We start from the raw sequence: 288,358 nt of genomic DNA, 5'->3' as shown, positions 1-288,358 counted from the left end.
AGGACTGGGAGAGGCTAGGAAAGCAGCGAAATGGCTTCAGTCCGGGCAGACATACAGAAGGAGGTGACCTGCCCCATCTGCCTGGAGCTCCTCACGGAACCCCTGAGCCTAGGCTGTGGGCATAGCTTTTGTCAAGCCTGCATCACTACGAAGAATGAGGAGTCACTGACCATCAGGCCAGGAGGGGAAAAAAGCTGTCCTGTGTGCCATGCCAGCTACCAGCCTGGGAATCTATGGCCTAATCATCATCTGGCCAACATAGTGAAGAGATTCAGGGAGGCCAAGTTGAGCCCACAGGAGGGGCAAACAAGTGGTCTCTGTGTGTACCATGGAGAAAAACTTCTGTTGTTCTGTAAAAATGATGAGAAGGCCATCTGCTGGCTTTGCGTGAGGTCTCAGGAGCACTGTGGTCACCAAACGCTCCTTGTGGAGGAGATGGCCAAGAAATGTCAGGTAAGGCTCAGGGTAGAGAAAGACAGGGAAGAAGGTAGCACTCAGAAATCTCCACTTTCTTCTTTCCTCACTTTTTCACCATAGAATTAAGTCCTGTGATAGCTTCCCATACTCTAATCAAGGCCTGGAGGACATTTCTGTGCATGTCTTCTATTTACATAAAAGATTAGCCTAGACTGCAGACACTTAGCCAAGAGAAGAGAAACTTGTTTTGCTTTGTTTTGTTTTCCTTTTGTTGAATGAGTAGAGAATTGCTTCCCAAAATAAATTCTTCTTGCCTTTCTGAGCAGAAGAACTACTAGAGGACATGGTTGGTCAGATGTGGGGAAGAAAGTCAATGAGAAGAAAGGATTTCCCTTGCTGCAGGATTAATTCTTCCTCTAGGACAAAAGAGAATCAGATTACTCTTTTTTTTTTTTAAATAACTGAAAATATACACAACAAAACATGCCATCTCAGCAATTTCTTCATGTATAATTCAATGACAGCGATTACATTCTTTAAGTTGTGCCACCGGTCTTGCTATCCTTTTCCAAGTCATCCCACCACCATTAACATAAACTCAGTGGAGAATCAGGGCTACTCTCGATGAGGAGATAGTGACTTCCACTACTCAGGAATAAAGAACACATTCACCTCCTCAGATTTTTGTCTGAGTCATAGATTCTAATGGCCAGTCTCACAGTTTCTGTAAACTCTGGTCTCTTCTGAGATCAGCCTGATTTCTGCACCAATGTATCCTCTGTTCAGGTGCTGAGAAAGCAGTGGTGTGATTCTGTTCTCACAGGAGAAGCTCCAGGAGACTCTCATAAGGCTGAGGAAGGAGCAGCTGGAAGCCAAGAATTTGGAAGCTCAGATTACAGAAGAGAGAGCTTCTTGGAAGGTAAGAGGAAACGCTTCCTGAGGGAGTTCTGAGACATGAATCTGGGCAGCAACTTGGGTTCTAGTCACAAGAGGCTCCTTCCTTTTTGCTCGTTTAGAATTAATGAGTACAGAAGCTATTTGATTAGTCCTTCATTCCTCCCCTGTTGGAGGTAGGGGGCTGGAGAGTGGACATATCACAAGTGAAATAAAATATTTGGAGATGAAGACTATGAGGGAAACAATTGTGAAAATGGCTTATGAATCTTCTGTCCCATTCCTTCATCAGGTTTGAGGCTCTGATATGTGCAGGAAAGATGTTGGGCAAAGGTCCAGGTTCCCAGCTTTGGGATTAAACATGGGGGTTGGGGAAGAGTGTTTTAATGCATAGATAGGCATGAGTGTCCAGGACAGGTATCTGCAATTCAAGCCTCATCAAAGTATTACATTTTGGCTCTCAGTGTACCTTAATAAAGCAGGCTTGAGGATATTGTTTTGGAACGAGGTCAAGAAAAAATTGTAGAAACAAACAGCTTCCCCTGGAATTGCTCTGTGGCTTTCACCTCCCCTCCTTGTGAGAACTCCCTGAAGAAAATAGTTCTTATCCTGGCTCCCAGCACCTTGCAAAGTAGATCCTCAACCAAACTGACAACTGACTGCCTCTTTCTCTTCCCTGTTTCCAAAGCATCAGACACAGGCTGAGAGACAAAGGATTCTGGCAGGTTTTAATGACTTGCATGCCATCCTGGACAATGAGAAGAAGAGGGAACTGCACAAGCTGGAGGAAGAAGACGTGAAAGTTCTGGATAGCCTGGCAGCAGCTAAATACCAGCTGATCCAGCAGGACCAGGAACTGAGCGAGCTCATCTCAGATGTGGAGCGTCGGATGCAGGGGTCATCAGTAGAGATGCTGCAAGTAAGACTTGGAATGGAGCTCCTACATGTGAGATTCGGGAAAAACAGAGACCAAGTTTCCTTCCTTACTGGGTCCCTGGGCTTTCTTCCTGGTAGTGGCATTAAGAAATTCCTTTGGCCCTGTGGTGTCCCTTCATTGCCATTCATTTCAGGTGTGATGGGGGTAATTCAGTGTATGAATGGCAAGGGAAAGTATCCATTATTGTTAATTTATGAAGGGCAGTGTAAAAATTTGATCCTGGAGTTTCACTGTATCCATACCTCATATAGATTTATTCTATATGTTGCTGTTATCTGTGACCTAGTGTTGAGTGTCTGTCAGACATCTCTTTACTAGGCTTAAAAAAAAAACTAAAAAGTTTTTTTTTTTTTTTTTTTTTTTTTTTTTTAGTCACAGGCAAATACGTACACATTAATTTTGGGAAAATTTAAAAAATAAAAACATAACTTCTTTGATAATTGTGGGACAAAGAACTCAGTTTGACGTTTTGTATATAGTTTCTGAAAATAGCTTGAGCACTTAAGGTGCTCTTTGTCCTTCTAAAATAGCCAGTCTACACTTGTTGCTATGGGTTGTAAAGTCAGTTCGGACTCATAGTGACCCTATGCGACAGAGTAGAATTGCCCCACGGGTTTTTCTAGGCTGAAATCTTTATGGGTTCAAAGCATGTGAGACAAAGTCTTGCCATCCTCACGCCTAAGGACCATTTTGGCTGTACTTCTTCCAAGACAAATTGGTTTGTTCCTCTGGCAGTCTGTGGTATGTATTCAGTACTCTTCACCAACACCACTATTCAAAGGCATCAGTTCTTTGGTCTTCCTTATTTACTGTCCAGCTTTCACACGCATATGAGGTGATTAAAAATACCATGGCTGGGGTCAGGAGCACCTTCATCCTCAAAGTGACATCTCTGCTTTTTTAACACTTTAAAGAGATCTTTTGCAGCAGATCTGACCAATGCAGTATATCGTTTGATTTCTCAATTGATGCTTACATGGGTGTTGATCATGGATCCAAGTAAAATGAAATCCTCTACACTTGGTAAAGTAGAGGATCAGTAAAAAAGAGAAAGAGCTTCAATGAGATGGCTACAACAATGGGCTCAAACATAGCAATGGTTGTGAGGATGGCACAGGACCTGGCGATATTTCATTCTTTTGTACATAGTGTTGCTATGAGTTAGAACCAATTCAATGGCACTTAACAACAACAACAGCAATCTTTCTGGGAGCAGATAGCTGGGTGGGTTCAAACCTCCAACCTTTGGGTTAGTAGCAAGCTCTTAACTGGTCCACCGGGCTACACTTAAATGTGTATAAGTAAGTAGGGGGCTACACAAGCCCACTCAGGAAGGGAGGGGCATGATGTAGTCAGTCATGCATATTCATTAATTGGATTGATATGCATGATGTCCCAATAACTAAAGCACCTTGGACCTTGGAGTTTCTTCTTTTTGAGGTGTCCGGGATTGGCGAGAACAGCGTGCAAGGGAGAGTGTCTGGCACATCCCTGGGACAATGGAAGCCTTGTGTTATGACTTCTTCCTGACCTTCCCTGAGCACTTCCTTATGTCCTTTCCAGTTACAATAAATAGGCAACTGTAGGTATAGGTAATTGTTGTGTACCGTTGAATCAATCTGACCCATAGCACCCTGCAGGACAAACTAGGACTACCACATAAGGTTTCCAAGGTTGCAATCTTTACTGAAGCATACTGCCACATCTTTCTCCAGTGGTGCAGCTGGTGGGTTTGAACCCCTGACCTTTCAGTTAGCAGCTGAGCACTTAACCATTGCACCATCAGGGCTCCCTTAAGTATAGGTAATAGTTTCTGTGAATTTTGTGAGCCATTCTAGAGAATTAATGAGGCCACAGGAGGCAATGAGCCAGCAAGGGCTGGCAGGACAGCTGATTTGTGTAGATGCAGCTCGGGGTGACTGGTGGCCAGGGAAAGTCTGCATGGGCAGTCGATGAAGAAGGATAGCTGCCTTCTAGCTTGTGTCCTAATGCCAGGCTACTGGCAGGGGGTTAGGGTCAGAGAGAGGAAGCGCCATGAAAGTGGCTGGTGACAAGGAATGGAAATGTGGGGACATGAAACCTGGATCCCTTTCCAGTTAGGATCCTTGCTCTGCAGTTGGAGAAAAAGGTAGGTCTTGCCCACCTTGCCTCATTTTTAGTACAGTTGTCACAATGGTATGATTTTATATATATTCATATTACAATAAAACCTGTTATATATATGCGTATGTATGCATACACATAATTTTTAATATGTTTAATTTTTTCCCTCTGAGGAGTGGCAAATGTAAGGCTAGGCTGTATAATACCCGAGCAAACAATTTGTATATATGCATATGTGCATGTGTGTGTGTGTTCATGTGTTTGTGTTGGCTGGGGAAGAACGTATGAGTTGGAATCGACTCGACGCCACTGGGTTTTTTCTGGGGGGAGAAAAATGTATGGACAAACTTATAAAACTTAATGGAGGAACTAGACAGTGTGAAAGTTAAATTTTTTTTTTTTGTGGCATTAATATTATGACTATGATTTACAGCCAGGAAATGTGTTTAGAAATTCAGGAAACTTCAGATTTTCTTTGCTTGTCTTTTGCCACTCTCTGTTCCTTCTATTGCTAATTGAACAATAATTTCATTTCCATCTAATGGATCTTTTCCTTAGCTTTTTTTTTAAAACAGATTTTTTGAGGTATAATTTACATACCATAAAATTCACTTATTGTGAGTGTACAATTTAAGGATTCTTAGTAAATGTATTACTAAACTATGAACAAATTCTTCTTTAGAATATTTCCATCACTTCAGAAGCATTCCTCATGCCTGTTTGCAGTTAATACTTGTTCCTACCCCTACCCCCTGGTATCCACCCAGCTGCTTTCTGTCTATATAGATTTACCATTTCCACATGTTTTAGTATAAACATGTGTTCCTTTGCATCTGGATTTCACTTAGCATAATATTTTGAGGTTTATTCATATTGTAGCATGTATCGGCAGTTTTTTCCTTTTATTGCTGAGTATCTTTCCATTATCTGGATATATCACATTATGACACATTTTCCCTTTGAATGCCTATAGAATAAATGAAAGTACAATGAATTAATGAGGTTAAGCTTCTGGGGAACCATATGCATTTTCAAAAAACAAATAGGAGGCCTATCTCATCTCCAGATACTTGAAGCATCTTCCTATTCTTCTGAGGGTTAAAGCTGTTTTTGTATGTTTATTTATTTATATATATATTTTAGGGGACCTAACACACTCACATGAGTTCTCTGGGAAGTTCTGCCTGGGTTTTATTCTTACATTTTTCCCAGTACGCTGTGACTATCTATCTATTCTCACCATATCAAGGGCTGGTGGGTGTTTGATGTAGAAGGTGGGTAAAACATTGTAAGATGGAGTGCCTATCACTCCATCTAGGGTTGCCAGATAAAGGGTGCATAGTTAAATTTGAATTTCAGATTCAACAGCACATACTTTTTTAGCATATAAGCGTATCTTAAATATTGCAGGGGTCCTGTTGTTGTTGTTGTTAGTTGTCATTGAATTATCTCTGGGGGGGAAAAAAACCCATTGTTGGGTCAATTCCCACTCATAGTGACCCTATAGGACATAGTAGAACTGCCCCATAGTTTCCAAGCAGCACCTGGTGGATTTGAACTGCTGATCTTTTGGTTAGCAGCCAAACTCTTAACCACTACACCACTAGGGGTCATACTCGCACTGATAAAAGAAAAAGCTGTTTTTATCCAAAATTCAAATTTAACTAGCCATTCGGTATTTTTATTTGCTAAATATTGCAACCCTATCCTTGATTCATGTTTTCCTTCTTCTCCCCAGGATGTGATTGACTTCGTGAAAAGGTATGTGTGGGAGACCAGGGATGATCCTTTTTTGTGTGGAGGGTGGATAGTAGCCATGAGAGCTACCTTGAGGTCAATCAGAATTAAAAAAAAAAAAAAAAAAAAAATCACAGAGCTGGAAAATTTGAGTATTGCATTGTCTCAAATTGTTGACCACAGATGGGGATTTCCAATGGTAGGAAATTTGGGTGGTGGAGGTCATAGAGTTAGGGCCAAGAGGGACGTTAAGGATAAGAGGTGGCAGCATCAGAGCCCCACAGCTGCACTAATTTCATTCATACCTCTGTCTCTCCTTAGCTCTGATTTCTGTATTTCATAGGCGCTTGTCTTATCTCAAGAAGGGTTCTGTCTTCTCTGCCAGGTCCCCAAATTGTCCAAAGGGACTATTATATCCCTGAGGATAGAAGAAGCAAGGTCTTTATAGGTGTTTTCTTAAGGTTTCAAAAAACTAAAGTCTTGGAGAATAGTGGGTTTGGCGTTGGTGCCAATAATTAATTTCTTCTTATTCAAACACTTTAGCATCCGATATGAAAAATGGTGTTCTTGTGTCTAAAGTTGCCCACCTACCTGGCAGGATCAAAGTCTTCCCAAATATGTGAAATTCAGAGATGAGCCATTGATGACTTAGTGGTAGAATCCTTGCCCCCCATGTGTGATCCCGGCCAATGATCCTCACGGGCAGCCACCACCTGTCTGACATTGGAGGCGTGCATGTTACTATGATGCTGGGGAGGTTTCAGAGGAGCTTTCAGACTAAGACAGACTAGGAGGAGAGGCCTGGCGGTCTACTGCCAAAACCCAGTCAGTGAAAACCCTTCTGATCCGCAAACAATCACGGGGTGGTACAGGACCAGGCAGGGTTTTTTTTTTTTTTTACATTGTGCATGAGGTCACTACGAATTGGAGCCAACTCAATGGCAACTAACAACAGCAATGAATTTAGTGGTCATAATTTCTCCTTTTCCAAATGTTTGTAATGGTTCATCAGAGAATTTGAGACCTCAGATGTTTTTCCCTGGGCCTCCATATTGGAGTAACAGGCTTTGGAGACCCTTGAGCCTTTCAATATAGGAACCTCAAACTTGATATTTCTCAACCTCCCCGTAACCAGATTCTTCAGCCTCCCTACTGATCATCTGCCTGGAAATCCACATCTCTGGACTCTCCCTGGTGGGCCCACTGAAATGGCCACCTCTTTTGCACATATCCTATACTTTCTTTAGAGGCATCAAATACCTTTTCTTTTTTTAAAAAAAAAAATAGGCACCATTATTTCACCTAATTTTATACTGTTTTTAAGAGGTAGAGAGTGGAGGGTTAGTTGTTCCATTTTAGAGGAAGGAATGAGGGCCTCTTTGAAGTGAAGACCTTCCCATAGTCGCACAGAGGGTAAGTGGGAAAGTAGACATGAGCACAAGTCTTTTGGCTCTAGTGTTAGTAGTCTCCCCTCTCCCACTCTCTGGCTCCTCAGGAAGGGGGTTAAAATGCATCAGTGGGGTGAAAGGTGAGGGATGCAGTGGTGCTGTAGAGACAGAAGGTCAGAGGAGTTGGGGGTCAATTTTTATCATCCTTAGAAGTGAGATCTGGACCTTGAAGAAGCCGAACATCGCTTCCAAGAAACTGAAGAATGTGTTCCGAGCGCCAGATCTGAAGGGCATCCTGCAAACATTTAGAGGTGAGCAGAACTTGGGTAAGGGTGTAGTGTGGGACTTTTGTGATGTCAGGGGCTACCTAAGGGAAAGGGTACAGTTTCTAGGAGAGGATGGGCTGGGGGGAAGAAGGCCAGAGAAGGAGGCATATCTTGTGCTAAAGAAAATGTGGTCGTATCTAAGGGTGAATGGCGAGGTGACTGGTTCATCCTCTCATTCACCAGTTTACAGCCTCACATTACTCCCCTTCCCTGCCACGCTCTAGAGAGGAGATAGGTATCAGCACTGACTCCTATACTTCTAATCAACATCCTTGAAACTTTTGTCATTTCAGAGCTGACAGATGTCCAGTGCTATTGGGGTAAGAAGAATTTACAGGGTCTTCAAATCACCATGTTCTTATCCCTTTTGAGAAGCTGTGGTTACAATTAAGTCCCATGATCTGAGCCCCATGTGTTTTTCCCCACACACGCATCCCCAAACATATGTTTTTAAGTGTTCTGCCTGTCTCTGAGCCATCAACACAAGCTCCTCCCAGTTAATTCCCAGTATTCCTTACGATATTTCAAAGACTCATCTACCCCATGTCCTTCACCTGACCCTGTAATTTTTCCTACAGTGGATGTGACACTGAATCCAGTCCGTGCTTCTTCGAATGTTGTCATTTCTGCGGATCAGAGACAAGTGCGAGTTGTGCACATTTTGAACTTTAACAATTCCTATCAGTGTGATTTTTCTGCTTTTGGTGTCTTGGGCTGCCAATATTTCTTCTCAGGTAAACATTACTGGGAGGTGGATGTGTCCAGGAAGACAGCCTGGATACTGGGGGTATGCTGTGGAACAAGTGACCCCAGGGAAAATTGGGGTTCTTGGTTTCGTTTAGGCTCAAATGCAAATCTTCAAGATGTGTACTCCAGATACAGACCTCAACATGGCTACTGGGTTATAGGGTTACGGAATCAATTTGAATATAATGCCTTTGAGGACTCTTCCTCCTTGGATCCCCAGGTTCGGACTCTCTTCATGGCTGCGCCTCCTCATCGGGTTGGGGTTTTCCTAGACTATGAGGCAGGCACTGTGTCATTTTTCAATGTCACAAACCATGGGTCACTCATCTACAAGTTTTCTCAGTGTTGCTTTTCTCAGCATGTTTCTCCATATTTCAATCCTTGTAACTGCCCAGCCCCCATGACCCTCTGCCCCCCGAGCTCCTGAACCTTCTTATTCCCTCACACACTTCTGCATAGTTCCTTGTTCAGGGGCTCAGCTCCTGCACCTGAGCTCATCTCCAGCATTCTGAGTGTCTCTTCCGTTCTTTTCTATAGGATATCTTTTAGTCTTCATAGCGTGTAATGATGCCTTGTATCATATTCTTCCTAATATCATTTGCAGAGAATGCTCATTTGTTGCATTTCTGAGAGAAAGACATCTAATCCCTCCTAGAGAAAGAGCAGTATTCCTGTAATTTCTCTACCATCTCTTTTCTGCCTCATTCCCCCTGCCACTTAACAGAATTGACAAAGAAAACCTGTCAACTCTTGTTCATATTATCTAGGACAGTACATCTGTCCTAAATAATGAACCTTTCGGAGTCTGTAGGTTTACCAGTGACACACCATATTCATCAGGGAGCTAAGCAGGAAGCACATAAATAATGTATTTACCAAGAGTGGATTCTTGACACCCAGAGCTTCTGGGTCCAAGTCTTGTCTCTTCACTTACAAGCTGTGTAACTTTGAATGAGTTACTTAACATCTCTTGGTCTCATTTTCCTAAAATAAAATTTGGTATTAAAAGTTTTACCTAATTCTTAGGATCATTTTAAGAAAGCTAAATTTTATTAAATGTAAAGCATTTATCTGAAAGTCTTGTTTATAAGAATAAATATTTGCTCTCATTTTTCTGAAAAAATGTAAGCTGTTCCAATGTCCTGGAGAACAAGTATTTTCACTTCAAGAGAGCAAGAGCTGGCTCTATGAAGTCTAATTTTCCAGGTCCAAAAATGAAAAACCCTGATGCAGATAGTATGAGTTTCCATACTCTGTGCAATAGCCAGGGCCCTGATGAGGCTCAGCAGTCCTTCTGAGGGATAGCTTTTTGCTGTTCAGGCCTTTTCCTTGAGGTGAAACATGTGAGTATATCACTCCATTTGCCATCCCATGCACTTCTATTCTTTTTTATCATTTCAAACTCAGGATGAGGAATAGACCTACTTAGGATAGCAAAGACAAACTGTTTTTAGAGAAGTATGCATTATAAAGTAGCACAGGCACTATGACTACACAGAGCCCACATCAAGATTCGCAGAGCTGCAGAGAAAGGGGTAGTCTCTTGGCCACACTGGATGAAAATGAAAGTGCCTGGCTTGGGACTGATTTACAGTAAAACCTGTGGAAGATGGAATCTGTGTAAAGCAAAAACCTGTCAGAGAAGGAAAACTCAAGTATTTTCCACTGAAATGAGCAATAGGAAAGTAGGAAGACTGCACCTGTCAAAGCAGAAAACTTGCGAGACCTGGAAAAATGAGACAATCCCGTCGAGTTCCAGCTCTCAGGTTTCACTGTATACATACACACACTCACATATATGCATATATGCACACAGCTAAAAAAGTATATATAATATATAATCATGGGTATAAACCTAGCACACTCCCATGGATTGAATTGTGTCCCCCCAAAATATGTGTCGACTTGGTTAGGCCATGATTCCCAGTATTGTGTGGTTGTCCTTCATTTTGTAATTGTAATTTTATGTTAAAGAGGATTAGGATGGGATTGTAACACCCTCACTAAGGTCACATCCCTGACCCAATGTCAAGGGGCTTTTCCTGGGGTGTGGCCTGCACCACCTTTTATCTTTCAAAAGATAAAAAGGAAAGGGAAGTCAGCGGAGAGGGGGGACCTCATACCACCAAGAAAGCAGTGCCAGAAGCAGAGTGCATCCTTTGTACCTGGGTTCCCTGCACCAAGAAGCTCCTAGTCCAGGGGAAGATTGATGGGAGGGTCAACAGAGAGAGAAAGCCTTCCCCTGGAGCTGGTGCCCTGAATTTGGACTTTTAGCCTGCTTTACTGTGAGGAAATAAACTTGTTTGTTAGAGCCATCCACTTGTGGTATTTCTGTTATAGCAGCACTAGATGACTAAGACACACATACATAAACATTATTCCAGGTAACATTTACAAGTATAAAAAAGAGAATTTATATCAGGAGGCTAAACCAAACCCAAACCAAACCCACTGCCATTGAGTCGATTGCGACTCTTAGCGACCTCATAGGGTTTCCAAGGCTATAAATCTTTATGAAAGCAGACTGCCACATCTTTCTTCCATGGAGCCGCGGATGGTTTTGAACCACTGACCTTTTGCTTTAACCACTGCGCCGCCAGGGCTCCATCAGGAGGCTAAAAGAGTTTATAAACTGAGTTTTTCCCCGTGGTCCCAAAGCTTATAATGAATGGCCGGGCCAGGATTAGTGCCAGTCTGTATTATCTGCACCACGTCCCCAGGGAGAAGGCAGCAGCCTGACTCTCAAGGATGTGGGGTGGAAGTGAGAGCCCAGGAGATGCTGAGCTGCAGGAGGAACCTGGAGCATCTTAGAGAAAACCTTAGCTGCCACAAAATGTAGACTGATATGCCGAATTCATGAAGCCATAAAGGATGCAAGAGTAGATAACCAAATCATAATGATTTATTAAGTCACTCCATTAAAAACAAACAAACAAAAACCCCATTACAGTGGTGTCAATTCTGGCTTGTGGCAATCCCATGTGATACAGAGTATAACTACTCCATAGGGTTTTCTTAGCTATAGCCTTTACAGAAGCAGATCGCCAGGCCTTTCCTCCATGGAGCTGCTGGGTGAATTTGAACCACCAACCTTTTAAATTAGCAGTCAGGTGCAAACTGCTTGTGCTATCCAGGGGCCAAGCCACTTTGTTACCAGGATGCTATTGCAGTTGACATGAATAAAATGTCCCCTTACTTTAGAGGGTAAACATTGTAATTGGACGGTTAAAATCCCGGCCTCTGAAACCAGATCAAATTTTGTATAGTTATGATATAGCACTTGATGGTTAAAGCCCTTGACTACTAGCCAGCAGCTCTGTGGGGCGAAAACTTGGCAATCTATTTCTGCAGAGATTTACCGCCTTGGAAACCCTTGGGTCGCTCTCAGTCAGAACTGACTGGACAGCACTAGGTTTGGTTATTTTTTTTTGATATGGCTATGTCATAGTGGCCCTTATCAAATTAAGCACTTGCTTTCTTTGGGACTGAGTTTCTCATTTGTAAAATAGATAAAAATAATAAAACTTACCTGATGGAGATATTGTGGAAATTAAATAATAGAATGTTTGTAATAACATCTACCATTTCCTACACAAAAGGACTGATCCAGAGTGGTGTCTGTTTTTTTCATTGGCTTCTTCTCTCTTACTTGAGACAAATGATTTTAAGAATATGTAATAATTTACTTGAAAAATGGTTAACTTTGTTTCAAGAAATAGAATAATTTGATTATGTACTTATGGATTAAGAAAAAGTCTAAGTATAAAATAAATGTTACATCATTGTAAAAATATTTGTTCTCATCTTCTTCATAACCGACTAGTCATATTTTACAAATAAGCCTGACTTTGCAGACCCTGGGGGCAAAGTAAGACTTAATGCGGTTAGAGTGTGGGGGTGTAGATGGATCAAACACCAGGCATTAAGGAAACTATCTGTGTAAATTTTAGGAAGAAAAAGAAGATTTGAAAACTTGTTGGTTAAAATTTGTCAAAGGGGTTTATATAAATGTTAGCAATACCAGATCAAAAGCAGAATTTTCTTATGTATTATAGAGATTATGTTCCACAACAACAATAGAATGTAGAAGCATGAGTATCTCAGTAGGCTCAAGTCAATATTCAATAATACAAATACCTGCATATCTATCTAACTGCCACTCCCAATATACAACAGCTTGTAATAGATCTGAGATAATAAGGAACAAGGTTGACAAGTCCCCTGCTTGCCTTTAGGAAATTTACTGTTGGGAGCTTCAATGCTCAATGATAATATTATGAGATTAAAATTTAAAAACAAAAAAACTGTTGCCTTAAGCCAATTCTGACTCAAAGCGACCCCATGTGGGTCAGAATAGAACTGTGCTCCATAGGATTTTCTTATTTATTTTTTTAAGTAATTGTATTTTAGGCGAAAATTTACAGCACAAATTAGTTTTTCATTTGAAAATTTGTACACAATTTTTTTTTTACTTTTTGATTTAGCAAAAATTTTTTAAATTGTGCTTTAGATGAGAGTTTACAGAGCAAATTAGTTTCTCATTAAACAATTAATATACATGCTGTTTTGTGACTTCAGTTGCCAATCATGCGATGTGTCAACACTCACCCCCTCTCGGCCCATTTGCATTCGTCCAGCTTTCCTGTCCCTTCCTGCCTCCTTATCTTTGCTCTTGAGCTGGTGTGCCTACTTAGTCTCGTATACATGACTGAACTACGTGTGTTATTGTTTGTTTTACAGGCCTGTTTAATCTTTGGCTAAATGGTGAAATTCAGGGGTGACTTCAGTACTGAGTTAAAAGGGTGTCTGGGGGCCATACTATCGGGATTTCTCCAGCCTCTGTCAGACCAGTAAGTCTGGTCTTTTTTTGTGAGTTTGAATTTTGTTCTACATTTTTCTCCTGCTCTGTCCAGGATCTTCTATTGTGATCTCTGTCAGAGAAGTCAGTGGTGGTAGTTGGGCACCATCGAGTTGTGCTGGATTCAGTCTGGTAGAGTTTGTGGTAGTTGTGGTCTATTAGTCCTTTGGATTAGTGTTTCCCTTGTGTCTTGGGTTTTCTTCGTTCTCCCTTGCTCCAGGTGAGGTGGGACCAGTAGACACAGATAGCCCCTCACAAGATTTTAAGACCCCAGACACTACTTACCAAAGTAAGATGTAGAATATTTTCATTATAAACTTTGTTGTGGCAATTCACCTAGATGTTCTCCAAGACCGTGGTCCCCAACTCTTAGCCCCAGTAACTCAGTCACTCAAGGTGTTTGGATGCATCTAGGAAGCTCCTATGACTTTGCCTTTGTCAAGCTGTACTGACTTCCCCTATATTGTGTGTCATCTTTCCCTTCACCAAAGTTACCACTTATCTATTGTCTGCTTAGTGTATTCACCTCCTCACCACTCCCCTCCTTCATAGCCATCAAAGATTTTTTTTTTTTTCTGTGAGTAAACCTTTTCTTGAGTTCTTATAGTAGTGGTCTCATACAATATTTGTCCTCTTGTGATTGACTTATTTCACTAAGCATAATGACCTCTAGATTCATCCATGTTGTGAGATGTTTCATGGATTCAACATTGTTCTTTATTGTTGTGTAGTATTCCATTGCATGTGTACCATAATTTGTTTATCCATTCACCTGTTGCTGGGCACTTAGGTTGTTTTCATCTTTTTGCTATCGTGAATAATGCTGCAAAGAATATGGGTATGCAAATGTTTATTCATGTGATGGCTCTTAATTCTCTAGGATATATTCCTAGGAGTGGGATTGTTGGATCATGTGGTATTTCTGTTTCTAGCTTTTTAAGGAAGTACTGTATCATTTTCCATAGTGGTTGTACCATTTACATTCCTACTAGCAGTACATAAGAGTTCCAGTCTCTTTGCAAGCTCTCCAACATTTGTTATTTTCTGTATTGTTGATTAGTGCCAGTAATGTTGGGGTGAGATGATATCTCATTGTAGTTTTGATTTGCATTTCTCTATTGGCTAATGATTGCAATCATTTCCTCATGTGTCTGTTAGCTGCCTGTCCTCTTTAGTGAAGTGTCTGTTCATATTCTTTGCCCATTTTTGATTGGATTATTTGTCTTTTTGTTATTGAGGTGTTGTTTTACTCTATAGATTTTAGAGATTAGACCCTTGTAGGATATGTCACAGCCCAAAATTTTTTCCCAGTGTGTAGGTTCTGTTTTTACTCTTTTGGTGGAGCCTTTTGATGGGCATAAGTGTTTAATTTTTAGGAGCTCCCAGTTATCTAGTTTGTCATCTGGTGTTTGTTCACTGTTTGTTAAGGTTTATATTCCCTTTATGTGTGGTTTTTATGTGATGTAGTAGGACCTCTAGTGTTGTCTCCATTTTTTCTTTCAGGATCTTTATTGTTTTAGGTTTTATATTTAGGTCTTTGATCGATTTTACAGTAGTTTTTGTGTACGGTGTGAGGTATGGGTCCTATTTAATTTTTTTTACAGATGGACATCCAGTACCAGGCTGTTCTGGCTACTGTGGTTCTACAGTAGGTGCTGAGGTCAGGTAGTGTGAGACCTCCTACTTTGTTCTTTTTCTTCAATAATGCTTTGCTTCTCCAGAGTTCATAGTGTTTTCAATGGCTGATTTTGGGGAAATAGATTGCCAGGCCTTTCTTCCAATGTGCCTCTGGGTGGACTCAAATCTCCTTCCAACCATTGGGTTAGCAGCCAAGCATGTTAACCATCTGTACCAGCCAGGGACTCCATTAACCAATAATGATGTAATGGAGAAACTGACATCTCAATGAATAAAATTTGTACAAAATTGATATGAATATTATTAAACTTGTAAAACATAAGTTTTTTATTTGATAGAACAAACTTATACGTGAGAAACTGAAACTGTCAATATGCCTCATTGTCAGATCTTGTCTCATAGATATGTGAGTCAATGTCAAAAAGCCACACCAGTTGCTTTTGAGTCAATTCTGACTTATGGCAACCTCTTGTGTTGCAGAGTAGAACAGTGCTCCATAGATTTTTCAAGGCTATGACCTTTTGGAAGCAGATTGCCAGGCCTTTTTTCCAAGGCACCTCTGGGTGGGTTCAAACCACTAATCTTTCCATTAGTAGTCTCGCATTTAACTGTTTGCACTACCCAGGGATTGCATGTGAGTCAATAAAAATTTATAACCAAGGAGTAGCTTATTATTCTGTGAGTAACAAATAATAATAAAATACATCTGCTTTAACTGCACAAAAGTTGACATACCAGTCATCTTACATGTCTCAGATTGGTTCATGGGTGAAGCTCACTGGGCCCCACTGTGTCAGCCAAGGAACCATGCTATGGAGGATCTTATAGCTGCATTATCGGAACATGCAGTCAAAACAGTTGGAGAACAGCGCATGAAAGCATGTGCAGGAAATATAAAATGATGCAGTTTTACTTTTTGAGTGATGATGTAAAATCACCACATTTTCCCTAAGGATGAAGGGGAAACGGGGGGGGGGGGGGCGGGGAGAGCTGTGACAACTTGGGTGTGACTCAGTGAAATGTTACATTGTATATTACCATCTGTTAGCCTCTATGTTCTCATCTGCCTCATAAGTTGCTGGGTGATGCCAACAGCTAAAACATCTCAGAAAATAGACCTGGCGATCTGCTTTTGAAACGTCACAGTCTTGAAAACTCTAAGGAGCAGTTCTACTCTGCACACATGCGGTTGCCAAGAGTCAGAATCGACTTGATGGCAGCTAACAACAAGTGTAGAAAATAAGGGAAGAGTCTCTCTTCCCCATTTTTTTTTTTTTTTTAATTAACTTTAGATAACTTGGAATTGTAAATTCTTCCTTGGTCTCTTTGAAAAGTGTGTAAATCAAAGATGCTTCCTCAAGGATCTGAGAACCACCTCTTTTCAAATGTAAGGACTAGAGGAAGATCACACCCTTACCTCCCAGTTTTCTGCAAGGAGATAAACAACTTCAGGTATCCTGCCATAGTAAAGATACCAGAAAATCAGCAATTTTATCTAGAAAATGTGAAGGTATAGGTTGTATCCACTTAGCTATATAAAGGGTAAGATTTCTTTCTGTCTTTGCAATTTCTTTAGCAGATTGCCAGTGATGCATCACATTTTTTTTTCAGAAGTTTATTTTTTTATTGAAGTATATGTAACAAGTAAGTGAACAAATAATAAACATATAGCTTGAGTTTTCACGAAGTGAGAACATTTCTTTAATCAGTACCTGGATCAAGAAATAGATTACCAGTGCCCAGAAGTCCCCCTCATGTCCCTTCCCAGTCACTAACTCCCCACAAAGGAAAGTGCTCTCCTGACTTCTAATGCCATAGATTAGTTTTGCCTGTTTTTGAAATTTATATAGGTGTAATTGTGCTGCATGTACTCCCATTCTTTTTTTCTCTTTGAATTTTTTAAAATTTTTATTTGTTTATTTTTTTGATTTAATGCATATCCAATAATAAAACTTTTCTTTCTTTTCTACAATTAGGGAGAGGTTTTTTTGGGTTGGCAGTAGATTTTTAGCAACTTTCAGCCAACACTACTCATCTGAATCAGGCACTAGAACATACTGAAACATTACCCTCCTCCCAGAGGCATTACATGGCAGCTCCATTGGTCACAAAGTTTCTCTCCTTCTTTCTTGCCTGCCCCCTGTTAAAAGAAACTTTCAATAAAACATTACTTTTTGCTTGAGCTAACTGACTTTACTTATCAGTTCATGAACTGGGGAGTGTTCATTGCACAAGTAGAAGGGAAAGGAAAATCAAAGACACAAGGAAAATATTAGCCCAGAGGGTTAAAGGACCACATGAACCACTGCCTCTACCAGCCTGAGCCCAGAAGTAGTAGATGGTGTCTGGCTACCACCACCGACAGCTTTTAGAGGGATCACAATAGACAGTCCCGGAAAGAGTGGGAGAAAAATGTAGAACAAAATTCAAATTCATGAAAGAAAACCAGATTTACTGGTCTGACAGACACTGAAGGAACCCCTAAGACTATGGGCCCTGAACACTCTGCTAATTCAGAACTGAAACCACTCCCGAAGTCTACCTTTCAACCAAAGATTAGACATGCCTATAAAACAAACAATAACACACATGAGGAATGCACTTCCTAGTTCAATCAAGCATTTGAGACCAAATGGGAAACTCTTGCCCAAAAGCAAGATGAGAAGGCACAGGAAAACTGGATAAATGGACAAAGGGAACTTGGGGTGGAAAAAGGGAGAGTGCTGACACACTTCAGGGATTGCAACCCATGTCACAGAACAATTTGTGTGTACATTTTTTAATAAGAAACTAATTTACACTGTAAGCTTTCACCTAAAGCACAATAAAATTGAAAAAAAAAAAAGGAAAAACAGAATCACCAACTAGCCATGGGTAAAATATATATTTACTGAAAACTTCTATTAAAAAAAAAAAATTGAAACTGTTTGGAGATGATACAAAATAAAAAGAGCTGTTAAAAAAAAGGTAGATGGGAGCTCTGGAGAGCAGTACAAAGAGGTAAGTTTTTTTTTTTTGAATACATAATTTATTTTATTTTTCCTTATTGTTGAGAATATACACTGCAGAAACACATCAATTAAACAATTTCTACATATACAATTCAGTGACAATAATTATATTCTTCAACTTGTAGAACCATTCTCACTCTTCTTTTCTGCAAACAGAAGGGTTTTATAGGCAACAGATACACAGGAACTGGGAATTTTTAGACTGGTTGACAGACATTTTCTTTCCAATTTGGGATTGAGGGGAAATTTAGAACTAAATTTAGGTCAGTAGGTAAGTCCTAATTGGTTAGCTTAGGTTTCCATTTCTGGAAGAGTTAAACTCTTTCAACTAAAAGAATCTTGGTCAAATTTTGGATTGCCAACCTAGAGCTTAGCATAACTTCTGAGGCCTGGTGTAGTTGGGATAACAACTCCCCACTTTTGACCATACTCCAAGTTTATTGAGAGGTGTGATCAAAACTTAAGGTAAGGTGCTACTCTTAGTTACACATAGTCATTCAGGAGAGGGTGTATGCATAGTATCCACAGGTCACAATGTCAGGTTTGTATTCTTAAGAGTCAACTTGTGCTTCATTTTTCTTTTGTTGCTCCAGTCTCAGTGAGATCATCTGTTGATTTGTTAGCAGTTATGAATACACATTTAAGGCACTGAGGAGGTTAGAGCACACCAAGGAGACTAATTATAATTATAAAGAGAACAATGCCCAATGTTTGGGATGCACTTTGAAGCTAAGGCCCCCGTGAAACAAACCAGTTGAAATCAAATAGTTCAAAAATGAACTGAGGAAGATTTCTCTTCCTTGAGCCAGTTGGTTTGCTTTGCTATTTCATGTAATTGTGTCTCGACATCCCTAGAAGCGTTAATCCAAGAACAACAAGTGGTATTAGTCACCACATAGACTTCTCCCTGCTTGGCAATGAGGCATGTCTTGTTACCTAGGACAACTTTAGCTAAGAAGTCTAAAGACTTTTCTTGGGGTGCTATTGCCTCAGCAGTAGACTTTGCAATATTTTCTAACATCACTGACAAATTTCTAATCATATGTTCATTTGTGCTGACCCTTAGCCATAGTAAAAGGGATCCTCCAACAGAAGCAATGCCAGAATCATGAACACTTCCCAGTTATTCCCATTTAGTTCTAAGGTGAAGATTAAGAGGGACAGTCCAATGGGTCATTTCTGATTGATAATGAATGGGCAAAGGAGTTGTCAATATTGCAAGAGTGCATTGTCTCCTAAAAAGCCAGCCATTAAGGCATATTAATACACATATATACAACTTGTCAGGGTTTTGAGCAGAAAAATGGGTTAACAGATTCATTTCCTGGAATACTTTAATTTATGCTTTCAAGCCATGATTCTATAAGGCTATTACCGCATACAGAAAGGGAACCAAGTAAGATTGTCTTTTTGCTGAATACGCAGCATAGTTGTGAAACTAGGTGTGTTTTTTTTTATAGTATATGTTTGACGGCGGCAAATTTTGTCCCAGTAAGTATAAGACCACAGGACATCATGAGTAGTGGTATTTATAAAAATGTCTTTTGGGTTGCCCAATTGTTTTGATGCTAACTGTGCCATTTGGACAACAGTGGTCAAAAGATTGAAGCAAGTCACATGCTAATTAGGGTATAAGGGTTGAACCCCAGTGATCACTGAAGTAGCAGTCCTATTGCTATCTATAGTGGTCTTAGGAACTCTGGAAAAATCAGTTATGGGAAAGGCCAGTGAGCCTCAGGAGTCATGAATAGAATGAGGTTTAGGATGGCATATCTTGCAGTCAGTGATTTTCCCCTCTTTTGCAATGACCTGGGAGATGCAAATCATAGAATTGTCCTTCCAGACCAGTACAAAGAATAAAAATAAGAGAAAAATAAGGGTCTTAAAAGTAAATAATGTAAGAGTAAACGAAGACAGCATAGAAGAGTAAGAGTAGAATAAGGAAAGGAAAGCCTATAGGTTCTTGAATGGTAATCTTGGGAGGAAGCTGTCTACCTCATGATATCATCAGCTTCTCTTCCTGTTGTTGTTGTTAGGTGCTGGCCTTCGATCGCTAGTGTCCAACGTGTCCAATCTATTCTTGAGATGGTCTCTAAATTCAGGTGGGATATACTCAAGGTCATATTTTGGCTCTCATGGACTTGCTCTGATTTTCTTCAGTTTTAGCTTGAACTTGCGTATGAGCAATTGATGGTCTGTTCCAGAGTCAGCCCCTGGCCTCGTTCTGACTGATGATATTGAGCTTTTCCATTGTCTCTTTCCACAGATGTAGTCAATTTGATTCCTGTGTGTTTCATCTGGTGAGGTCCATGTGTATAGTTGCCGTTTATGTTGGTGAAAGAATGTATTTGCAATGAAGAAGTCGTTGGTCTTGCAAAATTCTATCATTCTATCTCTGGCAATTTTTCTATCACCAAGGCATATTTTCCAACTACTGATCCTTCTTCTTTGTTTCCAACTTTGGCATTCCAATCACCAGTAATTATCAATGCATCCTGATTACATGTTTGATCAATTTCAGACTGCAGCAGCTGATAAAAATCTTCACTTTCTTCATCTTTGGCCTCAGCGGTTGGTGCATAAATTTGAATAGCTTTTGGCATAATGCATGAAGGACCTACAATATTGAGCTATTTCAGCACGAGATAATTACGGACCAGCTGTAGGGTTGTCCAAAGAGACATAGGTCAGTGTACCTGTGATTACCTCATAAGGAGTTAGTTTATCATTCCCAAAGGAGGTAATGTGGGTATACATTAGGGCTAATGGCAAAGCCTTGAGCCAAGGAAGTGCAGTAACTTCAACTAATGTATTTGAGGATCTCATTGGTCCTTCCAACTTTGCCTTAAGATTGAGGATGATAATGACAATGATAGGGCCAATTTACTATTGTAAAATTTTGTCTCAGTAAGTAAGCCTTGCTGACTTGTCCAGTAAAGTGAATACCATATTTTTAGCAAATAACATTCCCACGTAATTAATGTGCACATGCATTAAATGTGCAGAAATGATGAAATTAAGTGAAACAGTTCTGGCATAGTGGGCCCATACATGTACAATACATAGGTCATTTCCAGAAGTGAATTTTGGCCTCATTCACCATTCTCTTATATTACAGATAAATCATATCCTTCTATTCATTTTCTTTGGTTTGGCTCATTTTCTTTAATAGTCTGCTTATTTGTATAAAAATAGTCCCAAAATGTTACTTTTGATTATAGTTGTATAATAAAGGTATAAGCCATGGTCAAAAAGTCATCACGGATCAAGTTTTGGTAGTATCCAGATATTGGAAAACAATCAAAACTGCAAGCTTCTATGAATTTCAGTTGGTAATTACGGCACATTAGCTCAACAGCTTTCCATATGTGATAACAGCCTCATAGAATCATGGCTTGAAAGCATAAATTATCTAGGAAATGAATCTGTTAACCCATTTTTCTGCTCGAAACTCTGACAAGTTGTATGCATGTGTGTTAATATGCTTTAAAGGCTGGCTTTTTAGGAGACAATGTACTCTTGCAATATCGACAACTCCTTTGTCCATAATCAATCAGAAATGGTCCATTGGACTGTCTTTCTTAATCATCACCTTAGAACTAAACGAGAATTACTGGGAAGCATTCCTGATCCTGGCACTGCTTCTTTTGGAGGATCCCTTTTACTATGGCTAGGAGTCAGCACTAATGAACACATGATTAAGAATTTGTCAGTTTCTAATTTACCGGTAAATCCTTTTGGCTTAAATTTCAAGTAATATAAAATCAATACCTACCTTAAGTGAAGTTTCCATGTGATCAGAAATTGAAATCGAAGTAAGCAACATGTAAAAAAAAATTGGCAAAGTGCACTTACGAAAATGACATGTGGGAGTTGCATGGTTGGAGAAACCTATAATGCACACATTATTTACATAAAAAATACATACCGTGGTCACTGAATACCATACCTGGAACACTTCAAGTAGTGCAAAAGTTTTTTTTTTCTAACCTTGTGGCAACTGTCAGGGCATCGACCTTCCAACAAGGGAAAGCTTCTGTCCATCCAGAGAATATAGGTAAAATCCCAAGAATGTAATTAAAGTCCATCAAAACCAGAAATGCTGCCATCCAGTCCAACTCATAGTGACCCTATAGGACAGAGTAGAACTGCCCCGTAGAGTTTCCAAGGAGCACCTGTTGGGTTCAAAATGCCAACTTTCCTCAACCACTACTCCACCAGGTTTTCCAATTACAGCCCATGCTAGGTTGCCTAGTGGTTAAGTGCTACGGCTGCTAATCAAGAGGTTGGCAGTTTGAGTCCACCAGGCGCTCCTTAGAAACTCTATGGCGCAGTTCTGCTCTGTCCTATAGGGGCCCTATGAGTCAGAATCCGCTTGAATGCAGCGTATTTGGTTGGGGTTTGAGGTGGTAATTGCAAGAAATCCAACTGTAAATGTCCAGAAGATCCAGAAGAGGGAGCCAGATTCCCTCTGGAAACAGGAATAGTTTTGAAACAGTTTAGCAACTTTATGGAAATTATCCCACCAATATTTATTTATAATTTGGATCATTTTATCAACCACGGTGAATGAATGAATATAAAAATGTAAATAGACAAGTCTTCAGGGAGTTGGGGAGAACCAAGTGGCCATCCGGACTCTCTCAGAGTCCTGATTATCTGTTAAGTCTGCAATCATTTTTGGTCCAATATACTTTTCTGATTTGATAACTTTTCTGATTTGATAACACTTCTCATACAACTATAGCATATTAAATAAACCTAATTATTTTATGTGGCCATCTCGGTCAAAGTCTAACCACAGTGTCTCTCATATTTCTAATTTTTCTTTGGGTAATTGACTGAGAATAGACATATTGGGAAAAGTATGAGCTATGTAACAAGAACTAGCTCAATTTATAGGTAGTAAACAAAATCATTAGTTCTGTGTATCTTGCAAAGAGGCGTAAAATGCCCCAAAGATAATAAACAGGACCAGAATCTGATAGGCCACAAAGGCTTACCATAATTTTCTATTGAAAAATAAAATTTCTCTATATTCACCCTCCTTCTGACCAAAGACAATCCCAAACAAAGCAAAGTTATTTTTAATCTTAAAATAAGGCTTGGCATCATTATTTACACAGGTGCAGCAAGAATGATAATTTATCATATACCAAAAACCAAACCAATTGCCGTCTAGTTGATTCCAATTCACAGCGACCCTATAGGACAGAGTAGAACAGCCCCATAGGGTTTCCAAGGAGCTGCTGCTGGATTTGAACTGCCGACCTTTTGGTCAGCAGCCGAATGCTTAACTACAGTGCCACAGGGCTCCAATTTATCATATAGACCTTTTAAATTAGCTTCGTTGGACATTGTCTTAAGGAATCTTTCATTGAACATGAACTGGGAAGCATCCATTCTAACAGTAGAAGGGAGTTCTGAAGAGCTGTACAAAGTTGAAGGACGGCGGAGACACAGAAACACAGAAACTATATTTTCTTTCCTTATTTGGGATCGAGGGGAAATTTTGAACTAGGTTAAGCTGAGCAGACAAGTCCTAATGGGCTGGGTTAGGTTTCCTTTTCTGGGAGAGTTGACACTTAAATAGAAAGTTAAGTTTTGGTTTGCTGACATAGAGCTTAGCATGAGTGTTTCCTGCTTGGGCCTAGTACAGTCAGGTTAACACCACAGAATTTAAATTTTATTTCTCACCTCCTCTAGGGAAACATCCTTGAGAAGATCAGGCCCCTGGTTTGGTGAGTGAATTCTGACCACACCTTCCCCTCGTCTGTCTTCACACTTCTCTCCTGAATCACCACTTCTCTGCTTGGGCCTGAAGGTATGAGAACCAGTTTGTGGGAGCATAGGTCGGACACTTGAGGAGGTAAATGCTGCAAGTGATTGGGTGAATTTAGTATGAGGTCTGGAAGCTGCTCTGAAGGGGAAGAAAGTCAGCTTGCCAGCTTCCTGCTGTGGCCGTTCTTGAACCTGGTGGGAGGGGCAACCTTGAAAGAAGGGAAGTTTGAAAAAGCCAAAGATCTTGTTTGTTTCCTGGAGAGGTAATTATTTTTCCAGGCCAAGTACATCTCCATCCTAGTCTTATTCTACAGTTTTGTTTTTGCACCTTGCCCAGGGGAGCAAGAATCTCCTTTTTCAGGAGTTAGCAGGAAGCCCCTCCCTCCTCGCTTCCCCAGAGAAGCCTGTGAGGCGGAGCCCCTGTTTCCTTCCGAATGTAAGCTCAGGCTCCTGCTGGCAGCCAACAGAGGCAAGGGCCCCATCTGGCCCCATGTGGTAGGGAAGGGAGTCTTAGCGTCACTGCCAAAAATAAGATCCTCTTGAATCTGATCCTTTTACTTCCGTCCTCACCCCATACTAAGCTCTACCTCTGGGCAGTCGTCTACAGCCTTCTTAATAATTTCCCAGCCCCCTGGCCTGTCTGAGGGCAGCAGGCTGGATGAACTGATCACTTCTCTGCAGTCTTTCTTGTGGTCACTTGACCTTTAGGAGGTCCAGGCACAGGAAACTTGCTCCTCCCTGGGTACCCTCCTGACTGTTACTTCAGCAGTGTTCTCTCCTGCTTTAGAGCTTGTTCTTCGTTATTCTTAGATCACCTTTGCGTTGCTTATTACCTTAATTCCTTACTCATTTTCTCTTGATCATAGTTAAGGAGAAGAGTTGATATCTTTCAGAAAGAGCCCAGTCTGAATCTCACCTGTAAATATATTGCGCATCTTGACCCCTTTGTTACCTGTATTCTCCTGTGTACTTTCTTCTCCACTTTTGTGAGGTCAAGGTGACTGTCTTCCCGTTGAGTCTGTGCCTTACACTTGGATAACACTCATGTTTGCTGGATATTAATTGTCTCCTTGGGGGCTAACACAGAACACAAACAAAGGAGGGAATTGTTTTTTTTTTCCCTTCAAATTTTATTGTGCTTTAGGTGAAAGTTTACAGCACATATTAGTTTCTCATTCAAAATTTTGAAAACATAGTTTTGTGACATTGGTTGCAAACCCTGCCATGTGTCAGTACTCTCTCCCTTTTCCTTTACATCCTGGGTTCCCCATGTCCATTTGACCAGTTTTCTTGTACTTTCCTTCCTTCTCTTTGCTTTTTGGCAGGTGTTGCCCATTTGGTCTTTTATACAAGAAGTATATTCCTCACATGTGTTATTGTTTTATAGCCCTGTCTAATCTTTGGCTGAAAGGTAGACTTTGGGAGGGGCTTCAGTTCTGAGTTACCAGAATGTCCAAGGGCCATAGTCTTGGGGGTTCCTCATTTACTATCAGATCAGTAAGTCTGGTCTTTTTTCGTGAATTTGAATTTTGTTCTACATTTTTCTCCCACTCTGTCTGGGTCCCTCTATTGTGATCCCTGTCAGAGCAGTTGGTGGTGGTAGCCTGGCACTATCTCGTTCTTCTGGGCTCAGGCTGGTGGAGGCTGTGGTTCATGTGGTCAGTTAGTCCTTTGGGCTAATAAATTCTTTGTGTCTTTGATTTTCTTCATTCTCCTCTACTCCAAACGTGATGGGACCAATAGATGTATCTTAGAATGGCTACTTGGGAGCTTTTGATACTGGAGACGTTACTCACCAAAGTAGGATGTAGAACATTTTCTTTGTTATGCCAATTGACTTAGATATCCTCCGAGACTATGGTCTCCAGCCGTCAGCCCTAGTAACTTGGTCTCTCCAGGTGTTTGGATGTGTCTAGGATGCTTCCATGGCCTAGCCTTGGTCAAATTGTATTAACTTCCCCTATATTTGTGTGTTGTCTTTACTTTCACCAAAGTTAACACTTGTCTACTATCTGGTTAGTGATTTCACCTTTCCACCCTTCTCTTCCTTTCTAACCATCAAAGATTTTTTTTTTGGTCAGTGTGTAAACCTTTTCTTAGTTTTTTATAGTAGTAGTCTCATACAATATTTGTCCTTTTGTGACTGATTTATTTCACTCGGTATAATGCCCTCCAGATTCATCCATGTTGTGAGATGTTTCATGGATTCCTCATTGTTCTTTATCATTGTGTAGTATTCCACTGTGTGTTTGTATCGTAATTTGTTTATACATTTATCTGTAAATGGGCACTTAGGTTGTTTCCATCTTTTTCTATTGTGAATAATGCTGCAATGAACATGGGTGTGTATATGACTATTCATGTGACAGCTCTTACTTCTCTAGGATATCTTCCTAGGAGTGAGATTACTGGATTGTATGGTATTTCTATTTCTAGCTTTTTAGAGAGGTGCCATATAGTTTTCCATAGTGGTTATACCTTTTACATTCCCGCTGGCAGTACACAAGGGTTCCAATCTCTCTGTAGTCTCTTCTACATTTGGTATTTTCTGTTTTATTTATTTATGTTTGATTAGTACCAGTAATGTCAAAGTGAGATGGTATGTCATTGTAGTTTTGATTTGTATTGCTTTAATGGCTAATGGGAGCCCTGGTGGTGCAGTGATTAAGAGCTACAGCTGCAAACCAAAAGGTCAGCATTTCAAGTCCACCAGCCACTCCTTGGAAACCCTATGGGGCAGTCCTACTCTGTCCTATAGGGTCATTATGAATTGGAATCAACTTGAAGTCAATGGGTATATGGGTGGAATGGCTAATGAGAGCAAGCATTTCCTCATAAGTCTTTTAGCTGCCTGAATGTCTTCTTTGGTGGTGTCTGTTCATATACTTTACCTGTTTTTCAATTAGATTATTTTCCTTTTTGTGATTGAAGTGTTGAAGTATTCTATAGGCTTTAGAGATTGGATCCTTGTTGGATATGTTGTAGCCAGAAATGTTTTCCCAGTGTATAGGTTCTCTTTTTACTCTTTTGGCGAAGTCCCCTGGTGAGCATAAATGTTTAATTTTAGGAGCCCCTCATTACCTAGTTTATTTTCTAGTGTTTGTACATCTTAATTATAGTTTGTATTATATTTATACCATATATTAAGGTCCCTAGTGTTGTCTCTATTTTTTTCTTCCATAATCTTTATCCTTTCAGGTTTTATATTTAGGTCTTGGATCCATTTTGAGTTAGTTTTTGTGTATGGTGTGAGGTATGGGTCCTGGGTTCATTTTTTTACAGATGGACATCCAGTTTTGCCAACACCATCGACTTAGTTATTTTTGAAGTATTTTTGTTTTAATTTACAATACCGATATTATGCTGCTTGGGTGAAAAAGTGTAATTAACATCCATTCAATATACAGTAAATATTTAGTACCTACCAGAGATTATATTCTGTGGTGAGATAGAGAAAATGAACAAAGAACAAATAATTAACACAATTTCCAAAAATGTGGTAATTTCCAGAAATCTGGTAATTAAAACAACCAGTATCAAAGAAAGCCAAAAGGGCTGATTCAGGGTAAGGAACCTGTAGTGTTATGGTAAAGTGCTTTGTAATTTTAAAGTTTCATATTAGGTATTGTTGTGCAAAGATGAATTTGAGAAGACTCTTTAAGAGAAGAGGTATTCAAAGGCTTTAAGATGGGTTTTTGACTGGAGTGATCAAGGAATGTACAGGAGACCAGTCTGGGTTGGAGAGGAGTTGAGGGAGAGGAGTAGGAGGTGGGCTCAGAGGGATGAGGCAGTGGGAGTGATGTGTAAAGCAGGCCAATCTAGGACAGTATAAAGATGAGCTTCATTCTGGATTGCATAGATTTGAGCAGAGGAGTGATAAGATCTTTTGTCTTCTTTAAAAAATGTCATTCTGACTGATGTGTGAATAGCGATGAGAACTGACCATAGGAGGCCAATGATAGCTTCAGAAAGACTGGACGGGGAACCTATGGAGACTTCAACATCCATAGGCCAGGATTCTTGGTCAGTTTTGCACCAGGTACAACAGAGAAGAGAGTCATGCCTGGCCCTTCTCTGTTCTTAGGGAAGAGTACTTTTACATTATTTAGGAAGTGTCACATATTCTGACCCCAAGACTCTGTGTTCTCCACAAATAGGGCATTCTTGTATGCAAATCCTTCTACCTAAAACATTCCTCCTCTTGCTCACTCATATTTCCCCATACTATTCAGTTTTCAGTTCAGCTCTAATGTTTTAAAGTTAGAATTCTTGGTAACTTCTTGCTTACCCCATTATTTCATTTTCCAACAATATGTACACCACTCTAGTAGTCTTATCACTTCTGGTCTTTTGTACACGTGTGGCTGATTCTTTAATTTACTATGACTGTCCAGATGACTGTCAACTTTGTAATAATTTAAACACTCTGTTAAAACTCATCTTAGTATTTATAGATTTTAGTCCAGCCAGTTGCTAGTATATCCATCTTCAATGATAATTTGTTGAATGATCTGGCTTAATATTTTTAAACTTCTCTCCCAAGATCATGTCCCATCTCATCTATGTTTCTATTTCTCTGATCTCTTTCATTTGTGATTCTGTGAGTTTATGGGAACCACCTCCTCACCCTCCACATATCTACACACCTTTAGGCTCCTTCTGTTGTCCTAGGCATATTCCCAAGGCAAGCTGAAATTGTACCATCTGTAAACACAAGCTCCTCCACTTCCCCCCAGAACTTCCCAGCTGGTCTGGACCTCTCCATTTCCTCATCCCCGTAGCTTAGTGTATTAATCAGTTTATCTCTGCTTGTCTGTGTTTAACTCTGTGGGGTAGCAGACAGGCCTCTAAAGGAGGACCCTGGATATGTTAAATTCATCTAACCTTTATGTATTGAACATAAATAATCCTTTTAAATCATTTACTGTCTCTATGTCCCCATTAATGAAAACAAATTTATTCTTACTATGTACACAGAAACACTGTAATATTTTGTGTAGTGATACTAAGGGAAATCACTGCAAATTTATAGAGTATCTTGCACACTTGGATGGAATTGACTATGCTGTAGATAAAGTAGAGTAGGCCTTTTTGATAAAGGATCATGTAAGGAGAGAGTTGGCTCATGTATAATAGTGAGTCACACTGATATCAGGAGGAACATTTCATGCTGAGAGAAGAACAAGTGAAAAAGCCCTGAGGCATCAGTGGGTGTACTGCTTCAGATACTGAGGATGCACTTTTGGCTTTGGAAAGAAAAGATGCTAGAGATGGTGGGTCATACAAGGATCTTGGTAAAAAGGGCCTCATGTTGTCTTTCTATCCCATAGGAATAAAGGAAAGTAGCAGTTACTGCACAGATAAGGTTGGACTTTGTCATGTGACATCAACTGAGAGTGAAGTATTTAGAATTATCAGAAACTTCCTTTACTTGGTCAATAACTCTTTACCTTGTTTTTCTTCTTCCTCTTTTTTGTCTTTCAGTATTTTAGGCATGACTTGTCCTTGATTTCTGCTTAGTCAGTATTCTTTTTATTCCTGCCTTTCTTACTCTGCTCCTTTTTAACCATCCCAGTCATGTAGGAATCTGTGAGCAAGAGGAGCAGCTGCTATGGCTTTAGCAATCTAGGCAAGCCTACGGGAGGAAGTGACCTGCCCCATCAGCCTGGAGCTTCTGATGAACACCTGACATAGACTGTGGCCACAGCTTCTGCCATATCTGCGTCACTGTGAAGCACAAGGAGTCCACGAGTAAACAAAAAGGGAAGAACAAATACCCTGTGTGCCAGATAAGATACCGGCTTAGGAACCTCCAGCATAACTGGTATCTGGCTAACATAGTAGAGTGACTCAGGGATGTAAAACTGAGCTGAGATGAGAAGAAAAAGAGTAATTTCTGTGAACTTCATGGAGACAAACTCCTGCTCTTCTGTGAGAATGATGGAAAGATTATTTGCCGGTTTTGTGAGCAGCCTCAGGAGCATCATGATCACCCCATGTCCCTCATGAAGGAGGTTGCCCAGGGGTACCAGTTGAGAGACCATGGCGGAGGGAGACAGGACAGAAAATATTACCTGATGAGAGATAACTTTCATCCTACTTTACTTTGTCACCATAAACCTGAAGACTGTTATTTCTTCCTCAACATATGCTCACCTTCTAAGGTATAAAAGACATTTCTGTTCATTCTACCCAGTTAAGTAAAGAATAAGCCTAGAGTACAAGCTCTTGGACAGGAATAGATAATTTTGTACCTTGTGCTAGATGAATGGAGAGCAGGTGACAAACTCTGATTGCTCCTCTGAGCAAGAGGACAGCTGGGAATCTTAGAGGGTCAAGACTAAAAATTTTCCTTGCTGCAGGTTTAGATCCTTACTGTAGGAGAAGAGCGAATCAGGCTACTTTTGGTGAGAGAAGGATTATACCTATCATCTCATATGTTTATCTGGAAATGCCCTAATTTCTCAATTGTATTTGAGAGACAGTTTTGCTGGATATATAATTTTTGGCTGGTAATTTTTTTTTTTTTTTCCTTCAAGGCTTTATATATGTCATTCCATTGCCTTCCTTCCTGCAGAGTTTCTGCTGATTAGTCAGAGTTTAGTCTTATTGACTCTCCTTTGTAGATGACTTTTGGTGTATTCCTAGCTTCTCTTAAAATTTTCTCTTTCTCTTTAGTTTTGGCAAGTTTGATTATAATATGTCTTGGTGACTTTCTTTTGGGATTTACCGTGTGTGGGTTTTGATGAGGATGAGCTTCTTGGATAGATATGTTCTCATCTTTCATGATATCAGGGAAGTTTTCTGCCAATAAGCCTTCAACAATTCTCCCTGTGTTTTCTATTATCCCCCCTGTTCTGGCACTCCAATCGTTCATAAGTTATTCTTCTTGATAGAGTTCCACATAATTCTTAGGCCTTCATTTTTTGAAATTCCTTTATCCGATTTTCCTCAAATAATTTGGTGTCAAGTGCTTTATCTTAAGTCTCACTAATTCTGACTTCCATTGCCTCAATTCTGCTCCTATGACTTTCTACTGAGTTGTCTAATTCTGAAATTTTATTGCTAATCTTTTGGATTTCTGTTTGCTGTCTCTCTATGGATTTTTACAGCTTGTTAAATGTGTCAGTATGTACCTGTAGAACCTTCTTTAGTTTCTCTGTTGCTTTGCCTGAGTGTTCCTTGGCTTGCTCTGTGTTTTGCCTAATCTCCTTCCTGATCTCTTGAAGAGCTGTGTATATTAATCTTTTGAATTCTACCTCCAGTAATCCCAAGACCTTCTCCTCCTCTGGGAGGTTTCTTAGTTTTTTGTTTTGGTCACTTGCTGAAGCATAGATTCTAATAGCCAGCTTCACAGTTTCTGTAAACTCTGGTCTGCTCTGAAACCAGCATTATTTCAGTCCATATTTATCCTTTGTTCAGGTGCTCGGAAAGCTCATCGCTTGACTCTGATATGATTCTTTCTCACAGGAGATGCTCCAGGAATCTCTTGAGAGGCTGAGGAAGGAATAGCAGGAAGCTGAGAAGTGGAAAACTAACATTAGAGTATAGAGGGCTTCCTGGAAGTTAGGAGGAGTCTCTTTCTAAGGGAGTGCTGGGACCAGAATCTGCCTAGGGCCTTTATTCCTAGTCACAAGGAAGCCTCTTTTCTCTTTTTTTTCTCACAGTTAATGAACCTAGAAGTCATTTCTTCCTTCCCTGATGGGGGATGGATGCTGAAGAGTTAATTTGTCACAATGAACACAGACACTAGGAGGTGAACACACAGAGGGATTATCTAGTGAGGCAGACTGGAATCCTGTGTTCCATTCTTGTCATGATATTTGAGGCTTTGATTCTTCTAGGGGAAGACATTTGGCATGATCAGAGTTCTGGCATGGGTAGGGGATATGAGGGTGTGGAGGTGAGGAGTATACTGGGTAGTGTGGAAAACTAAGCCTCACCCAGGAATCCCATTTTGGCTCATGGTGGACCTTGATGAGGCACACTTGAGGCCATTTTTTTGGGATGTGATCAAGAGAAAATAATAAGAAAAAACAATTTCCCCATGAATTGCTCCCCTGCTTCTATCTTCCTTCCCTGTGATAACTTCCCAAAGAAAATAGTTCTCTTCTTGGCTCCCAGCCCCTTGTAGAATAAGCCCTCTGCCTGATATAATGACAGTCTCTCTTTTTCATCCTTGAAGAATCAGATTCAGAATGAGAAACAAAGTGTCAAGGGAAAGTTTGATCAGCAAACTGATAGGTATCCTGAAGAATGAGGAGAAGAAGTAGCTGCAAAATCTGAAGAGGAGAAGAGTGTTATGAATAATTTGGCAGCGACTGAGAATAAGCTAGTGTAGGAGAGCCAGCTGATGAGAGAAAGCATCTCAGATCTGGAGCATTAGTTGCAGGGATCAACAATGGAGATGGTGCAGGTAAGAGGAAGGATTTCCTGACTTTGAGATTCAGGGAGAATGAAATTCCTGTTTCCATCAAAAACACAGTGATTCTTTTAAGATGAACATGCAGGACTCAGAATTGTATCGTTACAACTGGGAAGAGAAGTTCTCTTTTCTGCTGGGATTTATATCAGGAGGTATAAGTTGTCTTCATGTAGAACAAGAGAATAAAATCAATATAAAGGAATAAATAGAATTTGGAGAAGAACTTAGACCAGATCCTGATGATAAGTTTTGAACTTCAAAATTCAGCTGTGACTGAAGTTATTACTTCCCACAAAATTATCATTTCTGTTAATCCAGTTTTGTTTGGTTTATGTCATATACAACAACAACAAAAGACCTAAGGCTGAGAACAAAACCATTTTTGTGTGTGTAGGTCCAGTTTTTGGCCTAGTCTTTGGTGAAGTGGAAGAGTAAGGCTAGAATAATTTAGACCAAATATATTGTTATGTATCTGTTCAAACAAATAAAACAATACCTGATGATGAAGAACAGATGGCTAAAAGGAGTTAAGGATATGGAATAACCTGGCTTGGTAGAGATTAGAGTTCAGGGTAAGATATTCCAGCTTTTAGAACAGTGTCTGTGTGGTATAAGAGAAGAAACAACTTGGTTGGTGAACTGTAAGTGATGTGTTATACATCCTGATTTGCTGGTCTCTGGCTTCCTCATTACTGAATATATTAACCTGAATTTAAGAGAAAATCTGAGTAAGATAATCTGAGAGTTGGAAGTCAAAACCACATACGTGTTTGTTGTTATTAAAGAAGTGGATAAGGGCACTTCAAGCTAGCATATAGAATAATAAGAGACAGACTTGAGAAACACTTATGTTAATGTACTTGTTTGCTTGTACCTTCAGCCAAAGCCATGTAAACTTCTTGAGGACTGTTACTATGAACTCCAAATCCTGGGATAATGTTTAACAAATAGTAGTATATTTGGTGGTGTAGTGGTTAAGAGCTTGGCTGCTAACCCAAATGTTGGTCATTCAAATCTACCAGCTGCTCCTGGGAAACCCTATGGGGCAATTCTGCTCTGTCCTATAGGGTCTCTATGAGTCGGAACCGACTAGATAGCATCTAAGAACAACAAATATATCACTTTACATACCTGTTGAATAAATGAAATAATCTCATAGGAAGCCATATACATCTGTGGAATACAATTATGGGCTTTTTATTTTCCTAATGAAATACACCTTATCTCCAGATACTGGACATCTCTTGCCATACTTCTACAAGGGTCAAAGCTGTTTCTACTTTTTAGGGAACCCAACAAACTCACATGGGTCCTTAGGGATGGTCAGTATGGTTCTTATCTTTACTTACTAGCTCTCACACTGGGATAGTCTCTCTATTCTCACCGTATCAGAGGATGGTAGAGATGTGATAAGCTTTGTTTAAGTAGGGAGAGTTTATCACTCCTTGACTCATGTTTTTCCTCTTTTCCACAGGATGTTAATGGCATCATGGAAAGGTATGTGTGGGTGACCAAGGATGGTCCTTTTGTGTTGAGAAAGGAGGCTTGTAGACATGAAAGATTTCTGTTGGTCAAATATAATGAAAAGGACTATTTAGATGTGGTTTTATTTTAACTTTCTCATTACAAAAGCAGAGTTTGAGTTTCCTATAACTATTGAGAAGGACCAGATTCTATGGTAGGGTGGGAGTGGTGGGAGGCCACAGAGTGAGGACCAGAAGGAGTATTAGTGATGAGTATCAGAACCTTGTGCCATCATAAATTTTATTCACCCTTTCTCCCTGCATCGAGCTCAGGCACCAATGTTTCATAGCCTTATTGTGGCGATTTCTGTCATCATTATTTTCCAAGCCACTAAAATCGGACATGTGGAGAACTCCTTTATATTTCTTCCCAGGAATAAACTAAAGTGGCAAAGTCTTTGTGATTCTATTTAGATTAAAAAAAAAAAAAATCATGTCTTGTGGGATAATATTTTGGCATTGACACAAACCATTGATTCATCTCATTTACATACTTTAAAAGTCAGTTTAGAAAGATGGTATAGTTCGTCTAATACCACACACTTATCTGGCAAGATCCAGCTCTTTGAAATCCCATGAAAATTAGACTACTAGTAGTTTGGTGCTCATAGTTTTCGTAACTTTTTCTTTGGCATGTGTTTGGAACTTTTTCCCAGAGAACCTGAAACAGATGTTACTCAGTAGGGCCTCCTTACAGGGGAAACAAACTTTAAAGACTCTTGGGCCTCTGCAGACAGGATTCCCACACTTGATATATCTCAAGCCCCCAGAAGCTACGTTCTGCAACCTCAATTTCTGACCCTCTCCCTGGGAACCCTCATCCATGGCAGTGACTTTTCTACACATTAAGTATTTTTTTTTTTTTAATTAACTTTTATTGAGCTTCAAGTGAACGTTTACAAATCAAGTCAAACTGTCACACACAAGTTCATATACACCTTACTCCGTACTCCCACTTGCTCTCCACCTAATGAGTCAGCCCTTCCAGTCTCTCGTGACAATTTTGCCAGCTTCCAACTCTCTCTATCCTCCCATCCCCCCTCCAGACAGGAGATGCCAACACAGTCTCAAGTGTCCACCTGATACAAATAGCTCACTCTTCATCAGCATCTCTCCTACCCACTATCCAGTCCCTTTCATGTCTGATGAGTTGTCTTCGGGAATGGTTCCTGTCCTGGGCCAACAGAAGGTTTGGGGACCATGACCGCCAGGATTCATCTAGTCTCAGTCAGACCATTAAGTATGGTCTTTTTGTGAGAATTTGGGGTCTGCATCTCACTGATCTCCTGCTCCCTCAGGGGTTCTCTGTCGTGCTCCCCGTCAGGGCAGTCATTGGTTGTGGCCGGGTACCAACTAGTTCTTCTGGTCTCATGATGATGTATGTCTCTGGTTCATGTGGCCCTTTCTGTCTCTTGGGCTCTTAGTTATCGTGTGACCTTGGTGTTCTTCATTCTCCTTGGATCCAGGTAGGTTGAGACCAATTGATGCATCTTAGATGGCTGCTTGTTAGCATTTAAGACCCCAGATGCTACATTTCAAAGTGGGATGCAGAATGTTTTCATAATAGAATTATTTTGCCAATTGACTAGAAGTCCCCTTAAACCATGGTCCCCAAACCCCCGCCCTTGCTCTGCTGACCTTTGAAGCATTCAGTTTATACCGGAAACTTCTTTGCTTTTGGTCCAGTCCAGTAGAGCTGACCTTCCACGTATTGAGTATTGTCCTTCCCTTCACCTAAAGCAGTTCTTATCTACTAACTAATCAGTAAAAAACCCTCTCCCACCCTCCCTCCCTCCCCTCCTCGTAACCACAAAAGTATGTGTTCTTCTCAGTTTATTCTATTTTCTCAAGATCTTATAATAGTGGTCTTATACAATATTTGTCCTTTTGCCTCTGACTAATTTCGCTCAGCATAATGCCTCCCAGGTTCCTCCATGTTATGAAATGTTTCACAGATTCGTCACTGTTCTTTATCGATGCGTGGTATTCCATTGTGTGAATATACCACAATTTATTTACCCATTCATCCATTGATGGACACCTTGGTTGCTTCCAGCTTTTTGCTATTGTAAACAGAGCTGCAATAAACATGGGTGTGCATATATCCGTTTGTGTGAAGGCTCTTACTTCTCTAGGGTATATTCCGAGGAGTGGGATTTCTGGGTTGTATGGTAGTTCTATTTCTAACTGTTTAAGATAACTCCAGATAGATTTCCAAAGTGATTGTACCATTTTACATTCCCACCAGCAGTGTATAAGAGTTCCAATCTCTCCGCAGCCTCTCCAACATTTATTATTTTGTGTTTTTTGTATTAATGCCAGCCTTGTTGGAATGGGATGGAATCTCATCGTAGTTTTAATTTGCATTTTTCTAATGGCTAATGATCGAGAGCATTTTCTCATGTATCTGTTAGCTGCCTGATTATCTTCTTTAGTGAAGTGTGTGTTCATATCCTTTGCCCACTTCTTGATTGGGTTTTTGTCCTTCTGTGGTTGAATTTTGACAGAATCGTGTAGATTTTAGAGATCAGGCGCTGGTCAGAGATGTCACAGCTGAAAATTCTTTCCCAGTCTGTAGGTGGTCTTTTTACTCTTTTGATGAAGTCTTTAGATGAGCATAGGTGTTTGATTTTTAGGAGCTCCCAGTTATCGGGTTTCTCTTCATCATTTTTGGTAATGTTTTGTATTCTGTTTATGCCTTGTATTAGGGCTCCTAAGGTTGTTCCTATTTTTTCTTCCATGATCTTTATCGTTTTAGTCTTTATGTTTAGGTCTTTGATCCACTTGAAGTTAGTTTTTGTGCATGGGGTGAGGTATGGGTCCTGTTTCATTTTTTTGCAAATGGATATCCAGTGATGCCAGCACCATTTGTTAAAAAGACTATCTTTTCCCCAATTAACTGACACTGGGCCTTTGTCAAATATCAGCTGCTCATATGTGGATGGATTTATATCTGGGTTCTCAATTCTGTTCCATTGGTCTATGTGTCTGTTGTTGTACCAGTACCAGGCTGTTTTGACTACTGTGGCTGTATAATAGGTTCTGAAATCAGGTAGAGTGAGGCCTCCCACTTTCTTCTTCTTTTTCAGTAATGCTTTACTTATCTGAGGCTTCTTTCCCTTGCATATGAAGTTGGTGATTTGTTTCTCCATCACATTAAAAAATGTCATTGGAATTTGGATCGGAAGTGCATTGTATGTATAGATGGCTTTTGATAGAATAGACATTTTTACTGTGTTGTCTTCCTATCCATGAGCAAGGTATGTTTTTCCATTTAAGTAGGTCCTTTTTAGTTTCTTGTAGTAGTACTTTGTAGTTTTCTTTGTATAGGTCTTTTACATCTTTGGTAAGATTTATTCCTAAGTATTTTATCTTCTTGGGGGTTACTGTGAATGATATTGATTTGGTTATTTCCTCTTCGATGCTTTTTTTGTTGATGTAGAGGAATCCAAGTGATTTTTGTATGTTTATCTTATAACCTGAGACTCTGCCAAACTCTTCTATTAGTTTCAATAGTTTTCTGGAGGATTCCTTAGGGTTTTCTGTGTATAAGATCATGTCATCTGCCAATAGAGATAATTTTACTTCCTCCTTGCCAATCCGGATGCCATTTATTTCTTTGTCTAGCCTAATTGCTCTGGCTAGGACCTCTAGAACAATGTTGAATAAGAGCGGTGATAAAGGGCATCCTTGTCTGGTTCCCGTTCTCAAGGGAAATGCTTTCAGGCTCTCTCCATTTAGAGTGATGTTGGCTGTTGGTTGGCTTTGTATAGGTGCCCTTTATTACGTTGAGGAATTTTCCTTCAATTCCTATTTTGGTAAGAGTTTTTATCAGAAATGGGTGTTGGACTTTGTCAAATGCCTTTTCTGCATCAATTGATAAGATCATGTGGTTTTTATCTTTTGTTTTATTTATATGGTGGATTACATTAATGGTTTTTCTAATATTAAAGCAGCTGTGCATACCTGGTATAAATCCCACTTGCTCATGATAGATTAATTTTTTGATGTGTTGTTGAATTCTATTGGCTAGAATTTTGTTGAGGATTTGTGCATCTATGTTCATGAAGGATCTAGGTCTGTAATTTTCTTTTTTTTGTGATGTCTTTACCTGGTTTTGGTATCAGAGAGATGGTGGCTTCATAGAATGAGTTAGGTAGTATTCCGTCATTTTCTATGCTTTGAAATACCTTTATTAGTAGTGGTGTTAACTCTTCTCTGAAAGTTTGGTAGAACTCTGCAGTAAAGCCATGCGGGCCAGGGCTTTTTTTTGTTGGGAGTTTTTTGATTACCGTTTCAATCTCTTTTTTTGTTATGGGTCTATTTAGTTGTTCTACTTCTGAATGTGTTAGTTTAGGTAGGTAGTGTTTTTCCAGGAATTCATCCATTTCTTCTAGGTTTGCAAATTTGTTAGAGTACATTTTTTCGTAATAATCTGATATGATTCTTTTAATTTCAGTTGGGTCTGTTGTGATATGGCCCATCTCGTTTCTTATTCAGGTTATTTGTTTCCTTTCCTGTATTTCTTTAGTCAGTCTAGCCAATGGTTTATCAATTTTGTTAATTTTTTCAAAGAACCAGCTTTTGGCTTTGTTAATTCTTTCAATTGTTTTTCTGTTCTCTAATTAATTTAGTTCAGCTCTAATTTTTATTATTTGTTTTCTTCTGGTGCCTGATGGATTCTTTTGTTGCTCAGTTTCTATTTGTTCAAGTTGTAGGGACAGTTCTCTGGTTTTGGCTCTTTCTTCTTTTTGTATGTCTACACATTAAGTATTTTTTAAGAGGTACCAATATTTAAAAAAAAAAACTATTTTATATAACTTCATACAAATTCTAAGAGGTAGGGAGGAAGGAGTTAATTATTTCATTTTGGAAGGAAGAAATGGTGCTTTTGAGGATGAAGTCCTTCCCAAGGTCACACAGAGTGTAAGTGGGAGATGGATATGAGCGTATGTCTTCTGTGTCCAGTGTATATCGAATCAAGGAAACATTGCTGGGAAGTGAATGTGTTTCAGAAAACTGCCTGGATTCTGGGGGTATACTGTGACTATAGCTGGGATCCAGAAAAAACTTCAGTGCAAATCATAAAAATGATTACTTTTGATGTAAAAAGACCAGATTTAATGGCCTGACTGAGACTAGAAGGACCCTGGAGGTCATGGTAACCAAACCTTCTGTTAGCCCAGGATTGGAACCATTCCCAAAGCCAATTCTTCAAACAGGGTTTGGACTGCACTATAAGATAGAAAATGATACTTGTGAGGAGTGAGTTTCTTGGCTCAGGTAGACACATGAAACTATGTGGGCAGCTCCTGTCTGAAGGGAAGATGAGAAGGCAGAGGGGGACAGAAACTGGGTGAATGAACACAGGGAATACAGGGTGGAGAGAAGGAGTGTGCTGTCTCATTAGGGGGAGAGCAACTACAAATACATAGCAAGGTATATATAAATTTTTGTATGAGAGACTGACTTGATTTGTAAACTTTCACTTAAAGCACAATTAAAAAAAAATTATGATTACTCTTGATTCAAACCTCAGTGTGGCTACTGGGGTAAAGGGTTGCAGGATCAGTCTTGATATAATGTTTGAAGGCTCTTCTACCACTTATCCTTTGATCTTGACTCATTCCATTACTGTGCCTCTCCATCATTTTGGGACTTACATAGACTCTGAGATTGCAAAAGAAAACAAAAATCCTCCTACTGGATGGAAAAACAACATCATGATAAGCAGAGAAAAGATTGGAAGTTGTCAAGAATTTCCTTTTACTTGGATGCACAATCAACACCCATGGAGCAGCAGTTAAGAAATCAAAGGATGCATTGCATTGGGCAAATATGTTGCAAAAGACCTTTTTGAAGCGTTAAAAACCAAATGCGTCACTTTGTTATTCATAAAATTTTCATTGGATAGTTTTTTTGGAAGTAGAGCTCTAGATCCTTATTCCTAGCCTGTCTTTGTCTGAAAGTTCAGCTGAAACCTGTCCACCATGGGGGACCCTGCTGGTATTTGAATACCGGTGCCATAGCTTCTAGGATCACAGGAACATACAAGCCCCCACAGTATGACAAATTGACAGATGTGTGGTTTTAATTTGAATTCTCCTGATGATCAGTTACGTTGAGCATCTTTTCATGTGTTTACTGGATTCTGTTAAAGTTTTCTGAATATAATTAATAGGATTTTTCTTTCAGGCAGTTCACTTGGCTGTTCTCAAATTCCATATTTTGTCTTCCCTGCAGTGGGCAGAAGCTAAAATATCTGTTCAGTTCTAGTAGCTTTAGTTGGGTTGTTCAGAGTCGATCTTAAATATATATACTTCAGAAAGATGGGTGGCATTTATATTTTCATTCAATCTTGTTCATATATCAGTGGTTTGTTCCTTTTTTTACAGATTGGTTTTGTATTTTATAAATATACCACAGTGTATTTATCTGTTTCCCTGTAAGTGCAGGAATATTTGAAGGCCTCTGAGAATTTCAACACTTGGATATTATGAATTCTGTTATGAACATTCTTGTGCAAATCTTTATGTAGACTTACACTAACATTCTGCTAAAGTAAATACCTAAGTGTTGAAATGTAAATCAGTAAGGAATGCTGATTTGTTTGGTCTAAAGTGGGACTCAGTTATTAGTAATTTAAAAATGTTCCTAGGCAATTCAAATGGGCACCCAGGGTAGAGAACAACTGTCCTAGGCCTACGATCTTCTGTCTGCTCTCTGGTTTCTCTATGTCTATCTCTGTCTAGCATATCAATTCTCCATTATGATATGTCTTCCATGACTTGATCTCTTATTTACCCCTCCCACTAAATTTTCCACCACTTGCAATCACAGATTATATTCCTTTCCACCATGTTATGCTTTTTAAAGTCAGTAAGCAGTAAGATGAGATTTTCCTGTGATTTTATTTCTCTCTAACTCTAGCATATTTTTCAAAATTCAAGTAAGACTTATGCTTAGGGTCAACTTGAAATCCTCAGCTGGGCAAAGGAACCCTTCTCAATGATCATGTTGAGTCCTTGCACTTCTCTCTCTTTCTAGCGTTTATCACCTTACTTTGAAAATAATTTATTTAAGTGTTCATAGCCCTTTTAGACATTGGATTTCTTTGTGGCAGGGGTGAGTTCTTATTTTTCTTTGTACATTAGTTCTTATTAGCACAGTGCCATGCGTATAAGAAAATCAATCCCTAGGAGTCACACTTGACAAGTGTTAACTTCTCTTTCCCATAGCCAGTCTAACTCCCAGGTACTTTTCATTTTATCTTTAAATTAGCTCTCATTACTATATGTTTTCTCCATTTTATCCCATCATCCCTTTATTCCAAGCTTCCATAATTTCTCCTCAGGCAACTGTACTTGCATCCTAATTGATTTTCCCACATCTGTTCTTACACTTCTCTTGTTCATGCTGCATCTAGAGTTATCTTTCTAAAAGTGCAAATCAGATACTGTTCTTCCCCTGCTGAAAAATTTTCTTATTGCTATTAGGGTAACCATGCAAACTTTCCCATAATTTCAGAGTGTTGCATGTTTTGACCACTGTTTATTATATCAGAATTTTTCGGCACTAAATGCCTTGTAACTCTCTGAATATTAGCCCCACTGGCATTTTAAAAAACTCACATAACTCACCATGCATCCTTTTGAACAGAGCATTTTCATATGTTATTTTAGGCTTTTCTGCTGTTATCAGCTACTAAAATATTCCAGCAATGCTCTGAACTCATCTTGGCTCAATAAATTCAATTCTTCTTTTCGTCTCTTGTTTCTAGGAGGTTCTGTGTCTATATAACATGAACTGTATTTTTTTTTTTATACCCCCAAACATACACACACAGGTTCCCTTAGACTCCTACAAAATTATTGTGATGCTTCTAGGCCAGGCTGAAGGTCTGCAAATCTATAAATTTTCTGGGTTCCAAATGTAGAAAAAAGAAGTGATGATCTAGAAAGTTTAGCTCCTGCAAGAGGGAACAAAACTGAGGTCACTGCTTGAAGCCAAGAATGAGTGATAGAGTTCCTGATCAAGAACGTAAACACATGTGAGTACATGCGCACACTTACACATGCACAAAACCAAAAACTTGCTATCAAACCATTTTCCAGAGTTGGAATTTATAGAAAGCTGCTGCTTAGAGATGCAAAACGTTATAAGCACTTTCTACCCTCAGAAACTCTGACTCAGAGACTATATCTATGATAGCCACAATATCCATGAAGTCACTGCAGAACCAGGATTCCAAACCACCACATTAAAATTTGGTTGAAGACAATGTGCCTAGGAGAATAGACTGCGGTAACTGGAAGAATGAGCACAAGAAGAAAATAAACACGAAAGAGAAGTTAAAGGGTATCTTCCGCTCAGACTGATGCAGTAAGCCATCAGGATATATGTAAACAGATAATGTGTATGCACAGCATAATACAGCCTCAAAATACATAAAGAAAAAATGCTCACTAAGAATCAAGAGAAATTAACGGAACAGCAAAATGAACCACTTGTTATTACTATTATATTTAGCAGACTAAAATTAATCAAGACTAGTGAATTTGACAGTCATAATTACAAACTATGAAGCCCTGTGTGGTAGGCAAAATGATGGCTCCCCAAAGATGTGCATGTCCTAATTCCCAGAAACTGTGATCGTTAGGTTAAATGGCCAAATCAAACCATGTATGTTGCTGTCAAGTAGATTCCAACTCATGGCAAGCCCAAGTGTTCCAGAATAGAACTGCTCCATAGAGGTTTTTTGGCTGTAATCTTTATGGGAACAGATCACCAGGCCTTTCTTCTGGCACTTCTGGGTAGGCTTGAACCAGCAACCTTTAGGTTAGTAGTCCAGCAAAAGTCTGTTGTGCTCCTCAGGGACCACTGATTAGATGGCAAAACCATGGATTCTGACTCATAGCAACCCTATATAGCCCCTCTGAGTATGAGTCTCTTAGATGGCAAAACCAAAACCAAACCTGTTGCCATTGAGTCTGATCCAACTCATAGCGACCCTATAGGACAGAGTAGAACTGTCCCATAGGGTTTCTGTTGAGTGGCTGGTGGATTTGAACCACCAGCATTTCATTAGCAACCGAGCTCTTAACCACTGTGCCACCAGGTTAGATGGCAAAGAGGAATTAAATTTCAGATGGAATTAAATTTACTAATTAGTTGACTTTAAAGTAGGGAGATTATCCTAGATTACTTAGGTGGGTCCAATGTAATCACAAAGGTTCTTAGAAGTGGAAGAGAAAAGCAGAAGAGGAGAGTCAGAGGGAAATGTGATTATGGACAAAAAGCACAGAAAGAAATAACATTGCTGGCTTTAAAGATGGAGGAAGGGAAGGCGGGGGGAGTCTTGAGAAGCTGGAAAGAAGCAAGGAAACAGATTCTTTCCAGATCCTTCAGAAGGGAAAACAGCCCTCTTAACACCTTGATTTTATCTCAGTGAGACTCATGCCAGATTTCTAAACTGTAGAACTGTATGATAATACATTTGTTTTATTTTCAGCCATGAAACATGTGGTAATTTGTTACAGCAGCTACAGAAAACTAATACATTCTGCATACAACAAGAAAGGATATTTGTAATTTTTAAGTACACATGGAATAGATAGATATCTCAACCTATCGTTGAGAAAAATAAAAGATTATATTAATGGAGACATACAGCTTACCTATGATGTGTATAATATATACAATAATTAAATGTACCACATATTTCCATAGTGATATATAGATTTAATACAATCACAATGAAAACCCCAACAATTTGTATGTGCATGTGTAAATTGAGCTGTTTCTAAAACTTCCACTGCAAAGTGGCTAAGATATATATATATATATATATATATATATATATATATATATATATATATATATATATAGTACAGAAATGTTCAAGCAGTTTTATTTATAATAGTCCCAGACTGGAAATAATCCAGGTTCCTTCCACAGATAATTAATAAGAAAAATGTGTTATTGTCATGCAATGGAATACTTCAGAAAAAAAAAAAAAAAGAATGAACTACTTATACATACAACCCACTGCCGTTGAGTCAACAACATAGGATAAAAAAGGTAGACACAAAAGAGTATACATTGTGTGATTCCATTTATAGAAATTCCAGAAAATGCAGACCAGTCTTTAGTACAGAAAGATCAGTGCTTGCTTGGAATCTGGGGTAGAAGGAGGACTAGACTTCAAAGGGACATAAAAACATTGGGTGGGGGGAGGGTAATGGAAATATGCTGTTTCTTGTTTATGCGGGTATCTTTATATATCAGTGGCTCATGTTGGCTTCTGCAGTTCCAGGCATCATGTCAGCATTCCAGGCAGGAAGAAGCACAAAAGGCAAACAGGGTTTGTGTCAAAGGAGTCTCGTCCCACTTTTTATCAACTTCATTGAAATATAATTTGCGTATAATAAACTGCACCTGTTGAAAGCAAATGTGTCACTGTGTGCATGCCCCTCCCAAGCATATGCAAGGCTGTGGAGGGTGGTTTGGATTTAAGCAAGAGGGCCTTCCCCCATAGCCCGAGGACTTGGCTAAGCCATCTGGAATCTCTGCATCCACTTTCCTGCTCTCACAGGACATGAGTGGTGGCCTCTTAGACGTGGCACCTTTGTGCAGGGCTACCTTGAGCACCCACAAGGGGCAGGCCTGAGCGCCTGGCATTCCCTAGGAGACTGCTATAGCCCAATTCAGACTTTCTTCCCAACCTGATCTCTCCTTATGCAGCTGGGGCCAGATGAGCTGGGGCTTGGCCCATGGCAGTGGGTGGTTCTGCTTCCCCGTTTTTGCAACCAAAGAACTATTCTAAGACAATTATGTTTTATATAATTGAGTCAGTTCCTACTTGTGGTGACCCTAGGTACAACAGAACAAAACACTGCTGAGTCCTGTGACTTCCTCTCAATTGTTGTTACAACTGAGCCCACTGTTGCAGCCACCGTGTCAATCTATCTCATTGACAGTCGTCCTCTTTTTGCTGACCCTCTACTTTATCAAGCATGATGCCCTTTTCCAGGGACTGATCCCTCCGGATAACATACCCAAAGTACACGAAACAAAGTCTTGCCATCCTTGCTTCCAAGGAGTACTCTGGGTATACTTCTTCTAAGCCAGACTTGTTTGCCCTTCTGGCAGTCCATGGTATAGTCAATATCCTTTGAGAATACCATAATTCAAAGGCATCAATTCTTCTTTGGTATTCCTTATTCATTGTTCAACTTGAACATGCATGTAAGGTGATTGAAAATACCATGGCATAGGTCCGGTGCATCTTAGCTCTCAAAGTGACATCTTTGTTTTTCAACACTTTATAGTTCTTTTGGTGCAGATTTGCCCAAGAAATTCATAGTTTGAATTTTTAATTTAAAAAAAATTTTTATTGTGCTGTAAGTGAAAGTTTATAAATCAAGTCAGTCTCTTATATAAAAGTTTATATACACCTTGCAATGTACTCCTAGTTGCTCTCCCTCTAATGAGACAGCATACTCCTTCTCTCCACCCGCTGTTCCCCATGTCCATTTGGCCAGATTCTGTTCCCCTCTGCCTTCTCATCTCCCCTCCAGCTACGAGCTGCCCACATAGTCTCATGTGTCTACTTGAGCCAAGAAGCTCACTCCTCACCAGTATCGTTTTCCACTCCAATCCCTGTCTGAAGAGTTGGCTTTGGCAACAGTTCCAGTCCCGGGCTAACAGAAGGTCTGGGGACCATGACCTCCAGAGTCCTTCCAGTCTCAGTCAGACCATGAAGTCTGGTCTTTTTACGAGAATTTGAGGTCTGAATCCCACTGGCCTCCTGCTCCATCAGGGATTCTCTGTTGTGTTCCCTGTCAGGGAAGTCATCGGTTGTAGCCAGGCACCATCTAGTTTTTCTGGTCTCAGGCTGATGTAGTCTCTGATTTATGTGGCCTTTTCCGTCTCTTGGGCTCATATTTACCTTGTGTCTTTGGTGTTCTTCTCCTTTGCTCCAGGTGTGTTGAGACCAATTGATGCATCTTAGATGGCTGCTTGCTAGCGTTTAAGACCCCAGACGCCACTCACCAAAGTGGGATACAGAATGTCTCCTTAACAGATTTTGTTATGCCAATTGACCTAGATGACCCCCATCCTTGCTACTCTGGCCTTTGAAGCATTTGGTTTATTCAGGAAACTTCTTTGCTTTTGGTTTAGTCCAGGAGAGCCTGTATTGTGTGTTGTCTTTCCCTTCACCTAACATAGTTCCTGTCTACTAATTAGTGAATACCCCTTTCCCTTCCTCCCTCCCCACCCTTGGTACAAATCAAAGAACATTTTCTTCTGTGTTTATATTTCTTGAGTTCTTATGATAGTGGCCTCATACAATATTGTCCTTTTGCAACTGACTAATTTCACTTAGCATAATGCCTTCCAGATTCCTCCACGTTATGAAATGTTTCGTGGATTCATCATTGTTATTTTTCGATGTATAGTATTCCATTGTGTGAACATACCATAATTTATTTATCCATTCATCTGATGATGGGCACCTTGGTTGCTTCCATCTTTTTGCTATTGTAAACTGTGCTGCAATGAACATGGGTGTGCATATATCTGTTCTTATAAGGGATCTTATTTCTCTAGGATATATTCCAAGGAGTGGAATTGCTGGATCAGCTGGTAGTTCTATTTCTAGCTTTTTTTTTTATTAACTTTTACTGAGCTTCAAGTGAACATTTACAAATCAAGTCAGATGGTCACATATAAGTTTATATACATCTTACTCCGTACACCCACTTGCTCTGCCCCTAATGAGTCAGCCCTTCCAGTCTCTCCTTTCATGACATTTTTGCCAGCTTCCAACTCTCTCTATCCTCCCATCCCCCCTCCAGACAGGAGATGCCAACACAGTCTCAAGTGTCCGCCTGATATAATTAGCTTGGTCTTCATCAGCATCTCTCTCCTACCCACTGTCCAGTCCCTTTCATGTCTGATGAGTTGTCTTCGGGGATGGTTCCTGTCCTGTGCCAACAGAAGGTTTGGGGACCATGACCGCCGGGATTCCTCTAGTCTCAGTCAGACCATTAAGTATGGTCTTTTTATGAGAATTTGGGGTCTGCATCCCACTGATCTCCTCCTCCCTCAGGAGTTCTCTGTTGTGCTCCCTGTCAGGGCAGTTATCTATTGTGGCCGGGCACCAACTAGTTTTTCTGATCTCAGGATGATGTAGGTCTCTGGTTCATTATTTCTAGCTTTTTAAGGAAGCACCAAATTGATTTCCAAAGTGGTTGTACCATTTTACATTTCCATCAGTGTTCTATTCTCTCCACAACCACTCCTACATTTAATATTTTGTGTTTTTTGGGTTAATGTCAGCCTTGATGGAGTGAGATAGTATCTCCTTACGGTTTTGATTTGCATTTCTCTAGTGGCTAATGATTGTGAGCATTTCCTCAAGTATCTCTTAGCTGCCTGAAAGTCTTTGGTGAAGTGCCTGTTCATATTCTTTGTCCATTTTTTAATTGGGTTAATTATCTTTTTGCTGTTGAGTTTTTGGAGTGTCATACAGATTTCAGAGATCAGATGCTGATCAGAAACATCACAGCTAAAAACTTTTTCTGTCTGTAGGTAATATTTTTACTCTTTTAGTGAAGCCCTTGGATGAGCATAGGTGTTTGATTTTTAGGTGTTCTCAGTTATCTAGTTTCTCTTCTGGTATTTGTGCATTGTTACTAATGTTTTGTATACTGTTTATGTCATGTATTAGAGCTCCTAGTATTGTCCCTATTTTTTCTTCCATGATCTTTATTGTTTTAGATTTTATATTTAAGCCTTTGACCCCTTTTGGTTAGTTTTTATTCATGGTGTGAGGTATGGGTCTTGTTTCATTTTTTTGCAGATGGGTATCCAGTTATGCCAGCACCATGTGTTAAACAGACTGTCTTTTCCCCATTTAACTGACTTTGGGCCTTTGTCAAATATCAGCTGCTCATAAGTGGGTGGATTTATGTCTGGATTCTCAATTCCATTCCATTGATCTATGTATCTGTTGCTGTACCCGTACCAGGCTATTTTGACTACTGTGGAAGTATAATATGTTCTAAAATCAGTTAGTGTGGGGCCTCCCATTTTGTTCTTCTTTTTCAGTAATGCTTTCTTTATCATCCGGGGCCTCTTTCCCTTCCATACCAAGTTGGTGATTTGTTTCTCCAACTCATTAAAAAATGTCTTTGGAATTTGGATCAGAATTGCATTTTATCTGTAGATTGCTTTCAGTAGAATAGACATTTTTACAATGTTGAGTCTTCCTAACCATGAGCAAAGTATATTTTTCCACTTATGTAGGTCTCTTTTGGTTTCTTGCAGGAGTGCCTTGTAGTTTTCTTTGTATAGGTCTTTTACATCTCCGGTCAGATTTGTTCTGTAGTATCTTATCTTCTCGGAGGCTATTGTAAATGGTATTGATTTGGTGATTTCCTCTTCGATGTTATTTTTGTTGGTATAGAGGAATTCAACTGATTTTTGTATGTTTATCTCGTATCCTGATACTCTGCTGAGCTCTTCTTTAGTCCTAGTAGTTTATTTGAGTATTCTTTAGGGTCTTCTGTGTATAAGATCATGTCATCTGCAAATAGAGATACTTTTACTTCTTCCTTGCCAATCTGGATGCCTTTTATTTCTTTATCTAGCCTAATTGCTCTGGCTAGGACCTCCAGCACAATGTTGAATAAGGATGGTGATAAAGGGCATCCTTGTCTGGTTTCCGTTCTCAAGGGAAATGCTTTCAGACTCTCTCCATTTAGAATGATGTTGGCTGTTGGCTTTGTATAAATGCCCTTTATTATGTTGAGAAATTTTCCTCCTATTCCTATTTTGCTGAGAATTTTTATCATGCATGGGTGTTGGGCTTTGTTAAATGCCTTTTCTGCATCAATTGATAAGATCACGTGGTACGTGGTTCTTGTCTTTTGTTTTATTTATATGATGGATTAGATTGATTGTTTTGCTAGTGTTGAACCATCCCTGCACAACTGGTATGAATTTCACTTGGTCATGGTGAATTACTTTCTTGATATGTTGTTGAATTCTATTGGCTAGAATTTTGCTGAGGATTTTTGCATCTACGTTTATGAGGGACATAGGTCTGTAATTTTCTTTTTTTTGTAATGTCTTTACCTGGTTTTGCCATCAGGAATATGTTGGCTTCATAGAATGAGTTTGGGAGTGTTCCATCCTTTTCTGTGCTTGGAAATACCTTTAGTAGTGGTGGTGCTAACTCTTCTCTGAAGGTTTGGTAAAACTCTCAGGTGAAACTATCAGGGCCCAGGCTTTATTTTTTTGGGGGGGGAGCTTTTTATTTTTTATTTATTTTTAATTACCTTTTCAATCTCCTCTTTTGTTAAGGGTTTATTTAGTTGTTCTACCTCTGTTTGTGTTAGTGTAGGTAGGTAGTGTGTTTCTATGAATTCATCCATTTCTTCTAGGTTTTCAAATTTGTTAGAGTACAATTTTTCATAGTAATCTGATATGATTCTTTTAATTTCAGTTGGGTCTGTTGTAATATCAGCCACCTCGTTTCTTATTTGGGTTATTTGTTTCTTCTCCTGTTTTTCTTTTGTCAGTTTGGCCAATGGTTTATCAATTTTGCTATTTTTTTCAAAGAACCAGGTTTTGCTCTTGTTAACTCTTTCAATTGTTTTTCTGTTCTCTATTTCAGTTAATTCCGCTCTAATTTTTATTATTTGCTTTCTTCTGGTGCCTGCAGGTTTCTTTTGTTGCCCTCTTTCTCTTTGTTCAAGTTGTAGGGACAATTCTTTGATTTTGGCCCTTTCTTCTTTTTGTATGTGTGAATTTATTGATAGAAATTGACCTCCGAGCACTGCTTTAGCTGTGTCACAAAGGTACTGATAAGAAGTGTTTTCATTCTCGCTGGATTCTATGAATTTCTTTCTTCTGTCCTTGATTTCTTCTATAACCCCGTCTTTTTTGAGCAGGGTGTTTTTCAGCTTCCAAGTGTTTGATTTTTTTTCCCTCTTTTTTCTGGTATTGAATTCTACTTTTATGGCTTTATGGTCAAAGCGTTTTGTAATATTTCGATGTTTTGGATCCCGTTAAGGCTTGGTTTATGACCTGATATGTGGTCTATTCTAGAGAATGTTCCATTTGCAATTTAAAAGAAAGTATATTTGCCTGCTGTTGGGCAGAGTGTTCTGTAGGTGTCTATGAGGTCAAGTTTGTTGACAGTGGCATTTAGATTTTTGTGTCTTTACTGAGCTTCTTTTTGGATGTTCTGTCCTTCATCAAAAGCATGTGCTGAAGTCTCCTACTATTTTTGTGGAGCTGTCTATCTCATTTTTCAGTGCTATTAGAATTTGTTTTATGTGTTTCAAAGCCCTGTCATTGTGTGCGTAATGTGGCTATATTCTCCGGGTATATCGTCCTTTTAGTCATTATATAGTGCACTTCCTTATCCTTTGTGGATTTAACTTTATAGTCTATTTTGTCAGAAATTGATATTGCCACTCCTGCCTTTTTTTGATTGTTATTTGCTTGATATATTTTTGCCTTCCTTCGAGTTTTTGTTTGTGTCTTTAAATCTAAGATGTGTTTCTTGTAGGCAGCATATAGACAGATTGTTTTTTATCCATTCTGTCACTCTTTGTCTCTTTATTGGTGCATTTAGTCCATTTACATTGCGCATAATTATGGATTGGTATGAGCTTAGCGCTGTCATTTTGATGTCTTTTTTTGTGTGGTGTTGACAGTTTCTTTTTCCTGCTTAATTTTTTGGGCTGAGTAGTTTATCTTTGTATATTGTCTTTTCCCCTTATTTGTTGTTGTCGATTTTGTTTTTGCTGAGTCTTTATGTTTTCCTTGTATTTTATTTTGATGTGTAGGATTGGTAGTCTCCTTTTTGGTTATTTTAATATTTACCCCAATTTTTCTAAGTTTAAAACAAACTTTCATTTCTTTATATCACCTTGACTTCCTCTCCGTATGAAAGATCTATGACTACATTTTTTTTAGCCCCTCTTTATTGTTTTAATGTTGCCGTCTTTTATATAATAATGTCATTGTTTCCCTGTTTTTTTTTTTTTTAAATCTTGATTTATTTTTGTTATTTCCCTATCTAGGTTGATATCTGACTTCCCTCTCCTGTATTCTAGTCATGGATTGATATCTGATATTATTGATTTTCTAACCAGAGAACTCCCTTTAGTATTTCTCATAGTTTTGGTTTTGTTTTAACATATTCCCTAAGCTTCTGTTTTTCTGGAAAAGTCCTAACTTCACCTTCATATTTGAGAGACAGTTTTGCTGGATATATGATTCTTGGCTGGAAATTTTTTCCTTCAATGCTTTATATAAGTCATCCCATGGCCTTCTTGCCTGCATGGTTTCTGCCTAATAGTCTGACCTTATTCTTATTGACTCTCCTTTGTAAGTTACTTTTTGTTTATCCCTAGCTGCTCTTAAAGTTCTCTCTTTGTCTTTGATTTTGGCACATTTGATAATAACATGTCTTGGTGACTTTCATTTGAGACCTACCTTACGTGGAGTTTGATGAACATCTTGGATAGATATCTTCTCATCTTTCACAATATCAGGGATGTTTTCTGCCAAAAAATCTTCAACAATTCTCATTGTATTTTTTATTATCCTTCCCTGTTCTGGTACTCCAATCACTTACAGGTTATTTCTCTTGAGAGAGTCCCATATGATTCTTAGGTTTCTTCATGTTTAAAAAATTCTTTTATCCATTTTTTTCTTGGAATATATTGATTCCAAGTGTTTTATCTTCAATCTCACTAATTCTGCCTTCTATTGCCTCAAAAGTGCTCCTCTGACTTTCTATCGAGTTGTCTAATTCTTTAATTTTATTGTTAATATTCTGAATCTGATTGCTGTCTCTCTATGGATTCTTACAGCCTATTCAATTATTCATTATGTTCTTGAATAACCTTTTCAATTTCTTCAGCTGGTTTATCTGTGTGATCCTTGGCTTGTTTTGCATTTTGCATGATCTCCTTCCTGATCTCTTTCTTGAAGAGTTCTGTATGTTAATCTTTTGTATTCTACACCTGGTAATTCCAAGGATACATCTTCATCTGGAAGGTTCTTTGATTCTTTGTTTTGAGAGCTTGTTGAAGTGATCATAGTCTGCTTCTTTATGTGGTTTGATATTGACTATTGTCTCTGAGCCATCTATAAGTTATTGTATTAATTTATTTTCTGTTTGCTTACTGTACCTTAGCTTCTTGCTTTGTTTTGTTTTGATATGCTGAAATAAGCTGCTTGAGTGAGCTAGCTTGATTATTTGCACCTTTGAAGCTCTAATGTCTGTCACCAGATGGCTAGAGCTGTTACTAGGTATATGAGCCTAGGAGTCCGTTTCCTTTTCTTGTATGGATTCAGCTCAGGTGTCCAGGTAGTTGGTCATCAGATGCGTGGTACAGACTCTGCCCTACAGTCTTAGAGGGGCATGGGTGATTAGTGTAGGCAGAGGTATCTTTTTGCAGCAGGGGGTCACACTCTGAATAAGGCAGGGGGCTGACAACTGTCCCTTGAGTGTCTGTGAGGAAAGCACACCCCTGTTCCCTAGAGTATACAGGTGAGTGGGTTCTGCAGCTGGAGCATGGACACCCAGTGCTTTTGGTTGTAAGGACTGGGAAGCACCACTTATCCTTGGACCCCTGTCATGGATGGCTAGGTGATGTGGTGGAGCCACCATTACTCAGGCCCCTGATGTGGGTAGGTGAGGACCTGTTTAATAGGCAAAGCAGTGTCAAACATCAAAAATCCACCTCTCCACTGCAAAGCTGAAAGAGTTGAGATCAGATCTCAAGCACATACATGGTTGCAGTCTACCAACAAGGGCCTACTCTCATGAAATGAGTCCACACAGGTCCATGCAGGGGTGAAAGGTATGCAAAGTTCATGGACTGTTTGTGCCTGGACACGAGCCACGTCTGTCCTGAGCTACCAAGCTTAGTAGAGCTGGCAGAGTATATTTTCTGCCTATTGTGAATTTATTCCTTCTCCAAAGCAAGAAGAATGGCTCAGGGTGTGCAGCAGGCCTTATCTCAGGCCCAGGGAAACTGACAGCCACTGAAGCCAGTTTGTGGCCTGGGGTCACGGTAAAATAAACACAAGTACTTTGCTTTTGTGAGAGTGCTCGCTGTGTCTGGTTCTGGAGGTGTGAGTAGGCTGTGCAGCACACTGTTTCTTCCTGGGGAAACCATGTCCCAAATGCTACCACTAGCCCTGCCACAGTCATTCCAGAGGACCCTGCCTGAGGGGCACCAGTTCCCACAGAGTCAGGCCCAGCAACTCCTCGTCACTTCTGACCTTTTTTCTCCCCATCTGCCATTCAGTCGGATTTCCTAACTTTGTCTTTGATGTTTAGTGCTCCTAGCTTGTCATACATATAATTGTTTGACTTGTTTTTTCAGGTCTTTGTTGTAAGGGGGATCACCAGTAAGTTTGGCCATCTTGGCCCCGCCTCTACTAAAATATTTTTGAAGAAGAACTTGTAGTACTTAGACTCCAAATATCAAGACTTATTAAAAACTATAAAAAAAAATTAAGCATTTAGTATTTGTGCAGGGTTATACAAACAGACTAAGTAAGGAATACATCAAGTAAAGGAACATTTTAAAACTGCTTAGATTTCTGCCTCAGCTCTGTGTCTGACTTCTCTAGGTCTGAATCTCCTAGGGATCCAATTCCAAAACCTTCTAAAACCCCAAAGCTACAACCCATCTCAAAGGAAAAGGAGTTAATTTGGTTGATTTCATCCCTTTTCTGGGACTGAGAAATGTAGGTGCATGGATAACCTGGTTTTTATCTCATGGGAACATGGGGAAATGCATAAATATTTTCATTTTACCTCTTATTGAAATTATTCACAGTGTAAAATTTTATGTGCTTCCTTCTAAATAGGTACTTCCCAGTAATCCTCTAAAGCAAGAGACAGAAAACAGAGTCTGGTGAGTCGAAAACTGTAGTCACTGAGGCAGGAGGAAAACTACACTGGCTCTGGGATTTTATCAAAGAATGAAGCATTGCAGTGCTCAGTGTCCAAATAAGGGCTGTGCCCTGGAGGCCACGACCCTAGGTGGAAGGGATCCTTCTGGCACCAATGATTCCATAACAAGAAGCCAGATCCTGGTGAGAAATTATTGATTTTAAGTGCACACCAGCTAATGTGACCAATGATACAGCAGAGAATTTAGAAGGAAAGGACTTTTTGGTTAGAAGAAGGGAGGTCAGAATAGCAGATTAGGTTTTGAGTGAAGCAGCAGAACCTAGGTTGGATTTTTTAAAAACCTTCTTTTGCAGTGTTAATAATTGGTAGTTTATTTTCCTCTCCTGTATTTCCTATGACACTGAGGAGATAGGCTTCCTGTGAGGGGGCAGTGAACCTGTGTGCTCCATAGCCTGAGCTGCAATCTAGCCTAAATCGTAGAGGCATGTTGGGGCTTTCTCATCTACCTGCTTTTCAGACCACAGGTGATTATGTGGCCATTGTTTTAGGGAAGATTTCATGAAGATTGTTAGGGAAGATTTCATGAAGATTGTTATTATGCATTATTACTCTAAGCTTGATTGCCAGTACTTGTAGGAGTTCATTCTGCATCATATTTGGATATGTAAATTAGAATATGCATCATATGGAAGGCTGCATTTGGACAGAGGGAACTAGTTATGGTTCTTCTAGGTAGATGTGACTTGTCCACCTTGGCTAAATAAGGACTCTATCAATGATAAAACTGTCCGCTAAGTGAGGCAAGCTTTATGTAAAGCTTTGATGAAAGGTCTCTTAGAGAAGCCAGAATAACCTAGGTGGTTCCAGCCTACTATTCTCTTCTCTGAAAAACTACAGATCTCTGCCAAACACAGTAATACAGAACTGGTATGGCTTGCTTGCCAAATCTACACCTTTTCCTTAAAAGCTTTTTGAATAAATTTTTTAAAATTTCTTGAGAGGGAAAGAACCAAGTTCTCCAAAACTGTTCTAAGAATGGCCAGTGTTCTACTGTGCATCTCCAATGCTGTGTTACCTGCCATCAGAATTACTAATTCCCTTCACTTCCTTTACCAAAAGTACTTTATCAAATAGACCACACAAACTTAGAACTCATAGACCATTTTCAGAGCAAAAGACACCTCCAAAGGTGGGCTTTCTTTAGTGCAAAGCTGGAGGTTTCCACAGATGGGGTCCAAGCACTGGCAGAACTGAAATAAAAACACTGAGGCAAGAAACTTCTTAATGATTCTTTATTTCATCTCCAGGATGTGACAATTTTTTCTGCTTGTCTTTTCCTGGGCCATATCACACTGGTTAATATCTGTTATGGAGACACTGCCGACTCACTGCTGGGTAGAGCTGTCTCTCCCTTACTAACCTTAGGGAACAGAGATCCTCCAAAGTGTAGGGCATTGCCCCTGAAGTCGCACTTCATCCCCTGAGTCCTTTGCTCTCTCCCTGAGTTGGGGGAATGTTGCTTCCTTGTCCCTGTGTGTTTCCTGGTAGATTCATTCTCTTATATCCAAACACCAGTAAGCATACATCCTAATCTGAAGCACATTTCAGTTCTTATTATGAGTCGGAATCGACTCAACGGCACCAGGTTTGGTTTATGTAACAAAACCTCATGCACTAGGCAATGACTGGAATCTGCCCTTTCTTTTTCCTTCCACTTTCATCTCTTTTTTTCCTCCGGTTTTAAATATATATATTTATTTCGGTGTTGTTGTTAAGAATATGCACAGCAAAACATACACTGATTCAACAGTTTCTACATGTACAATTCAGTTACATCGATTACATTCTTTGAGTTGTGCAATCATTCTCACCCTCCTTTTCTGAGTTGTTCCATTTCTCCCCATTAACATAAACTCACTGACCCTTAAGGTTTCTGTCTCATCTTTTGAGTTGCTGTTGTCAATTTGATCCTATATAGTTTTTAAAAGGGCATAATATTCAAGGCAGATATTTGTTATTTTTTCCTCCAGTTTTACCCAAAGTCTTCAGTTTGTTGTATCAAACCCATTGTCTGAAACATATTTTATCCCATTTGATATTCTAAATGTTTATTATTCTCAACCTCTCTCTCTTCTTCTTCCTGTCCCTCTCTCCTTCTCTCTTTCTGTTTCTCTTTATACCTCATGTTTTTTCTTGAGAAAGGAATAGAGTTATTTATTTAGGTTTAGTCATATGAAATTGTTGATCTTCGGCTATTTCAACCTACCAAAATAACCACGCCATATTGTTTAGATTAGTAAACATGTAAAGAAATGAAGTGAGGTCCATGGAAAAGAGAAGGAGCAATAGCTAGCCAGTTCTATAGGTACCAGCTCATCAAGGGGACAGGAACAAAAAAAACCCAGTGCCGTCGAGTCGATTCCGACTCATAGCGACTCTACAGAACAGAGTAGAACTGCCCCATAGAATTTCCAAGGAGCACCTGGTGGATTTGAACTGCTGACCGTTTGGTTAGCAGCCGTAGCACTTAACCACTACTTCACCAGGGTTTCAGGAACTCTGAACATGACAGTTTCAATTTCTAACCACCTTCAGCACCAGAGTGGAATTGTTAGCTTTCGCAGTGCATATTGACAGTTGGTTTCTCCTCAGGGCTCAAGACCCAGAAGATCCCAGACTGAAGAGGCCATGCATAACTTGAGCTGTTACAACCCAGGTTCCTTTATCTTTGTTGGCATACCTGGCCTGGAGAAGATCCACATCTGGATTGGAATTCCATTTTGTATCATCTACCTTGTGGCTATTGTGGGCAATTGCAGTCTTCTCTACCTCATTGCAGTTGAGCACAGCCTTCATGAGCCCATGTTTTTCTTTCTCTCTATGCTGGCCACCACAGACCTCATCTTATCCACTGCCACAGTGCCCAAACTGCTCAGTAACCTCTGGCTTGGCTCCCAGGAAATAACCTTCTCTGGTTGTCTTACTCAGATGTTCTTCCTCCACCTCAGCTTTGTAGTGGACTCTGCCATCTTGTTGGCTATGGCATTTGATCGCTATGTGGCCATCTGCTTCCCCTTGAGATATAACACCATCTTGACTCAACAGGTGATCATTAAGCTTGTGATGAGCATTGTTGTGAGGAGCTTCTCTGTCATCCTTCCAGTTGTTTTTCTGCTGAAACGGTTGCCCTTCTGTAGGACAAGGATCATCCCACACACATACTGTGAGCATATAGGGGTTGCTCGGCTTTCCTCTGCTGACATCTCCATCAACATTTGGTATGGATTTGCTGTACCACTAATGACTGTCGTCTCAGATGTGATCTTTATTGCTGTTTCGTACACCTTCATTCTCCGTGCTGTCTTCCATCTCTCATCCCAGGGTGCCCGCCAAAAGGCCCTTAGCACCTGTGGGTCCCATGTGTGTGTCATTCTCATGTTTTACACGCCTGCCTTTTTCTCCATCCTTGCTCATCGCTTTGGGCACAGTGTCCCTAGGCATGTGCTCATCCTATTTGCCAACCTCTATGTCACCATCCCGCCTGCTCTAAATCCTATAGTTTATGGAGTGAAAACCAAGCAGATCCAGGAGAAATTTATTCTCTTCTTCTGTTTGAAGAAGATGCAATAAGTGGGAAGGACTACCAAACGAGAACTTTAGGTAAAATTGATTTGGTGAAACATATATAATGTAGAAAGACATAAAACAAATCGTAACTATTATTAATTTGAAATGTCTTGCTCATGTGAAAAGAAAAAGAAGGAGGGATAGGAAGAATGAGAATCTTATATATTTAATGCCATCATTAAAATTGTTACATTATGCTTATGTATTTATCTATCCACGCCTACATTGTAGCTCCTAAGCAGAAACTTAGTCCTAGACATCTTCTTATAAACTGCCCTATGAAAATACCCAGCACACTATGTGTTCCCAGTAAATGTTTCATGCATGTTCCAACTTCATCAGAAACCCCTCCCTCTATGCCATTATTCCCAACTTTTCCTTTCTTCCCCCTCTATCCAGCTTAAATTTCATAATTTATTGTCTTAGTTATCTAGTGCTGCTATAACAAAAATACCATAAGTGAATGCCTTTAACAAACAGAAATTTATTTTCTCACAGTTTAAGAGGCTAGAAGTCTGAATGTAGGGCTCTCAAGGAAGGCCCTTGTCTCTTTTGAACTTCTGTTCCTTAGAATTCGCCATGTGATTTGGCATCTATCTTCCCCCATCTCTGCTTGCTTGCTTTGTTGACAACTCAATCTGTTATTTTTATATCTCAGAAGAGATTGATTTAAGATACGCCCTACACTAAGATTCTATGAATCAGAATTGACTCAATGGCAGTGAGCTTGGTTTTACTTTGTACACTGACACTGCCTCATTAACATAACAAAAACCCATTCCCAAACGGGATTATAATCATAGGTACAGGGGTTAGGATTTATAACACATATTTTTGGGGGGCATAATTCAATCCATAACATCTATTATTTCAGTCTTTTTTTGCATATATCCTAAACTCACCTGTTGCTCCACTTCACTCACCTGGAAAAATATCCCAGGAATCTTGGTGAAGTTAACTGTGTATTTCAGAGAAGTTGGAGTAAACGAACCCACAGGGAAGACATTAATGGGTTAATAATCCTGCCATACTCTCCTACTTTCATCTTCTCAAATGCACCAAGCTTCTCTTTGTCCCTCCTTCCTGTAGTGATCTTTGTTCCTCTTTGCTTGGCCAACTCCTACTTAGGCTTCAATTAAAAATTTTTCCTCAAATATTCCATCTTTGTTTCTGCATACTAGATTAGCGTTTCTTCTATACATTCTTATTGTACAATGTACTTTTTTTTTAGGCACTTATCACAACTTTAATAAAGTGATTTCTTTATAATTAGTTGTTTCATATTTATGCCCACCATCCGGTCATTGAGAATCAGGTCAGTGTCTGCCTAATTTATTATTGTATTCCCACAACATGCAAAATTCCCAGCACATAATAGGCACTCGATATATATCTATGGAATAAATGAATTGAAGCAAATGAGTTTTAATTAGTGAATGAAATTGCTATTATACATAGTAGGATTTATAATACAACCTTATGGGAAAGATAATTCCAGAGAGTCATGGAATCCATAGTAAGTTTATAGTTGTTATCCTCACTTATTTCTCAGAGGTCTTCTTTAAAATAAAAATTTCCAGGTTATCACTCCCATTTCACAAATGTGGAAACTGATTTCCAGAGGTGTTAAATATTTTGTTAGAGCACAAAGAAAGCAGGGAGAGCAAGGAATAGATTCATCACTGAAGGAACATGGAGAAAACTGCCAATCAAGGCTGGACATTGAAGAAAGTATCTGACAAGAGAGAATTCTTCATATTTGGGGAGAAGGCAGTCACAGTGAGTGCTGCCACTAGGGTTTTATTATCTCAGACCAGGTGGAGATTTACTTCAATCCAACAGTCATTTATTGAGCATCCATTGTGAAATAATCCATTGTGAAATAAGCTTTGCCAGGGATTCAGCAGAAGATGAAACAGTCCCTGCACAAGGAGTTTGAGGCATTCTCGACTAGGCTGGGGACACGGTAAATCTAATTCTTGCCAGGGCTTCTTTATCAAGTTGCAGATCAAGCTACATCAAGACCCTGGTGAGACTTAGGTATCCTATGTTCCTGGATCCCAAAATTTCTTAGTCAACACTAGTATGAGAGAAAATGTAGGCTCCTAGGCTGGGAAGGGGTTAATGTGTTTGAATTCTTGCTCATATCATACAATGAGAGTTGGGACCTTGGGATCTGGGGCCCAGAGTTCCCCCTGGCTCAGAGGCCCTCTCTTCTAACTTGTCTCTAATTCCCAGAGAAGACTAGGGATGAACATTTACACGTAACTCTTCCAGGCTCCATTTTTGTTCCTTCTTATTGTGAGCATGATTCTATGTCTGTCTCTTTTTTCTCTGTGTCTATCCTTCCTGACCTTGGGACTGGTTCTCTTGTCCTCTGGTCCATCTTTTGCCTGCTGTGTTTCTCCACTCTCTGGTCATTACACTGCCTTTGCAAAACAGTTCCAGGACCAGAATCTCCAAGGTATAAACTGGTGGGATTCACTGTAGAACTGGTGTGGAGTAAAGCTGATGAGGAGTAGAACTGGTAAGGAGAAAAGAGAGAGATGAGAAGATGCTGGGCTCCAGGAAAAACGAAAAACCAAGATCAGAACTTTGGGCATAGGTTCTAGAAGTAACATGTGGTGAGGAAATAGATTGAAAAGAGGGTGTCTCTTAGGAAATGAACTCTGAGCCCCTCTTGCTGCTCCCCTCAAAACATTTCTTTTCCCCCCTCCCCTTTTTTTTTTTTTTTTTGAGATAAAGGTTTCTAAGCCTACACACATAAAAAAAATTAAAGAGAATATGTTGGTTATAATAGATTAAGGAATACCAGACTGGGAACAACCGTCTGGAGACTGAAGTTTGATAGGCTACCTTGGACTATTTTAGGTACTTTAATGTGTGCAAGCACAGTTTGTATACGTGAGTGCATTTGTAACTGAGTATCCTGTTGTTCTTTTGGGATCATGAAGGCAAGGACTAATCTATGCACTACCCCAACACCCTGGAGGCACATATATACTGAATGGATTAGAACAGTTGCTTTCTGGAATGGGCCTGTGATCCATGGACCAATGAAGGACACTTCTGTCCTTCAAAAGGGCAAAGGGGAAATCTTCACATGGACACACTCAACACAAAATGAAAAATAAAATCAAGGCATGGATTACTAGCGTACATAATGAAGATATTACTGAAATCCCTGTCCTGTGTTTAGCACCGGGGTAGACTGTGCATGGATGTGTTTTTACATTAGCCATAGCCTTAATGGAGAAGAGAAAAATGCTCAGCAACCAGGCAGAGACCAGTAAATAAGGTGAGAGGAGAATGTCTGCAAAGGCAAAATACTGTTCAGATAAAAAGGAACTGTGATCGAAGACAGAGAGACAGTATTAGTAGATTAAAGAGAATGCAGTTAGTCACAGATGGAAAGATTCAATAAAGAGTAGAAATGTAAAGCCAAAGACATTTTTTTTACTGTGTCTAAAATTTTTTTTAAACATTTGAAGGGGAAGTGAGAGAGGTGCTACTATGTCCTTCCTTCTAGACCATCTCTCAATGTCTTTCAGTGGGTGTGACTGTGGATTTCCTGGGTTGATTGCTGAATGTCTATATCTAGTTCAGGCATATTTTAAAATGGGGAGCAAATTTTCCCAGTATTTCAGATCTTCTATGTCCCAGAGTCTATGTGTAGGAGCCCACCATGTACTTTTATAGTAGTCTGTGAGGTTACAGTGTTGAGGGAGAGGTAGGTGAATCAGAGGGTAAGGAACATAAGTAAAATGTAGTCACAACACTATTGAATGTTGAAGTCTATTGGTGATACACTTCCCTTCATTTGTTTATTTAATAAATATTTATTGAACAATCTGCGCCAGGCACTGTTCTAGGGAAAAAAGCAATAAAATAGGCAGACATGGATTTCTGCCCTCTTAAAGTTTACACTTCATTAAGTGATAAAGATAAGTAAAATTAAATTAAACTAGTGTGATATTTCCTTTAATTGAATAATGCAGACTGACCTGAGAATACCTAGAAATGTTATTATTTTATTTTTTTTCCTGAACTTTCAAATTATTCAAACAACATACATATGTTTGAGTTAGGAGATTTTCTGTAGAGGCCTTGGTAAGAGATGATGATGGTAGATAGAATAGTCAAAGCCACGCCCCCCCCCAAAAAAAACATTGCTATCCAGTCAATTCCGACTCGTAGTGACCCTATAGGAGAGAGAAGAACTGCCCCATAGAGTTTCCAAGGAGTACCTGGTGAATTCCAACTGCCAACCTTTTGGTTAACAGCCATAGCACTTAACCACTACACCACCAGGGTTTCCAAAACCAAACCCATTGCCGTCAAGGCATTGTCTTAGTCCTCGAAGGCAATGGCCTATTTCCTTGAGGAAAGCCTAGGGTAGGCTAAGAGGCACTAAGAAAGTCAGAGTATAACTGCCGCACAGGGTTTCCAAGGAGTGCCTAGTGGATTCGAACTGCCGACCTTTTGGTTAGCAGCCAAACTCTTGACCACTACACCACAAGGGCTCCTTAGTGTAAGCAGTAGCAACAGGTGGATGTGATACAGAGAAATTCAGAGCCTGAATAACCGCGATGTGGTGCTTGTTTAGAAGATGAGAAGGATGGTTATGTGTGAGGGAGTTGCAATCAGGATAGCTTCAAGGTTTCTGGAGAAGCTGCCTGTGTTGTACTATCATTTGCTAAGTTATGAAACACTGGAAAAAACAGGTTTAGAATCGAGGAAAGAGAAAAGGCTTTGTCTGGAACATGCTGAGCTGGATGCACCTGTGAGATTTCCGTGTGAAGATGACAGGCATAAAGATAACTAGTTCCAGAGCTGAGGAGCGAGACGTGTCCTAAGGTTTATAAACTTCCGAAGCTTCAGCATAGGGGTGACACTTGAAGCTTTGGCATTTGTGGAGATAACCAGATGGAATTGTTGACTGAGAAAGCAGTGGGCATGGACAGAGCACTGCAGAATTCCAACTATCGAGGGACACGTAGAAACAATGAGTGATTACTTTGGTTGGAGAAAAAGAGTTGTGTATCATGTCACAAAAAAAAAAAGAAGAGTTTTGGAAGACTGGCTGAAATATTTTATTGAAATGTCCCAAGAATGTGTATTACGTGGGCTAGGCAGGGGCAAGAAAACTATTTTGGAAAGTTTCCAGGAGATGGGGCTCCCTGTTTTGGGATTTGTCATCTATGAGGTTTGGGCAGAGGGTTCTATCTTCTTTCTATGGGACAAATCTGATACAGGAATTTATAAAGGCTTTTTTTTTTGAAAACTTTTCCAAGCTGAGAATGTCTGAAGGAGTAGGTTAACCACCTCAATCTTAGGTTTTAGTGAAAAATATTGTACATCTTTTCTTTATCTTCGTGAACTTTTCTATAACAGTGATGAGAAGCAGAACATATGTTTTAGTATGGGAAGTGGAATAAAGAAGAAAAGAGACAGCATGATCTGCTTAGATTTCTGACGTTCAGCCTACCTTTGTTAGGCCCTTTGTGAGCTTATGCACTTGTATTCCAGTTCACCAAGGTCGAGATTTCACACTGAACTTTCTTCCAAAGCCCCGACTACTGATAGAATGTTCCTCTGGCTAATGCTGTTTTGCTCACACAGTTTCTCAGGGGGCCTCCTGGGTTGGTGGTAACTGTAGTCCAAAGTTATATGACTTTTATTTCTAGTAAAATATTATTTCAATACTACTTCTGTTATGATTTTAAATTGTTTCTGAACATTTGACAGATATGTATTAATAAAAAGGAGAGATGAGGGATACTTTATCATTTTCTAGAGCTGAAAGCGAGGGGATAAAATTGGAGAAGATTCAGAGGTGAATGTCTGCAGGTCGTTGTAACAATCAGCCTTGAAATTTTTATTTTCAGTTTACCAGTCACATCCATTCCGAGATCATGATGGCTGTATTCAACGTGAGCAGCTTCAATCCAGGCCCATTCATCCTATTGGGAATCCCAGGGCTGGAGCACTTCCACATCTGGATCGGGATTCCCTTCTTCATTATCTACCTCGTGGCCCTTGCAGGCAACAGTGTCCTTCTCTATCTTATTTCCACGGAGCGCAGCCTCCATGAGCCCATGTTCTTTTTCCTTTCTATGCTGGCTGCTACAGATCTCATTCTGTCTAATACATGTGTACCCAAAATACTCAGTATCTTCTGGCTAGGTCCTCAGGAAATCACCTTTCCTGGATGCCTTACTCAGATGTTTTTTCTCCACTACAGCTTTGCCATGGATTCTGCAATTCTGCTGGCAATGGCATTTGATCGCTATGTTGCCATTTGCTTCCCCCTAAGATACGCCACTACTCTCACTCGTCAGATTATTACTAAGATTGTGATGGGTATTATCAGCAGGAGCTTTTGTATCATCTTTCCATGTGTGTTCCTCTTAAAACGACTTCCCTTCTGCCGAACGCTCATTATACCTCACATACTGTGAGCACATAGGCGTTGCCCGGCTCGCCTGCGGAGACATCTCCATCAACATCTGGTATGGCCTTGCTGTGCCGGTAATGACTGTCACCTCAGACCTGATCCTCATTGGCATTTCCTACACTCTCATTTTCCGTGCTATCTTTTACCTCCCATCCCGGGATGCCCCCCAGAAGGCCCTTAGCACTTGTGGTTCCCATGTTTGTGTGATTCTTATGTTCTACACGGCAGCCATGTTCTCTGTCCTCACCCACCGTTTTGGTCACAATATTCCTCACTCCTTCCACATAATGTTTGCCAACCTCTATGTAGCCATCCCATCTGTACTCAATCCAATTATCTATGGGATGAAGACCAAACAGATTCGGGATAAGATCATCCTTCTGTTCTTCCCCAAAGGGACCCAGTGATATTCGGTTAAGAGCTTGAGAAACAAAACAGGTAACCATATTGATTTTAGAGTATTTCCCTTAAAAAAAATCTGGAATCTATTTAATATTGGCTTAAATTTTCATGAAACCCCAGAAATCTATTATAGTTTGTTGAAATCAGTGAGACAAGATGAGCAGTTAGATATCAAGAGAGGCAGGCAAAAAAATAAATAAACAGGGGAGGGGAGAGTTGAAGACAACATGTCTGCATTAAAAGACTGACACAAAGAAGATTTTTATCTCATTTTGACATGAGATTTCCAAGATTTATGGGATAAGATTTTGATCATATGTAATAAGAATAGATTAATATTCTTATAAACAGATTAAAGGGGAAGAGTAGAGGCCATTTTTTTTGTAGGGCACTTTCCAGATGAGAGTCAGTAAAGCTAACAGAAAATGATTACCCTCTTTTGAGAACCCCCCAGGAAAATAAACCATCTAAAACTGTGGCAGTCGGACTTTGGTGGGTATCAGAATTATCTGGGGATCTTGGTAAAATTACAAGTCCCTAAAAAAAAAAAAAAAATTTTTTTTTTTTTTTACTACCCTAAATACAAAGTAGTACAGTAGGCTCTATTCTACTTCAATGCACATATGTGTTCTTTACTCTTTAGGTGATTCTGATACTGAAGAAATTGTGGCTCCTTTCAGATGGGAAAAGTCTTGGCCCTGTAAAAAACCCAAAGTCTTGATCTTGTAGTTATTATCTGGGTCTGGTAATAAACCCAGTAAGGTACTGGGTCTGGGTTATCCTGTGTGCTCCATGTCCTGGAGTAATGTTATTACTCTACCCTAAAACTGTCCAACTTTAAATCAAGTATCATCAAAATACATTATCAGTTATCTCTACTTGTTGCAATTCCCTTCAGCCTGGTCATTCTTCCTTCTTTAAAGATTTTTAGCTTCTCTTTCAATATGATTTTCTCCACAATTACTTTTATCACTATTCTTTGTGATTTTAATGTCCACATAGGTCATTCTTCAACAACTCGAGTGGAAGATTGTATTTTCCAAAGACACCACAGCAATATCTTCCATTTCCCATGATTTTTCTGCAGTGTGAACTTGCCATTCCCACACTAACAGTTGAAATCTAATTCCCCTTCTCTTGAATCTAGGTTGACCTTAAGGATTGCTTGACAAATAGAATGCAGTGGATGTGACATTTGGAAGCTTCCAAGGCTCCTGTCGCATTGCCATTGAGTTGATTCTGACTCATAGCAAACATATAAGACAGAGTAGAACTGCTGTATATGATAAAGGCTGTGATCTTTACTGAAACAGGCTGCCACATCTTTCTTCCACAAAACCAGCTGGTAGGCACAAACCGCCAGTCTTTGGTTAGTAGCCACGTGCTTAACCACTGCACCACCAGATTTCTTCCTGGTATCTTGAAATGCTTGATTTTGGTACATGCCTTCTTGGGATCCAGCCACTATGCTGGGGTTTCAACAATGGGCTGAAGCGTAACAACGATTGAGAGAATGGTGCAGGACTGGGCGGTGTTGTATTCTGTCGTACACAGGCTCCCTATGCGTCAGAACCGACCTGACGGCACAACAAAAACATGCTATGAGGATCCCAAGTGACACGGAGAGGCCATGAAATTGTTCAGTGTCTAAGCAGAATTTAGAGGCAATGCAAAGGGTCAAGGTTGGCTCGGTTCAAATATAAAATTGAGTTTTATTCCTAATCTCTCCAGAAGACAAAAGACTTTCAAAGTAAGCTGTAAGATTCTTTGTTAAGAATCGAGACACATTTAAAGATGTCCTGTATAAACATTTTTAATTAGACAAAGAAGCTCCAAGAATCTTAAAGGTATTTACTCTAGCACCGTAACTCTGAGTCAAAATCAATGAGACCAGTTTTGAAGATACTTGTGAGTGTGATTTTTGTCTAATGACACCCAACAACACCCATTGCCATTGAGTCTATTCCAAATCCTAGTGACCCTATAGGACAGAGTAGGACAGGCCCATAGAGTTTCCAAGGAGAGCCTGGTGGATTCGAACTGTTGACCTTTTGGTTAGCAGCCATAGCTCTTAACTACTCTGCCACCAGGGTTTCCTTGTCTAATGAAGTGAACCTAAAATATTCATAGAAAACTCACAAAGTTTTAGAAAGAAATGTACAAGCACCATCAGCTTGGACTAAAAAGGACATTTGTTAGTTGCCATTGAGTTGACTCTGACTCATGGTGACCCATATGTGCAGAGTAGAACTGCTCCATAGAGTTTTCAATGCTATGACCTTTCAGAAACAGATCATCAGATCTTGCTTCTAAAGTGCCTTTGGATGGGTTTCAACCACCAGGCTTTCAGGTAGTAGCCTAGCACTTAACCATTAGTACCACCCAGGACTCCCAGGGTAAAAATAAAAGAGGTCTTTGGGTCTCCAACTTCCTTTAGGTGGGAAGCAGGGTGGGAAAGCCCCTCAACTATAAACACAGGTCATTTCTCATTGAAAACCAAGGATGACATAGATTATGAACCCAGTTGCCCAGAGCCTGAGGCCAAGAGCCATGGAGAACCATTCCCAGGGAGCAGGATCTGGTCCTTGTTAAGAATCTGGTGATATATCCCTGGCTGGATTTTAGAACTATAATGGACCATTGATTGCTATATGCCTCTCCCACTGCCACTATTTTGAATATGAGGAACTGTTGCAGTTATCTTGTCTCTGTATAACCATTGCATATTGGATGTACACCCACATACACACTACTGTCGAATCTATTCTGGTTCATAACAACCCTATATGACAGGGTAGAACTGCCCCGTAGGGTTTCCAGGGCTGTAAATCTTTACAGAAGCAGACTGCCACATCTTTTTCTTGTGTCACAGCTGGTGGGTTCAAACTGCTAACCTTTGGTTAGCAGCTTAACTAGTGTACAATTAGGGATCCTCATTGGATGCGTAGGGGGCAGATAATCATCTCTTTAGTTCACAGGTCCTCAAACTGAGGGGAATTGCACTCAATGAGCTATATACAAGGAACTATACTCAAGGAACCTCATTCATACTTTGCCCTGATTTAGAGGAATAAAATCCTGTACTTTGAACTGATCCCATAATGGGAATGAAACTTGGGGGGTCTGAGGGAATGGAATGAATGCATTTAGCATGTAGGAATGGACATGCATTAATGTAGTAAGAGGATAGGTTGTTAGAAATTTCAGTTTCCAAAGATGGACAAAACAGTATCTTTCATCCCTTTTTGCAATATGGCTTTGCCACTACCCCAAGTTGTACAATCTAATCTCCCACCCCTTGGATCTGTGTTGGCCTTAGGGACTAGCTTGAAAAATAGAATGCAGTAGATATGACATTTTGGGGTGTTTGAATTTAGGTTATAAGAAACCTTACAACTTCTCCATCCATATCTTGGAATATTTGCCTTTTCGACACTCTCTCCAGAACATAGCCACCATGCTGTGAGAATCTCAAGCCACATGAAAAGGTTATGTGGTGGACAGCCCTGGCTGAACTCCTAGATAACAGCCAGAATCAAATGCACCAACTCTAGTTAGAGATGACTACAGTTCCACCAAAATGTAATTAGAGCAACTTGACAGAGAGAGAGATAGAGACACCTCAAGTGAGAACAGCCCAGCAGATTTCAATAAATCTGCAGAACAATGGGAAATAATTACAAATTTTTTCTTGAAAAGACTAATTTTCCAGTAGTGTGTTACACAGCAATCGATAACTGGAATCACTGGATTCTCAGTAGTCTCACTTTTCTTCCAACCTACCTCATCTACTTCATTCCTTGGAAACATCTTAGAACATGTATCCATACAAGTATTTGCAAGTTCTTTACAAACTCAGTTTTAGACATTCCAGTCCCTTCCACCCTCTCCTGTTTTTCTACTTCACTTCTCAATTCAGTAGTCCTTGAATTCCAAGGCATTGATAATTAACTGATACAAATAAGTTTTCTCATTTTTTTCCTTAGCTTTAATTTCATGGTCCATTTTTAGAACCACTCTTTAATACACCCTCACATTTCTCTCTTTTCTCTCCCTGTCTAACACACACACACAAACAGATGATTGTGCTTTTTCAGCAACCCTGAGGCCGTTTTTAAATGTAACTCTCCACTCACCTTGTTTGAGCCTGAAGCCATGGTTTAAAAAGTTGTAAATGTGCTGACTCAACTAGTTTTAAGATTGCTAAATTTAAAAAAAATATTTAGGAGATTCATATAATTTGAGGATGAAAGGCAGGAACTACTGGTAATTACACATAACCAAATCCATTGCCTTCAAGTCGATTTCAACTTGTAGTGACCCTATAAATATATATATATATATTTATTTATTTAGTAAAACTGCCCCCATAGGGTTTCCAAGGAGAGGCTGGAATTTGAACTACGAACCTTTTGGTTAGCAGCCAAGGTCTAAATCACTGCGCCACCAGGGCTCCAATTACACATAGCCAACAGACATAAATTGGAACTGTCCTGAGCAAATTGGGAGATCTGGTCACCTAACATTTTGTACTTCATGGCAATTATATTACGTTTTCCTTTCCATTTACTTGCCCACTCTTTAGAAGATAACATTATACCTTTTCTTCTCTCCTCAAACTTCAAATATTTTCTTTCCTATCATAACCCTTAGAGATAGATGGCATTGCTTTTACTTCCCTGAAAACACAGAGGGAAGAATAGAATGTCCACATGTATGTACAACCACATCCGCCCACCTGCCTACATTTGCACTTTTATTTCTGCTTTCCCTCTAGTTACTATGGATGCTGCTATCCAAAACCAAATCCTCCGCTGTGCACTAAACTCCATACTCTAATGTCTACCTAAGGATTTGCCTTAGCAATTCTCTCTTCTTTGAGTTCACCATTGCAGCATAGGCCTCCTTTGTCACTGAAGCAGGAGAAAAGAGGGCATAGAGTATTCCCATTTGTTCTTAAATATTTCAGCCCTGTCTCGACATATGCCACTTCTATTATTACCTCATTGTCCATGACTAGCCACGTGGCCCCATCTAAATGCATGGGGCCCTCTCTTGTATATAGAAAGGAGAGAAGAAGCGAATAGATACAAGAATGAGAAATCTCTGTTACAGAAAACAATACAAACTTGATCCTTTTTACCTCTCTAATCTCATTCACTACTACTTTTCCCCTTGCTCACTCTGCTTTTGCCATATTTGCCTTCTAGAAGCTTCTCAAGTACATCCAATACACTCTCACCTCAGTGCCTAGATAAGCCATCAGCTTTTAAATGCCCAGATTTCATGTTATATCAATTAAATCAGCACATCTCGGGGGCGGGATTGAGTCATTAACATTTTTTAAAAAGCCCAGGTGGTTCCACTGTATGGCAAAGTTTCAGAGCCACCAATTTAAGGTGTGTTAATAGCTGTATTTTGCAGAAGAGGAAATGAAGGTCTGAAAAAGGTAATAATTTATTCAAAATTTCTCAGCTAGTAAATGTCAGAGCTGGGAAGGATTCAAATCTGTATCTGTCTTATTTCTGTTTGTTCTATTTCCTATATAAAATAGATTCCTCTGTGTGGTAGCAGTAGATTAAAGAAAACCACCTTTTCAGTTTCTTTATACTTACTGTCCAGTTACTTTCTAAAAACTTGAATTAACTTGCACATCAATCTGTGTGAGGGTCAGAGACAAATTGTAAATATTATTGAGGATTGAATACATGTTTATAGCTCAATATCGATGAGCTAAGTTCTAAGGTCTGGAATGAGGTAGAAAGGAGAGTGGTGAGAGGCTAGCTAAGGTGTTTACAATTATGTGGGATCTATTTGGTGAGGGCACTTTAAAAGAGTCTGACTAGACCTTGTCTATCCTTCTTTGGAAAATTCTTTTCTAATGGTTCAGATATGCCCTGGATAGTTCCTGCTTCTAGAAGGAAATGCTATTGTCCACTTTCACATCTTTCTCTAGTATGTACTCTCTATGTCACCTTAATTTATAGGAGCCTTTCCTGACCCAATCAGTCCAGCACATAAAGTCTGATCTCCATTCCGATATTCCCAGCTTCTTGGTCTGAAAGTTTGATGGAGAACAAGATGTCATTTTCTCAGCGGACTATGGGAAAAGTATGTGTCTTCTCACTGGCCCATAATTAACAGTAAGTTTCATTAAGTAGCTTATCATCTGGTGTAATTAGATGGAGAAAAGGCAAGGAATTACACCTAATGATGGCATCAAAATGTTAAAGAGAAATAAAGAGTCAGGTTCAAGGTCATTCTGGAGGAATTCAGATTAAACAGAATGATTCCTTTCTGAACACAGGCAGTATGAGCCACTTAGGTAATAAAAGGAAGTGTGAAAATGCCAACTTAAGGTATTTTTCACAAATGGGATTAAGTACTTTTAATCTCAACTTTGTCTCCTCATTCTTTCATCATCTTATGTCTCCTCTCTTCTCCCTGCATTGCCCTTCCCATCAGTCTGGCACAATTTGGCTACATTTTTTGCCTAAAGTCTTGTAATTGGATTAGTGGGTACCTGGGGACATGATATAGCAGAAAATGCTTCCAGATCAATGTGAGTATGTGTAGAAGGATTGGGCAGGTATTAATCTTAAAAAATGGCCATCCCGTAAAAGAAGATGCTGACGGAACTAGTGTGCCTCCCCAGAGATAATATTTGCAAATTCACCTCTGTTTGTGGCAACTGGGACCACTGGGCCTCTGAGCCACACCACAGCCTCTCTGGACCAAAAAACCCTTTCAAGTGTGAGGATAAATGAAGTGAGATCTCAGATCCAGGGACTATGCTACTTGTGCTGAATCAAGTCTTTCCCAGTGCTGCTCGCCCCAGAAGCTGGGGTGACTTTTGAATGGATGAGGGGAAAAGAGAATAGAGTTGAAGACTGTTCTGTAAAACCAGGAGCAGAAGTAGGGGAAGACAGAAAGGTAGGAAAATCCATAGGAAGATACTGAAGTTCTTGGCTACTCCAGAGGTCATCTGAGACAGTCTCCTGACTCATTAGCGAAGGTACAGCTCCTTGAATTCCTCAGGTATTTGGTTAGCTTTATTGCATACCCAAATTTATTATCAGCAAGTCCTTCTTTGCTTTCCACCCAAATCCTTCATGTTTTAATTAGAGTTTCCAGCCTCTTGCTATTTTCATTATTGGCTGAAGAAAGCAATCAGAGGGATCTCTTGGAGCAGACTTTCTTAAAGCTATAATGAGGTTAGAAGTTCCTGGCAATAACTGCATCTTGCCCTCACTTTTGTTGGTCAGGCAAGCCAGGTAAGAGTGAAGTCATATCTACTCGTTAGTGAGTGATCTTGTTCCTAAGGAGCCCTGGTGGTGCAGTGGTTAAGCACTCGACTGATAACCAAAAGGTTGGCAGTTTGAATCTAAGAGCTATTCCGCAGGAGAAAGTTGTGGCAGTCTACATCCCTAAAAATTACAGCCTCGGAAACCCTATGGGACAGTTCAACTCTGCCCTATAAGGACACTAAGAGTTGGAATTGCCTTGACTCCAGTGTGTTTAATCTCGTTCTTGAGTACATGAAACCCCCACGGCACCTCCAAGAAAATCTGAGGGATGAGCAAACATACCTGATTGCCCTCTCATTCTTCTGAGTATCTAAGTCTAGTTAGTACCATCCAAATATAATTTCCTCAGTCTAGAGAGTTCTAGGATTTCATGTGCAGAAACATTAGAAGCCCACGAAGAACCTGTTGAGTATCCTGAGGTTCTGGTTGTCTTTTCCTGGGAAAAATTAGGTGAGTGCCTCATTCATCCTTACTCTGCTCTTGGGGGCAGCATAGAACACATCTGTTTCTTTCTTGTTGAAGGTTCACAAATGTCAAAATGGTTCCTTATGTGAAGGGAGAGGGACGGTGGAATCTCATTGACATTGACGTATGGATAGGATTCGGATCTTTGGGTAGCCATTTCGTCGCATATCTTGTGAAGGTCCAGCTAATCCAGCTAAATGAGAATCAGCCTTGGATATCTCTGAAGAGAGTCCTTGATTTTAAAAAGAAAGTGAAACTACAGTGCCCTTGCTCTGGGATTACAGACTCAAGAAAGGCCAGTGTATCTTACTATTTGAGGAACTAAGCAGAGTTTCCTTTTTTGAGAAATAAGTGCAAAGTCAAAGGGATGGACTCAGAGATTTGCAAAATCATGAGAAGGAACAGTGAGTATTATAGTTAATGTTTATTAAATAATAGAAACTGTGTAATTTGCTTTGTTTAACTCATCACATTTATTCTTCTGCAGAGCCCCATGAAATATGTATTATCTGAAGTTTACATTAGGGAACTGAGAACAGAAGGATTAAGAAAATCATTCAAGGTATTACAGTTAACATTTAGCTGCAATAAAGTCAGATTTGAACCAAGCAATCTGAATGTAGGGCCTGATTTCTTATCTTCCAGACTTGAGCATCAAAGAAGAGCTTTAGGAAGGTGATGACACTGGGAATAGTGTTGTACAAACAATGCTTGAAACATTTAAGGAAGATTCAGATTTGGAGATTAAATTTCATTTCCTCAGGGAAGCTCTCCCTGTGTAGGACCTGGCTCATGTAACTTCCCTTCTTAGCAAGTATCAAGGTAGTATTCTTATATGTATATTGAAGACAGTTTGAATAATGAAGTCTCCTCATTAGACTATAAGCATAATATATCAGGAAACATGCATGTTCTTACTCTTCAATGTATATCAAACACCTGGAAGAATTCCTGGCACATAAAAAATAATAACATTTTTGACAAAAGAATGAAATTCAAGAGCAGCCTTAGAAAGATTACATGTGTTCATAAAACTGGAAACCTAAGATATGCTAAAATATGAAGAGGAATCGTGCTGGTTGTGCTTATACACATGGTCTTAGTGAAAGACAAAATATTCTCAAACACAGAAGGCCTAAAGTTGTGAACAGCAGCCTCAAGAAATCATATTTCTTATGACTAGATGTGTGCAAAAAACGGTCAGGTGACCACATTTCAGAAAGTCACATTTGAGAGACAAGAATCACAATGATTGAATTACAAATGCTTCATGATTTATATTCCAGCTGGATGACAAGACTATTTGCCACTGATTTATCTATTGTTTAAAACTCTCAGCTAGAAGGATAGAAGCCAAAAACATTTACATTTTTCCTAGATGGGCATTGAAATGTTTATAATCACTTTTTTTGTTTGTTTTTTGGCAGTTATAACCAAATTTTTGAATGTTTAAGGACATATAAAATTATAGTAGACTTGGCAGTGAACTCTATTTTTAGGTCATTAATTCCATCAGTAATTACAAGTTGTAATAAAAATAACACTATTATGTATACAATTTATAACTACACTGACTGTTAGCAGTAGTATATGAGAAACAGATACTACAATTATTAAAACAAAATTCTTAATGCATTATGAATTGGCCTTTTAATAATGCAGTTGCAGGTGAACAGGGAATTAAAGGTAGGGTTTTTTTTTTTATTTATTCTTTATAATTGGTAGAAAATGTTTGATCCCATATTAAATGCTTCCACATCCTAAAATTCCTTTTAGATGAGAACCACTGAATGGATTTAACATTAATGTCCCTTTGAAAAATGAGGATCTTTGAGTTCCGAAGACCAGACTTCTAGAAGGTAAGAATGATGATTCTGATTTCACCTGTAGGGGTCTCTCAAGGCAAGATGGCTCCATAATTCCTTCTTTCCTTTCTCCTATATCCTATTAGGATAACCACAAATGAAGGCCCAAGCACTCCAGAAAACCTTCCCTGACTTAACTCATCTATTAACTCAGGTGAGTCAACCTGCCTTTCTTCTTCCCTTCTCATGGCATACTTCTTCTCCTTGGAGATTTTCCAGAATACCACCTATGTTGGCCCATGGCCTGACTGATCCTATGGGAGCTCGTATTCTAAAGTGTACAAAGCAGACTAAGGCAGATGTGATTTATAATCAAATTGAAGCATGTGGCCAATCAACAAAAATGACAGCAATTTATTATGCTGATTAAAAAAAAAATTAGATTAGATAAATACTAAGAAAAGATGATAGGAACACCTCTTAGAGTATGTAGAGTGAAAAGAGCATAGTGGAGTCATAGACCTAGCTAGGAAAGACCTTGTCTGATCCATGAGGAAAGCTCCCAGGAGGAGACATTATTTTTCAGCACTAGTCGCTCATCCAAGTCTGTTAAAAACTCAGATACTGTGTTCAGTCTTTTATTCATTTACTTGATGATTTGTGTGTCTAATGTATATAAGGCATAGACACAGGATATCAAAGAAAAATAAGACTAAAATTTTACAGTGTAATGGGGAGGAGAGATACACATAGTTACAAAACAATTTGTGTCTTTCCTAAGGTAGGCTATTGAAGGTATAGAAACATCATAGGAGAAGGGGTTATAGAAGGGATTCATAGAAGAGCACATATTTAGCTGATTTTTGAATGACCTTTGGGAATTTGCCAGGTGATCAAATGAGGACAGCTTTCCTGGACAGATAAAGAGTCATCTGAAAAATCATGCAAATTTGAGAAAACATGCTTTGAGCATTCTGCAGCACTTAAATAAGGATGGAACTTTCAGTATTTGGTGGAGTGTGGTAGTAAATAACGCTAGATAGGTATCCAAGAACAAGATCAAGAAGAGCTTTGTATATCCTTGCAGCAGAATCTCAGCAGGAAACAGGTGACACACTCAAACTGAGCAATTTGAGGGGAGCATAGCAAGGAAACCATTTACAAAGATGTGGATAAGCGTAGGGAAATCAGAAGGGCCTGTGCAGTTTCCTGAACTAGTAACAGCAGGTGCTGCTACAACTCTTAGGCCTGCAGGCATGATGGGAGGATATGGTTACCAAAGGAAACCAGAACTAGAGGGGTCTAGCCAGCTTGCTGCTAACCAGCCGGGAGGAAGCTGAAAGAATGAATCCCTGACCTTGGTCTTCTTCCTCCATCCAGTTTCCCATTGTTGTTTACCACTGCAAAACCCAACTGTAAGTGAGAGGGAAAGGGAGTCTGTTAAAGTAGTTCACAGAGGTCAGTGTCCTAGGGCCCAGACATGCTGAAACATGGTAGATGGTAGATCAGATGGGGTTAATGCAAGAGATTCTACACAGCATCCACTAAACCTGAAAAACCCATTGCCGTCAAGTAGGTTCTGACCCGTAGCGACCCTGTAGGACAGGGTAGAACTTCCCCATAGGGTTTCTAAGGAGAGGCTGGTGGATTTGAACTGCCACCTTTTGTTTAGCAGCCACATGCTTAGCCATTGTGCCACAAGGACTCCACAGCATCCACTAAGAAAGGTTCATTTGCATGATAGACTATTTAGACAGCTGTGTAGAAGCTTCACTGGAAGACAAAAATGGTGCAAGTGGGCATATTAGTTACACAGCTACTTTAAAAACTTAGGCAAGAAATGAGGAAGACATAAATTTGAGCATGCTTTTTTAGTAAAGGCTTGTCTTCCACTTGAGTATTTTTAAACTCATTATTATTGACGAGAAGGAACCAAAGCAAGTAGTTTACCTTCCTACACAATACAACCATCATCTCTAGAGTCAGTTTTTCATTATATATTATTCATCAGAAACTCTCTATCTTCTAAAGTATTTGTTCCACTTTTGAACATCAGTGTCTATATCTCTTCATTCTTCTAAGGCCTGAGACTCACACTAAACACAGAGTCTTATCTCTTACATGTCCCAGCCTAGCTGACTTAGTTTGTAAAATAGTGTTTTGAAGAATGAGGGTCATGTAAATAAACCACAAACCTTTTGCAAGAAATTTAGAAACATTGTTCATTTATGCATTCATATACTTAGGCATTTATTCAAAGTCATTCACTGAGGGTACTGGGTACACTGAATTTCCCGGGAAAATAAATGACAGTGCCAGACTTTAGGAAACTTACAATCTCGGGAGACAGGGAGTCAGGTAATTACAATAGAACAGGCATTTGCAGTGACAAGGTGCAAAAGATCTTATGGAAATAAAGAGGAGACTATGCACACAATAAAATAAGCAAATAGTTGTTTAGGCAGTGAAATAGTCATTATTTTATGGTCCATCTTCACTCTAAGCCCTTTTCTCTATTGGGCCAAGGCAAAAGGATGCAACTTGTCCATAATTTGAGAATATGTTCTTGATTCTGTCTTGATTTTCATGTTGAACAACTAAGTCATACCTATAGAAAAATGCTATCAAAAAGTTAATTGTTATAAAATGCTTCCTTTATATTGGAATCTTCTTCATATATTTATATATTGGGATCTCTTTCAGATAGTCTATGTCCCAGAGTCTAAGTGTAGGAGCCCACTATGTACTGTTATAGCAGTCTGTGAGGGTACAGTATTGAGGCAGAGGTAGGTGAATCAGAAGGTAAGGAACATAAGTAAACTGTAGTCCCAACACTATTGAATGTTCAGGTCTGTTGGTGATACACTTCCCTTCATTTGTTTATTTAATAAGTATTTATTAAACAGTCTGCGCCAGGTACTGTTCTAGGGAAAAAACAATAAAATAGGCAGACTTGGAATTCTGTCGTCTTAAAGTTTACACTTCATTAAGTGATAAAGATAAGTAAAATTAAATTAAACTAGTGTGATATTTCCTTTAATTGAATAATGCAGACTGACCTGAGAATACCTAAAAATGTTATTATTTTTTTCCCTGAACTTTCAAATTGTTCAAACAAAATCGATACTTTTGAGTCAGGAGATTTTCTCTAGAGGCCTTGGTAGGGGATGATGATGGTATGTAGGATAGAAGAGTCAATACCACGCCCCCCCCCAAAAAAACATTGCTATCCAGTCAATTCCGACTCGTAGTGACCCTATAAGGCAGAGAAGAAGTGCCCCATAGAGTTTCCAAGGAGCGCCTGGTGAATTCAAACTGCCAACCTTTTGGTTAACAGCCATAGCACTTCTTAACCACTACACCACCAGGGTTTCCAAAACCAAAGCCATTGGCATCAAGGCATTCTTAGTCCTCCAAGGCAATGACCGACTTCCTTGAGGAGAGCCTAGGGTAGGCTAAGAGGCACTAAGGAAGAGTATAACTGCCCCACAGGGTTTCCAAGGAGTGCCTAGTGGATTCGAACTGCCGACCTTTTGGTTAGCAGCTGAACTCTTGACCGCTACACCACAAGGGCTCCTTAGTGTAAGCAGTAGCAAAAAGTGGGTGTAATATAGAGAAATTTAGAGACTGAATAACCGCAATGTGGTGCTTGTTTAGAAGATGAGAAGGATGGTTATGTGTGAGGGAGTTGCAATTAGGATAGCTTCAAGGTTTCTTGAGAAACTGCCTGTGTTGTACTATCATTTGCTAAGTTATGAAACACTGGAAAAAACAGGTTTAGAACCGAGGAAAGAGAAAAGGCTTTGTCTGGAACATGCTGAGCTGGATGCACCTGTGAGATTTCCGTGTGAAGATGACAGGCATAAAGACAACTAGTCCCAGAGTTGAGGAGCGAGACGTGTCCTAAGGTTTATAAACTTCCGAAGCTTCAGCATAGGGGTGACAGTTGAAGCTTTGGCATTTGTGGAGATAACCAGATGGAATTGTTGACTGAGAAAGCAGTGGGCATGGACAGAGCACTGCAGAATTCCAACTATCGAGGGACACGTAGAAACAATGAGTGATTACTTTGGTTGGAGAAAAAGAGTTGTGTATCATGTCACAAAAAAAAAGAAGAGTTTTGGAAGACTGGCTGAAATATTTTGTTGAAGTGTCCCAAGAATGTGTATTACGTGGGCTAGGCAGGGGCAAGAATACTATTTTGGAAAGTTTCCAGGAGATGGGGCTCCCTGTTTTGGGATTTGTCATCTATGAGGTTTGGGCAGAGGGTTCTATCTTCTCTCTATGGGACAAATCTGATATAGGAATTTATAAAGGCTTTTTTTTTTGAAAACTTTTCCAAGCTAAGAATGTCTGAAGGAGTAGGTTAACCACCTCAATCTTAGGTTTTAGTGAAAAATATTGTACATCTTTTCTTTATCTTCGTGAACTTTTCTATAACAGTGATGAGAAGCAGAACGTATGTTTTAGTATGGGAAGTGGAATAAAGAAGAAAAGAGACAGCATGGTCTGCTTAGATTTCTGACGTTCAGCCTACCTTTGTTAGGCCCTTTGTGAGCTTGTGCACTTGTATTCCAGTTCATCAAGGTGGAGATTTCACACTGAACTTTCTTTCAAAGCCCCGACTACTGATAGAATGTTCCTCTGGCTAATGCTGTTTTGCTCACACAGTTTCTCAGGGGGCCTCCTGGGTTGGTGGTAACTGTAGTCCAAAGTTATATGACTTTTATTTCTAGTAAAATATTATTTCAATACTACTTCTGTTATGATTTTAAATTGTTTCTGAACATTTGACAGATATGTATTAATAAAAAGGAGAGATGAGGGATACTTTATCATTTTCTAGAGCTGAAAGTGAGGGGATAAAATTGGTGAAGGCTCAGAGGTGAAAATCTGCAGATCGTTGTAACAATCAGCCTTGAAATTTTTATTTTCAGTTTACCAGACACATCCATTCCGAGATCACGATGGCTGTATTCAACGTGAGCAGCTTCAATCCAGGCCCATTCATCCTATTGGGAATCCCAGGGCTGGAGCACTTCCACATCTGGATCGGGATTCCCTTCTTCATTATCTACCTCGTGGCCCTTGCAGGCAACAGTGTCCTTCTCCATCTTATTTCCACGGAGCGCAGCCTCCATGAGCCCATGTTCTTTTTCCTTTCTATGCTGGCTGCTACAGATCTCATTCTGTCTAATACATGTGTACCCAAAATACTCAGTATCTTCTGGCTAGGTCCTCAGGAAATCACCTTTCCTGGATGCCTTACTCAGATGTTTTTTCTCCACTACAGCTTTACCATGGATTCTGCAATTCTGCTGGCAATGGCATTTGATCGCTTTGTTGCCATTTGCTTCCCCCTAAGATACGCCACTATTCTCACTCGTCAGATTATTACTAAGATTGTGATGGGTATTATCAGCAGGAGCTTTTGTATCATCTTTCCATGTGTGTTCCTCTTAAAACGACTTCCCTTCTGCCGAACGTTCATTATACCTCACACATACTGTGAGCACATAGGCGTTGCCCGGCTCGCCTGTGCGGACATCTCCATCAACATCTGGTATGGCCTTGCTGTGCCGGTAATGACTGTCACCTCAGACCTGATCCTCATTGGCATTTCCTACACTCTCATTCTCCGTGCTATCTTTTACCTCCCATCCCGGGATGCCCGCCAGAAAGCCCTTAGCACGTGTGGTTCCCATGTTTGTGTGATTCTTATATTCTACACGCCAGCCATGTTCTCTGTCCTCACCCACCGTTTTGGTCACAATATTCCTCACTCCTTCCACATAATGTTTGCCAACCTCTATGTAGCCATCCCACCTGCACTCAATCCAATTATCTATGGGATGAAGACCAAACAGATTCGGGATAAGATCATCCTCCTGTTCTTCCCCAAAGGGACCCAGTGATATTCGGTTAAAAGCTTGAGAAACAAAACAGGTAACCATATTGATTTTAGAGTATTTCCCTTAAAAAAAAATCTGGAATCTCTTTAATATTGGCTTAGATTTTCATAAAACCCCAGAAACCTATTATAGTTTGTTGAAATCAGTGAGACAAGATGAACAGTTAGATATCAAGAGAGGCAGGCAAAAAAATAAAATAGAAAGGGAGGGGGAAGTTGAAGACAACATGTCTGCATTAAAAGACAGACCAAAAGGAGATTTTTATCTCATTTAGACATGAGATTTCCAAGATTTATGGGATAAGATGTTGATCATACATAATAAGAATAGATTATTATTTTTATAAACGGGTTAAAGAGGAAGAGTAAAGGCCTAGCAATTTGGAGTACCTTTGTAGGGCACTTTCCAGATGAGAGTCAGGAAATCTAACAGAAAATGATTACCCTCTTTTGAGAACCCCCCAGGAAAATAAACCATCTAAAACAGTGGCAATCAGACTTTGGTGGGTATCAGAATTATTGGGGGATCTTGGCAAAATTACAAGTCCCTTTACTATCCTAAACACAAAGTAGTATAGTAGGCCCTAGTCTACTTCAACGGACGTCTGTGTTCTTTATTCTTTAGGTGATTCTGATACTGAAGAAATTGTGGCTCCTTTCAGATGGGAAAAGTCCTGGCCCTGTGAAAAACCCCAAGTCTTGATCTTGTAGTTATTTTCCAGTTCTGGAAATAAACATAACTATCCTGCATGCTGCACATCACTGTTTCTGGAGTAATGTTATTTCTCTATCCTAAAACTCCCCAGCTTTAAATCACGTATCATCAAAATACATTATCAGTTATCTCTACTTGTTGCAATTCCCTTCAGTCTAGGCATTCTTCCTGCTTTAAAGATTTTTAGCTTCTCTTTCAATGTAATTCTCTCCACAATTACTTTTATCACTATTATTTGTGATCTTAATGTCCACATAGGTCATTCTTTAATAATTCTAGTGGAAGATTGTATTTTCCAAAGACACCACAGCAATACCTTCCATTTCCCGTGATTTTTTTTTTGCAGTGTGAACTTGCCATTCCCACACTAACAGTTGAAATCTAATTCCCCTTCTCTTGAATCTAGGTTGACCTTAAGGGTTGCTTGACAAATAGAATGCAGTGGATGTGACATTTGGAAGCTTCCAAGGCTCCCATCCCATTGCCATTGAGTTGATTCTGACTCATAGCAAACATATAAGACTGAGTAGAACTACTGTATAGAGTAAAGGCTGTGATCTTTACTGAAACAGACTGCCATATCTTTCTTCCACAAATCAACTGGTAGGCACAAACTGCCAATCTTTGATTAGCAGCCACGTGCTTAACCACTGTGCCACCAGATTTCTTCCTAGGTCTCTTGAAATGCTTGATTTTGGTACACTCCCTCTTGGGATCCAGCCACTCTGCTGGATTCAACAATGGGCTCAAGCGTAATAACGATTGAGAGAATGGTGCAGGACTGGGCGGTGTTGTATTCTGTCGTTCACAGGCTCCCTGTGTGTCAGAACCGACCTGACGGCACAACAAAAACATGCTATGAGGATCCCAAGTGACATGGAGAGGCCATGAAATTGTTCAGTGTCTAAGCAGAGTTTAGAGGAAATACAAAGAGTCAAGGTTGGCTGGGTTCAAATATAAAATTGAGTTATATTCCCAGTCTCTCCAGAAGACAAAAGACTTTCAAAGTAAGCTGTAAGATTCTTTGTTAAGAATTGAGACATATTTAAAGATGTCCTGTATAAACATTTTTAATTAGACAAAGAAGCTCCAAGAATCTTAAAGGCATTTACTGTAGCACCCTAACTCTGAGTCAAAATCAATGAGACCAGTTTTGAAGATACTTGTGAGTGTGATTTTTGTCTAATGACACCCAACAACACTCATTGCCATTGAGTCTATTCCAAATCCTAGTGACCCTCTAGGACAGAGTAGGACAGGCCCATAGAGTTTCCAAGGAGAGCCTGGTGGATTCGAACTGTTGACCTTTTGGTTAGCAGCCATAGCTCTTAACTACTCTGCCACCAGGGTTTCCTTGTCTAATGAAGTGAACCTAAAATATTCATAGAAAACTCACAAAGTTTTAGAAAGAAATGTACAAGCACCATCAGCTTGGACTAAAAAGGACATTTGTTAGTTGCCATTGAGTTGACTCTGACTCATGGTGACCCATATGTGCAGAGTAGAACTGCTCCATAGAGTTTTCAATGCTATGACCTTTCAGAAACAGATCATCAGATCTTGCTTCTAAAGTGCCTTTGGATGGGTTTCAACCACCAGGCTTTCAGGTAGTAGCCTAGCACTTAACCATTAGTACCACCCAGGACTCCCAGGGTAAAAATAAAAGAGGTCTTTGGGTCTCCAACTTCCTTTAGGTGGGAAGCAGGGTGGGAAAGCCCCTCAACTATAAACACAGGTCATTTCTCATTGAAAACCAAGGATGACATAGATTATGAACCCAGTTGCCCAGAGCCTGAGGCCAAGAGCCATGGAGAACCATTCCCAGGGAGCAGGATCTGGTCCTTATTAAGAATCTGGTGATATATCCCTGGCGGGATTTTAGAACTATAATGGACCATTGATTGCTATATGCCTCTCCCACGGCCACAATTTTGAATATGAGGAACTGTTGCAGTTATCTTGTCTCTGTATAACCGTTGCGTATTGGATGCATACCCATATACACACTACTATTGAGTCGATTCTGACTCATAACAACCCTATAAGACAGGGTAAAACTGCCCCGTAGGGTTTCCAGGGCTGTAAATCTTTACAGAAGCAGACTGCCGCATCTTTCTCTTGTTTCTCAGCTGGTGGGTTCAAACTGCTAACCTTTGGTCAACAGCTTAACCAGTGCCCAATTAGGGCTCCTCATTGGATGCGTAGGGGGCAGATAATCATCTCTTTAGTTCACAGGTCCTCAAACTGAGGGGAATTGCGCTCAATGAGCTATATACAAGGAACTATACTCAAGGAACCTCATTCATACTTTGCCCTGATTTAGAGGAATAAAATCCTGTACTTTGAACTGATCGCATAATGGGAATGAAACTTGGGGGGTCTGAGGGAATGGAATGAATGCATTTGGCATGTAGGAAGGGACATGCATTAATGTAGTAAGAGGATAGGTTGTTAGATGTTTCAGTTTCCAAAGATGGACAAAACGCTATCTTTCACCCCTTTTTGCATTATGGCTTTGCCACTACCCCAAGTTGTACAATCTAATCTCCCACCGCTTGGATCTGTGTTGGCCTTAGGGACAGAGCTTGAAAAATAGAATGCAGTAGATATGACATTTTGGGGTGTTTGACGTTAGGTTATAAGAAACCTTACAACTTCTCCATCCATATCTTGGAATATTTGCCTTTTGGACACTGTCTCCAGAACATAGCCACCATGCTGTGAGAATCTCCAGCCACAGGAAAAGGTTATGTGGTGGACAGCCCTGGCTGAACTCCTAGATAACAGCCAGAATAAAATGCACCTACTCTAGTTAGAGATGACTACAGCTCCATCAAAATGTAATTAGAGCAACTTGACAGAGAGATAGAGACACCTCAAGTGAGAACAGCTCAGTAGATTTCAATAAATCTGCAGAACAATGAGAAATAATAATAAAATTTTACTTCAAATGACTAATATTTGAGTAGTTTGTTACACAGCAATTGATAGCTGGAATCACTGGATTCTCAGTAGTCTCACTTTTCTTCCAACCTACCTCATCTACTTCATTCCTTGGAAATATCTTAGAATATGTATCCATACAAATATTTGCAAGTTCTTTATAATCTCAGTTTTAGACATTCCAGTCCCTTCCACCCTCTCCTGTTTTTCTACTTCACTTCTCAATTCAATAGTCCTTGAATTCCAAGGTGTTGATAATTAACTGATACAACCAAGTTTTTTCATTTCTTTCCTTAGCTTTAATTTCATGGTCCATTTTTAGAACCACTCTTTAATACACCCTCACATTTCTCTCTTTTCTCTCCCTGTCTAACACACACACACACAGAAACACATGATTGTGCTTTCTCAGCAATGCTGAGGCCGTTTTTAAATGTAACTCTCCACCCACCTTGTGCCTGAAGCCATGGGGTAAAAAGTTGTAAATGTGCTGACTCACCTAGTTTTAAAAGTAAGATTGCTAACTTAAGAAAAATTATTTAGGAGACTCGTATAATTTGAGGATGAAAGGCAGGAACTACTGGTAATTACATATAACCAAATCCATTGCCTTCAAGTCGATTTCAACTTGTAGTGACCCTATAGGACAGAGTAAAACTGCCCCCATAGGGTTTCCAAGGAGGGGCTGGTGGATTTGAACTACCAAACTTTTGGTTAGCAGCCAAGGTCTAAATCACTGCGCCACCAGGGCTCCAATTACACATAGACAACAGACATAAATTGGAACTGTCCTGAGCAAATTGGGAGATCTGGTCACCTAACATTTTGTACTTCATGGCAATTATATTACATTTTCCTTTTCGTTTACTTGCCCACTCTTTAGAAGATAACATCATACGTTTTCTTCTCTCCTCAACCTTCAAATACTTTCTTTCCTATCATAACCCTTAGAGATAGATGGCATTGCTTTTACTTCCCTGAAAACACAGAGGGAAGAATAGAATGTCCACATGTATGTACAACCACATCCGCCCACCTGCCTACATTTGCACTTTTATTTCTACTTTCCCTCTAGTTACTATGGATGCTGCTATCCAAAACCAAATCCTCTGCTTGTGCACTAAACTCCATACTCTAATGTCTACCTAAGGATTTGCCTTAGCAATTCTCTCTTCTTTGAGTTCACCATTGCAGCATAGGCCTCCTTTGTCACTGAAGCAGGAGAAAAGAGGGCATAGAGTATTCCCATTTGTTCTTAAATATTTCAGCCCTGTCTTGACATATGCCACTTCTATTATTACCACATGGCCCCATCTAAATGCATGGGGCCCTCTCTTATATATAGAAAGGAGAGAAGAAGCCAATAGATATAAGAATGAGAAATCTCTGTTACAGACAACAATACAAACTTGATCCTTTTTACCTCTCTAATCTCATTCACTACTACTTTTCCCCTTGCTCACTCTGCTTTTGCCATATTTGCCTTCTAGAAGCTTCTCAAGTACATCCAGTACACTCTCACCTCAGTGCCTAGATAATCCACCAGCTTTTAAATGCCCAGATTTCATGTTATATCAATTAAATCAGCACGTCTCGGGGGCGGGATTGAGGCTTCAACATTTTTTAAAAAGCCCAGGTGGCTCCACTGTGTGGCAAAGTTTCAGAGCCACCAACTTAAGGTGTGTTAATAGCTGTATTTTGCAGAAGAGGAAATGAAGGTCTGAAAAATGTAACAATTTATTCAAAATTTCTCAGCTAGTAAATGTCAGAGCTGGGATGGATTCAAATCTGTATCTGTCTTATTTCTGTTTGTTCTATTTCCTATATAAAATAGATTCCTCTGTGTGGTAGCAGTAGATTAAAGAAAACCACCTTTTCAGTTTGTTTATACTTACTGTCCAGTTACTTTCTAAACAACTTGAATTAACTTGCACATCAATTTGTGTGAGGGTCAGAGACAAATTGTAAATATTATTGAGGATTGAATACGTGTTTATAGCTCAATATCGATGAGCTAAGTGCTAAGGTCTGGAATGAGGTAGAAAGGAGAGTGGTGAGAGGCTAGCTAAGGTGTTTACAATTATGTGGGATCTATTTGGTGAGGGCACTTTAAAAGAGTCTGACTAGACCTTGTCTATCCTTCTTCCTTTGGAAAATTCTTTTCTAATGGTTCAGATATGCCCTGGATAATTCCTGCTTCTAGAAGGAAATGCCATTGTCCACTTTCACATCTTTCTCTAGTATGTACTCTCTATGTCACCTTAATTTATAGGAGCCTTTCCTGACCCAATCAGTCCAGCACATGAAGTCTGATCTCCATTCCGATATTCCCAGCTTCTTGGCCTGAAAGTTTGATGGAGAAGAAGATGTCATTTTCTCAGTGGACTATGGGAAAAGTATGTGTCTTCTCACTGGCCCATAATTAACAGTAAGTTTCATTAAGTAGCTTATCATCTGGTGTAATTAGATGGAGAAAAGGCAAGGAATTACACCTAATGATGGCATCAAAATGTTAAAGAGAAATAAAGAGTCAGGTTCAAGGTCATTCTGGAGGAATTCAGATTAAACAGAATGATTCCTTTCTGAACACAGGCAGTATGAGCCACTTAGGTAATAAAAGGAAGTGTGAAAATGCCAACTTAAGGTATTTTTCACAAATGGGGTTAAATACTTTTAATCTCAACTTTGTCTCCTCATTCTTTCATCATCTTATGTCTCCTCTCTTCTCCCTGCATTGCCCTTCCCATCAGTCTGGCACAATTTGGCTACATTTTTTGCCTAAAGTCTTGTAATTGGATTAGTGGGTACCTGGGGACATGATATAGCAGAAAATGCTTCTAGATCAACGTGAGTATGTGTAGAAGGATTGGGCAGGTATTAATCTTAAAAAATGGCCATCCTGTAAAATAAGATGCTGACGTAACTAGTATGCCTCCCCAGAGATAATATTTGCAAATTCACCTCTGTTTGTGGCAACTGGGACCACTGGGCCTCTGAGCCACATCACAGCCTCTCTGGACCAAAAAACCTTTTCAAGTGTGAGAATAAATGAAGTGAGACCTCAGATCCAGGGACTATGCTACTTGTGCTGAATCAAGTCTTTCCCAGTGCTGCTCGCCCCAGAAGCTGGGGTGACTTTTGAATGGATGAGGGGAAAAGAGAATAGAGTTGAAGACTGTTCTGTAAATCCAGGAGCAGAAGTAGGGGAAGACAGAAAGGTAGGAAAATCCATATGAAGATACTGAAGTTCTTGGCTACTCCAGAGGTCATCTGAGACAGTCTCCTGACTCATTAGCGAAGGTACAGCTCCTTGAATTCCTCAGGTATTTGGTTAGCTTTATTGCATACCCAAATTTATTATCAGCAAGTCCTTCTTTGCTTTCCACCCGAATCCTTCATGTTGTAATTAGAGTTTCCAGCCTCTTGCTATTTTCATTATTGGCTGAAGAAAGCAATCAGAGGGATCTCTTGGAGCAGACTTTCTTAAAGCTATAATGAGGTTAGAAGTTCCTGGCAATAACTGCATCTTGCCCTCACTTTTGTTGGTCAGGCAAGCCAGGTAAGAGTGAAGTCATATCTACTGGTTAGTGAGTGATCTTGTTCCTAAGGAGCCCTGGTGGTGCAGTGGTTAAGCACTCGACTGATAACCAAAAGGTTGGCAGTTTGAATCTAAGAGCTATTCTGCAGGAGAAAGTTGTGGCAGTCTACATCCCTAAAAATTACAGCCTCGGAAACCCTATGGGACAGTTCTACTCTGTCCTATAAGGACACTAAGAGTTGGAATTGCCTTGAATTCAGTGTGTTTAATCTCGTTCTTGAGTACATGAAACCCCCACGGCACCTCCAAGAAAATCTGAGGGATGAGCAAACATACCTGATTGCCCTCTCATTCTTCTGAGTATCTAAGTCTAGTTAGTACCATCCAAATATAATTTCCTCAGTCTAGAGAGTTCTAGGATTTCATGTGCAGAAACATTAGAAGCCCACGAAGAACCTGTTGAGTATCCTGAGGTTCTGGTTGTCTTTTCCTGGGAAAAATTAGGTGACTGCCTCATTCATCTTTACTCTCCTCTTGGGGGCAGCATAGAACACATCTGTTTCTTTCTTGTTGAAGGTTCACAAATGTCAAAATGGTTCCTTATGTGAAGGGAGAGGGACGGTGGAATCTCATTGACATTGACGTATGGATAGGATTCGGATCTTTGGGTAGCCATTTCGTCGCATATCTTGTGAAGGTCCAGCTAATCCAGCTAAATGAGAATCAGCCTTGGATATCTCTGAAGAGAGTCCTTGATTTTAAATAGAAAGAGAAACTACAGTGCCCTTGCTCTGGGATTACAGACTCAAGAAAGGCCAGTGTATCTTACTATTTGAGGAACTAAGCAGAGTTTCCTTTTTTGAGAAATAAGTGCAAAGTCAAAGGGATGGACTCAGAGATTTGCAAAATCATGAGAAGGAACAGTGAGTATTATAGTTAATGTTTATTAAATAATAGAAACTGTGTAATTTGCTTTGTATAACTCATCACATTTATTCTTCTGCAGAGCCCCAGGAAATATGTATTATCTAAAGTTTACATTAAGGAACTGAGAACAGAAGGATTAAGAAAATCGTTCAAGGTATTACAGTTAACATTTAGCTGCAATAAAGTCAGATTTGAACCAAGCAATCTGAATGTAGGGCCTGATTTCTTATCTTCCAGACTTGAGCATCAAAGAAGAGCTTTAGGAAGGTGATGACACTGGGAATAGTGTTGTACAAACAATGCTTGAAACATTTAAGGAAGATTCAGATTTGGAGATTAAATTTCATTTCCTCAGGGAAGCTCTCCCTGTGTAGGACCTGGCTCATGTAACTTCCCTTCTTAGCAAGTATCAAGGTAGTATTCTTATATGTATATTGGAGACAGTTTGAATAATGAAGTCTCCTCATTAGACTATAAGCATAATATATCAGGAAACATGCATGTTCTTACTCTTCAATGTATATCAAACACCTGGAAGAATTCCTGGCACATAAAAAATAATAACATTTTTGACAAAAGAATGAAATTCAAGAGCAGCCTTAGAAAGATTACATGTGTTCATAAAACTGGAAACCTAAGATATGCTAAAATATGAAGAGGAATCGTGCTGGTTGTGCTTATACACACGGTCTTAGTGAAAGACAAAATATTCTCAAACACAGAAGGCTTAAAGTTGTGAACAGCAGCCTCAAGAAATCATATTTCTTATGACTAGATGTGTGCAAAAAACGGTCAGGTGACCACATTTCAGAAAGTCACATTTGAGAGACAAGAATCACAATGATTGAATTACAAATGCTTCATGATTTATATTCCAGCTGGATGACAAGATTATTGGCCACTGATTTATCTATTGTTTAAAACTCTCAGCTAGAAGGATAGAAGCCAAAAACATTTACATTTTTCCTAGATGGGCATTGAAATGTTTATAATCACTTTTTTTGTTTGTTTGTTTTTTGGCAGTTATAACCAAACTTTTGAATGTTTAAGGACATACAAAATTATAGCAGACTTGGCAGTGAACTCTATTTTTAGGTCATTAATTCCATCAGTAATTACAAGTTGTAATAAAAATAACACTATTATGTATACAATTTATAACTACAGTGACTGTTAGCAGTAGTATATGAGAAACAGACACTACAATTACTAAAACAAAATTCCTAATGCGTTATGAATTGACCTTTTAATAACGCAGTAGCAGGTGAACAGGGAATTAAAGGTAGGGTTTTTTTTTTTTTTTATTTATTCTTTATAATTGTTAGGAAATGTTTGATCCCATATTAAATGCTTCCATATCCTAAAATTCCTTTTAGATGAGAACCACTGAATGAATTTAATGTTAATGTCCCTTTGAAAAATGAGGATCTTTGAGTTCCAAAGACCAGACTTCTAGAAGGTAAGAATGATGATTCTGATTTCACCTGTAGGGGTCTCTCAAGGCAAGATGGCTCCATAATTCCTTCTTTCCCTTCTCCTATATCCTATTAGGATAACCACAAATGAAGGCCCAAGCACTCCAGAAAACCTTCCCTGACTTAACTCATCTATTAACTCAGGCGAGTCAACCTGCCTTTCTTCTTCCCTTCTCATGGCATACTTCTTCTCCTTGGAGATTTTCCAGAATACCACCTATGTTGGCCCATGGCCTGACTGATCCTATGGGAGCTCGTATTTTAAAGTGTACAAAGCAGACTAAGGCAGATATGATTTATAATCAAACTGAAGCATGTGGCCAATCAAGAAAAATGACAGCAATTTATTATGCTGATGCTGATGGATTAGATAAATACTAAGAAAAGATGATAAGGAACACCTCTTAGAGTATGTAGAGTGAAAAGAGCATAGAGAAGTCATAGACCTAGCTAGGAAGATCTTGTCTGATCCATGAGGAAAGCTCCCAAGAGGAGACATTATTTTTCAACAGTTGTCACTCACCCAACTCTGTTAAAAATTCAGTCTTTTAACAGAGTTCAGTCTTTTATTCATTTACTTGGTGATTTGCGTGTCTAATGTATAATGCATAGACACTGGATATCAAAGAAAAATAAGACTAAATTTTACAATGTAATGGGAAGGAGGGATACACATAGTTACAAAACAATTTGTGTATTTCCTAAGGTAGGCTATTGAAGGTATAGAAACAGTATAGTAGAAGGGGTTATAGAAGGGATTCATAGAAGAGCACATATTTAGCTGATTTTTGAATGACCATTGGGAACTTGCCAGGTGATCGAATGAGGACTGCTTTCCTGGACAGATAAAGAGCCATCTGAAAAATCATGCAAGTGTGAGAAAGTATGCTTTGAGCATTTTGCAACACTTAAATAAAGCTGGAACTTTCAGTATTTGGTGGAGTGTGGTAGTAAATAATGCTAGATAGGTATCCAAGAACAAGATCAAGAAGAGCTTTGTATATCCTTGCAGCAGAATCTCAGCAGGAAACAGGTGACACACTCAAACTGAGCAATTTGAGGGGAGCATAGCAAGGAAACCATTTACAAAGATGTGGATAAGCGTAGGGAAATCAGAAGGGCCTGTGCAGTTTCCTGAACTAGTAACAGCAGGTGCTGCCCCAACCCTTAGGCCTGCAGGCATGATGGGAGGATATGGTTACCAAAGGAAACCAGAACCAGAGGGGTCCAGCCAGCTTGCTGCTAACCAGCCGGGAGGAAGCTGAAAGAATGAATCCCTGACCTTGGTCTTCTTCCTCCATCCAGTTTCCTATTGTTGTTTACCACTGCAAAACCCAACTGTAAGTGAGAGGGAAAGGGAGTCTGTTGAAGTAGTTCATAGAGGTCAGTGTCCTAGGGCCCAGACATGCTGAAAAATGGTAAATGGTAGATCAGGTGGGGTTAATGCAAGAGATTCTACACAGCATCCAGCAGACCTGAAAAACCCATTGCCGTCAAGTAGGTTCTGACCCGTAGCGACCCTGTAGGACAGGGTGGAACTTCCCCATAGGGTTTCTAAGGAGAGGCTGGTGGATTTGAACTGCCACCTTTTGTTTAGCAGCCACATGCTTAGCCATTGTGCCACAAGGACTCCACAGCATCCCCTAAGAAAGGTTCATTTGCATTACTGTTGACTGTATTTGCATGATAGACTATTTACACAGCTGTGTAGAGGCTTCACTGGAAGACAAAAATGGTGCAAGTGGGCATATTAGTTACACAGCTACTTTAAAAACTTAGGCAAGAAATGAGGAAGGCATAAATTTGAGCATCTTTGGTGGGAATTAAAGAAAGCCAAGGGATTCAAAGTATACTTAGGAGGAATAAATGGCATCTAGGATGACTCAATTTCATTTTCTAACCACTTTTTAGGAAGATAAATCCCCTCTTTTTTGCATCGTTATGGTCTCTGCATCTGTCTGCAATGGCACTGCCTTCCACCCTTCCACATTTATTCTACTGGGAATCCCTGGGATGCAAGACCAGCATGCTTGGGTTGCCATCCCCTTCTGCTCCATGTATATCCTTGCTTTGGTCGGCAATGGCACCATCCTCTACGTCATCATGACGGACAGAGCTCTGCATGAGCCAATGTACCTCTTTCTGTGCCTGCTTGCCACCACTGACTTGGTACTCTGTTCAACCACACTGCCCAAAATGCTAACAATCTTCTGGTTTAGGTCCCATGTAACTTCTTACCGTAACTGCCTCACCCAAATGTTTTTTGTTCACACTGTCTTTGCCATCGAGTCAGCTGTCCTGCCTGCCATGGCTTTTGATCGCTATCTTGCTATCTGCCATCCACTTCGCTATACATCCATCCTCAATGTCACTGTGATTGGGAAGATTGGTCTGGCATGTGCAGCCCGTGGTCTCCCCTTTGTTTTCCCCTTCGTCATCCTCATTGAACGCTTGCCCTTCTGTGGACATCACATCATCCCCCACACGATACTGTGAGCACATGGGTATTGCCAAGCTGGCCTGTGCCAGCATTAAGCCCAACACTATCTATGGTCTCTCCGTGGCACTTTCTGTCACTGGCATGGATGTGGTCCTCATTGCTACTTCCTGTGGCCTAATCCTGCAGGCCGTGTTGCGCCTGCCCTCTAAGGATGCCCAATTCCGAGCATTTAGCACTTGTGGAGCCCACATCTGTGTGATTCTTGTCTTCTACATCCCTGCTTTTTTTTCTTTTTTCACCCACCGGTTTGGACACCATATACCTCCCCAGGTCCACATTGTGCTTGCAAATCTCTATATTCCCTTGCGACCTGTTCTAAACCCCCTGGTCTATGGCATTAATACCAAACAGATTCGGATGAGAGTGTTTGGTTTTTGTCTGGAGAGGAGGTAGCTATACTATCTATATGCTCCCACGCATCATCAGGAAATGTCATATTTAATTTCCCATCTTCTTCAGCAATCCTTATCCTTGGACTAGCGGTTGCTGCTTATGCTCGTTCCAGCAGGTCAGTAGCATGTGTTATCTGTGAGTTTTTTGAAGTATTCAGAACAATTCATTTAGTCTTGTGAAATATACAAACTACCGTTTTCCTGTGAAGCTATTATGTGGCCTGTTAATGAGCCTATAGGTCTTAAATCTTCCTAGGGATAAGTCAGGAGGCCATTCAGAACTCTGAAAGTAAAAGATATGGAAAGCTACTTTCTGGTGGATGTAGAAGAAAAGTGGTCATAAAAGAACTATTAATACATCAAATAATCGAGAATACACACACACACACAAATTTATTTATAAATATACGGCCAGCACTTTATTTTAATTACAGTGTTTGCAGTAACATCTGCACCAGTATTCCAGGGCTGGCTATGAAAGTCTGGTATCTTCTGGATCTGGGATTACATTTGAAATAGATGAGAATGAATGCTGAGTGCCTTATTGTGAGAAGTCTGGAAGGCATATATCCACAGGAAAGCCACAGAACAAGAGTCTCAAGGAATGAATTCAAAAGACGATGCTTTGTAACTGACATACCCACCTATGATTGATGATCTTTATATTTTTTCTGATATTCTAAGAGTGAAGAGTTTTACATGGAAAGTTTTCTTTGAGCTGCCATGGATTCTTTCTTATCTTATTCTTACCTTACTTGAGCCAGCTAGTTAACAGCCCTTTGGGTACATAAGGATTTCCAGGACAATGAAACATAACATGTAGCTAGAGTTTTCTGCTAGTGCTATGTGGGCTGATGAAGTCCGGGTTGACAAATGTTTTTCTCCAAAGAGTCAACCTTCACAAGTACAGGCTTGTCTTCCACATGAGTATTTTTAAACTCATTATTATTGACGAGAAGAAACCAAAGCAAGTAGATAGTTTACCTTCCTACATAATACAGCCATCTTCTCTAGAGTCAATTTTTCATTATATGTTATTCATCAGAAACTCACTATCTTCTAAAGCATTTGTTCCACTTTTGAACGTCAGTGTCTGTATCTCTTCATTCTTCTAAGGCCTGAGACTCACACTAAACACAGTCTTATCTGTTACAGGTCCCAGCCTAGCTGACTTAGTTTGTAAAATAGCGTTTTGAAGAATGAGGGTCATGTAAATAAACCAGAAATGTTTTGCAAGAAATTTAGAAACATTGTTCATTTATGCATTCATATACCTAGGCATTTATTCAAAATTATTTATTGAGGGTAATAGGTACACTGAATTTCCCAGGGGAATAAATGACAGTGCCAGACTTTAGGAAACATTCGATCTCGGGAGACAGGGAGTCAGGTAATTACAATAGAACAGGCATTTGCAGGGACAAGGTGCAAACGAAATAAAGAGGAGACTATGCACACAATAAAATAAGCAAATTGTTGTTTAGACAGTGAAATAGTCATTATTTTATGGTCCGTCTTCACTCTAAGCCCTTTTCTCTATTGGGCCAGGGCAGAAGGATGCAACTTGTCCATAATTTGAGAATATGTTCTTGATTCTGTCTTGATTTTCATGTTGAACAACTAAGTCATACCTATAGAAAAATGCTATCAAAAAGTTAATTGTTATAAAATGCTTCCTATATATTGGGAGGAAGGAAGGAAGGAAGACTCTTCTGTTAGAAACAGTTAAAAATCCATCAGCATAAGAACACCAGGAACATACCTATAGTCAATAAACTTAAGTCTATTGATTTTGCTACAGCAAGAGAGAAGCATCCTGGAGGATCCATTTGGAAACTAATAATAGAGTTGGGAGGAGATTCTTATGAAATGTGGATTGTGCTGTACAATTTTTAGGAAGAATCATAGAAGTTGAAGGAGTAACTCTGGATTGGGAGTGGTCTAGAAATGGGGTTAGTCTGATGATTGGTCATCCTAATACATTTCGTCTAGTTTGGGTTAGAATTGACATTGGTAAATAAGAAGAAGTTAAGTCACTATGGAAAATGGTGTGGCAGTTCCTCAAAAAACTAAAAATAAAACTACCATATGACCGAGCAGTTTCACTCCTAGGTATATATACCCAAAAGACTTGAAAGCAGAGACTCAAAAAAAGACTTGTATACCAGTGTTCATTGCAAGCAGTATTCACAATAGCCAAAAGGTGGAAACAACCTAAATATCCATCAACAGATGAATGGATAAACAAAATGTGCTCCATATATTCAGTGGAATTCTGCTCAGTCACTAGGAGATGTGAAGTCTTGATACAGGTTACAATATGGATGGAGTTTGAAGACATTATGTTGAGTGAAATATGTCAATCACAAAAGGAAAAATAATGTATGGCCTAACATATATTTAAAAAAAAACAAACAAGAAAAAGCAAAAGTATAGAGAGCAAAGTTTATTAGTGGTTACCAGGGAAGGGAGGGATGGGGAAAGGAGGTTAATGGTGATGTAAAAATTGCATCGCCTCAGGATATGGTTTCACAGCCAATGACTGCAACTTCTGTCAAGAAGTTGTACACCTGTAAAAAGTTGAATTGGCAAAAAATGTGTGATAGGTATACTTACAACAATGGCAAAAAAAAGAAAAAAAAAAGTGTAGCTGCTAAGGCTGCTATGGACAACCTCATTGGATTTGGTTCCTTGGCTTGGAGGTTGAGGGTCATGGTTTCATGGCACATCTCAATTAACTTGCCTAACAGTGCTTTAGTGCTTCTGTTCTACCCCCACAGCTTTTTGCATAGTGCCTGGGGTCTTAAAACCTTGCAAGTGGCCATCCAAGGCACAACAACTGGTCTCTATTCACCTGGAGCAACAGAGGGAGAGACTGGAATAGGAGGAGGATATGGAATGTGTGGCTTATTGCCTCCATGAACAACTATTTCCTTTGCCATGAGATCACAGGAACTGGATGGTGCCTGGCTACCATTACTGAATTTTGATCAAAGATTCTATATAGAAGAATCTTTGATCAAAAAGGGAAATATGTAGAACAGAATATAAAATTCTCATGTGTTAAAGACCTCCTGGAGCCATAGAAGCTGGATGAACCCTTGAAATTATTGTCCTGAGATAATCTTTAAACCTTAAACCAAAAATAGCCCATGAATTCTTCTTAAAACCAAACATTATTTTAGCTTAACTAGTAAAAAATGTCTGCCTTGAGCATTATATTCTTTTAAGAACTATCTCTATGGGACCAAACTGACAATAGCAACTCAAGAGATTAGATAGGAAACTCAGGGGGCAGTGAGTTTATGTTAATGGGGGGAAAGGCTCAGAAAAGGAGGGTGAGAATGGTTATACAACTCAGAATGAGATCAATGTCACTGAATTGTACATGTAAAAACTGTTGAATTGGTGTATGTTTTGCTGTGTATATTCTTCTCAACAGCAAAAAAAAAAAAAAAAAGAAGTAGTTACTTGTGTTTGCCAGAAGAGTTAATTCTGGATTGTTCTCTCCTCTCTCTTGTTCCACACATTAGAGAAAGGCAGTGTCTGAATATTGTTTATATTCTGTAACTTTTGTTTCTGTTTACTTTGGAACAGCACAGCCTAACAACTGGCAGGGATATTTTCTTTTTTAAATTTTTATTTCTCACCCTCCTATTTTGGAAAAGGCAGATGAAATCAGCCTGTAAAACATTAATTTGGGTAATCCAGATCCACACCATTATCAGAATTTTATTGATCAGAAGGTTGTCAGGAAAACACAGCCTGTAGTTAGCTCTACATGTTTATTCTGTTGAATTATCTGATGTTCCAATGCCTGTGCAATAGCATTTAAGACTCCAGGCAATTGTCACAGCCAATTGCCAGAAGTTAAATGATTATTAGTCCATACAATAGGCTGTGGAAACAGGGGCCTTAAATTACCAAACTCAGGCCACAAAAAACTTGAACAAAATCCAACTGAGTATATTACAGAGATCCAGGAGGCTTTTTCCTTTAGCCTGATGACAGTTTACCCAGGCACAGCATGAGGTCTTATATATGACAAAAACATGAGTAGCTAAGAGGAAAATGGTTAGTTGTTTTTACCTATTGGAAGGGAAGGCTTTGATAGTGCATGGGAAGAGGGGGTTACTTACCTCCCCTGGGAGCTTCCTGAATAAGCCATACCTTATTTTTTTTTTACTTATTTTGAAAGTCTCCAGGTGTCCTTCTGAGGTAAATGAGGTCCACTGAAATGTTATAGGCTTTAAATATCTGAAAGTCTCCAGGAATTATTCCTTATACATAAGATAAATTAGTATGTGACAGACAGGCAAAAGCCCCTCAGTGGGACACAAACTGCATTGGGATTGTATCATTTATTACAATAGGAGTGAGCCAAATTTTGGCTCTTGGAGAGGAGCATATTTTCTCTGAAATTAAATATTGTTCTTGTTAGTTACTGTTGAGTTGATTCCAACTCCTGGTGACCCCATGTGCCACAGAGTAGAACTGTTCCATAGGGTTTTCTTGGCCATAATCTTTATGGAAGCAGATCACCAGGCCTATTCTTCCCCGGCTCTGCTGGGTGAGATTGAACTGCCAACCCTTAGGTGAGGAGTCGAGTGCAAGCCGTTTGTGTCACTTAGGGGCCTGTGGGTTTACAGAATCGGCTCGATGGCAGTGGGTTTTTTTTTTTTTTTTTTTTGGTATAAAGCTGACTGGATACTATACGGAGATATTCTGGGGAGAAGGCAAAGACGAGCAGTAAGCGTAGGACTTCCTGCTTTGAATTGACATATAAGATCCCTGAAGCTGCCATGTTGTAGATATAAAGTAGAGGTGGAGAGAGATGACTGAGGATCCCTAGCTGTTAAAGCCCCAGCTGTTTGGATCCTCCCAGCCCAGCACCAGACTCTTAAGTGTACCAGTCTCCGGATGATTCTGGCCCCGGCCTTTAAGCCATTCTATCTGATGCCGAACGGAGTCAACCCTCAAGCAGCCCCAGCCAGCATCCAATGCTACAGAAACAAACCGTCCCTGCTGAGCCCTGCCTAAAGTTCAGTTTCGTGAGCAAAATAAAGATGGCTGTTTTAAGCTACTAAATTTTGGAGCAGTTTATTTACACAGCAATTAATAGCCAGAATAATGCCTAATATAAATAATTTGCCTTATGATTAATAATGGTCTAACAAAACTGAGAAAATGCTTCTCTAACCAACATTTACGGTACTTCTAGAAATATTTTTATTTTGGGAGTTTTGTTGGATTGTCTACATTTCCCCCCACTTATTTTGGTATGAAAAGTGAAAAGCAGATATTTTAAAATACAGAAGAAGCTACGTATGGTTAAAATTGCCATGATTTTTCAGCTATGACAAAAAGTTTAAATTGATATAACAGAAAAACAAAAATCTTTAAGAGTCACAAACGAGGAGCTAAAACATTATTATTAACAAAAGGATAATAGTCGGGGGTGACTGACAGAGTTTTGGGGGCCATTCTGTAGGAAAAGATTATGAAGCTGTATTTAGAGAGCAGATAGGACCATGGATATAAAAATGAGGGCTAGGAGGAAAGGGTCCCTGGGTTGTACAAATGGTTAATGACATGCTTGAGTGTTAACTGAAAGGTTGAAGGATTCAGTCCACTCAGAGATGTCTTGCAAGAAAGGCCTGGTTAACTGCTTTTGAAAATCAGCCATCGAAAACCCTAAGGAGCTCAGTTCTACTCTGACGTACATGGGGTCACCCTGAGCTGGAGTCTACTCAATGGCAAGTAGTTACCAACCAGTTAGAAGGAAAGGATTCTACCTGTCATTATCATCCAGCAGGACCACTTAGGGACAGAGAGGAAAGAGACGACAGAGACCAGGATTTCTGCATGTATTAGAGCCCTGGCACTCTCCAGGGCAAAGCTCTAGGAAAGTCTATAGCCGGATGCACCCATGCTGGCCTATTTATTGACCTTTGCATTTTTGTGTTGATTGTCTCAGGCCATTGACTTTGCCATTCACTTTTCTCTGTCAGTGCTTCCTTCTTATTGACACCTGACTCTGAACAAAGCCCCCCAAGGGGTCTGTCTGTAGGCAGAACATTTGCTCCAACAGGATTTTGAATCTGGGTCTGTGAATCCTGCTTCTGTCACATCTTCACATGATTTTGAGACTATTTTGTTTTGGGTATTTTGCTGACTAACTATAATAAATTATTTGCTATGAGTTTATAAGAAGAGGAATCTGGCCACATTTTTTGGATCCAGAAATTGGGAGTACCTTGAGACCAAAGTGGGGATGTTGGGGTAAATGGTACATTGTAGAAATGCCCTGGGAAATGCCTGGGGCAAAGCCACGAGACTTGTTAAAAGAGAGTGAAAACAAAAAGAAGCTGGAAATAGCCAGCGATTTGAAGCTGCAAACATTATACATCAGCAGGAGTTGCTTTCTGATTGTGGAACGCCCATATTGCTGGGCCTTAGTCTATTCCCAGACTCAGCTTTAGCTGTGCTCCTCTTCTCCTCAGGCTCCTTCAGGACCAGCAAAGACTGAAACATGCCTAGAGTCCCTAAGGTCAACCAGTTCCATCCCCTGGGAGCTCAAGGCAACCTCCAGGGTCACTTTTATACATAATACTAGTGAGGCTTTGAGGATTGGGGTGGGAATTCAAAGAGCTAATTCTGGGCACCTTAGGGGTCTTTCCTTAGGTTACTTAAAGAGCCGTACTATGGATTCCGTATGCCCAAAGTTGAGGAGTGAAGAGATTCAGGGCAGTCAGTGTACTCTGCAGGAGCCATATGGATGTTTGCTGAGATATAACTACATACATGGGCACACACTCACGCATACATGTTTGCAGAAGGTGTTTGAGTGCAGCTTCCCGCTCTCTCACTGCCTCATATTCAGGTAAGCCATTCTGGGTGACAGTGGGTTTTATGTTTTCATCCTGGTACCCTACTCTCTGAACTTCAGGTGACCAGCATTCTATTGCCTTCTTTTTTTCTTAGCCAGGTTGGGCAGTTCTCATCAACAAGGTCTCCACTCCCTTAAGTCTTGACTCTTGGTGTTGTCCCTTGGAGAAACTGAGGAAGCTGTTTCTGGGGACTTATCCATGCCTGGGACCAGCTTCTCCTCCCAAAGTATGTATAGTTAAGGGAAAAGAAAGCATTGGGGTTTGGAGGACAAAGAAAGAACTCAAAATAAAAAGCAAAACCAAAAAACAAGCACTGATGATGGAATCATTGTGTTTAGCTAAGAGAAGAGTGAAAGTACTCCCCAAAAGTTATCACAGCAGGTACTTCTACTCTAAGAATACAGCTAACCCATTCCTCAGGACTCCTGTCCCTCAGATAAAACCATGGGGCACAAAAGAGCACAGAATCTTGCTCTGGAGAGCTCTCTCTCCACGTCAGTCTTCAGTGACATCCCACTCCAGAGGAAACTGCCCAATGGTGTTCACTGCATTCCTTTCCTAGGAATTCTCTTGCTTTTCTCTCCTATTTTGCTCTCATTTGGACAGTACTTTCAAACAGAAGGTGGCATGAAATACCTGTGATACATAGACTTAGGTTGCCATCACACATGAGCCCCATCGCATCTGGGAGGTGGCCATGATATTTTGAAGGAGGGATCTTAGATACAGGGGTTGAAGGTAACAAGGAATAAAATTACTGTGGGAAAAAATATTGTTCAGCAGCTCTGGACTATTTTAAGGATAATAGGATAGGACTTGGGAAGAACACAAATATTTGGATGTAGTATTCAATAATATCTTATGTTGAAAATGCTTAAAGGAAATATCAATTGGTTGGGAGAGTACCAAGTCCCAGACAGACTTTCCAGTATACCTAATTAGAAAGGCATCAAAACATGCAGGCAGAGCCCATTACCTTTTCATTTCCTTTACATTCTGCCCATTGATGTACCTATTTTGTTTGCAAGACAAGGTGCTTTGTTTCTCTTTTAAATAATGTCTTAGGTAGCATAGGCATCATTCCCAAGCCCACCAGTGGCTATTGCCTTTAAAGGAGTCCATTCACATATTTGTTATTGTTAGATGTTCTCCAGTCAATTCTGACTCATACTGACTCTATGTACAACAGAACAAAACAATGAGCAGTCTAGTGCCATCCTCTCAATCATTATGCTTGATCCCATTGTTGCAGCAACTGTATCAATCCATCTCATTGAGGGTCTTTTTTTTTTTTTTTTGCTGACCCTCTACGTTACCAAGCATGATGTCCTTTTTCAAGGAATGATCCTTCCTGATAACATGTCCAAAGTAAGCGAGACAAAGCCTCAGCATCCTTGCTTCTAAGGAACATTCTGGTTGTACTTCTTCCAAGACAGATTTGTTCATTCTTCTGGCAGTCCATGGTATATTCAATATTTTTTGCCAACACAGTAATTCAAAGGCATCAATTCTTCTTCTATCTTCCTTCTTCATTGGTCAGCTTTCACATGCCTATGAGGCAATCGAAAACACCATGGCTTGGGTCAGGCGCATCTTAGTCCTCAAGGTGACTTCTTTGCTTTTCAACACTTTAAAGAGATCTTTTGCAGCAGATCTGCCCAATGCAATGTGTCATTTGATTTCCCGACTACTGTTCCCGTAGGCATTGACTGTGGATCTAGGTAAAATGAAATCCTTGAGAGCTTCAATATTTTCTCTGTTTATCATTATGTTGCTTACTGGTCCACTTGTGAGGATTTTCGTTTTCTCTATGTTGAGATGTAATGAATACTGAAGGCTGTAGCCATTGATCTTCATCAGTAAGTGCTTCAAGTCCTCTTCACTTTCAGCAAGCAAGTTGTGTCATCTGCATATGTTGGTTGTTAATGAGTCCTCCTCTAATCCTGCTGCTGCTTTCTTCTTCATATATTCTGGTTTCTCTGATTCCTTGCTCAGCATACAGATTGAATAAGTATGGTGAAAGAATACCACCCTGATGCACACTTTTTCTGATTTTCAACCACACAATAACCCCTTATTCTGTTTGAACAACTGCCTCTTGGTCTATGTACAAGTTCTGCATGAGTACGATTAAGTGTTCTGGAATTCCCATTGTTCACAATGTTATCCATAATTTGTTATGATCCACATAGTCGAATGTCTTTGCATGGTCAATAAAACCCAGGTAAACATCTTTCTGGTATTCTCTGCTTTCAGCTAAGATCCATCTAACATCAGCAATGGTATCCCTCGTTCCACATCTTATTCTGAATCCAGCTTAAAATTCTGGCAGCATCCTGTCAATGTACTGCTGTAATGTTTTCCCCAGTGGCTTTTTGACTATCTTCCAATTTGAGGGGCTCATGTTCTGGCATTAAATCAGACAATATTCTGCTGTTGTCCATAAGGTTTTCACTGACCAATTTTTTTCAGAATCAAAATGCCAGTTTCTTCGTCCTAATCTGTGTTAGTTTGGAAGCTCTGCTGAAATCCATCTACCCTCTGGCAATTAAAATACCTGTGGCAGGGTTTCCACCATCACAGCAACACACAAGCCACCACAGTACAAAAAACTGACAGACAAGTTGTGGAATTCATATATTTATATTGTCTGAAGATAGAAGGTGAGATGATTTTGGGTACTATGCTAATATCAGATTTCATAGGAAGAAATATTCTTCTTTTTCAATCTGTGTTCCATCAGTTTTCTTGTATCAAAGGAAACATTTCAGTTCTATCAGTCTTCACCTTTTTTTCTTTGTCTTTACTTTTTTATAGTCGTAAAAATGTAACGAACACAACATTTGCCAACTCAACACTTTTCACATGTACAGTTCAATAAAACTGATCACATCAATCATATTGTGCAGCCATCACCAACATCCGTTGTTTCTCTTTCTTTTTTTGCCCTGTTTTTATTATGGTCAGATAAGGTGAACTCTATGATATTTATTATGTGCAATGTGTTGGATGTTTTTGTAGACTAATATAATTTTAATTTTTTTGAAGTTCTGTAACAGCTACAAATGTATTCTTTAACTTTTGAATGCAGGATTCTATTATAAATATTTACTCCTATTTAAGTGGAAACAAATTAGTATTTTGTATATTCTTATATATATATTTTTATATATTTAATGACATATTTTATTAATGAATAATGAAACAATTTGTCCTTAATAAAACATTCATTATAAATACACTCTCTTGATGTTAATGTTGCTATCTTAACTTCTTTTTGGCTTGATAGTTTACACTATATATATTTTTTCCCAATCTGTTTAGTCTCAACCTTTCTTAGTTATTAGGTTAAATGTCTCTGGTAATAGCACATAGCTACATTTTATTTTATAATTTTTTTTGTGAATAAACGTGGCCTGGAATAGATCTGAATTCCTGTTGCCAAGGAGTATTATTTTTCCAGGTGTTAACCATGATTTCAGAATGATTTTTGTTATCTGAACACTGTAACTTTAGTTTTCCAATTGGTTTGTCTTGATTTTTTTTTTTTAAGTTGAAGCTCATGTAGTTTCTTTATATTGTTCCTCTCAATAAAACCAGGTGTTACCATGACTGCTTGCAATGTCAGCCAGGGCCACCCTCCTTTCATCATTCTCCAAGGCATTCCTGGGATGGAAGACAAACATAAATGGATATCAGTTCCCTTCTCCTCCTTGTACTTCATCACCATCCTTGGGAACCGCACTATCCTCTTCATCATCTCCACAGAACGTTCTCTGCACAAGCCCATGTTCCTGCTTCTCTGCATGTTGGCCCTCACAGACCTGGGCATGTCCACAACCACCATTCCCAAGGTTCTGTCCATCTTCTGGTTTGGTCAGAGTGAGATCAGCTATGAGGGCTGCCTGGTCCAGCTATTCTTCATCCATTCCATCTCTGCCATGCAGTCTGTTGTCCGGATGACCATGGCCTTTGACCGCTATGTGGCAATCTGTGAGCCCCTGCGCTATGCCACCATCCTTTCCAATAGTCGCATTGGGCTTATTGGCTTGATGAGTTTGGTGAGAGCCGTCCTCTTCATTCTCCCCATGCCCATCCTCCTGCAGCAGATGCCATTTCATGCCAATCATGTCATCCCCACCACCTACTGTGAGCACATGGCTGTGGTGAAGATGGTATGTGTGGATACCACAGTTAGCCAAATGTATGGGCTGGACATCTCAGCTATTAGCTCATCTTACATGTTAATCGTCTAGGCTATAATGCAGCTCTCTTCTAAGGAAGCCCACCAAAAAGTGGTCAACACCTGCACCACACACATATGTGTGATGCTTATCTCTTACACACCCACACTTTTTTCTTACCCACTGCTTCGGCTGAGGCATTCCATTCCACATCCACATCATCCTTGGCAACCTCTACTTCCTTGTGGCACCAATGCTCAATCCTATTATTTACGCAGTGAAAACCAAGGAGTTTCAGGAAGAAGTAACCAAATATGGGTGTCGAAGTAAGGACCTCATTACCACTGGCCCTCGTCAGAACCTGTCTTATAATCTAGTAGTGGGTACGATGAAGAAATATTAAATGGATACAGTTGTTGACTAATGTTAGAAATGTGTCATATTGCCAGATTATCTGCCAAAGAAGTTTATCTTTGGGCCGAAGGCTAATACTGGAGACCTTCTCTGTCTCACTAGTTTAAAATCAGGGCCATTATATTCTACAAAATGGCGATAATGATATCTGCTCTCCATACTTGATAGAGTGGTTGGGCAAATTATATGTGATAATGTTCATAAAAACACTTCGTACAATACACCCCGAACACATGTAAGGTGGGGTGGGGTGTTTCCATATGGAGAGCCCACAAGAACAAATGAAACTTGTCCACATCAAGTCAGTGAGTATACAATACTTCTTACTTTGCCAAGGCTTGGCCAAGAGATACACGTGCATTCGTTTTTGTGTTTAAGGGGAGGATGTGAGGTAGGGATTATTTGGTGAGGCGGAGCAGTGAGGGAGGACAGAGAAATTTAAAATTAAATTTAGAGTCACTATTTTATCATTGCCTCTGTAGAAACCTTACATTTGGGCAACAAGATTTGTTGTTTCCTTGTAGGTTTGAGGGAATTTGGAAAGGAAACATTATCTACAATTTTCAGAGAAACATCAAAAGAAAAGAGAGATAGAAAGCTCCTGAACTTAGAAGATAGATACACCTTTAGACTAATTTCATACTTATAAAAACTTATGGAGTCAACTCTCCTGCTGGTCTCAACTAATCTCAGTGTCTGAAAAGATTCTGTTGCAAAGAAACAATTCTGAAAATATTCTTTCTGTGGTCATAATTATAAAAGTCCATTTTATACTGGAGATCTCTGGTTACAGACCTCTGCAAGGTCATTTCCCTGGAGACTTAAAAAGGAGCCCTGGACACATACTTAGGGCAATGTGTGCGACTCAGGTCCTATGCCCAGACATGGGAGTGCATTAACTTCAGGGGATATGGCTTATATTTTCTAAACGTTGATTTGGGATATAGAGGCAAATATTTTAAGATGCAGGAAGTTTGAAACTAGAAAAATTCTAGGGTTTTTCATCCTATTGTAAAGATAAAATGTGAAGGCATAATTCAGTGAAAAATATGCCTACCTCAAGGCCATATGCACTATTTAAAGGAGAATCTTAGACTATTTAAACTACAGGGAAAGAGAAGAATCTTTTCCAGAGTGTGGTACCAGCTATAACTGTATAAATATATAAACAGAGGTGTCAAATAAACTGAAAGTATCAATAATTTGGTCTGAAAAAAGTAAGATATTTCAGAGCTTGAAACAAAGGGCTCAACATACAGTAGAAATACACAGTCTTTGAGGTTGGAATAGGAGGTGCTTTTTCTGTCAATAAAGGAGCACAGACCAAGGAAGATGTGGGAGCAATAATGGTAGAGAACAGAGTACTGCCTACCTGAAATTAATACCAGGAATAGATACTTTACCCATCATAACATATATAGCAAAATGTTGTTGAGATTACTACTTTGACAAATAAGTAGCAGATTCAGAAAGGATTTAAGGCATTCAATCTGAAGAGCTGTGGTAGCACAAAGCTAAATTTTTGTTGAGATCTGAGAGTAATTTTTTTCATCTAATTCAAATGCGACTGAACTACAGAATCATGGAGCTCACATGCTGTAAAATATTATCTACCTGCCTCCTATATTTAGCTTATTTTCCCACTGTTTATTGGTGAGATTTTTGTAAAAATTAAAATCTATTTTTTAATAAAATTAAGGGGTTAAAGATTTATTTATACCTAAGCATAATAATTGTCCTTGAACAGTTTGCAGGAGCAGTTTATTCTGGAAAAACTGAGGGAACTGGAGAAAATCAGAGAAAACACAAGAAGGAAAGCCTTTCTGTGTCTGTCTTTTCTTGTTTGGGTATGTTTTTTCCTCAAAAGTTTTATTAATCTATGGCTGATTATGTTTTACTCTAGAATGGGTATGAGTCTTCTCCTGTTGGCTTGTTGGAAATATAACAGAAAACTCCATTATTATCTTTTTTTCTTTTCATGACTATGGAATTGTGGCCAGCCATGCAAAGGCTGAATAATTTTTATATGTTTGATCTCTTGGTCAAACTTGATTCACTTTTTGTTAGGTATTTGGAAGCCGAAATAATCCAGTGTCAGCTTCTCTATTACTATCTTTATTCTATTCAGAGAACTTGGGTCTTAAATGTTTCCAAGCCATCAAATAAATAAAATATAAGTAATTATATAAGTCATTATATTTTATTGCATAATAACGTCATATAAATAAATGAGATCTAATAAATAGAGTATCAGTAAAGCAGCACCTCAGACTAGAGACTGAAGAATAGGATCCAAAGATTTTTAGCATGACAGAGGCTAAGCCTAGGGTTCCCCCAAAAGCAGGGCCTAAGACAAAAGCTTGCCTTTTAGAAGTTTGTTTGGAAATGTGATCCCAGGGAGCATGAGTGCAGGACAGGTGGAGTAAAACAGAGAATGAGGAAAATCCAATACAAGGAATTCTTAGCCTGTTGCACACTGCTACCAGAGACTGGTACCCAACTCTACTGGGACCATCTGAAGAGCCTTATAAAATGCGTCTCAGAACTGTCTTCTAAAGGGGATGAACAGATTTCCACCAATGGCTTCTGGGCTGCCCCACAGGTGCTAACTCCCCTGCATTTCCTGGTGGTGTATGCATGAATGCAGAGCTGTTGCTGGGGAGTCTCATGTTATGGGGTTAGGCATGAAGCTACCTCAATCTGAAGTGAGGCACGGCTTGGCTGCACCTGCAAGGGACTGGTCAAAGCATCAGTGTGTACAGAAGAGGTGAGGTCAAGGGGATTATGACGTGGTGCAAAAGCAGTGCCTAATGCAAAGATGGATGGGGCTGAAGGCTTGTGGACTGTCTCAGAGATTAATATGGAGCTCACACCTTGAGCCCACTCTACAGAGTTTTTCTTTTTTAAATATTCCAACTTATAGTATCAAAACCATCTAACTTTATTAAAACCAGTTGTCCTTGAGTGGATTCCAAGTTATGGCAACCACACGTGTGACTCCAGAATAGAACTGTGCTCTATAGGGTTTTCAATGGCTGATATTTTAGAAGCAGATGGCCAGGTCTTTTTCTGAGGCAGCTCTAGGTAGACTTGAACCTACAAGCTTTCAGTCAACAGATGAATGTGTTAACTATTTGTACCACTCAGGCACTAGTTTTCTAAGGAAACTAAATTTCCACAAACACTAACTACAGCTAACCCGTCATACAGATACGGAGGTGTTCTTCGAAATTATTAAAAGAGCCCCTAGAAAGGAAAGAGCTTTCAGAGATGTGCATACTTTTCCTCACTTCTTTCAGAACGTTATTTTTTTTTTAATATAGACCTAAATAAAATGTTATCTTTTTGCTAGTCTTTTTTTTTTTTTTTAAGTAATGCATGTACTTCTTAAAGTATATCTTGTTTTTTTTTTTTTCCTTTGGAACATCTGCCCCATTTTGAACTTGTGTTCCATTCTGATAGAAATAAAAGCACCACTCCTCACCCCTCTGCCAGCAGTCTACCGTGTATGTCCGGGGGGCTCTTTCATTCCTCAGGGCCTCAGGGGATTCTCTTCTTCATATGCGGTTGTGTCAAATAAAGCTATCCGAGTTTACTTTCTTTAGTTTGTACTTTTACAATATAGTTTACATTTCTGCTTGTGTGATATAATAAAAATTTGTATTAGAAGATCGAATGTGTTTTTTACAACCATCAGCCATGCTTCTCATCAGTTTAAAGATAATTTTTAGGTAGAGTTTTTCTGTCTCAGCTTAAAATATTACTGCTTTGAAGTCCTCGTCTCCTACCTTTAGTCACTGTGGCAGTTTCAATACACCAATGTACCTGAGGCTTTGCTCTACATTTACAAATTCTCTACTTTGCTTTAGCTAAAATTACAAAACGACAACAAAAAAAAATTTATCTGGCCAAATATCTTTTTGCATTTTGTCTAAATTATTTTTAAAAGGTTCTCTTCTTAGTTATCTTGGATCTAGAAATCTGAGTCTTACATGCCAGCGACTATACCAAAACATTTCAATACTCAATTCTGCGGCAAAACAAATCTCAAACATATATGTGGAATATGTGCAACTCAGAGGAATCGTTGTTTGGGTGGTCAGTATTTTACTTTTGACAGGCATAGCTTTATGTTTTATGATTATTATTATTTTAAGCTCATAAAGTTGAATACAAAAAACGATGCTCTGTCATCATTCTGGGAATTTTTAGGACTTTTTCTGAGTTTAAATATATTTTATAGCTCTATGGAAGAAACTACAAATTTGATTCTTCGTGAGATATGAGTGGAACACAGGACAGAAATTGAGTATTTCAATATTAATCTGAATACTTGATACCAGAAAAAGGGAAGGCAGAGTCAAGCAGAACGTGTAAAACACAACTGACTGTGAGGAAGGAAACTCTATCAGAGAAGACTTTTCTTCAGTTTAGGGGGTTTTCTTATCAACTTTGGGCTGTGGATATCAGTCATAATGCAGAAAAGCTATCTCAGAAGGGGTCTGCTTTCAGGAAAGTTCCACCTGAGATTACTGACATAAACCTAGAATTTATTCAGAAAAAAAAAAAATATATATATGTATATATAAGCAAGTTTGACAAGTGGATAAATGAAAAAGTTTTCAATTTGTATCAAGTCCCTTCCCCTGGCACCTCATCTTATTTCCAATTAACTTTGCTTTTAGATGCTTTTAAAAGGTTATTTTTACTTTAATAGCACAAAACATCATGACCCTCCTGCCCAGTCTACTATGGCCAGACCTGATTGTTCAGATAACCTGAAATCAAGAAAACTGGGCCTATGATGTCTGCATCTGGGTGGATGTCATGGCTTAGAGACCGCTATAAAAACCTGTGGTAAAATATTCTTATTTTTAACAAATTACCAAATTTGAACTTAAGAAAAAATGCATCCTTAACATAATATAGATGTCTTTACCTGTCTTTCATGAAATAAATATAGTGAAAATTAAAAGAATAATAACTTTTGTGGGCAAAATTGTTCTATAGTTTGTAATTTACACAAATGGCCATGAATTATTTAAATTTTTTGTGTGTGTTCACTTGATAATTTCACAATATGTCTTAGTGATTGGCCCATATCAGCACAAATGTTAGTCTTCTCCATGGCTGTATTATATTCCTTTTTATGTTTGTCTACATTTGTTTATAAGGCCCAGGGGTGATTTAAGTTGTCAGGTGTTGATGAACACAAGTCTGTTTCTAAGATTTTTGTTATTAAAAAAAATGGAACATAAGCACTTTGCTACATTGGCTTTTTTTTTTTTGCAAACATAGCAAGTGTTATTGAAGGATAAATATGTAGAAATAGAATTATTAGGGGAAAGCAAGTATTTTTTGCTTTCTTATTGGATCACCAAAAAGCATTACATGAAATGTAAACAATAAATGTATAGTATAGAAAGCAAATATCCTCCCAAATAATTGGCAAGCATCTCTTTAGATCTTTTTTTAATGCAAAAAAATTCTCTAAGTATTATTACTAAAAAGCGGAATCATAGTATGCATATTGTTTTTCAATTTATTTATTTTTATAATTTATTTTATTTTTCTTATTATTAAGGATATACACAGCAGAACATACACAAATTTGACAATTTCTGCATGTATAATTCAGTAGCATTGATTACATCCTTTAAGTTATACAGCTATTCTCACCCTGCTTTTCTGTGTTGTTCCTCTCCCATTAACATAAACTCACTGCCCTCTAAGATTCCTATCTAATCTTTCAAGTTGCTGTGCCCAATTTGATCCCATATAGATAGATCTTAAAAGAGCACAATGTTCAAGGCAGACATTCTTTATTAGTTAAGCTCAACTATTGTTTGGTTTTAAGAAGACTTCAGGGGATATTTTTTGTTTAAGGTTTAAAGATTATTTCAGGGCAATAGTTTCAAGGGCAATGATACAGACATTTAAAAAACATGAGCGAAGCAAGACAGTGGAGTTTACTGGTTACTCGTAATTTGCTTTAATGCTCTGTTGTATGATAATGAGAGACTGGGAGCTATTACCAAGTATTTAACAGCTAAGTGTGAGAAGCAGAGAGCCTCTGTGGTGGTAGAATGTAAAGAAGCCCTCATGACCTGTAGTGGAAGGTCAGGCACAATCAAATGATAGGCTGAAGACCTGGCAGTGAGAGTTGAAGGGCTCCTGTGATGTTCTAATATTTAGCTAAGGTAGTTAATTTTTTTTTTTTTTTTTTTTTTAGTAGGTCAGGGTCTTAGAAGGGAGAATCTGAAATTCTAAAACCTGGGACAGAGACAGTAAGATCTGGACGGATGCCCCAGAGAATGTTGACTTCACAATACCCTTTGGAGCATTACTGTTGTGCTACACAATGCTACAGGAGCTTCTGCCCCAAAAGAAGATAGGCACCTCTCTCAGGACATACCCCTTCCTCCTCTCCTGGCTGCTAGGTTAATAAACCCTGTTGCCATCGAGCTGATACTGAGTCAGGGTGAGTATTACAAAGTAGAGTTGCACTCTATAAGGTTTCTTGGCTGTAATATTTACAGAAGCAGATCACGGGGCCTTTCTTCCACCCTGTGCTGGGTGAGTTTGAACTGCCAAAATTTCAGTTAGTAATTGAACACAAACTGCACCAACCAGGGACCAAACTAGGGCTAAATCACTGCATAACACAGTTAAGTGCATTCTAGACCTCATAGGGAAAGGAAGAGCCTATGCATTTAAAGAATTACAAGAACTGTAGTTGTTGTTAGGTGCTGTCAAGTCAGTTCTGATTCTTCGTGACTGTACATACAACAGAAGGGAACACTGCCCAGTTCTGTGTCATCCTCACAATCGTTATTATGCTTAAGCCAATTTTTGTAGCCACTGTGTCAATCCATCTCATTGAGGGTCTTCTTCTTTTTCACTGACCCTCTACTTTACCAAGCATGATGTCCTTCATCAGGGCCACATTCTTCCTGATAACAGGTCCAAAATATATGAGGTGTAGCCTCGCCATCCTTGCTTCTAAGGAGCATTCTTGTCACACTTCTTCCAAGACAGATTTGTTCTTTCTTTTGGCAGTCAATGGTATATTCAATATTCTTCTCCAAAACCACAACTCAAGGGCATCAATTCGTCTTCAGTCTTCCTTATTCATCCTCCAGATTTTGCATGTATATGAGGCGATTGAAAACACCATGGCTTGGGTCAGGTGCATCTTAATCTTCAAGGTGACATCTTTGCTTTTTAACACTTTAAAGAGGTCTTTTGCAGCAGATTTGCCCAATGCAATATGTCCTTTGATTTCCTGACTGCTGCTTCCAAGGAAGTTGATGGCAGATGCAAGTAAAATGAAATCCTTGACAACCTCAACATTTTCTCTGTTTTTTATGATGTTGCTCATTGATCCAGTTGTCAGGGTTTTTGTTTTCTTTATGTTGAGGTGTAATCCATACTGAAATTTGTGGTCTTTGATCTCCATCAGTAAGTGCTTCAAGTCCTCTTCACTTTCAACAATCAAGGTTGTGTCATCTGCATAAAGCAGGGTGTTGATGAGACTTCCTCCAATCCTGATGGGTGTTCTTTTTCATATAGTCCACCTTCTCAGATTATTTGCTCAGCATACAGATTGAATAGGTATGGTGAAAGAATACATACCTGAAGCACACCTTTCCTGACTTTAAAACAATCAGTATCCCCTTTTTCTGTCTGAACAACTGCCTTTTGATCTATGTAAAGGTCCCGCATGAGCACAATTAAGTGTTCTGGAATTCCCATTCTCCACAATGTCATCCATAATTTGTTATGATCCACACAGTCGAATGCATTTGGATACTCAATAAATACAGGCACACATCTTTCTGGTACTCTCTGCTTTCAGCTAAGATCCATCTGACATCAGCAATGATATCCTTGGTTCCATGTGTTCTTCTGAATACCACTCGAATTTCTGGCAGCTTCCTGTCCATGTACTACTGCAACCACTTTGGAATGACCTTCAACAAAAATTTACTTGCCTTTGATATTAACAATTTTGTTTGATAATTTCCACATTTGGTTGGATACTTTTCTTTGGAATAAACATAAATGAGGATCTCTTCCAGTCGATCGGCCAGTAGGTGACTTCCAAATTTCTTGGCATAGACTAGTGAATACTTCCAGGGCTACATTGTTTGTTTAAGAATTTCGATTGATATTCCATCAAATCCTGGAACCTTTTTTTTTTTTTTTTCTCCAATGCCTTCAGTGTAGCTTGGACCCCTTCCTTCAGTACCACTGGTTACTGATCATATGTTACCTCCTGAAATGGTTGAACGTCGACCAATTCTTTTTGGTATAATGACTCTGTGCATTCCTTCTATCTTCTTTTGATGCTCCCACTGTCATTTAATATTTCCCCATAGAATCCTTCACTATTGCAACTCTAGGCTTGAATTTTTTTCTTCAGTTCTTTCAGTTTGAAAAATGCCAAGTGTATTCTTCCCTTTTGGTTTTCTAGGTCCAGGTCTTTGCACATGTCATTATAATACTTCATTTGTGTTCTTGAGCTGCCCTTTGAAATGTTCTGTTCAGCTCTTTGACTTTATCATTTTTTCTTTTGCTTTAGCTACTCATCGTTCAAGAGTAAGTTTCAGAGTCTCTTCTGACATCCATTTTGGTCTTTTCTTTCTTTCCTGCCTTTTTAATGACCTCTTGCTTTCTTCATGTATGATGTCTTTGATGTCATTCCAGAACTCATCTGTTCGTTGGTCATTAATGGTCAATGAGTCAAATCTGTTCTTGAGATGGCCTCTAAATTCACATGGGGTATGCTCAAGGTAATACTTTGGCTGTAGTGGACTTGTTCTAATTTTCTTCAGCTTCAACTTGAACTTGCACATGAACAATTGATAGTCTTGTCTGCAGTTGGCCCCTGGCCTTGTTCTGACTAATGATGTTGTTCTTTTCCATCCTCTCTTTCCACACAGATGTAGTCGATTTGATTCCTGTGCATCTCATCTGGTGATGTTCACATGTACAGTCACCATTTATTTTGTTGAAAACAAGTATTTACAATGAAGAAGTTGTTGGTCTTACAAAATTCTATCATGCCATCTTCAGCACTGTTTCTGTCACCAAGGCCATATTTTCTAACTACAGATCCTTCTTTGTTCCCAACTTTGGCATTTCAATCACCAGTAATTATCAATGCATCCTGACTGCATGTTGGATCAATTTCAGACTGCCGAAGTTGGTAAAAATCTTCCGTTTCTTCATCTTCTAACTTAGTGGTTTGTGTGTATACTTGAATAATAGTCATATTAACTGGTCTTCCTTGTAGGACTCTAGATATTATCCTATTACAGACAGTGTTGTACTTCAGGATAGGTCTTGAATTGTTCTTTTTGACAATGAAAGGCAACACTATTCCTCTTCAAGTTGTCATTCCTGGCATAATAGACCATATGATTGTCTGATTCAAAGTGGCCAATGCTAGTCCATTTCAGCTCACTAATCCCTGGGAACTAGCTGGAGTGTACCGGCAGGCATCAGAGGCAACTCCTGGGACTGAATTTTGAGGGCACTTGGTCAAAGGTGCTGGAGTATAGCAACATTTTTTTGACTTTCTCAGGATATGGTCTTAACATTTGTTTCAGTTTTCTATCCCTGCCTAACCAATCACCACAAACTTAGCGGTAAACGCTAGCTGGAATTCTTGATTAATTTTAAGTCTTAGAACTAATACTTCATGATAATTGGCTGCACCCTCTCAGGATTTGGTTATGCCATTTGGGCTCTTGGCTTTGCCTTCTTAGGGACACCCTTCCTTGTTTTTTTTTTTTTTTTTTTTTTTTTTTATGAAACATAGCATTTGTGTGTAGCTGAGTAGTTTTATCAGCCCACTTCTTGCCAGTAGAATTTTGCAGGTTTGATAACTTTCTTTCATTGTGTGCTCTCTCTGTCCCTTTTAGTCCAAGCTGGTATCACTGTTTTTGTTAATTTAAATTTTGTCAAGAACCTTGTGGGCCTTGGATGGATTTCATGGACATTCTCCCTGTTAAACAAAATCACATCCACAGATCTTTTTTGAGATAATTCCTTTTCTTACCTTGGCTCACTGATGAGGGAGTTGACGGACAGTGCCCTTAAGCTTCCTGGAGGCCTTGGTTTGATTGAGAAGATCTGTGAGGCACATCTTCACACTCTAGTGAATGAATACTCTGCCTTTTTTTTGAGGTTTCGACAAAATGCCATATAGTAACACTCTCAGTCTTTTCTCTAGAGCAGCTTTCCTGAAAGTAAATCTCTTAATCTTAGCCATATACTACCCTTATTCTCAGTGTCATTTTCCTCTTAAGAATCTCAAGCACCACGATCGAGACTTACAGGGAACTTAGAAATTTAGGATCCTTTGTCCTGATTTAAAGTCAATAATCATATATGTCTAACTTTAAATTGTGCTAAAACTGTAATTATCCTATCTCTTTATAGTCCTTACACTTTGTAATTTCATTTTGTTTAAACTTTATTAGCAATAGAATAATTTCTGTCATACCATTGAGTCTTGATTTTCTCATTACATGGTACAAGTGATCGATAACTATGCACTTAAATGATAAGATAGAAATTTCATTTACTTTAATGTTTTAAACAATTTGACAAAGCAATTGTTTCATCACAACAATACAGGTTAGTATTTGTGCATGGGATATCATTTCAAAAATAGGAGTCTTCCTGCTCACATATGCTTTTTTAAAAAGATGGAATTCCTGGTCACAGAAGTATTTTGAAATATCTGGATACATGCTTACCCTTGCAACAAAATCTTTCATAATATGTTTCTCAACAGTCCCTGGTTCCTGAATGTTTTTCATATGTAGGTTCCTAGAAAATATGACCTTGGTGATAGAAATGATGCTGGCGATCACATGATAGAATTTTGTAAGACCAATGACTTCTTCATAGAAAATATTTTTTTTCACCAACATAAACAGCAACTATACAATTGGACCTTGCCAGGTGAGATGGGAAAGCTCAATGTCATCAGTCAGAACAAGGCCAGAGGCTGACTGCAGAAGAGACCATCAATTGCTCATATGCAAGTTCAAATTGAAACTGAAGAGAATTAGAACAAGTCCACTAGAGCCAAAGTATGATGTTGAGTATATCCCACCTGATAAATTCAATGTCTCAAGAAGGCCGTCTCAGGAAGCAATTTGACTTGTTGAACACCAATGATAAAAGACCAGACGAGTTGTGGAATGACATCAATGACATGAAGAAAGCAAGAGCTCATTAAAAAGACAGGAAAGAAAGAAAAAAACAAAATGGATATCAGAAGAGACTTTCAAACTTGCTTTTGAACAATATGTAGTTAAATTAAGAGGAAGAAATAATGAAGTCAAGGAACCGAACAGATTTCAAAGGCAGGCTCGAGAAGACGAAGTATTAAAATGATATGTGCAAAGACCTGGAGATAGTAAACCAAAAGAGAACACCACACGTGGCATTTCTCAAACTGAAAGAACTGAAGAAAAAAGTTCAAGCCTAGAGTTGCAATAGCAAAGGATTACATGGGGAAAATATTAAATAACACAGGGAGAATCAAAAGAAGATGGAAGGAATACACAGAGTCACTCTACCAGAAAGAATTGGTCGATGTTTAACCATTTCAGGAGAAACCCTGTAAGCAGGAACCAATGGTACTGAAGGAAGAGATGCAAGCTACATGGAAGGCACTGGAAAAAACAAGGCTCCAGGAATTTATGCAATATCAACTGAGATGTTTCAACAAACGGATGCAGCACTGGAAGTGCTCGCACTTCTATGCCAAGAAATTTGGATGACAGCTACCTGGTCAACCGACTGGAAGAGATCCGTATTTGTACCCATTCCTAAGAAAGGTGATCCAACTGAATGTGGGCACTATTGAACAATATCATTAATATAACACGCAAGTAAAATTTTGCTGAAGATCATTCAAAAGCGGCTGCACCGGTATATTGACAGGGAACTGCCAGAAATTCAAGCTGGATTCAGAAGAGGACATGGAATCAGGGATATCATTGCTGATGCCATTTGGGCCTAGGCTGACAGCAGAGAATACCAGAAAAATGTTTGCTTGTGTTTTACTGACTATGCAAATGCATTCGACTGTGTGGATCATAACAAATTATGTATAACTTTGTGAAGAATCGGAATTCCAGAACACTTAATTGTGCTCATGAGGAACCTGTACATAAGACCAAGAGGCAGTCCTTCAAACAGTGTTCTGTTTGGAGAGACTGCATAGTTTCAAGTCAGGAAAAGTGTGTGTTAGGGCTGTTTGCTTTTCCCATATCTACTCAATCTGTATGGTGAACAAATAATCCGAGAAACAAGACTATATGAAGAAGAATATGACATTAGGTTTGGAGGAAGACTCATCAACACCCTGCTTTATGCAGATGACACTACCTTGCTTGCTTAAAGTGAAGAGGACTTGAAGCACTTACTGATGAAGATCAAAGACTACAGCCTTCAGTATGGATTACACCTCAATATAAAGAAAACAAAAATCTTTACAACTGGACCAGTAAGCAACAACAGGATAAATGGAGTAAAGTTTGAAATTGTCAAGGATTTCATTTCACTTGGATCCACAATCAACACTCATGGATGCAGCAGTCAAGAAATCAAAGGACACATTGCATTGGGCAAATTTACTGCAAAAGAACTCTTTAAAGTGTTAAATAGCAAAGATGTCACCTGGAGGACTAAGTTGTGCCTCACCCAAGCCATGGTGTTTTCAATTGCCTCATATGCACACAAAAGCTGGACAATGAGTAAGGAAGATCGAAGAAGGATTGATGCCTTTGAATTGTGGTATTGCAGAAGAATATTGTATATACTATGGACTGCCTAAAGAATGAACAAATCTGTCTTGGGAGAAGCGCGACCAGAATGCTCCTTAGAAGCAAGGATGGTGAGACTATGTCCCACATACTTTGGACATGTTATCAGAAGGGATCAGTCCCTGGACAAGGACATCATGCCTGGTAAAGCAGAGGGTCCGTGAGAAAGAGGAAGACCCTAACAAGATGGATTGAAGCTGTAGTTGCAGCAATGGACTTAAGCATAACAATACCGAGCGTGGTGCAGGACAGGGCAGTGTTTCCTTCTGTTGTAAATAAGGTTGCTATGAGTTGAAATGGACTCCACAGCACTTAACAACAACAACAGCAACAACTTAGGTTCCTGAGTTTCTGTCTTAAATAGCCACATCATCACAGTCATCCTATTATAGTAAACATACCACAATATCATTGCATTGAAAATCATGATGAAAAGACCGTAGAGTTATTTATATTAAGGTGGTATTCAGAGTAACCTTTGTCCCAATCCTCTTTCAGCAAGTAGATACTATATGGGGCAGACACAGGGAATTGGAGAATAAGAAAATACAGAGAGAACTGCAGCCAATGTAAATTCTCCACCAAAACAAAGAGAGATGATCTTGCATCATTTACAGAGCAATTTTGTGTCTAGCTGGTGATGATCACAGGCATGAGAGTCACCAGGAGCCTCGTGCCATCAGCGTGCTTTTGTTAGACAGAAAGAGATGCCTAGGCTCTCCATTTTTGAATTCTAGCTTGATGAAAGTACAAACATATTGGTCCTTCATGTAAGCTAAAAAAATAAAGATCACTGATTCATCGTCTGTTTTTTCCACAGCTTGTCTGGAGACACAACTGGGTCCTTTGATGGTTGGACAATGGCTTTGAGTCAGTGGTACTCATTGTTCATTCATGCACAGGTTTATTGCTGGGACCCACCGTCTATGCAGTTTCTGTGCCCAGGTATTTGGCCACCTTTTCCCTTATTTCCTTCGTCTTTATACCGTAGATGATAGGGTTGAGCACAGAGGGTAAAAGAAGGTAGAGATTGGCTAGGAGAATATGGGCTTGAGGTGGGATACTGAGGCCAATTCGGTGAGTGAGAGAAGAAAGGAGTGCAGGCACATATGAAAAAAGGATGACAAATAGGTGAGCTGAGCAGGTGTTGAGGGTTTTCCAGATGGCACCTCTAGAGTTGAGGTGCACCACAGCCTGTAGGATGAGGGCATAAGAGAATCCAATGAGCAGTAGGTCAAGACCTATGACGAGAATGATCACGATGAGCCCATAGATATGACTGGATCTGGTGTGGCCACATGCCATTTTTACCACAGCCATGTGGTCACAGTAGGTGTGAGGAATGACCATGTGGCAGAAGGTCAACCTTTGAAGTAGAAGAGGCATGGGTAGGATAAGAATCACACCCTTGGCCAGAGCCATCAGTCCCAGGCGTCCAACTAGGGAATGGTTCAGGATTGTGTTGTAGCACAATGGCTTACACGCAGCCACGTATCGGTCAAAAGCCATTGCCACAAGTAAGGCTGATCGCACCACAGACGTACCGTGGATAAAAAACATCTGGGTGAAACACACATTAGCAGTAATGTCCTGATCATTGGACCAGAAGAGGAAGAGGAGTTTGGGCACCAGAGCCAGAGTGGATACAAGGTCAGCCACCATCAGCAGGGCCAGGAGCAGATACATTGGTACGTGAAGTGTGGGCTCTGTGGCCACCAGGAAGAGAATAGCACCATTGCCAATGAGGATAGCCAAAAATATGAAGGAGAAAGGAAGAGAGAGCCACAGGTGTTGTGACTCTAAGCCAGGTATGCCAATGAGAGTGAATGTCATGAGGCTGGAATGGTTGAAGCTTAGAATGGTAGAAACTGGTGGTGGTTGTTGAAAAAGTTTAGACACCTGCCAATGAGACGTAGGTGGTGAGTTGTTTTCACCAATTTTGTTTCTAATGACTTGCTAAGATGGGACTCAGGAAAGAGGGTTGAATACCTCTTTGGGATCACAGAATCTGCAGTCTGGTTTCAGCACTATCCTAAGCACCAATATTGTCTTCAAATGACTTTTTATGTCCTTGGTATTCTTTTTGTTATAAGGGATGCTGTAGTGGGCCTTTACCCTCCCCCCTCCCAGTTCAACAATTCTACGCTTTAAAGAATCTTTCTGGCATTTGAGTAAGAAGAGGAGAAAATATTCTTATCTTTGATTAAAGGGTGGAAGAATTTGATAGAAGAACCATGATCTTCTTATTGAAAAGTCTCCTGTATGGTGGGGGGCAGGAATACACTTCTGCACCCCATGGTCCAGGAATGCGGAGCTGTTGGGGAAAATCTCCATTGAGTTCCTTGATTTTGTGTGTTTTCCCTGTTTCAGAGATCTATTTTCTGATGGTGAGAGTATTTTTCCCTTACCTTAATTCATTGCCATTGAGTCAATTCTGACTCATAGCGACCCTATAGAACACAGTAAAACTGCTCCATAGGGTTTCCAGGCTGTAAACCTTTACAGAAGCAGACTGCCTCATCTTTCTCCTCCAAAGTGACTTGTGGGTTCTAACCATGGACCATTCAGTTAGCAGCCAAGTGCTTAACCACAGCACCACCAGGGCTCCACTTTTATCCCCCTAGGGCCCTCTATTTTTTGGACAAAATGTGAAAGATATACCAGTAATGTACAGATATGTAATGTCTGGCTACTGCTATCTCCCAAGACTATATCATTGTATATTTTTTGGTCAGACTCTTGAGATTTCTGGCTTTTCTGACTCATGCATCTCTCTTCCAGGGCAACTGGCCCTCATGTGTGGAATGGATTACTTTTAATCAAGAGATGTTTACTTTAAATTAGTCCACTGGGATATGTAAGAGCACTCATTTATACCTCAATTTCTACCATGCATTAAGTAAAATTTCTCTCTTCTTCTACCCCCAGGACAGTGTCTATAGAAGAGCCAAGTAACTGTTACATCAAGAGCACTTTCTACTGATAATCTCCTCTGTGGTACCTACTATTTTCCATCTTCTACCAGCTGGTCATTCTGTCTATTTTTTAAGTCATAAACATTAAATTTAGGCTGGTAGCCTTTGTTCTTGGTTCCATATGTTAGTGAATATAGCATTTTAAGAGAATACCTTGAGCTGTTTTGCAGTCATGGAGATGATTAATGGTTCTTCAGGAAGTGGCTGTGCATATGTCTGAATAATGAGGGAAACCTATATTAAACTTAAACTTAAACTTATAACAGGAAGCTAATCTTTTTTAATGGGGTACAGGCAACAAAGAATACAACACAGAGAGAATCATTACTTCAATAAATAATATAGCCCTGCCTCTGGCATTCTGTATAAAATACTGGAGGGTTCAATGCTCCTTGGAAAACAGTGACACAGGGTACATTTACAAGGAACTGAACTCCTGCCTAAGCAGGCACTGAGAGCAATTAGTTCTGATACAAGTAGGTGTATCCCAAATGGGATTTGCTGAAGAGGATCTGTAGATCCCATAAATACCAACAGAAGAGCTTAAGATGAAAACAGAGACATTTATTAAATCATATGGATAAGCAGCCCTTAGCTATGTTAGAATTCCCCTGTAGAGAATATACATGACATTTTTAGGGAACACATCCTGAGAACTTTTGAATCACTAACTTTATAAACGATATCACAGGATATTATTTTCTCCGTAAAATGAAGGGTAAATACTTGAAGACTGAATTTACTCCTTTAGAACATAATGATTCCAGGAATACTTATTTCAAAGACTATAGGGTAGTTCTACTCGGTCCTATAGGGTTGCCATGAGTCAGAATTGTCTCTGTGGCAAAGGGTTTGTTTGTTTGTTTGTTTTGATACAGCTATCAGCAGATCTGGTGGCACAGTGGTTACGAGTTCAGCTGCTAACTAAAATGTTGGCAGATTGAATCCACCAGGTGCTTTTTGGAAACCCTATAAGGCAGTTCTACTCTGCCCTATAGGGTCACTATGAGTGGGAATTGATTTGACAGCAATGAGTTTGATTTTTGGTTTTTGTAGGGCTATTAAGGCAAATTCTTCATTTTAACAGACAAATAAATAAACTGCACCACATCCCAGAATCCTTGAGAGTTGTCTGAGTGTAGTAGGAACTTTAGGGTTAAATCTACTTATAGTAAGTATTTTTTGTCTTTTAAAAGTATACAGCCGACATACAAGATGGCGGACTAGGCAGATGCTACCTAGGATCCCTCTTACAACAAAGACACGGAAAAACAAGTGAATCGATCACATACATAACAATCTATGAACCCTGAAGAACAATCACAGATTTAGAGACGGAGAATGAACTAATACGGGGAAGCAGCGATTGTTTCCAGAGCCTGGAGCCAGTGTACCAGTCAGGTACGGCACAAGCACAGTGAGCTGCTGCACCCCCCTGAACTAACCCTGGGAGGGGGACCAGCCGGTTCACGGGTGGCGTGGGATGCAGCCGGTAGGAGAAGTCCCCGGGAGGCAGTGACTGGTCTTGGAATGGGAAGAGCAGCGTCCCAGCCGGGGAACCGTCCCGCCGGGATTTGGACTAGACGCAGATTTTCTGGAAAAACTAGTTTCCCAGTGATGGCTCGGAGACAAAAATCCATATCAAACCACTTAAAGAAGCAGACCATGACAGCTTCTCCAACCCTCCAAACAAAAGAATCAAAATCTTTCCCAAATGAAGATACTATCCTGGAATTATCAGATACAGAATATAAAAAAACTAATTTACAGAATGCTTAAAGACATCACAAATGAAATTAGGCTAACTGCAGAAAAAGACAAGGAACACACCGATAAAACTGTTGAAGAACTCAAAAAGATTATTCAAGAACATAGTGGAAAAATTAATAAGTTGCAAGAATCCATAGAGAGACAGCATGTAGAAATCCAAAAGATTAACAATAAAATTTCAGAATTAGACAATGCAATAGGAAGTCAGAGGAGCAGACTTGAGCAATTAGAATGCAGACTGGGACATCTGGAGGACCAGGGAATCAACACCAACATAGCTGAAAAAAAATCAGATAAAAGAATTTAAAAAAATGAAGAAACCCTAAGAATCATGTCGGACTCTATCAAGAAGGATAACCTGAGGGTGATTGGAGTCCCAGAACAGGGAGGGGGGACAGAAAACACAGAGAAAATAGTTGAAGAACTCCTGACACAAAACTTCCCTGACATCATGAAAGACAAAAGGATATCTATCCAAGATGCTCATCGAACCCCATTTAAGATTGATCCAAAAAGAAAAACACCAAGACATATTATCATCAAACTCGCCAAAACCAAAGATAAAGAGAAAATTTTAAAAGCAGCCAGGGAGAAAAGAAAGGTTTCCTTCAAGGGAGAATCAATAAGAATAAGTTCAGACTACTCAGCAGAAACCATACAGGAAAGAAGGGAATGGGATGACATATACAGAACACTGAAGGAGAAAAACTGCCAGCCAAGGATCATATATCCAGCAAAACTCTCTCTGAAATATGAAGGCGAAATTAAGATATTTACAGATAAACACAAGTTTAGAGAATTTGCAAAAACCAAACCAAAGCTACAAGAAATACTAAAGGATATTGTTTGGTCAGAGAACCAATAATATCAGATATCAGCACAATACAAGGTCACAAAACAGAACGTCCTGATATCAACTCAAATAGGGAAATCACAAAAACAAACAAATTAAGATTAATTAAAAAAAAAATACACATAACAGGGAATTATGGAAGTCAATAGGTAAAAGATCACAATAATCAAAAAGAGAGACTAAATACAAGAGGCATTGAACTGCCATATGGAGAGTGATACAAGGCAATATAGAACAATACAAGTTAGGTTTTTACTTAGAAAAATAGGGGTAAATAATAAGGTAACCACAAAAAGGTATAACAACTTTATAACTCAAGATAAAAGCCAAGAAAAACGTAACAACTCAACTAACATAAAGTCAAACACTATGAAAAAGAGGATCTCACAATTTACTAAGAAAAACGCCTCAGCACAAAAAAGTATGTGGAAAAATGAAATTGTCAACAACACACATAAAAAGGCATCAAAATGACAGCACTAAAAACTTATTTATCTATAATTACGCTGAATGTAAATGGACTAAATGCACCAATAAAGAGACAGAGAGTCACAGACTGGATAAAGAAACACGATCCATCTATATGCTGCTTACAAGAGACACACCTTAGACTTAGAGACACAAACAAACTAAAACCAAAGGATGGAAAAAAATATATTAAGCAAACAATAAGCAAAAAAGAAGAGGAGTAGCAATATTAATTTCTGACAAAACAGACTTTAGACTTAAATCCACCACAAAGGACAAAGAAGGACACTATATAATGGTAAAAGGGACAATTGATCAGGAAGACATAACCATATTAAATATTTATGCACCCAATGACAGGGCTGCAAGATACATAAATCAAATTTTCACAGAATTGAAAAGTGAGATAGATACCTCCACAATTACAGTAGGAGACTTCAACACACCACTTTTGGAGAAGGACAGGACATCCAGTAAGAAGCTCAATAGAGACACGAAAGACCTAATTACAACAATCAACCAACTTGACCTCATTGACTTATACAGAACTCTCCACCCAACTGCTGCAAAATATACTTTTTTTTCTAACGCACATGGAACATTCTCTAGAATAGACCACGTATTAGGTCATAAAACAAACCTTTGCAGAGTCCAAAACATCAAAATATTACAAAGCATCTTCTCAGACCACAAGGCAATAAAACTAGAAATCAATAACACAAAAACTAGGGAAAAGAAATCAAATACTTGGAAAATGAACAATACCCTCCTGAAAAAAGACTGGGTTATAGAAGACATCAAGGAGGGAATAAGGAAATTCATAGAAAGCAACGAGAATGAAAATACTTCCTATCAAAACCTCTGGGACACAGCAAAAGCAGTGCTCAGAGGCCAATTTATATCGATAAATGCACACATACAAAAAGAAGAAAGAGCCAAAAGCAGAGAACTGTCCCTACAACTTGAACAAATAGAAAGTGAGCAACAAAAGAATCCATCAGGCACCAGAAGAAAACAAATAATAAAAATGAGAGCTGAACTAAATGAATTAGAGAACAGAAAAACAATTGAAAGAATTAACAAAGCCAAAAGCTGGTTCTTTGAAAAAATTAACAAAATTGATAAACCATTGGCTAGACTGACTAAAGAAATACAGGAAAGGAAACAGATAACCCGAATAAGAAACGAGAAGGACCACATCACAACAGAACCAAATGAAATTAAAAGAATCATTTCAGATTATTATGAAAAATTGTACTCTAACAAATTTGAAAACCTAGAAGAAATGGATGAATTCTTGGAAAAACACTACCTACCTAAACTAACACATTCAGAAGCAGAACAACTAAATAGACCCATAACAAAAAAAGAGATTGAAACGGTAATCAAAAAACTCCCAACAAAAAAAAGCCCTGGCCCGGACGGCTTCACTGCAGAGTTCTACCAAACTTTCAGAGAAGAATTAACACCACTACTTCTGAAGGTATTCCAAAGCATAGAAAATGACGGAATACTACCCAACTCATTCTATGAAGCCACCATCTCCCTGATACCAAAACCAGGTAAAGACATTACAAAAAAAGAAAATTATAGACCTATATCCCTCAGGAAGATTGACGCAAAAATCCTCAACAAAATTCTAGCCAATAGAATCCAACAACACATCAAAAAAATAATCCACCCTGATCAAGTGGGATTTATACCAGGTATGCAAGGCTGGTTTAATATCAGAAAAACCACTAATGTAATCCATCACATAAATAAAACAAAAGATAAAAACCACATGATCTTATCAATTGATGCAGAAAAGGCATTTGACAAAGTCCAACACCCATTTCTGATAAAAACTCTTACCAAAATAGGAATTGAAGGAAAATTCCTCAACATAATAAAGGGCATCTATGCAAAGCCAACAGCCAATATCACTCTAAATGGAGAGAACCTGAAAGCATTTCCCTTGAGAACGGGAACCAGACAAGGATGCCCTTTATCACCGCTCTTATTCAACATCGTGCTGGAAGTCCTAGCCAGGGCAATTAGGCTAGACAAAGAAATAAAAGGTATCCGGATTGGCAAGGAAGAAGTAAAGTTATCACTATTTGCAGATGACATGATTATATACACAGAAAACCCTAAGGAATTCTCCAGAAAACTACTGAAACTAATAGAAGAGTTTGGCAGAGTCTCAGGTTATAAAATAAACATACAAAAATCACTTGGATTCCTCTACATCAACAAAAAGAACACCGAAGAGGAAATAACCAAATCAATACCATTCACAGTAGCCCCCAAGAAGATAAGATACTTAGGAATAAATCTTACCAAGGATGTAAAAGACCTATACAAAGAAAACTACAAAGCTCTACTACAAGAAATTCAAAAGGACATACTTAAGTGGAAAAACATACCTTGCTCATGGATAAAAAAAAAAAAAAAACTAGTGCCCATGGATAGGAAGACTTAACATAGTAAAAATGTCTATTCTACCAAAAGCCATCTATACATTTAACGCACTTCCGATCCAAATTCCAATGTCATATTTTAAGGGGATAGAGAAACAAATCACCAATTTCATATGGAAGGGAAAGAAGCCCCGGATAAGCAAAGCACTACTGAAAAAGAAGAAGAAAGTGGGAGGCCTCACTTTACCTGATTTCAGAACGTATTATACAGCCACAGTAGTCAAAACAGCCTGGTACTGGTACAACAACAGACACATAGACCAATGGAACAGAATTGAGAACCCAGACATAGATCCATCCACGTATGAGCAGCTGATATTTGACAAAGGACCAGTGTCAATTAATTGGGGAAAAGATAGTCTTTTTAACAAATGGTGCTGGCATAACTGGATATCCATTTGCAAAAAAATGAAACAGGACCCATACCCTACACCGTGCACAAAAACTAACTCCAAGTGGATCAAAGACCTAAACATAAAGACTAAAACGATAAAGATCATGGAAGAAAAAATTGGGACAACCCTAGGAGCCCTAATATAAGGCCTAAACAGAATACAAAACATTACCAAAAATGATGAAGAGAAACCCGATAACTGGGAGCTCCTAAAAATCAAACACCTATGCTCATCTAAAGACTTCTCCAAAAGAGTAAAAAGACCACCTACAGACTGGGAAAGAATTTTCAGCTATGACATCTCCGACCAGCGCCTGATCTCTAAAATCTACATGATTCTGTCAAAACTCAACCACAAAAAGACAAACAACCCAATCAAAAAGTGGGCAAAGGATATGAACACACATTTCACTAAAGAAGATATTCAGGCAGCCTGCAGATACATGAGAAAATGCTCTCGATCATTAGCCATTAGAGAAATGCAAATTAAAACTACAATGAGATTCCATCTCACACCAGCAAGGCTGGCATTAATCCAAAAAACACAAAATAATAAATGTTGGAGAGGCTGCGGAGAGATTGGAACTCTTATACACCGCTGGTGGGAATGTAAAATGGTACAACCACTTTGGAAATCTATCTGGCGTTATCTTAAACAGTAAGAAATAGAACTACCATACAACCCAGAAATCCCACTCCTGGAAATATACCCTAGAGATACAAGAGCCTTCATACAAACAGATATATGCACACCCATGTTTATTGCAGCTCTGTTCACAATAGCAAAAAGCTGGAAGCAACCAAGGTGTCCATCAACGGATGAAGGGGTAAATAAATTGTGGTATATTCACACAATGGAATACTACGCATCGATAAAGAACAGTGACGAATCTCTGAAACATTTCATAACATGGAGGAACCTGGAAGGCATTATGCTGAGTGAAATGAGTCAGAGGCAAAAGGACAAATATTGTATAAGACCACTATCATAAGATCTTGAGAAATAGTAAACCTGAGAAGAACACATACTTTTGTGGTTACGAGGGGGGGAGGGAGGGAGGGTGGGAGAGGGTTTTTTATTGATTAATCAGTAGATAAGAACTGCTTTAGGTGAAGGGAAAGACAACACTCAATACATGCAAGGTCAGCTCAATTGGACTGGATCAAAAGCAAAGAAGTTTCTGGGATAAAATGAATGCTTCAGAGGTCAGCGGAGCAAGGGTGGGGGTCTGGGGAACATGGTTTGAGGGGACTTCTAAGTCAATTGGCAAAATAATTCTAGTATGAAAACATTCTGCATCCCACTTTGAAATGTGGCATCTGGGGTCTTAAATGCTAACAAGCAGCCATCTAAGATGCATCAATTGGTCTCAACCCACCTGGAGCAAAGGAGAATGAAGAATACCAAGGTCACATGACAACTAAGAGCCCAAGAGACAGAAAGGGCCACATGAACCAGAGACCTACATCATCCTGAGACCAGAAGAACTAGTTGGTGCCCGGCCACAATCGATGACTGCCCTGACAGGGAGCACAGCAGAGGACCCCTGAGGGAGCAGGAGATCAGTGGGATACAGACCCCAAATTCTCATAAAAAGACCAAACTTAATGGTCTGACTGAGACTAGAGGAATCCCGGCGGCCATGGTCCCCAGACCTTCTGTTGGCACAGGACAGGAACCATCCCCGAAGACAACTCATCAGACATGAAAGGGACTGGTCAGCGGGTGGGAGAGAGATGCTGATGAAGAGTGAGCGAATTATATCAGGTGGACACTTGAGATTGTGTTGGCAACTCTTGTCTGGAGGGGGGATGGGAGGATAGAGAGAGAGGGAAGCTGGCAAAATTGTCACGAAAGGAGAGACTGAAAGGGCTGACTCAAGAAGCGGAGAGCAAGTGGGAGTAGGGAGTGAGATGTATGTAAACTTAAATGTGACAGACTGATTGGATTTGTAAACGTTTACTTGAAGCTTAATAAAAGTTTTTTTATAAAAGTTAATTAAAAAAAAAAAAAACTAGACACATTAAAAAAACAAAAGTATATAGCCATGCCTCATTCCTGTTCTCATCGTAGAGTCTGAGTTTATTCATTACTAATTATTACTCTTGTTGTTTTTATACAGTCCCCCGTTAAAGATCTTCTTCACCTTTTGTATAGGTACCTTACCCTAACTGAATATTACAACTAAAATTTCTGTGATCAGAGAGGAAAAAACTTGGAGAGCAGCACTATTTAGAGATTACCCTCAGTCATGCTTTAAGTTGATAAAGACAGTACATTCATGAAATCGATTTGTTGAAGTTCCTACAAGAGATCACATAAAATTTAAGTTGATGGTTTCTTCCACAATCTTTTTTTTTTTAGATTAATTTTATTTTTATTTATTTATTTTAGTACACATATTGTTTTATGACATTGGTTAACAATCCCATGACGTGTCAACACTCTCCCTTCTCAAACTTGGGTTCCTTATTATCAGCTTTCCTGCTCCCTCCTTCTTTCTAGTCCTTGCCCCTGGGCTGGTGTGGCCCCTTTAGTCTCATTTAAAAAAAATTTTTTTTAATGGAGCTGTCCAGTCTTTGGCTGAAGGGTGAAACCCAGAAGTGACCTCATTACTGAGCTGAAAGAGTGTTCAGAGGCCATACCCTCAGTGTTTCTCCAGTCTCTTTCAGGCCAGCAAGTCTGATCTCTCTTTTTGAGTTATAATTTTCTTCTATATTTTTCTCCAGCTCTGTCCTGGACCCTCTATTGTCATCCTTGTCAGAGCAGTCAGTGGTGGTAGCCAGGCACCATCTAGTTCTGCTGGACTCGGTCTGGTGGAGGCCAGGGTAGATGTGGTCCATTAGTCCTTTGGACTAATCTTTCCCTTGTATCTTTAGTTTTCTTCGTTCTTCCTTGCTCCCAAAGGGGTGAGCCCAGTGGAGTATCCTAGATGGCTGCTCACAGGCTTTTAAAACCCCAGATGCTACTCAGCAAAGTAGAATGCAGAATATTTTCTTTATAAACTATGTTATGCCAGTTGAGCTAGATCTGTCCCGAGATTCCACATTCTTAAAACTTGGTCTTCATTCATATAGCACCTGGGTTAGATTTGAGCTAAGCATTGAAAGAGGAAATAATTGGCAGGGGATTGACTAATCTCTTTATTGATTCTGGAGTCCCAGGGCAAGTAGCTATGTATTATGCTTTCAATCACCTTCCCTCATCAAGTTACCATTTTGATACTTTTCTTACTTCTTTTCTCTCCATCACTACTTCAGTCATAATTACCAAAAAAAAAAAAAAAAGTCAACAGTTGCTATTGAGTTGATTCCAACTCATGGCAACCCTATGTGTGTCAGAGTAAAACCGTACTTCACAGGGATTTCAATGGTTGTGACCTTTCTTTGAAGTGCCTAGGTCTTTCTCTGAAGTGCCCCTGGGTAGATTGGAACTGTTAACCTTTCAGTTAGTAGCCGAGCGCTTAACCACTTGTGCCCCCAGTGACTCTTCAGTCACAATTATTCGTGACTTAATTCATATAAGTAATCAAATAAAAAGCTTAGTTTTTCATTTCTTTGCCTCCTCACTTCCAATGTTCTTTACTTTTACCCTACTTCAGTCACTGAAAATATTATAAATAATATACTAGAATAACCTTTAGAATCTTGTTTTTAAGGATTCATTCTTGTATATCTAAGCTTGAGTTTTTCCATTTAACTTTCCCTAGTATCCTCAGCTTCAACAATTCTTTGACATTAGGCCCTCTAATTCATCAACTTTTTTACCTTTTTCTGTATATTATCACCCTATCAACCAGGTTAGAAAATACGTTCCATCATTGTAATCACTCCTTCAAGTTTACATTCCACTTTTGTGCTTCTCTCTTGTTTGATTGCACTAATGTAGTAAAGGTCCAATTCTTGTTAAATCCCACTCTATCTGCTTTGCATCTATACCTGAGCAACTGAACAAGACTTCCAAGAAACACACAACGATTTTCCTTGATCTTAGTTTAACCACAATCCTCAGGTGGGTTCTCAGCACATACTTCTATTCTGTGACATATTTTTTTATCTTTCTTTTCCCAACACTTCTACCTCCTAAAATCAGAAGATCATTTTTCTTCCTATTTCATAGGAAAACAAAAGATGATTTCCACATTTTCCCACCACCAGAAATAACACTCACTGTCTTGGTCTCCACACGTTGTTCCCTCCCATTAGATTGGATGCTCTGCCATCACTCCAATTAAAATCAAATCCTCTGTTTCTGAACTGAGTCATATTTCCTTCCACTTACACAGTACCTTACTCTTGCAATTATATCCCTCTCTTCTGCCTCAAATAACTGTACCTCATCTGGTGGGATTTCCCACTGTTCTCACCGTTTCCACCACCATCATCACAGCACTTGCACTACAGAAATAACCTCCTCACTGGTATTTGTACGTCTTTCTTGCCTATTTACTGCCTATTGCCCACAGAGCAGCCAGAATCATCGCCTTAAAAATATAAATCACATGATATCACAACTCTCAATGAATTCCTATAGTATAAGGAATACAATCAAAAGTCTTTACCACTGTATTATCTAGCTTTGAACCACTTCTTCAACTTCATCTTCTGCCATTCACCCCTCTGGTTCATTTCATGCTAAATTTTTTAGTTCTTCTTTAATCATGAGTCTGTTTCTGCCTCAGAGTATTGTCCTTTGCTCTTTGGCCTCCCCCCAAACCATCACCTGGCTCACTCTCTATAAAGATCTGTGCATGTTCAACTCCTACTTAAGTTGTACTAAACCATATATCTTTTTGAGCAAAGCTTTCATACTTTATGAGCCAAAAGAGTGGTTCACAGTTCTGGCTGCATATTAGAAACATCCAAGGATTTAAAAAAATTACTAATAACCAGGACCACCAACTGAACCAAAATTTATCAAATTGGAGCCTGGGAACTTGTATTTTTCAAAGCTCTTGGGGGACTTTTCATGTGAAGCCATGGCCAAGAGCTGTGTTAGAAATGGTGGATGTAGAAATGCTTAAGCCTAGGTTTCCTGTTTTTTTTTTTTTCCTCCTCTTCTTTTTTTTCCCCTTGCTTCAAATCCTCCTCTGATATTTTTTGTCTAGTAGGGAAATAGTCATATGAACAAATAATAGCAACACAGTGCAGTAAATGCTACAACTGAAATAAAAACTGTTAATGGAAGATGAAGGCACTCTTCCTTATACAAAGGGAAGGAAAGATTTTAGAGAAATAAAATTTGCCATAGCCTGAAAATAATAACGAGTTTAGTCAAATGAAGAAGTGAGGGGAGAGCACTCTGGATAGAGAGGAAACAGCAATGGAAAAGACACAACCTTAGTAAAAATAGGCATATTTATGGAATAGTGAGAAATTCAATGTGAACTTCCTGTTATGAAGTCCTGGAGACGAGTTTGGGAAGTGGACCCTTGACTGACAGTTTGTCTAGAATGCTTTCCACATTCCTTTCTTCTTTTCTTAACAAACTTATATTCAGCTTAATATTATGCTCACTTCCCCTTTGTCACTCACATTGTGGCTCTGCCCATATCTGAGCTCTGTTGCATAGCAATATAAGTTCTTTTTTTTTTTCTTTAAACAATTCTTTTCAATTAAGTTCTACTTATTAAGTTCCTGCTTAAAAAAAAAAATTTTTTTTTTTATGAACCAGGATCTGTAAACACACTTCATTTTATCATTTGTGCTAATATTTCTGAGTTATTTTAAAACTCCCAGACTCTTAAATCTTTCACTAACTCACCCTACAAATCCACTGTAAACTCTCTGAATTTTCAAAAGTGAGGCAGTACTTTCAGGTGCCTGAGGCAAAGGCTGCTGGGTGACAAACAAATACATGCCAGTTAAATATAAACAGTGGGGCTAAAGATGGAAGGAGCTGAGGGAAACCAATCTGTTCGAAAAGAAGGGAGGCTGGCATAGTTGTTTTAATGATTTAAATAAGAACTTACCTGGAAATATTCTGTTATATCCTTTCTAACTGCTCTTTACCTTCTTTTCTATTTGTAAGTCACAATTTGAGTCCACCTGTCTTATGTTTCATGGAGCACTATTTTTCTATTTTGCTGGACTTATTCTCTGGGAAAGACCTCCCTTTCTACCCTGTCTCTCCTTCTTTGCTTCTTCCCTGAGATACAACACATAAGTTTCCCTGTTACAGTGGGCTCTCAGACTATGTAAGGGAAATTCTGAACTCTATGGTTATACCTTCCAGGAACGTTGGGTACAGCCATGACTCTCAAGAGGTCTAGGAAGGAGGGAGGGTGAAAAAGTAGTTCATTAGGGGATCCCATTGGGCCTTTTATTCAGAGGAGAACAACATGATCTCAGAAATGGTTCTCAGAGGGAAAGGGATAATTTTGACCATTCCAGGTTTTCTTGTAATGATATAATGATGGTGCTGTGGGACTTGTGTTCTTGGTTTGGTGGATGCCTGTAGAAATAGCTTTAACCCTTTAATAGAGGCATTTTAATAAGGACATGCTTCAATAGACGATAGTCTATAGTCCTTATGGAAAACAATTATTGCAGCTTGTGAAGAAATTCAAATACTTTTGTGCCATGTAATGGGTTTCTCATTATATTTGGCCTTTCTAGCTCTGAGTTTGTACTTCTGTGAAGATGACTTGCTAGGCCACCCTCTTGGAAAGGGATTGAGCAGTTTACTACGAAAATAAGGTGGGTAAAAAATTGCAAGGATTGGACAGTTTACTTTGCAAATAAGATGCCTGTGGCCTACCTAGAGGACTGGTCAGTTTGTGGTCTGGATGGGAGGAGTAGATTTATAAGAGGACAGATCCCACAGAGGTTAAGGGGGACTTCACTAATATTAAGAAGAAGAGCCTAGAGCAGAGTGTGTCCTCTGGGCCCAGGGTACCTGTGTTGAGAACTGCCTAAACCCAGGAAACAGAGAGCTATAACCCTGGAGACAGCACGAAACAGCACAAGATAACATGAGCAGCAAGAACCAGGAGACTGGTGCAAGACTGCTGTAAGGAGCTTCCTGGCCCCTCAAGCAAGGTGGCTCCAGTGGGCTTGCTGACCCACAGAGCAAGAAAGCTGACTGCCTTCAGGTAGGAGGCTTGCTAGTGGAGTGGGATGCCTCTAGGCACTTGACAATGAAGCCGAAGAGCTAAAACTTTTGCCCAAGTAGCTGAGAGCTGCCTTGGTTGGAAACTGTCCTGACTGACAAATTATATCCTATCTCCTGAGTTGTTCCTGTTACTTTCGAGTTGATCCTGACCCTGAATTGTAACTTAGCAGTTCCCTAATATACCCCATAATTGTGAGTATGGTCTGTGAGTTCTATGTGGCCATTGCAACAAATTATTAAACCAAGCAAAGAAGTAGAGAGTGCGGTGGGAGTGACAGCTAGTGTCAGAATTGATAAAAAGTTTGGAGAGTGGAGCTATGTCTGACTTCCACATCATAGGAATCAGCTTTGGGCTGAATTAGATGGGTTCTGGTGCCACTAAGTTATATTCTGTGCCGTTATAAGAAGAGTAAAAAGAGATTGATTTGGCAAATGGTGATTAATACAAAGTCAATTTTTTTACACCCAAATATCTTCATAATGAATCTATCTGCATAATGATTGTTGAAAAGAGTAGAGCAATTGTTCTTTCTTAAACTTTAGTATGAATCAGAATTACCTTGAGGGTTTGTTAAAACTCAGATTGCTGAGCCCCACCCCTAGCATTTCTGATTCAGTGGGTGAGGCTCGAGAACTTATATTTCTAACGAGTTCCCAGAGCCCTGGTGGCAAAGTGGTTGTGAGCACAGCTGCAAACCAAAAAGGCCCCCAGTTTGAATCCTTGGGCGCCCTATGGGGCAGTTCTACTCTGTCCTATAAAGTCCATGAGTCAGAATTAACTTAATGGCAACAGGTAACAAGTTCCCAGATGATGCTGATGCTGCTGGTCGGAGAGCCCCACTTTGAGAAGCATTGGACTAAATCACTGCCAGTTGTGTCCTGGGCACTGCCTATGGGAAGTATTTTCAAGTTTTAGATGATAACACATTTATGGTTACTTGCAGCTAGAATGTTGATGAAAACTCTCAAGACTCTCAAGTCTCCATTTCTAATTTGAAGTTTTTTTTTTTTTGCTGTTTGTGTGATTGCATTCTTTGCCACTCTTGTCAGTATAGGAACAGCTTTCTGGTGCTGCCTCTACCCTATAACACCAGTGGTTCCTTAGGGAATTCTGGATTTTGCTGTTAAACACCCTTCCTTTTTGATAAAGATGGTAAATAATTTTGTTGTTCTTTATTTTGAGATGAAGGAGATAGTGATAACTCTCTGGGGAAATCTGCTTGGTTGTATTAGCTTTGTAGAGCTGCTGTAACAAATCTTCACAAACTGGGTGACTTAAAACCAGGGCTTTGAACCAGTTCGAAATAGTTCAGTCATAGCAGATAGAAACAAGGGCAGCATACTCATTGCATAGCAACGAAATCTCTCACCCCTTGGAGTAGCAAACAGGTAGCTGTGCCCCCTACTCAAAGATGGCAGCTGAGGGCATCCACATTTGAAGCCCTCCTTAAAACAAAAGAAGTTTATCCTCTCACAGTTCCAGAGGCCAGAAATCTGAATCAAGGTGTTGGCAGAGTCACATTACCTTTTGAGGCCCTAGGAGGCTTTGGTGGTTGTCAACATTCCTTGCTTTGAAAGTGGATTACTCCAATCTTTGCCTCCATGGGCACATTGCCTCCTCCTCCTTTCTTTTTCGTTTGCTCTCTGTCTTAAATATTCCTTTGTCTTTGTCTCATAAGGGTACTGCCATTGGATTCAGGGCCTGCCTGAATAATCCAGAATAGTCTCCTCATCTCTAGATCCTCAAATTAATTACAGCTGCAAAGACCCCTTTTTGAAATCAGGTAACATTCATAGGTTCCAGAGATTAGGACATTGGACATATCTTTTTAGGAGCCACCATTCAACCCACTGCAACAGTATTAAGAAATTTTTATTATTTTGTGCTGTTACTGTTGGGTAATATTTGTACCCCTCTCTAACCAAGAATTACCTTTAACAAATTCTTAATTGCATAATTAAATGCACCATATACTTACGAGGCATAAAATAAATCTAATGTCCTAAGTGCAATAGGAAAGATTCCTGGTGGTGCAGTGGTTAAATCCTCAGCTGCTAACCAGAAGGTCCATGGCTCTAACCGCCCAGCCACTCAGCAGGAGAAAGATGTGGCAGTCTGCTTTCATAAAGTTGACAGTCTCGGGAACCCTACAGGGCAGTTCTACACTGTCCTACAGTGTCACTATGAGTCAGAATTAACTCAATGGAAAGAGGTCTGTGGGGTAAGTGCAATAGAGAGAAAAAATACAAGAAAAAATACAATAAGCCATATGTCTTTCAATATGTAATACTCAGGTGCTACAATAATAGACCAAAAAAAATAATAGAAGACCTAATAAATAAGTCAGGAAGTTGGTCTCTATAAATAGGACAATTACAAATGCAAACTGATGTTGGAGACGCAAATATAACATGCTGCATTGCCATCATGCTGCTTTAGCATCTCTTGGTAATGTTCTGAACAAAATAAGGTAGATTTAATCCTCAATTTAAGCTAGTGTCATAGGACACAGGTTTGCCATGAGTCAGAATCAACTCAGTGACAATTAGTTTTTTGCTTTGGTCATAGGAAATTTCAGTGAATATTAAAACCACACAGGACTGTATGGGTTATTGTTTAGCAAGTATTACCCTCCCTTCCAACCTGGGTGGAAGGAGTTCTAGTGGCACACTGGTAAAGTGCTTGGCTGCTAGCCTAGGTGTTAGCAGTTCAAAGTCACCAGCCACTCTGTGGGAGGAAGGTATGGCAGTCTGATTCCATAAAGATTACAGCCTAGTAAACCCTATGGGGCAATTCTACTCTGTTCTATAGGGTCGCTGTAAGTCAGAATCGACTCCGTGGCAACAGTTTTTGGTTTTGGTTCAAACTGGATGGAATGTACTTCCCTACCCCATTATATGGGGCTTGACCCTGCTCCTCAAGGTTAAGGCTAAAGACCTCCAGGCTGCCATTCTGTCTAAAACTTCTGACACCAACTGTAATAAATTTGTCAAACTGCAAAGTGTGAGAGAACAGTCCCCACAAAACTGTTTTCACTTCATACATCATCTCCAAGTTTGAGATCCTCAGGGTTATAAATCTGTGGGTTCCCATGACTACCCTCAGTTTAGGTAATTCACTAGAATGATTTATAGAATTCAAGAAAATGTGATACTTATTCTTATGAGTTGAATTGTGTCCCCCCAAAATATGTGCTGAAGTTCTAACCTCTGGTTCCTTTGAATGGAAACAGGGTCTTTGCAGGTGTAATTGGTTAACATGAGGTCTCTCTGAAGTAAGATGGGTTCAAATTCAATATGACTAGTGTCCTAATAAGAAGAGGAGAAGAGACACAGACACAGAGAGATGCAGAGGGAAGAGATTCATGTGAAGATAGAGGCAGAGATTGGAGTTATGGTCTCAAAAGGCAAGGAATAACTCAGTCTGCCAAAGCTAATGGGAACAAGAAAAAAAGTCTTCCCCTAAAGCTTTCAGAGAAAGATGGCCCTGTTAACATCTTGATTTCAGTCTCCTATCTTCCAGAAATATGAGACAATGAATTTCTGTTTTTTCAACACAACCAATTTGTGGTATTTTGTTATGGCAGCCCTAGAAAACAAATACACTATGATTACAGTTTTATATAGCAAAAAGGATACAAATAAGAACCAGTCAAAGGAAGAGATGCATACAGCAGAATCTGGGAGGGTTCCAAATGCAAAACTTCTGTCATCTTCAGGGATGCATCAATGTGTAGCCTAGGTGAGCCTCACCTGCATTTTTATTGGAGTTTTGTTACATAGGCAAATGAATTCTTTCTTTAATAAGAATTAGCAAAAAAGCTGGTTCCTATGAGGTGGAGGTTAAATATCCACTTGTCCAAGCTGCTAAACCACTCTATCATCTCTAACGCCAACTACTCCCTCAACTCGGAAGTAACAGGAGCAACTCAGGAGAAGGATATAGTTCATCCATCAGGACCTCTTCCAACCAAAAAAGCTTTCAGCTCCTTCTCACGTGTGCCCTCAGGCAGTCCCTTTGCTTGGGCTTACTGCCACTGGGCCCCACTTTGGCCTACTGCTGCTGGGCTCTGCCTTCTCTTAGCCACTTCTCGCCACCTTGTGCTATTTCGTGCCACCTGCAGTGTTACAGATCCTTCTTCTCTTTCTCTTTCTGTCTGTCTCTCTCTCTAAAAACCTCTGTCAGGCAAGCTGCTTATAACATCTTCCTTATCAATTTCAAGATGTGGTCCCCAGCAAGAGCACAAACTAACCAATCCCCTAGGTATACCACAGTTACTTACTTTGCATAGTAATTGACCAATCCCTGCAAGGGTTTTACACACCTTATTTGCAGAGTAAACTGTTCAATCCCTTTGCAAGATTGTGGCCTAGCAAACCATCTTGGCAGAACTGGAAACCCAGAGCCAGAAAAAACATATATAAAGAGAAATCCACTGCCTTGCAATAGTCATGGTTGACTGGATCATTAGCCATGTGGTTGAACTCAGTCTACAGCTTCCTTTCCTCCCTGTGGCTCAAAGTCCCCGCCATCAAGTGACTGGTCTTTCTGGTATGGCCAATCCCCACCCTAAAACTATCTCTGTGGCTAGACCTTCACTGAGTCATCTTGTTAGCACAAATTATCAGGTGCCCACCAAGAGGCACCTCTTTAGTATAAGCTATCAGGTGTGATCTGAGGGGCCCACCATGAGTAATAAAGATATTTCTTTCACTTAGGAAAGTCCGAGGGTTTAGAGGTTATTCCCAGGGCTGGGGACAAAGGTCAGACCTCTCTTTCGGCTGAGGCCAAATTCCTTATTACACACCTTGAATTGTATTGAGCCTGTTGGCAGACATGACAGAAGCAGAGGCCTTAAATGTGCTTGCGTGGTTGTGTAGCAGAGATCTTGTGCACCAGAGACCTGCTATTAGAAGAGTATGCACCAGCTAGGTTCTGCTTCTTCAGCTAGGGGCCCAGAGTGAAAATACATTAGCTTACACTAATTCAACTCAAGTACTGGAGCCAAACCCAGACAATCTGCCTCATGTAGCAGAATCATCCAGCTAAGCCCAGAATATTGCTCTTATTGAGAGCTTCTGTTGCAGAAAAATACCAAATATTTTAAACATGAGGTAACTATTTTGCAAATATCACAGATCATTCATTAATTCATTTAACAAATATTTACTTATAATTACCCATAAGTTCAGTACTGGGCTTAGCATTAAATATAGAGTGGCGAAGAAAATAGACCTCCTTCTTTTCATTTGTCATTGCAGTTGTTAGGTACCATCGAATCAGTTCCAACTCATAGCCACCCCATGTACAACAGAAAGAGAACACTGCCCAGTCCTGCACTATCCTCATAATAGTTGCTGCGCTTGACTCCATTGTTGCAGCTACTGTGTCAATCCATCTCATCGAGGGTCTTCCTATTTTTTGTTGATCTTCTACCTTATCAAGCATGATGTCCTTCTCCAGGGACTGGTCCCTCCTGATAACATCTTCCCTTCTAAGGAGCACCCTGGTTGTACTTCCTCCAAGACAGACTTGTCAATGCACTGTATATTCTTTATTCTTCACCAACACCATAATTCAAAGGCATCAATCCTTCCTTGGTCTTCCTATTTATTGTCCAGCTTTCACATTTATATAAGGCTATTGAAAATACCACGGCTTGGGCCAGGAGCACCTTAGTCCTCAAAATGACATCTTTCCTTTTCAACACTTTAAAGGGGCCTTTTGCAGCAGATTTGCCCAGTGCAGTATGCCCTTTAATTACTTCACTGCTGCTTTCATGGGTGTTGATTTTGGATTCAAGTAAAACAAAGTCTTTGACCACTTCAGTATTTTCTGCATGTATCATGATGTTGCTTATTGGTACAGTTGTGAGGATTTTTGCTTTCTTTGTCTTGAGGTTTCATCCATACCGAAGGCTATAGTCTTTGAACTTCATCAGTAAGTGCTTCAAGTCCTCTTCACTTTTAACAAGCAAAGTTGTGTCATTTGCATATAGCAGATTGTTGATAAGTCTTCCTCTAATCCTGATACCCCATTCTTCTTATAGTCCAAATTCTTGGATTATTTGCTCAGCATACAGACTTTGTTATGCTCAGCATAACAAAAAGATAGAATCCTTATGCATACCTTTCCTGATTTTAAACCGCACAGTTCTGCTTGAACAATTGCCTCTTGGTCTATGTACAGGTTCCTCATGAGTGCAATTAAGTATTCTGGAATTCCCATTCTTTGCAATGTTATCCATAATTTGTTATAATTTGCACAGTCAAATGCCTTTGCATAGTCAATAAAACATAAGTTAACATCTTTCTGGTATTCTCTTCTTTCAACCAAGATCCATCTGACACCAGCAGTGATATTCCTGTTCCATGTACTCTTCTGAATCTGACTGGAATATTTTGGCAGTTCCCTGTTGATGTACTACTGCAAACACTTTTGAATGATCTTCAGCAAAATTTTACTTATGTCTGATATTAATGATAGTGTTCAATAATTTTCACATTCAGTTGAATGACCTTTCTTTGGAATGGGCGCAAATATGGATCTCTTCGTGTAGGTTGGCCTGGTAACTGTCTTCCAAATTTCTTGGTATAGATGAGTGGTCACCTCCAGCACTGTATCCATTTATTGAAATGGCTCAATTGGTATTCTGTCAGTTCCTGGATCTTTGTTTTTCATCAATGCCTTCAGTGCAGCTTGGACTTCTTCCTTCAATACCATAGGTTCGTGAGCACATGCTACCTCCTGAAATGGCTGAACATGGACTGATTTTTTTTTGGTAGAGTGACTCTGTGTATTCGTTCTGTCTTCTTTTGATGCTTCCTGAGTAGTTCAATATTTTGACCATAGAATCCTTGAAAATTGTAACTCGATGCTTGACTTTTTTCTTCAGTTCTTTCAACTTTAGAAATCTCTGTCACAGTGTAATATATTTTCTGAATTGAACATCAGATAATGATTTGACTCCATCCTTCCAGGATATATGATATATATGTGTGTGTGCATGCATGTGTGTGTCTGTATCCTTTTGCTATATATACAACAACATATATGTTTAAAATAAAGTTTGTCTTTCTGAAATTTTTCTCTGCTCTGTATTTGTTGTTGTTTTTCTTTGGATCCTTATCTCTCTATGTATAACATAAAGACATTTTATGAAACATTTATGCCTCCAGGCTATCCGACTTTTCCAGAAAACTTTGGGCAGGTAGATTTTTGGTGGGGAATCAAAATATGGAATACAATGGTATATGATTTTTAATGCTTAGTTACACTAGTTAAAAAAAATTACAATATCTCTAGTAGCCTGCAATATCCAGAAACGTACTAAAAATGCAGATATAGTAAATGCAGTTTAGCCTACCCACATTGACACACCACAAAGCTATTATATCATCCATGGAATGTGCCATCCAGGACTTTTCCCAGAACTTGTTGAAAGGTAGACTTGATTTGGGGGATGGATAAAGGAATTACAGAATTTATTTCCTCCTTGTTTTATTTGTGTATTTCTCTTTTAATTAATAGAAGAAAGGTGACTTGGAAGTTTTTTTGGATACACTTTTATCTCTAGACAGCTAAGAAGTTTCAGGGTGGGGTTCTGGGAAAGATATCTCATTTCAGACCTGCTGTGCTCTATGTTTTAAAGTTGACTTATTAAAAATGTTTGCGTTAGCTACGTTGTCCAATAGAATTCAATAGAGTGCAGACTAGATAGCAATTTGGGAAGAAAATCCAAAAATTATCTATATTTGTTGTTGTTATGTGCCATTGAGTTGGTTCCAACTCATAACGATCATATAGGACTGAGTAGAACTGCTCCATAGGGTTTCTAAGGAGTGACTGGTGGATTTGAACTGCTGACCTTTTGGTCAGCAGTCAAGCTCTTAGCCACTATACTACCAGAGCTGGGTAGTAGTGGCAGAGTGGTTAAGTGCTAAGGCTGCTAACCAAAAGGTTGGCAGTTCAAATCCATCAGGCATTCCTTGGGAAGTTTATGGGATAGTCCTACTCTGTCCTATAGGGTCACTATGAGTTTGAATCGACTCAGTGGTCATATATACATATAATGTATAATATACATATATATATATTATTCATTTGCTTAGAGCAGTGGTTCTTAAAGTATGACCCCTTGGCCAGTAGCATCAATATCACTTGGGAACTTATTAGAAAGGCAGATTTTAAGGCCCTGCTTCAAATTTACTGAATCACAGTCTCTGGGGTTGGAGACTAGGAATTTATGTTTAACAACTGCTACAGGTAATTTTGAAGCATGCTAAAGTTTGCGATCACTAACTTACAGAGTCTCTCAGGAGCTAAAATCAAAAGTATACAGCTGACCAGAAATCAGATCTGGTTCAGGTGCTGGGGACTCCTCACAGTCAGGAGAGATGTTTCATATGTGGTATGCTCACCAGAGAAGCATTTGAAAAGGTTGTGCAAGACCAGGTCCTGAGGTGAGTGATGGAAGAAGCCACAGCACTGCACAGACAGTTCTTGAAAGTGACTGTGCATAATGTGGGGTTCTAGATGGTGGGAAAGGATGGTTTTTTGTGACTAGGTGTTTAAGACACTTGTTCATGATCGGAAGAAGGCTCGGGACATGTGTTGGAGTAAACTATATGATTGGTGAGGTTATACAAAATACATGCTGTGTGTATGGAGATATCAGTCCCAAAGTGAGTTAGTCATATAGAAAGCTAGGTTGTGGGTTTCAGGCAAAGGAGCTCTCTGACCATACAGTTTAGCAAGATAAGCACAATGGATAGGTTCTCAGTAGCGGACACCAGGAGATGTAAGGTTTGGCAGTGTTTAGTGCATACATCTCAGGTTTTCTTGGTTCCCAAAATAATGACCTCATATGGCGAGAAACTGCCTTTAGCAAGTTATGTTTCCTAGACCTTACGCATGGGTACAATTTTCTATTGAGTTCCTTTACCATCTTGGCACATCTTGTGTAGGTAACACATATTTTTGAATAAATGGAAAGTCATCTTGCAAAGCCAACCATGCTGCAGCTAAGTAAAAATGGTCAGTCTAAGACATTCGATGTAAACACTCTGTGATAGCAGATTCCCAGGAACTGGGAATAGCAGAACTTGCCAGGGATTACCACGAGGGTATTTATGTTGTGGAATCTTTGAGAAAAGGTGTCGCATTGGAAACAGAGAGCAATACAGATCAGGGACCCAAGCATTTGGAGTCTGAGTGGCCCCAACACCTTAGGATCTCTAGCTTAACCTCTTTGTCTTTATATATTATATACATATACAGAATATGTATTTCCTTATTATAGCTATACCTAATAGACACACACACACACACACACACACGTATACACGTCCTTTATCTTGTTATTTGGTCAACCAGAAGAGACAAGCTTGGATGCCCAGTTTCCTGGGGAACACAGAATCTCCCTAGGAGGAGATGTTGAAAGCTGGATGCCCTAGCCTTAAACCCAGTACAACCCACTAAACTCCTAAGAGGGGCTGTAAGACAGGCTTCATCTATATAACAGCCTGTTGGCCCAGTGTTCAGATAGTTGAGAGTGGGCAGAGACTAGTGATGCAAGACTTGCAATCTTCTGAAGGTGCTTTCACAATTATGTGCCTTTTTGTTTCTGCAGTCCTGGAGTCATGTGAGTTTGGGCTATGGGGACTCCCTGAAATAGGCATTTCTTAGTCTTTAAGAGAAGTGTATCTGTGAAACTGGAAGTGAGAAGGTTGCTGTAAAGCTGGGAGGATGAGACTTAGAGGCCAGGAAAGGGAATTTCACTGAATAAATCTCTGAGTAGTCTGGTTTGGAGTTTTCGTTAGCAATCCTCCTAACACAGGAGTGTTAGTTTGGCATTAGGCTGAGTGGTTGAAAGAGATGCAGAGTGGGGAGTTAAGAATAATGGAAAAATCAAGTGACATGTCAACCATATCAGGGAAATGAAAGGCATTGTAAAGAAATTTTGAGTCACTTTTTATGATATTCCTGAAATTACTTACAACAAATACATATGCACCAAGCATCTAAAAGAAATGTGCATCCCTAGTGACGTATATAGACATTGCAGAGACCAGTAGTGGGGAACTGGGTAGGAGAAATCAGCAGAAACTTCATAAGTACCTTGAGCTCTTTCATGGTCTAGTGCTCTCCCAAAGGGCAGAGGCAGCCCAAACCCAGCTCTCCTTTTGGACAGAGAGTTAAAGCCTTTGATTTTTGGTGTGGGGTCAGGAAAAAAAAAGTCTTCTCCATCACCACTCCTTCTCCAAATTGTGGTGCTGGAACTTCCATCTTTCTGAGGGCATTAGTTTTAATGTCACAATAAAAATCAGTTAGAGATTTAATCAAAAGGGACAGGCTCAAACAGAGACGTGAGTGAGAATTGTCACAACTATTTTTCAAAGAGTTATTTATGTATAAGTGATGGTGTGAGAAGGCAGACTCATTCCTGTAGTGGGGTGGGATGATGGTGGGAATGAGTGAGGGTAAGAGTGCATGGCCTTGCGAAAGGGGCTGGTGTGTATACAGGGTAGGTTGCTTAGGAAGAAAAGACTGTAGAAACTGCAAGTAATTTTCACTTAAAAAGAAATTAGAGGCTAAGCTAGCCAAGTAATATGTGGTAATCTATGCTCAGTACAGTTACCAAAGGAAAAAGAAGTCATAAAGCATAGAGTCCGAGACCTAAAGAGCAAGATGTTACTTCAAAGAGAATCAATAAGTTAAACCTCCTGGGTATGGGTAAGCGAATTTATGAGAAGACTGAAAAGTGTAGGCAGGTGTGATATAAGCTTACATGTGAGGGGGAGAATGGAGTGGTTTAGTGAGAGAGACTTCCCTGCTTTTGCATTCTGACTCCAGCTCCATTGTCCCTGTTGAGCCACTCAGCTGAACGATAGTCCGTATTATTTCAGTGGGCAAACACAGGTCATAAAAACCAGAGGTGAGCACAGCTAGTGTGGTAAAGAGGAGCCAGGAAACTGTTTTCAAATCTCCAAATGATTTTCATGTGACCCTGAGGATATACAGAAAATATATATATATATAACCCACTATACATATATATCAAGAACATTTCTTTTACGCATTTGGTACTGCAGTGGAACAAATTACATTGAGCAGAAACTAGTTACTCATAATATAAATATTTTAACTAAGATTAGATTCTAATTGTTAAGCAAATTGCAGTGACAATTTTGCATGAGACATTAAATTATTTTCTATTAAAATCATGGTAATGATAATAGTAAATGACATTTATTAGCATCTTTATGGACCAAAAGCTGTACTAGCTATATTCTTTGAATTCCTCAAACCTGAAAAAGTATTATTATTTCTATTTACAGTGCAAGAAACTTGAGGATTCGAGAAGAAATTAATCCAGGTAACAGTTCAATCAAGAAGCTGTTGTTGTTACTAAGTGCTGTTGAGTTGATTCTGACTCATAGCAACCCTATGTACAACAGGACGGAACAGTGCCTGGTCCTGCACCATCCTCACAATCCTTGCTATGTTTGAGCCTGTCATCATAGCCACTGTGTTAATCCATCCTGTTGATGGCCTTCCTCTTTTTTGCTGACCCTCTACTTTACCATCACCAAGAAGTAAACACAGCATTTTGTTTTTTTCCCAAATTTTTGGTTCCAATAACTACACTTGTTTTATCACCATATTTTGATGCTCTAGAAGAGCCAAAACTTACTGTCTCTAATATACCCTACTTCATCAAAGAATATGTGAAGGCAAACATAAAAGTTGGAGTATGCTGTTTCCTGTATATTAGATGGAGGTCTAGAGAGTTCAAATCACATCAATAATGGTCATGGTTAAATTCCCCAAGCCTTGTTGGCCAAATTCAAATTTTCATCTTGATGTGATTGTCCTTAGAGAAGATGATATTCTAGGTCAATTGATTTCAATCCTAGATTTTTGTTGTTTTTGTCCTCCCATGAATAAGCTAACAGAGCAATGTGTCTAAAAAGACCATTCATATGCACCCCCAGATACCAGCCAGATCTATCCATCTCTTCTCTAGCGATCATGCAGTTTATCGCCCGTGAGCTGTGATTAGGATAGCACTTTTAACCAAGCTCCTCTACTTCTGTTAGTCCCTATGTCTGTGAGAGCAACAGCAATAATTGATTTTGGTAATAAATGTATTTGGGCTGTCTAGGACAGTCTCTGGAGAAGGACATCATGCATGGTAAAGTAGAGGGTTAATGTAAAAGAAGAAGACCCTCGGTGAGATGAATAGACACAGTGGCTGGAAAATTAGCTCAAACATAGCAAGGGTTGTGAGGATGGCACAAGACCAGGCAGTGTTTTATTCTATTGTACCTAAGGTCGCTATGAGTCAGAACAGACTCGGTGGCACTAACAGCAGCAACAACAATATTGTTCTCTTAAGCACAGCTACACAAGAAGTAAGGAACTTCTGTGTGGTCCAAAAATGGAGGGACAAGCTCTTAATTTTTTTTTTTTTTCCCCAGTGATTATAGACACAGTATCTGGGCCAGTAAGGAATAGAAGAGTTTCTTTCTCTTCCCAGATGATATATACACACCTAGAGTAGAAAGAACTGTGGCAAGGAGTTGATTCTTCTTCGATACCTATTTTCTACTTCCCATATTTCCCGGAATCGGTGGCCATTTTGTACTGCTCATTCATCTAGAATAGGGTTAGCTAGAAAGAAGGTGCACATGAAATATGGTTAAATAAATGGATATGAACTTCTCAGCAGTGAAGTTGTCATTCCCGTTATGAAAACTTCCAGTTAAAATGATTTCTCAGTTTTTATTCTACCCCATCATGGTTCACATGCTCTACATAATTCCTTTTACCTTAAGTATTCTTTGTTGTGGCCTGTGTCCACTTAGGAACTGTGGGTATGGGAAACGAGGGATAAATGAGAGGGAAGAATAAAGGTCTCTCCACAAATGATTCATTACTGTCCTGGAACAAATGAAGGTTGATCTATAAAATCACTTCTTGATGTTAAGGAAGCGTAAGATGGAGAAGAATTTGTCTGCATCCTTTCTTTGAAATCATCAAGCACTAGAGACAGAAAATGAATGAATGATTGACCCAGGAGTGGGATGGGAAAGGGAGGAATTTTCTGTTTCACAGATGGAATTAAGTCCTAAAAGAGGAAACTTCCACAACTTGGGGAAAGGTAACTGGATGTGAGAGTGAAATGCGTCTTAACCCATTTTGGATGAGGGTTGAGCAAGGACATGTGAAAATATCAGTTGATTAAGCAAAAGGGTAGCTGCTTCTAAGGTAGTATTAAGATCAGGAATAACTACCAAGCACTGAACCCCAAAACAGAACCCATTCCAAATGGAAAGACAAGAACAACATCCAACTTCATCCAGTGAACTGTGCTTGCAGTTTATGTTCTGCAGTGGTGGTCTCACCTAATCTCTTTCCTTTTACCACACTCTATAAAAGTGTGTATGTGTGTGTGTTCAGGTATATTCCTGGAAAAGAATAAGATGAACAGGTTTGGTTCCTTTCTTTGAGGACAATTGGCCTTAACCAGGAGACAATTCTAGTTTATTTAAATGATGATTTGCACAATTGCTCACATTTATTTATTTAACAAGCATTATGCGTCAGGTACTGTTCAAAATCTTTTACAAATATTAACCCATTTGATCCTTTCAACAACTCTAGGGAATTGTTGTTGGGTGCGGCCAAATCGATTCCGACTCATAGTGACCCCATGTGACAGAGCAATACTGCCTTATAGGGTATTCTTGAATGTAATTTTTTTTTTTTAATTTTTATTGTGCTTTAAGTGACATGACAGTTTACAAATTAAGTCAATCTCTTACACAAACGCTTATATACACCTTGCTATATACTCCCCAATTGCTCTCCCCCTAATGAGACAGCTCACTCCTTCCCTCCACTCTCCCTTTTCGTGTCCATTTCACCAGCTTCTAACCCCCTGTACCCTCTCATCTCCCCTCCAGGGAGGAGATGCTAACTTAGTCTCAAGTGTCCCCCTGATCTAAGAAGCTCACCCTCACCAGCATCCCTCTCCAACTCATTGTCCTGTCCAATCCATGCCTGAAGAGTTGGCTTTGTGAATGGTCCCTGTCCTGGGCCAACAGAAGGTCTGGGGGCCATGACCACCGGGGTCCCTCTAGTCTCAGTCAGACCATTAAGTCTGGTCTTTTTACGAGAATTTGGGGTCTTCATCACATTGCTCTCCCGCTCCCTCAGGGGTTCTCTGTTGCATTCCCTGTCAGGCAGTCATCGGTTGTAGCCAGATACCATCTAGTTCTTCTGGTCTCAGACTGAGGTAGTCTCTGGTTTATGTGGCCCTTTCTGTCTCTTGGGCTCATAATTACCTTGTGTCGTTGGTATTCTTCATTCTCCTTTGATCCAGGTGGGTTGAGACAAATTGATGCATCTTAGATGGCCACTTGCTAGTGTTTAAGACCCCAGATGCCACTCTCCAAAGTGGGATGCAGAATGTTTTCTTAATAGATTTTATTATGCCAATTGACTTAGATGTTTCCTGAAACCATGGTCCCCAGCCCCCATCCCTGCTACGCTGGTCTTCGAAGCATTCAGTTTATTCAGGAAACTTCTTTGCTTTTAGTTTAGTACAGTTGTGCTGACCTCACCTGTATTGTGTGTTGTCTTTCCCGTAACTTAAAGTAGTTCTTATCTACTATCTAATTAATGAATACCCCTCCTCCCCTCACAACCATCAAAGAATATTTTCTTCTCTGTTTAAACTATTTCTCAAGTTCTTATAATAGTGGTCTTATACAATATTTGTCCTTTTGGAACTGGCTAATTTTACTCAGCATAATGCCTTCCAGATTCCTCCATGTTATGAAACGTTTTAGATTCATCACTGTTCTTTATAGATGGGAAGTATTCCATTGTGTGAATATACCATAATTTATTTATCAGTTCATCCGTTGTTGGGCACCTTGGTTGCTTCCATCTTTTTGCTATTGTATACAGTGCTGCAGTGAACATGGGTGTGCATAAAGGCTCTTATTTCTCTAGGATTTAGTGGGATTACTGGGTCATATGGTAGTTCTATTTCTAGTTTTTTAAGGAAGTGCCAAATCAATTTCCAAAGTGGTTGTACCATTTTAGACTCCCACCAGTAGTGTATAAGTGTTCCAATTTCTCCACAGCCTCTCCAACATTTGTTGACAATGTATTGATATGGATATAACCTAAAGTCTCTGGCTGGGATTGGAAACATTTTTCTAGGCCATTTTTGGTGTGTCATTATGACTTGTATTTGACCTTGGTGGCTGAGGGCTGGGGGCTGAGGAGGCCTGATTTTGTCTCTCCCTACCTACCTTTTAACTCAAGGTAGATGAAAAGATTAGCCCAATCTGATTTATTTACATATGTTTAAATTGACAGAGGCATTTTGAAAGGCTATCTACTCAATAAATACCAAAGCTCTGTAGCAATTTTATAAATGAATCCATCAATTCTTAGCTAGGGAGACTGAGGGCTGGAAAGAGTCATCTCAATTCCTTTACACGTGTTTAACTGTACCTAGACATTTTGAAAGACAAAAGATAACTAATTTCTTTCTCTTTTGTTGTTCTGAAACTTCTACTTAAGACAAAACTATCCTTTTTCTTTAACTAAAACACAGTTTATATAATACCTAGCTTAAGTTACTTAGAAAGATTTTGCTTTTAAGACTGACATACAGAACACAAAGATCTTGGTGTACTTTTCAAATAGAACAATTTATGTCAAAATTCCTCTATGTAGCTACCAAAAGCCTAAATCATAAGATGGACACAAGATGCAGTTTTTCTAGACAAGGAAAGAACTGAGGTTCTAAGACAGACTTAAAAAAAAAAAAAAAAAAAAAAAAACAACAATTCTAAGCCATAGCCTCTAACCTGATGTAAGTCAGAAACTTAAGACACAATGCTCTAGACCAGAAGCAAGTTTGTAGAACAAAAGCAGACAGAAAGATCACGTAAACTCACTAAACAATACCACACAAAACACGGATATGGGGATCCTAGTTTCTAGAAGTATGTATAGTAATTTTTGGTAAGATCTACTCAATTCAATGGAAAAAAACAGGTTCTAGATAAAACTTAGTAACTTGCCAGAGCTTCAGGTGGAGGAATATTAAACCTTTTGACAAAACCTAAGCATCAAGCATAAGTTCTCTATAAAAACCAAGGAAAAAAAGAACAACACAAATCAGAGCTCATTTTCCCAAAATGGTCACTGAAATTTCAAATTGCTTCGGGTATACTTAGTTTATCACATTTTTCAATATGAAACCCAAACCAGTGTCAGTAGCGGGAAAATCCAAGCTCATTTATCAAAAAGATATTAAGCTCTAAGGTTTAAGTTTTTGTTTCCTTCTTTTTGAACTTAATTCATTCTGCTGGCTAGAGAACTGTTCTCTTATTTCCGGCCTTAAATATACTAGTTCTTCTAGCTGGAAAGTACTTTAAAGCTACTGATGATTTTAATTTTAACATTGCGATTCTTCACTGAGAAACTATCTCATAAAAAAGGTACAGAACTACCACTTCTCCCTTCAAATTTCACGACACAAGTCAGGAGCTGCCACCTGCCCCCGCAAGTTTGGCAAAACAGAGCACTATTTTTGAGATTTTCTCTGAGTCACAGAACACCCAAAATTTGTGGCTTATGGTGATCCAGAGCTCTTTGAAAATACAATTACCTCTTTAATGTTTCAAAACCCCAAATCCGGACCTAAACTGCAGTTGACCTAAAGAGTTGCTAGCTATCATTCTTAACCAAATGATCAAGCAAAAACCTAAGAAAGATTCTCCTTAATCAACTAACCGGTTTTCCAAACAAATATGCTGAACGAAGCTTAAGAAAACATGAGAAAGAGAACAAAAAAGAATAAGCAAAGGCTCGTTTTCTGAGAGCACTCACCTGGAGTGGGAACACGTGGGTCCAGAGGATAGGACCTCTTTTGTTAGCTTCTGCTCCATAGTCCGGGTCTTCTCGAGTTCGACTGGATGCGAAGCATCAGCAATCTTTGATGACTACGCCATTTACTGTTGTAGGGGGAAAACATCACAAAGTTTAGTAAAGCAAAAAGAAAGTTTTATTAGACATATATTCAAAAAGACAAAAGTGGGAAGTGGACAAGCATGTTGCTAGAGCCATGTCTGCCCGAGTCTAAAGAAATATTAACGGAATAAACAGAAGTGGGAAAATGGACAAACATACTGCCACAGCCATGGCTTTCTGAGTTCCTTGGCTGTAATTTCTGTGGAAGCAGATTGCCAGGTCCTTCTCTCACAGAGCCACTGAGTGAGTGGCTGAGCTCACTCAGTTAGGAGCTGAGCGCTTAATTGTGTGCACCACCGGGGCTCCTTACTCTATGGAATAGGTATATTATTATTCCCATTTTATAGATGATGAAGCTTACCTAACATTTTATAGCTAGCGTTTCTTTAACCTAACTCATATCCCTGTTCTGTATCTCTCCAGGTAGTATGACACCGTGTGGGGACTTCTGACAAGAGAAGAGGCCCAGCACTCTTGGCAAGACCATGGAGACTCCTAATCACACTGGCCTGGATCCTTCTGTCTTCTTTCTCCTGGGCATTCCAGGTCTGGAACAGTTCCATCTGTGGCTCTCACTCCCTGTATGTTGCCTGGGCACAGCCACAATTGTGGGCAACATAACCATTCTCGTTGTTGTTGCCACTGAACCAGCCCTGCACAAGCCTGTGTATCTTTTCCTCTGTATGCTCTCGACCATTGACTTGGCTGCTTCCTTCTCCACTGTTCCCAAGCTACTTGCCATCCTCTGGTGTGGAGCAGGACATATCTCTGCCTCCGCCTGCCTGGCACAAATGTTCTTCATTCACGCCTTCTGCATGATGGAGTCCACTGTGCTGCTGGCCATGGCCTTTGACCGCTATGTGGCCATCTGCCACCCACTTCGCTATGTCACTATTCTCACTGACACCATTATTGCCCGCATAGGGGTGGTAGCAATGGTGCGGGGCTCCCTGCTCATGCTCCCATGTCCCTTCCTCATTGGGCGTTTGAGCTTCTGCCAAAGCCATGTCATCCCACACACATACTGTGAGCATATGGCTGTGGTGAAACTGGCCTGTGGAGACACCAGACCTAACGGAGTGTATGGGCTGACCGCAGCACTGTTGGTCATTGGGGTTGACTTGTTCTGCATTGGTCTCTCCTATGCCTTCATCACACAAGCTGTCTATCACCTCGCATCTGCTGAAGCTCGGTCCAAGGCCCTAGGGACCTGTGGCTCCCATGTATGTGTCATCCTCATCTCTTACACACCAGCCCTCTTCTCCTTTTTTACCCACCGCTTTGGCCATCATGTTCCACTTCATATTCACATTCTTTTGGCCAATGTCTATCTACTCTTCCCACCAGCCCTTAACCCTGTAGTATATGGAGTTAAGACCAAGGAAATTCGAGAAAGCGTTGTCAGTGTGTTTCAGAGGGGGCAGAGAAATCTGAATGATCCAGAAGTATAGAAGGAGTTTAGTCCAAAAGAAAAGAAGTTTTTCAAGTTTAGGAAATTCTCAGTATTTCAGGCTGGAAAGGGGTTTTAATGTGGGCATGATATCCTCTACAGAGCTTTCTAGAATTTCCAAGAATAATAAACCACAGAAGAGTTCAGTGAGGTATAGTATTCTTCCTTTCCAATCAAGAAATGTGAACATGGGAAGATTCTTCCAACCTAGATAGTTCTCAGGCATTGAAAACAACCAACTATGCCCCGAGGAGTTTCTGCCCTGCCCCCAGTTTAGAAGAGCCTTTGGGTAGCCACTGTCCTCTGCCAATACTCCAGGCATAGATTTATAATCTAACACAGTTGCTATAGCTGCTGTCTGGCTATCTGCAAGAATCAGAAGATAGCCCCACAAGCACTTCTCGTATATCTCCATTAGAGCTCACTGGTGACCAGGTATATTGTCAATGAGCAGTAATATTTTGAAAGGAATTTTTTTTTCTGAGCAGGTTGTCTCAACAGTGGGCTCAAAATATTCAGTTAACCATGTTGTAAACAGATGTGCTGTCATTCAATTTTGTTGTTCCGTTTATACAGCACAGGCACAGTAGATTCAGCATAATTCTTAAGGGCCCCAGCATTTTCAGAATGGTCAATGAGTAGTGGCTTCAACTTAAAGTTGCTGCTAACAAGAGAGTCAGCCTGCCCTTTGAAGCTTCGAAGCCAGGCATTGACTTCTCTCTAGCTATGAAAATCCTAGACGGCATTCTTCCAATATAAGACTGTTCAGTCTACACTGAAAATGTGTTTAGTTTAGTCTCCTTCATCTCCTTCGTCTAGCCACCTTAGCTAGATCTTCTGGATACCTTGCTATAGCTCCTAACTCAGCACTTGCTGCGACACCTTGCACTTTTATAGAGACGGCTTCCTTCCTAAAACCTCATGAACCAACCTCTGCTAGCTTCAAACATTTCTTCTGCAACTTCCTCACCTCTTTCAGCCTTCGGGAAATTGAAGAGAGTTAGGACCTTGCTCTGGGTTTGCATTGGCTGGTTTGTGGCTGGTTTGATCTTCTGTCTAGACCACTAAAACTTTCTCCATATCAGGAATAAGGCTGTTTTGCTTCTTTATCATTTGTATGGTCACTGGATTAGCACTTTTAATTTCCTTCAAGAGCTTTTCCTTTTCATTCACAACTTGGCTAACTGGTGCAGAAGGCCGAGCTTTTGGCCTACCTTGGCTTTTGGCATGCTTTGCACAATAAACTTAATCATTTCCAGCTTTTGATTTAAAGTGAGAGACATGTGATTCTTCCTTTCACCTGAACACTTAGAGGCCATTGTAGCATTATGAATTGGCCTAGCTTCAATATCATCATGTCTCAGGGAATAGGGAGGCCCAAGGAGAAGGAGAGAGTGAGGGAACGGTTGGTCAGTGGAACAGTCAGAACACACACAGTTATGGATTAAGGTCACTGTCTTATAATGGGCGTGGTTCACAGTGTCCCCAAAACAATTACAATAGTAATATCAAAGATCACTGGTCACAGGTCACCATAACAGATATAATAATACTGAGAAAGTTTAAAATATTGCGAGAGTCGCCAACACGAAGTTAGCACATGCTGTTGGAAAATGGCTCCAATAGACTTGCTCTTTGCAGGGTTGCCACAAGCCTTCAATTTGTAAAAAAAAAAAAAAACTGTAATATCTGAGAAGAACAATAAAGCAAAGCACAATCAAATGAGGTGCACTTGTACATTCATTTATTCATTAATCCAGTTATTTATAAGAAAAAAATGGCCCAGTTGTTCTTAGTCCCTCAATTCTAGTTAATCCCATGGGGTGGAAAGTCCTTATTGTATCTGTGAAACTGATAAATTATGAACAAATAGTGCTTGCAAATCTGCATGATTGGGTACTTTGCCCAGCAGTGCTCCACACTATGAGCATAGGGAAACACAATGCAGAGTACAGAATTATTCCAGAGTTGGGGTTGTAGGGCTTGTGTGCTAGCAAGAGGGTCAATACGGGGTGTAAATTCAGTTGATGAACTGTGGTGTGCAGAATTGTATATAATTTTAACAATATGTTAAAAATAACCTAATTTGAGGATTAACAAGAATAATTAAAGTTAATGCCAGCCCATGCACTGAAAATCTTCCTATAGAACAATGTTATGATTGTCTTTCCTTTGAAGAGACAGTGTTCAGTATACTTCATTGAATTCTAATTATCTGTAAACTGGTTATCCTCATCTATGCGAATTATCTCAATCAAAATATTTATATTCCTGAAATTGGAAGCTTTAAAATTTGAACCATGGTTTACTGGCCTCAGAACTGATACTCTCCAAGGATGGGAGGGTATGTAAATTTCCAGCAGGGAGTTTTGTATTCCCTTCACTTAACGGTAGGAAGGAGCATACTGAGAGGATGACAAACAGAAAATCTATCATCAATAAATTCAAAATTAAAAGTGCTCATTCATGAACAGAATGTATTAGATCAATTGTCTGAAACTATTCTTCCTAGAGAACAGAAGACTTAGTATATACAATAAGCAGTTTCCAATCCCAGTTTCACAGATACATTTAAAAACTCTCCACCACGTGGGGCTAACTAGAATTGAGGGACTAAGAACAACTAGGCCCTCTTTTTCTTATAAATAAATAGGATTGGAACCTACCTCCTAAATCTACCTACTTCTTTCAGTCTTCAGTGTCACTGCCCTAATTTAAAATATAGTCTTCCCTCCCTTGAATTACCACAGTAGTTACCTATCTGATTTACTCTGAATTCCTACCACATTTAATCAGGTCTTCACATGGCTTCTGTGTTATTTCTCCTTGAAAACTTTCTGTGAACCCTTATTATTTTAGCATAAATTTGCTTATAATTATCTGACCTTTGTTACTTTGACAGTCTCATCTTTCAGCATAATTACATTTTCCACCACATCTTGGGAACAATGGCCACAGTTTTCCTTTTGTATGACCTTGAATATGCCACAATTCTTGTCATTTCAGCAGCTGCAATTTCCTAGAATCTTGAACCCCTCCTCATATGCCATATTTAACTCCTACTCAAACATCTGAATTCAGCATAAACTGATGTTTCTTTAGGAAATCCTCCTCTATCATAAAGACTAAATCAATTTTCCCAATTTTTTCTTGCTCTCATAGCTTTACAGCACTTTCCCCAGTCCATAGGTATGTGTCTGCTTAATGATTTATTTAGTATTTCACACACACCACTTCTGCCAGGAGACTACGATTTGCATGAGGACAGGGACCATGACTATTTTACTTATCATTTTATACCCACAGTTAAGAGCTCAATACATAGTTTTAATGAATGAATACTTCTTTAAGAATATTTCAAGAACTCTCCTAACCATAGAATTTAGAATCCTTTACATTTTGTACTAATGAACATTTCAAACACTGTAATATAATTGCCCACACATTATACACCCATCTTGATTTCATAAATAAAGACATTTTTTCTGCTTATGTAAATTCCTAAGCTACATTATAGCAAATATCCAGTTGACATTGAGTCAGCTCTGACCCTTGGAGGCTGCATGTGTGTCAGAGTAGAGCTGTGCTCCATAGGATTTTCAATGGCTGATTTCTCAGAAGTAGATTGCTAGACCTTTCTTCCAAGGGACCTCTGGGTGGAGTCTTGAATCTCCAACTTTTGGTTATCAGCTGAATACATTTACTGTTTGCACCAACCAGGAACTCCATACAGGCAACACGCTTCTCAATAAATCTTTGTTCTAACCTTTTGGGATTTGACATCCTGAAAATCAAGCTTTTTCTATGGGACTTTCTCTCTTCAGGTCTCTGGACGAGATCTATTATCTTTAGATCACTGAGCTGCTTACTACACCCCATAAATTCCAGGAGCTCATGATTTCTATGCTCTGTTCAAGCTGAGAACACATCTTCATATCTTCATTGCATGTGAAAGCTCCTTTCTAGAAAGTTTTGTTTTCGGCTAGTAAGAAAACCCTGCCATTGCCAGGACCTCAAACTGTGAGTATCTGCTCATAACCACAGTAAGTACTAAAACCTTGGCATTATCACATTGGCGACATCACACAGCATTCAATGGTTCATCCTAAATTTATTCTAATGTTGGTTTGGTAACATCCTGCAAGAAACATTGACCCTAACCTCTGCCATAGCTGGGTATACAGGTTTGGAGAGCCTTTTGCAAAGACTGTTGGAGCTAGCATTAGAAATTATCAGGGTCATACGGCACTCTAGAAGTTACCCAGTCTATAAAGTACCTGATCATTGGTTATTTAGCTCTGCTGGATTATCTCCAAGATTAATATATTAGCTGCCTAATTATTAAAAAAAGTATTGAAAACAAATATTTTCATTCTGTGAACTCAAACCAATTCCTCCTCTTAACAGTATCACACAAATATTAATCCAGGAATAACACTTTAAAGAAAATGGAGAAAACATCAAAGATATAAGGCTGTGTGTTTGATACAAGGGTGTGTCGAAATCAGTGAGGGTTTGGGAAAAGTACCAGGGCTTGTGCAGTAAAATGGGTTACACATTTCTAAGATTTCAAGATGGAACTATTATGCTGAACTGCTTCAGAACACCCATCTAAAGGACCAAAGTAACAGTAATTTTATCTCTAAGACAGTGCCGGTCATTCAGTAAATTTTGCCATGGATATGTTTAGATGATCTTACTTTCCCACAAATCATATCCATCATTAAAGAAGCACAACTTATCCCATCATTAGGAGGTATATGTTTATTCAAACACAGAGGCAGCAAAAAATATCTGAAAGGAAATGTATCTAGCTGTTAAATAAATGTCTTATTGGTTATATTACAGGAGAATCTTAACTTTCCTTGATGTTTTTTAAATGTATTTAAAAGTAATTATACCAACAATAAGGCCATAACAAGTATAATTAAAACTGATAAAATCCTACTTTTAAGATGTCATTTAGAAACTTTGGTACATACTTTCCAGGCTTTTTTATTTTTTCTTGCTCATAAACCTTAATAACTTCCACCATGGGAAAAATATTGACAAAGAAATGCCTAAAAAAATCAATAGCTTTTGCAAATAGCAAGACTTATGTGTATCTGAAGTGTAGAATGCAAGGAGGTTTAAAGCAAGAGATGATGATGCAAGGAGGTTTAAAGCAAGAGATGAGCTTGTATACCTGAGAGTGCCTTAGATGGTATAAGGGAGTCTGAACTTTATCTGAAGGAAAATATGAAGACGTGAATGCATTTTAAGCAAGAGAGTGACAGTTTTAGAATGATCAGACTGTTGGCAAAAAGAAAGACCTATGGGGATGTGAAAGACAAGTATAACAGGCAAGATTAAGGATGTTAAAGGTTTGAATTCCATCAGAAGAAGTACTACTGAAGAGGGGTGTATATGAATGAAGTAAAGGAAAGAAATTAACAGACTAAGGAAAAGCAAAGACCACAGTGAAACCAGCCACACTGCGTTAACTCCGACTTATGGTGGCCCCATGTGTGCGGAGTAGATCTGTACTCCCTAGGGTTTTCAAGGCTGTGACCTTTTCAAGGCTGTGAGCAGATTGTCAGGCCTTTCTTCTTAGGCACTTCTGGGTGGGTTCAAACCACCAAACTTTTTGCTAGTAGTCAATTGCTTAAATGTTTGCACCACTCAGGGCCTCCCAGGCTAAAGATGCAATTGTTTATGAGGGGTGAGAAAAGGGTTGGTGTTTGGTTTGCTGATATCAGGATTGGCTGGCTGAGTGGCTGGTTGGGCCTGTATACAAGATAACAAAGTATATGAAAACCAGTAGAGTTTGAGGCAAGATAATGAGTCTAGTTTTGAATGTGATTCTGATCATGCCATGGCAGTTACTTCAAAATCATGCAAAAGCAATCATTTTTTAAAGTAAGATAAAAAGCACTGTATTACTTGTACCTAAATTCAGTATTTGTATGTCTTTCTAGGCTCCCTAAGATTCAACCAGGAAAAACAAAACTTCCTAAGGTATTTGTCTAATACATGACTCCTTAAATTTATAAATTCGGCCAGGATCATACTTCTTTCTACCTATTCTTTTGAGACTTCCTAGAAGTCCACACCAAGAAGAATACCAAAGAAAAATAGCCCTCTGCTAATCTGCAACAAGCTTCATGCTTGCAACTCTTTAAAAGGCTGTGATATCAAATTTTTGGAAGTCTACATAAAACATGAATGGACGTCTATATCTACTTGGAATGGTGCCGCTATAAAATTTAATCTCCAATAATACTGCGTTTTAAAAATCTAGATATCATTAATTAATAAAAATCTGAGTCAAGTACGATTGAGACAAATATGAAAAAAAACAAACACCCAAATGACTCCACAAAATTTCTCACGGGACTGAAGAAAGGTTTAGGAAAAAAAAAAAAATAGAATCATATTTATGTGGCTGCACTGACCTGGGATAACTGAGAACAATGCAAATAGAGATTTAAAATTCATGCTTAAATTTCCTTGCATAGTAAACATTGGTAATTACAAATCTTAAATCTACCTCCTACTAATAAAATCCTAGAACTTCCTGGAATGATCTAAAATTATTATAAGAGATGGACTACAGAATTTTTTGGGGGGGGGGCAGAACCACATTACACTAAGTGGAGAGAGTTTTAAAGTGATATTTGATGATGTTTATGCTCAGAGGCAGCAGCTGAAAATAATTTTTTTCCTAGAAAAATACGTCTGCAACTCTCAAATTCTCCAACAGCACCAAATTCCAGGTCTCTGAGTTCATCCTGATGGGATTCCCAGGCATTTACAGCTGGCAACATTGGCTCTCCTTGCCGTTGGCACTACTCTACCTCTCAGCAATTGGTGCTAACACACTCATCCTCATCACCATTTGCCAAAACTCTACTCTGCAGCAGCCTATGTACTATTTCCTAGGCATCCTCTCTGTTGTGGACACAGGCTTGGCCACCACCATCATGCCCAAGATCCTGGCCATCTTCTGGTTTAATGCCAAGGTCATTAGCCTCCCTGAGTGTTTTGCTCAGATATATGCCATTCACTGCTTTGTTGGCATGGAGTCTGGTATCTTCCTCTGCATGGCTGTTGATAGATATGTGGCTATTTGTCGTCCTCTTCGCTACCCATCAATTGTCACCAATGCCTTAATAGTAAAAGCCACCCTGTTCATGGTGTTTAGAAATTACTTGTTTCTTATTCCAGTGCCTGTGCTTGCAGCCCACCGTATTTATTGCTCTAAGAATGAGAATGACCATTGATTGTGCTCTAACCTTGGGGTCACAAGCTTGGCTTGTGATGACAGGAGGCCAAATAGCATTTGTCAGTTAGTTCTGGCATGGCTTGGTATGGGGAGTGACCTAAGTCTTATCATATTGTCATATACTTTGATCCTGCGCTCTGTATTTAGACTGAACTCAGCTGAAGCTGCATCCAAGGCTTTAAGCACTTGTACCTCCCACCTCATCCTCATCCTCTTCTTCTACACCGTTGTTGTAGTGATTTCAGTAACTCACCTGGCAGAGAGTAAGGCCACTTTGACTTCAGTTCTTCTCAATGTGCTACACAACATCATCCCCCCTGCCTTAAACCCTATGGTTTATGCACTTAGGACAAAAGAGCTAAGGGCAGTTTTCCGAAAGGTGCGTTGTTTAGGCCTAGAAAAGAAATGATACTAGAGACATTGTCCATGAAGTACATGGACTTCCGCTTCCTTGAAAGTGGATAATAGAACTTCAGCGAGGATGGAGAAGTAAGTAAATTCCTTTGTGATCACTTTTCACATTCTTAAAATATATGATTGTGAAAGCATCTGAGGAAAAAATAAATTCTCGATGGCTCTAAAATATTGACAAGAACTAAATATGTTTGAGAGCACGGGAGAGACTTCTACCTAACCAATAAAGGGGATAAACAACCAGCATTAATGATTGATATCTATCCTCTAAAACCAAAAGTAAGGGTAAAAACAAAATACATATGCATGCATACACACTCACCCACACAACCAAAGAAAGGAATGATTGGGACACGAATTACAGGTCATGCTTGCTGGCTGATAGGTACACTTGCAAAAAAAGAAGCCAGTCTGCCTGAACCAGCATCATTCCAGTAGCATGGAATGCAGAGGCAGGAATAGAAAACATTTCAAATGAGCAGTACCAAACCAAACTACAATTGGGATCTAGGCGGAACAAGGAGAGATGCCTCAACCTGGACAAAACCAAACCAAAAACCAAACCCACTGCCGTCAAGTCGATTCTGACTCATAGTGACCCTATAGGACAGAGTAGAACTGCCCCATGGAGTTTCCAAGGAGCGCCTGGCGGATTTGAACTGCCAACCCTTTGGTTAGCAGACGTAGCACTTAACCACTACGCCACCAGGGTTTCCCAACCTGGACAAGAGAACTCAAAATATATAGATAGCTATAAGGATCTACATCTTGCTTCATTTGCTTCTCTGGATCCTTCCTCTGCCCTTTTTGCACTGATCTGTAGCCTGGAGGACTGAACCACATGTACTGTTCGATCCAGGCTCCTAATGATATTCACTTGGATTGAATCAATAAGCAAGGTACACACTTAATTGTCCTTACTTACTAATCTAAGGTGAAATTGTGCACTTCAGGTTAGTAAAACCCAAAACCAAACCCAGTGCCATCAAGTCGATTCCAACTCATAGCGACCCTATGGACAGAGTAGAACTGCCCCATAGAGTTTCCAAGAAGCACCTGGTGGATTCGAACTGCTGACCCTTTGGTTAGCAGCCGTAGCACTTAACGACTACACCACCAGGGTTTCCTTCAGGTTCGTAAGCACAATTAAATCCGTGTGTATCTTGCTTGGAAACTCTGGTGGTGCAGCGGTTAATAGTCACAGCTGCTAACCAAAGGGTCGGCAGTTCAAATCCACCAGGTGCTCCTTGGAAACCCTATGGGGTAGTTCTACTCTCTCCTTTAGGGTTGCTATGACTCGGAATCGATTCCATGGCAACTTTTTTTTTTTTTCGTACCTTGCTTGCTGCAAGCAGGTACATAACATGCTTAGTGGTTAATTCATCCCTAGGAGACACTGATAGGAAATTAGAGTTCGAGAGGAGAGAGAGTTGGAGTTATTTATTCTCCACTCCCAGCCTTCTTTGACATTAGAGTTCTGACCGCTGTGTCTTTTATAGCACTTGTCAGGCAGCCCTTCCTCTGCAGTTCCAGAACTTACACCTTTACAGTAACATTTTTTTTCCCTCTCTTTTCCCTTCAGGCCAAGGGGCTTATCAATAAAGTCTTTCTGATACTATTTTCAATAACAACTATTATATTTCCCCCAATATTCATTATATTTTCAACTTCCATTTTATTTCCTTAACCTAACTCACAACTCCATTATAAACGACTTCATTAAACTCTCTTCAGGCTCAAATTTGTGTGTTCCTTTGTTTCTTGCTGGGACCCTGTCTGATTCACCAACTTTATCTGTACTACCACCGCCTCTACTACAACTGCTTCTACGACTACAGCCACACCAGTTATAGGCATGGCGAGCAGGTAACAAGGAGATCTTTAGACGAACAAAATTAAAAAATCTTGTAAGGCAGGAGCAGATAGAGAGTTTTTGTCCCAGTGAAAAACTTCCCCCTGAAAACTGTCTTCTTGTATTCATGATTGTAAAACCAATGAAAAACAGAAATAAGGTTAGTCTATTATAACCCTGTATGGCCATGTATCTCATTCTGAAATGGTCTCATTTCCACTGGGCCCATACTCACAGTATGTCATTAACTAGCTGAAATATTTTAGGGGTTATCTCTTGCACATTGAAAATTATATGAGATATAGGCTTATCAGATGCTAGTCACTGTGTCATACATTGTGAAAATGTCAGCAATCTATACAAAGACTCACTGAATGGGAAATTTCAAAGTGGAAAGGAAAGGAAGAGAAGCAAATTAATCGAAGAGATAGGGAATATAGACCATGCAGTTCCAAATTAAGCCAGTATGTGCTGTCAGACGGGGTATATAAGTTTTTGTATGAGAGACTGACTTGATTTGTAAACTTTCACTTAAAGCACAATAAAAATTTAATTAAAAAAAGGAACAGATATGCTCATTGAAGATATAATTTGTGGAGCATGTATTACATCCAAATATAGAGTCTTGAGTCTGAAAATCAAAAGAAATCTGATTTTAAGCCATACAATCCCACTTAAACCAGTATCAGCCAAAGTGTGTAGGAAATACATGAATATAAAGTCATTTCTTATTTCAGGAAGCTCAATTTTGCTTCCACCCTGGATATTCGAATTCCATAAAGTACTACATTTTTCCTGTCACTTTAATCATGGTCTTTAATCTCGTGTGTGTGTGTGTGTGTGTGTGTGTGTGAATTGGCATCATTTTTCTCTCTTCATGTAGGCCATTTTTCTCTACTTCTCTAAGCATGTGGCCACGTGTAGATCCAGGTTTTCTAGGGCCTGAAGCGCATGAAATTTTAAGGGTATTTTTTAAAGAAAAAAATAAAAGCAAAGTAAACAATAAAATACTTATTTAGCATGAACAAAGAACTAATAACACAGCTGTAAAAGCTGACAAAAATCACAAACATCACAAAATCCTGAAAAAAATAATATGTTAATTGATGTAGTACCTGGTATACATTTGTAATAAAATGTGAAGTAAAGGATTATTCTGATAGAATTTCAAGCTTACAGAAAAGTTGCAATGCTAGTAAAATAAATTCTATAAGCTCTTTATACAGATTCACCAATTGTTTACATTTGCCCTCATTTATCATTTTTCTCTTTCTATAGGTATGTTTCCATGTATGTGTATGTATATAATTTTTTTTTGAACTATTTGAGAATGAGTTGGAGATACTGTGTATCTTTACCCCTAAATACTTCAGTGTGGTTTTTCTAAAAATAGAGTCATTGATTTACAAAACCACAAAAAAGTCATCAATATCAGGGAAATATTTTCTTGTTCTATTGCAGTCTAATCTACAATCTATACTCAATTTTTTTTCTCTGTATAGAAACTCTGTATATAGAGTTATAATGACCTTGCTTGATCCCTGGCAATGACTGAGCACAGCCAGGGTGGTACAATTAGGCTATTCTTGCAAGAGATGGAATGCATTTAATGGAAAACCTTTGCTTTGGAACTCTCCATTGGCTTGACTGAGACTCTCTCAGAACTGTACTGAAGGCTGCTGTATTCCCTATGCAATTCTTCCTTCCCTCTGTTGTTTCCCAAATGTCAGAACTGCATCATGTCCAAAAGGCTCTCCTCACCTCCCCTGCTTCCTTACTCTTTTCACTTCACAGGTGTTTCCCCAATAAGTCTACTGATTGTTTAATCCCATCTTGGTGACTGCTTCTTGGAGGACTAGAACCAATAAGGGTGGTAATGGGAGTGGAGTGGTCTAGAAAACATGTGGTAAGAGAAGGTTTAAGACTGATCACTCACATCACAGCTCACAAGGAGAATCCTATCCTGACTGGAATGTGGGACACACTTAGGCCTTAGATTGAGGTTTGGCACAATTGCTAAAGATTTCAGCAGTGGTGATGTGGGACAATGTCCCTGTGGAGAAAAATATTCTAGCTAGTGTAATGGTTTCAGGCATATGAAAGATATGGGGAGACAAGGATTAGAAGGACGGTGGAGTTGGCTGGTTATTACTCTGTTGTATTGACACCATGCACAGGGGTATTAAGAAACTGAACGTAATAAACAAATAGCAAAAACTAAGTGTGATAGATTGCAAAAAGACCCTTATATGCTGCAGTATGAAACAATATAGGAATAAAAGAATAAATAAGCAGTATGTAAATGGGGGAAACATTCTCTACTTAGAAGCTTTCAATCTATTTTCCACAGGCCAGTGGGAAAGAAAGGAAAAAATTCTGCAATAAATATTAAAATCACTAGTTTTCTTTAAAAAGTTTGTGTTCATTGTCATCCCCTTTATACATGTGCTGACATACAGACACGCACATGTACGCACACATGTACGAAATTATTCACTTATATCCATATCATCATCTGAGCATTAAGAATGGAAATTTCTCACTCTTTTTCTCCTTCCATAGTGGTTAGCTTGAGTTCCATACCAGCAGCTGTGTCTCTGATGCTCTGAAATATCCCCTTGGGATATATAACAAACGTTTTCATTTAAAGGTCCAGGTCAGTTGTATACAGATCAAGGAATTTAGAGGTTGAACATTGTTCGTTGATTCTAAGATTGTGATTTTTTTCAACCAAGGGCCTGGAAACTGGACCATATTCTGTTCATCTCACTGTTTTGCTACCCAGAAAGGAAGGTATTAAAGGACGTATGAAAGAGTCTAGTGACTAAATCTATTTATTTATTTATGGGCAGTAAGATGGGAGAGAGGCATTGAATGCATATGAATTTCTTCTGATATTCTCAGAAATACAATCTTGATTTCACCCACCCAGTTTGAAGGAAGAAGTGGTGTGTGAGGTTGGTTTCCTTGGAAAATGTTTATTTCCCAAACCTTCAGATTACAATTCAGTGTAATTTTTCATGATAATTGGGGACATTTGTTATTTTTCTAGCCAAATAAGAATACTTAGGTCAGTAGTGGTAAAAGTCAGATATGAATCACCCTCATGACCAGGGAAAATGGGTGACTAGCTAGAAAATAATTTGTGACCAGGAGATTAAGGGTCAGATTACTCTGGATGATTACATAGCCTCCTCTCCAGTTCTCAAAAGGAGAGATTAATTTCTCTTGGTTCATTTCTAGCAAGACTTAATTATCACTGTAGTTTATCAATTGTGGATGGTAACACCTACAATGAGGAAACAGTTCACATATGAGGAAAAGAATATGAGTCTAAAGGATTGATGATGGTTTGGGAAAAAATTAATTTATTGACTAGAGGGCTAAAGAATGAGGATGAACAACAAATGATATCAAAGCTGTACATAAGTACTTTATAAATTCTGTTTCAATATTACTATTCTAGCAACCCCACTCACACCCCAGCACAACAGAAGTCAAATTCTCTTGCAGGAAAAATTAAATCACAATGTATTGAAATCAGTTTAAATGTACTTTGATAAATAGAACTGCTTAAATTTGTAGTTAATATTTTGATTTCTAGTTTAGATCTTTGAGCTCTTTGCAAACATATTGAAGATGGGACTGAAACTGTATAATACTGAAGTAAGTTTTAGCGATTAAAGCTAGAAGTATAAAAAGTATAAAAAAGGAAATATGAATATATAAAAAGAAGGTTTATCTGGTATTTTAAAAACTGTCCTACAGAATACTGTACATTTGATCCCAGAAAAAAATTTCTCCCTTTTCAATTTATGGCTATGTATGCTTAAACCCCGGTGTCGTACTGGTTAAGTGCTACAGCTACTAACCAAATGGTTGGCAGTTCAAAACCACCAGGCGCTCCTCGAAAACTCTATGGGGCAGTTCTACTCTGTCTTATAGGGTCGCTATGAGTTGGAATCAACAGGATGGCAATGGGTTTGGGTTTTGAATTTTTCTTTGGGGCCCTGTTGGCACAGTAGGGAAGAGTTCAGGGTGCTAACCAAAAGGTCAGGAGTTTGAATCCACCAGCTCCTCCTTGGAAACCCCATGGTGGTACAGTGGTTAAGCGCTCAGCTGCTAAATGAAAGGTCGGTGGTTTGAATCTACCAGATGTTCCAGCTGCAGAAAGATGTGGCAGTTACTTTCGTAAAGATTTCAGCCTTGGAAACCTTAAGGGGCACTTCTACTCTGCCCTATAGTGTAGCTATGAGTCGGAATCAACCCAACAGCAGTGGGTTTTTCATTAGAACTCCCTTAATTTGCCTACCTGATTCTGATACACAGATACATGGCTAAAATGTGGTAGAAATATGAAGATAAAACAAACCCATTGCTGTTGAGTTGGTTCCAACTCATAGGACCCTATAAGCTAGAGTAGAACTGCACCCCAGGGTTCCAAGGCTGTAAATCTTTAAGGAAGCAGATTGCCACATCTTTCTCCCTTGGAGCAGCTGGTGGGTTTGAGTCACCAATTTTTAGGTTAGCAGCTGAGTGCTTAACCACTGTCACACCGGGGGATATACTTGGATAAAAAAAAAAAAAAGCATATTTGTCTGCACAGCTGGTAGTTCTTTCTGTGCAGAAATAATTAAGACACTGAACTAACATTGCTCACTCTTGTCATGATATACTTTAACTCCATGAAAAGCTAAAAAACTTCATTCTGTACCGTGATTTATCATGCAACATACAGACCAAATCAGGGAGTTGAATATCACACAATTGTGAGGAGCTCTTCAGTGTATTAAAGGAAGATATAGAGAGAAAAGAATAGTGACCCCAGTTGTCTCATTTATACTAAATTGTCACAAATTATTGAAAGAAATATAAATATCTTATTGTAACAATAATTAATTTTTTATGTATATATACATATACACACATATACTTCTAAATTTATGTTTCTGTTAATGACATGTAAAAGCAACCCAAAATTATAATGTTCCCTGCACACATAAATTATGAATTTAGCAAACCGGAAAACTTGCTAAAACTTGATGGCAATTTTAGTCTTCAAAAAAAAAAAAAAGTCTTGTACAGCATATACCATATTTTATGCATTTATCCAAAATGAAAATCAATGCACTTCTTGAAATTCCAAAGCAAAAATGTTAGGTTATGTACAAGCCACTTCCCTTTACTAGAAAACTGACGGTCAGCTATCAGCTGCCAAGTGATTAAAATGTTTGAAGTCGTCATTTTAAAACCTCCACGCTGTGGTAACAAAGTGAGGAAGTGAATTTCAATGCTTTCCATTAATGTGGATTGTGGCGAAACTATATCGAATTTGTAATTAGATAATTTGTTTTAATTAGCTGTAATTGCACACCATCAAGTCCTACATTTCCCCAAAAGTGATCCCGACCTAAATGATTTTGCTTTGAATTTCTTTGTCTCTCATTGATATACACTTCCCAATTTTTTGGTATTCCTTCTGTTTACCTAATTATTTTTGTGTGGGTGCACCTTTTTGACCTTTGAGTGTAGTTTTTGTTCTAACGCGCTGTTTTGTACTGCATATGCAATTTTAAAAATTTACTTGGATTATGTCTAAGTTCGTGGACAGTTTAAATGATTTGCTTTTATTGCCAGAACTGATGTATCTGTCCTGCCTCTGTCGTCTTCATTTTTTCCTGTGTTACGTGTAGCGTCTTTCTCTATTTTATGAAGGGGATGTTGTACTTACTGATTTTCCTAGTAATCTGGAGGAAGATATTCTGCATTTTTTCCTTCAGTGCTTTCCGAGTAATAACACTTAAACTATAATTTAATAATTCTGAATGTCAAGTATGAAATGTGACTCACTGATTTTATTTATTCAAATATTTATTGAGTGTCCTATATGTACCAGGTGCCACGCTAGAAACCAAGCCAAAAATCAAACCCACTGCTGTTGAGTCAGTTCCGACTCATAGCGACAGGGCGGAGCTGCCCCACGGGGTGGCCAAGGTGCTCCATGCGAATTTGAACTGCGGCTGCTAGTTTAGTTAGTAGTCACGGCTCTTAACCACTGTGCCACCAGGGGATCCATGCTAGGGAAGTTGGGATATAAATATCAATACAAACTGTCCCTAATATCAATGATTTGATTGAATTGTGGAGGATTCACAAATATGAACTGACTTTTATAGTACCCAGTGATAAATACAATGAAAGAGAATAATTCTTTCAGCAAATCAATTGTCTACCTATAAACCTAGCTCTTTGTAGCTACACTATTTTAAGAGGATTTAGAGGATGGGTCACTATCACATCCAAGGGACAGACAGATTAGTCTTCCCAAAGAAAGTGTTGCTGAAAGAAATAACGACTGAGAATTAGGTATATTTGACAAGGCAGGGGTTGGGGGAGGGAGAGAGATCAATGAAAAGACCGAGACCACTTATCACAAAGCCAAGAATATCACTATGATGTGAGTATGAGACAACATACAGCATCAAGCAACAGGTGATGATAGGCCCTCTCATTCTGACCTGTCCTTATCATGCTTCAGGTTTAAGAGCATATGTTCTTTCCTCATAAAAGCTCTTTGTGATTTTCTAGGTTAGGTACACAGGTGTTTCTGAGGTATCCTGTGTTTCTCTAAAATTTGGTGATGACATGAAGGTCACAGTAATTAACATATTCAACCTATGTTTCTTCACTATTTCCAAAACAAGATGCCTCGTGATATATCTGATTTGTCCTCTTTTGTTGTCACTTTATAATGTACGGAGCCCTGGTGGTGCAGTGGTGAAGAGCTCAGCTGCTAACCAAAAGACTGTCGGTTTGAATCCTCCAGCCACCCCATTGGGCAGTTCTACTCTGTCCTATAGGTTCGCTATTATTCAGAATTGACTCGATGGCATGAGGTTTATAATATACAATTTCTATGGAACTATATGCCCTCTCAGATAATGATCTAAAAATATCGATATTATATTGGATGCCAGGATGAATATTTCTTCTGATGGGACACAGGAGAACATTCATTTGGTGGTACTTACTTGCTTTCTACTGCATTTATTTTTGTAGATATTGTCAGAGTAGCTGTCAGCCTGAGAAGAAAACAAAAGTATGAATATTGAGCACTTAAAAAGGGGTACAGTGTTTTACATGCTACCTCATTCAATCTTCTCAGAAATACCATTTAAAAAAAGTAAATTATACATATAAAATGTGCACAATTAAGCAAATTACATCTTATGAATTCTTACATCCTGAAACCATATGCTTCACAACTAGATCAAGAAAGAGAATATAACCAACACTCCACAAGACCCCTGTACCTCAGGCTTCCTTCCAATTATCACTCCCTCCCACTTAGAGAAATAACTGCTCTGTTTCTAACAGCACAGATGAATTTGACCCTTTCTGTATTTTATAAAAATGGAATCACACATTACATGCTCTTTCGCGTCAAGCTTTTTAAATGCAACGCTTTGTTTCTGAGATTCATCCATATCATTGCAAGTAGTTGCAGATTGTTTGTGCTCCTTGCTATGTCAAATCCCATTGTGGAACATTGTCAGAATATATTCGCCCATTCTATATTGATGGGCATTTAGGTATTTTCCAGATTTAGACTGCAAAAAATGGTCTAAATGCTGCGATAAGCCCTCTAGTCCATGTGTTCTGGTGAATGTATGTACATATTTTCATTAGGGATGGAAACTGTTGGATATGAATATGTTCATTGTTACAAGATATGCCAAAAATAGTTGCCTCAGTTTACACGCCAACAGCCATGTATGAAAATTCCAGTTGTTTCATATTCTCTATGTCCTTGGTATTTTAGGTCTGTTTTCATTTTAGCTATGCTGTTTGGTACGTAGCACTATATCATGGACAATCAGTTTGCGTTTATTTCCCTGATAAGGACAAAGTCGGTGCCTATTTACATTTTTACTGGCACTTTCATTCCTCTTTTGTGAAGTGTGTGTTTAAGTCTTTTGCTCCCACTCCACTATTTATATTGATATTGTATGAGTATTTTGTATAATTAGGTACTTTTTTTTGGTTGGATATATGCATTACGAATATCTTTTACTTTGTAGCTTAGAGTCCATGGGTGGTGCAAAAAGTTAACATGCTTGGCTACTAACCTAAAGGTTGGAGGTTCAGGTCCATCCAGAGGTGCCCCAGAAGAAAGGCCTGGCAATCTGCTTCTGAAAAATCAGCCATGAAAACTCTGTGGAGGACAGTTCTACTCTAACACACATCGAATTGCCATGGGCTAGAATCACCCAGCAACTGGTTCCTCTGTGGCTTCTGTTTTCATGCTTTTAATGGTGTATTTCATTAAAAATTTAGTTTTCTTTTTCTTATGGTTAGAAATTTTTGTGTACTGTTTTCAAGTCATTGCATATCCCAGATATTAGAGGATGTGTGTTTTGCCTTTCACATTTAAATCTAGTGTGTTTGTCTGAAATTTACGTTATAATGATGCGATTAAGGTCAAGATTTTCCCCCTACACGTGTATCTAATTGACCTAGAAATATTTATTGGAACTATATATATTTTTCCTCTACAACCTGCAGTTTCTCCTTCGTCATAAATTAGGGGACTGGCCGTGCATTTCAGAACTTAGTTTCTGGACTCTGCATTTCTCTCAGTCGAATTTTTATTCATATGTATAAAGCAATAGGAAATCCGAGTTTTAAGGAAGTTACATAATTTGTAACCTGGTTTCTTAGAGAGATTGAGAGGTCAAAAAGTCTGAGAGGGTTCAGGTGAATTGACATCTAGAAATCAGGTGTTCTGCCTAACAAATTGGTGCAATTTCCATGATTTCATTTGGCAATGTTCCTATGGAAAATATGATACACCATTTTCTATTTCTAGTAATTATTCAGCTGTTAGGGAAGGTGATTAATGGAGCCAACTGGAATTTTGGGAGCATTTGGTCACAAAGGTTGCATTCACTCTAGTAAGTAAAAAGCTTACATAAATTTTCTGTTGCCTTGGAGCCTACTAACTAAATGGCAGTCTGGTATTGTAAACCTCTGCCTCATGGCAAGCCCATGTGTTACAGAGTAAAAATGTGTTCTATGGGATTTTCTTGGCTGTTATCCTTGCAGAAGCAGTTCACTACACCTTTCTTCTGCCGTGCTACTGAGTGGGGTGGAAGCATCAACATTTAGCTTAGTAGTAAAATATGACCACTTGTGCCACCTAGGGACCTATCTGGTACTGTAATCAGCCTCAATTCCTGTCTCCTATTGATTCTCATTTTGCTTACCCATTGGGCAGACTGACTACAAACATCTCACAAAGTTTGTCATTTTTTTCCTTCCTTCTTCTGCCTTTACTCCATGGGGAGAAGGTGGGTCCTGACTTCTACATTGCCTGATAAGGTTTCCAAGTGTCACAGAATTAATACATAAGCCTAAAGGATGTTCGTGAATTTTAAATCATTTACCCTCCAATCTGGGCTAGGGGTTTACTCTAAGGAGAAATTCAGATGATCTTATAAATGCATATATACTAGGCCAGAACAAGGGCCAGGATGAGGCATTAGAAAATGGAACCCAGGTCTTTACACTGAATTTTAGATTCCCAGATCAATTAAAAAATAAATAATTTAATATTTCCAAAATGCTTATAACAAATCCTGGTTATAGTAAGAAAAAATACATGCCAGTCATTAATCATGAATAAGAATAAAACATCATCAGCATTTCTGTTGGTTCTGTGATTAGAAATGGTACATTGTAAGTGATCAGTAAGAATGTGTTGAATGAATTGATGAATTAATCAATAAATAACACCACATAAGCAAAAAACTATTTCCTGGCACACAAAATATTTGATTGTTTGATCATAAAAAGTACTATGGAAATAAAAAGCAGGGGGAGATGGAAACAATGATCATACCTCCATTTTGTCTTCCCCTTTTCTTACTCTAGGAAAACACTCATAAATTTTAAGGTATTTAATGATCATATGAGACTGGTCATGCTAATGCTGAATCAAACAGACTTGTCCCCAGCCTTATTCATTCTGAATGGAGTCCCAGGACTAGAAGACATGCATATCTGGATTTCCTTCCCATTCTGCTCTATGTGTGTTCTGGCTATGGTAGGCAATTGTGGACTCCTCTATCTCATTCGTTGTGAAGACTCTCTGCACAGGCCTATGTACTACTTTTTGGCAATGCTTTCTCTAACTGACCTTGTCATGTGCTCCAGTACAATTCCTAAGGCCCTCAGCATTTTCTGGTTTCATCTCAAGGAAATCAGCTTTGATGAATGCCTAGTCCAGATGTTCTTCATCCACACCTTCACAGGGATGGAATCTGGGGTGCTCATGCTTATGGCCCTGGACCGCTATGTGGCCATCTGCTACCCTCTGCACTACTCAGCAATCCTCACTAATCCTGTCATTGCAAAAGTTGGGCTTACCACATTTCTGAGAGCTGTGATTCTCATCATTCCCTTCACTTTCCTCACCAAGAATCTACCCTATTGCAAAGGCAATATCATTCTCCATACCTACTGTGACCACATGTCTGTGGCCAAATTATCCTGTGGAAATGTCAAGGTCAATGCTATCTATGGCCTGATGGTGGCCCTCCTGATTGGGGATTTTGACATCTTGTGCATCACCATCTCCTATACCATGATCCTTCGGGCAGTGGTCAAGCTCTCATCGGCAGATGCTCGGCAGAAGGCCTTTAGCACCTGCACTGCCCACATCTGTGCCATTATTTTCTCCTACAGTCCAGCTTTCTTCTCTTTCTTTTCCCATCGTTTTGGTGGCCACATGATCCCTCCATCTTGCCACATCATTGTGGCCAATATTTATCTGCTCCTGCCTCCCACTATGAACCCTGTTGTCTATGGGGTGAAAACCAAGCAGATACGAGACTGTGTCCTAAGAATACTTTCAGGTTCTGAGGACACAAAACCCCAGAGCATATGCATGGATAATAGCCAGAAATAAGAAGAATTAAAGGAAGAGAGAAGGGTTATTGCTGTCTGTTTAGACAGGAGCAGAAAAACATTTCTGAGAATACTCTTGGCCATGACAAGAGAGTGTGTTAAATGGTACATTCAAATAAGTTTATTGAGAATCCTGACATCACTGAAATGTCTAATATACTGTGAGTTTTCACCTCTTTGGCCCTATGAAGGTCTGATCTCATCATTACCCAAAGTTTCCTTGAAAAAATATCTAATCAATCAATTTTCTGGGAAAAACTGAATAAAGTTGAAGGAGATGATCTGGAGCCTGATTCTTGTGTTCTAGGTCCTGTGTTCAATTAATGATTGCAATTTCCAGATTGCAAAGAATGGTAATTCCAGAATACTTAATTGTGCACATGCAGAACCTGTACATAGACCAAGAAGCAGCCATTTGAACAGAGCAAAGGAATACTGCTTGGTTTAAAATCAGAAAAGAGTTGTATTTTTTCACCATACTTATTCAGTCTGTATACTGAGCAAATAACTGGACAACAAGTTGGAATCTATGAAGAAGAGCACAGCATCAGGACTGGAGGTAGGCTAATTAACAACCTGTGATACGAAGAGGACACAATCTTGCTTGTTGAAAGAAAACAGGACTTGAAGCACTTAACGATGAAGATCAAAGACTAGCCTTCCGTATGGATTGCACCTCAACAAAAAGGACACAAAAATCATCACAACTGGACCAATATTAGTCATGATAAATAGAGAAAAATGAAGTTTTCAAGGATTTTGTTTTACCTGGATACACAGTCAACGCCCGTGCAGCAGCAGTCAAGAAAACAAATGACATTTTGCCTGGGTAAATCTTCTACAAAAGACCTCTTTCAATATTAAAAAGCAAATATGTCACTTTGAGGACTTAGGTGAGCCTGACCTAAGCCATGATATTTTCAATCACCTCATACGCATGTGAAAGCTGGACAATAAATAAGAAAGACCAAGGAATTGGTGCCTTTGAATTAAGGTGATGGTCAAGAATATTGAATATACCCTAAACTGCCAGAAGAACAAACAAATCTGTCTTGGAAGAAGTACACACAGAATACCCTTTAGAGGGAGGATGGTGAGACTTTGTCTCCCGTACTTTGGACATGTTACCAGGAAGGGCCAGTCTCTGGAGAAGGACATCATGCTTGGTAAAGTAGAGGGTCAGCGAAAAAGAGGAAGAGCCTCAAGGAGGTGGACTGACACAGTACCAGCAACAATGGAATCAAACACAGCCAGGATTGTGACTGTGGAACAGAAGGGGGCAGTGTTTTATTCTGTTGTGTATAGGGTCACTATGAGTGGGAACTGACTCAACAGCACCTAACAATGACAACAACAGCTACAATTTCTAGACTGATCACAAGTTGTTACTATATACTGGAAAATATGTGATATATTTTTCTCATTGTTACCAAAATACCTGTTTTCTCAATGACTTCTGAAGGAGAAAGTGTCCCATGAAGTCATCAGTACAATGAAGTCTAAATCTCTGAATATCTCACTAGAATTATGTTATCTGGTTGAACCGGTCTGTCCTAGCTGCACAATCTTTTTGGGATTCTCTGCTTCCAGCCAGCATCCATCTGACATCAGCAATGATGTCCCTCATTCCATGTTCTCTTCTCAATCTGCCTGGAATATTTGGCAGCTCCCTGTTGGTATACTGCTGCTCCACCTTTGAATGCTCTTCAGCCAAATTTTACTTGTGTGTGATATTAATGATATTGTTCCATAATGTCCATATTCAGTTGGATCACCTTTCTTTGGAATAGGTGTAAATATGAATCTCTTCCAGTCAGTTGGCCAGGTAGCTGTCCTCCAAATGTATTGGGATCGATGAGTGAGCGCTTCAGAGCTGTATCCATCTGTTGAAACATTTCAGTTAGTATTCTATCAATTCCTGGAGCCTTGTTTTATACCAATATCTTCAGTGCAGCTTGGACTTTTCCTTCAGTAACATTGGTTCTTGATCACATGCTACCTCCTGAAATGATTGAAGATGACTTGAAGTACTTACAGGTGAAGATCAAAGCCTACGGCCTTGAATGTGGATCAACCTGAACATAAAGAAAACAGTAATCCTCAGAACTGGATCAATAAGCAACATCATGATAAATGGAGAAAAGACTGAATTTGATAAGAACTTCCTTTTTCTTGGAGCCACAATGAACACCCATGGAAGTAGCATTTAAGAAATCAAATGACTTATGGTTTTGGGCAAATCTGCTGCAAAAGACCTCTTTAAAATGCTAAAAACAAAGATGTTGCTTTAAGGACTAATGTGTGCCTGACCCAAGCCAAGGTGATTCAGCTGCCTCATACGCATTCAAAAGCTGGACAATGAATAACAAAGACCAAAGGAGAATTGATTCCTTTGAATTACCCTGTTGGTGAAGAATGTTGAATATAGCTTGGACTGCCAAAAGAAGGAACAAATCTGTCTTGAAAGAAGTACAGCCAGAATGTTCCTCACTGGCAAGGATGGTGAAACTTTGTCTCACAAACTTTGGATATGCTATCAGGAGGGATCAGTCCCTGGAGAAGGATATAATTCTTCGTAAAATAGAGGGTCAACGAAAAAGAGGAAGACCCTCAATGAGATGGATTGACACAGTGGCTCTCACCTTGGGCTCAAGCATAACAACAATCATGAGGATGGCCCAGGGCCAGGCAGTTTTTTTTTTTTTTTTCTGTTGTACATAGGGTTACTATGAGTCATAACCAACTCGAAGGCACCTAACAACAACAAAAACAGCTGCAAAGTACACATCATTACTTTTCACTACAAAGTAATTGAATATTCAATTTCCTTCAACAAGGCCTTTAAAAGCACTCAATATGGACCAATAGGCAATATGATGTGGATGGTACAGCACCAAGCAGTGTTTTGTTCTGTTGTATATAGGATCACTACGAGTTGGGAGTGAAACGTTGGTGCCTAACAACCACCACAAAATAGAGAGTAGCGATCTCTTAACTAAATGTAAGAAAAGGCACACGTATATATACATACGTGTGTGTATGTATCAGAATAGCACCAGAGGAGAGCAAATCGTGCTATTTTCATCTTATTTCCAATTGTGAAAATAAAAAAGAAAATTAAATATATCTCTCTAACATTTAAGGTTTTTCTAAATTAATAAGCAGACGATAGACTGAATAAAATAATATTTGTATATTAATATCTCATAAACTAACCCAATTATATAGAAATATAAACTCAATATTTTGTTCTTATCTCTCCCTGCCCAACTGATGAAAATACACATTACTTCTCCCCAATTTAGTTATACTATTCTCATTGAATGGAATTTTTTCATGAGTCACCCTTTACTATCTCCCATTTTTAAGTACTAGAAAAATGACCCCACCACCTAAAATATAATTACCGTTTATGTATACTCCATTTCTCTGCTCACTTTGACACAAAACTTGTATTACAAGTTGTCAACATTCTCTCCCTCTACTTTCTCAGGGAGAAATCCCTCTTCCTCTAGTTTCTTTTTCTCCTATCCCACCAATCACCTAAAACTGTTTTTGTCAATTTCACTGCTGCCTCTGTGATAAACAAATCAAATAGGTCTCCTTCTGTGCTCATCTAATACTGCCTCCTTTACACCCCATTCAATATCCTTGATATCTTGAAATACTCTCATTTTTTACTTCAGAAACAGCCCACAGTTTTATAACTTTCCTCAGTCCTGCTGAACGCTTCTTCACAGCCTCATTTCCTTTTTTCTTTTCCCAAAGATTTTTACATGTATGTCATGCCATTGGTCTTAAACTTTTTTTTTTTTCCCCTCTTATATTCTTTTCCTGGGTATTCTCCTTCAGTATCATGGTATCAAATATTTTCTGTTTACTAATGATTCCCAGAAGGAAGTTTAGATTCAGAGAGCTGCTTTCTACATACTCAATTTCGTGTAACACTATCTTCTTCTGACAGTCCATAGTCTCTCTTTTTTTTTTTTTGCCCTTCATCCTCCAACTCCATCTATTTTCATCCCCTGCTTCTCCAGTCTTTTTTGATACATAAATGTCTTTAAGAACATGTTATTATTTAGTGTTTTTGTGCATTTTAATCTATATGCATTTTAATCTATATGCATTTTATTGTGTGAAAGAACTCAGTCTGTTGCTTCCTTTCTCACTCAATATTTTATTTTTATGTTGAATTTATATTTTATATTTATTGATTTTTGACTAATTTATATCACTTGTCTCAAAACACAAAACTTGCAATTTTGATAGAAAAACTATGTATCCTGGATACACAATTAGGATTATGCAGTTTTGATAGAAAAACTATGTATCCTGGATACACAATTAGGATTCTTTCTACTTTACAATCCTTCTAATAACAGTAAAATCAAGCTTTCTGCTTGTAACACTAGAATAAAACTTTGCCTGAATTGAGTTTTTTTGTTTGTTTGTTTTTTTTAACATATCTACTTTTCTGCCACCAAGACTGAAACAATTATTTGAAGTGTTCTAGCCAGTTCCTCCCCCAGGTGTCTGTCAGTTTGTCATACTGTGGGGGCTTGCGTGTTGCTGTGATTCCGGAAGCTATGCTACCAGTATTCAAATACCAGCAGGGTCACCCATGGTGGACAGGTTCCAGCCGAGCTTCCAGACAAAGACAGATGAGGAAGAAGGATGCAGCAGTCTACTTTTGGAAAGATTTAGCCAGTGAAAACCTTATGAATAGCACTGGAACATGGTTTAATATAGTGCCAGAAGGTGAGCCACTAAGGTTGGAACACACGAAAAAGACGACTGGGGAAGAGCTGCCTCCTCAAAGTAGAGGCAACTTTAATGACGTGGAAGTAGTCAAGCTTTCGGGACCTTCATTTGTTGATGTGGCACAACTCAAGATGTGAATAAGCAGCTGCAAACATCCATTAATAATCAGAACATGGAATGTATGAAGTATGAATCTAGGAAAATTGGAAGTCCTCAAAAATAAAACGGAACACATAAACATTGATATCCTAGGCCTTAGTGACTGAAATGAATTGGTATTGGCCATTTTGACTCAGACAATCATGTGGCCTACTATGCTGAAAATGGCATCTTAAAGAGGAATGGTGCAGCATTAATTGTCAAAAAGAACATTTCATGATCTATCCTGAAGTACAATGCTGCCAATGATAAGAAAATATCCATATGCCTACAAGGAAGACCAGTTAAGATGACTATTATTCAAATTTATGCATCAAGCACCAAGGCCTAAGATGAAGAAATTGGAGATTTTTACCAGTTTCTGCATTCTGAAGTTGATCAAACATGCACTCAAGATGCATTGATAATTACTGGTGGTTGAAATGGGGAAGTTGGAAACAAAGAAGGACTGGTAGTTGAAAAATATGGTCTTGGTGATAGAAACAATGCCAGAGATCGCACGATTGAATTTTGCAAGACCGATGACCTCTTCATTGCAAATACTTTTTTCACCAATGTAAATGGTGGCTATATACATGGACCTCACCAGATGGAATACACAGGAATCAAATTGACTACATCTGTGGATGGAGACGATGGAAAAGCTCAATATCATCAGTCAGAACAAGGCCAGGGACTGACTGCAGAACACGCCATCACTTGCTCAAATGCAAGTTCAAGTTGAAACTGAAGAAAATTTGAACAAGTCCACAAGAACCAAAGTATGACCTTCAGTATATCTCACCTGAATTTAGAGACCATCTCAAGAATAGATTTGATGTGTTGAACACTAATGACCAAAGACGAGAGGAGTTGTAGAATGACATCAAGCACATCATACATGAAGAAAGCAAGAGGTCATTAAAAAGATAGGAGAGAAAGAAAAGATCAAAATGCATGTCAGAAGAGACTCTGAAACTTGCTCTTGAACGTCAAATAGCTACCGTGAAATGAAATGATGAAGTAAAAGAGTTGAACAGAACATTTCAAAAGGTGGCTCAAGAAGACAAAGTGAAGTATTGTAATGACATGTTGAAAGACCTGGAGATGGAAAACCAAAAGGGAAGAGCACACTCTGCATTTCTCAAGCTGAAAGAACTGAAGAAAAAAATTCAAGCCTCAATTTGCAATAGTGAAGAAATCTTTTGGGGAAAATATTAAATGACTCAGGAAGCATCAAACGAAGAAGGAAGGGATACACAGAGTCACTATACAAAAAAGAATTGGTCAATGTTCAACATTCTAGGGTGATACCGTATGAGTAGGAGCCAACGGTACCGAAGGAAGAAGTCCAAGGTGCACTGAAGGCACTGGCAAAAACAAGGCTCCAGGAACTGACGTAATGCCAATAGAGATGTTTCAACAGACAGATGCAGTGCTAGAAGCACTCACTTGTCTATGCCAAGAAATTTGGAAGGCAGCCACCTGGCCAACTGACTGGAAGAAATCCATATTTATGCCCATTTGCAAGAAAGGTGATCCCACCAAATTTGGGAATTATTAAACAATACCATTAATATTACGCCCAAGTAAAATTGTGCTGAAGCAAAGATGTCACCTTGAAGACTAAAGTGAGCTTGACTCAAGCCATGGTGTTTTCCATTGCCTTCTATGTGTGTGAAAGCCGGACAATGACTAAGATCAAAGAAGAATTGATGCCTTAGAATTGTGGCTTTGGAAAAGAATACTGAATATACCAGGGACTGCCAAAGAATGAATAAATGTGATTTGGAAGAAGTGCGACCAGAATGCTCCCTAGGAGCAAGGATGGGAAGACTATGCCTTACATACTTTGGATGTGTGTTGTCAGGAGCAATCAGTCCCTGAAGAAGGAAAATCATGCTTAGTGAAGTAGAGGATCAGTGAAAAATAGGAAGAGCCTCAATGAGACAGATTGACACAGTGGCTGCAACAACAGGCTTAAGCATAACAACGACTGTGAGGATGGCACAGGATGGGGCAGTATTCCTTCTGTTGTAAATAGGGTCACTATGAGTTGAAACCAACTTGATGGCACCTAATAACAACAACAACAATCCAGTTTCTCAACAGCACAATTAATTCGCCGAGAATAAGGTTAGCTGTAGTACCTTTAAGGAGCCCTGGTGGTGTGGTGGTTAAGCACTAGGCTGGTTACCAAAAGGTCTTCAGTTTGAACCCACGATTCACTCCTCTGCAGAAGAAAGATGTGACAGTCAACTTCTGTCTATGGGTTACCCATTTCTAAGCTCTCAAGTTGGAACTATTGCACTGAACTCCTTCAGAGCCTTCATCTAAATGCCCAAAGTAACACTAGTTTCATGGCAAAGACTGTGCCAGTCCTTCAATAAAATTTGCCATGAATATATTTAGATGAGCTTACTTTCCCTCAAATTATATCCATCATTATAGAAGGACAATTTATCCCATCATTAGGAGGTATATGTTTATTCAAACTTAGATGCTGTAAAAAATATCTGAAATGAAATATACTTAGTTGTTAGTAAGAGTCACATTGGTTATATTACAGGGGAACTGTGCCTTTTCTTGAGGTTTTTTATGTATTTAAAAATAATCATATCAACAATAAGCCCATAACAAATATAATTAAAATTGATAATAATCCTGCCTTTAAGATATCACTTAAAAGCTTTGGTACATACTTTCTGTCTTTTTGTATTTTTTCTTGCTTGAAAATCTCAACAGCTTTAACCACAGCAAAAATACTGACAAAGAAATGCTTAAAAAAAATCAATAACTTCTGCAAAGAGCAAGAATTAAGTGTATCTGAAGTGTAGAATGCAAGGAGGTTTGTAGCAAGAGGTGATACTTAATGGGTTTGTACACCTGAGAGTGCCTTAGATGGTATAAGGGAGTTTGAACTTTATTCGAAGGGAAGCATGGAGACTTGGAAGCATTTTTAGCAAGGTAGTGACAGTTTTAGAACAAATCAGACCGCTGGCAAAAAGAAAGACCCACGGGAAAATGAGAGACAAATATAGCCAGGCAAGATTAGAGATGTTAAAGGTTTGAATTCCCCAGAAGTAGTAGCACTGAAGAAAGTGTATATGAATGAAGTAAAGGAAAGAAATCAACAGAGTAAGCAAAACCAAAGACCAAACCAAACCAGACGCCGTCAAGTCATCTCTGACTCATGGTGACCCCATGTGTGCAGAGTAGAATTGCAGTCCCTGAGGTTTTCAAGGTTGTGACTTTCAGAAGGAGATTGTCAGGCCTTTCTTCTGAAGCATTTCTGGCTGGGTTCAAATCAGTAAGCTTTTGGTTAGTAGTCAGCTGCTTAACCATTTGCAATACCCAGGGACTCCCAGGCTAACGAAGCAATTGTTTATGAGGGGTGAGGAAAGGGCTGATTGGTTTGCTGGTGTCAGGACTGGCTGGCTGAGTGGCTGGTTGGGCCATTATTAAAAAAAAAAAAAACATTATACAAGATAAGAAAGAATATGGAAATCCAACAGCATTTGAGTCAAGATAATGAATCTAGTTTTGAACGTGACTCTGATCATATCCTGGTAGTTACTTTAAAACTCTGCAAAAATAATTTTTTTAATACAATAAAAAGTATCACATTACTTGTACCTAAGTTCTATATTTATATGTATTTCTATGTTCTCTAAGATTAAACTCAGGGAAATAAAGATAAAACTTCCTAAGATATGCCTCTAATATATTACTCCTTAAATTTACAAATTCAACCAAGATCGTTCCTTTCAAGCTATTCTTTTGAGGCTTCTCAGGATTCCACGCAAAGAACATGAAAGAAAAAGTATCCCTCTGCTAATGTGCAACAAGCTTGGTGTTTGAAGCTCTTTAAAAGGCTGTGATAGCAAAGTTTTGGAAGTCTACATAAAACATGAATCCACCCCTATATCACCTAGGAATTTACATAATTTCATCTCCAGTAATTTCACATTTAAAAAATCTAGATATCTTTAGTTAATAAAAATCTGAGTCAAGTACGATTGAAACAAATATGAAAAACCAAATATCCAAATGATTCCACAAAATTTCTCAAGGGACTGAAGAAAGGCTTAGGAAATAAAAAAGAATTATGTTTATCTCCTGGCACTGACCTGTGATAACTAAAAACAATACAAATAGAGATTTGAAATTCATGCTGAAATTTCCCTGCATAGTAAATATTGATAATTAGTACTTTTAAGTTTACCTTCTACTAATAAAATCCTAGAACTTCCTTGATATGTCTTAAATTATTATGAGAGATGGCATATAGGTTTAATTTTTTACAGCGCCAAACTACAGAGTGGAGACAGTTTTAAAATGATATATGATGATGTTTATGCTCAGAGGCAGTAACTGAAAAAAATTTTTCCCCAGGAAAATATGTGTGCAGCTCTCAAATTCTCCAATAGCACCAAATTCCAGGTCTCTGAGTTCATCCTGATGGGATTCCCAGGCATTCACAGCTGGCAACATTGGCTCTCCTTGTCGTTGGAACTACTCTACCTCTCAGCAATTGGTGCTAATACACTCATCCTCATCACCATCTGCCACGACTCTACTCTGAGCAACCTATGGTCTATTTCCTAGGCATCCTCTCTGTTCTGGACATGGGCTTGGCCACCACCATCATGCCCAAGATCTTGGCCATCTTCTGGTATAATGCCAAGGTCGTTAGCCTCCCTGAGAGTTTTGCTCAGATATATGCCATTCGCTGCTTTTGTCAGCATGGAGTCTGGTATCTTCCTCTGCATAGCTGTTGATAGATAATTGTCATGGTTTGAATTTTGCCCCCCTAAAAATGTTTTTTTTTTTTTTTGTATCAACTTGGTTACACCATGGTTCCCAATACTGTGTGGTTGTCCTCCATTTTATGATTGTAGCTATGAGTCGGAATCGACTCGATGGCACTGGGTTAATTTTAAGTTAAAGAGCATTAAGGTGGGATTGTAGCACCATCCTTACTCAGATCACCTCCCTGATCCAATGTAAAGGGAGTTTCCCTGGGGTGTGGCCTTCACCACCTCTTATCTCTCAATAGATAAAAGGAAAGGGAAGTAAGCAGAGAGTTGGAGACCTCATACCACCAAGAAAGCAGTACCAGAAGCAGACAGCATCCTTTGTTCCTGGGGTCCCTGTGCCTGAGAAGTTCCTGGACCAGGAGAAGTTTAAGGACCAGGAATCTTCCTCCAGTGCCGGCAGAGAGAAAAGCTGTCCCTGGAGCTGACACCCTGAATGTGGACTTTTAGCCTGCTTTACTGTGAGGAAATAAATTTGTCTTTGTTAAAGACATCCACTTGGTGGTATTTCTGTTATAGCAGAACTAGATAACAAAGACAGATACGTAGCTATTTGTCATCCTCTTCACTACCCATCAGCTGTCACCAATCTCTTAATCGTAAAAACCACTCTGTTCATGGTACTTAGAAATGGCTTTTCCATTTTTTTTTTTTTTTTGTGCCTGTCCTTGCAGCCCAGTGCAATTATTGCTCCAGGAATGAGACTGACCATTGCCTGGGCTCCAACCTTGGGGTCACAAGCCTGGTTTGTGATGACAGGAGACCAAAGAGCATTTGTCATTTAGTTCTGGCATGGCTTGGCATGGGGAGTGACCTAAGTCTTATCATATTGTCATATACCTTGATCCTGTGATCTGTACTTAGACTGAACTCAGCTGAAGCTGCATCCGAGGCTTTAAGCACTTGTACCTCCCACCTCATCCTCATCCTCTTCTTCTACACTGTTGTTGTAGTGATTTCAGTAACTCACTTGGCAGAGAGTAAGGCCACTTTTACTTCAGTTCTACTCAATGTGCTACCCAACATCATCCTCCCTGCCCTAAACCCTATGGTCTATGCACTCAGGACAAAAGAACTAAGGGCAGTTTTCTGGAAGGTGCTTTATTTAGGTCTAGAAAAAAAATGGTGCTGGAGACTTTGTCTGTGAAGCACATGGACTTCGGCTTCTTCTAATGTGGAAAAAAAAAAAAAGTAGACCTAAAATGAGGATGGAGGAGTAAGTACATGCGTTTGAGATCACTTTTCACATTTTTGAAATAAATGATTGTGGAAGCATCTAAGGAAAAAAAAAAAAATTCTTGGTACCTCCAAAGTATTGAAAAGAACTAAATATGTTTGAGAACATGGAAGAAACTTCTATCAACCAATAAAAAGGGATAAACAACCAGCATTTATGATTGATATCAATGCTCTAAAAACAAAAGTAAGGGTAAAAACAAAATACATATGCATGCATGCACACTCACCCACACAACCAAAGAAAGGCATGATTGGGACGTGAATTACAGGTCATGCTTGCTGGCTGATGGGTACACTTGCAAACAAAGAAGAAAGTCTACCTGAAAGAGCACCATTCCAGTAGCATGGAATGTAGATGCAGGAACAGAAAACATTTCAAATGAGCAGTGCCAGACCAAACTACAGTGGGGATCTAGGCAGAACAGGGAGAGATGCCTGGGCTTGGACAAGCAGAACCCAAAAGATACGGATAGTTACAAGGATCTGCATTCATGTGCCTCTCCAGATCCTTCCTCTGTCCTTTCTGCTTTGATCTGTAGCCTGGAGGACTGAACTACATGTGCTGTGTGACCCAGACTCCTTTGTCTAGTGAAATTCACTTGGACTGAGTCAATAAGCAAGGTATGAACTTAATTATGCATACTTACCAATCTGAAGTGATATTGTGCACTTCAGACGAGTAAGTAAGCGTAAGTAAGCCTGAACATACCTTGCTTACTGTAAGGAGATGCATATTGTGCTTACTGGTTAATCTGTCCCTGGGAGACACTGATAGGCAGATAGAGTGAAAGAAGAGAGAGGGTTTGAGTTATTTACTCTCCACTCCCAGGCTTCTTTGACATTGTGCACAGGCAGAGTTCTGACTGGTATGTCTTTAATAGCACTTGCCAGGCAGTGCTGCCTCTACAGCTTTAGATCTTACAACTTTCCAGTAACATTTTTTCCCTGCCTTTTTTTTTTTTTCCCATCAGGCCAAGGGGTTTATCAAGAAAGTCTTTCTGCTGTTGTTCTCCACCACTATATTTTCCTCAATATCCATTATATTTTCAACATCCACTTTATTTCCTTAACCTCTCTCACAACTCCATTATTCACAACTTCATGAAATTATCTTCAGACCCAGATTTGCATGTGTTTTTTTCTAAGAATAAAGGCACCGATTTACATAACCAGAAAGCAGTCACCAATAGCAGGGAAATATGTTGTTCTACAAAAATCTAATTCATTATCTGTACTCAAAATTCCTTTCTATATATAGAGTCACAATGGCCTTAATAGCAATTATTTACAGGTTTGAGATCCAATCCATGATCAAATGTTGTGCATTGTTGCTGTGTCTCTTTATTGTACTTTAATATGTGATAGTTCCTCATTTTTCATGGACTATCTTTTTTTTAAGGTTGCATGTCAGTTAATTTTTCTAAATGTTTCTCAATCTGGGCTTGCCTGATGTTTCCACATAAGTAGTGTGGTGGCCATGTGCCTCTCACAGGTCGCTTCGTGAGAACCTGATGTGAGTATCACAGTTGACTGAGACACTCTGGTTGCTGCACTTTTGAGTGTGCTATGATATTTGCAGAAACCCTGGTGGCGCAGTGGTTAAGTGCTACGGCTGCTAACCAAAGATCGGCAGTTGAATCCACCAGGTGCTCCTTGGAAACTCTATGGGGCAGTTCTACTCTGTCTTATAGGGTCGCTATGAGTTGGAATTGACTCGATGGCACTGGGTTTCATTTTGTTTTTGATGATATTCACACCAATGTCACACTTTCCTCGACTGATCCCTGGCAATGACTGAGCACAGCAAGGAAGTCAGAATTAAGCTATTCCTACAAGAAATGTGACTCCTGTAGTGGACAACCTTTGCTTGGGAACTCTCCAGTGGCCTGGCTGAGACTATCTCAGAGCTATACTGAGGGCTGGTGTGTTCCCTAAGCAATTCTTCCTTCCCTCTATCATTTCACAGGTGTCAGAACTGCATCATGGCCTAACAGCTCTTCCCACCTCTCCTGCTCCCTTACTCTTCATACTTCACAGGTGTCTCCCAAAAAATCTATTGAATGTCTAATCCCATCTTGGTGTCTGCTTCTTGGAGGACTAGAACCAACGGAGGTGGTAATGGGGGTGGAGTGGTCTAGAAAACATGTGGTAAGAGAAGTTCTAAGACTGATCATTTATATCACAGCTCACAAGAAGAATCTAATCCTGAGTGGGATGTGGGCACACTTAGGCCTTAGTTTGGGTTTTGGCTCAATTGCTAAAGATTTCAGCAGTGGTGATGTGGGACAATGTCCCTGTGGAGAAAAATACTCTAGCTAGTGCAATGATTTGGGACGTGGGGAAACAAGGACTAGAAGGACAGTGGAGTTGGCTGGTTACTACTGTGTTATATTGACATCCTGCAAAGGGTATTAAGAAATTGAAGGCAAATAAGAAATAGCAAAAAGTAAGTGTGATAGCTTGCAGAGAGGCCCTTATATTCTGCACTATGAAACAATGCATAAATTTAAAAAATTAAAAAAATAAAGAATAAGTGAATAGAAGAAACATTCTCTACTTAAAAGCTTTCAACCTCTTTTCCACAGGAACGTGGGAAAGAAAGGAAAAAAAATCTGCAATAAAAGTTAAAATCAACAGTTTTTTTTTAAAGATAGCTTGCGTTTATTCTCATCCTCCTAATACATATCCCAACATATAGACACACACTTAGCTACACACATATGAAATTATTCACTCATTTCTGTAGCATCATCTGAGCATTATGAATGGAAAGTTCTCACTCTTTTCTTTCGTGCATGGAGGTTAGCATGATATACACACCAGGTGTCTCTGACACTCTGAAATGTCCCCTTGGGATATATAACAAACATTTTTCTTTAAAGGCTCAGGTCAATAGTACAGAGATCAAGGAATTCAGAAGTTGAGCATTGTACATTGATTCTAAGATTGTGATTTCTTTCACCCAAGGGCCTGGACACTGGACCATATTGCATTCATCTCACTCTTCTGCTACCCAGAAACTAAGGTATTAAAGGACATACTACAGAGCCAAGTGACTAAATTTATTTATTTATGGGCAGTAAGATGAAGTGGAGAGAGGCTTTGAATGTATATGAATTGCTGATGATACTCTTAGAAATGCAGGTTTGATTTCATCTACCCAGTGTGAAGATAGAGGTATAAGATTGGTTTCCTTTGAAAATGTTTATTTCCTAGCTTTCAGATCATAATTCAGCGTAATTTATCATGATGATTGGGAACACCTGGTATTTCTCTAACCAAATAGGAACACTTAGTTGAGTTGTCATGGAAGTCAGATGTGAATTGCCCTCATAACATGGGAAAATGGGTGGCTAGCTAGAGAATAATTTGCTATTATGAGATCAATGGTCAGGTTACTCTTGATAATTGCATAACCTCCCCTGTAGTCCTCAAAATGAGAGTCTAATTTTTCCTGGTTCATTTCTAGTGAGACTTAATTATCACTGCATTTTGTGCATCTCGGGTAGCAACACCTACAGTGAGCAAACTGTTCTTATATGGGAAGAAGAACATGAGTCTAAAGGGTTGACAGTCTAGGGGAAAAAGAAAAAAATTATTGGCTAGAGGGCTAAAGAATGAGGTTAAACAACAGATGATTATCAAAGCTGTATTTTATAAATGTACTTTCTGTGTTGTGTTTTAACTTTCCTGTTCTAGTAACCCCATTCACACCCCAGCGTAGCATAAGTCAAATTCCCTTGCAGGAAAAATTAAATCATGTCTTGAAATCAATTTAAATGTACTTTGATAAAGAAAACTGATTAAATTTTTAGTTAATATTTTGATTTCTAACTTATACCTTTGAGATCTTTGCAAATATATTGAAGATGGGATTTAAATTGTATAACAATGAGGTGCATTTTATTGATTAAAACTACAAGAATAAAAAGGAATATGAATATATAAATAGGATGTTTATGTAGTATTTTAAAAAATATTTTTCAGAATACTACATATTTAATCCCAGAAAAATATTTCTTCCTTTTCAATTTAGGGGTATCGATGCTTCCCTTGGGGCCCTGGGGTTGCAGTGGTTAAGAGCTCAGGCTTCTAACCAAAAGGTCTGCCTTTTGAAGCCATGAGCCACTGGCTGGAAACCCTTCTGGAATTCATAGCAGGACTTATTTTGGGGTGCTGGACCTGAACAATCTTTTGGTCCCTGAGTTCGATTCCACGGATCTGACTGTAGCTCTCTGTTCCCCTGGTGGAAGGTCACATAGCGGTCAGAGGTGGATGTCCAGTTCATGTCCCTGGGACTGGTTCCATCCGTTTGCTCCTGAAAAAAGAAAAAAATAGCTTTGAGGAAACCTGTGAGTGTTATCATTAGGCCTCCTTGACTCGTTCCAGGATGCGTTTGGTCTGTTGGTGATTATCCCTTATCATCTATTTGCAACTCTGGTTACATACAAGGCTAGAATTGACCTCAGGAGCCTCCAGATTTCCTGTCTTACCTGGAGAAAGACATCATGCTTGGTAAAGTACAGGGTCAGTGGAAAAGAGGAAGACCCTCAATGAGATGGATTGACACAGTGGCTGCAACATTGGGCTCAAGAAAATAAGGATTGTAAGGATGGTGCAGGACCATGCAGTGTTTTGTTCTGTTATGCATGGGGTTGCTATGCATTGGAACCAACTTGACAGCACCTAATGACAACAAGAATTGCTCTGGTCCCACCCAACTTGAGAAACCTGTGAAGAAAGGGAATAAATTGTTTCTTTTCAAACCAAGAAGCATTAGGTTATATACGTGTTCTTAGGAATCTAGAGAAACATAGATCTGAGTGGCTGTGTGCTACTCCTTCACTCTGACTTCTTCTGTGCCATCCCTCCCTCTACACCTCCTTCTCCTCACTTGATGGTTCATTGAATATAAAGCGTGGACTCTTTGTAGTGAAGTGATATTTCATCCATTAGATGAATGAGTTTTAGCTATCTGCAGCTAAAATAAAAATAAAATATTGGAGAGCATTAATAATTTAAATAACTAGCTTTTACTGAGGCTGTGCTATGAGCCAGTCTCTTTACATATATTGGTTTTATTTATGTTTAAAACAAAATATGTTAGTTAGCATTTATTATCCTAATTTTACAAGAGAAGAAACTGATGCAGTCAGTTCAGGACTTTTTCCAAGATCTCCATCCAGTAAATGGCATCACAAAATTTCAAGCCATGTCTTACTCCCAAGTCCACATAAACCACCTGTAATACATTGCCATTAGAGTAAACAGGAAAAACGGTCAGAGGGTAAAAACAAATCGCAAGCTCATAGAACTGAGAGATGTTGGGCACTAAAGGGGGAGGATCTCTAACTAAAAGATCTTATAGCATATAATGTATATATATAACTAAAGCTGTTATCATTTAGCTTTGGAAATGAACGTTCAGGCTGGGCTCTTTGTCAGTGTGAACATCTAGGAAAGGGTGGACTTAGCACTTTGCCTGCCAGGAGTGATCTTTGGGCTTATTAGTCACACAGGGTCTGCCATTGTCTATGGCACACAGCCGTGGAGAAACATTCTTGTCAAAATTCTGAGAGAGTGGAAGTCTCGTTGGTTTTGAACTCTACTGTAACAGATTGGTCCCTCTGACACTAGTCTGAATACTTTTCTTGATGTGGGAAAGTGTCGCATTGAGAAAAAGCAGCACTGAAGAAAGGACTGACTCTAGACTGTAAATCTCATGATGTGTCATCCTCCATAATTTCTGAGGAAACATACACATACTGTATCATTGATTGCATAGTGATAATAAAAGAAATTGCAAATGTACAGCAAATGTTGGGACTGGTTACACTGCAAATGAGCTAGTCAGAGTGAGCCCTTTGGATAACAGGACTTGTAAGGGGAGAGTTGACTGAAGTATAAGAGTGAGTCATACTGATATCGGGAACATTTCACACTGAGCAAAGAGCAAATGTAAAAGCCCTGAGGCATCAGTGGATTCGGTTCTTTTAACATTGAAGATGTGTCTTGGGCATGGGAAATAAAGACATGATAGACGATGGACCACACAAGGATCTCACAAGTTTGTTCTTATGCCCAGTAGGTATAAAGGAAAATAATCCTTAGCACAGCTAAGGATGGAAATTATTATGTGACATGAAGTAAGAATAAGGTGTTTGAAATTATTATTGAAAGCCTTTTTTGCCAGGTGATTGAACTTTCCTGTTTCTCTCCCTCTTCTTTTTTGTCCTTCAGTATTTCAGTCTTCTTGGGCTGTCCTCGATTTCTGCACAGGTTCCTTTTTTTTTTCCCCCTATATTTCTATGAATTTGTAAAGCAGCCTAAGAGTCTGAGCAAGAAGAGCCTCAGAAGTCAGGACAGGAAGAATCCAGGGGAGCAGTGCAATGGCTTCAAAAATCCTGGTGAACCTAGAGGAGGAAGCAACCTGCCCCATCTGCTTGGAGCTCCTGATGGAACCCATAAGCCTAGATTGTGGCCACAGCTTCTGCCAAGCCTGTATCACTGCAGATAACAAGAAGTCCATGGTCAGCCAAGAAAAGGAGAGCAGCTGTCCTGTCTGCCGGATCAAATACCAGCCTGGAAACCTACGGTCTAATCAGCGTCTAGCCAGCATGGTAGAGAGACTTAAGGAGGTGAAGATGAGTCTAGAAAAAGAAGAGAAGGAATATTACTGTGTCCACCATGGAGAGAAACTCAGGCTTTTTTGTAAACTGGATGGGAAGTTCATTTGCTGGCTTTGTGAGAGGTCTCAGGAGCACCATGGTCACCCCACATTCCTTGTGGAGGAGGTTGTCCCGGAGTACCAGGTGAGACCAGGGTGGAGGGAAACAAGGTAGAAAATAGAACCTCATGGAAATCACCACTTTCCATTGTTCTTTAATTACTTTGTCACCATAGACCTGAGGTCTGTTACTTATTTCCATACTCTACACTCCTAGCCTGAAGGACATTCCTGCGTATTTCTCCCTTTTAAATAATACACCTTGAATACAGACTCTTGGCCAGGGGTAGATAATGTTGTACCTTCTGCTAGTTGGGTGGATATTTGGTGGCCAAATGAAACTCTCATTGCCCCAGCTAGAGGGCAGCTGCAGAACTTGATAGGTCAAAAGGAAAGGACTTTTCAGGTTCTTTTTCTAGGACAAGATAGAATAATGCTATTCTTGATGACATAAAAATGACTTCTGTCATCTGAGATGTAAAGAGTACATTCATCTTCTTAGATTTTTTTTTTCCAAGTCATAGATACTGAAGCCAGTCTCACAGCTTTTGTAAACTCTTGTCTCTTCTCTGATTAGCCTAATTTCTCCCTCAATTTAACCTCTATCCAGGTGCTAAGAAAGCTCATAGTTTGATTGTTATGTGATTCAATTTTCATAGAAGAACCTTCAGGCAGCCTTTGAGAGTCTTAGCAAGGAGCAGGAGAAAGCTGAGAAGTGGAAAGCTGACCTCAGAGAAGAGAGGGACTCCTGGAAGGTAGGAAAAGTCTCTTCCTGAGGAAGTTCTGAGAGGTTCATTGGCAGGGTCCTAGTCACAAGAACGCCTTGACCTCTTTGTTCGCTGATAGTTAACGAGTTCATTAAACACTTGATTAGTGCTGTTCTCTGTCCCTTCCCTGATGGAAGGTTAGAGGGTGGAGAGTGAATCTGTTAGAAATGAATGCAAATATTTACAGCCAAAGATACAGAGGTTACTTTCTGGTGAGCAAGGCTGGTGAATCTTGTGTCCCAGTCCTGTCATAGTATCTAATGCTGTGAGTTCTCTGATGGAAGACATTTGACATGGCCCAGGGTTTTGACCTCAGTGTTAAACATTGAGCTGGTGGTGGGGGTGTGGGGAAGTGGTGAGTCATGCAAGGAGACATGAGTGCCCTGGGAAGCTCTGTGAAAGGTAAGCTTCATCTTGGTATTTCACTTTGGCTCAGGATAGGCTTTGATATGGCTGACTTGTAGCCATTGTTTTGGGAAGTGAGGGAGGGGAAATAATAGGAAAAAAATAACAGCTTCCCCCCAGTTGCTTTCCTGATTCTATATTCCACTCCTTTGAGAATTTACCAAAGAAAATAGTTCCATTCCTGGGTTCTAGCCAATTGCAAAATAAGCCCTCTGCTAATATAGACTACACGCCTCCCCCCCCCCCACCCCTCTCATCTCTGAAGAAATACATACAGACTGAGAGACAGAGTGTCCGGGAAAACTTCAGTCAGCTGAGAAGTATCCTGGACAATGAGGAGCAGAAGGAGCTGGAGGAGCTGAAGAGCGAGGAGGAGAGTGTTATGCAGAACCTGTCAGAGGCTGAAAATGAGCTGGGCCAGCAGAGTGATGATGTGAAAAAACTCATGTCAGATCTGCAGCATCGGCTACAAGGGACAACAATGGAGATGCTGCAGGTACGACTTGGGAGAGAACCTCTGTATTTGAGATTTGAGAAAATTAAGACTAAATGTCTTCTTTTCTGTGTCACTGAACTTTTTCTTGTGGTGCCGCTAAAGTTCATTTGGTCCTATGGTACCAGTTCCCAGCATGTATTCCAGAGATTATAGGAGTAATTGACTGCATGAATACCAAAGGAAAATCTCCTTTTTATTGATTTATGAAGTGCAGTGAAAAAATTTGGAGAAATTGGAGAAAAGATCCGTTGTATCCAGTGACGTTCTCTGAGCCCCTGTTATCTGTGATCTAATGTTGAACATTTGTCCAACCCCTGTTCACTCAGTTTAATCGCAGGCAAACAAATACTCTTTGGATTCCAAAGATATTTTTTCCTCTTCTGTCCTTGTAGGATAAGTTGGAATCTGTCCCCTCCTCTGTTTTCTGAAATAAAATTTGTGAAGGGTTGGTATTATTTCTCCTTCAAATATTCAACAGAATTTGTCAGTGAATCTATATTAGTCCAAGCTTTTCTTTTTGGAAAGATTTAAAATTTCTTTACTTGTAAAGGTTTATTTCAATTTTTTTCCCTCTCTTTATTTCTTCTTATATCAGCTTTTGGTAATGCATGTCTTTCTAGGAGTTTTCCATTTCATCTAAGTTGTCTAATTTGTTGACATAATATTGGGCACAGTATTTCCTTATATTCCTTTTCATTTCTGTAACTCCCTTAGTGATGTCCTCTCTTTCATTACTGATTTTAGTAATTTTTTTTCTCGCTCAGTTTTTTGGTCAATTTTGTTGATCTTATCAAAGAACTTTTTTTGTTTCATTGATTTTGTCTATTTTTTAACCTTTCTGTATGTAAAAATGGCATGACTGGCAGATCTTACTTCCTCTAACTTCACAAGGACAGGAAGAAGGCACGATCAAGATCAGCAGCCCCAGGCTGGTTCCTGTGAGGCAGAGGTCAGACATGTCTCCATCTTCCAACTTTTTTACCAAATTCTGACACCAGCCATCAGTCCCTCCCACGGTACTCTCTCCTTCTCTGCTGGGTTCGATAATTTGTTGCAGTGACCACACAGAACCTAACAGACAATACAGTTACGGGGTTTAGTAGGGAAGTAACAGGCTACATTTCAGGATCAGGCATGACTCAGGATACAGTTCTTCAGTCAGGACAGCTTCTTTTCAGCCATGCCTGCAGGCAAGCTTCTCTGTGGCCCTTGGCCTCTCCGACCCTTGATCCCTTAGCCCCCAGCTTGGCCTCTGCCCTGCTTGGGCAAGTATTACACAGCTCTTTAGCTCTGCCAATAAATGCCAAAAAGGACCCCAGTCTGCTAGTAAGCCTCAGCCTGAGAGAGCTCATCTTTCTCGCTCTGTGGGCCGGAAAGCCCACCGTGCTGTCTCCTCCTGATCTTCTGGTCCTGCTGCCTGGTTCCCTGCCACTGTTTTTCACCATCTTACGCTGCCTCCAGTGTTACAGCTTTCTGTCTCCTGGGTCTAGAATGTTCTCAGTGCAGGGATCCCGGGTCCAGAGGACACGCTTCACTACTAGCTCTTCTTTCTTGGTGGTAGTGAGATCCCCTCTCTGCTCTCGAATTGGCTCTTTTTTAAGCCTAAACCCTCCCGCCAAAAAACCAAGCTCATTGCCGTTGAGTCAATTCTGACTCACATTGACCCTACAGGACAGTGTAGAAGTTGAGCATCTTTTCAAGTGTTTGATAGTCATTCGAATATCCTTGGTGAAATGTCTGTTCAAATCCTCTGCCTATATTTTGATTGGGCTGTTTTTTTGTTGTTAAGTTGTAAGAGCTTATATATTGTAGCTATTAAACCCTTATCTGATATATGGTTCCCAAAAGTTTTACCTCAGTCTGTAGGTTGTTTTCTTCATTTTGTTGATAAAATAAATCCTTTGATATACAAAAGTTTTCAGTTTTGAAGAGATCATGTTTATCTATTTTGCCTTTTGTTGCTTGTGCTTTCAATGTCATATCTGAGGATCCATTGTTGAAGACTAGGTCCCTATGTTTTCTTTTAAGAGTTTTAGGTCTTACTTTTAGATCTTTGATCCATTTTGAGTTAGTTTTCGTATGTGGCATGAGGTATAGATCCAGGCTTATTCTTTTGCCTGTGGAAATGTAATTGTCCTGGCACAGTTTATTAAGGGAGACTATTTTTTACCATTGGATGGATTTTTAGCCCCCTTGTCTAAGACCAGTTGACCATAGTTGCATGTGGTTATATCTGGACTCTCAATTCTATTCCATTTGCGTATATGTCTATCGTGATACCAGTATTAGACTATTTTGATTACTGTAGCTTTATATTTTCAGGTTGAGAAGTATGAGTCCTCCTACTCTGTTTTTTTTTTTTTTTCTTTCAAGGTTGCTTTGGCTGTTTGGGGTCCTTTGCTGTTTCTGAGGATTGGCTTTTCCGTTTCTGCAAAGGAGGCACTTGGGGAGGGGATGCTAGAGCTGTGGGTATGTGGCACTAGGAAGGGAAAGTGTAAGGACCATGTAGGAAATGCTTCTCCTACCTCTTTGTTCTCATCTTTGGCATACGCCTCTCTGGATGTCTTTGAAGCAGTTCCCTGCTCACCTGTACAGGGTTCTGCTGATTCAGACACAAAGTTTATATTTCTTGATATTCTTGTGGAAAGATCGGGAACTTACTTCTGCTCTTATTTCCGTCTTCCTGGAAGTTTCTTCCCTTTCTCTTTAGCTGGTTTCCCTTATATTAAATATATATATATTTTTAATGGTACTATTATGATTTCTCTGATTTTTAAACTCTTGTTTCTTTGAGTTGTTTTCCTAGTGATTGCTCTAGTAATTGCAGTATGCATCTTATCCTATCACAGTATAGTTCAGATCAATAAAGTTAATTCCAATAAAATATAGAGACTTGACTCCAGTATCGTTTCATTTCCTCTCTGTTCTTTGTGACATTATTATCATATATATATGTCATGTAAACTCGGTGCCATTGAGTTGATTCCGATCCATAGCAGCCCTATAGGGCAAAGTAGGACTGCCCCATAGGATTTCCAAGGAACGGTGAGTTCGAACTACCAACCTTTTGGTTGGCAGCTACTCTGCCACCAAGGATCCATATATTACATGTATATGTATAATTATCAATTGTATTTTTAATTATTGCTTTAATAATCTTAGGTTTTTTTAAGTGGCTAACAAAAGAAATGAGAAAAATGTTTATAGTCTTTTTTATTCTTGTAAAAACAGAGGTAACACAACATTTACCAATTCAACACTTCTCATGTACAGTTCAAATGCAGCCGTTACCAACATCCATTGACATTTTCCATCCCCATAAACGGAAACTCATTGCTATCATCTTTTATATTAATCTAGATTTTATACCATTTCTTCTAGTCTTCAATTCTCCTTATGGATTTGAGTAGGAATTTTCTTTCTGGCTGAAGGACTTTCTTTAACGTCTTCTATAATGCTGCTCTGCCAACAATAGACTCTCTCTGTCTTTATCAGGGAATGTGTTTATTCTTCTTCATTTTTGAAGCAAATTTTGCTTTATATAGAATTCTCTATTGTTGGTTTTTTAATTTTTTTTCAGCACTTTGAATCTGCCAATCTAGTGTCTTCTAGCCTCCATTGCTTTCAGATGATGACTCAGCAAACAATCATATTGTTGGTGTCCTGTGTGTGGTAATTTTTTTTTTTTTTTTACCTCTTTCTGTATTAAATGTTTCCCCTATGTCATTGTTTTCAATGATGCGCATAGGTGTAGATTTCATTGTATATATCTAGTTTGTGGTCATTGAGCTTCTTACTTAGATGAGTATATTATATTTATAGAATTTGAATTTATCCTATTACTTCTTCAATTTTTTTTTTCCTCTTCTCTCCTTTTGGGACTCCATTTATAAAAATGTTGGTACATTTATCGCTATACTGCAGTTCTCTGAGGCTTTTTTCTTTTTTCTCCCGGTGCTTTAGATTCTAAGGCTGCTAACCAAAAGGTTGGCAGTTTAAATTCACCAGCTGCTCCTTGGAAAGCCTGTGGGGCAGTTCTATTCAGTTCTATAGGATCGCTATGAGTCGGAATCGACTCAACAGCAATTTTTATTTTTGCGGGGGCTTTTTAGATTTGAAAATTTCTGTTGGTGGACCTTCAGGTTCAGTGATATTCTTCTGCCGTCTTAATCTGCTGTTAAGCTTCTCAAGTAAATATTTCATTTTTGTCATTTGATTTACAAATTACAGAATTTACATGTTTAAATATAACTTTATGTCCCTCTTGGAAATCTCTATGTGTGAATTCATTTTTATCCTACTTTAATTCTTCAAGCATTGACTCCTTTAGATTTTAAATCTTTTTACAATAGCTGCTTTGAAGTGTGTTGTCACCTAACTCTCACATCTGGGGCCATTCAGAGGCATTTTATATTGACTGGTATTTTTCCCCATGAGTATGGGTCGTATTTACTTGTTTCTTTGTGTAGCTCATAAATCTTATTGAAAAATAGACATTTTAATACTATGTCATTGCATTGCTGGATTCTGAACCCCTCCCCGAAGGCTGTTTTTGTTTCTTTCTTTTAGTTACTTGCCTGGGACACATTTATAAAACCTGTCCTCCCTTTGGTGCATCGCTGCTGATGTCTCAGTTTCAGAGAAAAAAAAAAAAGTATAAATTTTAAGCATAGCATCCAAGGGTTGCCCTGTGTGCCAGTGTTTGTCTGATCACTAAGCATGAACAGAGAAGTTAGGTCCAGCCACTTGAGGCAATAAAGTTGCTGTTCTCATCTAATGGATCTGTGTTTTGTTAGGGGAGCATGTTCAAAGTTCAGGCCATTTTATGGTCTGGTATTTCTGTTAGGTAATTTCATACCTCCTATGCATATGTCTGTGTCATTCAGATTGGCTAGGATTTTGTGGTTGTCTTGACCCTTCTCTGTTCTCCACTGTGGATATATCCAACTTTAGACAAGAATATAGTTTCCGCAATCACGACTGCAACCTTCGGCTAGTAGAGTTACTGGCCTGTCTCAATCACCTGTCTCTGAGAATGCCACCTCTGCCAACAATGTCACTGTGTGAGTATTACCCAGTGCTCCAAATCTAGTGAGCCCCCTTCAACTATGACAGCAAAGTGGTGCAAACTCATTGCATGCCCCATTCTCAGAGAATCTATGTATCATCTCATTTGCGAAAGTGGTGATGGGAGCAGCCTCAAGCCAAAATGCCAGATATGCCCACTATTCTTAGCTAAAGAAAGATTTGTTTCACCTTCCTTTACTCCTTCTCTAACTCTCTTCCTATCTTTACGTAGATACAGGTTTCTTCTATCTGAAGCACTTATCCTAACATTTCTTGCAGTGCAGGTCTACTGGTAACAAATCCTCTCAGTTTTTGTCTGAAAAAGTCTTTATTTCTCCTTCATTTTTCAAAGCCAGTTTTACGGGGTACAAAATCTAATGTTGGTGATTTTTTTTTTTCTTTCAATACTTTAAATATTTTGCTCCACTATCTTCTTGCTTGTATAGCTCTGAATAAAATTCCATTGTAGTATATGTCCTTGTTCTTCTGTAGGTAAGGTGTTTCCCCTTTACCCTTGGCTTCTTTCGAGATTTTCTCTTTGTTTTTTTTTTTTTCTGTAGTTTGAATATGATATGCTTTGGTGTAAATTTGTTGGGATTTGTTTTGCTTGGTGTTCTCTGAGCTTCCTGAGTCTGTAGTTTGGTGTCTGTCTTTAATTCTAGAAAATTCTCAGCTATTATTACTTCAAATATTTCATTTGCTTCTTTTCTCCTTCCTTCTTTTTGTGCAGCCATTACACATGTGTTGTACCTTTTGTTATTGCCTCACAGTTCTTGGAATTCTGTTCCATTTTTGTTTTATTTTGTTTTCTCTTTGCATTTCAGTTTTAGAAATGCTGGAAGTTTCTAGTAACATACCTTCAAAATTAATGGTTTTTTCCTTAGCCCTGTCCAGCCTAAGATTGAGCCTATTAAAGGCTTTCTTCATTTATTTCTGTTATAGTGTTTTTTTATTTCTAGTATTTCTTTTGATCCTAATTAGAGTTTCCGTCTCTCTACTTACAGTACCTCTTCCACTTTTAAGTTTTCTATTAGAGAGCTTAGTATATTAAGCATGTTGTCCTTTGGTGCTGTCAAATTGGCTCCTACTTATAGTGGCCTTTTGTATAATAATATTAAGCATAAGCCAAAACCAAACCAGTTGCCATCAAATCAATTCTGAATCTTAGGATCAAGTAGAACATCCCCCTAGGGTGTCCAACACTGTAATTTTTATGGAAGCTGACTGCTGTGTCTTTTTCCCGTGAAGCAGCTGGTGAGTTTGAACCACTGACCTTTCAGTTAGCAGCCGAGTGCTTTAACCACTATATCACCAGGGCTCCTATATTTTAAATTAGGGGCCTGATAATTCTGAAATTTCTGTCAGATCTGATTCTGGTTCTGATGTTTGCCTTGTCTCTTCAGGCTGTGCTATTCTTTACCTTTTAGTATGCCTTTTCATTTTGTTGCTGTTGTTATTGAAAGCTGGAATATGCCAGGGTGGGGGGAATAACCATTTTGAAATATACCCAGAGTATTTCATTCTTGGGACTGCCTTCAAGGGAAACTACTTTTCTAGAGCTTTATCTGGTCTAGGGGAAAGGTAATTATATAAGTCTAGAATCCACCAGGTGCCCCTCGGAAACCCTGTGGGGCAGTTCTACTCTGTCCTATAGGGTCGCTATGAGTCAGAATCAACTGGATGGCAAGGGGTTTGGTTTTTTTTTTTTTTTTTTAACCAACTTTAGCCTTCCGGTCTCATATAAGGGGAGAAAAAAAAAAAAAAAGAGCAAGAAACTATTCTGAATGTTATAACCCAGGCACTCAGGCTCACTGAAAACAGAACAAAGCTGAGATTTAATTATAAGAATATGAAACTGTTCTCCTCCCCAATACCTAACCACTGTGTAAACAGGGCTCCAGTATAGTAACAGTGAATTACAATTGAGAGAGCTGCAAGAAACAGACTGTTTAAGAAAGAATTTCTAAGGGGAAAAAAACAAAACAAAAAACAGGAGAGACAAAAGCAAGAACACTAGAGGAAATGTAAGCCTCTAACTTGTAGTTATAGTAAACATTAAACTCAGTCTAGCTGCTAAGCAGATAAATTAAAAACTTCACACTTAAGATGGATTTGCCTTAATTCCTACTGAGGCACAATATGTCCAGCTATTTGTTTGTTTTTGATGTTTCTGTGGGGGGAACAGTAGCATGGAGCTGCTTATACCACCAGCTAACTGACATCCCTACTCCTGGAATACCCTTTGAAGAATCACACACATCTCACTTCAGTGCATGTGGATGGTTTGGGCTAATAAAATCAGTAGCATCAAGGATGGGTGTGTTGCTCAGTTCTAGTTAAATTAGTTTATGCACATCCAGTGTTAATCATCATCAACACCGTGACTGTTTTAAGTTAGGTGCCTGATCCAATTCAGTTTGATGCTACATTTTATTGCAAATATAACATCAGAATCTTATTGGAACTTGGAAAAGAAGTTCTCTTTTCTGCTGGAATTTATATCAGGAGATTCATGCTCCTTCATATACTGTCTGAGAATAAAGTCAATGTAGAGGAATCAGTGAAATTTGGAGAAGAATATAGACCAGACCCTTATGACAAAGTTTGAACTTCAAAATTCAACTCTGACTAAAGTTACAACTGTCCGCAAATCCTTTTTTCCCCTTGAAGCAGTTTTTATTGAATTCATGTCATATACAATAAAAAGCCCTAATACAGGAAGAAAAAAAATTGTGTGTGTGTGTGTGCATGTGCATGTGTGTGTATATGTATGTCTAGACCTAACCATTGCCCTAGTCTTGGTGAAATGGAATGGTAAGTCAGAGTAAAGGAGAGCAAACATTTTTGTAATTATCTATTCAAACAAATAAAGTGGTACCTGCAACAAAAAAAAGAAGAGAATATGGATAAAAGAAATGAAGAATATGAACTAACCTGGCTTGGTAGAGTCTGGAGTTTAGGGTAAAATATTGTAGTTTTTTACAACAGTGACTGAGTGGATATTGGTAAATTATGGTCAGTGGGGTAAAAGAGGGAGACAGAGTAGGTCTGGTGAACAGTAATTTAACACTTAGACATCTTGAGTTGCTGATTCCTGTGGTTTCTTCACTACTGAATATATTTTATTCTTCATTTTAGACAAAGTCTGAGAAAAGTAGAGAATTGGAGATAACAGTACATGCATGTGTGTTGAATTAAGGGAATGGATGAGGCCACTTATAGTTAATGTATAGAATAAGAAGAAATAGGTTTGAGAAACACCTACATTAATATACGCACTTGTTTGCTTGTATCCTCAGCAAAAAACATGTAAACTTCTTGAGGACTGTTATTACTAATAATTCACCTTTGCTTATGCAAAGCCTGGCATGATAATAGTATATCACTTTACATATCTTTTGAAGAAATTAAACATCCATGAATTATTCAAATCATTTCATGGGAAGCCAAATGCATTTGGGAGAAGTATCATGAGCCTCTTCTTTTCCTCATAAATAAATCTCTTCTCCAGTTACTGGAAGTTTCTTGCTGTACTTCTACAAATGTCAAAGCTGTTTCAACCTTTTAGGGAATGTGAAAATATCACATGAAACCTCAGGGATGGTCAGCCTGGGTCTTATATTTCCTTTTGTCCCTCAATTGGAACTATTTATTCCTACCACGTCTGGGAGTGGTAGAGATGTAATGAGCTTTGTAAGTGGGAATGGCCTATCACTCCTTGATTCTTGTTTTCTCCCTTCTCACTAGGACGTGAATGACGTCATTCAACGGTATGTGCAAGAAACCAGGGGTGGTCCTTTTGTGCTGTGAAAAGAGGTTTGTAGCCGTGAGAGTTGTCTGATGGTCAGTCAAAATGAAAATCTCCAAGGAAAGGAATACTGTATGTAGTTTTATCTTAAAATTCTGATCACAAATCAGCATTTGTGTATTCCATAACTATTGAGAATAGACCAGATTCTTTGGTACTGATGGTGGGGGTGGTGGGAGGGCATAGAGTTAGGGCCTGTAGGAAGATTAGAGATCAGAATCAATCCTGTGAATTCATAGATTTTGTTCACCACATGTGACTGCATCCAACTCTGCTTGTTGTGTTTCATAGGTATTTGCCTTATTGCAGGAGGGTCCCGTCTTTTTCATCTGTCAAGTAGCCAGAATATCTTATGAGGATAAATCCTTTATATTTATGTTTCTCCCCTGGGAATAAAAGAAATGACGTCTTTCTATGCAGTTCTATTTCCAAAGAGAACTTGAGTCTTTGGGAATAATATTTTGGCTCTAATCCACACAGTTGATAATTAGGTCCCACACGTTAGAAGCCTGTATGAAAATGTGGTGCCCTTATGGCTAAAATTATACCCTTACCTGACAGCATCAAGTTCTTTAGAAACACGTGAAATTCAGACCACTATTACTTTTTTATTACTTTAGTATTCATAACTTCTTGTTGGAAAATGTTAGTAATTTTTATCACAGAGAACCCAAAACCTTAGATGTTCTGAAAGCCTCCCTTGGGTCAACTGTCTTTGAATACCTTTGGGTCTCTCCACACAGAATTCCCATACTTAATATCTGTCAAGTCCCAGAAGCCAGGTTCCACAACCTTTCTGCCTGGGAAGCCACATCCATGGCAGTGATTTTACTCTCAATTTTTTATAAGTACTGATTTTTAAAAAAATTCATTATTTTATATTATTGCATATGATTTCCAGGAGGTAGAGAGTAAAAGGTGATTTCCTTTTACAAGGAAGAAACTGTGTTTCTGAGAGGTCAAGACCTTTCCCCGGTCCCCTAGAGGGAAAGTGGGGAGGTGTATAAAAACCAAAAACCTGTTGCCATCAAGTTCATTCTGACTCAACTATAGGACAGAATAGGGTTTCCAAGGAGCAGCTGATGGATTCAAACTGCCAACCTTTTGGTTAGGAGCCAAGCTCTTAACCACTTTGCCACTAGGGCTCCAGGGAGGTGTATATGAGCACATCATCCTCTGGCTTCAATGTCAGGACTCTCCCTTCTCTCTCTCAGGCTCTCAGAGGGTCTGTGGTCGATGTTGCATCAGTGTGGTGAAAAGGAAAAAAATCAGTGGTGTTGGAGGGAAATAAGGTCAGAAGTGTGGAGTCAATTTTTATCTCTAGGAGTAAGAACACGATCCTGGAGAAGCCAAAAACATTGCCCCAGAAACCAAGGAGAATATTCCAAGTTCCAGATATGAGTTTGATTTTGCGTGTGATGAGAAGTAAGACCCGAGGGAGTGTGTGATTCTGGGATTTTTGTGAGGGGGGGCTAAATAGGGGAGAGAGTAGAGATGAGGGTGTTGGATTACTATGTGCTGATGATGTCATGTTAAGAGGAAATGGCCGGGTATCTGTTCCTCTCCTTCACCTGTTCACTGTTTGTCATAGATTCCCCTTCTTCCCCTAATCAGAAGAGAAAACAGATACCAGTACAGATACCAGTGCTGACTCTCTTGCTTGTATTCAATATCATGGAATCTTTTATCATTTCAGAACTGGAAGATGTCCAACGCTACTGGGGTAAGGAGAAATCACAGTATCCTCAAGCCATACTGTTCTCATCACCTTTCACAATTTTCTGTTCTCTAGTAGGTCTCACTCTTTGAACCCTATGTGTCGCCTTCCAACACACACCTGCATATTCAAGTTCCCAGTGTTTTGCCTCTCCCTGTGACTCCCGAGCAAAATTATTCCCAGTTCCCTCTCAGGTTCTTCTCATGATTCCTCTCTTAATGTCACAGATAAATCTACCTCATATCCCTCTACCCTGTAATTGCTTTACAGTAAAAATGACACTGAATCCAATCAACTCTATTTCAAATGTCGTCATTTCTGAAGGTGGAAGACAAGCAAGAATTGTGCCCAATTCAAAGTCAAGAAACTTTTGTTGGAGTGGCAGTAATGATGATGATGGTATCGTGGGCTGCCTGTATATTGCATCAGGGAAACATTACTGGGAGGTGGATGTATCTGGGAAAACTTCTTGGATCCTGGGGGTATGCTCTGACCGATGCCCTGAATTCAGTATGTTAGGTGCTAAACAAGGTGTGTATCTTCAAAATGATTACTTCAGGTATCAACCCAAGTATGGCTACTGGGTTATAGGGTTAGAGAATCAATCTGGGTATAAAGTTTTTGAGAACCTTTGCCTTGGATCCCAGAATCTGATCTTTTCTCTAGCTGAACCTCCCTGTCATGTTGGAATTTTCTTAGACTATGAGTTTGGCACTATCTCATTTTTCAATGTCACAAACTATGGGTTCCTCATCTACAAATTCTCTAACTGTTGCTTTTCTGGGACTGTCTATCCTTATTTCAATCCAATGAAATGTGAAGTTCCCATGTCCCCGTGCTTACCAAGCTTCTGAACTATCTTACAGCCTCACCACTTCTGGATTGTGCCCCTTTTCCTGTGCTAATTTCCTGCACCTGAGCTCTTTGCCACCATTCTGACCATCTCCTTGCTGTCTCCCTTCTTCCCTTTTAAATGTCCAATAAGGATGTCCAATTTGCCTTGTGCCTTATTCTTCCCCATATCTTGTTTGATTAGGAAAGAATCCTAATCACATTTCATATTCACAAGCAAAAATGATGAATCCTTCCTAAGGTAAGACCAGGATTGGGTAATACCTCTGCCAACTCTGAAGTCCCTCATTTCCTCTGTCACTGACGTGAGATGAGGCAAAACTTGTCAACCATCCTCCTATGTTATTATAGACTGTGTATAAAAGTCATTCCCTAAAGAAAGACTCCTTAGGACTGTGTCAGTTTACCCATGATGCTCATATTCACCAAAGAGTTAAGGAGAAAAGAGCATAAATAATATATTTACCAAGAGTGGAAGTTTTTTGTTCATACTGTCTGAGTTCAAACTCTTTCTGCATATTAGCTGTGTAACCTTGAATACCCAGTGCCGTCAAGTCGTTAAGATGCTTAAATGGCCATGCTTGTTTTCTAAAACCATTTTATAATAAAAGCTGTACCTAATACTTAAAATTGTCGTGCAAATCTAAATATCATTAAATGTAAAACAGCTGTCTATCTCAAGGTGGTAATAAATATTTGCTGTACTTACTACTGAAAAATTTTGTTTTGTTTTGTTTTTCTTACTACTGAAAAATATAATCTGTGTCAGTGTCCCCTGCAACTGGTGCATGCCTACAAGAGGACTATAGACGACTAATGAAGTCTCATTTTTTTGTGGTCCCAGACACCATTTTCAATACTCCAGCTCTGTTTTACACTTTCTCTCTATATATGTATGTCAGGGGTTCGAACCCACCAGCCACTCCCTGCTCCCGGGGAGAAAGATGTCGCATTCTGCTTCCATAAAGGTTACTGTCTTGGAAACCCTATGGGGGGCAGTTCTACTCTGTCTTATAGGGTTGCTGTGAGTGCGAATTGACTCAATGTGAAACTTCAGCAACCAAATGCTCCTCAGTCTCCAGGAGTCATTTTGGAGGGGGCTCCCCAGGCCACTCCCTCTGCAGCCTCCATCCTCAGCTCTCTTGTCTCCAGGCTGTGTTGTGATTTAAATACTTCGGGCAGGCAAGTGTCCTTTCAAACCGCAGGCAGAGCTGATTGGCTCAGGATTTGCAGCCAGAAGGGAGTTCCTGCTGTCAACTGAAACACCCACCCACCTGGGACTGCTGCCTGCTGGCCCCAGTGCCCCAAGTGCACAAAACCACTGCACACATTGTCTGTACCCCTTTGCTGTGTTTTTGCAGACTCGCTCCCAAAGCAGACAGCAGGCCCAGCTGGGATCTGGCAAGGCCCAGAGCATTCCTACATGCTGATGGCCTGAGGCCCTAACCTCTGGCCTTTTTTTAAATCCTTCTTTTAGCTTTATTTGCATCCAAGACTGGGGAGAAGGGTGGGATGAGAGAGATCAAGGAATTGGGCTCAGGAGGGAGGCACTCTCACTCAAAACACATGGGTACTTACCTGGCTTTAAGATGATGTAAGGAGATTTTTTACTATTGTAAGTGTGAAATGTCGAATAATGAGATGGTGGATAAGTGAGGAGTAGGTGTATGTGTGTGTATATATGTATATAAACATAGGTATGCATACATATATACATACATGGAGCTCTGGTGGGGCAGTCGTTAAGAGCTTGGCTGCTGACCAAAAGGTGGGTAGTTGGAATCCACCAGCTGCTTCTTGGAAACCCTATGGGGTAATTCTACTCTGCCCTCTAGAGCTGCTGAGTCAGAATCGACTCAACAGCAATGGGTTTGGTTTGGGTTGGGCATATATATATATATATATATATATATGAAACCATACTTAGAATTTTATTATAATTCTGTTGCCATATACTGGTCATTTTCAAGGAAACGTAATCCTGTAGAAATCACTTTCTCATTTGTAAAAAAAAAAAAAAGATAATGAAACTAATTTGATGAGTGTTGTGAAAATTAAACAATAGAATGTTTTAAATAAGTTCCTCTGCTTCCTAACATATAAGAGTGATCCAGAATGATGTCTATTAATATTTTTATGACTCCCTTTCTCTGTGACTAAAGAAATGATTTCAAGAATACTATTAATTTACTTTTAAAATTACTGCCTTTGGAGGCGGGGCCAAGATGATGGACTAGGTGGACGCTACCGCGGATCCCTCTTGCAACAAAGACTCAGAAAAACAAGTGAATCGATCACATACATAACAATCTACGAGCTCTGAACAACAAACACAGATTTAGAGACGGAGAACGAACAAATACGGGGAGGCAGCGATTGTTTTCAGAGCCTGGAGCCACCGTACCAGTCAGGTGACCTTCAGTGCCCGATTTGGGGCAGAGCACAGGGGGGCAGATGGCACAAACAAGGGGCCCAGCTCTGACCCCCGAACTCATTCCGGGAGGGGGCCCAGCCGGTTCGCACGGGCGGCGTGTGACACAGCCGGTGGGAGAAGTCCCCGGGAGGCAGTGACTGGTCTTGGAGTGGGGAGAGCGGCATCCCAGCCAGGAGGCGTGGTCGTGGAGCAGGCGCGGGGAGCTGCTCCGCTCTCCTGAGCCGACCCGGGGGGGGGGGCCCAGCTGGTTCGCGGAGGCGGCGCAGTGACTCGGCTGGCCAGACGGGGAGTCCCAGGGAGGCAGCGACAGATTTTGGAGATGGGAGTGCCCCGTCCCAGTAGGGGAGCCTTAACCTTGGGCGTGGGGCTGACAGCGGAGGATCTGACCGTGACTCCAGCGGGCCAGACCCCCCGGGGGCAATCTCCACACAGCCAGCACACATAGGCAACGCGCCCCGCGGAAATCTCAGATATAATAGTCATTCCAAGCAAGACAAGCAACTCTGGCTATATTCTGAGGTGCTACTGTCCTATCTTGCTGATCCCTCCCCCACCCTCCCCAGGCGACTTCATTAACATCCGAATAGCCTGAGCAAGAGGGAGAACTCTGATAGGGATCTGACTGCATTATTTTTAGTGGATTTTCTGGAAAAACTAGTTTCCCAGTGATGGCTCGGAGACAGCAGTCCATATCAAACCACATAAAGAAGCAGACCATGACAGCTTCTCCAACCCCCCAAACAAAAGAATAAAAATCTTTCCCAAATGAAGATAAAAAAAAAAAAAAAGATACACTCCTGGAATTATCAGATACAGAATATAAAAAACTAATTTACAGAATGCTTCAAGACATCACAAACTGCAGAAAAAGCCAAGGAACACACTGATAAAACTGTTGAAGAACTCAAAAAGATTATTCACAAACATAGTGGAAAAATTAATAAGTTGCAAGAATCCATAGAGAGACAGCATGTAGAAATCCAAAAGATTAACAATAAAATTACAGAATTAGACAACGCAATAGGAAGTCAGAGGAGCAGACTCGAGCAATTAGAATGCAGACTGGGACATCTGGAGGACCAGGGAATCAACACCAACATAGCTGAAAAAAAAATCAGATAAAAGAATTAAAAAAATGAAGAAACCCTAAGAATCATGTGGGACTCTATCAAGATAACTTGTGGGTGATTGGAGTCCCAGAACAGGGAGGGGGGACAGAAAACACAGAGAAAATAGTTGAAGAACTCCTGACAGAAAACTTCCCTGACATCATGAAAGACGAAAGGATATCTATCCAAGATGCTCATCGAACCCCATTTAAGATTGATACAAAAAGAAAAACACCAAGACATATTATCATCAAACTCGCCAAAACCAAAGATAAACAGAAAATTTTAAAAGCAGCCAGGGAGAAAAGAAAGGTTTCCTTCAAGGGAGAATCAATAAGAATAAGTTCAGACTACTCAGCAGAAACCATGCAGGCAAGAAGGGAATGGGACGACATATACAGAGCACTGAAGGAGAAAAACTGCCAGCCAAGGATCATATATCCAGCAAAACTCTCTCTGAAATATGAAGGTGAAATTAAGATATTTACAGATAAACACAAGTTTAGAGAATTTGCAAAAACCAAACCAAAGCTACAAGAAATACTAAAGGACATTGTTTGGTCAGAAAACCAATAATATCAGACACCAGCACAATACAAGGTCACAAAACAGAACGTCCTGATATCAACTCAAATAGGGAAATCACAAAAATAAACAAATTAAGATTAATTAAAAAAAAAATAACAATACACATAACGGGGAATCATGGAAGTCAACAGGTAAAAGATCACAATAATCAAAAAGAGGGACTAAATACAGGAGGCATTGGACTGCCAGATGGAGAGTGATAGAAGGCGATATAGAACGATATAAATTAGGTTTTTACTTAGAAAAATAGGGGTAAATAATAAGGTAACCACAAAAAGGTATAACAACTCCATAACTCAAGATAAAAGCCAAGAAAAACGTAACGACTCAACTAACATAAAGTCAAACACTATGAAAATGAGGATCTCACAATTTACTAAGAAAAACGTCTCAGCACAAAAAAGTATGTGGAAAAATGAAATGGCCAACAACACACATGAAAAGGCATCAAAATGACAGCACTAAAAACTTATTTATGTATAATTACGCTGAATGTAAATGGACTAAATGCACCAATAAAGAGACAGAGAGTCACAGACTGGATAAAGAACCACGATCCATCTATATGCTGCCTACAAGAGACACACCTTAGACTTAGAGACACAAACAAACTAAAACTCAAAGGATGAAAAAAAATGTATCAAGCAAACAATAAGCAAAAAAGAAGAGGAGTAGCAATATTAATTTCTGACAAAATAGACTTTAGACTTAAATCCACCACAAAGGATAAAGAAGGACACTATATAATGATAAAAGGGACAATTGATCAGGAAGAGATAACCATATTAAATATTTATGCACCCAATGACAGGGCTGCAAGATACATAACTCAAATTTTAACAAAATTGAAAAGTGAGATAGACACCTCCACAATTACAGTAGGAGACTTCAACACACCACTTTCGGAGAAGGACAGGACATCCAGTAAGAAGCTCAATAGAGACACGGAAGACCTACTTACAACAATCAACCAACTTGACCTCATCGACTTATACAGAACTCTCCACCCAACTGCTACAAAGGATACTTTTTTTTCTAGCGCACATGGAACATTCTCTAGAATAGACCACATATTAGGTCATAAAACAAACCTTTGCAGAGTCCAAAACATCAAAATATTACAAAGCATCTTCTCAGACCACAAGGCAATAAAACTAGAAATCAATAACAGAAAAACTGGGGAAAAGAAATCAAATACTTGGAAAATGAACAATACCCTTCTGAAAAAAGACTGGGTTATAGAAGACATCAAGGAGGGAATAAGGAAATTCATAGAATGCAAGGAGAATGAAAATACTTCCTATGAAAACCTCTGGGACACAGCAAAAGCAGTGCTCAGAGGTGAATTTATATCGATAAATGCACACATACAAAAAGAAGAAAGAGCCAAAAGCAGAGAACTGTCCCAACAACTTGAACAAATAGAAAGTGAGCAACAAAAGAACCCATCAGGCACCAGAAGAAAACAAATAATAAAAATTAGAGCTGAACTAAATGAATTAGAGAACAGAAAATCAATTGAACGAATTAACAAAGCCAAAAGCTGGTTCTCTGAAAAAATTAACAAAATTGATAAACCACTGGCTAGACTGACTAAAGAAAAACAGGAAAGGAAACAAATAACCCGAATAAGAAACGAGGAGAACCACATCACAACAGAACCAAATGAAATTAAAAGAATCATATCAGATTACTACATAAAATTGTAGTAACAAATTTGAAAACCTAGAAGAAATGGATGAATTCTTGGAAAAACACTACCTACCTAAACTAACACATTCAAAAGTAGAACAACTAAATAGACCCATAACAAAAAAAGAGATTGAAACGGTAATCAAAAAGCTTCCAACAAAAAAAAGCCCTGGCCCGGACGGCTTCACTGCAGAGTTCTACCAAACTTTCATAGAAGAGTTAACACCACTACTACTGAAGGTATTTCAAAGCATAGAAAATGACAGAATACTACCCAACTCATTCTATGAAGCCACCATCTCCCTGATACCAAAACCAGGTAAAGACATTACAAAAAAAGAAAATTGTAGACCTATATCCCTCATGAACATAGATGCAAAAATCCTCAACAAAATTCTAGCCAATAGAATCCAACAACACATCAAAAAAATAATCCACCTTGATCAAGTGGGATTTATACCAGGTATGCAAGGCTGGTTTAATATCAGAAAAACCACTAATGTAATCCATCACATAAATAAAACAAAAGATAAAAAACACATGATCTTATCAATTGATGCAGAAAAGGCATTTGACAAAGTCCAACAACCATTTATGATAAAAACTCTTACTAAAATGGGAATTGAAGGAAAATTCCTCAACATAATAAAGGACATCTATGCAAAGCCAACAGCCAACATCACTCTAAATGGAGAGAACCTGAAAGCATTTCCCTTGAGAACGGGAACCAGACAAGGATGCCCTTTATCACCACTCTTATTCAACATCGTACTTGAAGTCCTAGCCAGGGCAATTAGGCTAGACAAAGAAATAAAGGGTATCCGGATTGGCAAGGAGGAAGTAAAGTTATCACTGTTTGCAGACGACATGATCTTATACACAGAAAACCCTAAGGAATCCTCCAGAAAACTACTGAAACTAATAGGAGAGTTTGGAAGTGTCTCAGGTTATAAAATAAACATACAAAAATCACTTGGATTCCTCTACATCAACAAAAAGAACACCGAAGAGGAAATCACCAAATCAATACCATTCACAGTAGCCCCCAAGAAGATAAAATACTTAGGAATAAATCTTACCAAGGATGTAAAAGACCTATACAAAGAAAACTACAAAGCTCTACTACAAGAAATTCAAAAGGACATACTTAAGTGGAAAAACATACCTTTCTCATGGATAGGAAGACTTAACATAGTAAAAATGTCTATTCTACCAAAAGCCATCTATACATATAACGCACTTCCGATCCAAATTCCAATGTCATATTTTAAGGGGATAGAGAAACAAATCACCAATTTCATATGGAAGGGAAAGAAGCCCCGGATAAGCAAAGCATTACTGAAAAAGAAGAAGAAAGTGGGAGGCCTCACTCTACCTGATTTCAGAACCTATTATACAGCCACAGTAGTCAAAACAGCCTGGTACTGGTACAACGACAGGCACATAGACCAGTGGAATAGAATTGAGAACCCAGATATAAATCCATCCACATATGAGCAGCTGATATTTGACGAAGGCCCAGTGTCAGTTGATTGGGGAAAAGATAGTCTTTTTAACAAATGGTGCTGGCATAACTGGATGTCCATTTGCAAAAGAATGAAACAGGACCCATACCTCACACCATGCACAAAAACTAACTCCAAGTGGATCAAAGACCTAAACATAAAGACTAAAACGATAAAGATCATGGAAGAAAAAATAGGGACAACCCTAGGAGCCCTAATACAAGGCATAAACAGAATACAAAACATTACCATAAATGATGAAGAGAAACCCGATAACTGGGAGCTCCTAAAAATCAAACACCTATGCTCATCTAAAGACTTCTCCAAAAGAGTAAAAAGACCACCTACAGACTGGGAAAGAATTTTCAGCTATGACATCTCAGACCAGCGCCTGACCTCTAAAATCTACATGATTCTGTCAAAACTCAACCACAAAAAGACAAACAACCCAATCAAGAAGTGGGCAAAGGATATGAACACACATTTCACTAAAGAAGATATTCAGGCAGCTAACAGATACATGAGAAAATGCTCTCGATCATTAGCCATTAGAGAAATGCAAATTAAAACTACAATGAGATTCCATCTCACTCCAACAAGGCTGGCATTAATCCAAAAAACACAAAATAATAAATGTTGGAGAGGCTGCGGAGAGATTGGAACTCTTATACACTGCTGGTGGGAATGGAAAATGGTACAACCACTTTGCAAATCTATCTGGCATTATCTTAAACAGTTAGAACTACCATACAACCGAGAAATCCCACTCCTCGGAATATACCCTAGAGATACAAGAGCCTTCACACCAACAGATATATGCACACCCATGTTTATTGCAGCTCTGTTTACAATAGCAAAAAGCTGGAAGCAACCAAGGTGTCCATCAACGGATGAATGGGTAAATAAATTGTGGTATATTCACACAATGGAATACTACGCATCGATAAAGAACAGTGACGAATCTCTGAAACTTTTCATAACATGGAGGAACCTGGAAGGCATTATGCTGAGCGAAATTAGTCAGAGGCAAAAGGACAAATATTGTATAAGACCACTATTATAAGATCTTGAGAAATAGTATAAACTGAGAAGAACACATACTTTTGTGGTTACGAAGGTCGGGGGGGAGGGAGAGGGTTTTTTATGAATTAATCAGTAGATAAGAACTGCTTTGGGTGAAGGGAAAGATAACACTCAATACATGGAAGGTCAGCTCAAGTGGACTGGACCAAAAGCAAAGAAGTTTCCGGGATAAAATGAATGCCTCAAAGGTCAGTGGAGCAGGGTCGGGGGTCTGGGGAACATGGTTTGAGGGGACTTCTAAGTCAATGGGCAAAATAATTCTATTATGAAAGCACTCTGCATCCCACTTTGAAATGTGGCATCTGGGGTCTTAAATGCTAACAAGCAGCCATCTAAGATGCATCAATTGGTCTCAACCCACCTGGAGCAAAGGAAAATGAAGAACACCAAGGTCACACGACAACTAAGAGCCCAAGAGACAGAAAGGACCACATGAACCAGAGACCTACATCATCCTGAGACCAGAAGAACTAGTTGGTGCCCGGCCACAATCCATGACTGCCCTCACAGGGAGCACAACAGAGAACTCCTGAGGGAGCAGGAGATCAGTGGGATGCAGACCCCAAATTCTCATAAAAAGACCATACTTAATGGTCCAACTGAGACTAGAGGAATCCCGGCAGCCATGCTCCCCAGACCTTCTGTTGGCACAGGACAGGAACCATCCCCGAAGACAACTCATCAGACATGAAAGGGACTGGTCAGCGGGTGGGAGAGAGATGCTGATGAAGAGTGAGCTAATTATATCAGGTGGACACTTGAGAGTGGGTTGGCAACTCTTGTCTGGAGGGGGGATGGGTGGATAGAGAGAGAGGGAAGCTGGCAAAATGGTCAGGAAAGGAGAGACTGGAAGGGCTGACTCAATAGGGAGAGCAAGTGGGAGTAGGGAGTGAGATGTATGTAAACTTATATGTGACAGACTGATTGGATTTGTAAACGTTCACTTGAAGCTTAATAAAAGTTAATTAAAAAAAAATTACTGCCTTTGCTAAGAAATAGAATTGCTTGATTAAAAAAAGATATTTTTAAAATTATCAAATTATAAAATAAATATTTCAGTATTGTAAAACATCTTTGTTCTTATTGTCTTCATAGCTAATTAGTCTTATTTTATAATTGTAATAGCCTCTTTAGCTGAACATACTAATTAAAAGTTGATTTGACATTCTTTCCTCTTTCTGCAGTAATTCTGTTTCACTGGAAATTGTATTTTTTCGCCAATTCTTTTTCTTTTATATTATTCACAGGAAATAAAGGAAGTGTAAGGAGTACTCTGCGAGCTTTCCCAACAATGGTGTAGCTCAGTGTTTCATTTGCCTTGGTCAGCCTCACCTTTTGCAGTGACGTGGCAGTGGTTCATGTGAATGAAGAAAGCCTTTTATCCTCCTTCATTGAGACAGGAAGGGAAACGTTCCTGTAGTGGATGTCCATTGAGGGCTTGGTGGTGTCCTCATGTCTTTTGGTATTTTTATTTCTAACTCTTCACCAGTAATGAACCATTTGGTCGAGTAGTACCTGTTTTGATACCTTTGGTCACAGGAATTCCCATCTTCCTCATGTGTGGGTGATTTTTGGTGAGGCAAGGGATTCTGTGTTGGCTATTTCTGGTATCCCTCACTATCTATGTACCCACACCCCTATCTCCAGCACTCATCCAGGAAAACTGAGTGAAATACATTCCTATATATTTTTTCTTTGACCCCCTGCATGCTGGCGACCAATTGCCACACTGACTGAGGATCTGATTCCATGTGAGCAATCTGCACTCTATTGCATTATTGATGAATGACCTTCCAAGGACTGTCACATCTCTCATTTACATGACTGTCTAGTCCCCCAATCCAGGATAAGTAACTGGTCCCAAGAAAATCAGACCTGAATTTGTATACACAACATACAAGATCTACACATTGAGGAACATCCTTTTATTTATTAGTGCCTCCTGGCCCCAGAAATGAAGCCCTCTCGTGAAAAGAATATGAAACCTCTAAGTTGATTCCAGTTACACTCCCTCTTCTAAAGTAAAGGCCAAGAAGGGGTCCTGGACTAATACCAGTGGATGTCAAATGTGGATTGACTTTTTATTTAGGTATCAATTCTAGTCTCTTACCCGCACCCAAGTCGCCTCTGAACCTCTGTAGCAATCATGCTGTCTTGTATTCCTGGGGTCTTAGATTGTGCTGGGCCATTAAATAAGCAGATGTGTGTCCACAGTGGGAAATTTGAGAGAGTTCAGGAGTATCTCAGCACACAGGAGGCCTTCAACCTGCAGAATTATCCATGGACGCTGTGCAGGCAGCTTTAAAAAGAGCTGTCACCATATGGTGATCAGAAATTTATCGTCTGGGAACCTGAGATCCACATTGGAATAGTGACACAAAATCTGTACTTCCGTTTTCCCTGAGAATGATGCTGGGTAATCTCTTGATCCTGACTTATTCTCTCCGTGTTGTCCAGCCTCAAGTCTGTTTTTTATCTCAGTGTCCACAGACCCTTTCCTCCCCACCATACCTCTCCTAAGGGAGGAACTCTCCCAGCTCAGGTGAGTCTTTTCTAGTCTTCCTGGGGTGGAAAAGTGGAGCATATTTTTCTTCTCAGGCTTGCTTTGCCACTGAGGGCCTGCAGGTATGTTCATAGGCCCTAAATGTCTTCCGTTGTTGCAGACAATATTGGAAACTTAAAAAATAAAGTTCATATTGTCTTCTGATTATTGGCAGGGGGAGAGGGGATCCCTCATAGTAGAAAACTAAAGGTTAATTACCTTTCTACCAAACATGTTGTTATGCCAAGTTGTCATCTTTAACAAACTCAGACAATTTTAAAATATTTAATGTGGAAAGTGAGTGCATTTTTGGTGTTTAAAGTGTTATAAAAAAGGTAAAGCAAACTGAGGAGGGTTTACACATGGCATGTGTGCCCTCACTTGTTCTCAGAAGCCTCAGACCCTTCTGTTCGTTAAGGAACTGATGACACTGCACTGCTGACTTCAAAATTCCTTAGTTGCCTTCCCTCACTGATGAGGCTGGAACTGCGTTTATGGAGCCTTGAGTGTGAAAATCCTAAGGTTGTGATGGATATGTTAGCCATATCAGTGTTTTCCTTTCTACTGTGAACCTGCTCCTTCCCTCTGAGTCTTTCACTTTCAAACTACCACTAGCTGGTGTCATTGGCTGAGGCTACTGCAAAGTTGATCTTCTGCAAACCTGGGCAAAGGAGGTTTGGGGAGTTTTCCCAGACCCTTCTTGTCTTCAACTTGTCTCCTTACATGTAGTGTAGAGTTGCTCTTTGAATGATGATAATAGCAAATAAAAGATACTAAAATAAATTATGGTAGAAAGAGAATGTGATCATTTTATATAAATCTAAAGACAAAAGATAGCACAAATGACTAATAAGATTGTGAATGAAAAGTGGTTCATCACTGATAACTAATTTTTATTGTTATACAGCTCTATACTAATAAGCTATAGAATTGCTAAAATAGTTTTGTGAAATATGAAAATGCCTCACACTCAGGAAGAAACAAACCAACTTTATAGTAACATATAAGGATGTACAAATTATAAGTGTCCAAAATGCATAAGGCAATGATATTTTGGAGGTGCAGGCTTCTGGGTGAGTTGTGTAATGGAGGCCAGCGGAGAAGACAGTCCTGTCTGCCTTGCTTCTTCGGGACAGAGGAAGCATGATGAGCTTAAAGCCAGAGGGATTTGGGAAAGCTGATATTCACTCTATACTTATGTATGTGTAGTGATTTCATGAACCTAGAGAGAAATCCTCAGCTTCCTTTTTGTCTGTAGAAAGGGGTCTTGATGATAGAACCCCTGCCTATCTCTGCTGCCTCTCCTCTGTTCGTTCATCTTCCTTGAGCTCCAAGTCCAGTCCCCTGAAAATAATATACAGGTCCCTGAATGCACCACACTTACTCATGCCTTCTGCCTAGGCAGTGTCAGTCACACAGAAGCACAGCTCAGCAGAGAATGCAAAATCAGAGAAACATTTGTACCCAAGAGTCTTCCCAATTGGCAATTTTTCTATTTCTTAAAAATTTGAGATAATTGTAGATTAACATGCATTTGTAAGAAATGGTACAAAGAGATGCCTTGTGCACTTGGCCCAGTTTCCCCCAAGGTAACATTTTGTAAGACTATAGTATAATATCACAACCAGGATGTTGATATTGATACAATACCTCAATCTTACTTAGATTTCCCCAATTTTACTTGTACTCATTTGTGCATATATGTGTGTATAATAAAATACATTAAATGACTTGATAGTAATTGCATGAGACCCACAGAGAAAGAACTTAAAGGAAAAAAAAAAAGGGGGGGATCATGAAAATTTATGTCATATCTAAAAATGAATAATGCTAAAGTAATAGATGAACACATGTTCTAACAAAAATGTTTAATGGTTTACCCTCCGAATCATATAATTTACCAACATTGAATTAAGGAGAGAAGCCAGACCTCAAAAGGGAAGTTATAACTGAAAACTAAAAAGCGGTAAAAGTATGTGCCCAAAGGGCTTTATATGTAAGTATTTTTATGTGAAAGTTGTTAAACTTCTAAACAATCTTCTGCCAGAAACTGGCCTCAATCCAGAATCATGGGTCCAGTGATGGAATATGGCATGAGGAACAATTTTACCTTGGAGAACATTTTCCAAAAGTGCCACTTTTTCTCTTCTTTTTTTTTTTTTTTAATTACATGCTCTACAGCACATAGGAGGAGACTAGAAGTTTCCCAGGCATTTTGTAGAGTTAATATACTGGCTTCCAAAATGGAGGAAGATAGTACAGAAAATGAATCTATAGTCTTATCTGCCTCGTGAAAACAGATACCTGCTGTTTAGGGAGCCACTACGTATCCTGGGTGCCATCATCACGTGCTCAAGAAGGCGATGACTTCTGGTAGGGACTCCTCTATACCAAGTTTTTCTCTATTAGGTATGGTTTCAAGGTTATCTTATTTTCATAGCAGCTCTCCCAGTCCAAGGTCCATAAGGCCCAATATACCCTACTTAAGGCCAGTGACTCTCAACCAGAGATGCATATTAGAATTACTTAAAAAGCTTTTTAATGATCTTTTAAGATTACTATTTGGAAGCACAGTTTACATGTAATAAGATTTACTCATTTTTGGTGTACAGTTTGATGAGCTTTGAAAAATTTTCACACATGTGTAACTACCACCCCAGTTAAGATTTAGAACAGTTTCAACATCCCAAGAAGAGTCCTCAGTCTATTTGTAGTCCATCTTTCTTTCCATGAGGTAAGAACAAAATGCACAAAGTTTAGGAGCAGAATTCATGGAGTTTTGACAAATGCATACAACCTTGTAACTCAGAGCACTCTCATAGAATATTACCACCAACACAGAAGCTTCTCTGATACCATGTCTTTGTTCGTTCCCACCTCATTCACCCAAGAGGAAATCACTCTTCTGAATTCATTCATCATAGATTAATTTTCTTTGTTTTATTAAGAATGAATGCTGAATTGTCAATTTTTTTTTTGAATAGGTGTTCAAGCGACCATCTGTTTCTCTCTTTTTCCTGTTAAAATGGTGAATTACATTTATTTAAATATGCACTTTGAATTCCTCGGATAATCTTTACTTTTCTGCGATGCATATACTTTTTTCTATTGCTGGATTTAGATTTACTAAAATTTTTAAAGATCTCTTCACATATAAATTAATAAGGGACCTTGTTTGCCAAGTTTCTTGTAATGTGTTTGTCTGTTTTCTGTATGTAAGTTACACTGACCTCATAAAATAACTTGGGAAGCATTCCCTTCCTCCTATGTTTAATAAGAGTTTTTTGGGTAAGATTTGTGTTTTTTTCTTCTTTAAATAATTAAGAGAATTTGCTGTTGCTGTCACCTGCGCCTAGAGTTTTCTTTGTGGGAAGATGCATGATACAAATTGAGTTTCTTCAGTACATATAAGACTCTTCCGATTTTCTCTTCTTTTGACAGTATTCAGTGTAGAGTTCTTGCATTGTTAAATATATTCCTAAGTAGTTTGTTTTTGTAAACTATTATAAAGGGATGTTTAAACTTTATTTTCCAATTGTTTGCTTCTAGAACTCCCTTTTTTCCTCATTTTTCTTACTCTCTTTCCTTACTCAGTTACCTCCCGGAAAATCTTTAGATGCTCCCTGCTTTTCACAGCTCCTCCTTTGCTAAACAGCAGCATTTTCTGTCTTTTCTTCCCCAAGTTGTGGCAAAACTCAAACCCCTGTATACATCATATATTTCTGGTAGATAGAGATAGGACCGCTTTGGGTTTTAGGAATAGCTTTACAGTTGGAAAATTGAGGCTAGCGGAGGGTGTGAAGTTTTTGGCTTATCTGGTAAGAGATTATATAAAAAAAAAATCATCTGGAAAATGTGGAGGGAGTCAGAGGTCCAGGGTGAGAGGGTGCTCATGTCCTAGAAACCTCCTCTGATGGATTAGATTTGAGGCAGAGAGAAATCAGTGAGGAAATAAGGGCCTATCAAAGCACCAGAAAACTTGGGCCAGTAGGAAGCCTAGAACATCACTACACACAATTTATCTCAAGAGCTAAGGCTGTTGGCATGTTCCATATTCCACTTTAAGACATTGTAAGGGACTAGAGAATAGAGCCCTGGTGGTGCAGTGGTTAAGAGTTTGGCTGCTAACCAAAAAGTCAGCAGTTCAAATCCACCAGCCACTCTTTGGAAACCCCACGGGGCAGTTCTACCCCATCCTGTAGGGTCGCTATGAGTTGGAAATCAACTTGACAGCAATGAGTTTGGTTATTTTGATTAGAGAATAATAAGGTGTCCCTGGGTGGTGCAAATCGTTAAGCTTTGAACTACTAACTGAAAGGTTGGTGGTTCAAACCCACCCAGAGGCACCTCGGAATTAAGGCCTGGTGATCAGTTTTTGAAAACCCTATGAAGCAGTTCTACTCTGCATCACCTGGAGTTGTATGAGCTGCAATTGACTCCATGGCAATGAACAACAACAATAACAGGGAAAAATAAATGCTTAGAGTTCTATACTCCCCATTCATTCCCTACAACTCCTGTTGAAGCATCATCTAAGGAAAATTCTTCTCCTTTGGGCCGGTGGATTTTTACATTTTCCTGTTTGAGGAATTCTTGGGCAATGTAAGAGTGTGCTTAGAGGTGTAAATGGGTTAAACACCAGGCATGGGGGATTGTCTCTGAGTAAACCTTAGGAGAAAACAGAACTTGAAAAGCTGATGCTTCAAAATTGTCAGGTGTTAATAATAGCAGAATCTTATTATGTACCATGGTAATTATATTCACTGCCAACAACAATAGTCTAGAAGCACGATTATCATCACTGTATTCAGTTAAAATTATATCTGTTTATCACTTCCTATATAGAACACCTTGTAATAGATCTGAGAGAATAAGGAATCAAATAGAAATGATTCCTTCTTTTCTTTATAAAACTTATATTCAGAGGATGAATGAAGTTCAAGATCAGGAGAGGGGTACTCAACAATATTATGTGACAACAAGATGGTAAAGGAAAAACTGCCACTTTTCATAATACAATGTGTATAAAGTTGAGATGAGCCCTGGTGGCACAATGGTTAAAGGGCTTGACTGCTAACCAAAAAGGATTGGAACTCACCAGCAGCAGGGCCAAAGACCCAGCCATCTGTTCCTGTAAAGATTAACCAAAACCAAAAACCAAATCCTTTGCTGTCAAGTCAATACTGACTCATAGCGACCCTCTAGGATTTCCATAGGGCTCCCAAGGAGTAGACGGTGGATTTGAATTGCCAACCTTTTGGTTAGCTGCCAAGTTCTTAACCACTGTGCCACCAGGGCTCCTAGGAAACCCTATGGGGCAGTTCTACTCTGTGCTGTAGGGTCTCACTATGAGTCAGAATGGAGTCTACAGCACAGAACAACAACAACCTCATTAAACTTGAAAAGCACCGTGAATTTCCTAATTAATAGAGCAAACTTTATTCATATCAAGAAAATGAAACTGTAGCAATTACGCCAATATGTTATCAGTTCCTGCCTCAGAGATAGGAAAGGTAAAAAAAAAAAAAAAATGTTTTTAAGCCAGGGTTGATTAATACTCTGTGGGTCACAAACAATACCAAAATATCTCCACTTCATTGCTTTAAAAATTGATTTCTCAGCCCTTCCTATCTTTCACATCACAGTGTGAAGATTGATGGCCCCAGAGTGTCAGTCAGGGACCCATGTTATGGAGGCTTCGCCATCTTGTAACTGCACCATCAGAACATTCAGTCGGAACAAGAGCAAGAACAAGATGGGAAATGGCAAGAAAGCTTGTGCAGGAAATGTAAAATGTTCCAGTTATACTTTTGAATGATGATGTACAATTACCAAGCTTTTCTCTAGGGATGCAGGGAAAAGAGGAAAAAATTATTCTGGCCTTATTAAAAATAACTGTTGTTGAAAAGATTATCTGAAGAACTCCTAGGCCATGGTAGGGGGCAGATAGAACTCAGGGCCTGAGGAGAGTTTGGAGTTTGTAGAGACAAAATTGGGGATATAATACAACTGGATAGGAATAAGAATGTAGGAGAGGGAGGGAGAGAGAGGGGTATTCACTAATTAGATAGTAGACAAGAACTCTTTTAGGCGAAGGGAAAGACAACACACAATATAGAAAAGGTCAGCACAACTGGACTAAAGAAAAAGCAAAGAAGTTTCCTGAATAAAGCCAACACTTCAAAGGCCAGAGTAGCAGGGGCGGGGGTCTGGGGACCATGGTTTCAGGGGATATCTATGTCAATTGGCATAATAAAATCTATTAAGAAAACATTCTGCGTCTCACTTTGGAGAGTGCCGCCTGGGGCCTTAAACACTAGCAAGCAACCATCTAAGATGCATCAATTGGTCTCAATCCACCTGGAGCAAAGGAGAATGAAGAACGCCAAAGACATAAAGTATTTATGAGCCCAAGAGACAGAAAGGGCCACATAAACCAGAGACTACATCAGCCTGAGACCAGAAGAAGTAGATGGTGCTTGGCTACAACAGATGACTGCCCTGACAGGGAACACAACAGAGAACCCCTGAGGGAGCAGGAGAGCAGTGGGAGGCAGACCTTAAATTCTCACAAAAAGATCAGACTTAATAGTCTGACTGAGACTAAAAGGACCACAGAGGTCATGGTCCCCAGACCTTCTGTTAGCCCAAGACAGGAAACATCCTAAAGCCAACTCTTCAGACAGGGATTGGACTGGACTATGGGATAGAAAACGATACTGGTGAGGAGTGAGCTTCTTGGATCAAGTAGACACATGAGGCTCTGTGGGCAGCTCCTGTGTGGAGGGGGAGATGAGAAGGCAGAGCGGGACGGAAGCTGGCTGAACGGACACGGAAATAGAGGGTGGAGAGGAGTGTGCTGTCTCATTAGGGGGAAAGCAACTAGGAATATATACCAAGGTGTATATAAATTTTTGTATGACTGACTTGATTTGTAGTAAACTTTCACTTAAAGCACAATAAAATTAAAAAAATAATAATCACACACCTCAAAAAAAAAAACTTGGGGGGGGTACAGCTAAAATTAGGATTAGAGATAAATTTACACCATTAGATGCAAATCTTAGAGGAGAAAGGCTGAAAATAAATGCTCTAAATATCTGTCTCAAGATGGTAGAAAACAAAACAAACAAAACCCAGAATTAAGCTCAAACTGAAATAAAGTAGGGCTAAAAAAAAAAAAAGATTTTTTTTTTTTTTTAAGATAATACACATAAAAAACAAGAAATGACAGAAGATTCAGGTTGGACCTTCTAGGACATTTACTACACCTAAATATATCTATTTTTGAGCAGGTTTATGTCTATCCTTTCAATCGGAGAAAGTGGCCACGTTGGATCGCTATAGTTTGATATATTTAAAAACTCTGACTTGAAAATCACCATGTCTGGGTTCTAGTCAGATTCTGCCATGATTGAACCACATAGCCTCTAGTGTGTCATTTTTTTTTCTTTTTGCCAACTAGGAGTATAATACCCAACTTATTTCCTAGAATTTTAGACCTTGCTGTATTGGAATACATCAGAAGATTAAGTGAAGATTTGAGCCCAGAATCCTACGTTCTAGCGCTTTCTCTTTTTATCAGCTTCATTTCATTAAGTCTAAATAAACAACCACAACAAAAAGAGTGTAGTCACTGGGCACTTGTCTGGCCGAGGCACCAGAACACATTAAAGCATTACCCTAGCCCCAGGAGTCCTAGTGGCAGCCTCTCATTGGTCGCACGTTTCACTTCCGCTTTGTTTTCTTTCCTGTCAGTAAGATTTTAACTTTCGTTTCTCCCTCAGCTCCTCTCTTTGTGAAGCTCTGGCTCCTCTCTTGCCCTGTGACTTCCAACCACAGCTGCCCCTGGCCTGCTTTCTCTCTTCTATCCCGAATCTGGACTTCTGCACTGGGGACTGAAGGTGCATGGGGCGGTTTGTGGAGGCAAAGGGTCGGAAACTTCTGGAAGAAATAATTGAATTTGCTTGGTGAGTTTTATTTATGGTCCTGAAGCTGCCTTGAAGGGAACAAAAGGGTGTTTCCAGGCTTCCTGCTCCTAGGGCCAATAGGTGGGCCCATTAAGCCTGGGGGAGGGGCGGGCCTGAAAGAAGGGGGGTTTGAAGAAGTGAAGGACCTTGGTTTTTCCTGGAGGGGCTGTTATGTCTCCAGGCTGAATCTTCCCCATCTTCTTCTTATTCTATAGTTAGGATATTGCACCTTGCTGAGTGCAGCTAGAATCTTCTTTTTTCAGAGGCAGAAAGTCCTTTTCCTGCTCCCCTCAGAGAAGCCTTGTGAGGTGGAGCCCCTGTGTTCCCCTGTGTGAAAGCCCAGGCTCCTAGTCAGGCCAGCAGACATGACAGCCCATGAGAGAGAGAACAGAGTCTTAGTCCTTTCACTCCTCTCTTGCTCATATATGCCCTGCTCTCCACAATCCCTCTGTTAAATTCCCAGAGTTGACTGTAATATAAAGAGCAAAACCAAACCCATTTTGCCGAGTCAGTCATAGCAATCCTATATGACAGAGTAGAATTACCCCATAGGGTTTCCAAGAAGCAGCTGGTAGATTTGAACTGCCGACTTTTTGGTTAGCAGCTGATCTCTTAACCACTGAGCCGCCAGGGCTCCAGACTGTAGTATAAGAGTATACCGATATTAAGCGAAACATGCCATGCTGAGCAAAGATCAGCAAGTGTAAAAACCCTGAAACAGCAGTGGTTTTGGTAATTTTCTTATTATAGATTTGTTTGACGTGTGAAATATCGACAGGATTGGTAGTGGATCACACAAGGATCTTCATAGGAAGGACCTCAGGTTTTTCTTCTCTTTGGTGAAAGTACAGGAAAATAATAATCCTTGCACAGAAAGGTTGGAATTTGCTATGTGACATGAACTGGGAGTAAAGTGTTTGAAATTATTGTTGAAGGCCCTTTTAACCCAGGGGACTGAACTCCTTTCTGTGTTTCTCTTCTGTTTTTTGTATTTTGGTATTTGGTCTTGACCTGCCCTTGATTTCTGCACAGCCGTATCCTTCTTATTCCTGTGTTTGTTTCTTAACTTGCCCCCATCAACCAGCCCAGCTACCCAGGACTCTGTGAGCAAGGAGAGCCTCCAGAGTCAGAACAGAAAGAAGCCAGAGAAGAGTATCAATGGCATCTGCAATCGTAGTGAACCTGCAGGAAGAGGTGACCTGCCCCATTTGCTTAGAGCTTCTGAGAGAACCCCTGAGCCTAGACTGTGGCCACAGCTTCTGCCAAGCCTGTATCACTGTGAACAGTAAGACATCCATGATTAGCTCAGAAGGGGAGAGCACCTGTCCTATGTGCCGGATCAAATACCAGGCTGACAACCTACGGCCTAATTGGCATTTGGCCAACATAGTGGAGAAACTGAGGGAGGTCAAAGTGAGCCTGGAGGAGAAGGGGCAAACGGGAGATGTCTGTGAGCGCCATGGAGAGAAACTATTGCTCTTTTGTAAGGAGGACGGGAAGGTTATTTGCTGGCTTTGTGAGCGAACTGAGGAACACCGTGGTCATCATACGTTCCTTGTGGAGGAGGTTGCCCAGAAGAACCAGGTGAGAGACCAGAATGGAAGAAGACAAGGCAGAACATGATACCTAATGGGAACTTCTACTTTCCACCCTACTTTAATTACTTTGTCATCGTAGAGCTGAGACTTGCAGTTTCTTTCCATATGCTATGCTCACCTTCTGAGGCTTGAAGGATATTTTTGTGTATTACAATCATTTAAATAATGAATAAGTCCAGAGTATAGACCCTTGGCCAGAAGTAGATAATTTTATATCACCTGCTGGGTGGGTGGAGATTTGGTGGCCAGATTAAACTCTGATTGCCCAGCTAGAGGGCAGCTGGGGGCTTGCTGGGTCAAGAGAAAAGGACTTTCGTTGCTGCAGGATTAGGGCTCTTTTTCTAGGATTAGAGAGAATCAGGCTACTTTTGATGAGACGTAGCTGACTTCTATCACCTGGGGCTTAAAGAATATATTTACATCCTCAGTTTTTCTTCTAAGCCATAGATTCTAGTTGCCAGCCTCGCAGCTTCTGCAAACTCTAGCCTCTTCTGAGAGCAGCCAGCTATCTGCCTCAATTTATCTTCTATCCAAGCACAAAGAAAACTCATCGCTTGACTCTGATATGATTATGTTTTTTACAGGCAAAACTCAAGGCAGCTCTTGAAAGGCTGAGAATGAAGCAGAAGGAAGCTGAGAAGCTGGGAGCTGACATCAGAGAAGAGAGGGCTTCCTGGAAGGTAGGAGGAGATTCCTCTCAAGGGAGTTCTGTCTGGGCAGAGTTTTTCTTCTTTATTCCCTGACAGTAAACAAGTCTGGATGGAAAGCATTCGATTAGTCCTGTTCTTCATTTAGGAGCCCTTGTGGTGCAATGGTTAAGTGCTTAGCTGCTAACTGAAACATCAGCGGTTCAAACCCATCAGCCGCTTCTTTGAGCAAAGACCTCACCATCAGTTCCCATAAAGATTACAGCTTAGGAAACCCTATGGAGCAGTTCTTCTCTGTCCTATAGGGTTTCTTTGAGTCAGAATCGACTCAATGACACACAACAACAACTTCTTCATCTCTCCCCTGATCATGGGTAGGGCACGAAAGTGAATATGTCACAAATGAAAACATATATATATATACATACAGTTTTTAATTGTGCTTTAGGTGAAAGTTTACAGAGCAAATTAGTTTCTCATCAAACAGTTAATACACAAATTGTTTTGGTTGCCAATGCTGCGATGTGTTAACACTCTCTTTCTGCACCCCAAGTTCCCTGTTTCTGTTCATTCCAGTTTTTCTGTCCCTTCTTGCCTTCTCATCTTTACTTTGTGGTTGATGTGCCCATTAGTGTCATATACAGGATTGAAGTACGAAGCATGTTCTTCACATGTGTTATTATTGGCCTTATTTAAAAAAAAAAAAAGAACCGTTGCCATCCAGTTGATTCCAACTCATAGCAACCTTATAGGACAGGGCAGAACTGCCCCGTAGAGTTTCCAAGGAGCACCTGGTAGAGTTGAACTGCCAGCCTTTTTGTTAGCAGCCGTAGCTCTTAACCACTACACCACCAGAGTTTTTGTTGGCCCTGTAGACCTGTTTAATGTTTGGCTGAAGGGTGAAGCTTAGAAGTGCTTTCAGTACTGAGTTAAAAGGGTATCTGGGGGCCGTACTCTCAGGGTTTCTTCAGTCTCTGTCAGACCAGCAAGCCTGGTCTTCTTTTCTTTTTTTGTGAATTTGAATTTTGTTCTACATTTTTCTCTTGCTCTGTCCAGGACCCTTTTTTGTGATCCCTGCCAGAGCAGTCAGTGGTAGTAATGAAAAAGGCTGCTCAGCCATATCTTGAACAAAACCTGAGCCATTTTTCCTTTCCCTAACCTGTCTCTGTTTCTAAGTATGAGTCTGGTGTTAATATCCCTAAAAGTTAAATGCTAACTAATGTTTCCCCTAGGACTTTGAAAAACAAGTGATATCAATCTAAGCCTGTCAAACAAGACAAGGATGGTGCCAGCCACCCCGTGGGCTGATGGGATAATGGCAAGAAAAAAATCAACATGTTTGAAATATGACCACCGAAACCAAAGAGAAAGGGAATGGACATTCCACAAGCTCCTAAAACCCATGCCCCCCTTTCCCTATAAAACTCCAGCTAGACTACAGTTCCTTGAGACAGACAGCTTTAGGAGGAGATCATTCCCCTCTGTTTCCATGTATCGGTATATGTGATAAAGCTCCTGCTACCCACCTCACCCCTGTCTCAAGAATTGGCTGTTTGCAGCAGGCGGCTCTAACTTGCGAAATTGCAGTAACAGTAACCAGGTACCATCTAGTTGTTCTAGGCTCAGTCTGGTGGAGGTACATTATTAGTCCTTTGGACTAATCTTTCCCTTGTATCTTCAGTTTTCTTCATTCTCCAGCAGGGATGGGACCAGTATCTTAGATGGCTACTTGCAAGTTTTTAAGACCCCAGATGCTACTCACCACAGTATGATGCAGAACATTTCTTTATAGACTGTTATGCCATTGGAGCTAGATGTCCCCTAAGACCATGGTCCCTAGCCCTCAGCCCAATAGCTTGGTCCCTCAGGACACTTGGATGTGTCTGTGAAGCTTCTATGACTTTGCCTTGGTCAGGTTGTGCTGACTTCCCCAGTATTGTATACTGTCTTAGCCTTCACCAAAGTTACCAGTTATCTACTATCTAGTTAGTGTTTTTCTCATCCCACCCCTCCCCTCCCTCGTAACCATCAAAGATTGTTGCTTTCTGTGTGGAAATATTTTCGTATGTTTTTATAATAATGGTCTCATACAGTGTTTGTCCTTTTGTGACTGACTTATTTCACTCAGCATAATGCCTTCCAGATTCATCCATGTTGTGAGATGTTTCACAGATTCATCATTGTTCTTTATCATTGTGTAGTACTTCATTGTGTGTATGTACCATAGCTTGTTTATCCATTCATTTGTTGATGGGAACTTAGGTTGTTTCCATCTTTTTTGCTATTGTGAATAATGCCGTAACGGACAAGATTGTGCCTATGTCTATTCATGTGACAGCTCTCATTTCTCTAGGATTTAATCCTAGGAATGGGATTGCTGGATGGTATGGTATTTCTATTCCTAGCTTTTTAAGGAAGTGCCATGCTGTTTTCCAAAATGGTTGTATGAATACAGATATTTGGAGCTTGAGATATAGAGGGAGTCTCTGGTAAGGAAGCTTGGTGAATCCTGTGTCCATCAGTGTCACGCTGTTTGAGGCTGAGTCTTCTGAGGGAAGTTATGGGGCATGGGCCATGATTCCAACCTCAGAGTAAAACATTGTGTTGGGGTGGGGCTGTGGGGAGGCATGAGTGTTTTGGGCAGCTGTGTGAAAGGTGAGCCTCACCCAGGTACTTCACTTTGGCTCAGGGTGGGCCTCAGTCAGGCTGGCTTGTGGCCTTTGTTTTAGGATACGAGGAAGGGAAAAAGTAAAGCAGTTTCCTCAAGAATTGCTCCCCTGCTTCTGTCTCTGCTCCCTGTGAGATCTCCCCAAAGAAAATAGTTCTCTTCCTGGCTCCCAGCCCCTTGCAAAGTAAGCCCTCTGCCAGATCAACTGACTGCTTCTCTTTCTCATCCCTGAAGAATCAGATAGAGACTGAGAAACAAAATGTCCAAGCAGAGTTTAATCAGCTGAGAGATATTCTGGACAGTGAGGAGCAGTGCGAACTACAAAAGCTGCAGAAAGAGAAGGAGAATATTATGGATAACCTGGCAGAGGGTGAGAATGAACTGGCCCAGGAGAGCCAACTGGTGGAAGAGCTCGTCTCAGATCTGGAGCATCGACTGCAGGCGTCCTCAGTAGAGATGCTGCAGGTAAGACTTGGGAAGGTGTCCCTCCCACATCTGAGATTCAGGAAAAATGAAGACTTCTCTGTTTTTGGGCTCCCTCTGGTAACAACACTAAGGTTTCATTGGCCTTGCAGTGCCCTTTCCCTATTTCGATTGCAGAGGTAGTAGGAAAAACTGAATGCATGAATATTGAGCAAAAACTCAATTATCATTAAATTTTGAAGGGCAGTGCAAAATTTGACCTTGGAGAGAAGATCCATTGTATCTAGTGTTATTCACTGAGCCCATTATCTGTGATCTTGTGTTGAGTATTTGTCAGACTCCTGTTCATGCTGCTTAGTCACAGATAACCAAAATCTCTTTGAGTTTCAAGAGTTTTTTGTTTGTTTGTTTGTTTTTTCTCCCTCCCTTTTATGCACATAAACCTGGTTGGGATTCGTCCTCTCCACTATTTAAAAAAAAAAAAAAAAGATTGTGAAGGATTGGTATTATTTCTTCTTTAAAATTCAGTTGAATTCCTTGTTTATTCTCAGGGCTAAATTTGTGGTATCTGACCTCTCCAGGAGGCATAACTAATGATGTCTCTGCTCAATTTAAGAAAAAAAAAATCAAGTGTACTTTTTAAGCATGGATTCAGTACCTTTTTAAAGTCTGGCATCAGTGTACCATTGGCTGCACATTCAACTCAAATAGTAGTTATGCTCAACCACAATGAGGCAGTAAGGCTTCTGTTCTACCCTGATGGATCTGTCTTTGGGTAAAGGAGCACATTCAAAGTTCAGGCCATCTTTAAATACGCCATGGCTTTTGATCTCTGCTGGGTAATTTCAATCCCCTATGCATGTTTATATGCACGTATGTACATTATTAGCATTGACCAGTATTATATGGGTGGTTCGACCCTTCTATAGTCACCATTGAGTATGCATGCAAGCTCAGACAGGAATATACGTGTCCCAACCATGACTGCAGCAATAGGCTAGTGGAGTTATTGACCCATCCCATTCACATGCCTCTGAGATTGCTAGCAACAACACTACTGTGTGGATTTTTCCAGTGCTCCAACTTGAAAGAGTTCCCTTTGACTGTGGGGGAGAAGCTGCTCATCCTCATTGCCTTCCCTATCCTAAGAGAATCTCTGCATCATCTAAGTGGGAAGGGGGGCTGATGGGCTGATGGGAGCAACCTCAAGTCAAAATACCAGATATTCTCACTGATCTTATCAGAAGTTCAGCAATTTTTCAAGATTTAATGATACTTAAATTATATATGCCTCAAATGTTGAAATGGTTGCTGATGTCAGTTTTGTCTAGCTTTATAGTTACTTTTTGGTCAACAGCCTACTGATCTTACTCAGCCAAAGCTGGAATTTCTGTCCTGTCAGCTTTATTTTTTAGCCCCCTTGGTTGTCTTCTTTTTATTTCTTGTCAGACTACCCTAGAAAACCAAACCAAACCCATTACTGTTGAGTTGACTTCTGACTCATACTGACCCTACAAGAGTAGAACATCCTCATAGGTTTCCAAGGCTATAAATCTTTATGGAAGCAGGTTGCCACATCTTTCTCTCACAGAGCAGCTGGTGGGTTCGAACCTCGACCTTTTGATTAGCAGTCAAGCAATTAACCACTTTACCACCAGAGCTCCTTTTACACTAAAAAAGATATCCTTAGATTTGTTGTATAATATCAGAATCATCTGAAGTGCTAATAAGGCACTCTGAGACCTAGGCCTATTTAGAACTTTCCATTTTTTTCTTTTAAACCACTTTATTGAAGTATAATTGACGCACAATAAACAACACATGTTTAAATGTACAGTTTGGTATATTTTCTTTTTTATTCCTTTCTCTCTCTAATGGGCCCCTGGATACCATTTATCTTTTTACATTATAGTTTTGTCTTTTCCAGAGTGTCATGTAGTTGGAATTATATGGTGTTTAGCCTTTTCATTCAGGCTTCTTTCATTTACCAATATGTAGTTAAGGTTAGTAGCTTTTTATCACTGAATAGTATTCCATTATATGATGTATCATGGAACTCTAGAGGCATAATGCCTAAGCACTGAACTGCTAATTGAAAGGTCAGTGGTTTGAACCCACTAGCTGCTCCACGGGAGAAAAGACCTGGTGATCTGCTTCCATAAGATTTCAGCCTAGAAGACACTACTGGGCAGTTGAGGCAGTTCTACTGTGTCCTATGGGGTGGCTATGTGTCCAAAATGACTTGACGGCACACAACAACTCAACAACATGTGATATACTTTTGTTTATTCATTCACCCACTGAAGAGCATCTTGGTTATTTCCAACCAAACAGTTGTGAACAGCAGCAATTATGAATAAAACTGCTATAAAAATTGTGTTCATGTTTTTGTGTAGGTGTACATATTCAACTCATTTGGATAGATACAGAGGAATATGATTGATGAATTGTATAGTAAGGTTGTGTTTAGCTTCATAAGAAACTCTATTTGAGAGTGGCTATAATATTTTGCATTTCCACCTGCAGTGAGTGATAGTCCCTGTTGCTCCATATCCTCACCAGCATTTGGTATTGTCAGTGTTTTGGATGGTAGCCATTTTAGTAGGTATGTAGTGGCATTTGTTGTTGTTTTAATTTGCAATTCCCTAAGGATATGTGATGTGGAGCATCTTTTCATATACTTATTTGCCATGTGTATATCTTCTTTGGTGAAGTATCTGTTCAGATCTTTTGCCCATTTTTTAAATTGGGTTATCTGTTTTTTTTTATTGGAAACCCTGGTGGCGTAGTGTTAAGCGCTGTGGTGCTAACCAAAAGGTCAGCAGTTCAAATCCACCAGGAACTCCTTGGAAACCCTATGTGGCAGTCCTACTCTGTCCTCTAGGGTTGCTATGCATCAGAATTGACAAAACGGCAATAGGTTTAGTTTTTCTTTTTTTGAGGGGGGAGGTTTATTGTTGACTTTTAGGAGTTCCTTGTATATTTCGGGTACAAGTCCTTTATCAGATTTGTGTTTTTGCAAATATTTTCTTCAGTCTATGGCTAAATAAATAAATAAATCTAGATACTGACCTTATACCTTTCGCAGAAGTTAACTCAATATTGAATCACACACCTTAATGTAAAACTCCAAGCTCTAAACCTTCTATGAAATAACATAGGATAAATTGTAGGTGATGAATTTTTAGATAAAAGACAAAAACTGTGATTTATGAAAGAAAAAAATGATCTAAGTTGGACTTAGTTAAAATTAAAAACATATGCTCTGTGAAAGACATTGTTGGCCTAGTCTTTGGATACATGAAAGATGGAAAGTACAGTAAAGGTGATTAAATATAGTGGCGTATATCTCTTCAAACAAATTAAACAGTATGACAATGACGAAGAGCAGATGGCTAAAAGCAATTAAGGATGTTGACTGATCTGAGTTGGTAGAAACTGGAGTTTAGGGTAAGATATTGTTTTTAGGACTGTAAATAAGTGGATTTGGTAACGTTATGGGTTTAAGAGAGGAAACAACATGGCTGGCAGTCAGTAATTTTGGTGTTAGACACCCTGAATTTTCTGGTCTTTAGCTTCTTCACTACTAAATCCATTGGCCTGCATTTAAGAGACAAATCTGAGAATAAGATAGAGAATTGGAATTAACAGCACATGTGTGTGATGAATTTAGAGGAATAGATGAGGTTACTTGCAGTTAGCGTACAGAATGAGAAGAACAAGGCTTGAGAAATAGCTGTGTAAATATACAAGTTTGCTTGTGCCCTCAGCAAGAACCATGAAAGCTTTATAGGACCGTTGTTATTAATTACTCATCTTTGATTCTCCAAAGCCTAGTATGTTGTTATGTCTTGTGCCACTGAGTCAATTCCGACTCATAGCAACCCTGTGGAATAGAACTGGTTTCCTAGGTTGTTATTTTTATGGGAGCAGATTGCCAGGTCTTTCCTCCCATGAAGCACCTGGTACGTTCAAACCACCAACCTTTCAGTTAGTAGCTGATTGCTTAACCGTTGTGTCACCAGTGCTCCTAAAGCCTAGTATAATATGTAGCAAATCATAGTGTTTCAGTTTGTATGTGTATTCAATAAATGAGAGAACAAAGTATTATTCTAGTCATTTTGTGTGAGGTACCTACCATAAGCATTTGGGTTGAAAAAAGAATGATGGGCCTTTTGTTTTTTTTTCATACTGTATTCCACTTCGTATTGGAAACGTCTTCCAGTATTTCTACAAGAGTTAAAACTATTTCTACAGTTTAAGGAATCTGACAATCTCCCGTGAATCTTCATTGATGGTCTTACTTATAGGTATTAGCCCTCATTCTGGAACCGTTTCTCTATTTCTGTCACATCAGGGGTTGTTGGGGGTGAGATGAAGTGTTATAAATGGGGAGTACCCATCACTCCTTGACTCAAAGTTTTCTCCCCTCTCCCTAGGGTGTGAATGACATTATAAAAAGGTATGTTTGGGTGACCAGGAGTGATCCTTTTGTGCTGTGAAGAAAGCCTTGTAACCATGAAAGTTGTGTGATGGTCAAGAAGAATGAAAAATCTCCAAACAGGAAAAATTGGATGTAGTTTTATCTTAAATTTGCAGTCACAAATCAGGTTTGAGTGTTCCATAACTATTGGGAATGGACTAGATTCTATGGTAAAGAATTTGTGTGATATGGGGGTCATAGAGTTGAGCCGGTAAGGGTAATAGGGATAAGATGTTGCAATATTAGACCCCTGTGACTTCACTCATTTTTATCACCTCTGTCTCTGCATCCAGCTCAAGTTCCCATATTTCACTGGTGCTTGCCTTTTCACAGTAGGTTCCTATCCTCCTTACCTACCAAATCCCCAAAATGTCCATGCCGACACTTCATTCATATTTTTCCTTCAGATTTTCAAAAACAGATGCCAGACTAGGGAAATATTATTTTGGCTTGATACGAGCAATTGAGCAATCTTGGTCACTTACCTTAGAAGTCTGTATGGCAAGGTAGCCCCCTCGTGTCCGATAAAGTACAGCTACTTGAAGGCATCAAGATTATTGCAAATTATATTCAGACCACTCTTAGTTTGGCTGGTGTTCATAATTTCCTCCTTCCCAAGTGTTTGTAACTTTTTCCCAGAGAACCTGAAACCTCAAATGTTATTATGAGGGCCTTCCTACTGGAGGAACAGACTTTGAAGACTCTTGGGCCTCATCAGATAGGATTGCCACACTTCATATGTCCCAAACCCCAAGGAGCCAGGTTGTATAAACCTCACTTTCTGACCATTTCCCTGGGAACTCACATCCATGGCTATGACTTTTCCACATATTAAATTTTATTTTGTAGAGGTACCAAAGTGTTTTTTGTTTTTTAATTTTGATCCATTGCTTCATATAACTTCATATGATTTCTAGGAGGTAGAGAGAGAAGAGTTAATAATTTCATTTTAGAAGGAAGACACTATACAACTGAGAGGTCAACCTTCCCAAGGTCTTACAAAGAGTAAATGATAATGTAGACATGAGCACAAGTCTTCTAGCCTAGTGTCAATTGTCTCCTTTCTCCCCTCTCAGGCTCTTAAGGAATCAAGGGTTCTTCAAGAGCATCAATACGGTGGAAAGAAAGGAAGGCAGTAGTGTTGGAAGGAGATAAGGTCAGAGGTGAGGGAGTCAACTTTTGTCTTCCCTAGGAGTGAGACCTTCACCGTGAAGAGGCCAAAAACTTTTCCCAAGAAACCAAGGAGAACATTCCGAGCTCCAGATCTGAGGGATATACTGAAGGTGTTTAGAGGTGAGGAGAGTTGGGAGAAGGGTGTGGATGTGGGATTCTTGGTGGCAAGGGCTAAGTGGGAGACAGGGTACAGAGGAGATGCAGGAAGAGAGATAATGTTTGCTCATGATGTAGTCATATTTGAAGGGGAATGGTCAGATGTCTATTGCTGTCAGTCATAAGTTCATTGTCTCATCATAGTCCCCTGTCTTAATCTGGAGAGAGACAGATGTCAGTGCTGACTCTATTGCTTATATTCAATATCATGGTATCTTTTGTCATTTCAGGGCTGACAGATGCCCAAAACTACTGGGGTAAGAAGAAATCATGGTATCTTCAAGCCACCCATTCTTACCACCTTTCATAACTGTACGTTTTCTAGTAGGTCACAGTCTTTGATGCCCATGTGTCCTCATCCAGTGACCACCTACATATTACATTTCCTGAGTGTTCTACCTTTCCCTATGACCCTTGAACAAGGTTCTGTTTAATTCCCTCTCAAGTTTTCCTCAAAATCCCTCTCTTAATGTCACAAATAATCCTAACTCATATCCCTCATCTGACCCTGTTATTTTCCTACAGTTTCCTTAACACTGAGACCAATGATGCGTAATGCCAACGTGACGATTACTGATGATTGGAGACAAGTGAGATCGGTGCTCTACCGGATGCCATTCGAATCATTTAATATTGGCATTTACGATAACTGTGGTGTCCTGGGCTTCCCGTATATGGAGTCAGGGAAACATTACTGGGAGGTAGATGTGTCTAACAAAACTGAATGGATCTTGGGGGTATGTTTTAGAGATTGCCGTACACGTGCTACATATGCTGATCATCAAACTCTTTATTCTAGGTACAGTCCTCAATGTGGCTTTTGGGTTATATGGTTACAGAATGGATCTATGTATAATACATTTGAGAATTCATCTTTGAATAATCCTTCAATCTTAACCCTCTCTCTGACTGTTCCTCCCAATCGTGTTGGCATTTTCCTAGACTATGAGGCTGGCTCTTTGTCTTTTTTTAATGTCACAAACCACGGGTTTCTCATCTACAAATTCTCTAAGTGTCGCTTTCCTAAGCCTACTTGTCCATATTTCAATCCTATGAAATGTACATTACCCATGTCTCTTTGTTTACCAGACTCTTGAACTATCTTATACCCTCACCTATTTCTGTGCACTGCCCTTGCCCTGCCGTGCATCTCCTGAACCTGAGCTCGTCTGTTCCGCTCCGACTCTCTCTTCTTTGCCTCTGTTCTTTCCTTTCAAACATCATTCACGCATCAATAAAATATACAATTTTCATTGTGTATTATTATTTCCAATATCTTGTTAGCATTAGCAGAGAGTGCGTATTTATCATTTTCCACATTCCCTAGGAAAAATGACTGCTATCATTTGGGTAACACACCCACCCACTCATCGTTTCTTCATTCCCTCTGCCACTGACCTGAAAAGATGAGGCAAAGATTTTCAACAACTTTTCTGTATTATTAAAGACCATGCATGGGAGTCATTAAGGAATGCTGGTGGCACAATGGTTAAAGTACTTGGCTGTTAACCAAAAGGTCAGTGGTTCGTACCCACCAGTGGCTTCACAGGAGAGAGATGTCGCAGTTTTCTTCCATAAAGACAACAGCCTTGGAAACTCTATGGGGCAGTTCTACTCTGTTCTATGGGGTTGCTGTGAATTAGAATCGACTTGACGGCAACAGCATATAGTAGTCATTCACTAAATAAGAAGTCTCTAGCATTCTGTCAGTTTACGCATGATTCCATACACATAAAGGAGCCAAGGAAAAAGACCATAAATAGTATATGCACCAAGAGTAGAGGTTTTTTTTTTTGGTGTCCAGACTGAGTTTAAATCCTGTCTCTTCATTCAGTAGTGGTGTAACCTTGAAAATGTTACTAAATGGCTCTGTTTATTTTCTCAAAATAATTTTGGTATAAAAGCTCATCTAATATATAATATCATTGTGAAAAATTAAATATCATTAAATGTAAAGCACTTATATAAGTTTCTTAACTTTCAATAAAGTTTTGCCCTACTTATTACTGAAAAATATAAGCTGTGTCAGCAAGAGCAAAGTCACATTGAACAGGTTTGTGTCTTCAGAGAAACCATAGTTGGTTCTTCTGAAAACGTATTTTTCAGGTCCCTGACACTACTGCCAAGACTAAGCCAGCTCTGCTTTTAATTGACTGCTATGGTAGTTCCTAGGAATGAAGAAAACCTGTTCTCTCCTTTCAGTGAGACAGGCGGGGAATTGTTTCTGCAGGGGATGTTGATGCACGGCTTGGTGGTATCCCCTTGTCTTTTGGCATTTTTATTTGAATTCTTTCCCAAAGAATTATCGATGATGCTTAGCCAAGTGGTTCCAATCTGGCCCCTGGGTGGCTACAGGAATTCTCAACTTGCCTATCTTTGTGTGACATTTCAGAAAAGAAGGGATTCCATGTTGGATATTTCCAGTCTCTTTCTGTGTGTATACACAAGCTCTCCTGTATCAGCACTCATCTGAGGAAATTGGGGGGAATCTATTCCTATACATTTTCCGTTTAGCCCCTGCATTCTGGCCACTGCATTACTACAGTGACAGAGACACTACTCACGAGGCACAATCTGTGCTGCCTTGAATTATTGACAAGTGATTCTCCAGGGATATTCGTATTTTTTTCATGTACTGGAATGCCCAATTCCCACCTAAGGATGAAAGCTGGTTACAGGATGTAAAGACCTGAAAGTGTATGTATGTATATACATAGGTTATATACACAACAGAAGAGATCTGCACACTGACGGGCATCCTATTTTTAATAGTGTCTTCTGGCTCAAGAAGTGAAGCTCTCTGCTAAAAAGAGTATGAAGCCTATAAGTTGGTTTCAGTTACATCCCTCTTCTCAGAGGTGAAAGAAGGGGTCCTGGACTCAAAAGTCCAGTAGGTACCATGTGTAGGTTTGCTCCACCCAGTTATCAGCACTAGTGCTTTCTCCTCCCCATATCCTTATAAGCTCTTAGTAGCAATTACATTATCTTATATTCCTGAGCAAAAATGAGGGAGACCCTCAGTGAGAGAGATTGGCGCAATAGCCCTAACAATGGGCTCAAACATATCAACACTCATGGAGACAGCACAGGACCGGGTAATGTTTCACCCTGTTGTACAGAAGGTCACCATGAGTTGGAACTGACTTGATGACAACTAACAACAACAAAAGGACTGCGATGAAATGTTAATTAGGTGCATGTCCACAGTGAGATATTTGGGTGGGCTCAGGAGAATCCCAGGTAGTAAGGAGTCTTCTCCCTGCAGGATCATCCATGGAAACATACAGGCGAGGTTCTTAGAGTCATCACCAGATGGTGATCAGAAGTGTCTCAATCTGGGGATCTGACATCCTCACTGAATAGTGACACAGGATCTGTACTGGTTTGGGATTCCAGTGACCTTCCATTTTGCCTGTGGACAGTTGGGCAGTCTCTTCATCCTGGTCTCCTCTTTTCTCCATATCAGATCTTTTGTATCTCAGTACGGACAACCTGTTCTCACTTCCACTGTTCCTCTCTTGATCAGTGCACCCTCTGATTCCTGGTGACTCTCATCAATTCCTTCTGGGGTGGGAAGTACAGCATAAATTTTTCTGCTCAGCATTGGTTTTCCACTGTGGCCTACTCATACACTGTGATTAAATCGCTTGGCTAGTAACTGAAAGGACGGCAGTTCCAATCCACCAGTTGCTCTGTGGGAGATGTGGCAGTCTGTTTTACAAAGATTTACAGCTTTTGAAACCCTATGGGGAAGTTCTACCTTGTCCTATAGGGCTGCTATGAGTCAGAACTGAACTGACGGCAGTGGGTTTGGTTTGGTAAGTGATCTCAGTTGGTCCTGAGAATATTGGAGACATAATAACAAAACTTATCGTCTTCAAGTTATCTTTTTGTCAAAGATGCTATTATACCAAACAGTCATTGTTAATAAACTCATACAATTTAGAATATTTGTATTTACTATGGGATAAGACTGCATTTTTCGTGTTTAGTATGTTGTGAAAAAAAAAGCTAAAGAGTTGCTTTAATAGTTGGTGTCTGTGCCCTCACATTTTCGGAGTCCTCATGTCTTCCTGCTCATTAAACCATTGATTCTGCTTTACACAGCTGAGTTCAAAATATCTTAGTCTGCACTGACATCTATGGGGCTTGGAAACTGAAAGCCTCTAGGCTGTGATTGATAGATTATTTGGCCATTTCAGTAGTTTCTCAACTCCCCTGAGCCTGCTCCTTCCCTCTAAGTCTTTCGCTATCAAAGTACCATAGGGTGGTTTTAGAGGTGGAGGCAGCTGCAGTAGCATGTGTACTTTGCAGTCGGTCCAAGGATTTCAGGTTTGGGGAGTTATCCCAAACCCTTCTTGTCTCTTCTCATACAAAGAGAACTTGCTCTTTGAAAGAATATAATAGCAAATAAAATAATTTATGGTAGAAATAATGTGATCATTCTGCACAAATCTAAAGACAAAGATAGCACAAAAAATTATAAATGAAAACAGGTTCATTACTGATAAATGGGTTGGGAAGAGGTGATGCTCTGGGAATATCCTCTGATGCATTTGATTTGAGACAAACCAGTGGGGGAAATCAGGGCATAGCAAGGCACCATATAGTCTGGGCCAGTAGGCAACCCAAATGCACCATGCTTCTTTTCTACCACTCTCAATTTATCTCCAGTGCTGAGCCCAGTGGTATACTCCACCAGTTTACCATGTTCTAAGGAACCCAGGAATAATAAATCTTCCTTAGGGCTCCACATCCCCACTCCACTCCCTAAACTCCTGTTGAAGAGGAATCTGACAAAGATAGCTCCCTTTGTGTATATGGATTTTTAACACTTGGGAATAAAGTAAGAATGTGATAACAGAGTGTGGCAGTACAGATGGATTAAACACCAGGCATTGAAGTAATTTTCTGAGTATACTTTAGGAACTCAACAGAAAAGATTTGAAAAATTGTTAAAAATTGCCAAGTGTTCAAATGTTATGATGTAAATTTTTACAAAAAAAAAAAAGAGCAGCTGTTGAAGCTGCTTAAGTACAACCAAACACCTCATGGAATTTGTTTTCTTGGTCTAGAAACTTAGGGTCATAATTCTGAGGAACATTCCAATCGATTGGCCTAATATTATTTTTCAGTGCTTCTGTTCTGCCTCCTAGTTTGTAAGGTAATACCTAGGGTCTTAAAAGCTACCAAGCAGCCATCCAGGCTACAGGAGCAACAGAGCAAAAGGAGAGTCAGGAATTGAAGGAAGAAATGGATTACCTGTCTGGTTATCTCCATGAACTGCTTCCTTTGCCATGAGACCAGGAGAACTGGATGATGCCCAGCTACCATTACTGGTTTTTTTGATCAAAGAGTCTATGGAAGAATCCTGATCAAAAGGGGTAAGAATGTGGAACAGATTTTTCAATTCTCAATGTAAGACTTTCTGGAGCCATTGAGGCTGGATAAACCCCTGGAACTATCTCCTTGAGATAATGTTTAAACTTGAAAACTTAAACCAAAACTATCCCCTGAAGTCTTCTTTGAACTGAAGCTTATCTCAATAAAGTATATCTACCTTGAGCATTGTGCTCTTTTAAAGAATTATCCGTGTGAGATCCAATTAACAATAGCAACACAAAAAGTTAGATGAGAAGCTTAGTGAGCAGTGAATCTAAGTCAAATGTGCTGGAAAAAATTCAGAGAAGATGAGACTATTTGAAGAACATAATGTTACTCAGTTGTACGTGTAGAAATTATTGAAATGGCGTATGGCTGTCCAGCCTTCGAACGGTAATTTTTTTTCCATTCTGGTTATTGTTCCACTTCACCAAAATTTAAAAAATTTTGTTCTGCTCTGCTTTTGCTTTGTTGATCATGACTGAATCTGTTCGAACCGGTTTTTCCTTCTTCAATCTCAACTTTATATTCTGCAAGTGGATAACCTGGAGGAATTTCACTTGAAGAAATATGGCTACCAAATTTGTTCCTTATATTGCAAATAATATTGCATTTTTACATTAACTTGAGTTTTATTCATTCTAAGATTTTATAATTAGTTTTGAAAGTAGAAATATTAAACTATTTCTGCACATTTATTAATAATTAAATCTAAAGTAACAATGATGTTCAGTTTTAGTCACTGTCTCAAAACATTTCAATACAAAAAAACCATGTTGTAAAATATATTATTTTTTAAAGGCTACATATTTTTAAGTATACTAGAATTCGCTGCAGCACTGAGTGACATTAGTATTGTGATAAAATACTGCTAACATTGTGTAAATATTAAATTGAAGATCCAAATACGGTTTTTAGTAGGAAATTCTCAACGCTATAAAATGCACTGGAAACAAACTTGATTTTGATGTGGGCAGCATTTCACCACTAACACTTAATAGTCATGTAAAATTGATAAGAACTTATTCATGAAATACTAGAAATACAAAGTGTGCTATCATACCGAACGCATCAGTACATAAAGGCAAAGTGCAATAAAATATTTTATACTTTAATATTCACCTCAGTCCTAAGCTGAACAATTGGCATAACATTACATAAAATAAGCTTTTTTTTACAAATATATATTTAATTCATATGAAGTTACGCAGTTCATTTAGAAAATGTGATTGCAATAAACCATAATTATATCTAATTACGAGAATGTCCTCTAATATTTTTTCATATAAGCTAGCTCTGTTGTCTCACAAGATGAATTTCAAACCTGAGAAAGCTCTCTCAACACTGATCTGAGTAGCTTGTGCCCCCAAAACTACCATAGCAATTTCATATAACTGGGGATGTTGTGAAGTGTTTTCTTCCCAAAATTCGAGAATACTTTTCTTTCTCTCAACCCTTTGTACATCATCAAAGCTTGTTAATATAGAGTCAATATTAATAGCACATTCCACCAGACTGGGTCCAGCACAACTGGATGTTGCCTGGCTACCACCACTGGCTGCTCTGACAAGGATCACAATAGAGGGTCCTGGACAGAGCTGGGGAAAATGTAGAACAAAATTCTAACATACAAAAAAAAAAAAAAAACAGACTTACTGGTCGGACAGAGTCTGGAGAAACCCCAAGAGTATGGTCCCTGGACAGTCTTTTAGCTCACTAATGAAGTCGCTCCTGAGGTTCACCCTTCAGCCAAAGATTAGACAGGCCCATAAAACAAAACGAGACTAAAGAGGCACACCAGCCCATCGGCAAGGATGAGAAGGCAGGAGAGAACAGGAAAGCTGGTAACAGGGAACCAAAGGTCGAGAAGGGGAGAGTGTTGACATGTCGTGGGGTTACAACAAGTGTCACAAAACAATATGCATACCAGTTGTTTAATAAGAAGCTAGTTTGTTCTGCAAACCTTCGTCTAAAGTACAATTAAAAAAAAAAAAGCCTGATCTCAATTTAAGTTTTTTCTTTAATTTTGTGAATAATTCTATCATCAACACCATCGTTTGAAAAGAGAGCATTTCCTGAATTGCTTTCATTTATTACACTTTCAGTATTGCTCCTTTTCAGATTTTCTATCATTTCCTAAATGCTTTTTAAATGTAATATGGCCTTTACCTTAAGTTCAGAACTAATTAGAATTTGATAACAAGAATCTCGATAATCTGCTCCTAATGTGGTGTCATTTTCAATAACTTTTTCCTTGACATTAAATTTGTCAATCAATGTGTTTCCAAATGTATTATTAGGAGTTCTTAATTTTAGCTTAGTTTCCACCCACATGCCAAAAACATCCCTCACAGTTAATTGTTCACTTTGCAGTCTTACCGTAACTTTCTTTAAAGGTTTTAAAATTTCCAAAATTAATTTCTTATGCCCACTCATCATTAGAAAAGTAATATTTCATATTATTCTCAGCCAACACTTTGAAGAATAAGGGAGATCGAAGAATTACTGATGCCTTTGAATTATGGTGTTGGCAAAGAATATTGAGTATACCATGGACTGCCAAAAGAATGAACAAATCTGCTTTGGAAGAAGTACAACCAGAATGCTCCTTAGAAATAAGAATGGCAAAACTACGTCTCATATACTTTGGACATGTTATCAAGAGGAACTAGTCCCTGGAGAAGGATACCATGCTTGGTAAAGTAGAGAGTCAGCAAAAAAAGAGGAAGACCTTTAACAAGATGGATTGACAGAGTGGCTGCCACAATGGGTTCAAGCTTAATAACAATTGTGAGGATGGTGCAGGACCAGGCATTGTTTCCTTCTGTTGTACATAGGGTTGCTATGAGTCGGAACCAATTCTACAGCACCTAACAATAATATATTGCAAAAAATATTGCATCCTGGTAATATTTCTAACACGGGGTTCATACCGTTGCATCTTGTTGGGCGATCCAGTACAGGTTTCTTTAACTTATTTTTTGAAAATTTGGTACACAATGTCGGAATATGCATTATCCAAATGAGTTTGCAGCCTACTCTTAAAAATTCTTCCAGCTCAGCATCTTCCATTGCTTATTTAATAACTAAGCAAAGTGTGTGTTCATCACACTTTATACCATAATACCATACTATAATCTTATAAACCGTGTTGCTTTCACTTCACTCTACAGTGGTTAATGTCTGCAAGTCAAAGTGTACAAAGTCAGAATCTTTGAAACTCATTTTTGCCTGAAATTTGCCATTTGATTTCACTATCATTTCTGAGCAAATCAACAAATTCAATCATATTAGAGCTATTATCCGTGATTACAGAATAAATCTGTTGTAAATCAATGTACTTCTCTAAAAATTTGATACAGTGTGTTTTTTAGGTACAGAGCTCTGTGTCTTTTAATTCTTTCCCAGTGTCTCAACAGATGTATCTTACTATCTTGTGCAAACTGAGCATTAATCCCTAGAATTAACCAACTCAATCTACTGGCAACATCTACCTTCAAAGAGAATGTTCATCTTTCCAGATCACTACTAATTTTGGGTGTGCTGATTTATTTTATTGGAAGCCCCGCTTTACAACATACTTGTAAATTTATTCCACACCTTTTGAAGAAAAATCTTATTTCATAGTGATGCCATCAAATTGCTTTCAGTGAAATAATGGCATGTCACAATTGAAACATTAATTTCTCTTCCACCATTTACTGATACTTGTTATCATTTCGATTTGTGATATAAATACCAAATTTAAACCTGTATGTACAAAGAATATGCAATAGTACACTTAAATCAAAATTTAATACAAGAATGGAATCATCATAAACAAATCATGCTATATTCACACAATGTAATACTATGCAACCATAAAGAACAACGATGAATCTCTGAAACGTCTCATAACATGGATGAATCTGGAAGGCATTACGCAAATGAAGTTAGTCACAAAAGGACAAATATTGTATGAGACCACTATTATAAGAACTCAAGAAAAAGTTTAAACACAAAAGAAAACATTCTTTGATGGTTACAAGGGTAGGGAGGGAGGGTGAGGAGTATTCACTAACTAGATAACTCATAACCCATCGCTGTCAACTTGATTCCGACTCATAGCGATCCTATAGGGCAGAGTGGAGCTGCTCCACAGAGTTTCCAAGGAGTGCCTGGTGGATTTGAACTGCATTTGAACTGGATTTGGTTAGCAGCTGCAGCAATTAACCTCTACACCACCAGGGTTTCCCACTAACTAGGTAGTAGACAAGAATTATTTTAGGTGAAGGGGAGGACAACTCACAATACAGGAGAGGTCAGCACAACTGGACTAAACCAGAAGCTAAGAAGTTTCTTTAATATAACCAAACACTTTGAGGGACAGAGTGGCAGGGGCAGGGGTCTGGGGACCACGGTTTCAGGTGACATTTAGGCCAATAGGCATAACAAAGTTTATTAAGAAAAATGTTCTGCATCTGACTTCGGTGAGTGGTGTCTGGGATCTTAAAAGCTAGCAAGCAGCCGTCTAAGATACGTCAATTGCTCCCAACCCACCTGGAGCAAAGGAGAATGAAGAACATTAAAGAGACAAGGAAAATATGAGCCCAAGAGACAGAAAGGGCCATATAAACTACAGAGACTCCATCAGCCTGAGACCGGAAGAACTAGATGGTGCCTGGCTACCACCAATAACTGCCCTGACAGGAAACATAATAGAGAGTCCCTGATGGTGCAGGAGAAAAGTGGGATGCAAACCTCAAATTCTAGTCAAAAGACCAGACTTAATGGTCTGACTGAGATTGGAGGGACCCCAGAGGACATGGCCCCAGGACTCTCTGTTAGCCCAAAACTAAAACCATTCCCAAAGCCAATCTTCAAAGATTAGACTGGACTGTAAGACATAAAATGACACTGGTGAGGAGTGTGCTTCTTAGCTCAAGTAGATATATGAGACTATGTGGGCAGCTCCTGTCCGGAGGCAAGATGAGAAGGAAGAGAGCGACAGAAGCTGGTTAAATGGACACGGGAAATACAGGGTGGAGAGGAGGAATGTGCTGTCACATTATAGGAAGAGCAACTAGGGCCACATAGCCATGTGTGTGTAGGTTTTTGTATGAGAAATTGATGTGAATTGTAGACTTTTGCTTAAAGCACAATTAAAAAAGAAAGAGAATGGAATCATCAAAAAATTATACACCATTTTTTTTCTTTTTTTATTTTACTTTAGATGAAGATTTACAGAACAAAATAGCTTCTCATTAAAGAGCTCACATATTATTTTGTGATATTGGTTAACAACCCCATTGCATGTCAAAAACTCTCCCTTCTGGACCTTGGGTTCCCTATTACCAGCTTTCCTGTTCCCTCCTGCCTTCTTGTCCTTGCCCCTGGGCTGGTGTGCACCTTTAGTCTTGCTTTGTTTTAGGGGCCTGTCTAACGTTTGGCTGAAGGGTGAACCTCAGGAGCGACTTCATTACTGAGCTAAAAGGTTGTACAGGGGCCATACTCTCAGGATTTCTCTAGTCTCTGTCAGACCAGTAAGCCTGGTCTTCTTTTTTTTTTTTTTTTTGTATGTTAGAATTTTGTTCTACATTTTTCCCCAACTCTGTCTGGGACCCTCTATTGTGATCCCTGTTAGAACCATCAATGACGGAGATTTTTTATTTCTTGAATTTAAATATCACACTTAAAAAATGTGAATAATGTGTATTTAAATGTTTGCTCACTTGGCAAACTTCCATTCAAATGAAACTCTGTTCAGAACTTGATGCAGTTTAACCAGCTTCTTCAGATTTCTAACTGCAAGTGTTCTCAACTGCGGAGTGTTTCTCACATTCTTGGTAGGCACAGCTTGCATTACTGTGAGAGGGGTCAAGCACGGAGTGGAAACCGTGAGCTCTGACTGTCCTGTGAATCATATCCTGGGTAGCAGCAGTCATCGCCTATAGCTGCAACTGCACAACGTTGCTTGCTGAATCAATGAATTGTGCCCTTACCAGCCATATGCCAGAGAAACATTCGGCATACATGGGTGCCAGATGCAAATCAAACAAATGGTCCAGTGGTCTTGTTTACAACTTAAAAATTATTGTTGAATGAAAAACAGCAGAGCTAAGAAAATAATGGTTTTTTATTTTGGATGAGATTCAGAAAAACATTTTTTTTAATTTGGGTTTATGTTTTGCTCCAGCTATAATTTTGGGTTTTATGGTCTCAGGGAACATCTAGCTCAATTGGCATAACACAGTTTATGAAGAAAATGTTCTATATTCTAGAAGAAAACCAAAGACACAAGGGAAAGATTAGTCCAAAGGACTAATGGACCACAAGCACCACAGCCTCCACTGGACCGAGTCCAACAAAACTAGATGGTGCTTGTCTACCCTACCACCACTGACTACTCTGACAGGGATCACAATACAGGGTCCCAGACAGAGCTGGAGAAAAATGTAGAACAAAATTCTAACTCCCTGCCCCTGCCCCTGCCCCCCAAAAAGACCACACTCACTGGCCTGACAGAGACTGGAGAAACCCCTAAAGTATGGCCCCCAGACACCCTTTTAGCTCAGTAATGAAGTCACTTCTGAGGTTCACCCTTCATTCAAAGATTAGACAGGCTCATAAAATAAAACAATACCAAAAGGGCACACTAGCCCAGGGGCAAGGACTAGAAGGCAGGAGGGGACAGGAAATGTGGTAATGGGGAACCCAGGGTCAAGAGGGGCAAGTGTGGACACGTCGTAGGGTTAGCAACCAATGCCATAAATCAATATGTATATTAATTGTTTAATGAGAAACTAATTTTCTCGGTAAACTTCATCTAAAGTACAACAATAACAACAAAAACAGTTTGAACAACATTGAGATGAAGATCACTAAACTTGAACAACATGAGTTTCTTAACTGGTAGAATGAACTTCACCTATACAAAATAAAACTATAGCAATTATTCCAATATGGTTATAAGTTCCTGACTCATAGATATGAGTCAAAAAATTCTTTAAGCTAGGATTAGCTGGTTTTTCTGTGGGTAATAAACAATACCAAAATATTATAATGCTTTAATATTATAAAAATTGATTTCTCAGTACCTTCTATCACTCTCACGTCAGTTAAAGTGGGAGGATTCCTGGTCCCACCCTGTCAGTCAGAGACCCGTGTTGTGCAGCCTCTTCCATCTTGTAGCTGCACCATTGGCGTATGCAGTCAGAGCAAGAGCAAGGTAGACTCAGGGCACAAAAACATGTGCAAGCAATGTAAAGTGATTCACTTCTATTTTTTGAATGATGGTGTACATACCAAACTTTTTCCTAAGGATGAAAAGAAAAAAAAAAAAAGCCTTGTAGGTGTGAGTGTGACTCAGTGAAAAATTACACTTAAACAGCACCGTCTATTAACTGCTATGTCCTTACCTGCATTATGAGTTGCTGGCTTGCATGACAAGGATTAAATTGAACCTCTAGTAGTCTATGAAATGCTTCCTCTTCCGACCTGCCAAAATAAGGAACAGAAACTTGTTAATTAACAGATGGACTTGTAAAATTCATAGATATTATAGCCTAATTTTTTTTTTTTTTAATTGATTATCTTCTCCGGGAGACTGTGTTATAAGTGGTCAGGTGCCAAGCCTTTCTGGATCAATATTTTACCCTTAGTGACTTGGACAGCCTGAATATAGAATATCTAAGAATACAAAGAATTGACATTCTGAGTTCTCAGGCAAACTGTGGGGATGATATAATTGTGATTTACATTCTTCTTATTCAAATATTTTTGCCAGAGTACAGCTAGGATAAAGCCCAGTGCCATGGAGTCGACTCCGACTCATAGCGACCCTATAGGACTGAGTAGAACTGCCCCATAGGGTTTCCAAGGAGCGCCTGGCGGATTCAAACTGCCAACCCTTTGGTTAGCAACCGTAGCACTTAACCACTATCCCACCAGGTTTTCCCCACAGCTCGGATAGGAATAAAAAATGTAGCAACTGGGCTCCTAGCTGCCCATGTACCAGAAAGTGTTAAAGTCTAACCCCTCCTTCAGGCCCCTGGGGAGTGGCTTCCCTCTAAAGTTTCACTTCAGCTTCCTGTTTTCAATAATTTAACTTTCATTTCTCTACTTTGTGAGCATTAAGTCCCTGGTTTGGTGAGTAAATCTAGACCATCTTGTCCCTGACCTGCCTCCATTCTTCCACATGGAGTCACAGCTTTTCTGCTTGAACCTGAAGGTGTGTGAGGTAGTTTGTAGGGGCAGAGATTGGGAGACTTCAAGGGAAAAAGGTTGATTATGCTTGGCTGAGTTTGATTTAGGGTCTGGAAGCTGCTCTGAATTGAAAAAATAGAGCCAGTTTGCTGGCTTCCTGCAGGGGTCGAATCTGGGGGATGGGCAGCCTTTAATGAAGAGGGGTTTGGAAAAGCAAAGGGGCTTGTTTTTTTCCTGTTCCCATTGCCATTGAGTCAATTCTGACTCATAGTGACCACACATGACAGAGTAGAACTGCTCTATAAGGTTTCCAAGCAGCAGCTGGTAGACTCAAACTGTCAAATTTTTGGTAAGCAACCCATACTTCTTAATCACTGCGCCACCAAGGGCTCCTTGTAGGGACCATTATTTCTCCAGGCTGTAACCACACTCATCTCCTTCCTTTTCTTTCCAAGCCAAAGGGAGCCAGAATAGTCTTTTTTGTCAGAGGCCAGCAGAAAATCTCTTCCCAGCGAACTAAAGTACCTGGTCTATGAGTGGATTACGTTTTAGGGGGAGGGGGCACAACTTGAACCAAAGGTGTCATATGTTACACAGTGAAAGTAAGAGGACGATGGCAAATGTATAATGAGTGGTGAACGATGGCAAATGTATAATGAGTGGTGGTTGGTTGTGGGTGTAAGTTAGCCACCACAGGTCGTGTGAGGAGAAAGTTGAATGAAGTATAAACACGAGTTGTGCAAGTATTGGGTGGTGTATCATTCCATGAAGAGAGAAAAGCTAAGTGCAAAAACCTACAGGCAGCTGTGGGTTTGGTGCTTTTAACCCTGAGCATGGTTTTTTGGTATAGGAAAGAAAGACAGGCTGGATGAGCCTCAGAAACAGTAGGCTAAGTGAAAGAAAGCAGATGCAAAAGACCACATATTATGATTTTATTTTTATGAATTGATCAAAAATTCTATAAAATTTAAATCTATAAAGATGCAAAGGAAATTAATGATTGTCTGGGGCCAGAGGTCAGAATGGGGAGTGAACTGCTAATTGGCACCAGTTTTGTGTTCTGGTGATAGAAACATTCTACCTTTGGATTGTGGTGATGGTTATGCAGCTCCATAAATTTACTAATTGAATCGTACACTTAAAATAAGTCCATTTGATGGGATGTGAATTACAATTCAGTAAAGCTCTTAAAAAAAAGAATGAATCATACGCATATCAGGGGTTGAATCACTTCCTGCAGAGAGAAGAGCAAGTGCAAAAGGAGGCGGGGTAGTGGTGGGTTTAGTGTATATAACATAAAACCAGTGTTTTGAGATCAGGAAGAAAAGGCAAGTGGGTTACACAAGGCTCCTGATCTGTAGGACCTCAGTTTGCCCTTCTGTCCAGTGGAAGAGAAAATAGCAATCATTGCCCTGATAAGGGTGGAATTTGTCATGTGACATAAACTGAGAGTAAAGTGTTTGAAATTATTAGAAGAAGCCCTTTCATTCTGTCACTGTCCTACTCTTCTTGTCTCTTTATGTTTCTTCATTATATTATTTTGTCCTGTCCTAAATCTCTGTACAATCAGTATCCTTTTAATCCCTACATTCCTTACAGTGCCCACTTTTACATTCCCAGCCCTGCAGGTGTTTGTGAGCAAGAAGAGACTCAGGAGCCAGGACTGGGAGAGGCTAGGAAAGCAGCGAAATGGCTTCAGTCCGGGCAGACATACAGAAGGAGGTGACCTGCCCCATCTGCCTGGAGCTCCTCACGGAACCCCTGAGCCTAGGCTGTGGACATAGCTTTTGCCAAGCCTGCATCACTGCGAAGAATGAGGAGTCACTGACCATCAGGCCAGGAGGGGAAAAAAGCTGTCCTGTGTGCCATGCCAGCTACCAGCCTGGGAATCTATGGCCTAATCATCATCTGGCCAACATAGTGAAGAGATTCAGGGAGGCCAAGTTGAGCCCACAGGAGGGGCAAACAAGTGGTCTCTGTGTGTACCATGGAGAAAAACTTCTGTTGTTCTGTAAAAATGATGAGAAGGCCATCTGCTGGCTTTGTGTGAGGTCTCAGGAGCACTGTGGTCACCAAATGCTCCTTGTAGAGGAGATGGCCAAGAAATGTCAGGTAGGGCTCAGGGTAGAGAAAGACAGGGAAGAAGGTGGCACTCAGAAATCTCCACTTTCTTCTTTCCTCACTTTTTCACCATAGAATTAAGTCCTGTGATAGCTTCCCATACTCTAATCAAGGCCTGGAGGACATTTCTGTGCATGTCTTCTATTTACATAAAAGATTAGCCTAGGCTGCAGACACTTAGCCAAGAGAAGAGAAACTTGTTTTGCTTTGTTTTGTTTTCTTTTTGTTGAATGAGTAGAGAATTGCTTCCCAAAATAAATTCTTCTTGCCTTTCTGAGCAGAAGAACTACTAGAGGACATGGTTGGTCAGATGTGGGGAAGGAAGTCAATGAGAAGAAAGGATTTTCCTTGCTGCAGGATTAATTCTTCCTCTAGGACAAAAGAGAATCAGATTACTCTTTTTTTTTTAAATAACTGAAAAGATACATAACAAAACATGCCATCTCAGCAATTTCTTCATGTATAATTCAATGACAGCGATTACATTCTTTAAGTTGTGCCACCGGTCTTGCCATCCTTTTCCAAGTCATCCCACCACCATTAACATAAACTCAGTGGAGAATCAGGGCTACTCTCGATGAGGAGATAGTGACTTCCACTACTCAGGAATAAAGAACACATTCACCTCCTCAGATTTTTGTCTGAGTCATAGATTCTAATGGCCAATCTCACAGTTTCTGTAAACTCTGGTCTCTTCTGAGATCAGCCTGATTTCTGCACCAATGTATCATCTGTTCAGGTGCTGAGAAAGCAGTGGTGTGATTCTGTTCTCACAGGAGAAGCTCCAGAAGACTCTCATAAGGCTGAGTGAGGAAGGAGCAGCAGGAAGCCAAGAATTTGGAAGCTCAGATTACAGAAGAGAGAGCTTCTTGGAAGGTAAGAGGAAACGCTTCCTGAGGGAGTTCTGAGACATGAATCTGGGCAGCAGCTTGAGTTCTAGTCACAAGAGGCTCCTTCCTTTTTGCTCGTTTAGAATTAATGAGTACAGAAGCTATTTGATTAGTCCTTCATTCCTCCCCTGTTGGAGGTGGGGGGCTGGAGAGTGGACATATCACAAGTGAAATAAAATATTTGGAGATGAAGACTATGAGGGAAACAATTGTGAAAATGGCTTATGAATCTTCTGTCCCATTCCTTCATCAGGTTTGAGGCTCTGATATGTGCAGGAAAGATGTTGGGCAAAGGTCCAGGTTCCCAGCTTTGGGATTAAACATGGGGGTTGGGGAAGAGTGTTTTAATGCATAGATAAGCATGAGTGTCCAGGACAGGTATCTGCAATTCAAGCCTCATCAAAGTGTTACATTTTGGCTCTCGGTGTACCTTAATAAAGCAGGCTCGAGGATATTGTTTTGGAACGAGGTCAAGAAAAAATTGTAGAAACAAACAGCTTCCCCTGGAATTGCTCTGTGGCTTTCACCTCCCCTCCTTGTGAGAACTCCCTGAAGAAAATAGTTCTTATCCTGGCTCCCAGCACCTTGCAAAGTAGATCCTCAACCAAACTGACAACTGACTGCCTCTTTCTCTTCCCTGTTTCCAAAGCATCAGACACAGGCTGAGAGACAAAGGATTCTGGCAGGTTTTAATGACTTGCATGCCATCCTGGACAATGAGAAGAAGAGGGAGCTGCACAAGCTGGAGGAAGAAGACGTGAAAGGATAGCCTGGCAGCAGCTAAATACCAGCTGATCCAGCAGGACCAGGAACTGAGGGAGCTCATCTCAGATGTGGAGCGTCGGATGCAGGGGTCATCAGTAGAGATGCTGCAAGTAAGACTTGGAATGGAGCTCCTACATGTGAGATTCGGGAAAAACAGAGACCAAGTTTCCTTCCTTACTGGGTCCCTGGGCTTTCTTCCTGGTAGTGGCATTAAGAAATTCCTTCGGCCCTGCAGTATCCCTTCCTTGTCGTTCATTTCAGGTGTGATGGGGGTAATTCAGTGTATGAATGGCAAGGAAAAGTATCCATTATTGTTAATTTTTGAAGGGCAGAGTAAAAATTTGATCCTGGAGTTTCACTGTATCCATACCTCATATAGATTTATTCTATATGTTGCTGTTATCTGTGACCTAGTGTTGAGTGTTTGTCAGACTTCTCTTCACTAGGCTTAGTCACAGGCAAACACGTACACATTAGTTTTGGGAAAATTTTAGAAAGAAAAACATAACTTCTTTGATAATTGTGGGACAAAGAATTCAGTCTGACGTTTTGTATATAGTTTCTGAAAATAGCTTGAGCACTTAAGGTGCTCTTTGTCCTTCTAAAATAGCCAGTCTACACTTGTTGCTACGGGTTGTAAAGTCGATTCGGACTCATAGTGACCCTATGCGACAGAGTAGAATTGCCCCACAGGTTTTTCTAGGCTGAAATCTTTATGGGTTCAAAGCATGTGAGACAAAGTCTTGCCATCCTCACGCCTAAGGACCATTTTGGCTGTACTTCTTCCAAGACAAATTGGTTTGTTCCTCTGGCAGTCTGTGGTATGTATTCAGTACCCTTCACCAACACCACTATTCAAAGGCATCAGTTCTTTGGTCTTCCTTATTTATTGTCCAGCTTTTACACGCATATGAGGGGATTAAAAATACCATGGCTGGGGTCAGGAGCACCTTCATCCTCAAAGTGACATCTCTGCTTTTTTAACACTTTAAAGAGATCTTTTGCAGCAGATTGGACCAATGCAGTATGTCGTTTGATTTCTCGATTGATGCTTACATGGGTGTTGATCATGGATCCAAGTAAAATGAAATCCTCTACACTTGGTAAAGTAGAGGATCAGTAAAAAAGAGAAAGAGCTTCAATGAGATGGCTACAACAATGGGCTCAAACATAGCAATGATTGTGAGGATGGCACAGGACCTGGCGATATTTCATTCTTTTGTACATAGTGTTGCTATGAGTTAGAACCAATTCAATGGCACTTAACAACAACAACAGCAATCTTTCTGGGAGCAGATAGCTGGGTGGGTTCAAACCTCCAACCTTTGGGTTAGTAGCAAGCTCTTAACTGGTCCACCGGGCTACACTTAAATGTGTATAAGTAAGTAGGGGGCTACACAAGCCCACTCAGGAAGGGAGGGGCATGATGTAGTCAGTCATGCATATTCATTAATTGGATTGATATGCATGATGTCCCAATAACTAAAGCACCTTGGACCTTGGAGCTTCCTCTTTTTGAGGTGTCCGGGATAGGCGAGAACAGCGTGCAAGAGAGAGTGTCTGGCACATCCCTGGGACAATGGAAGCCTTGTGTTATGACTTCTTCCTGACCTTCCCCGAGCGCTTCTTTCCTTATGTCCTTTCTAGTTACAATAAATAGGCAACTGTAGGTATAGGTAATTGTTGTGTACCGTTGAATCAATCTGACTCATAGCAGCCCTGTAGGACAAACTAGGACTACCACATAGGGTTTCCAAGGTTGCAATCTTTACTGAAGCAGACTGCCACATCTTTCTCCAGTGGTGCAGCTGGTGGGTTTGAACCCCTGACCTTTCAGTTAGCAGCTGAGCACTTAACCACTGCACCATCAGGGCTCCCTTAAGTATAGGTAATAGTTTCTGTGAATTTTGTGAGCCATTCTAGAGAATTAATGAGGCCACAGGAGGCAATGAGCCAGCAAGGGCTGGCAGGACAGCTGATTTGTGTAGATGCAGCTCGGGGTGACTGGTGGCCAGGGAAAGTCTGCATGGGCAGTCGATGAAGAAGGATAGCTGCCTTCTAGCTTGTGTCCTAATGCCAGGCTACTGGCAGGGGGTTAGGGTCAGAGAGAGGAAGCGTCATGAAAGTGGCTGGTGACAAGGAATGGAAATGTGGGGACATGAAACCTGGATCCCTTTCCAGTTAGGATCCTTGCTCTGCAGTTGGAGAAAAAGGTAGGTCTTGCCCACCTTGCCTCATTTTTAGTACAGTTGTCACAATGGTATGATTTTATGTATATTCATATTACAATAAAACCTGTTATATATATGCATATGTATGCATACACATAATTTTTAATATGTTTAATTTTTTCCCTCTGAGGAGTGGCAAATGTAAGGCTAGGCTGTATAATACCTGAGCAAGCAATTTGTATATGTGCATGTGTGTGTGTGTTCATGTGTTTGTGTTGGCTGGGGAAGAACGTATGAGTTGGAATCGACTCGACTCCGCTGGGTTTTTTCTGGGGGGAGAAAAATGTATGGACAAACTTATAAAACTTAATGGAGGAACTAGACAGTGTGAAAGTTAAATTTTTTTTTTTTTTTTGTGGCATTAATATTATGACTATGATTTACAGCCAGGAAATGTGTTTAGAAATTCAGGAAACTTCAGATTTTGTTTGCTTGTCTTTTGCCACTCTCTGTTCCTTCTATTGCTAATTGAACAATAATTTCATTTCCATCTAATGGATCTTTTCCTTAGCTTTTTTTTTTAAACAGATTTTTTGAGGTATAATTTACATACCATAAAATTCACTTATTGTGAGTGTACAATTTAAGAATTCTTAGTAAATGTATTATTAAACTATGAACAAATTCTTCTTTAGAATATTTCCATCACTTCAGAAGCATTCCTCATGCCCGTTTGCAGTCAATACTTGTTCCTACCCCTACCCCCTGGTATCCACCCAGCTGCTTTCTGTCTATATAGATTTACCATTTCCACACGTTTTAGTATAAACATGTGGTCCTTTGCATCTGGATTTCACTTAGCGTAATATTTTGAGGTTGATTCATATTGTAGCATGTATCGGCAGTTTTTTCCTTTTTTTCCTTTTATTGCTGAGTACCTTTCCATTATCTGGATATATCACATTATGGCACATTTTCCCTTTAAATGCCTATAGAATAAATGAAAGTACAATGAATTAATGAGGTTAAGCTTCTGGGGAACCATATGCATTTTCAAAAAACAAATAGGAGGCCTCTTCTCTTCCTTTTAAATAGATCTCATCTCCAGATACTTGAAGCATCTTCCTATTCTTCTGAGGGTTAAAGCTGTTTTTGTATGTTTATTTATTTATATATATATTTTAGGGGACCTAACACACTCACATGAGTTCTCTGGGAAGTTCTGCCTGGGTTTTATTCTTACATTTTTCCCAGTACACTGTGACTATCTATCTATTCTCACCATATCAAGGGCTGGTGGGTGTTTGATGTAGAAGGTGGGTAAAACATTGTAAGATGGAGTGCCTATCACTCCATCTAGGGTTGCCAGATAAAGGGTACACAGTTACATTTGAATTTCAGATTCAACAGCGTGTACTTTTTTAGCATAAGTGTATCTTAAATATTGCAGGGGTCCTGTTGTTGTTGTTGTTAGTTGTCATTGAATTATCTCTGGGGGGGGGAACCCATTGTTGGGTCAATTCCCACTCATAGTGACCCTATAGGACATAGTAGAACTGCCCCATAGTTTCCAAGCAGCACCTGGTGGATTTGAACTGCTGATTAACTCTTAACCACTACACCACTAGGGGTCATACTCGCACTGATAAAAGAAAAAGCTGTTTTTATCCAAAATTCAAATTTAACTAGCCATTCGGTATTTTTATTTGCTAAATATTGCAACCCTATCCTTGATTCATGTTTTCCTTCTTCTCCCCAGGTTATGATTGACTTCGTGAAAAGGTATGTGTGGGAGACCAGGGATGATCCTTTTTTGTGTGGAGAGTGGATAGTAGCCATGAGAGCTACCTTGAGGTCAATCAGAATTAAAAAAAAAAAAAAAAAAAATCACAGGGCTGGAGAATTTGAGTATTGCATTGTCTCAAATTGTTGACCACAGATGGGGATTTCCAATGGTAGGAAATTTGGGTGGTGGAGGTCATAGAGTTAGGCCCAAGAGGGACGTTAAGGATAAGAGGTTGCAGTATCAGAGCCCCACAGCTGCACTAATTTCATTCACACCTCTGTCTCTCCTTAGCTCTGATTTCTGTATTTCATAGGCGCTTGTCTTATCTCAAGAAGGGTTCTGTCTTCTTCTCTGCCAGGTCCCCAGATTGTCCAAAGGGACTATTATATCCCTGAGGATAGAAGAAGCAAGGTCTTTATAGGTGTTTTCTTTAGGTTTCAAAAAACTAAAGTCTTGGAGAATATTGGGTTTGGTGTTGGTGCCAATAATTAATTTCTTCTTATTCAAACACTTCAGCATCCGATATGAAAAATGGTGTTCTTGTGTCTAAAGTTGCCCACCTACCTGGCAGGATCAAGGTCTTCCCAAATATGTGAAATTCAGAGATAAGCCATTGATGACTTAGTGGTAGAATCCTTGCCTCCCATGTGTGATCCCGGCCAATGATCCTCACGGGCAGCCACCACCTGTCTGACATTGGAGGAGTGCATGTTGCTATGATGCCGGGGAGGTTTCAGAGGAGCTTTCAGACTAAGACAGACTAGGAGGAGAGGCCTGGTGGTCTACTGCCAAAACCCAGTCAGTGAAAACCCTTCTGATCCGCAAACAATCACGGGGTGGTACAGGACCAGGCAGGGTTTTTTTTTTTTTTTTTACATTGTGCATGAGGTCACCATGAATTGGAGCCAACTCAATGGCAACTAACAACAGCAATGAATTTAGTGGTCATAATTTCTCCTTTTCCAAATGTTTGTAATGGTTCATCAGAGAATTTGAGACCTCAGATGTTTTTCCCTGGGCCTCCATATTGGAGTAACAGGCTTTGGAGACCCTTGAGCCTTTCAATATAGGAACCTCAAACTTGATATTTCTCAACCTCCCCGTAACCAGATTCTTCAGCCTCCCTACTGATCATCTGCCTGGAAATCCACATCTCTGGACTCTCCCTGGTGGGCCCACTGAAATGGCCACCTCTTTTGCACATATCCTATACTTTCTTTAGAGGCATCAAATACCTTTTATTAAAAAAAAATAGGCACCATTATTTCACCTAATTTTATACTATTTTTTAGAGGTAGAGAGTGGAGGGTTAGTTGTTCCATTTTAGAGGAAGGAATGAGAGCCTCTTTGAAGTGAAGACCTTCCCATAGTCGCACAGAGGGTAAGTGGGAAAGTAGACATGAGCACAAGTCTTTTGGCTCTAGTGTTAGTAGTCTCCCCTCTCCCATTCTCTGGCTCCTCAGGAAGGGGGTTAAAATGCATCAGTGGGGTGAAAGGTGAGGGATGCAGTGGTGCTGTAGAGACAGAAGGTCAGAGGAGTTGGGGGTCAATTTTTATCATCCTTAGAAGTGAGATCTGGACCTTGAAGAAGCCGAACATCGCTTCCAAGAAACTGAAGAATGTGTTCCGAGCGCCAGATCTGAAGGGCATCCTGCAAACATTTAGAGGTGAGCAGAACTTGGGTAAGGGTGTAGTGTGGGACTTTTGTGATGTCAGGGGCTACCTAAGGGAAAGGGTACAGTTTCTAGGAGAGGATGGCCTGGGGGGAAGAAGGCCAGAGAAGGAGGCATATCTTGTGCTAAAGAAAATGTGGTCGTATCTAAGGGTGAATGGCGAGGTGACTGGTTCATCCTCTCATTCACCAGTTTACAGCCTCACATTACTCCCCTTCCCTGCCACTGCTCTAGAGAGGAGATAGGTATCAGCACTGACTCCTATACTTCTAATCAACATCCTTGAAACTTTTGTCATTTCAGAGCTGACAGATGTCCAGTGCTGTTGGGGTAAGAAGAATTTACAGGGTCTTCAAATCACCATGTTCTTATCCCTTTTGAGAAGCTGTGGTTACAATTAAGTCCCATGATCTGAGCCCCATGTGTTTTTCCCCACACACGCATCCCCAAACATACGTTTTTAAGTGTTCTGCCTGTCTCTGAGCCACCAACACAAGCTCCTCCCAGTTAATTCCCAGTATTTCTTACGATATTTCAAAGACTCATCTACCCCGTGTCCTTCACCTGACCCTGTAATTTTTCCTACAGTGGATGTGACACTGAATCCAGTCCGTGCTTCTTCGAATGTTGTCATTTCTGTGGATCAGAGACAAGTGCGAGTTGTGCACATTTTGAACTTTAACAATTCCTATCAGTGTGATTTTTCTGCTTTTGGTGTCTTGGGCTGCCAATATTTCTTCTCAGGTAAACATTACTGGGAGGTGGATGTGTCCAGGAAGACAGCCTGGATACTGGGGGTATGCTGTAGAACAAGTGACCCCAGGGAAAATTGGGGTTCTTGGTTTCGTTTAGGCTCAAATGCAAATCTTCAAGATGTGTACTCCAGATACAGACCTCAACATGGCTACTGGGTTATAGGGTTACGGAATCAATTTGAATATAATGCCTTTGAGGACTCTTCCTCCTTGGATCCCCAGGTTTGGACTCTCTTCATGGCTGCGCCTCCTCATCGGGTTGGGGTTTTCCTAGACTATGAGGCAGGTACTGTGTCATTTTTCAATGTCACAAACCATGGGTCACTCATCTACAAGTTTTCTCAGTGTTGCTTTTCTCAGCGTGTTTCTCCATATTTCAATCCTTGTAACTGCCCAGCCCCCATGACCCTGTGCCCCCCGAGCTCCTGAACCTTCTTATTCCCTCACACACTTCTGCATAGTTCCTTGTTCAGGGGCTCAGCTCCTGCACCTGAGCTCATCTCCGGCATTCTGAGTGTCTCTTCCGTTCTTTTCTACAGGATATCTTTCAGTCTTCACAGCGTGTAGTGATGCCTTGTGTCATATTCTTCCTAATATCATTTGCAGAGAACGCTCATTTGTTGCATTTCTGAGAGAAAGACATCTAATCCCTCCTAGAGAAAGAGCCGTATTCCTGTAATTTCTCTACCATCTCTTTTCTGCCTCATTTCCCCTGCCACTTAACACAATTGACAAAGAAAACCTGTCAACTCTTGTTCATATTATCTAGGACAGTACATCTGTCCTAAATAATGAACCCTTCGGAGTCTGTAGGTTTCCCAGTGACACACCATATTCATCAGGGAGCTAAGCAGGAAGCACATAGATAATGTATTTACCAAGAGTGGATTCTTGATACCCAGAGCTTCTGGGTCCAAGTCTTGTCTCTTCACTTACAAGCTGTGTAACTTTGAATGAGTTACTTAACATCTCTTGGTCTCATTTTCCTAAAATAAAATTTGGTATTAAAAGTTTTACCTAATTCTTAGGATCATTTTAAGAAAGCTAAATTTTATTAAATGTAAAGCATTTATCTGAAAGTCTTGTTTATAAGAATAAATATTTGCTCTCATTTTTCTGAAAAAATGTAAGCTGTTCCAATGTCCTGGAGAACAAGTATTTTCACTTCAAGAGAGCAAGAGCTGGCTCTATGAAGTCTAATTTTCCAGGTCCAAAGGTGAAAAACCCTGATGCAGATAGTATGAGTTTCCATACTCTGTGCAATAGCCAGGGCCCTGATGAGGCTCAGCAGTCCTTCTGAGGGATAGCTTTTTGCTGTTCAGGCCTTTTCCTTGAGGTGAAACATGTGAGTATATCACTCCATTTGCCATCCCATGCACTTCTATTCTTTTTTATCATTTCAAACTCAGGATGAGGAATAGACCTACTTAGGATAGCAAAGACAAACTGTTTTTAGAGAAGTATGCATTATAAAGTAGCACAGGCACTATGACTACACAGAGCCCACATCAAGATTCTCAGAGCTGCAGAGAAAGGGGTAGTCTCTTGGCCACGCTGGATGAAAATGAAAGTGCCTGGCTTGGGACTGATTTACAGTAAAACCTGTGGAAGGTGGAATCTGTGTGAAGCAAAAACCTGTCAGAGAAGGAAAACTCAAATATTTTCCACTGAAATGAGCAATAGGAAAGTAGGAAGACTGCACCTGTCAAAGCAGAAAACTTGCGAGACCTGGAAAAATGAGACAATCCCGTCGAGTTCCAGCTCTCAGGTTTCACTGTATACATATACACACTCACATATATGCATATATACACACAGCTAAAAAAGTATATATAACGTATAATCATGAGTATAAACCTAGCACACTCCCATGGATTGAATTGTGTCCCCCCAAAATATGTGTCGACTTGGTTAGGCCATGATTCCCAGTATTGTGTGGTTGTCCTTCATTTTGTAATTGTAATTTTATGTTAAAGAGGATTAGGATGGGATTGTAACACCCTTACTAAGGTCACATCCCTGACCCAATGTCAAGGGGCTTTTCCTGGGGTGTGGCCTGCACCACCTTTTATCTTTCAAAAGATAAAAAGGAAAGGGAAGTCAGCGGAGAGGGGGGACCTCATACCACCAAGAAAGCAGTGCCAGAAGCAGAGTGCATCCTTTGTACCTGGGTTCCCTGCACCAAGAAGCTCCTAGTCCAGGGGAAGATTGATGAGAGGGTCAACAGAGAGAGAAAGCCTTCCCCTGGAGCTGGTGCCCTGAATTTGGACTTTTTGCCTGCTTTACTGTGAGGAAATAAACTTGTTTGTTAGAGCCATCCACTTGTGGTATTTCTGTTATAGCAGCACTAGATGACTAAGACACACATACATAAACATTATTCCAGGTAACATTTACAAGTATAAAAAAGAGAATTTATATCAGGAGGCTAAACCAAACCCAAACCAAACCCACTGCCATTGAGTCGATTGCGACTCTTAGCGACCTCATAGGGTTTCCAAGGCTATAAATCTTTATGAAAGCAGACTGCCACATCTTTCTTCCATGGAGCCGTGGATGGTTTTGAACCACTGACCTTTTGCTTTAACCACTGCGCCACCAGGGCTCCATCAGGAGGCTAAAAGAGTTTATAAACTGAGTTTTTCCCCGTGGTCCCAAAGCTTATAATGAATGGCCGGGCCAGGATTAGTGCCAGTCTGTATTATCTGCACCACGTCCCCAGGGAGAAGGCAGCAGCCTGACTCTCAAGGATGTGGGGTGGGAGTGAGAGCCCAGGAGATGCTGAGCTGCAGGAGGAACCTGGAGCATCTTAGAGAAAACCTTAGCTGCCACAAAATGTAGACTGATATGCCGAATTCGTGAAGCCATAAAGGATGCAAGAGTAGATAACCAAATCATAATGATTTATTAAGTCACTCCATTAAAAACAAACAAACAAAAACCCCATTACAGTGGTGTCAATTCTGGCTTGTGGCAATCCCATGTGATACAGAGTATAACTACTCCATAGGGTTTTCTTAGCTATAGCCTTTACAGAAGCAGATCGCCAGGCCTTTCTTCCATGGAGCTGCTGGGTGAATTTGAACCACCAACCTTTTAAATTAGTAGTCAGGTGCAAACTGCTTGTGCCATCCAGGGGCCAAGCCACTTTATTACCAGGATGCTATTGCAGTTGTCATGAATAAAATGTCCCCTTACTTTAGAGTGTAAACATTGTAATTGGACGGTTAAAATCCCGGCCTCTGAAACCAGATCAAATTTTGTATAGTTATGATATAGCACTTGATGGTTAAAGCCCTTGACTACTAGCCAGCAGCTCTGTGGGGCGAAAACTTGGCAGTCTATTTCTGTAGAGATTTACCACCTTGGAAACCCTTGGGTCGCTCTCAGTCAGAACTGACCGGACAGCACTGGGTTTGGTTATTTTTTTTTTGATACGGCTATGTCATAGTGGCCCTTATCAAATTAAGCACTTGCTTTCTTTGGGACTGAGTTTCTCATTTGTAAAATAGATAAAAATAATAAAACTTACCTGAAGGAGATATTGTGGAAATTAAATAATAGAATGTTTGTAATAACATCTACCATTTCCTACACAAAAGGACTGATCCAGAGTGGTGTCTGTTTTTTTCATTGGCTTCTTCTCTCTTACTTGAGACAAATGATTTTAAGAATATGTAATAATTTACTTGAAAAATGGTTAACTTTGTTTCAAGAAATAGAATAATTTGATTATGTACTCATGGATTAAGAAAAAGTCTAAGTATAAAATAAATGTTACATCATTGTAAAAATATTTGTTCTCATCTTCTTCATAACCAACTAGTCATATTTTACAAATAAGCCTGATTTTGCAGACCCTGGGGGCAAAGTAAGACTTAATGCGGTTAGAGTGTGGGGGTGTAGATGGATCAAACACCAGGCATTAAGGAAACTGTGTAAATTTTAGGAAGAGAAAGAAGATTTGAAAACTTGGTTAAAATTTGTCAAAGGGGTTTATATAAATGTTAGCAATACCAGATCAAAAGCAGAATTTTCTTATGTATTATAGAGATTATGTTCCACAACAACAATAGAATGTAGAAGCATGAGTATCTCAGTAGGCTCAAGTCGATATTCAATAATATAGTAACTATAGCTAAATACGTGCATATCTATCTATGTAACTGCCACTCCCAATATACAACAGCTTGTAATAGATCTGAGATAATAAGGAACAAGGTTGACAAGTCCCCTGCTTGCCTTTAGGAAATTTACTGTTGGTAGCTTCAATGCTCAATGATAATATTATGAGATTAAAATTTAAAAACAAAAAAACTGTTGCCTTAAGCCAATTCTGACTCAAAGCGACCCCATGTGGGTCAGAATAGAACTGTGCTCCATAGGATTTTCTAATTTATTTTTTTAAGTAATTGTATTTTAGGTGAAAATTTACAGCACAAATTAGTTTTTCATTTGAAAATTTATACACATTTTTTTTTTTTACTTTTTGATTTAGCAAAATTTTTTTAAATTGTGCTTTAGATGAGAGTTTACAGAGCAAATTAGTTTCTCATTAAACAATTAATACACATGCTGTTTTGTGACATCAGTTGCCAATCATGCGATGTGTCAACACTCTCCCCCTCTCGGCCCATTTGCATTCGTCCAGCTTTCCTGTTCCTTCCTGCCTCCTTATCTTTGCTCTTGAGCTGGTGTGCCTACTTAGTCTCGTATACATGACTGAACTACATGTGTTATTGTTTGTTTTACAGGCCTGTTTAATCTTTGGCTAAATGGTGAAATTCAAGGGTGACTTCAGTACTGAGTTAAAAGGGTGTCTGGGGGCCATACTATCGGGATTTCTCCAGCCTCTGTCAAACCAGTAAGTCTGGTCTTATTTTGTGAGTTTGAATTTTGTTCTACATTTTTCTCCTGCTCTGTCCAGGATCTTCTATTGTGATCTCTGTCAGAGAAGTCAGTGGTGGTAGTTGGGCACCATCTAGTTGTGCTGGATTCAGTCTGGTAGAGTTTGTGGTAGTTGTGGTCTATTAGTCCTTTGGATTAGTGTTTCCCTTGTGTCTTGGGTTTTCTTCATTCTCCCTTGCTCCAGGTGAGGTGGGACCAGTAGACACAGATAGCCCCTCACAAGATTTTAAGACCCCAGACACTACTTACCAAGGTAAGATGTAGAATATTTTCATTATAAACTTTGTTGTGGCAATTCACCTAGATATTCTCCAAGACCATGGTCCCCAACTCTTAGCCCCAGTAACTCAGTCACTCAAGGTGTTTGGATGCATCTAGGAAGCTCCTATGACTTTTCCTTTGTCAAGCTGTACTGACTTCCCCTATATTGTGTGTCATCTTTCCCTTCACCAAAGTTACCACTTATCTATTGTCTGGTTAGTGTATTCACCTCCCCACCATTCCCCTCCTTCATAGCCATCAAATATATATATATTTTTTTTTCTGTGAGTAAACCTTTTCTTGAGTTCTTATAGTAGTGGTCTCATACAATATTTGTCCTCTTGTGATTGACTTATTTCACTAAGCATAATGACCTCTAGATTCATCCATGTTGTGAGATGTTTCATGGATTCAACATTGTTCTTTATTGTTGTGTAGTATTCCATTACATGTGTACCATAATTTGTTTATCCATTCACCTGTTGCTGGGCACTTGGGTTGTTTTCATCTTTTTGCTGTAGTGAATAATGCTGCCAAGAATAGGGGTATGCAAATGTTTATTCATGTGATGGCTCTTAATTCTCTAGGATATATTCCTAGGAGTGGGATTGTTGGATCATGTGGTATTTCTGTTTCTAGCTTTTTAAGGAAGTACTGTATCATTTTCCATAGTGGTTGTACCATTTACATTCCTACTAGCAGTACATAAGAGTTCCAGTCTCTTTGCAACCACTCCAACATTTGTTATTTTCTGTATTGTTGATTAGTGCCAGTAATGTTGGGTGAGATGATATCTCATTGTAGTTTTGATTTGCATTTCTCTATTGGCTAATGATTGCAATCATTTCCTCATGTGTCTGTTAGCTGCCTGTCTTCTTTAGTGAAGTGTCTGTTCATATCTTTTGCCCATTTTTGATTGGATTATTTGTCTTTTTGTTATTGAGGTGTTGTTTTACTCTATAGATTTTAGACATTAGGCCCTTGTAGGATATGTCACAGCCCCAAATTTTTTCCCAGTCTGTAGGTTCTGTTTTTACTCTTTTGGTGGAGCCTTTTAATGGGCATAAGTGTTTAATTTTTAGGAGCTCCCAGTTATGTAGTTTGTCATCTGGTGTTTGTGCACTGTTTGTTAAGGTTTATATTCCCTTTATGTGTGGTTTTTATGTGATGTAGTAGGACCTCTAGTGTTGTCTCCATTTTTTCTTTCACGATCTTTATTGTTTTAGGTTTTATATTTAGGTCTTTGATCGATTTTACATTAGTTTTTGTGTACGGTGTGAGGTATGGGTCTGTTTAATTTTTTTTACAGATGGACATCCAGTACCAGGCTGTTCTGGCTACTGTGGCTATACAGTAGGTGCTGAGGTCAGGTAGTGTGAGACCTCCTACTTTGTTCTTTTCCTTCAATAATGCTTTGCTTCTCCAGAGTTCATAGTGTTTTCAATGGCTGATTTTGGGGAAATAGATTGCCAGGCCTTTCTTCCAATGTGCCTCTGGGTGGAATCAAATCTCTCTCCAACCATTGGGTTAGCAGCCAAGCATGTTAACCATCTGTACCAGCCAGGGACTCCATTCACCCATAATGATGTAATGGAGAAATTGACATCTCAATGAATAAAATTTGTACAAAATTGATATGAATATTATTAAACTTGTAAAACATAAGTTTTTTGTTTGATAGAACAAATTTCTCTTATACATGAGAAACTGAAACTGTCAATATGCCTCATTGTCAGATCTTGTCTCATAGATATGTGAGTCAATGTCAAAAAGCCACACTAGTTGCTTTTGAGTCAATTCCGACTTATGGCAACCTCTTGTGTTGCAGAGTAGAACAGTGCTCCATAGTTTTTTCAAGGCTATGACCTTTTGGAAGCAGATTGCCAGGCCTTTTTTCCAGGGCACCTCTGGGTGGGTTCAAACCACTAATCTTTCCATTAGCAGTCTCGTGTTTAACTGTTTGCACTACCCAGGGATTGCATGTGAGTCAATAAAAATTTATAACCAAGGAGTAGCTTATTATTCTGTGAGTAACAAACAATAATAAAATACCTCTGCTTTAACTCCACAAAAGTTGACATACCAGTCATCTTACATGTCTCAGATTGGTTCATGGGTGAAGCTCACTGGGCCCCACTGTGTCAGCCAAGGAACCATGCTATGGAGGATCTTCCACCTTATAGCTGCATTATCGGAACATGCAGTCAAAACAGTTGGAGAACAGCGCATGAAAACATGTGCAGGAAATATAAAATGATGCAGTTTTACTTTTTGAGTGATGATGTAAAATTACCACATTTTCCCTAAGGATGAAGGGGAAACGGGGCGGGGGAGGGAGCTGTGACAACTTGGGTGTGACTCAGTGAAATGTTACATTGTATATTACCATCTGTTAGCCTCTATGTTCTCATCTGCCTCATAAGTTGCTGGGTGATGCCAACAGCTAAAACATCTCAGAAAATAGACCTGGCGATCTGCTTTTGAAACATCACAGTCTTGAAAACTCTACGGAGCAGTTCTACTCTGCACACGTGCGGTTGCCAAGAGTCATAATCGACTTGATGGCAGCTAACAACAAGTGTAGAAAATAAGGGAAGAGTCTCTCTTCCCCATTTTTTTTTTTTAATTAACTTTAGATAACTTGGAATTGTAAATTCTTCCTTGGTCTCTTTGAAAAGTATGTAAATCAAAGATGCTTCCTCAAGGATCTGAGATCCACCTCTTTTCAAATGTAAGGACTAGAGGAAGATCACACCCTTACCTCCCAGTTTTCTGCAAGGAGATTAACAACTTCAGGTATCCTGCCATAGTAAAGATACCAGAAAATCAGCAATTTTATCTAGAAAATGTGAAGGTATAGGTTGTATCCACTTAGCTATATAAAGGGTAAGATTTCTTTCTGTCTTTGCAATTTCTTTAGCAGATTGCCAGTGATGCATCACATTTTTTTTTTCAGAAGTTTATTTTTTTATTGAAGTATATGTAACAAGTAAGTGAACAAATAATAAACATATAGCTTGAGTTTTCACGAAGTGAGAACATTTCTTTAATCAGTACCTGGATCAAGAAATAGATTACCAGTGCCCAGAAGTCCCCCTCATGTCCCTTCCCAGTCACTAACTCCCCACAAAGGAAAGTGCTCTCCTGACTTCTAATGCCATAGATTAATTTTGCCTGTTTTTGAAATTTATATAGGTGTAATTGTGCTGCATGTACTCCCATTCTTTTTTTCTCTTTGAATTTTTGAAAATTTTTATTTGTTTATTTTTTTGATTTAATGCATATCCAATAATAAAACTTTTCTTTCTTTTCTACAATTAGGGAGAGGTTTTTTTGGGTTGGCAGTAGATTTTTAGCAACTTTCAGCCAACACTACTCACCTGAATCAGGCACTAGAACATACTGAAACATTACCCTCCTCCCAGAGGCATTACATGGCAGCTCCATTGATCACAAAGTTTCTCTCCTTCTTTCTTGCCTGCCCCCTGTTAAAAGAAACTTTCAATAAAACATTACTTTTTGCTTGAGCTAACTGACTTTACTTATCAATTCATGAATTGGGGAGTGTTCATTGCACAAGTAGAAGGGAAAGGAAAATCAAAGACACAAGGAAAATATTAGCCCAGAGGGTTAAAGGACCACATGAACCACTGCCTCTACCAGCCTGAGCCCAGAAGTAGTAGATGGTGTCTGGCTACCACCACCAACAGCTCTTAGAGGGATCACAATAAAGAGTCCCGGAAAGAGTGGGAGAAAAATGTAGAACAAAATTCAAATTCATGAAAGAAAACCAGATTTACTGGTCTGACAGACACTGAAGGAACCCCTAAGACTATGGGCCCTGAACACTCTGCTAATTCAGAACTGAAACCACTCCCGAAGTCTACCTTTCAACCAAAGATTAGACATGCCTATAAAACAAACAATAACACACATGAGGAATGCACTTCCTAGTTCAATCAAGCATTTGAGACCAAATGGGAAACTCTTGCCCAAAAGCAAGATGAGAAGGCACAGGAAAACTGGATAAATGGACACAGGGAACTTGGGGTGGAAAAAGGGAGAGTGCTGACACACTTCAGGGATTGCAACCCATGTCACAGAACAATTTGTGTGTACATTTTTTAATAAGAAACTAATTTACACTGTAAGCTTTCACCTAAAGCACAATAAAATTGAAAAAAAAAAAAAGGAAAAACAGAATCACCAACTAGCCATGGGTAAAATATATATTTGCTGAAAACTTCTATTAAAAAAAAAAAAAATTTGAAACTGTTTGGAGATGATACAAAATAAAAAGAGCTGTTAAAAAAAAGGTAGATGGGAGCTCTGGAGAGCAGTACAAAGAGGTAAGTTTTTTTTTTTTGAATACATAATTTATTTTATTTTTCCTTATTGTTGAGAATATACACTGCAGAAACACATCAATTAAACAATTTCTACATATACAATTCAGTGACAATAATTATATTCTTCAACTTGTAGAACCATTCTCACTCTTCTTTTCTGCAAACAGAAGAGTTTTATAGGCAACAGATACACAGGAACTGGGAATTTTTAGACTGGTTGACAGACATTTTCTTTCCAATTTGGGATTGAGGGAAAATTTAGAACTAAATTTAGGTCAGTAGGTAAGTCCTAATTGGTTAGCTTAGGTTTCCATTTCTGGAAGAGTTAAACTCTTTCAACTAAAAGAATCTTGGTCAAATTTTGGATTGCCGACCTAGAGCTTAGCATAACTTCTGAGGCCTGGTGTAGTTGGGATAACAACTCCCCACTTTTGACCATACTCCAAGTTTATTGAAAGGTGTGATCAAAACTTAATGTAAGGTGCTACTCTTAGTTACACATAGTCATTCAGGAGAGGGTGTATACATAGTATCCACAGGTCACAATGTCAGGTTTGTATTCTTAAGAGTCAACCTGTGCTTCATTTTTCTTTTGTTGCTCCAGTCTCAGTGAGATCATCTGTTGATTTGTTAGCAGTTATGAATACACATTTAAGGCACTGAGGAGGTTAGAGCACACCAAGGAGACTAATTATAATTATAAAGAGAACAATGCCCAATGTTTGGGATGCACTTTGAAGCTAAGGCCCCCATGAAACAAACCAGTTGAAATCAAATAGTTCAAAAATGAACTGAGGAAGATTTCTCTTCCTTGAGCCAGTTGGTTTGCTTTGCTATTTTTTGTAATTGTGTCTCGACACCCCTAGAAGCGTTAATCCAAGAACAACAAGTAGTATTAATCACCACACAGACTCCTCCCTGCTTGGCAATGAGGCATGTCTTGTTACCTAGGACAACTTTAGCTAAGAAGTCTAAAGACTTTTCTTGGGGTGCTATTGCCTCAGCAGTAGACTTTGCAATATTTTCTAACATCACTGACAAATTTCTAATCATATGTTCATTTGTGCTGACCCTTAGCCATAGTAAAAGGGATCCTCCAACAGAAGCAATGCCAGAATCATGAACACTTCGCAGTTATTCCCATTTAGTTCTAAGGTGAAGATTAAGAGGGACAGTCCAATGGGTCATTTCTGATTGATAATGAATGGGCAAAGGAGTTGTCAATATTGCAAGAGTGCATTGTCTCCTAAAAAGCCAGCCATTAAGGCATATTAATACACATATATACAACTTGTCAGGGTTTTGAGCAGAAAAATGGGTTAACAGATTCATTTCCTGGAAAACTTTAAGTTATGCTTTCAAGCCATGATTCTATAAGGCTATTACTGCATACAGAAAGGGAACCAAGTAAGATTGTCTTTTAGTTACGCAGCATAGTTGTGAAACGAGGTGTGTTTTTTTTTTATAGTATATGTTTGACGGGGGCAAATTTTGTCCCAGTAAGTATAAGACCACAGGACATCATGAGTAGTGGTATTTATAAAAATGTCTTTTGTGTTGCCCAATTGTTTTGATGCTAACTGTGCCATTTGGACAACAGTGGTCAAAAGATTGAAGCAAGTCACATGCTAATTAGGGTATAAGGGTTGAACCCCAGTGATCACTGAAGTAGCAGTCCTATTGCTATCTATAGTGGTATTAGGAACTCTGGAAAAACCAGTTATGGGAAAGGCCAGTGAGCCTCAGGAGTCATGAATAGAATGAGGTTTAGGATGGCAAATCTTGCAGTCAGTGATTTTCCCCTCTTTTGCAATGACCTGGGAGATGCAAATCATAGAATTGTCCTTCCAGACAAGTACAAAGAATAAAAATAAGAGAAAAATAAGGGTCTTAAAAGTAAATAATGTAAGAGTAAACGAAGACAGCATAGAAGAGTAAGCGTAGAATAAGGAAAGGAAAGCCTATAGGTTCTTGAATGGTAATCTTGGGAGGAAGCTGTCTACCTCATGATATCATCAGCTTCTCTTCCTGTTGTTGTTAGGTGCTGGCCTTCGATCACTAGTGTCTAATGTGTCCAATCTATTCTTGAGATGGTCTCTAAATTCAGGTGGGATATACTCAAGGTCATATTTTGGCTCTCATGGACTTACTCTGATTTTCTTCAGTTTTAGCTTGAACTTGCGTATGAGCAATTGATGGTCTGTTCCAGAGTCAGCCCCTGGCCTCGTTCTGACCGATGATATTGAGCTTTTCCATTGTCTCTTTCCACAGATGTAGTCAATTTGATTCCTGTGTGTTCCATCTGGTGAGGTCCATGTGTGTAGTTGCCGTTTATGTTGGTGAAAGAATGTATTTGCAATGAAGAAGTCGTTGGTCTTGCAAAATTCTATCATTCTATCTCCGGCAATTTTTCTATCACCAAGGCCATATTTTCCAACTACTGATCCTTCTTCTTTTTTTCCAACTTTGGCATCCCAATCACCAGTAATTATCAATGCATCCTGATTACATGTTTGATCAATTTCAGACTGCAGCAGCTGACAAAAATCTTCACTTTCTTCATCTTTGGCCTCAGCGGTTGGTGCATAAATTTGAATAGCTTTTGGCATAATGCATAAAGGACCTACAATATTGAGCTATTTCAGCATGAGATAATTACGGACCAGCTGTAGGGTTGTCCAAAGAGACATAGGTCAGTGTACCTGTGATTACCTCATAAGGAGTTAGTTTATCATTCCCAAAGGAGGTAATGTGGGTATACATTAGGGCTAATGGCAAAGCCTTGAGCCAAGGAAGTGCAGTAACTTCAACTAATGTATTTGAAGATCTCATTGGTCCTTCCAACTTTGCCTTAAGATTGAGGATGATAATGACAATGATAGGGCCAATTTACTATTGTAAAATTTTGTCTCAGTAAGTAAGCCTTGCTGACTTGTCCAGTAAAGTGAATACCATATTTTTAGCAAATAACATCCCCACGTAATTAATGTGCACATGCATTAAATGTGCAGAAATGATGAAATTAAGTGAAACAGTTCTGGCATAGTGGGCCCATACATATACAACACATAGGTCATTTCCAGAAGTGAATTTTGGCCTCATTCACCATTCTCTTATATTACAGATAAATCATATCCTTCTATTCATTTTCTTTGGTTTGGCTCATTTTCTTTAATAGTCTGCTTATTTGTATAAAAATAGCCCCAAAATGTTACTTTTGATTATAGTTGTATAATAAAGGTATAAGCCATGGTCAAAAAGTCATCACGGATCAAGTTTTGGTAGTATCCAGATATTGGAAAACAATCAAAACTGCAAGCTTCTATGAATTTCAGTTGGTAATTACAGCACATTAGCTCAACAGCTTTCCATATGTGATAACAGCCTCGTAGAATCATGGCTTGAAAGCATAAATTATCTAGGAAATGAATCTGTTAACCCATTTTTCTGCTCGAAACCCTGACAAGTTGTATGCATGTGTGTTAATATGCTTTAAAGGCTGGCTTTTTAGGAGACAATGTACTCTTGCAATATCGACAACTCCTTTGTCCATAATCAATCAGAAATGGTCCATTGGACTGTCTCTCTTAATCATCACCTTAGAACTAAATGAGAATTACTGGGAAGCATTCCTGATCCTGGCACTGCTTCTTTTGGAGGATCCCTTTTACTATGGCTAGGAGTCAGCACTAATGAACACATGATTAAGAATTTGTCAGTTTCTAATTTACCGGTAAATCCTTTTGGCTTAAATTTCAAGTAATATAAAATCAATACCTACCTTAAGTGAAGTTTCCATGTGATCAGAAATTGAAATCGAAGTAAGCAACATGTAAAAAAAAATTGGCAAAGTGCACTTACGAAAATGACCTGTGGGAGTTGCATGGTTGGAGAAACCTATAATGCACACATTATTTACATAAAAAATACATACCGTGGTCACTGAATACCATACCTGGAACACTTCAAGTAGTGAAAAAGTTTTTTTTTTTCTAACCTTGTGGCAACTGTCAGGGCATCGACCTTCCAACAGGGGAAAGCTTCTGTCCATCCAGAGAATATAGGTAAAATCCCAAGAATGTAATTAAAGTCCATCAAAACCAAAAATGCTGCCATCCAGTCCAACTCATAGTGACCCTATAGGACAGAGTAGAACTGCCCCGTAGAGTTTCCAAGGAGCACCTGTTGGGTTCAAAATGCCAACTTTCCTCAACCACTACTCCACCAGGGTTTCCAATTACAGCCCATGCTAGGTTGCCTAGTGGTTAAGTGCTACGGCTGCTAATCAAGAGGTTGGCAGTTTGAGTCCACCAGGAGCTCCTTAGAAACTCTATGGCGCAGTTCTACTCTGTCCTATAGGGGCCCTATGAGTCAGAATCCGCTTGAATGCAGCGTATTTGGTTTGGGTTTGAGGTGGTAATTTCAAGAAATCCAACTGTAAATGTCCAGAAGATCCAGAAGAGGGAGCCAGATTCCCTCTGGAAACAGGAATAGTTTTGAAACAGTTTAGCAACTTTATGGAAATTATCCCACCAATATTTATTTATAATTTGGATCATTTTATCAACCACGGTGAATGAATGAATATAAAAATGTAAATAGACAAGTCTTCAGGGAGTTGGGGAGAACCAAGTGGCCATCCGGACTCTCTCAGAGTCCTGATTATCTGTTAAGTCTGCAATCATTTTTGGTCCAATATACTTTTCTGATTTGATAACTTTTCTGATTTGATAACACTTCTCATACAACTTATAGCATATTAAATAAACCTAATTATTTTATGTGGCCATCTCGGTCAAAGTCTAACCACAGTGTCTCTCATATTTCTAATTTGCCTTTGGGTAATTGACTGAGAATAGACATATTGGGAAAAGCATGAGCTATGTAACAAGAACTAGCTCAATTTATAGGTAGTAAACAAAATCATTAGTTCTCTGTATCTTGCAAAGAGGCGTAAAATGCCCCAAAGATAATAAACAGGACCAGAATCTGATAGGCCACAAAGGCTGACCATAATTTTCTATTGAAACATAAAATTTCTCTATATTCACCCTCCTTCTGACCAAAGACAATCCCAAAGAAAGCAAAGGTATTTTTAATCTTAAAATAAGGCTTGGCATCATTATTTACACAGGTGCAGCAAGAATGATAATTTATCATATACCAAAAACCAAACCCATTGCCGTCTAGTTGATTCCAATTCACAGCGACCCTATAGGACAGAGTAGAACAGCCCCATAGGGTTTCCAAGGAGCTGCTGCTGGATTTGAACTGCCGACCTTTTGGTCAGCAGCCGAATGCTTAACCACAGTGCCACAGGGCTCCAATTTATCATATAGACCTTTTAAATTAGCTTCGTTGGACATTGTCTTAAGGAATCTTGCATTGAACATGAACTGGGAAGCATCCATTCTAACAGTAGAAGGGAGTTCTGAAGAGTTGTACAAAGTTGAAGGACGGCGGAGACACAGAAACACAGAAACTATATTTTCTTTCCTTATTTGGGATCGAGGGGAAATTTCGAACTAGGTTAAGCTGAGCAGACAAGTCCTAATGGGCTGGGTTAGGTTTCCTTTTCTGGGAGAGTTGACACTTAAATAGAAAGTTAAGTTTTGGTTTGCTGACATAGAGCTTAGCATGAGTGTTTCCTTCTTGGGCCTAGTACAGTCAGGTTAACACCACAGAATTTAAATTTTATTTCTCACCTCCTCTAGGGAAGCATCCTTGAGGAGATCAGGCCCCTGGTTTGGTGAGTGAATTCTGACCACACCTTCCCCTGGTCTGTCTTCACACTTCTCTCCTGAATCACCACTTCTCTGCTTGGGCCTGAAGGTATGAGAACCAGTTTGTGGGAGCATAGGTCGGACACTTGAGGAGGAAAATGCTGCAAGTGATTGGGTGAATTTAGTATGAGGTCTGGAAGCTGCTCTGAAGGGGAAGAAAGTCAGCTTGCCAGCTTCCTGCTGTGGCCCTTCTTGAACCTGGTGGGAGGGGCAACCTTGAAAGAAGGGAAGTTTGAAAAAGCCAAAGATCTTGTTTGTTTCCTGGAGAGGTAATTATTTTTCCAGGCCAAGTACATCTCCATCCTAGTCTTATTCTACAGTTTTGTTTTTGCACCTTGCCCAGGGGAGCAAGAATCTCCTTTTTCAGGAGTTAGCAGGAAGCCCCTCCCTCCTCGCTTCCCCAAAGAAGCCTGTGAGGCGGAGCCCCTGTTTCCTTCCGAATGTAAGCTCAGGCTCCTGCTGACAGCCAACAGAGGCAAGGGCCCCATCTGGTCCCATGTGGTAGGGAAGGGAGTCTTAATGTCACTGCCAAAAATAAGATCCTCTTGAATCTGATCCTTTTACTTCCATCCTCACCCCATACTAAGCTCTACCTCTGGGCAGTCGTCTATAGCCTTCTTAATAATTTCCCAGCCCCCTGGCCTGTCTGAGGGCAGCAGGCTGGATGAACTGATCACTTCACTTCTCTGCAGTCTTTCTTGTGGTCACTTGACCTTTAGGAGATCCAGGCACAGGAAACTTGCTCCTCCCTGAGTACCCTCCTGACTGTTACTTCAGCAGTGTTCTCTCCTGCTTTAGAGCTTGTTCTTCGTTATTCTTAGATCACCTTTGCGTTGCTTATTACCTTAATTCCTTACTCATTTTCTCTTGATCATAGTTAAGGAGAAGAGTTGGTATCTTTCAGAAAGAGCCCAGTCTGAATCTCACCTGTAAATATATTGCGCATCTTGACCCCTTTGTTACCTGTATTCTCCTGTGTACTTTCTTCTCCACTTTTGTGAGGTCAAGGTGACTGTCTTCCCGTGAGTCTGTGCCTTACACTTGGATAACACTCATGTTTGCTGGATATTAATTGTCTCCTTGGGGGCTAACACAGAACACAAACAAAGGAGGGAATTGTTTTTTTTTTCCCTTCAAATTTTATTGTGCTTTAGGTGAAAGTTTACAGCACATATTAGTTTCTCATTCAAAATTTTGAAAACATAGTTTTGTGACATTGGTTGCAAACCCTGCCATGTGTCAGTACTCTCTCCCTTTTCCTTTACATCCTGGGTTCCCCATGTCCATTTGACCAGTTTTCTTGTACTTTCCTTCCTTCTCTTTGCTTTTTGGCAGGTGTTGCCCATTTGGTCTTATATACAAGAAGTATATTCCTCACATGTGTTATTGTTTTATAGGCCTATCTAATCTTTGGCTGAAAGGTAGACTTTGGGAGGGGCTTCAGTTCTGAGTTACCAGAATGTCCAAGGGCCATAGTCTTGGGGGTTCCTCATTTACTATCAGATCAGTAAGTCTGGTCTTTTTTCGAGAGTTTGAATTTTGTTCTACATTTTTCTCCCACCCTGTCTGGGTCCCTCTATTGTGATCCCTGTCAGAGCAGTTGGTGGTGGTAGCCTGGCACTATCTAGTTCTTCTGGGCTCAGGCTGGTGGAGGCTGTGGTTCATGTGGTCAGTTAGTCCTTTGGGCTAATAAATACTTTGTGTCTTTGATTTTCTTCATTCTCCTCTACTCCAAACGTGATGGGACCAATAGGTGTATGTTAGAATGGCTACTTGGGAGCTTTTGATACTGGAGACATTACTCACCAAAGTAGGATGTAGAACATTTTCTTTGTTATGCCAATTGACTTAGATATCCTCCGAGACTATGGTCTCCAGCCGTCAGCCCTAGTAACTTGGTCTCTCCAGGTGTTCGGATGTGTCTAGGATGCTTCCATGGCCTAGCCTTGGTCAAATTGTATTAACTTCCCCTATATTTGTGTGTTGTCTTTACTTTCACCAAAGTTAACACTTGTCTACTATCTGGTTAGTGATTTCACCTTCCCACTCTTCTCTTCCTTTCTAACCATCAAAGATTTTTTTTTTGGTCGTTGTGTAAACCTTTTCTTAGTTTTTTATAGTAGTAGTCTCATACAATATTTGTCCTTTTGTGACTGATTTATTTCACTCAGTATAATGCCCTCCAGATTCATCCATGTTGTGAGATGTTTCATGGATTCCTCATTGTTCTTTATCATTGTGTAGTATTCCACTGTGTGTTTGTATCGTAATTTGTTCATACATTTATCTGTAAATGGGCACTTAGGTTGTTTCCATCTTTTTCCTATTGTGAATAATGCTGCAATGAACATGGGTGTGTATATGACTATTCATGTGACAGCTCTTACTTCTCTAGGATATCTTCCTAGGAGTGAGATTACTGGATTGTATGGTATTTCTATTTCTAGCTTTTTAGAGAGATGCCATATAGTTTTCCATAGTGGTTATACCTTTTACATTCCCGCTGGCAGTACACAAGGGTTCCAATCTCTCTGTAGTCTCTTCTACATTTGGTATTTTCTGTTTTATTTATTTATGTTTGATTAGTACCAGTAATGTCAAAGTGAGATGGCATGTCATTGTAGTTTTGATTTGTATTGCTTTAATGGCTAATGGGAGCCCTGGTGGTGCAGTGATTAAGAGCTACAGCTGCAAACCAAAAGGTCAGCATTTCAAGTCCACCAGCCACTCCTTGGAAACCCTATGGGGCAGTTCTACTCTGTCCTATAGGGTCATTATGAATTGGAATCAACTTGAAGTCAATGGGTATATGGGTGGAATGGCTAATGAGAGCAAGCATTTCCTCATAAGTCTTTTAGCTGCCTGAATGTCTTCTTTGGTGGTGTCTGTTCATATACTTTACCTGTTTTTCAATTGGATTATTTGCCTTTTTGTGATTGAAGTGTTGAAGTATTCTATAGGCTTTAGAGATTGGATCCTTGTTGGATATGTTGTAGCCAGAAATGTTTTCCCAGTGTATAGGTTCTCTTTTTACTCTTTTGGCGAAGTCCCCTGGTGAGCATAAATGTTTAATTTTAGGAGCACCTCATTACCTAGTTTATTTTCTAGTGTTTGTACATCTTAATTATAGTTTGTATTATATTTATACCATATATTAAGGTCCCTAGTGTTGTCTCTATTTTTTTCTTCCATAATCTTTATCCTTTCAGGTTTTATATTTAGGTCTTGGATCCATTTTGAGTTAGTTTTTGTGTATGGTGTGAGGTATGGGTCCTGGGTTCATTTTTTTACAGATGGACATCCAGTTTTGCCAACACCATCGACTTAGTTATTTTTGAAGTATTTTCGTTTTAATTTACAATACCGATATTATGCTGCTTGGGTGAAAAAGTGTAATTAACATCCATTCAATATACAGTAAATATCTAGTACCTACCAGAGATTATATTCTGTGGTGAGATAGAGAAAATGAACAAACAACAAATAATTAACACAATTTCCAAAAATGTGGTAATTTCCAGAAATCTGGTAATTAAAACAACCAGTATCAAAGAAAGCCAAAAGGGCTGATTCAGGGTAAGGAACCTGTAGTGTTATGGTAAAGTGCTTTGTAATTTTAAAGTTTCATATTAGGTATTGTTGTGCAAAGATGAATTTGAGAAGACTCTTTAAGGGAAGAGGTATTCAAAGGCTTTAAGATGGGTTTTTGACTGGAGTGATCAAGGAATGTACAGGAGACCAGTCTGGGTTGGAGAGGAGTTGAGGGAGAGGAGTAGGAGGTGGGCTCAGAGGGATGAGGCAGTGGGAGTGATGTGTAAAGCAGGCCAATCTAGGACGGTATAAAGATGAGCTTCATTCTGGATTGCATAGATTTGAGCAGAGGAGTGATAAGATTTTTTGTCTTCTTTAAAAAATGTCATTCTGACTGATGTGTGAATAGCGATGAGAACTGACCATAGGAGGCCAATGATAGCTTCAGAAAGACTGAACGGGGAACCTATGGAGACTTCAACATCCATAGGCCAGGATTCTTGGTCAGTTTTGCACCAGGTACAACAGGGAAGAGAGTCATGCCTGGCCCTTCTCTGTTCTTAGGGAAGAGTACTTTTACATTATTTAGGAAGTGTCACATATTCTGACCCCAAGACTCTGTGTTCTCCACAAATAGGGCATTCTTGTATGCAAATCCTTCTACCTAAAACATTCCTCCTCTTGCTCACTCATATCTCCCCATACTATTCAGTTTTCAGTTCAGCTCTAATGTTTTAAAGTTAGAATTCTTGGTAACTTCTTGCTTACCCCATTATTTCATTTTCCAACAATATGTACACCACTCTAGTAGTCTTATCACCTCTGGTCTTTTGTACATGTGTGGCTGATTCTTTAATTTACTATGACTGTCCAGATGACTGTCAACTTTGTAATAATTTAAACACTCTGTTAAAACTCATCTTAGTATTTATGGATTTTAGTCCAGCCAGTTGCTAGTATATCCATCTTCAACGATAATTTGTTGAATGATCTGGCTTAATATTTTTAAACTTCTCTCCCAAGATCATGTCCGATCTCATCTATGTTTCTATTTCTCTGATCTCTTTCATTTGTGATTCTGTGAGTTTATGTGAACCACCTCCTCACCTTCCACATATCTACACACCTTTAGGCTCCTTTTGTTGTCCTAGGCATATTCCCAAGGCAAGCTGAAATTGCACCATCTATAAACACAAGCTCCTCCACTTCCCCCCAGAACTTCCCAGCTGGTCTGGACCTCTCCATTTCCTCATCCCCGTAGCTTAGTGTATTAATCAGTTTATCTCTGCTTGTCTGTGTTTAACTCTGTGGGGTAGCAGACAGGCCTCTAAAGGAGGACCCTGAATATGTTAAATTCATCTAACCTTTGTGTATTGAACATAAATAATCCTTTTAAATCATTTACTGTCTCTATGTCCCCATTAATGAAAACAAATTTATTCTTACTATGTACACAGAAACACTGTAATATTTTGTGTAGCGATACTAAGAGAAATCACTGCAAATTTATAGAGTATCTTGCACATTTGTATGGAATTGACTATGCTGTAGATAAAGTAGAGTAGGCCTTTGTGATAAAGGATCATGTAAGGAGAGAGTTGGCTCATGTATAATAGTGAGTCATACTGATATCAGGAGGAACATTTCATGCTGAGAGAAGAACAAGTGAAAAAGCCCTGAGGCATCAGTGGGTGTACTGCTTCAAATACTGAGGATGCACTTTTGGCTTTGGAAAGAAAAGATGCTAGAGATGGTGGGTCATACAAGGATCTTGGTAAAAGGGCCTCATGTTGTCTTTCTATCCCATAGGAATAAAGGAAAGTAGCAGTTACTGCACAGATAAGGTTGGACTTTGTCATGTGACATCAACTGGGAGTGAAGTATTTAGAATTATCAGAAATTTTCTTTACTTGGTCAATAACTCTTTACCTTGTTTTTCTTCTTCCTCTTTTTTGTCTTTCAGTATTTTAGGCATGACTTGTCCTTGATTTCTGCTTAGTCAGTATTCTTTTTATTCCTGCCTTTCTTACTCCGCTCCTTTTTAACCATCCCAGTCATGTAGGAATCTGTGAGCAAGAGGAGCAGCTGCTATGGCTTTAGCAATCTGGGTGAGCCTACAGGAGGAAGTGACCTGCCCCATCAGCCTGGAGATTCTGATGAACACCTGACATAGACTGTGGCCACAGCTTCTGCCATATCTGCATCACTGTGAAGCACAAGGAGTCCACGAGTAAACAAAAAGGGAAGAACAGATATCCTGTGTGCCAGATAAGATACCGGCTTAGGAACCTCCAGCATAACTGGTATCTGGCTAACATAGTAGAGTGACTCAGGGATGTAAAATTGAGCTGAGATGAGAAGAAAAAGAGTAATTTCTGTGAACTTCATGGAGACAAACTCCTGCTTTTCTGTGAGAACGATGGAAAGATTATTTGCCGGTTTTGTGAGCAGCCGCAGGAGCATCATGATCAACCCATGTCCCTCATGAAGGAGGTTGCCCAGGGGTACCAGTTGAGAGACCATGGCAGAGGGATACAGGACAGAAAATATTACCTGATGAGAGATAACTTTCATCCTACTTTACTTTGTCACCATAAACCTGAAGACTGTTATTTCTTCCTCAACATATGCTCACCTTCTAAGGTATAAAAGACATTTCTGTTCATTCTACCCAGTTAAGTAAAGAATAAGCCTAGAGTACAAGCTCTTGGACAGGAATAGATAATTTTGTACCTTGTGCTAGATGAATGGAGAGCAGGTGACAAACTCTGATTGCTCCTCTGAGCAAGAGGACAGCTGGGAATCTTAGTGGGTCAAGAGTAAAAAGTTTTTCTTGCTGCAGGTTTAGATCCTTATTGTAGAAGAGCAAATCAGGCTACTTTTGGTGAGAGAAGGATTATACCTATCATCTCATATGTTTATCTGGAAATGCCCTAATTTCTCAATCATATTTGAGAGACAGTTTTGCTGGATATATAATTTTTGGCTGGTAATTTTTTTTTTCCTTCAAGGCTTTATATATGTCATTCCATTGCCTTCCTTCCTGCAGGGTTTCTGCTGATTAGTCAGAGTTTAGTCTTATTGACTCTCCTTTGTAGATGACTTTTTGGGTATTCCTAGCTTCTCTTAAAATTCTCTCTTTATCTTTAGTTTTGGCAAGTTTGATTATAATATGTCTTGGTGACTTTCTTTTGGGATTTACCCTGTGTGGGTTTTGATGAGCTTCTTGGATAGATATGTTCTCAACTTTCATGACATCAGGGAAGTTTTCTGCCAACAAGCCTCCAAAAATTCTCCCTGTGTTTTCTGTTATCCCCCCGGTTCTGGCACTCCAATCGTTCATAAGGTATTCTTCTTGATAGAGTTCCACATAATTCTTAGGCCTTCATTTTTAAAAATTCCTTTATCCGATTTTCCTCAGATAATTTGGTGTCAAGTGCTTTATCTTAAGTCTCACTAATTCTGACTTCCATTGCCTCAATTCTGCTCCTATGAATTTCTACTGAGTTGTCTAATTCTGAAATTTTATTGCTAATCTTTTGGATTTCTGTTTGCTGTCTCTCTATGGATTCTTACAGCTTGTTAAATGTGTCATTATGTTCTTGTATAACCTTCTTTAGTTTCTCTGTTGCTTTGCCTGAGTGTTCCTTGGCTTGCTCTGTGTTTTGCCTAATCTCCTTCCTGATCTCTTGAAGAGCTGTGTATATTAATCTTTTGAGTTCTACCTCCAGTAATCCCAAGACCTTCTCCTCCTCTGGGAGGTTTCTTAGTTTTTTGTTTTGGTCACTTGCTGAAGCATAGATGCTAATAGCCAGCCTCACAGTTTCTGTAAACTCTGGTCTGCTCTGAAACCAGCATTATTTCAGTCCATATTTATCCTTTGTTCAGGTGCTAGGAAAGCTCGTAGCTTGACTCTGATATGATTCTTTCTCATAGGAGATGCTCCAAGAATCTCTTGAGAGGCTGAGGAAGGAATAGCAGGAAGCTGAGAAGTGGAAAATTAACATTAGAGTATAGAGGGCTTCCTGGAAGTTAGGAGGAGTCTCTTTCTAAGGGAGTGCTGGGACCAGAATCTGCCTAGGGCCTTTATTCCTAGTCACAAGGAAGCCTCTTTTCTCTTTTTTTCCTCACAGTTAATGAACCTAGAAGTCATTTCTTCCTTCCCTGATGGGGGATGGATGCTGAAGAGTTAATTTGTCACAATGAACACAGACACTAGGAGGTGAACACACAGAGGGATTATTTAGTGAGGCAAACTGGAATCCTGTGTTCCATTCTTGTCATGATATTTGAGGCTTTGATTCTTCAAGGGGAAGACATTTGGCATGATCAGGGTTCTGGCATGGGTAGTGGATATGAGGGTGTGGAGGTGAGGAGTATATTGGGTAGTGTGGAAAACGAATCCTCACCCAGGAATCCCATTTTGGCTCATGGTGGACCTTGATGAGGCACACTTGAGGCCATTTTTTTGGGATGTGATCAAGAGAAAATAATAAGAAAAAACAATTTCCCCATGAATTGCTCCCCTGCTTCTATCTTCCTTCCCTGTGATAACTTCCCAAAGAAAATAGTTCTCTTCCTGGCTCCCAGCCCCTTGCAGAATAAGCCCTCTGCCTGATATAATGACTGTCTCTCTTTTTCATCCTTGAAAAATCAGATTCAGAACGAGAAACAAAGTGTCAAAGGAAAGTTTGATCAGCAAACTGATAGGTATCCTGAAGAATGAGGAGAAGAAGTAACTGCAAAAGCTGAAGAGGAGAAGAGTGTTATGAATAATTTGGCAGAGACTGAGTATAAGCTAGTGTAGGAGAGCCAGCTGATGAGAGAGAGCATCTCAGATCTGGAGCATTAGTTGCAGGGATCAACAATGGAGATGGTGCAGGTAAGAGGAAGGATTTCCTGACTTTGAGATTCAGGGAGAATGAAATTCCTGTTTCCGTCAAAAACACAGTGATTCTTTTAAGATGAACATGCAGGACTCAGAATTGTATCGTTACAACTGGAAAGAGAAGTTCTCTTTTCTGCTGGGATTTATATCAGGAGGTAGAAGTTGTCTTCATGTAGAATATGAGAATAAAATCAATATAAAGGAATAAATAGAATTTGGAGAAGAGCATAGACCAGATCCTGATGATAAGTTTTGAACTTCAAAATTCAGCTGTGACTGAAGTTATTACTTCCCACAAAATTATCATTTCTGTTAATCCAGTTTTGTTTGGTTTATGTAATATACAACAACAACAAAAGACCTAAGACTGAGAACAAAACCATTTTTGTGTGTGTAGGTCCAGTTTTTGGCCTAGTCTTTGGTGAAGTGGAAGAGTAAGGCTAGAATAATTTAGACTAAATATATTGTTATATATCTGTTCAAACAAATAAAACAATACCTGATGATGAAGAACAGATGGCTAAAAGGAGTTAAGGATATGGAATTACCTGGCTTGGTAGAGATTAGAGTTCAGGGTAAGATATTCCAGCTTTTAGAACAGTGTCTGTGTGGTATAAGAGAAGAAACAACTTGGTTGGTGAACTGTAAGTGATGTGTTATACATCCTGATTTGCTGGTCTCTGGCTTCCTCGTTACTGAATATATTAACCTGAATTTAAGAGAAAATCTGAGTAAGATAATCTGAGAGTTGGAAGTCAAAACCACATACGTGTTTGTTGTTGTTAAAGAAGTGGATGAGGGCACTTCTAGCTAGCATATAGAATAATAAGAGACAGGCTTGAGAAACACTTATGTTAATGTACTTGTTTGCTTGTACCTTCAGCCAAAGCCACGTAAACTTCTTGAGGACTGTTACTATGAACTCCAAATCCTGGGATAATGTTTAACAAATAGTAGTATATTTGGTGGTGTAGTGGTTAAGAGCTTGGCTGCTAACCCAAAGGTTGGTCATTCAAATCTACCAGCTGCTCCTGGGAAACCCTATGGGGCAATTCTGCTCTGTCCTATAGGGTCTCTATGAGTTGGAACCGACTAGATGGCATCTAAGAACAACAAATATATCACTTTACATACCTGTTGAATAAATGAAATAATCTCATAGGAAGCCATTTACATCTGTGGAATACAATTATGGGCTTTTTATTTTCCTAATGAAATACACCTTATCTCCAGATACTGGACGTCTCTTGCCGTACTTCTACAAGGGTCGAAGCTGTTTCTACTTTTTAGGAAACCCAACAAACTCACATGGATCCTTAGGGATGGTCAGTATGGTTCTTATCTTTACTTACTAGCTCTCACACTGGGATAGTCTCTCTATTTTTACCGTATCAGAGGATGGTAGAGATGTGATAAGCTTTGTAAGTAGGGAGAATTTATTACTCCTTGACTCATGTTTTTCCTCTTTTCCACAGGATGTTAATGGCATCATGGAAAGGTATGTGTGGGTGACCAAGGATGTTCCGTTTGTGTTGAGAAAGGAGGCTTGTAGACATGAAAGATTTCTGGTGGTCAAATATAATGAAAAGGACTATTTAGATGTGGTTTCATTTTAACTTTCTCATTACAAAAGCAGAGTTTGAGTTTCCTATAACTATTGAGAAGGACCAGATTCTATGGTAGGGTGGGAGAGGTGGGAGGTCACAGAGTGAGGACCAGAAGGAGTATTAGTGATGAGTATCAGAACCTTGTGCCATCATAAATTTTATTCACCGTTTCTCCCTGCATCGAGCTCAGGTACCAATGTTTCATAGCCTTATTGTGGAGATTCCTGTCATCATTATTTTCCAAGCCACTGAAATCGGACATGTGGAGAACTCCTTTATATTTCTTCCCAGGAATAAACTAAAGTGGCAAAGTCTTTGTGATTCTCTTTTGATTAAAAAAAAAAAAACCATGTCTTGTGGGATAATATTTTGGCATTGACACAAACCATTGATTCATCTCATTTACATACTTTAAAAGTCAGTTTAGAAAGATGGTATAGTTCGTCTAATACCACACACTTATCTGGCAAGATCCAGCTCTTTGAAATCCCATGAAAATTAGACTACTAGTAGTTTGGTGCTCATAGTTTTCGTAACTTTTTCTTTGGCATGTGTTTGGAACTTTTTCCCAGAGAACCTGAAACAGATATTACTCAGTAGGGCCTCCTTACAGGGGAAACAAACTTTAAAGACTCTTCGGCCTCTGCAGACAGGATTCCCACACTTCATATATCTCAAGCCCCCAGAAGCTACGTTCTGCAACCTCAATTTCTGACCCTCTCCCTGGGAACCCTCATCCATGGCAGTGACTTTTCCACACATTAAGTATTTTTTTTTTTAATTTACTTTTATTGAGCTTCAAGTGAACATTTACAAATCAAGTCACTGTTACACACAAGTGCATATACACCTTATTCCGTACTCCCACTTTCTCTCCACCTAATGAGTCAGCCCTTCCAGTCTCTCGTGACAATTTTGCCAGCTTCCAACTCTCTCTATCTTCCCATCCCCCCTCCAGACAGGAGATGACAACACAGTCTCAAGTGTCCACCTGATACAAATAGCTCACTCTTCATCAGCATCTCTCTCCTACCCACTATCCAGTCCCTTTCATGTCTGATGAGTTGTCTTCGGGAATGGTTCCTGTCCTGAGCCAACAGAAGGTTTGGGGACCATGACCGCCGGGATTCATCTAGTCTCAGTCAGACCATTAAGTATGGTCTTTTTGTGAGAATTTGGGGTCTGCATCTCACTGATCTCCTGCTCCCTCAGGGGTTCTCTGTTGTGCTCCCCATCAGGGCAGTCATCGGTTGTGGCCGGGCACCAACTAGTTCTTCTGGTCTCATGATGATGTATGTCTCTGGTTCATGTGGCCCTTTCTGTCTCTTGGGCTCTTAGTTATCGTGTGACCTTAGTGTTCTTCATTCTCCTTTGATCCAGGTGGGTTGAGACCAACTGATGCATCTTAGATGGCCGCTTGTTAGCATTTAAGACCCCAGACGCCACATTTCAAAGTGGGATGCAGAATGTTTTCATAATAGAATTATTTTGCCAATTGAATTAGAAGTTCCCTTAGACCATGGTCCCCAAACCCCTGCCCTTGTCCGCTGACCTGGAAACTTCTTTGCTTTTGGTCCAGTCCAGTTAAGCTGACCTTCCACGTATTGAGTATTGTCCTTCCCTTCACCTAAAGCAGTTCTTATCTACTAACTAATCAGTAAAAAACCCTTTCCCACCCTCCCTCCCTCCCCCCCTCGTAACCACAAAAGTATGTGTTCTTCTCAGTTTATTCTATTTTCTCAAGATCTTATAATAGTGGTCTTATACAATATTTGTCCTTTTGCCTCTGACTAATTTCGCTCAGCATAATGCCTTCCAGGTACCTCCATGTTATGAAATGTTTCACAGATTCGTCACTGTTCTTTATCAATGCGTAGTATTCCACTGTGTGAATATACCACAATTTATTTACCCATTCATCCATTGATGCACACCTTGGTTGCTTCCAGCTTTTTGCTATTGTAAACAGAGCTGCAATAAACATGGGTGTGCATATATCCGTTTGTGTGAAGGCTCTTATTTCTCTAGGGTATATTCCGATTAGTGGGATTTCTGGGTTGTATGGTAGTTCTATTTCTAACTGTTTAAGATAACGCCAGATAGATTTCCAAAGTGATTGTACCATTTGACATTCCCACCAGCAGTGTATAAGAGTTCCAATCTCTCCGCAGCCTCTCCAACATTTATTATTTTGTGTTTTTTGTATTAATGCCAGCCTTGTTGGAATGGGATGGAATCTCATCATAGTTTTAATTTGCATTTCTCTAATGGCTAATGATCGAGAACATTTTCTCATGTATCTGTTGGCTGCCTGAATATCTTCTTTAGTGAAGTGTGTGTTCATATCCTTTGCCCACTTCTTGATTGTGTTGTTTGTCTTTTTGTGGTTGAATTTTGACAGAATCGTGTAGATTTTAGAGATCAGGCGCTGGTCGGAGATGTCATAGCTGAATATTCTTTCCCAGTCTGTAGGTGGTCTTTTTACTCTTTTGATGAAGTCTTTAGATGAGCATAGGTGTTTGATTTTTAGGAGCTCCCAGTTATCTGGTTTCTCTTCGTCATTTTTGGTAATGTTTTGTATTCTGTTTATGCCTTGTATTAGGGCTCCTAAGGTTGTCCCTATTTTTTCTTCCATGATCTTTATCGTTTTAGTATTTATGTTTAGGGCTTTGATCCACTTGGAGTTAGTTTTTGTGCATGGTGTGAGGTAAGGGTCCTGTTTCATTTTTTTGCAAATGGATATCCAGTTATGCCAGCACCATTTGTTAAAAAGACTATCTTTTCCCCAAGTAACTGACACTGGGCCTTTGTCACATATCAGCTGCTCATATGTGGGTGGATTTATATCTGGGTTCTCAATTCTGTTCCATTGGTCTATGTGCCTGTTGTGGAACCAGTACCAGGCTGTTTTGACTACTGTGGCTGTATAATAGGTTCTGAAATCAGGTAGAGTGAGGCCTCCCACTTTCTTCTTCTTTTTCAGTAATGCTTTACTTACCTGAGGCTTCTTTCCCTTGCATATGAAGTTGGTGATTTGTTTTCTCCATCACATTAAAAAATGTCATTGGAATTTGGATCGGAAGTGTATTGTATGTATAGATGGCTTTTGATAGAATAGACATTTTTACTGTGTTGTCTTCCTATCCATGAGCAAGGTATGTTTTTCCATTTAAGTAGGTCCTTTTTAGTTTCTTGTAGTAGTACTTTGTAGTTTTCTTTGTATAGGTCTTTTACATCTTTGGTAAGATTTATTCCTAAGTATTTTATCTTCTTGGGGGTTACTGTGAATGATATTGATTTGGTTATTTCCTCTTCGATGCTCTTTTTGTTGATGTAGAGGAATCCAAGTGATTTTTGTATGTTTATCTTATAACCTGAGACTCTGCCAAACTCTTCTATTAGTTTCAATAGTTTTCTGGAGGATTCCTTAGGGTTTTCTGTGTATAAGATTATGTCATCTGCAAATAGAGATAATTTTACTTCCTCCTTGCCAATCCGGATGCCCTTTATTTCTTTGTCTAGCCTAATTGCTCTGGCTAGGACCTCTAGAACAATGTTGAATAAGAGCGGTGATAAAGGGCATCCTTGTCTGGTTCCCGTTCTCAAGGGAAATGCTTTCAGGCTCTCTCCATTTAGAGTGATGTTGGCTGTTGGCTTTGTATAGATGCCCTTTATTATGTTGAGGAATTTTCCTTCAATTCCTATTTTGGTGAGAATTTTTATCATAAATGGGTGTTGGACTTTGTCAAATGCCTTTTCTGCATCAATTGATAAGATCATGTGGTATTTGTCTGTTTTATTTATATGGTGGATTACATTAATGGTTTTTCTAGTATTAAAGCAGCCTTGCATACCTGGTATAAATCCCACTTGGTCATGGTAGATTAATTTTTTGATGTGTTGTTGAATTCTATTGGTTAGAATTTTGTTGAGGAATTGCGCATCTATGTTCATGAAGGATCTAGGTCTGTAATTTTTTTTTTTTTTTGTGATGTCTTTACCTGGTTTTGGTATCAGAGAGATGGTGGCTTCATAGAATGAGTTAGGTAGTATTCCGTCATTTTCTATGCTTTGAAATACCTTTAGTAGTAGTGGTGTTAACTCTTCTCTGAAAGTTTGGTAGAACTCTGCAGTAAAGCCATGCGGGCCAGGGCTTTTTTTTTGTTGGGAGTTTTTTGATTACCGTTTCAATCTCTTTTTTTGTTATGGGTCTATTTAGTTGTTCTACTTCTGAATGTGTTAGTTTAGGTAGGTAGTGTTTTTCCAGGAATTCATCCATTTCTTCTAGGTTTGCAAATTTGTTAGAGTACAATTTTTCGTAATAATCTGATATGATTCTTTTAATTTCAGTTGGGTCTGTTGTGATATGGCCCATCTCGTTTCTTATTCGGGTTATTTGTTTCCTTTCCTGTATTTCTTTAGTCAGTCTAGCCAATGGTTTATCACTTTTGTTAATTTTTTCAAAGAACCAGCTTTTGGCTTTGTTAATTCTTTCAATTGTTTTTCTGTTCCCTAATTCATTTAGTTCAGCTCTCATTTTTATTATTTGTTTTCTTCTGGTGCCTGATGGATTCTTTTGTTGCTCACTTTCTATTTGTTCAAGTTGTAGGGACAGTTTTCTGATTTTGGCTCTTTCTTCTTTTTGTATGTCTACACATTAAGTATTTTTTAAGAGGTACCAATATTTAAAAAAAAAACATTATTTTATATAACTTCATACAAATTCTAAGAGGTAGGGAGAAAGGGGTTAATTATTTCATTTTGGAAGGAAGAAATGGTGCTTTTGAGGATGAAGTCCTTCCTAAGGTCACACAGAGTGTAAGTGGGGAGATGGATATGAGCATATGTCTTCTGTGTCCAGTGTATATCGAATCAAGGAAACATTGCTGGGAAGTGAATGTGTTTCAGAAAACTGCCTGGATTCTGGGGGTATACTGTGACTATAGCTGGGATCCAGAAAAAACTTCAGTGCAAATCATAAAAATGATTACTTTTGATGTAAAAAGACCAGATTTAGTGGTCTGACTGAGACTAGAAGGACCCTGGAGGTCATGGTAACCAAACCTTCTGTTAGCCCAAGATTGGAACCATTCCCAAAGCCAATTCTTCAAACAGGGTTTGGACTGCACTATAAGATAGAAAATGATACTTGTGAGGAGTGAGTTTCTTGGCTCAGGTAGACTCATGAAACTATGTGGGCAGCTCCTGTCTGAAGGGGAGATGAGAAGGCAGAGGGGGACAGAAACTGGGTGAATGAACACAGGGAATACAGGGTGGAGAGAAGGAGTGTGCTGTCTCATTAGGGGGAGAGCAACTACAAGTACATAGCAAGGTATATATAAATTTTTGTATGAGAGACTGACTTGATTTGTAAACTTTCACTTAAAGCACAATTAAAAAAAAATTATGATTACTCTTGATTCAAACCTCAATGTGGCAACTGGGGTAAAGGGTTGCAGGATCAGTCTTGATATAATGTTTGAAGACTCTTCTACCACTTATCCTTTGATCTTGACTCATTCCATTACTGTGCCTCTCCATCGTTTTGGGACTTACATAGACTCTGAGACTGCAAAAGAAAACAAAAATCCTCCTACTGGATGGAAAAACAACATCATGATAAGCAGAGAAGAGATTGGAAGTTGTCAAGAATTTCCTTTTACTTGGATGCACAATCAACACCCATGGAGCAGCAGTGAAGAAATCAAAGGATGCATTGCATTGGGCAAATATGTTGCAAAAGACCTCTTTGAAGTGTTAAAAACCAAATATGTCACTTTGTTATTCATAAAATTTTCATTGGATAATTTTTTTGGAAGTAGAGCTCTAGATCCTTATTCCTAGCCTGTCTTTGTCTGAAAGTTCAGCTGAAACCTGTCCACCATGGGGGACCCTGCTGGTATTTGAATACCGGTGCCATAGCTTCTAGGATCACAGCAACATACAAGCCCCCATAGTATGACACATTGACAGATGTGTGGTTTTAATTTGAATTCTCCTGATGATCAGTTACATTGAGCATCTTTTCATGTGTTTACTGGATTCTGTTAAAGTTTTCTGAATATAATTAATAGGATTTCTCTTTCAGGCAGTTCACTTGGCTGTTCTCAAATTCCATATTTTGTCTTCCCTGCAGTGGGCAGAAGCTAAAATATCTGTTCAGTTCTAGTAGCTTTAGTTGGGTTGTTCAGAGTTGGTCTTAAATATATATACTTCAGAAAGATGGGTGGCATTTATATTTTCATTCAATCTTGTTCATATATCAGTGGTTTGTTCCTTTTTTTACAGATTGGTTTTGTATTTTATAAATATACCACAGTGTATTTATCTGTTTCCCTGTAAGTGCAGGAATATTTGAAGGCCTCTGAGAATTTCAACACTTGGATATTATGAATTCTGTTATGAACATTCTTGTGCAAATCTTTATGTAGACTTACACTAACATTCTGCTAAAGTAAATACCTAAGTGTTGAAATGTAAATCAGTAAGGAATGCTGATTTGTTTGGTCTAAAGTGGGACTCTGTTATTAGTAATTTAAAAATGTTCCTAGGCAATTCAAATGGGCACCCAGGGTAGAGAACAACTGTCCTAGGCCTACGATCTTCTGTCTGCTCTCTGGTTTCTCTATGTCTATCTCTGTCTAGCATGTCAATTCTCCATCATGATATGTCTTCCATGACTTGATCTCTTATTTACCCCTCCCACTAAATTTTCCACCACTTCCAATCACAGATTGTATTCCTTTCCACCATGTTATGCTTTTTAAAGTCAGTAAGCAGTAAGATGTGATTTTCCTGTGATTTTATTTCTCTCTAAATCTAGCACATTTTTCAAAATTCAAGTAAGA

At 39.5% G+C, this 288,358-nt stretch overlaps 9 protein-coding genes and 5 pseudogenes across 17 annotated transcripts in view; 13 read left to right on the top strand and 1 right to left on the bottom strand.

Moving 5' to 3' along the window:
* LOC135227204 (E3 ubiquitin-protein ligase TRIM22-like) overlaps positions 1-12,813 on the top strand; it is a 14,586-nt gene extending 1,773 nt beyond the window's left edge. Inside the window, exons 2-8 of one of the 2 annotated variants that reach the window (XM_064288551.1) lie at positions 1-453; positions 1,241-1,336; positions 2,000-2,230; positions 6,090-6,112; positions 7,687-7,787; positions 8,096-8,122; positions 8,381-12,813. The exon at positions 1-453 is cut by the window's left edge and continues 39 nt beyond it. In XM_064288551.1, the coding sequence (XP_064144621.1) occupies positions 31-453; positions 1,241-1,336; positions 2,000-2,230; positions 6,090-6,112; positions 7,687-7,787; positions 8,096-8,122; positions 8,381-8,976 (1,497 nt within the window). In that variant the 5' untranslated portion in view covers positions 1-30 and the 3' untranslated portion in view covers positions 8,977-12,813. The remainder of the gene's footprint in view (positions 454-1,240; positions 1,337-1,999; positions 2,231-6,089; positions 6,113-7,686; positions 7,788-8,095; positions 8,123-8,380) is intronic. The other variant, XM_064288550.1, reaches the window with a different exon arrangement.
* A 40,913-nt stretch (positions 12,814-53,726) lies between these two features.
* LOC135231718 (olfactory receptor 52H1-like) lies at positions 53,727-60,099 on the top strand. The gene is made up of 2 exons (XM_064288561.1): positions 53,727-53,743; positions 56,395-60,099. The coding sequence occupies exon 2, from the start codon at positions 56,431-56,433 to the stop codon at positions 57,370-57,372; it is 942 nt and encodes a 313-aa protein (XP_064144631.1). The 5' UTR covers positions 53,727-53,743; positions 56,395-56,430; the 3' UTR covers positions 57,373-60,099.
* On the top strand, positions 60,099-64,245 carry LOC135231717 (olfactory receptor 52H1-like; annotated as a pseudogene).
* Positions 64,246-73,824: 9,579 nt separating this feature from the next.
* Positions 73,825-83,289, top strand: LOC100676580 (olfactory receptor 52H1-like). The gene is made up of 4 exons (XM_064288558.1): positions 73,825-73,859; positions 73,952-74,019; positions 78,743-79,751; positions 80,342-83,289. Exons 2-3 carry the CDS (start codon positions 73,963-73,965, stop codon positions 79,718-79,720), a joined length of 1,035 nt encoding a protein of 344 aa, XP_064144628.1. The 5' UTR covers positions 73,825-73,859; positions 73,952-73,962; the 3' UTR covers positions 79,721-79,751; positions 80,342-83,289.
* A 4,516-nt stretch (positions 83,290-87,805) lies between these two features.
* On the top strand, positions 87,806-154,512 carry LOC111749149 (olfactory receptor 52P1-like). 2 transcript variants are annotated; one of them, XM_064288559.1, is made up of 8 exons: positions 89,234-89,298; positions 99,191-99,322; positions 102,697-103,271; positions 105,442-105,541; positions 109,927-110,175; positions 117,366-117,490; positions 143,922-143,959; positions 150,067-154,512. In XM_064288559.1, exon 8 carries the CDS (start codon positions 150,129-150,131, stop codon positions 151,092-151,094), a length of 966 nt encoding a protein of 321 aa, XP_064144629.1. In that variant the 5' UTR covers positions 89,234-89,298; positions 99,191-99,322; positions 102,697-103,271; positions 105,442-105,541; positions 109,927-110,175; positions 117,366-117,490; positions 143,922-143,959; positions 150,067-150,128; the 3' UTR covers positions 151,095-154,512. The 2 variants fall into 2 exon arrangements, with proteins under 2 accessions (XP_064144630.1, XP_064144629.1); XM_064288560.1 differs by lacking the exons at positions 99,191-99,322; positions 102,697-103,271; positions 105,442-105,541; positions 109,927-110,175 and adding an exon at positions 87,806-87,835 and having other exon boundaries at positions 89,216-89,298.
* On the top strand, positions 89,214-96,866 carry LOC100673160 (olfactory receptor 52D1-like; annotated as a pseudogene).
* LOC135227223 (olfactory receptor 52E8-like) lies at positions 102,705-103,352 on the top strand. Its single transcript, XM_064289492.1, has one exon. It carries the CDS (start codon positions 102,705-102,707, stop codon positions 103,350-103,352), a length of 648 nt encoding a protein of 215 aa, XP_064145562.1.
* On the bottom strand, positions 117,470-118,378 carry LOC135232168 (olfactory receptor 52P1-like). The gene has a single exon (XM_064289491.1). It carries the CDS (start codon positions 118,376-118,378, stop codon positions 117,470-117,472), a length of 909 nt encoding a protein of 302 aa, XP_064145561.1.
* Positions 152,449-159,424, top strand: LOC100672878 (olfactory receptor 56B1-like; annotated as a pseudogene).
* Positions 159,425-169,490: 10,066 nt separating this feature from the next.
* Positions 169,491-171,834, top strand: LOC100675443 (olfactory receptor 52N4-like). Its single transcript, XM_003423328.3, has one exon. The coding sequence runs from the start codon at positions 170,594-170,596 to the stop codon at positions 171,590-171,592; it is 999 nt and encodes a 332-aa protein (XP_003423376.3). The 5' UTR covers positions 169,491-170,593; the 3' UTR covers positions 171,593-171,834.
* Positions 171,835-180,416: 8,582 nt separating this feature from the next.
* On the top strand, positions 180,417-183,506 carry LOC100675163 (olfactory receptor 56B1-like; annotated as a pseudogene).
* A 4,333-nt stretch (positions 183,507-187,839) lies between these two features.
* Positions 187,840-191,354, top strand: LOC100674877 (tripartite motif-containing protein 5-like). The gene is made up of 3 exons (XM_023542447.2): positions 187,840-189,358; positions 189,933-190,028; positions 190,711-191,354. The coding sequence occupies exons 1-3, from the start codon at positions 188,936-188,938 to the stop codon at positions 191,092-191,094; spliced, it is 903 nt and encodes a 300-aa protein (XP_023398215.2). The 5' UTR covers positions 187,840-188,935; the 3' UTR covers positions 191,095-191,354.
* Positions 191,355-221,098: 29,744 nt separating this feature from the next.
* Positions 221,099-238,042, top strand: LOC100674587 (tripartite motif-containing protein 5-like). 7 transcript variants are annotated; one of them, XM_064288546.1, is made up of 8 exons: positions 221,099-221,308; positions 222,393-222,892; positions 223,491-223,586; positions 226,456-226,686; positions 231,084-231,106; positions 232,320-232,420; positions 232,687-232,713; positions 232,982-238,042. In XM_064288546.1, exons 2-8 carry the CDS (start codon positions 222,467-222,469, stop codon positions 233,551-233,553), a joined length of 1,476 nt encoding a protein of 491 aa, XP_064144616.1. In that variant the 5' UTR covers positions 221,099-221,308; positions 222,393-222,466; the 3' UTR covers positions 233,554-238,042. The 7 variants fall into 7 exon arrangements, 6 of the variants coding, with proteins under 6 accessions (XP_064144616.1, XP_064144617.1, XP_023398204.2 ...); XM_064288547.1 differs by having other exon boundaries at positions 222,341-222,892; XM_023542436.2 differs by having other exon boundaries at positions 232,687-232,768; positions 232,982-233,094.
* Positions 238,043-245,425: 7,383 nt separating this feature from the next.
* LOC135231716 (E3 ubiquitin-protein ligase TRIM22-like) lies at positions 245,426-267,279 on the top strand (annotated as a pseudogene).
* The last annotated feature ends 21,079 nt before the right edge of the window (positions 267,280-288,358 follow it).

This window comes from Loxodonta africana, chromosome 7 (assembly GCF_030014295.1).
Source record: "Loxodonta africana isolate mLoxAfr1 chromosome 7, mLoxAfr1.hap2, whole genome shotgun sequence".
NCBI classification, from domain to species: Eukaryota; Metazoa; Chordata; class Mammalia; order Proboscidea; family Elephantidae; genus Loxodonta; species Loxodonta africana.
Note: the sequence above shows the minus strand (reverse complement) of the source record. Positions and strands in the feature narration are given on the sequence as shown.

Excerpts from the sequence above, each read along its gene's own strand:
- LOC135231718 (XM_064288561.1), top strand. The coding sequence starts at position 56,431 with ATGCATAACTTGAGCTGTTACAACCCAGGTTCCTTTATCTTTGTTGGC.
- LOC100676580 (XM_064288558.1), top strand. The coding sequence starts at position 73,963 with ATGAAGGCCCAAGCACTCCAGAAAACCTTCCCTGACTTAACTCATCTA. Across the intron at positions 74,020-78,742 it reads TAACTCATCTATTAACTCAG|TTTACCAGACACATCCATTC; the intron begins GTGAGTCAACCT and ends TTTTATTTTCAG.
- LOC135227223 (XM_064289492.1), top strand. The coding sequence starts at position 102,705 with ATGACTGCTTGCAATGTCAGCCAGGGCCACCCTCCTTTCATCATTCTC.
- LOC135232168 (XM_064289491.1), bottom strand. The coding sequence starts at position 118,378 with ATGACATTCACTCTCATTGGCATACCTGGCTTAGAGTCACAACACCTG.
- LOC111749149 (XM_064288560.1), top strand. The coding sequence starts at position 150,129 with ATGGAGACTCCTAATCACACTGGCCTGGATCCTTCTGTCTTCTTTCTC.
- LOC100675443 (XM_003423328.3), top strand. The coding sequence starts at position 170,594 with ATGAGACTGGTCATGCTAATGCTGAATCAAACAGACTTGTCCCCAGCC.
- LOC100674877 (XM_023542447.2), top strand. The coding sequence starts at position 188,936 with ATGGCTTCAAAAATCCTGGTGAACCTAGAGGAGGAAGCAACCTGCCCC. Across the intron at positions 189,359-189,932 it reads AGGTTGTCCCGGAGTACCAG|AAGAACCTTCAGGCAGCCTT; the intron begins GTGAGACCAGGG and ends CAATTTTCATAG. Across the intron at positions 190,029-190,710 it reads AAGAGAGGGACTCCTGGAAG|AAATACATACAGACTGAGAG; the intron begins GTAGGAAAAGTC and ends TCATCTCTGAAG.
- LOC100674587 (XM_064288546.1), top strand. The coding sequence starts at position 222,467 with ATGGCATCTGCAATCGTAGTGAACCTGCAGGAAGAGGTGACCTGCCCC. Across the intron at positions 231,107-232,319 it reads GTGAATGACATTATAAAAAG|GAGTGAGACCTTCACCGTGA; the intron begins GTATGTTTGGGT and ends TGTCTTCCCTAG. Across the intron at positions 232,714-232,981 it reads AGATGCCCAAAACTACTGGG|TTTCCTTAACACTGAGACCA; the intron begins GTAAGAAGAAAT and ends ATTTTCCTACAG.